At 40.7% G+C, this 285,957-nt stretch overlaps 12 protein-coding genes and 2 long non-coding RNA genes across 31 annotated transcripts in view; 7 read left to right on the top strand and 7 right to left on the bottom strand.

Annotated features, from left to right (window-relative positions):
- Nucleotides 1-20,132, bottom strand: part of grap2a (GRB2 related adaptor protein 2a) — a 20,574-nt gene extending 442 nt beyond the window's left edge. Inside the window, exons 1-8 of one of the 2 annotated variants that reach the window (XM_082531974.1) lie at nt 19,641-20,132; nt 11,433-11,567; nt 11,263-11,354; nt 10,145-10,264; nt 5,255-5,450; nt 2,054-2,143; nt 1,675-1,791; nt 1-133 (exon numbers count right to left, since the gene is read on the bottom strand). The exon at nt 1-133 is cut by the window's left edge and continues 442 nt beyond it. In XM_082531974.1, coding sequence (XP_082388100.1) covers nt 1-133; nt 1,675-1,791; nt 2,054-2,143; nt 5,255-5,450; nt 10,145-10,264; nt 11,263-11,354; nt 11,433-11,510 — 826 coding nt within the window. In that variant the 5' untranslated portion in view covers nt 11,511-11,567; nt 19,641-20,132. Of the gene's footprint in view, nt 134-1,674; nt 1,792-2,053; nt 2,144-5,254; nt 5,451-10,144; nt 10,265-11,262; nt 11,355-11,432; nt 11,568-16,083; nt 16,258-19,640 lie in introns of those variants that run through there. The other variant, XM_082531975.1, reaches the window with a different exon arrangement.
- A 3,149-nt stretch (nt 20,133-23,281) lies between these two features.
- On the bottom strand, nt 23,282-28,922 carry LOC309704221. Its single transcript, XR_014276173.1, has 3 exons — nt 28,820-28,922; nt 26,817-26,931; nt 23,282-26,600 (listed from the first exon to the last, which is right to left on the bottom strand). It is a non-coding gene; the product is annotated as an uncharacterized lncRNA (long non-coding RNA).
- Nucleotides 28,923-33,634: 4,712 nt separating this feature from the next.
- Nucleotides 33,635-60,980, top strand: radil2a (Ras association and DIL domains 2a). Its single transcript, XM_082529447.1, has 16 exons — nt 33,635-34,206; nt 35,126-35,470; nt 35,775-36,010; nt 38,248-38,576; nt 41,389-42,081; nt 42,983-43,020; nt 44,023-44,192; nt 44,267-44,379; nt 48,388-48,607; nt 48,822-48,994; nt 52,141-52,285; nt 55,151-55,332; nt 55,433-55,790; nt 58,628-58,761; nt 59,484-59,623; nt 60,207-60,980. The coding sequence occupies exons 1-16, from the start codon at nt 34,079-34,081 to the stop codon at nt 60,307-60,309; spliced, it is 3,507 nt and encodes a 1,168-aa protein (XP_082385573.1). The 5' UTR covers nt 33,635-34,078; the 3' UTR covers nt 60,310-60,980.
- A 22,172-nt stretch (nt 60,981-83,152) lies between these two features.
- LOC309704376 lies at nt 83,153-84,951 on the top strand. Its single transcript, XR_014276199.1, has 5 exons — nt 83,153-83,249; nt 83,514-83,659; nt 83,736-83,817; nt 83,906-84,017; nt 84,092-84,951. It is a non-coding gene; the product is annotated as an uncharacterized lncRNA (long non-coding RNA).
- A 1,984-nt stretch (nt 84,952-86,935) lies between these two features.
- LOC309704275 (GRB2-related adapter protein 2-like) lies at nt 86,936-92,761 on the top strand. 6 transcript variants are annotated; one of them, XM_082529335.1, is made up of 7 exons: nt 86,936-87,022; nt 87,105-87,194; nt 88,744-88,856; nt 90,100-90,191; nt 90,544-90,663; nt 91,413-91,605; nt 92,310-92,756. In XM_082529335.1, exons 3-7 carry the CDS (start codon nt 88,779-88,781, stop codon nt 92,487-92,489), a joined length of 663 nt encoding a protein of 220 aa, XP_082385461.1. In that variant the 5' UTR covers nt 86,936-87,022; nt 87,105-87,194; nt 88,744-88,778; the 3' UTR covers nt 92,490-92,756. The 6 variants fall into 6 exon arrangements, with proteins under 6 accessions (XP_082385461.1, XP_082385464.1, XP_082385463.1 ...); XM_082529337.1 differs by having other exon boundaries at nt 86,967-87,022; nt 87,133-87,194; XM_082529336.1 differs by having other exon boundaries at nt 87,015-87,056; nt 87,133-87,194.
- A 16,809-nt stretch (nt 92,762-109,570) lies between these two features.
- Nucleotides 109,571-130,632, top strand: unm_sa1261 (un-named sa1261). Of its 2 annotated transcripts, XM_082530782.1 has the most exons (4): nt 109,571-109,779; nt 122,504-122,731; nt 126,825-127,027; nt 128,227-130,632. In XM_082530782.1, exons 2-4 carry the CDS (start codon nt 122,560-122,562, stop codon nt 129,046-129,048), a joined length of 1,197 nt encoding a protein of 398 aa, XP_082386908.1. In that variant the 5' UTR covers nt 109,571-109,779; nt 122,504-122,559; the 3' UTR covers nt 129,049-130,632. The 2 variants fall into 2 exon arrangements, with proteins under 2 accessions (XP_082386908.1, XP_082386909.1); XM_082530783.1 differs by lacking the exons at nt 109,571-109,779; nt 122,504-122,731 and adding an exon at nt 126,258-126,512.
- A 4,914-nt stretch (nt 130,633-135,546) lies between these two features.
- On the bottom strand, nt 135,547-143,088 carry LOC309705755 (uncharacterized protein). Of its 2 annotated transcripts, XR_014276599.1 has the most exons (7): nt 142,476-143,088; nt 139,564-141,443; nt 139,057-139,150; nt 138,930-138,979; nt 138,043-138,111; nt 137,648-137,770; nt 135,547-137,554 (listed from the first exon to the last, which is right to left on the bottom strand). XR_014276599.1 is itself a non-coding variant. In XM_082531738.1 (6 exons), exons 2-5 carry the CDS (start codon nt 141,439-141,441, stop codon nt 138,070-138,072), a joined length of 2,064 nt encoding a protein of 687 aa, XP_082387864.1. In that variant the 5' UTR covers nt 141,442-141,443; nt 142,476-143,088; the 3' UTR covers nt 135,547-137,770; nt 138,043-138,069. The 2 variants fall into 2 exon arrangements, 1 of the variants encoding a protein (XP_082387864.1); XM_082531738.1 differs by having other exon boundaries at nt 135,547-137,770.
- Nucleotides 143,089-144,240: 1,152 nt separating this feature from the next.
- LOC309704880 (uncharacterized protein) lies at nt 144,241-168,062 on the bottom strand. Of its 3 annotated transcripts, XM_082530358.1 has the most exons (23): nt 167,959-168,052; nt 167,571-167,884; nt 164,172-164,249; nt 164,023-164,088; nt 163,495-163,646; nt 162,610-162,694; nt 161,679-161,850; nt 158,429-158,615; nt 157,417-157,510; nt 152,763-152,861; nt 151,359-151,415; nt 151,190-151,258; nt 151,011-151,100; nt 150,822-150,931; nt 150,133-150,628; nt 149,737-149,829; nt 147,580-149,616; nt 147,347-147,494; nt 147,143-147,260; nt 146,267-146,426; nt 145,628-145,729; nt 145,068-145,154; nt 144,241-144,702 (listed from the first exon to the last, which is right to left on the bottom strand). In XM_082530358.1, exons 2-23 carry the CDS (start codon nt 167,697-167,699, stop codon nt 144,562-144,564), a joined length of 4,770 nt encoding a protein of 1,589 aa, XP_082386484.1. In that variant the 5' UTR covers nt 167,700-167,884; nt 167,959-168,052; the 3' UTR covers nt 144,241-144,561. The 3 variants fall into 3 exon arrangements, with proteins under 3 accessions (XP_082386484.1, XP_082386483.1, XP_082386485.1); XM_082530357.1 differs by having other exon boundaries at nt 167,571-168,061; XM_082530359.1 differs by lacking the exon at nt 152,763-152,861 and having other exon boundaries at nt 167,571-168,062.
- Nucleotides 168,063-169,507: 1,445 nt separating this feature from the next.
- Nucleotides 169,508-185,377, bottom strand: LOC309704636 (splicing factor U2AF 65 kDa subunit-like). Of its 2 annotated transcripts, XM_082529954.1 has the most exons (13): nt 185,333-185,377; nt 184,815-185,006; nt 181,623-181,797; nt 179,484-179,587; nt 178,346-178,497; nt 178,150-178,266; nt 177,489-177,627; nt 176,850-176,969; nt 176,447-176,526; nt 172,788-172,910; nt 172,627-172,713; nt 172,232-172,474; nt 169,508-172,099 (listed from the first exon to the last, which is right to left on the bottom strand). In XM_082529954.1, the coding sequence occupies exons 2-13, from the start codon at nt 184,861-184,863 to the stop codon at nt 171,968-171,970; spliced, it is 1,521 nt and encodes a 506-aa protein (XP_082386080.1). In that variant the 5' UTR covers nt 184,864-185,006; nt 185,333-185,377; the 3' UTR covers nt 169,508-171,967. The 2 variants fall into 2 exon arrangements, with proteins under 2 accessions (XP_082386080.1, XP_082386081.1); XM_082529955.1 differs by lacking the exon at nt 176,850-176,969.
- Nucleotides 185,378-185,911: 534 nt separating this feature from the next.
- dhrs7ca (dehydrogenase/reductase (SDR family) member 7Ca) lies at nt 185,912-193,653 on the top strand. 3 transcript variants are annotated; one of them, XM_082529956.1, is made up of 8 exons: nt 185,912-186,029; nt 187,470-187,553; nt 188,024-188,189; nt 188,319-188,431; nt 191,193-191,403; nt 191,475-191,567; nt 192,323-192,472; nt 192,570-193,653. In XM_082529956.1, the coding sequence occupies exons 2-8, from the start codon at nt 187,518-187,520 to the stop codon at nt 192,773-192,775; spliced, it is 975 nt and encodes a 324-aa protein (XP_082386082.1). In that variant the 5' UTR covers nt 185,912-186,029; nt 187,470-187,517; the 3' UTR covers nt 192,776-193,653. The 3 variants fall into 3 exon arrangements, with proteins under 3 accessions (XP_082386082.1, XP_082386084.1, XP_082386083.1); XM_082529958.1 differs by lacking the exon at nt 187,470-187,553 and having other exon boundaries at nt 185,913-186,029; XM_082529957.1 differs by lacking the exons at nt 185,912-186,029; nt 187,470-187,553 and adding an exon at nt 186,096-186,363.
- Nucleotides 193,654-194,518: 865 nt separating this feature from the next.
- LOC309704274 (protein NATD1-like) lies at nt 194,519-196,219 on the top strand. The gene is made up of 3 exons (XM_082529333.1): nt 194,519-194,770; nt 195,443-195,561; nt 195,649-196,219. Exons 1-3 carry the CDS (start codon nt 194,617-194,619, stop codon nt 195,763-195,765), a joined length of 390 nt encoding a protein of 129 aa, XP_082385459.1. The 5' UTR covers nt 194,519-194,616; the 3' UTR covers nt 195,766-196,219.
- Nucleotides 196,220-196,490: 271 nt separating this feature from the next.
- LOC309704554 (germ cell-specific gene 1-like protein) lies at nt 196,491-208,558 on the bottom strand. 2 transcript variants are annotated; one of them, XM_082529774.1, is made up of 6 exons: nt 208,510-208,558; nt 206,518-207,146; nt 203,451-203,498; nt 202,398-202,550; nt 200,126-200,237; nt 196,491-198,471 (listed from the first exon to the last, which is right to left on the bottom strand). In XM_082529774.1, the coding sequence occupies exons 2-6, from the start codon at nt 206,819-206,821 to the stop codon at nt 198,168-198,170; spliced, it is 921 nt and encodes a 306-aa protein (XP_082385900.1). In that variant the 5' UTR covers nt 206,822-207,146; nt 208,510-208,558; the 3' UTR covers nt 196,491-198,167. The 2 variants fall into 2 exon arrangements, with proteins under 2 accessions (XP_082385900.1, XP_082385901.1); XM_082529775.1 differs by lacking the exon at nt 208,510-208,558 and having other exon boundaries at nt 206,518-207,175.
- A 5,678-nt stretch (nt 208,559-214,236) lies between these two features.
- rcvrna (recoverin a) lies at nt 214,237-216,046 on the top strand. Its single transcript, XM_082530002.1, has 3 exons — nt 214,237-214,741; nt 215,013-215,124; nt 215,220-216,046. Exons 1-3 carry the CDS (start codon nt 214,361-214,363, stop codon nt 215,336-215,338), a joined length of 612 nt encoding a protein of 203 aa, XP_082386128.1. The 5' UTR covers nt 214,237-214,360; the 3' UTR covers nt 215,339-216,046.
- Nucleotides 216,047-224,984: 8,938 nt separating this feature from the next.
- On the bottom strand, nt 224,985-282,777 carry gas7a (growth arrest-specific 7a). Of its 4 annotated transcripts, none has more exons than XM_082531051.1 (14): nt 282,639-282,777; nt 277,392-277,515; nt 263,291-263,368; nt 259,163-259,248; nt 256,406-256,468; nt 249,733-249,822; nt 247,377-247,492; nt 244,687-244,761; nt 241,081-241,159; nt 238,808-238,939; nt 236,563-236,686; nt 233,207-233,286; nt 232,578-232,676; nt 224,985-226,754 (listed from the first exon to the last, which is right to left on the bottom strand). In XM_082531051.1, the coding sequence occupies exons 1-14, from the start codon at nt 282,639-282,641 to the stop codon at nt 226,641-226,643; spliced, it is 1,263 nt and encodes a 420-aa protein (XP_082387177.1). In that variant the 5' UTR covers nt 282,642-282,777; the 3' UTR covers nt 224,985-226,640. The 4 variants fall into 4 exon arrangements, with proteins under 4 accessions (XP_082387177.1, XP_082387178.1, XP_082387179.1 ...); XM_082531052.1 differs by having other exon boundaries at nt 277,392-277,512; XM_082531053.1 differs by lacking the exon at nt 256,406-256,468.
- Between the last annotated feature and the right edge of the window lie 3,180 nt (nt 282,778-285,957).

Raw genomic sequence — 285,957 nt, 5'->3', positions numbered from 1 at the left:
TCAGCCTGCCTTTCCACCACGACGCATCGGAGTTATCCAGCACGTCGATGATGTCGCCGGCGGAAAATTCGAGCTCGTCGTCTTCCTCTGCGGTGAATTTGTAGAGTGCCCTCACCTGCAGCGTGGATGGTCTCTGCAGATGGAAACCAAACAGTGATCAATACCTGACAGACACAGCTGTAGCTGTGAGAGTCCTTTACTGGACTGCTTTTTGTGACTTCTGCATTTTAACATTAGCTAAAAAGTCATATTCTGTAACTTGTCTTTAGCAGCCACACATCCCATACAGTGACATGAGCCTTTAAAGTTTACCCAAAATGCACTTTTTAAAAACATTTTCCACTGAATTACCAGAAAACAGATCAAACATCCAGACTGCCAAATACTTCTGTTTCTGTTCCTCTACATCTCAGACAGTGCAGTTTATTGAAACTATGATATATCCTGATACCGATACTCAAAGTTTGTTATTCAAAAATAAGCAAAGTGTGGCTTCAGACTGCGACACTTTGAGTGGGTGTAAATTGATTTGACTGCAGTTTTTAATAGAGCTTAAACGTGTTTTTCACTTCTGTGTAAAGGCAGTTCTGAAAAAGAACATTTTCTCAGGACAAAGCAGAGTACATTCACAACGACTGCACAGGATTTAAGGGGGTAAGTGGCTGCCAGGAGCGGCTAATCAAACGCTCCTGATTTACTGATCATTGGCGAAGCACAACACTTCAAAGAAAGCAGAGATTTTGGCTGCTGGTCTGAAATATGCAGGTGCGTGCACGGACTTCCCCCTGAGGTCAGCAGTGCTCAGAGAAACAGCTAAGAGCCCAAGAGGCTACATCTTAGACTTTACATGTATCAATTAGCATATTAAAGGTCAAAGTTCACAACAGCACAATTAGAAAAAGACTGAACAAGTGTGGATTGTTTGGAAGGGATGCCAGAAGAAAGACTTTTCATGGCACCATGGCTTAAGTTTGCAAAGTTATATTTGAACAAACAACAAGACATCCATTGTACAGATAAGGCTAAAGTGGAGATGTTTGACCATGATGCACAAAACCAAACACGTTATCGGCACAAACATCTCCTCTGAAGTATCCTCAAGTCAAATGTGATGCTGCCTGATAGCTAAAGCTTGGCTCAAACTGAGTCACGCAATGACACGGCTGTGTGAATAGCTGAAAGAGAAGAACCGAGGTGCTGCAACGGCCCAGTCAAAGTCAAAGTCCAGACCTCCCCCTGACTGAAATGTGGTGCAACCTTACAGGAGAAGCTGTGCATAAATGAATGCCCGCAAACCTCAATGAACTGAAGCAACTCTGTAAAGACGAGTGGGCTTAATTTTCTCCGCAGCGATGTGAGAGACCGATAAAGTTATACCGAAAACAACAATTCAAGTCGCTGCTGCTAAAGATGGCTCTGCAAGCTCGGTTTTTCACACAACTGTTTATATTTGTCACCATTTATTCCGAGTACTGAGATATGTGTTCCTAGCAGTCATTATTTTTATTAAAATCTTAAAGCTGTGATCTAGTTCGTTTCATGTTGTCTTATTGGAAGTTTAGAATAAACGCTGATGTCACCCGGCTGAACGCAGTGTATCAACATGATGTTAGCTGGTCTACAGTTTCCTGTGTTTACCACAGCCAGTAAGCATCAAAGCGTGGCGGGGCTGACCTGAGGCAGAGGCAAGGTTTCAGAGGTGCGTCTCAGAGGCTGAGCCGAAGTAGAAGGACTGTTTCTTCCTGTGTGGCCGATCGTATGCGCTCGCGCCTCCAGCTCGGGTCTTCTGCCCTTAAAGCAGAGAGCAACACACACGTTACATTCCTGCTTTTGCTTATTGTACAACACAGAACAATGAGCCGAAACGTTACGACCACCCCCGCCTAAAATAGCTTGGTCTCGACTCTTTAAAGGCAAATTAGATTTTGCTTTTCTGTTTCCTGCACTTGGTTTAAAGTTCTGAACCTATTGTTATCTTTGTGGCTAAAACCTTTGCACATTATTTGCTATCAGAGACTTCAGAGCTGAGAGGAAGAAAAGCTGTAGCTCATACCATCGAGCTGGTACTCTGGTCTGAAGATCGGCGTGGAGCCGTATTGAAAGCTGGTGTTGTACGTTGCTCAGGCAAACTCCCCCTCTTCACCTGCAGGAAGGAAGCCGACAGGAAGAAGATAAGATGCAGTTTTTATTTCTATTTATGTTCAGAAATCTAACTTTTTTCATCTTATGCATGATTGATTTTTACAGTGAAAGAGACTTCAAAACAAGAACAACCGCAGGTAATGTAATATGGGTCTGCGTTTAAGCTCCTAAAATAGACTGAAGCAGAAAAGTGCATCTTTATACCTTCATGGAACATCATAAATACAAATTAACAAGTTCTTACAACCAGAACGCCCAGTTTTACCATGAGCTGCTTTCAAATGTGATTGTTTTCAAAGTAAAACACAAACAAGTGCATTACATTCTCAAAAGTATCCCAAAATTTATTGATCTCATCGGTTTCCTTCATCGTAGGACCCAACATTACTGAGCTTTCAGTGTAGACGTGAGTGGGTGATCAATGAAGAACTTATTACCAAAGGTTAAACTAACATCCAGCTAACATTTTTTGGTTTCCCTTTCAGTTCAGCTCAATTCACTTTTATTTATTTGGCACCAAATCACAACAACACTTGCATCAGGGCAACTGTTGTTGTATGTGTAATGCGTAATTTTTGTCCAAAATGTATCATTCTTTATTAGATAAACTTCCTTAACTGCTTTATAACACAAATATCTAATGAGCCAATCACATGGCAACAAGTGCATGTAGAGAACCTGCTGAGGTTCAAACAGAGCATCAGAATATAGTTTGTTGATGTCAGAGGTCAGAGAGGAATGACCAGACTGATTCAAGCTGACAGAAAGACAACAGCAATTAAAATCACCACTCATAACAAATTTATGCAGAAAAGCATCTCTGAATGCAAAACACTGCAAACCTTGAAACAGTTGGGATTTAGCTGCAGAAGACCACATCACTGCACGCCGCTGCTGTCAGCCAAAAACACGAAACTAAGGCTACGATTTACATGGGCTCACCAACATTTGACACTTAAAGAAAAACTGTGCCCGGTCGAATGAGTTCTGATTTCTGCTGCAATATCCTGATGGTAGGGTCAAACCTGAAAGCATGGATCCATCCTGCCTCGTATCAAGGGTTCAGACTGGTGGTGATGATGATTTTTATGGCACACTTTTGGGCCCCTTGGTACCAACTGAGCATCGTTTAAACACCACAGTCCTCTTGAGTATTTTGCTGACCCTGTCCATCCCTTTGTGACCACAGCCTACCCGTCTTCTGATGGCTGCTTCCTGCAGGGTAACGCGCTAAAGCTCAAATCATCTCAAAGTCTAATCGAGCACCTTTGGGATGTGATGGAACTAAAGATTTGCATCATGGATGCACAGCTGACAAATGTGCAGCAGCTGTGTGATGCTATCATGTCAACATGCAGCGAAATGTTTGACGGCGTCCAACCCAGGACTCGGAAATGTGTATGTCCACATATTTTCGTATTTAAAAAAAAAAACCTCTACCAACAGAAAGACGCAGAATTCAAAGACTCGAATAAGACACGTAGACGTTTGTGTGGCGCTTTTAGTTTCTCAGGATTTTTACAGTTTCCCTCCATCACTTTGATGTGCTCACATTAAACCACCTTCTTAGCTTTCATTTCCTCTTCACACTCTTTTACATGATCAGTCAAGGGGGGCAACTGGTCACAGTTCTGCTTTTTATCAGTTAATCATAAACTAAAAACATACTCTATTATTTTCATGTATTTCCTGCTCGCTCTCTGCCTGAACAGGCTTAAAACATTACAGCTTTCCTACAGCTTAGCTTTAGTGATAAAGTGATCATTCTGCTTTTTTCAGTGGCTTCAGATAATCCTCCTCACATGTTCGTTCACATTCAGGTGCCTCACTTTTACAGCATCTCTTCAACATTAACAGGCCTCTATTAATAATAGGGAGGGAGGCATTGTGAAACTGAGCACATTTATATCTCTGATTCAGTCTCAGTTTCACACCTAACACAGTGGCTTAAGTGGTTAAGAAAGAGGCTTGAACCAAAGCAGCAAATTCTAGAGCGCAACTATGAAGTCTGTGCATCAAAACTGCAATTCCTCTAATGGCCAGTTAAGGCTGCCCCCAAATGTGGGTCCCCATAGAGTCCCATGTCAACAAGTCCAGCTTTAGAAGAAATAAACATTTTACAGAGTGGTCAATAAAACAGTTTTGGTCTTTGTGGATAGTTTCTCCATGATACCAACTGTGCATTCAAAGGTAGTTAGTGTTTAAAATTAGCTATAGCTGCCGAGCTACAGTATGGTGTCGTTGCCTTTTGGAACATTTCTACAGGAAATAATGTGAGGCTCAGTTAGGACAAGAGAAATTCTCATATTTTATTTGCCTTAGCACAATTAGCTCATATTTTATTAGCCTTAACACAATTAGCAGGTACCTCTGAGTCCAATTTGCTAGCATAACAAACTCATATGTCCAAATATAGAAACCTCTGGCTCCAAAAAACGAGCATGACCGCATCCAGCACACTAACGCTGAGATTTCTAAATGTCAGCTCTGTAACCTTCATGTGTCATCATGTTTTATACACAGTCTATGATTTGAAGCCAGTTGGGGACCCATGTGTGTAGAGCTCTGTCTGCACAGTTTCGTTTTTAGGCTTTTCCAACTTATCCTACCATCGAAAAACAAAAGCATGCTAGGTTATCGTTGCCCATCTTGCACCAGAACTTCACCAGGAGTTCTTCTAAAGGTCAAGAGGTTTAATAGAAGAGTTCAAAAGCTTCTCTGCAATCAACATGTAAAAATGTTCTTTTGGAAAATGTCATCGTTGGAGTGTTTGGCATTTAGATCATCATCATGGGTTATCGGTTTTATCAGTTATCAGTCATGTTTTCAGTCTATTAAAGACTAATTTTCCCTGATTTTGCAGAGCTGGCTTCAAATAGTCTTTGTTAAAAATGTTCTCAGTATGACTAGAAAAAAAATTCTCATTACACTGAAATTTAACACGTCATCTTTTTGCCTGACACCTGAAATGTGGTTTGACCTTCTGCAATACCACAGAAACTGTCACATCATTTATCCCATTATCTCTGTGTGACACATTACTGTATGTTTGCTGCAAAATGTAAAATTTATAATCAGGTTTTGATTTCTGTAGATATGCTCGAGGCGTTACCGGCTGGGATGGGGAGGGGAACCCTTTGCTGTCGTTGAGGCTGCCATCGTTGAGGTAAATCACCCTGCTTTTAGAGATGGTGTTGGTTTTGTAGAACTCCACCAGCTTGTTGAGGGAGGTGAACTTCTCCTGCCACAGGAAGTACTGGCCTTTGTTGTCCCTCATCACTCTGAAGTGCTGGACGTCATTCTCATGTCTGAGGAGAAGAGATAAAGATTACATCTTTACTATCCATGGCCCACAGACTAAATAACTACTAAATAACAAAAGGTCATTTTTAATTACACAACACTATGTGGATAACATTTCAGGGTCAGAACTAACCGCTTTGTAAAGCGCTTTGAGTGCCTTGAAAAGCGCTATATAAAGCCAATCCATTAAAACATCAGTTTTTCGCCCCTCATACAGCTTCAGTCTGGCTATACTTTTACACTAATTTGACGAATCGCATCCATCACATCTACTTCTGTCCAGATTTATATGCAGCAAAGACCAAACTGAAGTAAATCAGGTCTTAAAACTGGATTAGAGACAAAGGCTGAAAGGTCTCTCCTTGATCATATCAGACTTCCAAATTGAAACAAATGTGTGATTGTGTAAATGATGTTAACTGAAATAAAATTGAGTAAACAGAGTCTTTCGTGGCCCTTTATTATAGAGAGAAAACCTTGATGTACTAATCCTGGTCAGAAGCTCTTATAAAACAGTGCCCTGAAAGAAGGAGTTGAAATTTGTTTAATTTCTTGAGGTTTTTTTCTGCTTCTCATTCTTTTCTAAAGGGAGTGCGCAAGAACATCTACATAACAGACGACTCCCTGTTTCCTTCATCCCACTGGTTCCTCTCTCCTTATCTGGATTGTCCTCTGCTGGTCGATGCACAAAACTACAACATCAAACAAAAACTCCCTCAGCACATAACTGGGTCAATTTATATAGTGTAAAAAAAAGTAAATCTACTCAAGGCACATAACAGGCCTAAGAGCACTTGAAGTGTGGATATTATTTATTTAAAGTGTGACCAGAGTTTTCACCACTATGAATCATACGGTACTGTATGTACAGTGCTTGTGATGTGTTGCTTCGAGCAAATGACAACAAAAATTCAGCCAACACCCAGGAAGCAGCCAATTTATAGTGTAAAACTACCACCCAACTATACAGAGGTCATACAGAGATCTACAGCTGAAGTCCCCTAAACTTCAGTTTCTTTCCAAATTATGTTTGGATGACTAAAGCTGAGGCACGGTGGTGTTAGCATCATGCTCTGGTGCTAATTTAATGCCAATGGTACATTGCACAACATGGATGTAATAATGAACTTAACTACTATACAGTTAAAACGTGGGCAAGATTGAGTGCTCCAAGAGAACAATGATCCCAGACACACATTTAAACTGGTTTTGGAACAAATTTGAAGAAACTCTTTCAATTCTTCGAAGAACAATGGTCGAATATCCAGAAGTAATTATGCCAGAAGCTACGAAAAGAGTCTGGTCGAGGTGCAACTTGCTAAATGAGATTAAACCAAACATTAGTGTGGCTGAATGTCCCTGTAAGTATACTTTTGAGTCTGTGTGGATTGGAGAAAATCAACAATAAACTTAAACTTGTGCACCCAAATCACATTTATTACAGTTAATAAAGATGTTTCCGGTACAGTTATTCCAACCTGGAAAACGAACAGTTCAAAGAAATCATTAAAAGCCCCAAATCACCAAGACATTGATGCCCGAGCACGAGTGTACGTAAACCTCTGACCACAACATTAAAAACCCATGGACATACTAAAAGACAGCACCTGTTACTGGTTACTGAAAAATTAAAATACACGAGTCTTGAAACCATTTAGGACTGGAGATATTTTGCACGGGTGTTATAAATAACATACGGCACGACAGTCTTTCAAACTGTCCCGGCGGATCCTGTAATCAGAGCGCTAAAAGGAATCATCTGCGCTGGTGGTCTGACAGACAGCGGACACGAGAGGATAAACTGACTTCACCTCTGCCTCGCTTGTTTATTCTGCAGCTGCCTTTGGTGATAAAAAATAAGAACCTCCAGTGAAGGAGGAAAGAGCTCAGAGGGCGTGACACTGCAACGCCAAAATATTAGGGAACTCTAACTGATCTTTTAGTAGATGTTATCACACTTCCAGTTTAAAAACAACCTAATTATTTTCTTAAGCACAAGCACATTAAAATAATTCAAACAATCTAAATGTCAATTTGATGATTTTCTTGACTGTTTTTTTTGGTCTACGGAGTGCACAGACCAGGGGTGTCCAACTGCCAGTGTCCTGCAGGTTTTAGATCTCACCCTGGGTCAACACACCTTTATCAGATGATTAGTTACTTATCAGGCCTCTGGAGAACTTCAAGACCTGTTGAGGAGGTAGCTTAGCTATTTAAAATTAGCTGTGTTGAATCAAAGATGCGTCTAAAACCTGCAGGACACCGGCCCTCGAGGCCTGGAGTTCCTCACCCCTGACATAAATGAAGTACATAGATTTTGTGTGTCATTTTATGCTGGAAAAACTATACAGCAGCCTCACATGAATAACTGTGCAGCCTCAAAAGTGCCAAAATGAAATAAGTAAATACATCACCAAAATATTATTTCATTAAAACTGTAAATAAAAAATGTTTTAAATACATAATGAATTAATTAAATTAATTAAATTAATTCTTAATCCAAATATCAACTGTGTTTACATTTTCAGAAAACTTCCCCTCTGACCTCTCACCTTGAGGTCGAGGTCACTGAGATTCGAACTCAGGTTTTCAGTAGATACACCGATGGTATCAGTCGCTTTAATCTCCAGTTATCGCATTCACAAACTCTGGTGTCCATGTCGCCTAGCTGGCTACCCGCCCACCCAGCAGGGTGACGACAATACGCCATCAGGCTTTTATGGCTGAGGCGTAAAAAGGCGGTAAAGTACTCAGTGAAGCTGTGCACAAGTGTCGCCAAGTGTCAGATGTTATCAACCTGCCGTCTCACTCTGAGCTGTCCTCCAGTCCTGACTGTACTTGTCACGCAGGAACGAGCAAGTATGAAAACTCAAACTCTTTATACTTAGTATGAAACAAACACTGACCAAAAGCAAAGCAAGGCTTTGACTAGAGCAGCTTTAGTCCCGCCCACTGACTTTGGTGCTGCAGTTAAAGATAAATAAATGCATGCAGCACAGCATGCAGTACCATATTAACCACAGTGAATAGGATTTTGACTAAATAAATCCACAATTAATTAATTACACTTTTAATTAACTGTTTGTTTATGTATTTATTTCATTTTGACACTTGTGGTGCTATGTCTATGTTGGATGCACATAAAGCACAGCTCTAAATGATACTCTGTTTTATTTGTGTGTGTTATTCTGATTTATGAGGTTAAGCTACAAAATTAACCTCATACTGTATTGAAATAAGACTTAAGTATTAAATAAGACCTGAAACTAGCAACTGAGACCATGAACCATGTTCACTGGAGTTACAGTTCAAGTGACAAGTATGGTTATTTTTTTCATTAGCTCGTCTTTTCGCAAACAGACGAGTCTCCCTCTGCTGGCTGGGAGAAATAATGCAGATATAACGTACTTTTATATTAATCCGATTGGCCTGTTTCATGGGAACTGTAGTTGGACCAAAGAGACAGTTTTGAAAGTGTATAGCCGGTTATGGTTCAAACCAAAATGGTTACCAGGAGCAGTGGGGGTTGTGGGATAGGTCGCTGTAACACTTTAAGATCCGAAGTATTTGCAAGTCCCTATATAAATCTTCTTTACACAGTGAATACGCATCTGTTTTTAATGACAGTGTGGTCAAACAAACCCTCGGTGTTGTGGCTGGTGCCATCCATTGCAAAATCTTGGTGTTTATTAGTTACCAAAGTTGGAAAAAGGAAGTTTGGTTTCAACTGAAACCCAAGATTCGGCATTTTTGAATGAGAGTGAAACTGGTCTCTACCACTGTCCATTCACGTGACACTCAAACAGCACACAGAGCTGGAAGTTTAGCTTGAAACCATAAACTATTAATAAAATAGACAGCATCATCACCCACAGGTTTCTGGACATATTATTTTGAGTTACGGTTTTTACAATGTTAGTTTCTTAGACCATATTTAGAAGGTGTGCTGTTAAGTTATCATTTAACAGTATTGGGAGATTGACTCTCACTTGGAGCCAGCCGCTTGGTAGAAACATAACATAAACGAAACTTTAGCATCTTCCCTTCGTTTACATGACACATAAAACCAGTCACCAGCAGACTTTCACCGCTGAGCCAAATAAAAAACTTTGTGATTGGTTTTTATAGCACAATTTTTATAACACATTACATGGTGCAACTAGTAATTTTTTCTTGAATTAATCATTAAAAATCAAGTAAATGTCAAAGAAGAGCAGAAAGGTAATCAGAAATCCAAAGTGATGTTTTCGATTGTCTCATTTTATCCAAATTCAAAGACGTTCAGTTTACATTTTTAAAGAAAAAGAAGCTAAAACATCAGGTTATGTGATGAGTTCTTGAAAAACAACACCATTTGGTTCTGGATCTGGATCTAGCCCCGTCTGGTCTATATGCGAAACAAATGTAAAAATATTTCTTTACTGTTTTATGAACTAAAAGAATGGATATCCAGTTTGATGCTGGTTGAAGACGCTGACGTACTAATATGCCTAGCATGCTGTCAAAGAGCTGAACAAACAGAATAAGTGACTCGGTAATATTCTATAATTTACTTCCCCTTTAACTGTCAAACCAGATGTTGACTAAGCATAGTTAAACATGCTGAACATCAGCACGTAGGCACGCTAAAGTACGCATTTAGCTTCAGCATAAATATAGCTGTGAGCCAAACTTTAAGACTTCCCATTGCTTTACTCACTTGACAGAAATGGAGAAATCCCCCAGGGAGGTTTGGCACCCTCGGATCAGAAACTCCCCGACAGTTTTGGACTTGAGTATGTCCTCTGCAGCACTGCGACTGGCGTCCTCCTTAAACCACCTGCACACAGAGGCCACAATGCTGCTGGTTATCTAAATTAAGTCACTCACACTCGTGCACAAAGCGGCCAGGAATCGTTACAAAAGTTTAAAACCAAGAATGAACCAATGTTGCTTTAGTCGTTTTTATTTACCCTTTATTCATACCTGTAATCCCACTGAGGCTCAATGTCTCACTCACAACAATAAAAAAGCTAAAATTGCCTAAATCTTTTGGTTTGTTTATACTGCTGCTTTTTTATGTTTGCCCAAGTTAGAGTTATGCTCTGTTTTAGCCAATCAGCCATTGTTTCACAAACAACAAAACCTTTCAAATGGTAAATGGACTGGTTCTTATATAGCGCTTTTCTACTCATCTGAGCACTCAAAGCGCTTTACACAACTTGTGCATTCACCCATTCGCACAAGCACATTTTTCTAAGTGCTTCATAGCTAACATTCACACACATTCATACTCCGATGGATGCATCGGAGAGCAATTTGGGGTTAGTATCTTGCCCAAGGATATTTGGCATGCAGACTAGGGGAAGCCAGGAATTGAACCACCAACCTTCGGATGACCTGCTCTACCACCTGAGCTACAGCAGTCTTTTACACGCCGTTTGGCCTAAACTATCCTGTAAGAATAAATTTCCCTGGGTTAAGCCAAACATTTCGTACAAGAGTTGATGTGAACCCAAGTCTAACCCTACCACAAGCTCTCACAGCAGTTTGCGCAAAAATTATGAAACTTAACTGAATTAATTTGTGTTTCTCGACACTGATTTTAACCGTATTTTCACTTCTTGTTCACCAGGCCCCTCGCTCCGCCTCTGTTGTTTCGTGTCAGTGCGCACACACTGAAGATTTTCCACTCAAAGGGTAAAAGCATTGGCATCGTGAGTCAATTTGCAGCTCACGCCTCAGTTCAAGACCCCCACAAAGAAATGATTTTTACACATCCATTGGATTTTCAAAAGATATCTGTTTGTAGTTCAAGGCTGTAGGTCCCTCTCTTACCCCGGAATCTGGAAATCGATGTAGTTATGTGGTACAAATCCTTCCCGTCCATTCATCTCCGCCTTACACCAATCACCTTCAACGTTTATAATCTGTTCAAAAGCAAAAACAAAACGTGTCAAGCTGGAGGAAATGGAAAACATGCCTTCATTATCTAATCATATACTGACCTTTAGTAAATCACCCTTTCTGAAGCTGAGCTCCTCGTCCTCTGTTGCGATAAAGTCATACTTTCCTGAGGCTTCCATTGAGAAGTTTCAGGGAGGTTTAGAAGAACGTGAAGGAGAAGTGGCAAAGGGCTTTTTCTGCAGGGATGAAGACAAACACCAACACAAGTTATGATTTACAGGTTGTAAAAATACAGCTGACAGCAGTGAAACTTGAACATGCAAACCAGACAACAGCATTTTATTTAAACTGATAGTGTGGTTTGTGTCTGTCGGAAGCCACAAGAGCTCAAGCTGTTGTAAATGTAAATGTTAGTTATTATGCTTCCATCACCATATACTTATGTTTGGACTACAACAGAAACTCTAATGATACGTATTTTATTTTCTAATAGGTTTCAGTGTGCACCCTCTGCCTGGAACCAACCATTCAGTCTTGTAGTGCTGAGGTATTTTTAGCCTTTTGTGCTAATGAACTCAATATTTCTTATGAGACATTTGAAATCACCATCTTGGGCTCTGGTATACTTATACACAGCTCGTAATTTATAGGACATGGAAAGGAAGGACAAGGGAATGACATGCAAGGAGTAAACAGGAACTGGAAAACTTCATTTGTCGTCCATTTTTACATTATGGAGAGACACAGACGCCACTTCTCCATTCCCTGCAGTTTATTTAAACGTATACAGAAAGGATGAGAAGACAGGGGTCGACGCAGTATTCGAGAAAATGCAATTCTCCAACGAAGGAGCTCTAAAACGTGGATCTAATGTTAAGGATCTGAATCCCATGACAGCAGTTATCATCACAGCTGGTTATTTTATTTTCCCACCAACGTGAATAAAACCTTCACTTGTTTGTGGTTACAAAGTGAAGGATGTGGTAAGCTTTCGTGAAAAAGCTGGCTCTATCGTTGCAGCTGTAGAGCACTTTGCAACCTTACACAGTTCTGACAAGAGACACAGAGCTGCATAACACCCGATGCTGATATTAACCTAGCAAACAAATGCCACCTGTTAAACCACACACAGACTTAAAATTAACTTTAACCCTTATAATGGTTTTTATCTTTAATAATGAACAGATGTCTGAAACCTGACTCAAATTCAGATGTAAAAAACTTTAGTTCCTGTTAATTAGACTAGTTATCCCAGGCCAGCGGTACTTTTGCAGGTGCCAGGGAAGTATGTAAAAGCCAATATATAGGAGCTAGGTAACCTGAAGCAACACACAAAAAGGTGTAGCTAAAACAGTGAATAAACAGTTTAAAGTTTACTAGATTAATCATTGTAAATCCTTGGATTAACAGCTAAAGTAATCCAATGAAAGCCAAAGACTGCCAACTACATTTGGCTGATAAAAAACAGGAATTAACATGTTAAGTAGTCAGCTAAAAGTGACGAAAAAGTGTAGCTAAAGTAAGGAATTTAAAAAAAGTACAATTGTTGGATTAAATGCTGAATTAGTTATTTTGAAGTCAAGGATTAACAGCCAAAATAGTCAGATAACAATCCAGGACTAAAAGCTGAATTATTTACCTAAAAGTTGTGATTAATATATGAATTAGACAAAAACTAAACAGGGCTTAACATCTTAATTAGCCATATCAAAATCCCGGATTAGCAGTTGATTTACTCAACAGAACGTCATGGAACAGCTAAAGCATCCCAGTAAAAATCAGGGATTAACTGCTGAATTAATCAGACAGATTCATCAGTTAATTCAAAACACAGGATGGTAATAAGAAGGATAATAACAGATTCGTATAGCACCTTTCAAAAATCCAAGGACACTATACAAACATTTGGTTAAAGTCATGGATTAACAGTTGAATTGTGTTGCATTAAAAATGACAAATTAACAGCTAAATATAAATCACAGATTAACAGTTAAAATATTGAATATTTAATTAGTCGTATCGCAGAGCACAGCGCACAGCGTCATATTATAATAGTTTTATTACACAACACATAACGGTTAGACATGGAAATTGTGAAACAAGGGAGGCGGGGGTCCTGTACTTGGGTGGTAGCTGAGGAGTCACGTGACACATTTCTCAGTGATGTATGCACGTAACAGAATATGCAAACCGTTACGACGTAACTGAAAAAGTAACAGTAAAACATTTGTTGAGCTACAAAGTGCTGTGATGTCACACAAAGCCGCATCTTAATTTTTGATTATTTTTCACATGAATCGCATGCGTCACACAGTCTTGATAATGTGGATCAGATAACGACAGTATGAGAAAAGAAACAGCATAATTAATCATAGCAACAGATAAAACGAATGCACTAATAACCCAGATTTTAAAAAATGGCAAATGATGATTGAAATAAACAAGAGTGCAGAAAAAAAGAGAACTGGTACCGGTGTATGATTTTATTTGTAGGTTTACTTGATCCGAAAAGAAAACAAGTTTTGTGGAATTAATTTATGTCACAAGCAACATTAAAGGTGTCACTAGCTGAAAGTCAAAGGATTTCTCAGTTGGCAGCTTCGGCTCGTCTGTTCTCGCACTTCTTCCTCTCTCTCATACCCTTGGGAGGAGATAAGAGGAAGAGTTGCAAGTGATGGAAAAGTACCCTAAACTTCTTCTCATGTGTTGTTGTATCAGGTCTGTTAGTTCAGTTAATGCCTTGTTTAGTTTTCATCATTTTAAAGACCCTGTTATTGATTTCTTTTTTATAAAATATCTGAATTGTATTAGATTAAAAGCCTCAGCTTATTACATCACAACTCACAAGTCATCTTTGCAAGCCTTGCTGCTTAAATGCCAACTGAAAAAGACAAATAACTGCGAGGATAGCAGTAAAAACTGCAAATCCCATTTTAATGATTGAAATGGTTAACTAAAAGCTATGAAACATAAGCTGAAGTCCTTTAAGGATATGGGTAAACAGCTGACATCCATCAACAAAAAGTCACAGATTTAGACCTGAAATGATGAGCTTAAGGTTATGGACCAATCCTTGAAAGATTTGGATAAAAACAACAGATTAAATCTTGCAATGGTAGCTACAACACAATCATTCAAACTATGTAATGAATAAGCAGTAATGTGCAAACAGTAAACTAAAATCTATTCTATCTCATTGTGTATTCAGTATCAGTGCGGGTTTAGATTACACAACAGTAACCAAAGGTTGTCAGCTGAAACTGCTAAAAATTGTGAATTACCAGTTGAAAAACTCTTCTTTCAGTAATAAGTAAAGAGTTGCGATGGGTAAAACTCGCAGACAAATAGTTGAAACCTTTGGATTGACAGCTGATCACAGCCACAGATCAGACGAGCGGTGAAACATCTTCAACTTAAACAAGTCCACTCGCTTTCTTTCCAAGCTCCTTAGACTGAAGTTGAAAGATTTCTCTTTTATTATTGGTATTGGGTAAATATTTAAAGTGGCTAAAAAAACAGCAAAAAGTGGACACATAAATATAAACACTGTACCTCTGCTGCTCTGTAGTTCCTGCTGCAAATACAAGCTTGATACTGCCTACTTAAACAGATTTTTTGTTTTAATGAAATATTCGGAACAACACCGACGGTGTGGCACTGTGGGCTGCTTTAATGAACCTGACGTGCTGATTTTGGACAAAAAAATAAAAAAATCTTTTTAATACGAATGGTTAAAAGGATTTTTAAACAGAATAAACCAGGTGAGTTAAGATTAAAGTTAATGAAGGCTCATTTTAGTTAATCAAACTAACTGTCCATTAAAAATAAATAACAGGTGCAATTCAAGCTGTTTTTAAAGCAGGCTGCAGCTTCAGGAAACCCCCTTGTTATGTGCTGCACAGCTGAAACACTGACCAGTATGCAGCCAGGGCTTTGTGGTTAGAGTTTGCTAGTACAGTTTCAAATATGCCTTAAAAGCATTTCTGTACTCTTTTATTTAGACCATCAAAGTTGTCGTCTCTGCTGTATCCAGTTTGGTCATGGTTTACGAGACTGATTCATCTGGGGATTATTTTCTCAATTAGTCTGAATTTATGTGGCCTAAAAATAGAGCTGGGCGATATATCGAGTTTTTAAAAAATATCGATATATTTTTATACGAGATATAAGATGTGACCATATCCTTTATATCGATATAGTCTATGTTACGTTATAATTATACTTGTGGAGCCGCAAGTTTGCCTCTCTTTCGTCCACTTTCGTCTTTACGCAACGTTACTCGGCCTCGCCTCTCCTTCACTGAACACAACTCCCCCTCCTCCCCCATCGCTTCACCTGCAGGAAGCGACAAGATGGACACGGCAAATCTCCGTTAATGAGTTACTGCGCATCGCCCCGTGCGTGGGGCTGGACGGCGTCAACGTGTTAGCTAGCTAACCACGCTAACGAGCTAACCACGCTAACGCCATGCAGCCCAGAGGTGCTGCACGGACTAAAATCCTTTCATTTTCTCAAAAGTTGACAGCGCGCCTTATGTATGAATTCTGGTTGTGCTTGATGGCCGCGAACCGATTTTATGTGGTACACAGCGCTCAGCAATCTGTCAAAAAATGTTTTAGTACGACTTTGGTAAGCTACGGAGCTGCACCGCTTGATGGATTGTCGGAGCATTACGGCTGAGCCTCGCGGAGTGATACGTACTGTGCTTCAACGTAATATTACCTTACTGTGTATAAGGACCATAAATGGCACCTGTTAAGAGACGTGGTTGCGAAGCGGATTACAAACTCCAGGCTGTCAGTCACGCAGTACAAGTTGGGAACAGAGCAGCTGTGAAATCTGTCTTTGTTATAGTGCTCGTCTTTTAGTTTACATTTTGACTGCACATTTGTGAGCTTTTTGTTATGCACAAAAACAACATTGTTTTCTTTTATTTATGAAGCATTATTATTTAATAAATGCTCATAATTTATTTTTGAGTAAATTTTATGTACATCTGTTCTATGTTAATAAAAGTGCCTGTGTGACATCTGGGACACAGCTTTGACTAAGAACTCCCCTTTTGTTCTTACTTTATGGCTTTAAAAAAATAAATATCGAGATATATATCTTATATCGCCATCCAGCTAAAAAATATCGAGATATGAATTTTGGGTCATATCGCCCAGCCCTACCTAAAAATGTTTCAAATGCCATGTTTTGCCAAAAAATCACATTATTTAGTGCTAAAGAGGGAAAAAATAAGCATTTCAGAGCCTCAAACTCAGTACCTCCAGCTGCCACAAGCATTAAATGTTTCCATATCTGAGGCTTAAACTGGATAAATCCCAGCATGTTGTGCTTAAAAATAACACTCGATTGCTGACCTGAATTAGTTTTGAACTTAATTAGTGTCCTTTTCAGCATATCCACCAAGTACTAAAAGCAAACAGAAGGCTGCACGCATTTGTTCAGTGGTACTAGCAACCAACTGCAACTTTCAGAAGCGTCTTTCTCATGTTGATGCACCTGCATCATAAACTGCCTCTGTGCAGCGACCCTTGCAAATGCAAGAGTTCACACCGGTGCTCTGAAACTTCTTAGATTTCACCAGCAGTGCAGAAGTCACTGACATCTTTCTCTGAATTAAAAGTTTCAAAAAGTAAAGCTTTAACTTTGCTGGGATGGTAAATATATCACTGGCTTTTGATCTGTCAGGTATCCTGATGGGTACTGTCATCACAATCATCTTCAGTGACGAGGAAAACAAACAAAATCATTTTTATAATCTAAAATTTTAGGGCAGAAATTTGCTGCTTTAAGCTTATCAGGCGTAGATGTTGGGTCAACACGACTTTCGGACCTTTAAGGTACGTGGGAGATTGATTCATATTTATAATGGTTTTCCTCAGCATTGCTTGTTGTGTGCCCCGTAAATAAAAACGACTTGGGAGAAATTACATGCTGCTCAGAAATCCTTTTTACTTACAGAAAATGCCACTAAAGTACAATTTACGCATTTTTAAAACTGTCGCACATCATGATCAGTGTTTCAAAGGGGTCAAAATGTAAAACATGAATTTGTTAACCCAACATTTGCACCAGTGGATATTAAGGAGTTCAATATGTAGACATGTAGAGAAAGAGCACACAGCGCACAATCGTTACTGGTAGTTAAAGCAAAGAGGACTGCAGAATGGGAAAATTCCAAGTAAAACCAGACACAACAATATTAAAATCGTTCACTAAATCTAGTGTAGAAGCATTATTAGCTAACCCAGGAATATGATCCCTGTAACAGGATGCATCAGATGTATAAGCAGTTGTTCATTTAAGCTCGCTTTTAGTCTTTTTTTTCATCATTTTTAGGAGCCAAAACTAAAAAAAACATCAAAAAAGCTGTTTTGTGTCACTTTCTTTTGCTTTTTATATTAAATAAATGAATGTTTTACATCAAAATTCATATACGTATTTAGATTAAACTCTTTAGCTGAACCGCTTGAATTTTAGTTTCCACTTGGCGCAGTATCTGTTTATCTGAAGCTCGTGAGTAAAATTCAAAATAAATTAGAAAATAAATAAAATGTAAATGTGAAATTTCCCACTCCAAAGTGGCACCTCGGGCCTGTCTAAATTGGGGATGCAGCTTTGATACTAATCCAGTACTGACTGGGTAAACTGGATCATACGTCATAACAAAGCTCTGAGGAAGCTAACAGGTAACAAGGTGCTTCACGCTCGTGACGCCGCCTTTTTTGTATGTTTGCCAAACACGCAAACGTAACCACAAAAGACCTGAGTCACTATTTTTCGCTCGCTGGGAAACTTTTATTGCACTTCCAGTAAAATAACTAGATTGACATGATTTCACCTTAGTTATCTCTGTCTGCTCCACTCCGTGTGCTCTCGCAGCGGCACTGAGAGCAAGGACAGGCCAAACTAGCATGACCATTTAAAACCATTTAAATTCACTAAGCACTCACACTGAGCTAAAATCGGTTTTATATTAGCCCCGTTTCCAGTGAGGACTACAGCTCATTAATGTAACCCTGCTATCAGATGGTAACTGTCATCAGCAGACACCCAAAGTTGAGGTATGATTGTCAGAATGGGAACAGGATAAGGTTGGATTGGTGGATCAATGATTTGGAAAAAAACATCATCAAGTTTATGGAAGTTTAATTAGCTGTAAACACTGTGATTACATTACAACTTCTCTATAAATGTTCTCATTTGTCAACGCTTCATACGTTTGTTGTTTAACCGTTTTTAACTTTTCAAAGGGCCTCTGTGTTTTCCTTTGATGAATTAGCAACTAATACTTAAAAAATGAGAATTTTAATAGCTTTCTTAAAAGCCTAATACACCTGACGCCACTTTTATGACCCAATAGTAAAAAGCAGTTCAGTTTCAGTTTTATTTGTCATATGCAAGTTAGCACAGGGTCAACATTGCAATGAAATGTGTTTGACGAGCAGCAGTCACTCAGCAGCATGGTACAGTAGAAGAAAATATAATAAAATATAATAAAATAAAATTATTATATATAGCAGCATATATAACTGAATTAACAACTGTTCCTTTCATTTTTCATCTGGATGTTCTGTTGGATTCACATTCCACAATTGAAGAAACAGAATTTATTCCACTTTTAGTCTATTTGTCAAATAGAAAGTGGCTCCTGATGCTCATTCTTTCAACACAGGCTTCATGCAGTGTTTGCAGAGGAGGATGTGACCACCACAGCTCGATTAGAGGAGATGGAACAGGCCTCTAACATGAGGTCTGACCCAACTGCAGCCACAGAAGCAGCTGTTCACAAGTCTGATGAATTAATGTCAGTTATGAACTAAGTACACGCAGGCCCTCTCTTTTTCTCACCAACAATAGCTTTTATAACCACTTCCCCAAAGCTGGGGGTACTCTAAGCATGCAAAATGGGGAACAAACAATCCGATTCAAATAGATCTGAGAAACAGGCAGAAAATGCGAGAAATTCTTACTTCAGGCGTGAAGATCTGCCATGAGTTTACTGGCACTGACGAATAACCAGAAGATGTCAGAGCCTCAAGTGGAGTTCAGCCTTAATTAATGAATTCAACTGAATTTAAAAGGCTGAAAGAACGAGCTGTTGGGTTTTATTTGCGGGAATCTATCTATCTATATTAAATTAAAAGAGACACATTTTGCTTTTCAGCGACTAACATGAGAGATGGAGAAGTGAGAAACTGAGAAAAAGAGGAAGAGCAGTGAGCAGGAGCTGACCTGAGTCTTTTTAACAAACAGCTTTTTCTTTGAATATTTCTGATATTTATTGTGGTTCGGCTTACCTTTCCTCCCCTCTGGAGTCGACTCAAACTTTAGACGAGTTTATTCTAAGCCTGCCCGCTTCTCCCTGCGCAGTTTGAGCGCAGCAGCATATTTTAAACTTTTATTAAATGCAGGAAAAATCTTATTAAAGTCCTGTTTCTGTGCTGAATGAAGTTTCCCCGACGGGTCAGTAGAGTGAATGAAGTCGACTGAGGACGGAAGATACACACGCTCAGCGTTCGTCTGCAGTCTGCGGTCTTCGCTCTGCTGCTGCAGCTGCACCAAGAGCGACGCCTTCCCTCCAACTTCAGTCCACCTTATCAAAATAAAAGCCACGGGTTCCGCCGTGTCTTCTCTCTGTGTGGTTTTTTATTATTTATTAGAGCCCAACATTAAACCAATGAGCTATTGTTACTATTATTATTAGTAGTAGTAGTAGTAGTATTTAGTAGTTATCACAGCAGATCATCTGCCTCCTTCACCAGTCCCCGTTTTCCTTCTCTCACCCCAGCCAGTCGCAGCAGATGGCCCCGCCCTCCCTGAGCCTGGTTCTGCCGGAGGTTTCTTCCTGTTAAAACGGACTTTTTCCTTCCACTTTCGCCAAAGTGCTTGCTAATAGGGGGCTCATATGATTATTGGGGTTTTCTCTGTATGTATTATTGTAGGGTTTAATTTACAATATAAAGAGTCTTGAGGCGACTGCTGTTGTGATTTGACACTGTATCAATAAAATTGAATTGAATTACATCAGTGAATCTTCTCTGTTGTCTTCTCTTTTCCCTCCTGTCTAACAGCTCCAGCTTAAAAATCCAGGATATCTGCTACCCTCCTGTGTACATGTCCAAACCTCCAAAGTTGCCTCCAAACTGTCCGACCTGAGCTGTCCCTCTGATGTTCTAATTTCTGATCATTCCCACTGAAAATATTAACATCTTCAACTCTTCTAAACCTTCCCTTTCACTCTTGCTGTTATTCTTCTGTCACAAATTCCCAGTGAAAATCTTGGCATCATTAAGATTTGGATCAATTATTTATTTATTTTAAAAGTTTGTATGCATTTATGTTTTTTGAGCACCTACATAAACTACACAAACTTATGAAACATACCACACATTTGCATTTTAAAGAAGGCTCCAGTTGCCAAGGTAACCCTTTAATGTATTTACTACCAGGTTATACGTCAATCACAGGTACTCTTCACTCTCACTGAGAGTCACTTCAGTCACTCAACTGCAAATACAGAAAAATCTATCTCAGGTCAAACCCACTTTGTCTCACCAGCGGTTATTTCGCCAAGTGGCCAAATATCTTGTGATGAATCTCTTCTAATATGCAAGCATCTTAAGTGAACCCTAGTTTTTAGCAACCCAATTAAATTAAATTACTTAACCTGAAATCTGGACATGACTCACTGGTTTGATAATTTCTTCATCATACTTTTTTTTTTCAAAGTTTGAAAATTGGATAAAGGGAATGGTCGGGAACAGAAACTAAATATCTATGAGTTTACAATGAGAGTGAAACTTCTCTATAAATGCTGCGCCATCACATGATCCCCAGAAAGATGCTGAGCTGACATTTAGGGTTTAAACCAAAGACCTGTCATCCACTGGCTTCTGGACTTTACATTTTAAAGACTCAGCGTCAATGTCTTGACTGTTGCCATGTTCGTTTTTAAAGGTAGAAGTGAGCATAACTGGAAAAGAAATTGGACTAAGTTATTAGTGCAGTCAACCACTCAGCAGGCAGCATTATTTGTCACTTACACTAAAATATTTAAATTTTTGAACAAACTGGCTGCGCGGCTCTTCTACATAAGCAGACACAGAAAACACTAGAAATCAAAATGGACCCCCAACCTTTGTTTTCTACAGTAACTCTGCATGATTCACAACTCAAAATGATCCTCCCCTCTTTAAGCTGTCTTTCTTCCGATTGGCTGCCAGTCACAAATAACAGCAAGTGGGTGGATAACTGTGCCTGTGGTTACCATGTTAGTGATGTCTTGACTATGTTATTAAGTGATTTTTCACATATTTTGGAATAAAACATTAAAAAAATACAGTTTTAATTTCAGTTCAGCATCACATTTTGCACTTAAAATACCACATAACAGTCATACAAATGATATATGCTAATATCTTATTCAATGTCCTGCAGGTATAACACACTCAAGAATATTCAGATGATAAATGTACTTTGCAAATCTACCTGCTGAATAAATAAATCTTCAAAGAACTGCACTAATGTACAGTCCTATTTAAATCAACTTGCAGAGACCCAAAAGACTGAAAACCTGCCAGAGCACATGAAGAAATGAAGAAATAAGAAACGCAGATGCGTTCATCAAAGCAGGAGCGACTGTGAGCAGGATGCTGCTGCAACATTTGTGAAGATACCAGAATGGTCATAAGAAATGAAGATGGGGAAATTTTTACATTGAGTTCTGCTTATTTTCAACATGGTAGTAGTTTATCTAAAATCTAACAATCTAAAAACACAGATAATCTGCAGCTCTTTAAGGACTGATGTGTATTCATTAAAAAACAGGCTCCCTGATCTTTAGGAACCCAGAAATCACAAGATCCTACATCTACACTGAAATGCTACATTAGATAAATTAAATCAACAATATTTAATACCACAAAAAACACATAATCAGGTTTTAATAAAAAAAAATTAGAACAGCGTTATTATGACTATTTAAAAAAAAATTGTTATATTATTTACTTTTATTATTACAACAACTCGCATACTAAAATAATTTCTCAAATGTGGGCTAAATTAGCAGTATTATTGTTTTTTTTTTTATTATAAGCGGTACTAGTAGTAGTAGTATTTATTATTATTATTCATTTACAGAATCAACAGTCCACAATTTAAAAACTTGCTTGATGCTTACAGATCATTTTCCTACAAGAAGACTGAGGCTAATGTGTCCACAGCTGGGACCAGTAGCATGTAGTCTGAAATCCTGTGAGTACATATCATTTTCAGAAGGATGAGGAATTGAATTTAAATGAGAATTCTTAATTAGTCGTCAAATGTACTCCAGCAGCCACACATGCACTCCTCTGCAGTAAAAGTCTATTAGCTTTACCATTACTTTCCTTTACTACAAAGCTAATAGTAAGCTCTGGATCAGGCACTCTGAACCAACCCATAATCATGCTGCTCCAGGCTCAGACTGGATTGTGGCTACCTCTCCCTGAGGAGGTCACTTCCTGTTAAAAGTTTTTCCTCCCCGCCATTGCCTGATCTCACAGGAGACCATCTGAACACTGAGACTGGGGTTTCTCTCTAATATTGTGAGGTGTGTACCTTCCAGTTTAAAGTGCTTTAAGGTCACTGTGGTTGTGAATTGGTGCTGTATAAAGTTTTATTAAACTTGCTTTCCTGTATAGATTGTTCTCAAGCATGCAGCACACACATGGCTGTACAGTCTGTTCTGGAGAGAGAAATCTTACATGCACTCTCGCTTTACATGCATGAAACTTGCATAAGAGGATGTTTGGTTGTGCACACATCACATGCCATCACCTCTAAATATTCTCATCACTCATTTGATCTGTAAAAAAAACTTATAAGACAGTTTAATAGAGTCATTTTTTCAAACATTTTTATCAACATAGTTATTCATATTTTTGAATGACTGCAGATGAACACAGGATGTGATCAATCAATGAAACTACACATTTACATAAGAAACTGAAATATGCTTTAAAAAGCACTAAGCGACACGAGACTCGCTTCTCTTTCATTTTCCTCTGTAGTCTTAAAACAGTCACATTATGTGCATTAGATAAAGATCAAATCCTGTTATCTTGATAACTGCTTGTCTTCTTATTTAGATGCTTTCTAAACAGTAAATGGTGAAGATACATTTTTATTACTCAGAAAAAGCAAAGAGAAAAGTGGATTCTTATGCATTTTACATCCCTGTTCTGTTCTTTTGTTATGTATTAGATTGTTTTTATAATTCATGGCAGCACTGATGCTTCTCCACCAATCAGTGACTATTACCTCAATGGAGTGTGTGTGTTAATGTTGATACAACAGAAAATAGTGTATTTATTTTAACGTTTTAATTAACTGCATGGAGAAAAGTGTCAAACACAGCAAAGTAGAAATGATGCATGTCATTTTTTATCCTCTTTATGTTTTTATGTTGTGCTTAAAAATCTGGATTTTGTGCTTTTCTAAAATTTGGCATGCACAGAAATTAAAAAGCCTTGAACCTGGTCTGTGTTTAATTTTGCATTATAAGTTTTTGATCTTTTTTTTCTTTCAGGTTGTGTCATTTAGTTGATTCGGCACACGTTTGTTTTGTGTTCACTTACTTTCTGTGTGTTTTGCATCATCTGCAAAGTAAAACCAAATCAGACCATTTTATTGTACTTTACACAGTTCAGACAATATTATTGCATTACTCGGGTTATAGATAAATAACACAGAGAAACAGTTATATCATATTACTCAAAGTGCATCATGTGCATTTAGTAAGGAAGGTCCATTCATGTCCAAAAAGAATAGACAAAAACACGAGTGACTTCTTCTCTATGTCTTGAATGTAATCCGGTTGCAGACCACAAACATGGCGGTCTTCTTTTTGGCCGAACAAGGAAATCCCTAAGTAAAAACAATCTACTAAAGAGTTTGATCTTTTGTGTGAATATTTGTAGGACTCGTTCCAGATTGTTCCAGTTTTCCACCTGGTTTGAACCACTGGTTTACCTGCAGTGTTAAAGCCTCGGTCAGGTTTCCTTCATTTTCCTCATTTCAGGTTTAAAACTGACCCAGAATGAAAGTAAAATGCACTTTATTATTCTGTCATTGTTGCCATGTGAAACATATAACTCTATTTCTATTCTTTTAACTGACATTTCAGTGCCATCTCATTAATAATAATAACTTTATTTCTATAGTGCGACCTTTTTAAAAAAGAAAAACAGAGTTTATCCAGTGCTTTAACAGAGAAGCAAAAACAATCATACAGAATATAAATAAGTATAAAAAATAAAGAGATTTTGAGGCAGTAAGATGATTAATCCTATGCTGAGCTACACAGAAGAGTCGCAATTAAAATCTCGCTGTAAAGCCAACACTGGCATTAGTCATCTGTCATCACCGACACAAGCAGACATCTCTGTAATATTCAGCCAGAGACGGAGGAAAGGTGGTTAGAAATCAAACAGCTTCTTCCTGTAGCATGACAGGAGTTCCTCACTGAGGGACTCTGTCTGGCCAGCCTCATGCAAAATAAATGAGAAAACAGACTGAATGCATGTGTGCCGAGCTGCTCTTGGCGTGTCAGAGCTCACAGATCGCAGGAAGGTGTAAAAACGCAAGTCTGACCTGAATCTCCAAACCGCTCGCTGTGCACAGCAGCTGCAGGTGGATCACATCCGCCTCTTGCCCTGTTACTCAATACCACAAGATAAATACACAGTTGTGTGTGTGTGTGTGTGTGTGTGTGTGTAGACACAGAGATAGACATTAAACTTGGGTTTGTTTAGAAATGCCACAGGTGCATGCAGTGGCCGACTGTTATTAACTCTCAGTGTGAACATGTTTAGCATTTACATGTTTTAAAACCGTTTAAACTTGTTGGGAACGCACATTAGTGCAGCTGTGTGCTTTTCTTTTTTCATTTAAAGGTTTTGTAAATTACTTCCAAAATGAACTGAAGCTCTCAAGAACTGCCAGAACTTTGTGCCCAAAATATCGGTGTACATGGTTGAAAACAGGCCTGGGCTCCGCTTTCATGTATTAACCAATTTGTGCCACAAGATGGTGCAGTGAGTCAACCAGACCTGTCATTAACCTTCTTAATTACAGTCAAAAGCCGAAGCCTCTTGAGGACATGGAAGTACGGCTGAAAATAAAAATCAAAGGTTAAGAAAAAATATTTAGCACTGGTGAAATGCTGCCCCCTGGTGGAGTTTAAGGTAAGACTTGCACAGAGTGATTACAGAAAGTGCCTGCATTAACCCACTGACTGTATATTAAAGAAACAGCCAGTGCAGATTTGCTTTAAATGTGAAATCCTTCAAATGACCAGTTCAAGAAAACAGAAGATGGCAAATCAAAATTGCACATCAGTAATTTTTGCAAGTAAAATGAAGAAGTCACCAGTTTTCTGAATTAGTCCCTATTAGAGTTATTTGTTCCACACTATTGTATTTATACTGTCCCACTGCAATAATAGTAGAAATGTGAAACAGGAAAAAAAGCTTCAGACTTAAATCATTTGTTTTCCTTTTGGTGCTTGATGTCTTTAGATGCTGCCTCCATTTCTGTTTTTCTCTGTTAACTGGCATCTCCAGTTTTGCACATTTTAATCTAATGCTGGTGGCAGTTTGTTCATAGAGTAATTTATATCCTGCCATGAAATAAGAGTGACATTACTAAAAGCACAATATTAAAATTAATGATTAGGATCACCATTAGATAATGATTAACGCGTCTGTTGGTGAAGTATCTAAAGCTGTTGCTCCGCCTATCGCCTCTATTCTCTATGCCCACCTCTAGTGTTATGACACCGCCTTCCTGGCCTCTGAGAGCGTTGTGCCTCACTACAGTGTTACAGTAGAAGATGTGGCAAGCCACACAGCCACACATTCTGGACAGTTGGAGATTGCGCACTAGGTCTGTGGAGGCGGCCAAGTCTGTGTGGACTGTGTGATACTGTCTGTAATCATTACTTGTTGTTTGTTGGGGTCTGCTGTTGAACTGAAGGTGGTTTATGAACCGGACATGATTCGGATCATCTGTGGAGGCACTGCTGCTCTGGACCTGCTGATTGTTGAACTGGCTGTACTCGTAACTTGTTGTCTGTGGAAGTCTGTTGTGGTACAGCCTGTAAGGGTTACTTGTTGTCTCTGATGGTCTGTTGGGGTACAGCCTGTAAGGGTTACTTGTTGGCTGTGGAGGTCTGTTGTTGAAATAGTCTTGGCTATTTGATGGAACCTGATTGGAAGCTCAAAAGAAACAAAAAAAAACAACACTTACAAATGTTTTCATGAGTTTGTTTGCTGTCATTTCATTTTCTTACGTCACAGAAAAGTTACTTTTGAAGATGAAAATATTTTGCCATTGCAAATTTTGCCAATTTTATGCTCCATAAACATGTTACTTAGCATGCAGTTTCATTTGCATATGAAGGTTTTCACAGTGTTGTATCTTAGCATATTTACCATCATCTGAACTACTGTCAAATGGGGAAGTAGGCATCTTCTTGGACATCTTGGCGTCTTCACGCTCCCCCTTTTCCATCAGGGCTGTAAGTGCAGCTAGAAGAATTGATATCTCCTGTTAGAGAAGGAGTTGGATCCAGATCATTCTTAAGTCAGATTTAAACATATGTAATTAGTACAGCAAAGATATCCCAGCCCAGCATGTGTTTTTCCTTCAACTTGTAGGAAGTCCTCCAAGTTCTCCACAATCTCAAAGTCAGAGAAAGTCACCTACCTAATATTGTGTTGGTCCCTATTTTGCTAACAAAACAGCCCTAACCCATTGAGGAATAGAATAGAATAGACCCCTGAAGGTGTGCTGTGGCATCTGACACCATGATGTTAGCAACAGATTCTTTAAGTCCTGTAAGTCGGGGCCTTTCTGTGTGGAGTTTGCATGTTCTCCACATTTTTGGATAGGTTTTCTCCCAGTATTCCACAGACATGAAATTAGTGGGGTTTGTTTCTCTGTGTTAACCCTGCTTCAGAATGGATGAACTGAATTGAATTAAAATGGTAAATGGACTGGTTCTTATGTAGTTTTGTTCTACTCTGACCACTCAAAGCACTCTGCACACTTCTACCTTTCTATGTAAGTGCTTTCTGTCTAACGTTCACATGCATTCATACTCCGATGGATGAACTGAAGACAAACTTGGGGTTAGTATCATGCCCAAGGAGATTTGGCATGCAGACAGAAGCAGATGGGGATTGAACTTTCAACATTCTGATTAGAAGGTGACCTGAGCTACAGCCACTCCCATAATTCATAACCTTCGAATGACGTTTCTATAATAAGTATGCCGGAGAGGTGGTGGAGCTCCAAAGTGACCTGTGTTTGAGCACTCTGACATTGATATGAACAGGAAAAATATTCACACATTTTTGCAAAATTCACCAAAGCAAGTCATAACATGCTATTCCCAAACAAGCTGTGTTTCCTGATGTAACTTTTCTTCAGGTTTTTTCAAAGCCACTGGATAACTTAGGCATCACAATTTTGATCCAATAAATATTGGAGCGTTTTAAAGGTGTTTTAAAACACCTGCATATATTTTGAAGGCTCCAGGAAAGAGATTCAGAGTGATTAGTAACACCTAAAGTGCTAACATACCACAATCAACCTGTCAAACAGGGTGTTCTTAGTACTTAGTTTCACCTTTAAAATACAAAAACACATATAAACAACACACACTTCTGTCTTCACAAGGAGAGGCTACTCTCAAAGTATTCAAAGCAGCTCAAATGTCATATTTAATGTTACAGAAACAACAGATTAATAGTGAAAAGCAAACAATGATCACCAAATCTCTGCCGTTTTTGTTTCAGTGCGCCTCTGTCAGTGCGCCCCAGGGTGGCTGTGGCTACAATGTAGCTTGCCATCACCAGTGTGTGAATGTGTGTGTGAATGGGTGGATGACTGGATATGTAAAGCGCTTTGGGGTCCTTAGGGACTAGTAAAGCGCTATATAAATACAGGCCATTTACCATTCACCTCTCAGATTTAACCTTTTTTTTAATATCTGGATATTTGGATATCAGCAATATTACTGCTATGATTTCAACTTTGTATGTGTGTTTGTGTGTGTCTATGTTCCCGCATGTGTTACAGAAACTGTGAAATCTTGTCAGACTTGACTGTCTATGGGCAGATTTTGTCAACATGGTAAGCATCAATATGCAGTCATAAAACACAATAGGCAGCTGAAGTTCAATTTGATAATAAGTGTTGTCTCTGAACTTGTAACTAGTTTTGAATTGCTGTACAATAAAAGAATATTTAGAATTTATTTTCATGAATTGAATTCAACCTAACAACATTTTAGTTTAATATAGTTAACTAAAGTTCACATACTGTCATCACATTGCATTGAAACGACTTCCTCCAAAGCAAACTGTCATGGAGTGAACGTTAGGACCCAAATGCAGTTTTCATAGTTATGCAGAAATAACAAAAAACTAACCTTTTATTAAAGTCGAGGAGTAATCCACAACACACATAAAAAATAAGAAAACTTTCAAAAAGGATCACGAGGAGAACACGAGAGCACACAAACAGATACTGAAACAATGACTGACAGGCAGGGCAGGCCTGTGTAAACACACACAAGGGACTTTCAGATAAAACAGAAAGTAAACAAACCACCAAACAGATATGACAATGACATACAAGGAAACACTAGAGGAGGCTGGTCTTAAATACATAAAAAGACAAGGATATAACTTTAAATAACTATTAACATTATCTGGATTATAAAATAACAAGAAGTAAACAGAACTGACTAAAGAGTCACAATGAGCCCAAGCAGGGAAGGCCAATTATAAACTCTGCAATGACAATACAATCTGACCACAATCAACTAGAAGTAAAACAGAAATGAGGAACAGTACAGGGGCACAATGTTGAAAACATAAGATTTCTAGAGAATTAGAAAGAAAACCTAACATAAACTGAAAGGAAAGCCTGAAGTCTCCATGACAGAAACAATCGGTAAGGTGCATACCATGCAGGTGTTTTAGTCATCACATGAGTCAGTGGTGCATACCTATCATTCTCTGATTATGCCAACAAAACTGAACTGAGCGTAAAGTCATTGTAGTGCAGCCATTCCCAAAGAAAAGTGCTGCAGTTCACTTCAAAACCAGAAAGACCATCTCTGATCAGTAAGTCTGCTTTCTGTTGTTGCCTTGAAGCCTGGCGTTTCTGTGTGTGAGACAGTGGAGGAGATTCTGTTCCTGTTCATGTGGGATTGGCACTCTGGATTTGTTACCTTTCTGTTCCAAAGACCTTGTAAATAGTGATGGGCCAAACGAGGCTTCATAAAACACTGAAGAATTCAAACCATTTGTGCCGCAATAATATCGAGGCTTCGAAACAATCTGAACCCCATCTCCACAGTGACACCTGCTGGCCAATTTGGGAATTACCACATCTTGATGGTGCAATTCTGTCAGACAATGACAGAGACGAGCCCTGCACATTTCCAAATAAAGCAACTTATTATATCAGACTGTCAATAATTGTGATCAGCAGGCGTTGGGGAGAAATCTCCGTACAAACTCAAACAATTGAGACTGTAATGATCACTTTGCTTCAGGAAAAACATTCTCAATTTGTTAACCTTCATGCTGCTCAAAATAAACCAATAATATAGTAAAAGATTCTGAGAAATAACTCCTGGGTTTATTGTAATAACCAGCTGTTCTTGGGATCAGTCAGCTTTGTTTTGTTTTTTGTTTTTTTGCTCACACCCCTCAATGCTTGGATGTGTTTGGCTGATGTTTAAGTTTTCTGGGAGTTCATGTCATCAGGTTTGTTCTACACTCTGTTAAGCAAAGCTAGAAGCTGGCATAGCTGAACTATGAAGAAACTTTTCTTAACTTTACACTGCTGTGGATGCTGTATCTTATAACACTGGCATGATGTTTACTGCGAGTCTGGGGTTTTGGTTATATTGAACCTGCCTCGTGTTGTTTATGAGATATTCTCACCAGAAGCATCAGTGACAATAAAAAAAGAAAAACTCATCTGTCATGAAAAGGTGTTAAAAAATAGATGAACTATAATTAATGATTACTAATAATGTGTTTTTCTAGCTTTTATTATCTACAGTGCAAATATATTCTTTATGGAGGTGCAGTATGTGAATAACAGGTTGAAGTGAGGATGACACGACTTGATGCATGTTTTTATTGGCAGCAGACATGTATATTATGTATGGGTCTCTTGTGGGGCCTCCTCACAGTGGGGCATGTCCAAAATGCATCACCTAGGTGCTGCCCTGGAGAGATCCTGGCCAAATGCCCAAATGACCTCATCCTGTCGCTGTGGAGAATTACCACAGAGAACAAGTAGTTATGGAACAAATGTCCATTCCACTGTACCGCTTACTGCACCATATACAGCATATGCATGATACAGTACTGGTGTGTATTGTTTTTTTGTTTGTTTTTTGTTGGGGTTTTTTTTGCCTGTCCTGTTTGGTTCATTTGCCATCAGAATTATTGTCTAAAGGCAAAGAAAGATGCCCAACGGATTTACTTTATCAAATGGACCATCCCGGCCTTGCCATATTGGTCTATTTGATTCACCTTTGCTTTTATTGTTTATTTTATTTTATTTTCACTTACACGGGACAGACATGACTTGGGGAAAGAAAAGGGAGAAAGAAAGAGAGGTAGGGAAAGAAAAACAGCAGGGAAGAGGAACGGTGATAAAGGGCAAAAAACAAAAACCAACAAAACAAACAGATAAAATATATATATACATATCAATCACCTGGATCACCTGTTGAGAAAGAAAAAAGAGAAAACAAGCAAAACAGAGAGATGATCTATGGGGTGTAGCTCAGGTGGTAGAGCAGGTCATCTACTGATTGGAAGGTTGGTGGTTCAATTTCTGGCTTCCCCTAGTCTGCATGCCAAATATCCTTGGGCAAGATACTAACCCCAAATTGCTCTCCGATGCATCCATCGGAGTATGAATGTGTGTGTTACTTAGAAAGCACTTAGAAAAATGTGCTTGCACAAGTTGTGTAAAGCGCTTTGAGTGCTCAGAAGAGTAGAAAAGCGCTATATAAGAACCAGAAGAATTTACCATTTATGTGAATATAACAGTAAATACTAGAAATTGAATATTATTGTGCAGCACGTAGGATTGACAGCGCACAGTGTGCTTTGAGGTAGGAGCAAAAAAAGGGTGTAGTTTGTGTCTGTGAGCACCCGTGTGTACACCTGTGTGCCTGAGCGCGCTTTTATTTAAAAGGTTCCTTCAGAGCACAAGAGACCAACAGAGGGGCAACCGTGCCACTCTCCCGGAAAGAGCTGAGGAGAGCCCAGATGAGGGGTGACTGGTGTGTATTGTAAAATATTGCTGTACTGGCTAATTACACCATAAAGCACAGAAAAACTAATTGTTGCATAGTTGGCATCAGTGGGTTCACACCCATTTGTATGTATATCCTCCAGCATGTCCCTCCATCATCTCAGCATTTCTGAAAAGGTGCTTGTTTTACACAGTTAAATGTAAAATGAGTAAATATTTGCAGGACTAAATTAAATTCATAAGGAAAATTGATAATGCATTAAAATTTTGGCCTTTGGGTGACAAGATCCATTCAAATGAAAAATGTACTGGAACTCTTATGTAGCTGTATAATGTGAATATATATGCATCCAGTAACATGAAGGACTCTCTGAAAGTCATTTTGACTTGGTGCCTCCTACCTCTGAGTCCCCATGCAGGTTTGTCCTACACATAAGAAGAAATGCTTTTGAGAGGTTTGTTCTCTTTGGATCTACCTTCTTATGTTTAACTAACTCAAATACAGACTGTATCTGTGATTGTCACTTGTCTGCTAACAAATGACCAGCTCAGATTAAGCACACTGCTGATGCATTTTCTTCATAAATCATGACATGCTGCTCTCCCCTACATAAACTGCTATTATGAGTTCATTGCTGTGTATTTACTTGGTATCAGGTCAATACCACATTTTTCAGTCTCATACATCAGTAGTAGGTGCCTCCTCCTGTCTTTAAGGCTGAGCCTGGACAATCGCATTCTCTCAAGTATGTGTATTTACATGGAGGTATTCTGCTGTAACTAATCATCTAAAGTATTTGAAAATACACCCATAAACAAAAACGAATGTAAACATGGATTATCAGCCACCAAAGCAGCTGCTGCACCTTTAATTTATTGATTCATTGATGAACTCTTGCAGAAATTGAACACAGAACCTTTGGTGGCAATCACTGCACTAATATAAATACTCTTAAATCTACTTAAAACAACAATAATGTCTTTACAAACAGTTTAAATGAACCATAGCAGTATTTAATAAAGGTTAAAGATGGGAATGAGATGAAGTGAAGCCTTTTTATTTAGTAAGTCCTGATGTAGCTGCAAGGCAATTTCCTGCCACTAGATGATGCTCTTTGTACATAAATTGGCCACAATTGAAAGAGTGACGCTTCAGATTTAGCAATTTCATAGGTATCATTTTTAAATATTTCTAGGACACACAAACCTATAATTTACATTTAAAAATAACAGCATTTACAATTACAGGTTTAAAAGGCAGGTGAAACTCTATTCTTTCTCACAAATTAGAATTCATAGTGCTTAAATAACCTTATATCCTGTACTCTTTAGAGAATCTTTGCTATATTACTATTGTTCCCTCATTTCAATTAAAACATCTATTTTTCAATAATATTCCTTATTTAATTATTTACTCCTTAACGTTGCCAAAAAGTCTCCAAAGTTAATTTAAGGTTTCTTTTTTAAATGAACTTAGTTATATAACTTAGTTATATCACCTTGTTTCACTAATCTGTTTGTTGGACCCAGTAAAACAAGAAACCAAAAATAATGTTTTGTTTTTTTAAATATTGCTATTACATTTTTAAAAAATATATGAAAGGGCACTCCTATTTGCATATGAGATTCTCATAGATATAAAGTAACGTGTGTTCATGTGTATACCTGTCTCTATACATTTGTGGGGACCGATCCTGATTTAAAACCAAGCTATTGAGGACATTAAAACGTTTCTGTTTTTCACTTTCAGGCGCGTGTTTATTAAAGGTTTAGTCGTGGTTTTAGTGCTTACGTTAATGGCAGGTTAATAGTATTATGCAAGTAGTATGATGAGACTAAAGACTAGCTAACTAATTAGACTAAAAGAAGTGAGACTCCGCTTTACGTGCCCGCAGGTCCTCACAAAGTAGGAAGGACAGTTGTGTATGCCCGTGTTGCTGTGATTAGCTCCGCCCCCTCGCTCCTTACCGTGACGCCGCGGTGACGTGTTGCTGTAGTGGCTCGTGCAGCAGCAGGTAGTTTCATTCAGTCCGCTTCAGAATTCCGGACGGAGTTAACGGCTTTCTTATCATGGACCTGGCTTTGATTTCACTCGTTTTACAGCTCAGAAACGGATAAAAAGCAACGTAAGCGTCTGTTTTTTTGTATTTCCTCCTTAACGTCGACTCCAGTTTGGATTTTACCCTCCAGCGGTCCGATTTTAGCAGCTTGAAGTTGGTTCTCCTTCAGCATATGTGGGAATGTGAACTCTCATGGATGCCGATACACTGTTGGAGTACTTACACACTTTTTCCTGATTTTCTGGGAGTCGAAATAGTAGACTACGCTCGCTGAAAACTAGTTGTGAATAAAGCCATGTTCACCATGTTTATGTAGAAGCTGAAAAAACGTTAAAATAATGATTTCGGAGGAGAGAAGCAGCCACGTAAATAAACAAACCCTGAACTTTCCCGTGGGTTTACTCATCCGCTCTCCCAAAAGGCGCCTGGCCAAACTGGGAAGGAAACCCAGCAATGGATCTGTCCAGTAAGTCTCTACATGCTTTAATCGAATCTATTTTAATTAGTTTTATTTACATATCGCCAATTTACTACAGCAGTAATCTTACAGTGTAGAATACCGGAGAGTAACTCCAACCTATGATAAATGCTATTGGCAACGGTGGGAAACAAGAACTGCCCTGTTTTCTACCTCCAGTAGAAACATAAAGGTTTATAATCGCAGCAGCATTAGTTTTAGAAGATGTAATCGTTTTAAGTATACGCATTAGCCAGCTCCAGTTATAACTTTGCACATTAAGACATAATTTATATTGCTATATCTGCATTTTATACCAGTGCACCAAGAAATTAAGTCATTTGATGTTGAGATGAATATAAAGATGTGCATGATTAATGCTTGTAATGATGATAATATTAGAAATTAAGACTATGGGGAAAATATTGTTAATAAGTTAACATTTAATTTCATTTACGTTGCGTTTAACTTTATTTTGAGCTGTTGTACTAAAGGATAAATGAGTTATATCTGGTCTTAGGTAGGAGACCTATAATGAGAAAAAAACGAAGTTATAGCTTTAATTGCAACTATATTAATTAAAGGAGCAATTACACAGCCTTAGTAATGACTTTTTATATGTTAGCAGTATTTTGGCCCATGTTTTCTTTTCAGTTAGATTTTATGACTGTATTTCTGCTTTTTTTTCAATAGAAATGCTATAAATGAGAATAACATAGTTGTCTATTGATTAAGGTAACATAATGACTTATGTAAAGGTTTAAATAGGTTCACAGAGACCAAACAATTAGCTGATGAGTTTAGATAACTGTAAAAACAAAATCCTGGTTTGTTTCAGTTCTAAATTTGGGTCTGAAGTGGAGAACTTTAGACAGATCATGGTTCGTGTGCAGGATCTTTTAGTGTTCTGTCCTCTCACTCCAATCAGGTCCAACAACTCGAACAGCACTGTCCGCTCTGCTGAGAGCGTTGGCGTCCGGCAGCCAGCCAAGAGCAAAATCCGCCGCCACAACAACAGGTTTTCCACTGTGTTCAACCAAAGCCCCAACCTGAGAGACGGTGGACGGCATGTCCAGGTGGCGAGTGGTAGTGGCGGGAGCTTGTCTGGAGACCTCCAGGTTGTGGACGACCCGGCTGAGCTATCCAGCCAAATGTCCATTCCTGGTATCCTGAAGATCTTTGGCAGTGACATCTGCCAGGGGACCAACTACAAGAGTGTGCTGGCTACCACTCAGTCCAGTGCAAAGGAGCTGGTGAAGCAGGCCTTGGAAAGGCAAGAGGTTTTCTCTTGGTCCTAAAACATGTTGTTGAGTCCTTGCAATAAGATTTATTCCTAAAAGAAACAAAGTAAAAGTGAAGTAGTGCTACTTTTAGGTCAAACTAGATTTTAACATGTGAGAATTTACTGCTTTTGTCTATTTGATCTAATTGTAAATTAAGTATGTCTGGATTCTGAGCTGATGTTGAGGACAAAAAGGGGAAACTTAGAAATCAGAAACATTTACGACTGCTTCAGTGTGAAAAACAACTTCCAGACTTATTGCTAATGCTTCATTTCTCTGTTTTTTTCTCTTCAGGTACTGTCTGGAAAAAGAAGACCCCAACAACTACGTGCTGTGCGACGTTATTGGCCAGACGGGGGCTGATAACCAGTGGAAGAGAGAGTGCTTTAGGGTTGTGGGTGACAGCGAGAGGCCCCTGATGCTGCAGTCGCTGTGGAAGCCGAAGGATGGCTTCTCCAGGCGTTTTGAGATCCAGCTGCGGGCGAGCGTGGAAGAGCAAAGTTTAAAGGACAGGGACACGATCACAGCAGGTATGCATGGTGCCTAACACCTGCACCGTGACCCTAACATCCTCCCACTGGGGTTATTAATCACTGAGCCTTAGCCTTGGGAGCCTTAGATGTTTCTTATTGCTGGGTTTCATTGTGCCTCTTATCACTGGTTCAAACAGTCATGCAGCAGAGGTCAGGAGGAAACAAAAGCTGCCCTGCTCTTTGCTTTAATTCAAGGGTCCATAAGGTCCTCGCAAAGCATCAAGGCACAACGCAGCTCTTCCCACCAGGCCTATAGCTGCTGTGTTTTTCTTTCTGTCAGAACTGACTTCCTGCGCTCTGGGGGCTGAGCGGTCCTGTTGACTTTGGCTCACGTTTGTTGTGGTCCCTTTCAGCTCTGGACCGACACTCTGACGGCTTTTTAATCAGGATTGGTCTGATAGCGCGAAGCTTAAATTACAGATAACCTTAATTATAATTTGATTTCTACTGAAGGTTTTCTTCATTTTTTTAAAATTACGGTTTTTGAGCTGATTGTACATTTTAAAAAAGGTACAGTGTTTAGTCTACAGTGTTTATTAGTTTTTAGCGTTCCAGTTTCATTTTCAGATTGAGTTTTCTCATTTATTAGTTTAAGAATGTTTAGGGTTTTTTTCCTAGTTTGTTTTAGCTGTCAGGAAACTGGTTGGTATTTGTCAGATTTTAAGATTTCAGAAGTTTAGTATAAACACAGGCAGTCACAGGTTTCATTATAGGGTAGACCAAATTAACAAAGACAAAAATTAAAGACAGATATTTTTTCCCTGTATGCAGAGTTTTTGTTAGATTCTGTGTTGTTCTATGAGCCGGTAATTTGTTGGTGATTAATAGACTCCATTTCTAAGCTAGCATTAGTTAGTGTTGCTTTGCTTTCAGTTTTCATGGAAAAATTCATGCAGGGTGATTCACAGAGAAAGCAGTTGAGAAGCTGTTGGTGACACATGAGAGTATTGGGTGACTACAAAAATGGTTTAATACATAAAAGACTTATCTAAGTCACATTCAAATATTGGCGTTTAGAGTTCTATATCTGTGCAGCTCTGCATTGGTTCTCATAGCTCTGTGATCTACCCTCCCCTTCCTCCTCTCTGACTGGGGGAAAGCTGCCTTTTACCTCCGCCGGGTTTTTAGGCATCAAGCCCAGCCTGTCACAGCAGTGCTGAACAATGTGGAAAACACCCATTTCCACAGCTGATAAGGGCAGTGGAGCACCGGGTGTGAAGCCGGACCCTGTGGACATTCCACCTCGCTTAATGGCTCCCAACGAGCTGAATAGTGTTTGTGTTACGTCAGGCCGACAGAGCGGCTGCTGGTATCTGATAGAGGTGGTCACATCTCACCTTCCCTGCACATTTCCCCCCTTTTTCCTGTAGTTATGTTGCATTTGAACTGAAGCCAGAGCAGAAAAGTGTTATGCTGGAGTCAGCTCGGATGACCGGAGTAATTTTGGGAGGATTTCTGTTTATCGTAAAGATAACTTTAAAAACACGAGAGGTAGTTCTTCTGTTTTTCCTGGCGCCGATTCAAAGTTTGTCTAAAGCTGACATTATTAATAGAGGCCACACAAATTTGAGAAGTCCAGTCTTCTGCTGTGTTTGTCCTGATTTAATTTTAAATGGTTTATTTCTGAATTTGAATTAGTTATTTTTTAATTAAGTGACACGAGGCAACTGGAGCATCAAACACTTTATGTATCTCTATTTTAGTATATTTAGTTTGATCTATATGATGTTCTTTATTGTTGTTTATATAATTAAGTAGATGTTATGAACTAAATTATACAAAAACCTAAGTAACATAAGCTGTAGTCGGGCTAGTATTACCTGTGAACTACTACTAATTTGTAATAATCACAAAAGTCATCTTTGACCGTAACCCTGTGCAATTCTGCCTTGAATCTGTCAGTTAGAAATATCACTGCAGCGCACCTGAGATTGATTAATTGAGATTAAGTATACCACAAGAAGAAGAGCTGCCGGATGTTTCTAGGTAATGAAGATCTGATAAACTAAGACGTCCTTGAGCTCTGTGGATTTTATTTTAGATCATTTTTTTCTAAGAGACTAACAAGCGGATAGAGTCTAGCATCATCAGCATAGAGTGAATTAATTACTGCACCAAACTTTGGAAGCTTTTTATAGTAAGAAGATAAAGACTTTTTAAAAGTCCAAAATGAGTCGTGAAACATACTCAGGTGTCAACACACTCGATGACATAGCATCTTCTTGTCCACCCAGGGATCAATGCCCAGGCTCGTAAGCTGCAGAAGACCCGCTCCAGAGTGACCTCCCTGTTTGTGGACAGCAGTGGGGAGGACACAGATGGACTCGGCATCTGGAGGAGCCTCAGCGAGATGGATTTGTCCGCGATGGGCAAGGAGGCTAGCAAGGCCCAACAGAGTGCGCTCAGAGAGGATCCCGAGGCTGAGGCCGACAAGGAAGTGCTGCGTCTTGGCATGGAAAAGGAAGAGACGGAGAGCAGCGATGATAACACAACCCAGTACTCCATCCACCCACCCTTTGACTTCCCTTATTTCCTCCTGCTGCAGGGCTACAGCCACAGACAGGTGAGTGGCAGACCAACTTAAGGTATCTGTATATAACTATAATTACCTTAAGCAGATGAGACCTTTCTGAACTCCAAAGTTTCAGATAATGAGGTCATTGTAGGAAACAGTTATCCCTGTAAGCTCAGACTTCAGCCTGCTCTAAACACTCAGTTTCAGTTACTTTTTTTCCTACCCTGGGCTGTGTATGATGTCACATAGAGGATAAGCCTAATTTGGTCAACTCAGGGAAAGAAGTCCCACCCACTTGCTTATTTGTGAGTGGTAGCAAATCACATGAAAGTTAGTCTAAAGTTGGAGAAGCTAAAACAGCTTGTTTTGGATTGAGGTTGAACTGAGGGGCCTGCACGAAACCCCGTGTGAGAGAAATAAGGATTTTATTTGTTTATTTATTTTACCTGCCACTCATGCAAAACTGCTCTGGTATAGTCAAACAACAAAAATATGGATCTGGAAATGAAGAGAATGATGTGCTGCTGTAATATCAGCTACAGGTGGGTGCTGTTGTTCTCTTTCAGTGCTGTTTTCAGCCTGGTCACATTTAACCAAGTTATTGCCAATAATAGTATCCACAGTTTAAAGCTGACCTACAGATGATTGAAAACTTATAATCAAGCAGATTTGCAGGCAGTTTCTGGACTCCTTCTTTGACATTTTAAAGACTTGAGGTTGATTTTTATTGTAAAGTTTTAGTTAAGTATAATAAACCTGGTTCTGTGAAGACCTGTTATTGCCCTTGAGTGTGTCCTGTGAGCGTGTAAGCAAACAAGCTTAAAAGAGACAAGAGGAAGAGAAACATATAGTGGCGAACTGAGCTTGTTATGTAACGCAAGGAGAAAATCCCTCAGTCAGAGAGTCAGACAGGGCGGAATCACTGCTACACAGGTGTGTTAGGACCAGGTGATCCTGTTCGGGCTCAGGGTGAGCCCTGTGTCATCATGTGTCAATGAAAGGATGAAGAACAGAGTGCTCAACCTTCTGTCAGAAGGAAACCTGCTTAGGATCTTTGGCAGAACAAAGAGGCAGTCCTGATTAGAAGGATAAACTGTAGCATGTAAACACTGCTGTGCTGTAATCAACATACCAGTGTACCTGACCTCTGTTTCAAACTGTCCTTACTTCCAAAATCTGTCCTTGTCAACATCGCCTGTTTAAAAATCTCTTTTGCACAGTAAACCAGAGAGCACGCTGTGGCTTTAGCCCATTCCCAGGAACAGGAAGCTCTTTCTCGCAGTGTTTTTATCCCCGCTGCTGGGGATTGCTGACTGAGCAGGATGCTGGGAGCACGGCAGCACACTGAGAGCTGCAGCCGACCTAATCTTACTCTGCAACAATGGGTCGACCCAAAGCCAAAGCAAAGGAACGAGGCGGGTCTGTGGCGGACCAGCAGTCGTGCAACAGGAACTGAAAGCTGATTTTTGGGTTGTTTTTTGAAACTGTGTTGTTGGAGACCAAAGAAACAAAACTGAATTTGGCTTTCCTTGGCATTTATTTCATTGGAGAGAGAGTTTTGATGCTGAGCCGCAACTTCTGCGGTGGCGCGATGCCCATTAACTTTTTATTGTTATTGAATGAGCTGCGTTTTTAAGCAAGCTTGAGTGTGTTTCAGTCAGGATGGTGGAGTCAGCATATGTTTGACTGGTGGAATATTGGTTGATGGTGGAATATTGTTTGACTGGTGGAATATTGGTTGATACCATTACCCATTACAGCAATGCATCCCAGTTATTAATCATTTTGTCTATAAATAGCCTTTATATCTTAAAAGTAACAAAGCAATAACACCCTCTCATATGAATGCTGTTGTAGCCCTGCCTTCACGCTGAGGCTGCTTGGCTTTAGGCAGCAGAGATGATAGGCTATCATCGCCTGACTAAGAGTCTTAACGTGGTGACCCTGAGCTCCTGGTCCTCACCGTCTCGCTCATAAGCCCTTCCATTCCTGTCCTGCCTTGCTCTGCCAGTTCAAGTTGTACTTTTACCAGATGATCCTACTGCTGCTTGCACGCACACTCCTGGTTTATTTCCAAAGTGTTACACAAGGAAATCAATCCCAGGCTTCCCGCTGACTGCTACTTTGAATGAATGTTTGCTTGAAGAATAGAATTGCATTAGAGGAAGAATTAAGGCTGCAAAATGAAAGCTTGTGTTGTTGCTGTCATGGAAGACACAGCAGGAAGTCTTCGCTGGTGGTACAGAGTCCAACAGCGAGAGCATTTCACTCGCAAAGAGCTGCGCTCGTTACTGTAATCACAGCCAAAACCTGTGCAGATAAACAGAGAATAAGAGTCTTTTTACTGCTTTCCATCCACCATCAGTTTTCTGTGTACAGGTGTGATTTAAGGAAGAGCTAAAACTGTTGGACTCTTTTTGGCAGTTCCACAAACGAGTTACAAATCACTTCCTGTGCCCAATAGGTGGCATTAGAGAACACCCACTACTCCTATGGCTTGATCGGAACCCACAGTGACAAAGTCATGAATGTTGGATTGTGCTTATCACATTTTAGTCAGTACTGGCAGATTAAATGAAAAGTTTATGCCAGATTGGATAAAGTATATTTGAGTTACAACTTCTTGTGTCATAGAAGTTGTAACCTAACTTATACGGCTTCACAGTTAAATATTGCCAAGGTCTTCAGTTAGAGCTTACCAAAGATCACACCAGGAGGAATTGGGGGCGCGTACCAGCGTAAACGGGGGATATTACAATGGAAACCGAAGCAGTTGATCTGCCAGATTTGCAGCTGAATTTATTGTGCGAAACATTTGATACAAATGTCTTCTTCTTTTTTTTTTCTTTTTTTTTTGCAGGATTTTGTCATCTATCTCATGAGTGGGACCACCACCATCTTTGGCTGCTGCAGGGAGCATCACACTGGAGAAGATGAGGAGAGGCTGAAGGTGGACATCCTCCTGTTTGCTCCAGATGTGTTACCACAGCACTGCTGTGTCAGACGACTGGACTCTAACAGCCAAACTTCCACAGGAGGAGAGCACAGAAAGGCGCTGACGATGCTGAAGCCCCTTCATGGAGCTCCCGTGACCCGAAATGGTTTACTCCTTAAAGAGGAGGTTGAACTGAATCCAGGAGATTTGGTTGGCTTGGGGAAACACTACTTGTTCATGTTTAAGGATCCTACAAGCAAACCAGGATCACTCCACACGCCTCCTTGGATGACCAGACTCTGCCCAAACTCTGACTCAAAGACCTCTTGTTTTTCATGCGGCTCCTTGGTGGCTAGGAAAAAGCTCCAGAGGAAGCCTTTACCTCCTCGTTGGAGAGACCTGGAGGGCACTGAGGCTTCGCTGAGCTATGAACTCGACCAGGAGGAAAGAGTCCTACAACAGATCCTGGACATGTTGGACCCCAGTGGGAATGAACCGAAGCTGACACCGGCTTTCCTGCTGAGTCTCTGCATCCAGCACTCAGCCTCCACATTTGAGCTGACGCATTTCAGACAGCTGCTGCTTCAGCTGTCCAATCAGATCCAGCTCATTACATGGGTAAGGACAAAAACTCGGCAGCACGTTAAATCTAATGACCAAAGCATTATTTGGCAGTTGGGTTTCCAGTCAGTTTTTTTCTTTTTTCTTTTTTTGCTTGGGGTTAGGGTTTTCAAATGTGAGAGTGATAATAAGGTTAAAAAGGTTAAGGTTAAAAATCTAACAGCTCTGATACTAGAAAGAAGATTTAGAAGAAGTTTTAAAGTCCATTTTTGATGTCGCAGAGCTCTGTGTATGTGTGCACCGCTGAGAAAAATCACACAGATGCTATTGTGCGCTCTGCAGTTTCCATTATGGAGCAATTTTTGTTTAGAAATTGTCACTAAATGCTAGAAAAAGTAATTTGGTTGCCTTTATACTTTGTAAGTAACGCTCTTTATCAGGTTCAGTTGATCTCTGCTCTGTTAGGTTCAGTTTTAAGGACCTGAAATATGTGAGATTTGACTCTAAACATTCACACTGAGGACTGAATGAAGAGCTGCAGGACAGAACCAAATGCCCAGGCACTGCTCACAGCTTTGAGCCTTCCATCTACAATAATTACGCACTCATTCTGATAACAACTTCCCCTGGCTTTCCAAAGAAATCAACATTCCTGTCACAGCTGCATCACGCGGAAAATAAAACATACTTTTTGGGGAATAAAATTTAGTACAATTTACAGTAAATTGTGTGCAACAAACATTATCAAATCACATCTGTATGACTCATTTAAATGGTCATCCACTCCTATTGCATGTGCAATAAGGCCAAAAATGCCTGTATCCATGCTTTTCAGTAGCAAAACTGACACTGCTTTATGTTCGGATATCCTGACAGCAGCTTTCCATCCCATTACATCCCATTAGTAAACTTAAAGCAGCCATGAAATAATGTCTTATCTGTGTTTTGTCCCCCTTAGGAGAAGACAAAGGAACTTGCAGCAATCCAGCCAGAAATGTGAGTACAAGATATATGTCCTCTTATACTTTCTGAATGAAACTAACATGATCCTCTAGAAAAGGGTTAAGTTATTTTAATTTTAGGTTGTGCACAAAAAGCTAAGTTTGTGTTGTGATCACGAATAATCATGAGAATTAAAAACTGTCTGTCTCAGCAAGAGAAAAGCTATCAAAGGTCAACAGATTCTGAGTCAGAGGTCATTGTGTGGACTTCGATAAAAGGGAGGAATCCAAAGGATCATATGACCTACATGACATGTAGAGCGAACAGCTGTGTAGCAGTAGAAAACACAGCGAGTCATAACAAACCCATAAAAACACCTCCTACATTTGCTTTCAGTCAGTTAACTAATTAGTCCATCACAAATCAGAAACTTTGACTCATTTTATTGGGAAAAGACAAAACGCAGCTTCTTGAAGTGGAGCAGGAACTTGTGTTTAACTGTGCTTAACCACGCACAGTATTTTGCTGATTTGCAGAAATTAAAAAGGAAGTTAACTGTAAATGGTTTGAAGCAAGCAGACATGGAGACCACTTTTTATACTAGATAACCAAAGACTACTGACTAGCATGGCTGTCATGTTGGAGGCAAAACATACGTATAGTAAGTTTAAATATCAGTTAATCTGCAGAATTAATAGTAATTGCTTGATTTTTAAAACATCCCACATTTAATTGTTTAGTAAACTCAAACCTCCCAAAACAACACGTGACTGGTTATCAAAGTACTAATCAGTTAAATGTTAAACCTTAACGGGGAAGTTAAGAGTGAATGGATAGGATAAGATGGAGTTTATTTATCCAGAAAACCAGTAAATTAAAATTTTCATTAAACACAAGAACATAAAAGTTAAAGTAGTTCAATAAAATACAATAAATATCACATTTGTTGAACGGACACTTGGGTCTTTGTAACAACCTTTTTCTGTTTATAGACAGCTCACAGTGTCTTCTCAGGCTTGCTTCAGATCTAATCTCCCACTGGTTGTTTTATATCAGGAGCTCTGGCGACGAGCAGTCGGAGCAGCTGCGGCTGCTCAGTATGAAGGAGCTGATCCCGGGCCTGCAGCCGCTGGTGCTGTGGATGGCTAACTCCATCGAACTGCTGCACTTCATCCAGCATGAAGTCCCACAGCTGCTGCCATGGAGGCTGGACCAGGAGGATGAAGGTGGGCATTCATCCTTCTCACCGCTGTCTGTGTTTGTGTGTGTGCTGTTAAGACTTATTTGTATGTCTCTACAGGTCTGCTTGACTCTGAGATATCATCCACTCGGACAGCCTGCGAGGAAGCCATGACAGTCTTGGAGGAAGTCATCATGTTCACCTTCCAGCAGACCGTCTACTACCTAACAAAGGTTGGCTTGATAACATAAAGAGCTCACATAAAAATTACATCACATCTCCTTTGGCCTCTCTAATCTCAGTGTTGGTCACACATGAACCAGGAAGTCTAGTGCAAACAGCGTATTCTGTTTTCATTGAGCGTTGTCCAGACAGAAAACACAATAACAGAATGGAAACACAAACTCTCAGGCAGGAAAGGCCTGTGAGATACTGAGCGAGTGTCTTTTCCACTGACCACGACATAAACACACACACAGTCCTCTCCCTCGAGGCTACACTGGTTTGTTAAATAACATAAACCAGAACTGCAATGTGAGCATTTTCTTTAATGTTGAAGCTACATTGCAAAACGCTTTAAAGAACAGCAGGTGTGTTTTAGTGTGGTTTATAGAGGATTTAAACACAAACAAAAATGAACAGCGGAATTATTATTTTGCAGACTAAATGAAAACATAATTAGTGTAAATGTGGCTCTTTAGCCAGGACACAGCTGATGGTGGATGGAGAATATCTGACATAAAATTGAACAATTAAAAGCAAACCAGCTTGTCGCTGTTTTTGTCAAAAAGATAATTAGATGGTGTCTGCTGGTCTTTAAAATGTTTTAAATGTCTTAAATACACTGTTTTCCACTGAGTGCAACATAAACACAGTCTTCTCTCTCTGGGTCACTTTGGTTTGTTGATTAACAAAAGCAGACCCACAATGTGAAAATGTTCTCCAGCTTTCAAGTTACATGACAGAATATTTTGAAAAGCAAAATTAAACGTCGAGAAAAATGCAGCAAACAAAATGAAAAACACATTTTCATGTTCATAATCAGCAGGACTGACCAGAACATATCTGGCAATTGCTGTGCAAAGACGCCCAATGATGCAAAGCCAAAAGTGGTAAATCTGCATCCGCCCAAGTTAAAAATATGCAGCTGTAACTGTAAGATTCAACTTCAGATTAAGATGTGATAACCAACAGACTTTAACAACATGTCCACATGCATCTATTACAAACAGTTTTTTTAGGTCTTTATAGTCTCAGGCATGAATTCTATGTTGTTATTTCACGGGGATACGGTGGTTAGCAGTGTGACCTCATAGCTAGAGAGCATGGTTTGAAGCCTTCCTGTGTGGAGTTTGCATGTTCTTCCCATGAGTTCACTCCAGGTACTCTCTTTCTCTCACAGTCCAAAGACTTGCATCTTCGGTTAATTGGCGGCTCTAAATCGCCAGAAGGTGTCAATGTGAGGGTAATGGGCTGACTGTGTCTGTGTCATCCCTGTGACAGCTGGCTCCAGCATCCCCGTGACCATAACCCTTTCATGCATGAATTATGACAACCTCAATCAGGATTTTTTTCTTAAGTATTTTTATTCATCTTCAGGCATGAAAAACAGAGTTTTGAACTCTTTTTTTTTTAATATGTACTTTTCAGAGCGTTTTATACATGTACACTTAGGTGGACAACATATGTTTTGACTTATGAATTTGACAAACGCACAAATAATATTCACTCTGTGTTGTGTTTATGTGCAAGTATATCATCAAATACAAGAAAACAGCCTTTGAATAGCTGTACACTGTAGTGACCACTATGCTTGAAAGGGTTAAAAAGAATAAAATGGATGGATAAAAAAAACATGGCCCTTAAATAGAGCCCTGAGGAACACCACAAGATACTGTAAAGGGAAACGTGAGAAACTGACAGATGTTAGGAAGATAATTTATTCTAAACCCTTAAAACCTCTGGGCACACTCTTTGATTTAGACTTGTGAATGTTGGGAATCATCTTGTGTCTGGATTTGGATTTGACAGCAGTCGGGTTTGTAGTTTTACAGCCTGATGAGACACTCCTAGGCTGATTTTATGTGACTTTCCCAGGCTGAAGTGGCACTCTAAGGCTGTCTGGTTTACACCAAATCCAGTCAACATTAAAGCACAAACATTTAAAGCTCTTGTCCACTCCAAAATTATGGTGGATTAAGGTTCATTGGATTGGGTGTTTGAGCTTTATTTTAGAAAACATTAAATGTGAAGAATTTAGCAGTGGAAGACTGACAGAGAAAGATAATCCACCTTAAATCTGAGCATACGACACTACAACTCATATGTTAATGTTAGAGATTTTAAAAAGGGGGGAGGGGTTGGAATTTCAGTTGTTTTTAACTTTAATAATTGCCTTCTTAGAGATAAAATGCCAGACAGCATATTTTTACAAATCTGAAACCAGTCTGGGATGTTGAGGATTTTTATGAGTAGAAACTGCACCACCGCCACAACCCTGCAACTTCTGAGGAAGGAAGCAGGAACAGCCTGTCCTGTTTTGTTTACTCAAAGATTTTTCGAATGACTTTCTGAAAATATAATTCTCTTATTGTATGTTTTTAGTCTTATAAAGTGTTTTGTTTGTCAGACATTAATTTATCACTTTTGAGGCTCTGTATTCACTCAGCTCCACCTTTACTGAGAATATAATGTACTCTGAATTGTCTTGACATGTATTACTTATACATGTTTCACTTGACTGTTTTTCTGTTGGAGAAAGGGAGGATTAGCGGCTATGAGTCTGTTTCCTGCAGAGGAAGACAAGTTGTCATATGAGAAACACCCAAAAGACAAAAAGGAAGGGAGGAGGAGTCAAAAAGGGTCTTTTTGTTAATTTCTTGTGAAGTATGACTCTTCAGTTCTTCTTTTTCTCCCTGCTAAAGCTATTTGTGACTACACTGTAAATAAAACTGTGGAAAAAATGTGTTAAAGAAGCAGAAAAAAGGCGTCTATGTGCACAGAAAGTAATTTTAAACCATCAGCCCAGCTCAACACCTGCAGGTCTGCTGTGTTTCACTGTAAACTATCAGCTGACCTGTTGCCTCAGGCATGCAGGGTTACGGCCTCTGTCAGCGTGTCTGAGCTCATTATCTTAGTCATGTTGTGTGAGTGTGTTGGTGTGTTTGATGAGGCAGCGGTTGATGTCATGCGTGTGAAACAATGGCAGAATTGTCTAAGCAGCAGCACGAGGAGTGATAAGAGCTGACGGCGAGGTAGTATTCAGTACGAAAAGCTTGCAGGTTTATTTATCTACACTGTAAATCTGTCAGTGTAGAGTCTGCTTCCTTCAAGCTGCAGGTGGATTTTTGAGCTCAAAGTAAATACAAACTTGCTGCCATGCAGCCTCAGATTTTCAGCATCGAGTTCACTTTCTAGGAGATCAGAAAAATGCCCACGTTTTCCACACAAACAGCAGGGAGGGTCATGTTTGGGTTATGAATGCTGCAAATATAGCACTACCATACAGTCATTAAATCTGTGGGAGAATGAAACTGTTATAAACAGATTATGTTGTATGAATCATTTTTGAGTGTTTAGTTAGCTTTTCTGGGCACGGCACAGATTTACAAGTTTAAAAAAAAGAGGCTCCGATCAACAATTCAACAGGTGCTCTTGTTCAGTGAGACATATAGAAGCACCAAGAACAAAATGAGATGCAAGTATAACCGTGAAATTATGCTTTAAGTTTATTCTTTGAGCAAATTAGCAGAAAAAACAGACTTTATTCTAGGAGAGCCAAAAACAGTGTGAAAAAGACTTTAGTTTATCAGGAAAGAAAAGGGCCCTTAAAATACTCGCATGTGTGTCTGAAATAAGTCAAACTGTGGTGTAACTGCAGCATTGGGCTATTCATGTCTCTACAGCTGCCCTTTGTGCCGTGAGCCTCGGGCTTTTCTGCAGGGCTTCCTGTTCACTCTGTGAATGCCTTCCTGTCTTATTATGATGTCCTGCACACCTTACACGTGATTTGTGTTGCACCTCTCTTTGTGTAATTACTTATAAATTAGCCTTTTAGAAAAAAATACGCAAGTTTTTCTGCGTATTTAAATTTGCCCTTTTTTGTAAATTCACTATTTTTACTGTTTTTACCTTCAGAGGGCCCTAATGTGCCATTACATGCTTTCAGTTGTTTCTTGAGTCACAGCATAACAAAGGGAGTTCATGTCAGTAGTTCATGATGTCTCCTACCCCCTCCACAGAGCATGTATTCAGCCCTGTCTGGCCTGCTGGATGGGAACCCTTTCTCAGAGAGCGGTCAGCTGCGAGTGCCCGATGGTCTTGAGAGCATCCTGGAGGTCCTGAAGGAGGCGCTGAAGCTGCTGACGGCCTTCCAGGTGCATCCAGACATCGCGTTACAGCTCTGCGCCTACCTGTTCTTCTTCATCAATGCATCGCTCTTCAACACCCTCATGGAGAGAGGTAAGATCTGTTATTTCTCATTTAATGCACATAATATAATATTAACTGTGAGTTTCTTTGTAGTCTGTCTTCTTATTGTTTTCTCATATTTTGTCTTATTTTGCTCTTTTATATGTATGAGAATGTTTATGCTTCTCTTTCTTTAACTTCTAATGAAAGCTGACGTGCAAATAAACTTAAATATCATTCATGTCCTCTCTCTGTTGTTGTTCAGGATCTGTCGCTGGGTTCTATCAGTGGTCCCGAGGCGTGCAGATCCGGGCCAACCTGGACCTGCTGATGGACTGGATCCAGAGCATTGGTCTGGGTGATCTGGCCACAGAGTTTTTCCAGAAGCTCTCTGCTGCTGTCAATCTGCTGGCCACACCCAAAGAAACCCTGCTGCAGGTCAGAGGACATCCTCTTTTCCTTTCCTGTTTGTCTTACCGCAGGCGGGTGTAGCCGAGCGGCAGAGTCATGTTTACGCCAGCCCGAGTATTTCCTCTAATGTGTACGAGTTAAATGTTTCTGGCTCATTTAAAACTTTCCATTTTTGGGGAAATCTAAAGCTCAATTACATTTTCCAAACTCTTGGCTCCTTCTGTCAAACATTATGGTGACCAGTAACACCGCAGAGCAGCGTGTCAGTCATTTTAGATTGTGGTCCCCTTACAGACCAGTTTGATCTTAAACTGGACGAGTAAAAACCAGTTATGAGAAGAGAAGGAGGAAAGGGAAGGGGCACACAAAGGAAAGAAGGATAAAAGGGGGAGGAGAAAAACAACGAAAAGCAAGCGAAGGAACAGAGGAAATACAAGAATAAAGGAAAGACACAAAGAAAGGAACAAAAGGAAAATGAAATGAAGGAGAGAAAGAAATGAAAGAACAAAAGAGAGAAGAGTAAAAAAGAAAGAAAATAGATAAATTAGAAAAATAAAGACGGAACGAAAAATGAAGAAAATGAGCATTGAAAGGGAAGAAGCAACAGAAAAAATGAAAGAAGAAGAAAGGATTTCTGTTTTACCACAAAATAACCGACATCATATTAAAAGAAAAAAGAAAACATACAGCGGGCTGAATCAGACGCACTGTCAGGCCTGTTCTGGCCCCCGGGCCACATGTTTGACAGCACTGCCGCAGAGCCGAGGCCAGTGCTGTCTGTGGAAGCACGCTCTTGCTTTGTGGTTATTGTCCCCTTGAGAACAGCTGCAGTATGAGGAAACAGAGTAAACACACTAAAATGTTTTAAACCCTGATGTCACACTGCCAGTGAAGGTGTGGCTGACTTCACTTGGCTGTGATGAGGATATCCTGTTTGCTCGGACTAACACTTCAGAAATTATCAGGTTAAGGCCTCGTTTAAGGAGCTGTTCAAACACAGAGCGGAGAAAAATCATCTTAAAGGCTGACAGACAATCGGAGAACAACCTGCTCATATTTGTGTCTACACTTCAGCCTGTGTGGTGCTGCGGTAGCTCGCCACTTTAGTCCGTCCTTAAGCAGGCTGTTCACATAGCTACCTATTCAGATCCTGTTTACTCTAAGAAGGAAGCTGAGCTCTCACTTAGTATGTTATTAAACACTGAGCCACTGAAGGGAAACGGACCTGCAAAGTTCCCCAGGTACAAAGCACCTAGAAGGTCATTCAGTTAGTTAACGTTACTTAAGGACACGAGGGCAGTTTAAGCTGGCCCTGACTGAGGGGTGGGCGGGTAAGGAGTTTATATTTAGGCCTTCTTGTGTCAGTCTGAGGTCACATGGTTTGTCTTTAAATAACCTCAGTCATATAAAACAACCATTATTTTTACCAGTGCATAACCTCAAGAAGTCTTTCATCTACAGCACACTTATTGATTATTAAAGAACATGATGTACACTCTCTGTGTTTCATATACCCAGTTTAAAAAACGGAAACATTTACTGACTATTGAACCATAACTCTGGTTTCACACTGCGAGGCTGACACCTGTTTTTACTGCATGACGCGCAGCACCACCCATGACTCATCTGACGGGCGCAGCGTTTTGTCTTTTCTGCCTCGGAGTTGCTGCTTCTCGCCGCCCCTCCCCCCTGGCATGAGGTCGCTTGGTGGCTGCCGCTAAACGGCACACCCTCTGAAGATTTCTGCTTTTCCATCTGGAGCTGCTAAGACCTGAAGTGGCTCGCTGGCACAGCTGTAAATTACCAGATGTGGGAAGTGGTGTCGCTTGTTGTGCCAGAGAACATGGCATCTGGAGGGCCTTATTTTAGGGGGACATTAAATCTCAGACATCTTTAAAAATGAGACATTTTTAAAGTTTGGGTTGTTTGTAAGCGGAACTTAAAGTTCATCTTCTTCTCCTCGGCTCAGCGTGGCGTCTCTGTGGCCGAGCAGCTTCCAGCTTCTGTTGGCCCCAGCAAGTCTGAGCACTGTCTTTACCTTCAGTAGTTCAAGTGGGAGCAGGCCGAATGAAAGGTGTCATGTTTGTAAAGTTTGTCCTGTAACAGATGCATGAATAGTATGCAGTGAATCACCTGTTTCCATATCCTCAAGCTACTTCCAGCAGAAGGAATCCTCTGTGTTTCAGGAACATCAGCAGGCAGAGTGATGTCATAACATGTCATCATACTAACAAAACAAAAAGGATATAATAAAATAAAAAAGGACAAAGATGATTGAGTATGATTTGGTTATGTTTTTGTTAATTTTGCATCATTTTGGACTTCAAACACACTATGACGCAGCCAGGCGACTTGCCTGTTTCCGTGTCCTCGAGCTACCTTCAGCAGACGCTCAGCTCAGATCAGCTGGCAGGATGACATCACCCGATGTTTCGGAAAAACACTCATTATCAGCGTCTGTCTGTCGTTAAGGCCTGTGCAGCTGAACAAGCACATCTCCTTCTGGGATTCTGCTTATCGTACAAAGAAGACAAAGACAAACTAAACTAATGTTTATAAGGATAATGTTTTTTTTAAGTATTTAATTTTGATCCTTTTGGACTCCGTAGGTTCAATAACACAACCAGGTGACTCACCTGTATCCTTATACTGCTGCACTCATCAAAAGATCAAATATCAAATATTGTCTTAAGTGTGCTTGAGTGGCTGCAGCTGTGAGGCGATCACCATGTTTCACGATGTGGACTTTCCCGCTAAGAGTGTGGAGATAAAGGCGAGTTTACAGTTCTCACGCTGCACAGAACACGCAGGACGAGTTGATTAGTGAAACTTAGCGCGCACCTCTCACTGGAGAGTAAACACAAGAAAAACTGAAACTTTAAGTGCTACTGTGGACACATTTTTCCCATGAGGCCGTGTTACCACAGCTTCCTGTTTGCATGTTATCTAGTTAGTTTAGAATACTTTGCATGTAAATGAGAGAGTTGCTCATATGGAAGCATGATGGGAAAAATACAGTCCAATAAGGAGCTTTTATGACTCCTACTTAAAACTAAAGCATCAGGGAAATTCTTTTATGAACCCATATTTTAACCCATGAAGAGCTTCAGAGGAGCTTTGCCTCGTGTTTATTGATGTTTTTGTCTTTTCTTTGTCGTTTTATGTCCTTCCAGGCATCCTGGGTTTCTCTCAGGACCGAGTTCTCTGCTCTGAAACCCGCCCAGCTTCACCACATGTTGAGGGAGTACAACTCTGGGAAGGCCTGCCCCCCCGGATGGAGCCCGTCACTGGGTGATGCAGAGGACGCCTTCAGAACGGGTAAAGAACAGACTTACTGAATGATGACGTAGCAGCCTTGTGTCCCGTCTGTGGTCATTTTTAGCCTGTCCGGCTTTTTACCAGCTCTGTTCGTGTGCAGCACGTTTTTAGTTCTCTGTGTAACTACAGCCCACGGGCTCACAGTGTCCCAAACACCAAATATTTGAATGCTTCAGAAAGAATTGCTGTTGTGGACTGATCATCGCAGATGTTTTCTTAGCTCAAGTTTGGTCCTTCTCAGTGTCTTCTTCCTGCCATATTATGGTGTTTGAGTCTCTACATGCACTTTTCCTGAGAACAAGTTAACCTTCATTCTATCCTCCAATTCTCATAAATCTTCCCTCTGCTAATGTGTTTAAGAGCCTAACCATATTTCTTTAGGAAGCACAGCACTGTAAGTCAACCCGTCTGACCTCAGCGACCCTCCAAACCTCGCTGCTGCTACATCCAAAGTTATATTAATGCTTTCAAAGTCATGTCAAGTTTTTCTTCTTACTACTAACATGAGTCATAGCCCCATAAATTCTCTCTATTTTATTGTAACACCTGAGAGGACAGCCACACTGATCGATTTATTGTAACTGAAAGAATTTGAAGTGTTTTTAAATCTCAGTGCTACTCAGAGATTGTTTGTTTTTTTTTTGGAACAGACACTTGGAGCATTTGGGCCCCAGTATAGTTAATAACAGTCGATTTAACGAGCAGTTTCCAGTTAAAATCGTTCTAAGGATTAACTTAATGCACAGATTCTAAATGATCAATTTTAGAGGCCTGCAAAGGTCACATTATGAGGTTGGAGGGTTAGCAGTGGCCTAGTCAGACCTTTATGTTTTGGTTTTTTCGGGCCTTAAAAACATCTTAGTCAGGTTTAGGAAAACCTTCTGTTTTAGGGCTAAAGCACGGCCCATCACTAAAGTAACCCTGCAGGCTGAAAAACGATGAGTTTGGACTCATCTCAAACTTCAAAGAGCCAAACCTCGTCTGTAATTGAGAGCGTTTAGCACCTTTGAGAAGAATGTTGTTAATTGACTCGTGGCAGGTATGAACGAGCTGCTGTTCTTCAGCTGCTGCCAATCAGAAAAATAAACCAACATTTTCTGATTAAGCAAATTAGCACAAAAAAATATATTTTTCTAATGCCCCTAATATGTATGCAAATATTTGAATGTTTCATATTTACAAATGTAAAAACATCACATTGGGTTTTGGCTAACTGTGATGCCTTTTTTGTAATAACTTTTATTGGGAATGAATAATAAATGCAACTGCCTAATACATTCTCCTGTCATCAACAGTTCCCGTTACTTTTGCTTGGATTTCATAATTAAAAGGCTGTGACAAAGAGCTGACAAAGTGCATTTTAATGCAGTTTTTGTGAAGTTCTTCATACTGCAAGTGTTGTTTTGTTACTAGAAACATTTTCAGTTTTGTCCTCCCTACAAGACGACCTTGTTTACAGCAAACTGCAGTAATCAGACTCCTCACTCAGGAGGAATCAGAACGACCTGTTGTGCAGCTTTGCATGCTCAAACTTGTTGTCAGACAATTTTGACTGAGGAATATGTCATTATAAATAACAGGGCAGGCAGCAGGTTTAATAATGTGATTAAAAAACAAAAAGAGAAGAAGAGACTCTCCTCAGCAGCTGAGAAGCAATCTTGAAATTCCTGAAACATCAGCTGACGACGCCTGTTTATTGTTATACTCACTATATTGTCAGGTATTTATCCTGTGCAGCTGTGAGCGCGTCTCCTTTCATGGTTTTGTGCATATTTATTTAGAGGTCGAGGTGTAGAGGTGTAACATTTACGGAGGCCCAAAGCTGTCAATCTCAAAAAAAATCAAAGTTAAAATATAAATGTAAAAAAAACATGGATTTCAGATGTCAATCAATATAATAATCAATAATCAATATAAAGATTATTATTTCAAAAAATGAATTGTTAATTATATCTTGTTAGTTTTGCAAATGAACTGATAACAAAACTATTCCAGAAAGTCGAGCAAACTTCAGAGTTAAAAGATTTACACTCTAACTCAGAGCTGCTGGAGTGAAGCTTCTTCATCGGGGGAGCAAGACTCCGCTTAACGAGCTGAAACTGAGAAAAAAAATGAACATTGGCAGGATTAATGTGGGCGTACGGTGGAGAGTAATCCTGGCCTGTCAGCCTGTTTCCACCAATCACAGTTAACTCGCAGCCACCACCACCACCTCACTCTAACCTTTTTCACCTCCAACTTCAGATTAACCAGATTCCATCAAAGTGATTTTGTTGAGAGGTATTCATCATGCGAAGGATACAAAATATTTAACTAAGTGAAGATAAAACAACCCTTTTATCGCTGTAACCATAAAAAAATGTTTCAGCCGGCACGTCTCCTTCTGAGCTACAGCTGTTTGTGAGAACCACCTTTCACCAGTTTGGCTGACGTATTAGAAGTTTGCGCTTTAATGAAGCTGCATTTCTTTTTATTTGTGGTGACTTCAGATTTTCCGTGTAGGCAGCGAACGATGGTGACTAGGGGATCGCCCCTGATTCAGCTCTGATGCCCTCTCTACAGTCACCATTCTGGTTTAGTGCAACATGCTGCCTGCAGAGCTACTGATTGGTTGCACGTCACAATTAAAAACATAATTTACTGGTCTCCTTGATTACAAAGAATTGGTATCAGTCTGGTGACCCGTGATCAAAGCCTTTCTTAACAGCCTGTAGTGTATGTACTGCTTTTAATCAACGTTAAACCAAACCCAGCAGCTCCACATAAACATGCAGGATCAAATTTTATTAGAGTTGTAATGAAGTTCAGGTTGTTTTTGATGGATGGTGATTGGACTTTCCCTTCTCCTCTTCTTCATTTGCGCAGCCGACATCCTGGAGAGCTTCGACAACCACCCGCCGCTCATCCTGCCCAGCAGCACGTTTCACCTGGAGCTAGGCAAACCCATCGTGGAGCCGGCGCTGTTTGAACAGCTCGCACGTCTGCAGGACTTCATCAGCCAGCTTCCTCGCAGTGAAACCCGAGCCGAACCCGAAGCGGAGGAGCAGGTAACGAGCTCTCTGCGCCGCCATAACGAGACAGCATTAAATGAGACACTTTGATGTTTCCGCGTCTTCTGTTGATTAATTTTACTTTGCCCAAACTCAGCCTGTCAATGAGACGACTACAGACAGCCAGTCTGCGACCTCGGCCTCGGTCAGAGTCGCCCAGGATCCCGCCGAACAGGCGGTCTCCGACCCGGTAGACCCAGATTCTCTTACATCTGCGGAACCAGCTCAGGCCCGAGTCCCTCCCGGTGACCTGAGCAGCTGTGAGGCCGTCCTGGCCCAGAAGCTGAAGAGCCTGGAGCTGCAGAACACCCTCCCAGGACAGGCCGACATGGGCTACCACAAGAGCCTGGCGCTGGACCCATCCTGCCTGCTCACGCCACCCAACACCCCACAGGGGATGGAGCTGGCTGAGCTGGAGGCTGACCTGCAGGAGGGCACCCGCCAACTAAAGAAAGGTAAGAGTGTGCTACAAATCAGGAAAGAAGTATCAGTCTGAATCTCAAGTAAATACAAACCCAAACAAAGCTCTAAATATCTATTTATCTACTCTTTGAACCCTGAACATCAGGCTTTAACAAACATTCACCTTCCATAGGTTTGGTATGAAGTTACTGTCATAAAAGTTATTTATATTTTGTTTCTGCTGTAAAGATGTTTCAAGAACACAACAACTTCCATGTGGGATACGAGGGCCTGAAGCCACTGATGAAAATATATGAGCGTTAATCAGTACTGCAAATCATTTTCAGAGCTCAGCTTATGTTTTTCTGGCTTCTCAGATGCTTTAGTGGGTTTTTTGGTTGTCAGTGAGCGTAGAACATGTTCAGCAGTCACTAAAACAAAGATTGAGCCCCCTTAGTTGGTGCACATGCCAACAACCTGACCACATTTTTGTAGTTCTTTCTTGGCTTCATTGGCACGCAGCACGTTTTAATTCAGATGACACACAGGGTGACTCCCACCTTTGTCTCCTTCTCAAACCCCCTTTAAGTCTTTAGGGGAGTATTTAGCAGCCTGACCCTGTGGGCCGGCTGCATATTTGTCCACATAAAGGTGGCTTCGCCCTCCTCCTCCTCCTCTTCTTCTTTTACTGACTCTGGAGGTCAGGAATTTCAAGTGGAAGGCTGCTCAGGGTGGGTTCACTGTGCAGAGGAAAGAGAGCTTCCTCTCCCACCCCTATTGTTTATGGACGCCTCCGTCATGAGGTCATCTGTAGGAGTGAGAGGGAGTCGCTGAGAAAATAATGAGTCAATTCCCAAGTTTCAAACATTTTTCGACCCAACTGTGAAAAATAACGACATCCAGAGACTGTATATAAAGACGGACAACACGGCATGACGCACACTCACACTGTGGTGGAGCCTTCAGGGGAAATTTGGGTTTCTGTTAGTTGGGGACTCGCGCCACCTCTTGAGCCACAGCCACTGGAGCTGCTTGTTGCCTTCAGCTCTAAGATGTGTTTTTAGTCCCAAAGTAGGTAGAAAAATTTCTTCAAGACATTTACCAAATACACACCAAAGACACAACATGCATATAAAACAGAGGCTGTAATGGTTAAAAGTGCTGTAGTGGATTCAGGAAGGAGGATCTGCTCCAACGATCCCTCACATCTGAACCTGCAGGAACGCTTTTCATCACCTGTGCTAAGGCGCTCGCTGACAGATGCCCCGGTGGGCCTCAGCGCTCCAACAGAAGCAGGATTTGGTTGATCTTAATCAGACGTCTTTACTCTCATTGGTCACTTGTTGCTTTGTGTTTTCCCTCTTAACGCTTTTAACAAAAGTAATTTGCTGAGAAGCTTTGAGGATTACACTGGACCTGAGCCATCTGGCACCTTCTCTCTACTTAAGGGCAGGAAATCCCTCAGTTTAATCTGCACCGTTTATACTTTTATATAAAGGTGGATCCATTAAATGTTAAATGTTCATTTCTTCCACTGTTTGAATAATTTCCTGCTTCTCCTTCTTCCATTACAGATAAGCACTTATGTGTGTGTGGGGGGGTTGTTGGTATTTTTATTTAGCCTTTATGAACTAACGATAAAATTGTTTCCAAGGAAAATAATTGGCACATTCCTATATGATTTTAAAATCTGCAACGTTTAACTGTAAATTAAACTAAGACCAAAGTAAAGAGGAAAAGCTTTAGTTTTCTTTTCTCTTTACAGTTTTATGATAAAAGCCCATTGTTGTTCAGTCTAATTGCAGGGGAATTTGAACGCTTCAGTATTTTCATCAAGTATTAAATAAATCATTATGAGAAGTGATAAATTTGTCCCTTCCTAGACAGTTAAAGTTAAGGTTACCCAAGTTCATGTGATAACAACCAACGGCTATTTTTTTCAGTTGTTTAGCTTCTAAAACCTCCAAAATCACATGAAAACTTTATGTGGCATGAATATAACTTCATAAGAACTGAGACACATTCTGCAAGGAAAGCTATTTTTAAAAGTTTTCTTTAAGAATATTGGCAAAAAAACAAAAAAAGAACTTTGTTTTCTTCTGTTTTGTCCTTATAATAATAATAATAATAATAATAATAATAATAATAATAATAATAATAATAATAATAATAATAATAATAATAATAATGATGTTGTCAGTGTTTTGTTTTTTAAAATGAAGCAAATGAATAAAATGAAGCGTTTGAGCATCATGCTGTAAGTTATGTAAATAGAGTTTTTATATTCGTCCTGCGCTCGCCTGCATCTAGCTCTGAGGTTTCAGGTACGCGTGATGATTGGTGAAGGTTTGATGACAGAGGGGAGGTGATGTCAGGGAAGGAAAGCAGCGGCGGATCCGTCATGGGAATTTACAGCTGGGTTGGTGCGTGGAATCTTAATCGGCAGCGGTATTGTTCGGGGCAGGTCCTGCGTGGGGGGCAGACAGTGGGGGAGGAGGGGGGGGGGGGGGGATCAGGGTTTATTTTTGGGGAGGGGGAAGGCTGCTGTCGATGGTGTTTTGACAGGACGACCCCAAGCGGCAACTTCAGGACAAAAATAAAATAAAATGATGTGAAAATCTGCAGTTCCTCTAATGCTCACTTGAGGCCTCAGATTATGTCATGTGAAACGCTTGTTAGCTTCCCTAACAGCTAACGCTCTGGCCACGCATCATTGGCTGACGTCACTGTGGCTACGTCCATCTTTTATAGCAGCGTGACAAAGACTGAAAATAGATTCAGTCTGTGATGTACATGCAGAAGCTCCACCCACCAGACTTATTGGAGAACAGTGTGGGAATCAACTCCTGGACGCCTCTTTGATCTGATGTGTTTGTCTGTGTTTGTTTAGCCAGTGGAAGTCTTGGGAGGAAGACGGGAAACGAGGAAGCAGCAGCAGAGGAAGAAGAAGACAGAGAGGAAGTGTTTGCGGTGGAGCTCCACAAAGGGCCTCACGGTCTCGGGCTGGCACTCGTAGATGGGACGGTACGTATTCACAATCACTGTTTGTAAATAAAGTAGTAGGCAGGAGGAAGTGAGTTTAACTGATGAGATCGGACACTAATTAGTTCAGACTGCAAACTGCTGGAAGGCTGAAAGCTCTCATTTAATCACTAAATGTTCCTGCAGTCCAGACTCTACAGATCAGTGCTTAACACTGTAATGACACTGTGACAAATAAGGTGCTACAACACAATAAAACTCTTACAATGAACTGAATCTGATGTGTTTGCTTCCTTATGCTTATCCCGAAATACGTAGTTAAACAATTGTTTGGCAGAATGATCAGAAAACACCAACATGTAACAAGTTCCACCTACACCGCAATATTTGCTTGATTTTCTTCCATTTTCTTTTTATGTCATTTTTTTAATCTGTTGATTCTGACAGACATCTTTTAAGCTGTGTAATAAAAATACAAATCCTCCTCTTGGGAGCTTAAATATCTTTTTCTGCTTTACTGCAGAGCTTCTGCAGTGTGTCACTCCTCTTTTACAGCAAACTTTCAATCAACAAATTTTCTAACCACCTCTCTAATGTGTTTACAGCATCATGGCAAAATTCTACTCCCACCAGGGATGAAAAAATAGTTAGCAAATATGAGGGGCATATAGATTTAAATTATAACTTAATTATAAAAATGTTGTAATCCCTTCAATGCTCCAAGTTATCACATTTTTTTGTCATGTTTTTATGTCTTCATGTAGAAAACACCGCTGAGAATGAGCGGCATTTATGTGAAGTCAGTCGTTCCCGAGTCCCCGGCCGCCAAATGTCAGAAACTCAGAACGGGCGATCGAATCCTGGCCGTGAACGGTGTCAGCCTGGTCGGGATGGAATATAGCATGTGAGTGGAAAAGTACAGATGGCATATCAATTGCAATTGTGATGTTTGCAAAAACTCAGTCCAACATAAACACATGAGAGACCGAGCAAAGAAAGCTAGCTAGCAATAGTTAAGGACAGGAGGAGTCGGTGTCTGATGTAAGTCTATTTGGATGTCGTCAACGTACAATTGATTAGCAGTGCAAAGTTTTTAAAGGTTGATCTAAGTAGTAGCACATATCATGGAAGTGGAGCCATATTGAGGTACAGCACAGGTCATGTAGGCCGTTGTTGTTACCAAAGCTTTAACAACAGCAAAACACATGATAAACTGTGCTTAATAAAACATATACCATGTAAGTAAAGTATAAAAAGCACAAAAAAGAAAATCATATAAAGAAAACTTAAGACATCTAAGAAAACAGTTCACAGATTAATGTGAGGTATCATGGAAATCGCAGCACTGTTTGTATTTTTAATCTTTCGACTCTAAATATAAACATTTTAAATAGAAAGTAGCAGAAATCTAAAACACGTCATTATGGTATCATGGTAAAGCGAAAGGCTCAACAACTGACTTCCAACTTATTGTGTGTTCGTTTCAGTGGGCGGGAACTGATTCGCTCATCCGGAGACACACTTAAACTTCTGGTTGCCAACATGGACTCCAAAGCAGGCATCAAAGCCTCCACTTTGGCAACTTGCTGAAGGAAGAGCGTTAGTGGACGATAAAGTGCAATTTGGGAATACCGGAGGGCGTGAGCTTCATCCCAAAGTCAGTATTTCTCACAGGATGGATTCCCCCCCAACCAAAGGAACACGAACTTCCTCCTTTTTGTTTGTGACTCATTGTGGGATGGAGACAATCAAACTGAACTCAGACTGTAGGCGCTTTGCTGGCAGGCAGAGGGGGAAGACAAGTTTTAAAAGCTCTTTTTTTCTTTACCAGCTTCTAAAAACAAACTCAAAAACGGTGAAAGGGGGAGTAAACCAGCCCCCGAAGAGCGCCGCCAAGCCGCTCCGTGATCCCTCACGTCTGGCTTCAACTGGAACTATTTCCAAATTCATTTTTAAATTCTATCTATTTAAAAAAACTGTGAAGCTTTATATGTTACACTCCAAAACCAAAATATGTTACCCAGTTGTTTACTTTGTTAGAGAGAAGTACCTGCCTGTGGGCATGTCTCAGATCCACATAAGTTTCCAAAACAAGGAAAATTGTCTTTGTGTTGCAGCGTTTGTTTCATCGCAGGAACGACTGAACATTAACCCTCAGTTTTCTGCTGTTTCAGGTTCTTCCTTCTATAGATTCATCATCAGTCTGCTGCTGTAACACCAGAAAATATTATCAGTCGTTTAAAAGTAAAATCTAATTAGCACTTGTAGCGTGTTACTCATTTTTCCACACACACAAACACACACATAAAAAAGCAGGTAAAGGTGTGTTTGGTTTCTTTAACTTGCAGGCAGATTTTCCCCCGAGCAGATTATGTTTCCAGGTTAAACACTAACTCGTGCTTTAAAGCAGCGGTTCTCAAACTATGTCAAACACATACGATTCAGGGAGAGTTATTGCGAGGAAGCTTTAATGTTACGGATTATAGGAAAGTGGATCAGCATGATGTGTAGGAAGCATCATGGTTAAGAGAAGACCGACTCTGAAGATGACATTTTTGATTGACCAGCCATTTTCCAACCCTCATTTATGTCTACGAGTTGTGGGTAGTGACCCCTCAGAAGAAGAAATGCACTTCCTCCTTAGGTTGGCTCAGTCTGAAACATGTGGTGAGGGGCTCAAAGTAGAGCCACTACTTTATGTCATAAGTAGCTGTGGTGGTGCAAACATTCGATCAGGCCTCCTTGAGGCCATCCTTTGGAGGTTTTCCAGGTAAACCCAACTGGGAGAAGATTGTGGAGTAGACTAAGAGTTCCTTGAAGAGATGATCTATTTCTTCAGGCCTGATGACGCCTCAGGATCCTCCAGAAGAATGGGAAAATTTTACTGGGGTAAAGGCTTTCTGAAATACCGTGCTGAGTGAGGTTTAGTAAAATTCAAATATCTTGTTGACTCTTCCCGTGTCAGTCCACTGACTTTAAGTGATTTGAGCTGTTTAGAGCTTCGTTAAAGAAAACAAGAAGCCTTGAAAGTAGGTCCAGAGGAAGCGGATGACATGGAGGAGATCCACATCAGGGTAAAATGAGAAACTGCACCAGATATCCTCAAACCAAAGGCAGTTAGGGTCAGACACATAAAACAAGTGGCCAGGGTTAGGAAAAAAAACTGCTGGGTCAGCTTCAAGTTAAATTGCAGGTTAGGTTTAGGCACAAAAACCAAGTGGCTGGAGTTGGGATTAACCATGAGGATCTTTTTTAGGGTATAGTTACGTTGCATCTTTGACCTGTTGGGCATATACGGAGAGATCGGTAACTTCTTCTGGTTTAGACTAAGCCAAAGTGGTTCACCAGGAAGTTAAGAAGTTAAATTAAGACGAAGTCAGAGGATCACAACTAGCACTGCAGGTTATATTTATCAGTTACTCCACAGCTTATTTTCTTTATCTTTTTGCTGTACAAGATGGTACAACCCTTGTTTGTTAAGCTGTGGACAACCAATTAAAAAAACTTGATTAATTTTTAGAGCTACTTTTTTATTTTGTATTAACTGATAAAAATATGTAGGTTGTGAATCTTTGTGAGGCATGTCAAGAGAAAACGTTTGAGAACCGCTGCTTGGACGTTTTGCTGCAATCCAGAGAAACAGAAAAATAAGTTATTGGTAATCATAACCACAGTGAAGCCTCTTTATTATCAATTATTCTACAGGTTATTTGCTTCATTGATCTTTCTATAAAACAATAAAAAAAACTTCATGAGTCCAAACCTAAAGAATATTTTCTTTTGTTTACTTAAATGAAAAGCTGTTTACATGATACAGAGCCATCTGTAGCCTGGCTACACAGAGGTCAGGGTGACGTCGTACACCTATTCCACTTACTGATGCATGACCCACATTTCGATAGGATCAGTTTTTCAGAAGAAAGCTCTGCAGAAGGGGAGGCGTCTGAGGCACCCACACTAAGTCCAGCCTTGAAAATATGAAGGAAATTAGCACAAAGAAAAGAGAAACGCAGCTACTTTAATGTTAAATACCAAACATGGTTCATGTTGTCTTATTTTTTTAGGTCAACACACCATTAACTCATTGAGACCATTCAGCAGATTAGCCTCACACATTTTCCTACACAAACGCCCTGTTTGTCCCAGCTTCTTACTGGGATAGTTTATTGGGATTTTGGCACCATAGATGTCGGATTGTGGCCTAAACCATGCAGAGTATTCCTGGTAGTTTGAAGCAGATTTCTTCCTGCTGTGTTAAACATGGAAAAAAAGTAAAAGCACTAAACTTCATGTGAGAAAGCAACTTAAAAGTTGAAAAGCTTTTGGGAACATGACAGTACACATTTTATGAGGTATTGGGTTAATTGCCTCATTAATGTGGCTCTAATTACAGTTTAGTTTCCCTCCAAACCGCAGAGCTCAAATAAATAAGGCCAAAAATAAAAATGAGACATTTAAATTCCAGAACTTCTCCAAACTCCTCTGGAAGAACTCAGTTTATTATAGGAAACATAAACCCAACTTTGTTCTGCTCAGCATTAACGTGTTCAGCTGGTTTAATAAATGAAAGCATAAAACATCTTCTGATGTATTAAAAAAAACTGCCACAGAGCTCGATCACCTGACGTCTGTCTGTGTTTTTCATCTGTTTTGTAATATTTATACTGCGCAGTATTTTTGAGCCTGTGGAATAAATATTATTTTGACTTGGAAAACCTGCCTCATTTTACGGTCTGTTTCCTTAAATCGGGCCTGTGTTAGTAAACAGGAGGAGGCGGCTTTGGGGGTGAAGCTGGGATGTAAAAGCTGGGCTGGGTGGAGCAGCAGCAGCAGTAGGAGGAGGAGGGAAGCTGTGGGGTGTGGTAGCTGCATGGCACGCTTTGGTGGCCACTGTTTATAGCGACTCTGCGGTTTCCACCAGCCAGGCACTTTCCACTGATTCCAGCATGGCAGCGTTCAGCCAACGAGGCCCTGCAGGGAAAAGCGCCACTCTGACCTGGTGTGAAGATTTGCACATGCCGGCTTAAACTGCATCCCCGAGAGTGTAATTAAAGCATGAGCTGACCGCGAGGAGCTGAGTGAGGCGCTCCCTGCAGTTTTCTTACATAAATCCTCCTTTAAATGTTGCTGAGGTCTCACTCGAGGCGCTCATTAGCTTTCATTTATGCTTTGTCTTAATTTTTATTTCTTAATTTAGTTTGTGCGGAGTTCAGTTCTTTTCAATAATAAAATGGGAAGACCTGAGTGAGGTCATGAGGCATCTATCGCCATGTTTGTTAACACTAGCAAACAAAAAAGGGATACTGAAGACATACCTGCATATTTTTATATTTTACGAGCAGCAGAAAACATCTTTTAAAACTGGTTGGCCGACTTACCAAATTACTTGATTCATGGTACTAAATTGTGTTTAATAAAACAGTACTGTTGTATCCACCAGTAAAGCTGTAAAGCTAATATTTACATTAGTAACTGCCAACATGGGGGTGGTTATCCAGCTAGCTGTCACTGAGGTCATCAGGGGCATTAATGTTGTGGTAATTTGGGGCTTTTAATGATTTCTTCAAGCATACATCTTTAATGACTAAAACAAATACAAGAACTTGGTTAATGAGTTTGAATTAATTTGGGATTTTCTCTAATCCACGCAGGTTCAAATATATATACCCGTTCTGGTTGCCATTAACAACCTGTCACACTTCTGGGTGGATATGTGTCTACGTGGCAGAACTGACAGAGATGATATAAATTGGTTGGTTTGCTGTTGCAGACCTGATTTTTAAACATAGTCCACACAGTTTCAATAGGGATGAGGTCGGGGCTTTGGTTTGGGATCGTTGTCTTCGTGGATTCCAACTGTGTCCAAGTTTAAACTGTCTAGCTGTTGTTGATATCTCTTGTATGATTACAACTGGCAGCGAAACAGCCCCAGAGCGTAACGCTACCACCGCCATGCTTGACAGTTGGGACAGTGTTCTTAGGTTTAAAGGCCTGTCATTGCATTTGCAGCTGCAAATTTCAAGCTTAAAGGGTTTTTCTGGATTTTAGAGCAGGGTCTTCTTTCTTGGTGAGCACACTCTCAGTCCGTGGTGATGTAAAACTTGCTTTCACTATGTAAAGCTGGTTTTACAGCAGTGTCTTGAGTCCTGGTTCCTTGGTTGTTCCTGAACATCCTAACAAGTTTTCTTATTCCAGACCTTGGTAAAGTGATGACTCATTCACAGACCTTGTTCTTAGGTAAATCTACAATTCCCCTTAGATCTTCTCTGAGCTCCTTGACTTTCCCATTGTTCTGAGTATTTGTCAATCCAATGAATGTTGTCAAAGAAATCATTTTTATCCTGGCAAAGAGGAACTACCAGCTGAAGTCAATCATGACCCCAATGAGAAGTTAATAGCCTTTGGACTTGTCAGGATAATATATTATAGAAAACTCAGCACCCACGTATTTAAAGATTTAAGTGAGTGTATGCTGTATATTTGAGCCTGTGTGGATTAGGAAAATCCATATTAAACATGTGCACCAAATTTTTGTTTCATTAAAGTCATTGAAGATGTCTGTTGAGCAATTATTCCATCCAGGAAAAAGAGGATCCCTGAAAGCCCAGAAAGAACACAACATTCATGTGTATGATTAGGGTGTGTTTACTTCTGACCTCAACTATGTGTGACATTGGGTGCTGTTCGAAGTCACCTTTGTTGTTGTTATATTGAAACTCAGGTGTATAACAAAACTGGTGTCTGCAGTAGGTGCAGGTACCTCAAAACAGCTTTGTAATTCACAGACCCCGATTCGATGCAGAGTCCTGATTCGACCTAATGTAGTGGTCGTAGTTGAGGATGGGACAGTCTATAAATGGCAGTCTGTAGTCATAATACACGGTGGCCTCTGGAGGACTCTCCTCTGGCCCTCCTTTGAAGCCGCACTCCTCCAGCGTGCTCTCCAGGGGCAGGCGGGCCTCCTCTGTTGGCACTCTGCTACTGAAAACCTCCAGGCTCGAGGTCTGGATCCCAGCTCGGTCCTCGATCACACTCATCAGACCAAAAACTGTGCGGTTGCTCGATAAAACAACCTCAAAGTTTCCAGGGTGCGCTGTGGCCGAGGTGAAAGGTATCAGTCGGACACTCAGACGGATGAACCTGGCGGTTTAAAGAAAATGAAAATTTAGTTTTGAGTTTAGACTCTATAAAACTATGTGACTACACTATATATTTTTTATTGAATTGAAAAGAAAAAACAAAAACAATTTCCTTCAGGGTCAACCTTCGGGATCAATAAAGTTTTATTGAATTGAACTGAATTGAATTGAATATATACAGAAGATGGCTCAAAGGTTGGTTAAGTGGATTTGAAAGTCCAGATGAGAGTAAAGTATTCAGATTACTTAATATATTATCATGCTTTTTACAACTACATGAATGTACTATTGCTGTGTGATTTATTACTATTACTGAAGGATACTCAGCGTACCAACACCAACTAGATTTTTAAATCTTAATATAAATGAGTAACAGTAGGTGGACATTAGGTAAGGCTGCACTTTTTGCAGGCATCTCGTATAGAAAACTATTCTGCGCTTATATAAAACAGGTCCGCGGCTCCAAATCGTAGTAAAGGGACCTCTGACTAATATGTTGGGTTCTGCGGGCTCATAGCTGAAAACTAGCTTTACTTTGTTGTCTGGGTCAACTTTGCTAGCGAGAGACAGAGAGAGGCGTTGAAAGGCTGCTCCAACGGAACTTATTATTTCGGAGGAAAACACGAACACGGTGTACAGTCGAGTCTTAATATCTTACTTACAACTGGACTACACTGCCCATGAGGCTGCATTCTTTAGGGCTATGCCTGTAACACTCTGCCTATTGCCTTCATATTAAATAATTTTTTGAACAATAATTTTTAAAACTATTTCTTCACGTCATTGCAGGCTGCAGTTAGAGCTGACATGGGCCAAGAGATTGAGACACAGGCATTAGAGGGGACAGCCTAACATATAAAACAGGAAAAGACCGCCGTGTAATCCATTTATTTCAACAAAGTAACTGTATTCGGAATGCCACCTTTTTAAACGGTAACTGTAACGGAATACAGTTACTCATATTTTGTATTTTAAATACATGTATTCCGTTACTCCCCAACACTGTTTCTAATTAACCAGCAGGGGGGGACTGCTGTGGTATTAAGAATAATGTGAGAATCTTGTCATTTGATTTACAGCGTCCTGATGAATTTCTGGTCTGAATCACTAGTTTAATGTCTGAATGGTCGTCATCATTATAATTTAAGGAATAATTTAGAGCACAGCACTTACATTTGCCATTTGTGACCTGTTGCCAGTTAACCTGATTAGGTACAAAATGTTTCTCCCATTCTTTCTTTTTAGCATAACTTAGTTTTCCAGCCTTTATACTGCCCCCATCCCAGTGTTTTTTAAGGTGTGTTTCGAAAAGAGCCAATGTTTTTCATGAAACATTAAAATATGTCATTTTAACCATTCGATGTGTTTTCCGTGTTAAATCAGATAAACAGAAATTATTCATCTCTAGCTTTTGTTAACATCAGACAGAACGCATCAAGGCTAAATGCAAATAATGAAAATACTGCAAAAACATGTTTGTTTCAGCATCTTAACCACACGTCCGAGAAACAAACTCCAGGCCTAAACCCCTGGAGACTTTCCAGACACGGCATGCTGTTTGCTAATGTAATCAAGCAATCAGTGGGTTTAAATAACATCAGCTTGTGAAATGTAATGTTTTTGACTCTAAGTCTAATTTTATCAAACCAGTACAGCAAAAGAGGGGGGAAAAAGTGAATTCAATTCAACTCGGGCTGTGCACATTATGTTATGTGTGTGATTTACTGCTAAAACATCCTTCTGTGGCACAGGAAAACAATCACAGCAGCCAGGTCAGAAAAAGGCAACGGCACCTGTCAGCGGGCCAGCTAAAGGTCGCCCCGAGTCCTTTGTTTTCAGAGCTGTTGAGGCTGCTTGTGTCCCAATGTTGTCATTTTGGGCGTCTGAGTTACAGGAGCGGAGTCACAGTGTGATTTACAGCTGAGGGTCAGGAATAACTCAGCCTGGTTAACCTCACTCATGGAGGTTTGGAATGAATGTCAACACAGCCTGATTGTGTTTCCCAGGAGCTGCCCAGTTTGTCCCAGTGCAGCCACAGAAACTGTCGAAACTGCTTTTCTCCAGGACATGTCTGATGTCTGTCTGGCTTTATGATATTTTAAAACCAGCTGCTGCTCCTCCCACTTACTCTAAAAACAAGTCAGAGGGATTTTGTGGCTTCATGTCTGCACTGTATGCAAATTTTAAAATTGTAAATCTTTTTTTCTAAATCATTTTCTAGGTAATAAAATCAAGTTAAATTTTAATTGATGATTTACAATCAAAATATAATTTTTCCCACATATTCCACTAAATATTTATATTTATTTTGGTAAATATAAGGCAATATGAACAGATAATAAAAAATAAAAACAAATAATAAAATTGTACATAACTTATAAATAGTAAAATTTATGAAAATAATAAAATATTTAACTCTTTAAAAAATATTACACAAACAGGAAAACAAGGTTACATTAATTAATTTTTTTATTTGAAAATTTTCCAATTGCTAAAATCAGCTAATTTTGCCAAAAAAATACACTTGAGAAAACTTTACAAAAATAAAACTGATATTTTTCAAATCATACAAACTCATGAAATACCAGAGCCACATCTGTCACATCTATGTTTGTGTATTTGTAAAACGCGGCACTGATTCTTTTATTTGCAAAACTGCGTTCACCTTTATTTTTATCTTTATAGAATGAATGTTCTGTTCATAAAATATAACACATAATGAGCTCAATACCTCTGGGCTTCAGTGTTTTGCAGTCTCTGCTGATGTTTTACATTTTCTGTCTCCACTGGTTCTTGTCTTTTTATGAAGTGCCCTGGTATCTGAGCGTGGAGCTCTGCACTGTCACTGTGGGAAATAAAATCAAGTAAACTCATAAACCTATAAAAGGAAAGATAATCAAATACTGATAGAGAAATAAGTTTGTTTCACCTCAGAGACTGTATTTGTTTCATCAAATCTTCATAACTAATCGTGTCATTGAAGGTCTTCAGCTGCTGAGTCAGCATGTGGAGCTGAAACTGCTGACAGGGGACACCCAAACTCATCAAACCTGCAGCACAGTAAAAACATAGAGAGCGTGCACGTGTAAGTGGAACGCCCTCCTCTGAAATCCAGTTTAATAATAACAGCACAGCCTTTACTCATCTGCACCGAGATTTAGATGGTTGTTTAGTTTTCCTTTTAGGGCTTCAAAGGCCAGGATCATGTGGTGCGCAAGCCATATTTTGCCCACATGTGAGTAATTATCTTTAGGACATGAAAATGTCTTAATGGTTAAAATGTGATTCCCTCTTTTCTCCTGCAGCTCACGAGTGCCCCTCACAAAGCTTCCAGATGCTGGCCAATAAAAAAAACGCTTTTATGGAGACGTGTTAAAGACGCAGAGACAGTTTTGTTCAGAAGATGAGATAACCTGAGGTCTCTCTGTGAATCGTGTATGATCTATAAACCTGGAAATGAAGCTATAAATGATCACATTGGATGTGCTGTAAAAGTAATTTATTGATTATTAAGACCTACAGCAGTGATTCTGTGCTGTAGGTCTTCCCAGTCAGAGTCATAGCTGCAGTGTTATGCTGCAGGTCTGCGCCGTAATCTCTCTGGAAGTTTACTCAGTGTGTCTGAAGTCAGACTGACAAAAGGAACATTGTCCTGGTTTTGTTTCCCAGAGCCAGCTACTCTTATCTGTGAGGAGGAAATGAGGCTCCGCTGACATTACCAAGAGCCTGATTCACAGTACCCTCCATAAATACTTCAGCACAATGACACTGTGGCATTTAGTACTGACTCACATATCTCCTTCTCTTCTGCGATTATCTTTATGTGTCACTCAAAGAAGCGAGAGAGCCTTCTCCCATCCTGGCAAAGAAAATCTCGGATTATTCAGGTCAGGGGTGATGGATTACCCAGCTCAAAGTCCTTCAGGCTGACTGATTCACTTCTGTCTTCGTCACCGCAGATGAACAGCTGATCGAACTCCTGCTGATGATCAGAAAACCACCCGATCAACTCGTCCGGGAAGCTCTCAGACTCCCGCTTGTTTGCGTTCACGGAAATCTTTAACCACAAGAAATACCACGTTACAGTAAAATCAGTACAACCATAAACTTTAGAGATGAGACACAATGTAAACATAAATAATAAAAAATTAAATGAGAAAAATCTGTGTGAAGAATGCATGTGTGCAACATGTTTATTTGCAGCGCTAAAAGAGGTAGAACTTCCACAATTTCACCCATTTATTTGGGCCTATCAATAAATATGTGAAGATTTCAGCGTGTTTGCAGCTTTTTTCTCTTTAGTGTTTTTTAATCTGAGCTTTTTTGTAAGTCTGACTCTTAAAGACTCAGTTTCCCAGACATGGTTTGCTCCTGGTAGTGTTTGGTTATGTTTGAGGAAGAAGACTGTCCTTTGGTTTAATCGAGAAAAAAAAAATTCACGTGAGAAGCAATTTCATTTACATTCAGCCAAGACCACCTTATTTCCTGAAGTCGATCAAACTGCCCCACATTTAACCAAACAGACCACCATCTCGATTTTAAACTCGCTGTAATGTGACACTTGCAGGCTTTACAGACCCACCATCCACCCCAACAGCCACTTTCTCAAAGTGTTAAGAGTCACAAGCAAATCTGTTTACACCCAACAAACCAGGGGCGGTTAACACCGTACTTCCTAGAGCTTCATCTTTTTCCCAGAAACACACGACTCACGTATCATTCAGAGTAATCGTGCATCTTCAGACACATTTTTCATAGCCTTCTGTTTAGAATAGAATAGAATAGAATTCAACTTTATTGTCATTGCACATGCACAGGTACAGGGCAACGAAATGCAGTTTGCATCCATCCAGAAGTGCTTTAGTGATATAGGTATATTACAATATATATTAGCAATAGTATAGATATGTAAGTATATTACAGAAATGGGTCTATTATGGTATGTTATAATGTACACGGTATGAAGTATGTTGTGAATATTCTATAACTAAGTATGTACAGGCTGTAGTGAGTACAAGCTATGAACAGGCTATAAATATGAAAAACTATACAGAATATGAAATAAATAACTTTACAGAAATCTGAGATATACAGCTATACAGAAATGGGAACTATGCAAGTTGTAAACAGTTGTAGGATTAAAAATTATCGAATGTACAGAATGATTATTTACACAGAGCTATACAGTAGTGCAGTTAAGATAAGTGAGGGTGTAGATAGTTTCTACAGAGGCTATATAAAGTGCTAGTGGTTGTGAGTGGTGGTTCACTCCATGTTATTATTGTGTGTTTGAGGGTACAGTTGTCCATTGTGTGTGTGTGTGTATGTTCAGTCCATGAGTTTAACGTGGGTCAGATGTCAGGAGGCAGAGTTCAGGAGTCTGACAGCTGTGGGGAAGAAGCTGTTCCGGTACCTGGTGGTCTTAGTCCGGAGGCTCCTGTGGCGCCTCCCAGAGGGCAGGAGGGTGAAGAGTCCATGTGATGGGTGACTGGGGTCTTTGATGATTTTCCCAGCCCTTTTCAGACACCGCTTCCTGTAGATGTCTTTTATGGCAGGAAGTGGTGCTCCGGCGATGCGCTGGGCAGTTTTCACGACCCTCTGCAACGCCTTCCGGTCCGAGGCAGAGCAGTTCCCGTACCAGACTGTTATACAGTTGGTCAGGATGCTCTCGATGGTGCAACGATAGAAGTTCACCAGGATGTCTGAGGACAGGTGGTTCTTCCTCAGAGTCCTCAAGAAGAAGAGGCGCTGGTGAGCCTTCTTGACCAGCTTGGAGCAGTTGGTCGTCCAGGTGAGATCCTCGGAGATGTGGACTCCCAGGAACTTGAAGCTGCTCACACGCTCCACAGCCGTCCCCTTAATGTGGATGGGTGGATGTGGGTCAGCATTCCTCCTGTAGTCCACGATGAGCTCCTTGGTCTTCTCGGTGTTAAGCAGCAGGTTGTTTGTGTCGCACCACTCAGCCAGACGATCCACCTCCTCCCTGTAGGCGGCCTCATCGTTGTCACTGATGAGGCCAATCACCGTGGTGTCATCTGCAAACTTAATGATGGTGTTGGAACCATCAGCAGGTCTGCAGTCGTGGGTGAAGAGGGAGTAGAGGAAAGGGCTCATCACACAGCCTTGTGGTACACCGGTGTTCATTGTGATGGTAGATGAGCAGTGGTTATCCAGCCGGACATGTTGGGGGCGGTTGGTCAGGAAGTCCAGTAACCATTTGCAGATGAGGGAACTGATGCCCAGGTCTGTCAGTTTCTTCTTTATCTTGGATGTTCTGTTTGAGAGTGAAACTTTGTGATGTTGGAAGTTTTCTTACATTTTTTAACTTTTTATGCTGATTTTTGGTGCGTCTGACGCGCTGCTGCTTTTTCTTCTTCATGCTGTGGTTATATGAAGAAAGCTGCTCTCTGAGCTCAGCTCGGTGTTTCCTGTCGATGCCACTGTGAAAGAGCAGATGTTGGACAGTTCAAAGTATCAGTATAATAAAGGTCTACGACGTAATTTAAGGTGGACTTGAGAACTTTTAAGAATGCTATGGATTCTATAAGAAACAAAATTGGAAGAACAGTTTGTTTCTAACTGAGGATGATTATGAAAACATAAAGTAACAAATACGGCGTGCAGGGCAACAAACAGGCTGGCAAAACCTGATTCTTTACATTCACAGATGTTACTCTTTCATCATCCCTGAAGTGTGAGCATGAAAGAATCCACTTCTGGTGAATTATTAGTGACGGAAAATCCCGGTGTTCCTGTTAGTTATTTATGACGTTCAGAGAAAAAACTTTACTTCTACGACTTCTTATAAAAACCTGTCAGAAGCTATGAGGATGTTGTGCATTGTTTTTCTACTTACCTTCAGTTCTTTATGCTATTGTACTGTTGTATTCTGTCTCTCTTTGCCAACAGTTTCAGCAGTTTTTTGTTTTTATCTGATCCGAATTCAGGTCAGTTTCTGAATTTATATTTTTAAATTTCCATTCTTTCCAGGGACGACAGCTTACGTCACTGGTATTCTTTCAGCCTTTCCCCGTGACAAACAAACCCAAACATGATGACACAGAGTCCAAATGAGCTCATCAGTGACTGGAAACACGCCCCAAAAAGCTTAATGCTCTGCAGAAAGCCTGATAAATGGTTAATCCTGCTCAACCCCACATCACACATCACAACAGCAGAGTGACAGAATAAAAAGGATAGCCAAGATGGTTTCGTGATGGCTCATCCTTCCTGCTCATCTCAAACAATGAAGGCAGGAAACAAAGCTACGGTGACCAGTCTGCTGTCTCCAGCTTCCTCACTCCCAGTACCGGTCAGTGCCAGTCACAGGGCTGGGACCTCCTGAATCCAGATATCGAGCCCCTCTTTCAGGTACAGACAGAAAATCCTGTCTGGAGATGAAGGTGTATGACCTGGACAGCCAGGAAGATCTCAGTGTGACCAGTTTGTTATTAAGCTGAAATTACACACTTACTGAAAGTGTTGATATATTCACTCCATGGAGTCAAGTCCTGGTACTCGTTATTTGGAGGAAAAGAGTGTGAGTGTTGTAACATACATCAAAAAGACCACAACAGTACTGAAGTGAACAACGCTCCACATCATGTTAGAAACCAGTCTTCTGCCGTGTTCTAGACCAATCACACCCCCAGTGCCAATGACGCTCCCCAACAGCAGCAGCCTCCCCCTCCATTAGTGCTGCCCTAATCCAATCCACCAGAACAAGCCTGATCCACGACCCACTGCCACCATCCTGGAGCTTCCACTTCTTTTGTAAAAAAGATCCACATTTAAACGTCTTCTAAAGGTTTTGTAAAAGATGTGGTGAAGGACAGATAAAGTTATCTTTCTTCAAATGTTTTGTTTTGTTTGTAGGAGACATAATCCACATGATTTTTATCCAGGAAACTGGGGTTCAACTTTTCTTGTGTACTTTTTAACTTTTAAGTTTAGTTTTCCCTCACAGTTTGCTGAGGTTTAGAACAAAACGATCTCGGTAGTTTCCCGACTCTTTAGTCCTATCTTGAGATTTTGATTAAACATAGTGGACGTGAACTTGTTTCATACTTATAGATGCCCCTGAATCCCCCTGTGAAACAAGTTAACGAGCTCCTCCTCTCCTCTGATAAAAAATAGGTGGTGATACAGTTCGTACGCTGATGATACGACTCTGCCTGATAAGTCTGCACCATCTTTTTTATGTTATGTTAATATACTGAAATCCCTCCGAGGGTCAACATGAAACACTGTGAATGAAGAGCTTATTTTATTTTCTGTTTTTTCACAGCTTCCTTTGAGGAAAATGTGACACATGTTGAGTCTTTGATCTCCCGTCCCATAAAAATCCTGCTGGTCTCATTCATATTTATGCCTTGGATTGCTTCAAAGTGCATTTCAGGTTCAACCAGCGTCTCTGGCGCGCTCTTGGTATGTTAGGGCTGTCATTAAGACAAATTCAGGAACACATTCATTCACTTCTGCACAAAGTTATGTATTAACGCAGCCCCGGGTAGCAGCAGTGATGACGCTATGGGCAAAACGCTCAAAGCAGCTGACATGAAACTATCAAAAATCGAAACGCAGAAGGTTTAATCAGACACAAACCGAGCTTCTGTCTTAATGTTTATTTTTCACTCTTTGAACAAACATTGCATTTTGACTTTAATAGCTTTAAGCTTTAAGAGCTTTATCTGCCCCCAGGTGCAGCCCAGGATTTATGCTCCAAAGCACCACCATCGGGGAGCTCTGGATGTTTGATTTGGCAGAGTTTTAGCTTTACTTCCTGACCCAACCCCAGTGCTGTGTAAACCTGAAATCTGTGAATAACACCTGACCGTTAGGATCTGTATAAGAACAGTTCTATCAGTTAACATCAGGTCATGATTGGTCTGTAGGTCAATGAAGTTATTCCCTGCAAGGCTGCAGCTGTTTACAGTATTAAAGTCAACGGGGAGAATCTGACTCACAGCCACCTGTGAGACAGAAAATCCTGAAGTAAATTTGCACCTGAACAACATATTTTGGTTATGCAACTTTACCAGACATGTTCAGTCCTCCACAGAAAAAAAACAACAACCCACCACTGTGTAACTTCACGGTGACGGAGCTGTGCATAGGTGGGATTTGTTTCTGTTGAAAACTGAAAATGTAAAAGCTGAAAACATTTCTAATGTTCTCGGCATAACAGAACATCTTTATATGGTATGCCCTCTTTTCCCTGATGGTGTTGGCTAACTGACAAACAACAGCACGAGCGGTGTATAGAATAGTTGTTCCACAGTTCGTGACACTTCCCCCTAGTGACAGTAAACAGCTCCAATATGTAGATGACAGTGCAAAGCTGTGTGTCGGCTCTGCTGCACAACCACTTACATATAGCCACATATTTCAGTACGTTATGTCAACAGGTCCTCATCCCAACACGTAACATACCGACGACAGTGACAAATCATCGGTATGTTACACATTCGGAGGCACGAGAGCGGGTTTGCATGAATCTATAAATGCATTAAGATTATGATCAAGGTTAGGGCTGGAATAGAAAGCCACAAAGCCACGTTGGGAATGATAATGCTCTGGTTATGCTAGTATAAAATCGGTCCTGTAATGAATTGCCAATTGAAAATGGATGGATGAAACAGATCCGATACTAAGAATAAACAATATAAAATTATATGACAGTCGAATTGTGATGTTGCAGAGCTCCGTCTGCTGTGCAGGACTCAGAGGATTTTTCATTATGGACTGATACCTGATGAATTTAGTTTCACCAAAGACCACTGTGGGAAATGAGAACCACAGTGGGTCGACCTGTTAGACTGAACCGAAGACGTTTGTCCCCTTTATGCAGTTTGGGCCAAAACCCATCATGTTAAAGAACAAAGCGTATCGTTCATCCTTTATATTGTTTGGCCTCAAAATGTTAAATCACAGTTTGTTCCAGACATAAAATTTATGTAAATACTTTTTCAAAATAAAATCTAAATGAAATGTCTGAACACTGAATATAAATGTGTGCATGTCAACTAACATTAATCACCTGGAGACCTCTCTGGTTTATCTTGTGACCCTTTGGAAGGCACAGTCACAGTGGAAGAGTAACTTTTTACTGCAGTAACTCTAATCATGTAAGTGCTCTTGCAGGATGAATTTGAAGTACTTTTATAGTTTAATTATTTAACTGCTCTCAAAAATAGAGGGAAAAAAACAACCATTGCAAAGGTTTATTTAAAATAAAATCAAAATAATTCCCAGCAGATACAGAACATTTTTATGAAACTCAATTTAATATAAATAACTACAAAGTTTGAGTATTGAGTAAAAAAGCTGCCAGTTAATGATAAAACTGTTTACATGAACATGTCAGAGAGCTGTGACCTGTAAGCGCTGTACGACCTGAGGAGAGAGTAATCCCGCTTATGTCGAACACAAAGATCAAATCTGCAGTTTGGACTCCTGCTGAGATCCTGCGAGCCTCAAAATCCTCTCTCGAAAACTGATTTTACTCACTTTATTTTAGCTTAAACTCACGGTCACTGCTGGAAATACACCGCAGGAGTGTTTGTGTGCAGCCTGTAGTGTTTGGCACCATAAAAAACCTGATGCGCTGAGTGACTATGAAGTATACGTGAGCCTATAGCGCCCTCTGCTGAGCTCAGTAAGACCTGGAACCAGGTTACTTCTGACATTGACAGGTCAAATAACCATTTATTTATATGATAATTATTTGTGTAATTTATTAAAACCCACAAGAACAGTCACTACAAAAACAAGTTTAATTTTACAATAAATACATCACTTTTTAACAGTTGAATAAATACTTTTATATAACCCATAAAGTTAATTAATTTTCAATATTTCTAAGGCACTAAAGAGTTCATGTGTTAAGGTTAAACTGTGTGAATCACCTGACACAGTAAAAAAGAGTTACAGTAACAGTTTCGAAAGGTTTCTGAAGCTTCCCATGCAATCAAATGTACATATTTGTGCTTTTTCTTCTGGATTTCAAGGTTAATTATCATTTTATTTTAGCTAAAACTGTGACGTCTGTCTTACGCATCAGTGTTGTGAAAGGGATGGGTCCAAACTTTTGCGCCTGTGTGGATTAATTTGCATTTTAAGTAATTTTGCCAGAGAGACTGGAAATGAAATACCAGACCTGTGTCACTGTTACTGTCTAAACTCCATGACACAAATTTATGTTCATCTTTCCTTCGGTTATATTAAGGCACTAAACATGTAGGACTGTTCCTTTAAGGTGCAAACTTGTAAAATCACCTGTTGGACGTGGTTTTTAGGCTAACATTTTCTAAATCCGCATGTTTGTGTCTTTATTCTGCCCTATGGTCGTTTTTCTTCTTTGTTTAATGGCTTTTCATCTGTAACCAGCGCTACAAAGACAAATAAATACTGCTTGTTTTTCTCACTCGCTGATAAATATCCCCCCCAATCATTTTTATCAGTTCAGCATCAGAGAGGAAACAGACTTACCCTGAATGTGACTCACAGCTAGTCAGTGATCAGAGCTTCTTCCTGTTTGTCACTTTGTTTACTGGTTTCCATGCTGACCAGTTTCAGGCATGGCTGGCTGCTCCAGTACAAAAGAAAGTCTTTTTGTTCCCTCTCAGAGGATTGACAGCAGGCTGTGGTTGGTTTTGTTCAGTTTAGCTAAAGTGAGAAGTAAAAGCAGTGGATGAAGGTCCTGCTGTCTCTTCTTTGTCCACTAGGTGTCGGTAATAATCTGTGACAGTTTTCATTTCTGTAACGAAAATGTTTAGTTTTCATCTTTTATTCTACTTTTTAAATTTCACCAATGAAACCAGAACTTTTAATGACACATTAAATACAAATTATTTGTTTTAATGCGAATGTAAAGTTATTAAATAAATGCAGAAACATCAGGAGATTTTCAGTAAAGTATCTACGAACCATAATATTTGAGGAGTTTATATAATATACAGATTTTCTTAGACACTATTGAACATTTATTTCCTGTTTAGTGAACAAGTGTTTTGTGATATTTCAGTCAATCTGCATTTTCACTCCTATTAGCAGTGGTGGAAAAGACATAAATACAAATATGAAACACGGTGCTGTGCAAAAGTCTTGAGCTGCCAATGATGTTTTTATAATGAGAAACAGGTGCAAGCATACGTGGAGATACAGCATATAAAGCAAAGAAGAGTTTGTCAATATTTGATATGACCGCCTTTATTCTTTAAACACCGTCTGAACTTTATTTCTGTAAGCAGTCTGCAGGAATACTTCCCCTAGTTGATTTGTAATCACGTTCTCTTGTAATTCAGTTAACCTCAGCCTTCACCCCTCATTCAAAAGGGCTCTTTGACAGCTGCCCTTTCACTGAGAGTATTTGTGATGAAGCTTCAGTGAACAGTAGCTGGACCAGCTGAAGGGTCGGGTGCATCTCTCAGGCCCCTTGCAGGAGTTTTCCCAGTCTCTTGTGGACATGACTTTCAGATACTTTCCATCTACTGTAGATCGTTTTTTTTTCGGCCTGATACTTTTTCTTCTTTTGTCCTTCACTTGTCCAGTTTGCTCAGACAAATGCTGCGATATGCCAAGTTTTTGGCTGTTGGAGCAGAAATACTATTTTATGTCTGTCAAACTGTGTTATATTTGGCATTTTTCATAGATTCAACTAAGAAATTGGGAACAAAGGATGTGTTTCTGTGACAGGCTGAAACAAAGTGTCTACAGATACAGTTAAGTGGCTTAAACAAAACAAAAAAAACATTCCTCTGAAAATAGTCAGATGGCGTGGACTTACTGGCCCTGTGATTGGCTGGTGGCCCATCCTCACCCTCCAAAACTTTGGAGAATTATTGCTCAAGACCGCTTTAAAGAATTACAAGAATATCTGACAAAAAATTATGGTTGCTGGTGTCAGTATGTCAGTAATTTACTGAAAACTGTACTTTAAAGTTTGTATTTTAAAACTGATCAAACATAAAACTTTACTTGTAAAATTACAGAGTAAAACGTCGTTAAACGCAGTAATAGTATAAGTAGATTGAGAGCGGAGGACTTGAGGTGCTGAATTATTTCTTGTAGACGATGTGATATCTCGGCCGCTCAGACTAGAAGCAGCTCTGTTTTTGTTGTATAAGAAGTTTGATCATGAATATTCAGAACCAGCAGCAGAGAAACATCAGTGGAAATGTTAGAAATGAGTCACAGCTCCTCAGCTTTTTTTAAATGTCCACATCGCTTTGTTAAAGCACTCTCTGCAGGTCTCGTTGGAGAGGTTTGTGTTCTACTTTCTTCTGTGATTCTATCTCTGTCAGGGCGTCATGTTTGACGAGGACGCACAAAACTCTCATCTGAGCTTCCTGATCATTCACTGGAAACTCACTGAGGAAGTTGCACATCATGGATTAATGGGGAAGTTTAAAATAGATGCAAAGATTTAAATTATAAGGCCTCCTCTAACCTCCACCCACTCAGCTTCACATCCTCACTTCTCTGCCCTGATCAGCTGTTACCTCTGAAAGACTCTCCGAAGCACAGCCTCAGTCAGTTTGGCCAGCCAGCCCTAATGCCTTAATAAATAATGTTTTAATACATTTAAAATAAACTTTCTGCATCGGAGGTTTGAGTTTATCCATCGCTGATGTAGTTTTCTTGCATAAAAAAAGTCTCTCCTCATAAAGTACGAAAGAGTAAAAGTAATGATAGAAAGGAGAAAAATATGTATAAAAATGAATAAATAAAATTTACACAGAGTCATTTCAATGTGACAACATAAGCTGTAAACATATCAATAACAATAACTTCACACCGTTACGCTCCCTTAGCTGTAGTCACCTGGCTGTGCCGTATTCTGCGACCTGTAGATCCACCACAGCTGCCATCCATCATCTGGATCTCAGGATCACTGAGATCCAGATGATGGATGGCAGCTCTCCTCCACATGTCTCATCCGGATCTGGCCAAGTGTCTGATTCAGCAAAAGAGCCGAGGTTTGTGCCGGCAGAGAGGTGACGTATTTAGAAAAGAGCTGCGGGGAGTGACGGCAGGTCCACGTGCTGCAAACTGTGCAAGGTGAAGGTGATGGAGGGGCGATGATGTCAGAGGACACAGAGAACAGGTGTGCTCTTACACTGTGTGCTGATCTGCAGACAGTTATCTTTACATATGTGTGCATGTTTATTCATTTTCATGACATCTGACATCATATCATCTGTTTCACATTAACAGTAACACTTTTACGAAACTTCTTCTCCTGCTTTGCTCTTGTTTTTTCATCCTAATGACGCTTTAATCTATTAGCCTACTTTTTTTATGTAATACACTCTTACTCAACATATTATGAAATTATTGCTTGCATATTTTTACATAACTCTGCTTCCTTCTTTTCTGCTCATTTTTGCCTGTTATTAATAATAATTTCATGCTGTGACACAGTTTTCTTTTCCTTCTTCTCCTTGATGGATTAATTAAAGATTCAAATGAAGTCATCTCCACGCTGATTAGATGAAACTGAATTTCATGAATTGAAGCCACAAGGGTTTAGATCTTCATACTAGCTGAAACTGTCAGTTTAAATTCTTAAACAATGGTCTGAAAATGGTTTTAACTGGACTACATTTAACATGTGAGCATGAAAACAATCATAACTCATAATCATAACACCAAAAATATCTGAATAAAATCCATCCTTATTGAATGTAAGTGCTGTGTTGTTGTCTCCTCTGAGACTCATTTGTATTCCCCTTCGGTCTGACGGTGCGGTCGTCTTCCTGTCCGTCCGTGGCTGGACTTTTGAGCTGGCCAATGCTTGCTGATGTCATCCCCCAGACTTCCTGTATCCAACACAACCACGCTCCTTATCCCAAGTCTTCTCTACCACCTCATTTTACAACATGTGGTTTGTTTGCGTGGCTGTTTCTGGGTCTTTTTCATTGTCACGCATGATTCCTCTGTATTGATATCATGTTCTTTTAGTGCTTAAGGACACGTATGTGAATTTTAACTGAATTTAAATGTGGATCCTGAGTTTCCTCATTTGTGTCCTTGTACTAGTGTGCAGAAATAGCTCCACAACTTTTTATGATCATTAGTTTGGCTTAAATAAAAGCCTAAAACGGGCAACACAGGTACCAGTGCAATTTTCCATAAAAGCATCTTATTTGGTTGCACTGCCTTTAGCGAGAAAGACTAAAGAGACTGACCTCATTAATTTGATTTTACTCCTTGTGAAATTCCACATCAGTAAATGCAAGTTTTCATGAAGGAAACACAACATGTGGCTACAAGCTGCTCTTTGCATAGAAATAAAGCTTTAAAATGGGCATTGTTTTTAATGTCTTTATTTAATGTCACTGTAACTCGCGCATCTTTTTTTTTTAATGTCATGTTTGCATCTGTTATGATCTGTTTATTTTGTACACTGTCATTTAAAGAGCTTTATTCTGTATTCAGTACCTCTTTTTATAAAATTAAAGAGTAAAAAAAATAAGGAAATGCATTCGGCTTAGGAGTCTGCCTCCAGTGGCCATTAGAGGAACCGCAGTTTTTGGCTTCATTTTTCAGATTTGGAGGATTCTGCTTGAAAACATCTACAAATCTCCTCTTTTCAGATGCTCATATTTCTTATTTATAATTGTAATTGTTCATTTTTTATACTACACTGTAAATATTGTGTTGATGTATTGTATTGTTCTTGTTTTCATATTTATGTTGTTCCTGATGTGTGTTATTGTTGGTCTTCACCGAGGTTTAAGTGCCGGATGTGCGGCAATCATAATAAAAACCCTTGAATCCTTAGGGGTCACTTCCATCTCACCCTATCCCAGCATCATCCTCTGTCACACCAATCCTCTGCATGTCCTCCTTAACTCCTTCCATAAGTCTTCTCTGAGGTCTTTCTCATTTCCAGCAGCCTGGCAGCTCCTTCTTCTCTTTTTCCCATATATCCACTAAACCATCTCAGCTTTGCCTCTGATAGAGTCTCCTCGAGTCATGTCATCCCCGTTTCTTTTATCTTGTACCCAGAATAATCTGCAGGTAAATTAAAACCTCATGTCAGACCGTCTTTGACCCTTTTTGCCAGTAATGTAAATTGATGGAAATGCGTTCCTGTTGTTTGCTGTCTCTGGAAGCATCCGGTGTATTTCATGAGTCCATTATGCTCGGGCATGAATTAGTGCCAGCAGCAGCTGAGCAGCAGGACCACAATAAAAGGCTGAATTATTCCTGACAGTGAGACTAATGGCAGTATTTTTCTTGCCTCACAAATTCAGTATAACTAAATTTCACTTACAGAGATGGATTAGCTGTTTGTTTACTGAGGCTTGAAGTGCAGCAGCTCCCGCAGAGCGGTGATCAGTCCACTAATCAAGCAGATAAATTAATAAACATCTAAGTTTCTGTTTCTGCTGAACTTCACTGGAGGAAAATATCAAAGCTGGCCTTGGCAAACGCACATGATGGCAGGCTGACGTGGCACAGAGAGGGCGACGTGTGCAGAGTTTCACCTTAAATAACACAAAATCCTCTAGTTTGGTGCCAGAAAACAGCACTCGGCACACTGAGTTAACCAAAAAGGACAAAAAAGGCTGCAGACTGGTCACTGAGAGCAGCTTTTACTAAACAGCCAGATTTGGATATGTAGAAGTGATTCGAAATAGAAGTACAGGTCATACGTCCCATTCTCTACCCAAACATTTCCAAAACCATCAGATATATGCTTACAGCTCATAACCCTGTATCATATTTGATTTGTGAGTTTTTGTGAGTTTTTCACATTGTCAGTGTGATTTATGCACCTGTGCTGAGGAAGGCAGACTCATCCTGAGTACATGATGTCAGTCAACACTATGAGACCCATAGAAAACTGCAGATTTGGGTCCAGTTTGGATCAAACGCCCCTTGCTATCTGGAGCAATGCTCAGTAAATGACTGGTTTCTTTTTTTTTTCTCCTATCCACTTCACTGGTTAAATTGTAGGAAAAATATATCAAAAGTGGGATATCTGCTCTTGTGAGGTAATTTTATAATACTTTACATCGATATTTATAAGTTTACAAAGTGGACGTAAGAAATTATTTTTGTTGGCGACTGGCAAATAACAAAATGGTGCATTAGCGCCACCAGCTGGTATGGAAAAGGTCGTGTTTGTAATCAGCACACCTGCTTTATAATTGTTTGGCTAGACCAAGTAACACACAAGTGGCAAATACACTAAAATAAAGCTCATGACTAAATAGACAATGACGCCAACCAAACCCCAAATCACCCCCATGACATGCAGCACATGGTTTGACCCAATAAGGTGGCTTCAGGATTTAAGGGGTCTCAGGCAGCTCACAGGTGTTCCCTTTGTGTCATTTGGGAGAGTCTGCACCTCCAGCCACTTCTGCAAACGTGGTGGTAAGTTTTTAAAAAAAAAAAAAAAAAAAAAAAAAAAAATTGAGTTGTTTGTTTGACTCTGTAAATGTAGTTTTTGGGAGGTGGGCTCACTAAAAGTCAAATTTTCTAACTGCTTAAGTGTCTGATTGCAAATGAAGTGCGTCTGTGTGGGTAGATGACGTGTTGGGCCTAATCTGTTCTCGTGGGCATGTGTGGCTATACCTGTAAAATATAGTTTTCTGGCTAAGTTATGAACAGTCATATCTGACTCTTTTATCCCTGCAGGTGAAGCACTTCATGGAGGATTCCCTCCCTGATGGCACCTCTTCTCGTCGCCGTCTTTAACCTTTCTGATGCTTGATTGGCTCGCAGATAAAATCAGAGGGGGACATGGTTTTACACTGTAAATGATGAGCTCAGCTTCAAAAAGGGTGAGGCACTGAATATCAGTGTATAAATTGGGGACTCGCTGCTGTTATATCTCTGACTCTTTGTGCTTCTCTGCAGACTCCAAGCCCTGAAGACGGTTGGTGTAAAATGGACGAAGAGACGAGAAAGATTTCTACTACAGTGAAATGCCAACTCCAGCGTAAGAGGCTAAATGCTGATTATCAAGTAGAAATGTACTGGATGTAAACTGGTTTGTTAAAAGCTGAGGCTTGTGATTATGTGTTCAGGTGGTTCACAGAACAGCAGTTGCAGCGCTGCAGAGGAGCTCCTGAAGACCAAACATGGGAGAGTTTGCTCTGAGGATGCTGGAACTTCACTGGAAACTTCTGCATTTGTCAAGTGAGTTTAAAAACTGAAGCCTCAATGGTTTAACAGATCCTGGTTTGATACATCACACTTGTTTCTTCCCACAGATGGCGTCCATGGTGCAGGCGATGGACTAGCACATCAAGGTGGCTTAAAGCAGGACAAAGCCCCGGTGATGCTTTCACAAGACCTGCGCATACAACTCCAGGTCCACTGGCTCTCAAATGGCTATTGTCTGCACTGCATTTCAGACTTCCCCAGGCAACTGGGTCAGTGCAGCTTCTATCTACAAAGGAGCAGAGATGGACGCTTCCTGAGCCTCCCACACAGGAACCGCATGTTATCATTCAGGGTGCCGTCATGGCGTTCTATCAGATGATCGCGTGTTACATACAAGGTTTTTCTGGTATCGGTAACTTGAGGTACCTTCCTCAGCCAGGAGACGAGGTTTGGAGCTCTACGTTTAGCACTTAATACTCTCCAACTACTCTGTGGTTGGTTTCAGGCACTTACCGAGTCCTCTTAGGTTAGGATTAGGCTCTTATTCCTCTTTGGTTAGGAAATTGTATTTTTTTAGCACTACATATCGCTCTAGGTTGAGTTAGTCTAGACTCTTCCTTTATTGAACAAAGGCACTTACCGAGTCCTCTTTGATTAGGATTAGGCTCTTATTCCTCTTTGGTTAGGATTTAGGCACTTAACCAGATCCTTAGGATTTGGCTCTCCACACCCCTCCTCGGCTGGCATGAGGAACTCCAGATTCCTCCATGGTTGGTTTGTTACTCTGCTGCTACAAGACACTTTGTATGTAACTGAGATACCAGCGGCTTTAAAACTGCTTTGATGGCTCCAGAGACCATGCTAGAAATGCCAGACCTGTCTCAAAGCTTGTGGAATCATTTGTGGCCATGTTGCTGATGGAATGGACTGTCTATGTTTTGACTAATAAATAATTTTACACCACTAATCTGCTTGAGTCCTGGAGTTTACTAAGGTGGCTGGTTCTAAAACAAAGATCGCAAATCAGTCCAGCTCAACTTGTGGCTCAATTACATGTCAGAGTTCGGTCTGTTACCTGTTGAAACTTAAACCTACTTAACTGGTCTCCTCCCACCAGTGTTTGCTTTGTCAGATTTCTGCTGCTCTTCTTTAATAGGGGGATCTTGGGCTCTCTGAGAACCTTCAATGATGGAGAACTGCATTCACTTTAAACAGATAGTTGTAGTGAACTTGGCAAACTAAACTGCCTCAAGCTGCAACTCAAAAGGGTTTTAATATGGTGCATGAGTGCATAAATTTCCACTGTACACAATGAGGCTGGAAGTCCAAGCTGAGTGCACATATGTAAGGCTAATGTGCAGCCCCACCACTAGTGTAGTTTTGCGTTCTTGGTGAGCTGTCGTGACAGTCTAAACCTAAAAGTAATGCTTTGGTAGTTGCTTCCAAGAAGTTTGCCTGTCAGTGCCATTTGCAACACTCGGGTTATCTTTTCCTCTAAAGGAGTCTAAAACACTTAGACGTTAGGTCAATGTGCTACTAAAAAGGAAATCTGAAACTGTAATATTCTACAAGTGAGTAAGCAGAGTAGGGGAGGAACAAAAGCAGTTCAGTTATTTTGGGTTGAAGTTGTAAAACTGAAGTTTTCTCAGATTTGACTGGAGCTTCTAAACTAATGTTGAATTAAACAGTTTCGATTTCAGTCTTTAACTCAAACAACATTTAGTTTCATGGTGGCGATCGTGGCTCAACAGCTGGGAGTTTGCCTTGTAATCGGAAGGTTGCCGGTTCGAGCCCCAGCTTGGACAGTCTCGGTCGTTGTGTCCTTGGGCAAGACGCTTCACCTGTTGCCTCCTGGTGGTGGTCAGAGGGCCCGGTGGCGCCAGTGTCCGGCAGCCTCGCCTCTGTCAGTGCGCCCCAGGGTGGCTGTGGCTGCAATGTAGCTGCCATCACCAATGTGTGAGTGGGTGGATGACTGAGTGTGTAAAGCGCTTTGGGGTCCTTAGGGAGTAGTAAAGCACTATACAAATACAGGCCATTTATTATTTAGTTTCAATCATCTAGACATCGAAATGCTTTTAGATTTCGTCAACTACATCTAAAGGTATTTGTGTATACGTCTGTACTTGGGAGGCTTCCCCTGAAAACATCTTGCACAACATTAAATGCAAAATATGTCCACGTGTCTATTTATGAGAAACAGGAAGCTAGTTATACAGTTTCTAACCTTACTGCACAAGTAGCTTACTCCTGATTGGATTACTTCCAAATCGCCTTTCTATACCACTTAATTAGCTCTAATTGGATCTCACCCTACAAAATATTTTCATCTCATTCTTATTTGCTGACTGAAGTGTCAGAACATTTTTTTAGTTATCTTCTTGTTTTCGTCAGCAAAAAACAAAAATTTGTTTTAACAAAAATGATTGGTCAACAAAACTTACACTGCTCTGTACTTCCTGTTTTTCTTCATTCGGGTCCTTTCAACATTATTTAAACAGAAGCTTCAGAAAAAACATCTAAATTCAGTCTGAGGCTGCTGAGCTGTGAGACTTGGGCTGTGGGTGAATAGTCCAAATAGTCACTTTACAATAGACAGATGTTATTTATGACTTTTTTTGTTTTTTGCTATGAAATTGTCCATAATGTAATACGAAGCATAATTTTATCACAGCATCTTCAGAGGTCAGATGTGGGTTTACAGCCTGATGTTCAATGAACAATGAACAAAAAATATCCTTTTTTTCATCTGAAGGTTGTGAAATTCTTTCATTACAGCAGCTAAAAATGAAAAGCAAACAAAAAATGAAGTAAATGAATAAAAGGGGGATGTGGTTCAGTTATATGAAACACAATGTTACCAAACAAACATAAGAAACCTACTTAACTGATCCTGAAGCCTTCCTTATACATATACTACAGGTACCTCATCCTTGCACCCGCACTCCCCACAAGCAGGTGGTAGTAATACACCTAACTGCCAAAAGGAAGAGGAGGAGGAGAAGAAGAAGCAGCCACGCCCTTTCATGCCACCTGCAAAGGTCTTTATCCCTACCATGACCTCACAGATCACTGGTAACTCACAGAAACAAAGAATGTAATAATTTCTGTGTAACCCTGCAGGCTGAAAGCGTGTGTGTCATCTAAACAGGTTAAAAGCATGATGGTAAAAGTTTGACTTTGAGTGGCTGCAAATGAAATAAACCTGTGCAGGTAGGTGACCATGTGTGGCTGCCGCCATGACAGTCAGTGACTTTTGTTTGTTTAACTGATTCTTCATGCGGACTGTTTGCGCTATGGTATTTTTCTGTCACCTCTATTTTAAGCTCCCAACTAAGTTTGTCCACTCATGTTCTTGGGTTCAAATCAATCTGCCCACTGGTTTGGGTTAATGGTTTAATCTACAAATATTTAGCCCCCATTTAACCTCTAAACCTTAATGAAAAAGCAGCAACAGCTGGAAAAGTTTAAGACGTGCAGCGATTGACGCAGGAGTATGAAGAGCATTTTACAACTCTGCAAATGACTGAATTTAAATATGTTTTTTAAATTTGTTTGTTTTTTGAGGTTTTCATTGGAGATTTTCCTCTAATAACAAACTTGTCTACCTTGTGCTGACCACCATGCCATCCTCTAATCAGTGATGTTCATTTACATTTTTCCATTCAAATATCTTAATTATTTACAGCAGGTCTCCCAGACATGGATTGATGGGAAATGGGTGGAAACATATGTGAACATACAGTATATAAAACAAAACCGGTTTATACATTTTAATGAGTTTGGAAGTCAATATTTGGTTTGACCACCATTGTTCTTCAGCACGGCCTGAACTCTGTTGGGCCGCCTTCTGGTAATTTCTTTTTCATGTGTAGTTCTCCGGGCTTCTTGAAGGACATTCAAAGCTCTTCTTTGGGTGTTTCTGCCTTTTCTTCTGGTCTCTGTCAATGATGTTGACGTCTGTGGAGGCCGATCCATGACTGAGTTTGTGTTCCTCTATCAGAGTGTGCTTTTACCACATTGGTGGTGTGTTTGGGATCACTGTCATGCTGATCCCAGCTGGTATTATAAAGTGGATCAAAGTGGCTACACTGCACACAATGCTGAGATATGCTTTTAGGAATCGCTTGTTCAATTCAAAGAATTGAGAGACAAAAGCCAACAATTAAATGACTCTAAGCACTATGTGGCAATGAGAAATTAAAACGGGAAGAAACCTCTGGCAGAGCCAGGCTCATGGAAGAGCAGCGATCTGCCTCAACCGGTTGGGGGATGTGTGTGAAAATATTATTTTATGCCTGTCAAACTGTGTTAATAGATCAGCAAAAGAAATGGGAACAAATTGTGCTTTTCAGACGGGTGGCTGGTAACAAAGTTCCTAAAGATGTAATTTAAAATTGGTTCCTTGCTAGGTTTTCTGTTAGTTGTAGACACAACACTGGCTAACCTCTTGAGTTAGGAGGCTTTTTATACTTGAATGATTCATAGGGTTAGCATTAAGTGGCTTAGCAAACAAAACTTTCCTTTGAAACTGGTAAAAGAAAAGACTGGAAGTGAGTGTAAAAGCAGCCAATGTCAAAAGACAAATTTTGAAAAACCTTCAGAAAGCCTGAAGAACCTATTGCTCAAGACCGCTTTAAAAGTTATAAGAAAGTCTGAGTGCTTTGAAGACAATATAAAGAAATGCAGCTGGGTTGAGACTTTTATCGAGGACTGTTTACTGGAGACCTTTCTCTGATTGAGCCGCTTGTTCTGTTCGCAGTCTTCTAAACCTTTCAGACGCTTGAGCCCCTCCCAATGGAAGCCAAAGGAAAGTTTGACTTTAATGCAGTAACAGATGATGAGCTGGGCTTCAAACAGGGCGACATAGTCAAGGTCAGTGCGTAACTTTACTCAGCTGTACACAGTTTTCATTAGTGCTGTTGTGCTTGTCTTCATAGTAAAGGTTGTGCCTCAGCACTACAAGCAACCCATTTAACAGGCGCAGCTTTTACTTTGAAGGCAAACTCTCTCCTTTACCAGTTTGTGTGGCACTCTTCAGTTTCACAGCTGCTTCATGAGTAGTTGGTGAGTATTTGTAGGTAAGTTGCAATCGAGGTGCCAACCTGTGGGTTACTACAACAACCAAAGCAACTCAGTGAAGAGCTCTATACCTCTTTGTGACCAATTCCACCCAGTGACTAAGAACAACCACTGGTCAGTATGTACGACTCGTTTTTTAGGGGTTTCCATCAGCTGGTAGTATTCCTTTTTTTTTTTTTTTTATATTTATTAATAAAATACCTACTCAGCCAGGGTTCCAAGTGAGGTGAGTTGAGCTGAAAATGTGCTGTCAGCAAACTGCATGCCACTGATTGGTCAGAGAGTGACATCACTGGATTAGCCATGAGAGCGCCTCATTCACGACTTTTGAAACCCCATCCATCCATCCTGATATCCATCCATACTTTTGAAACCCGGCAATGAAAATGGCTGCACACAATCAACAGGTACACCATCACATGGTACGCATTCCCTCAGTTACTATGTTGTTCGTGTCACATGATGTCATGGGAATTTTGGGCCGGGTTGCTATAACAACACCACCAACACAGAGGTGGTAATTTAACTGTAATGGAAAATGACCAAACGCCAAGTTGAGGTGAGTAGGTGCTAGTGGAAAAGAGGCATTAAATTCTAACTCGGCATTCCTCCCATCTTTTATATACAGTCGATGTATGTTGCATGTTTGAAACCATGGCAATCGCCACCTGCTGGCCAATAAAGAGTTCAGGTGACTTTCATTTCTACAGGTTACCTCCAGTCTGTCCCAGCTTCTCAGTTTAAACTGTGGTTTTGTTTCTTTTCCTGTTATTTTTCATCATGTTCTGTTCTGCTTAGCTTGTGACTCACAATTTCCCCTTTATTGCAACCGATAATAATAACCGCTTTCCCTGCTTTCATCACAGCAATCGGACGTCACTCCCACAGATGTCCGACTGTGTTAAATTTAAAAACTGTCTGGGATGTTGTCTCAATATGTGGGTTGATGGATGGGAGGTTAAAATGTGATGCAGTCCAATATAAGTAAGAAATCTGATACTCCTGTATGAAGTTTTATCTTTTCGCATCTGGACAGATTATACGTTATGACAACATCTGGTGTAAAGCAGAGATGAATGGACAGGAGGGGCTTGTGCCACGTAACTTCCTTGACATTCATTTTCCAAGGTAAGAAACAGATGAACAATAATCCGCTGCAAAAGCAGAAATCCTTTTCATTCTGTGTGCAAACCATTTAAAATGACTACAAAGCAGGAATGAAGAAGATGCCCTAAAGTCAGCTGCACATTTTCCTTCAGTAACACGAATGTACCTGAAAAGTCTCAACATTTTCACACTTTTGAGCTTAGAAGTTCATTTAAGGTCTTAAAAAGCCCAAATTTAGATGTTAAAATCGTACAGGAAAGGCCCAAAGGCAGGATAGTTTTGCTTTTACAACACTGGCTGGTAGGTGTGTGTACTTGCATGTTTGATGCATGTTTGCATCAGATAGTCATGAGCACAGGACCTGTTTCTGCAGATGGTTTCGGGAGGATGCCACTCGTGGAGATGCAGTGGAATTCCTGATGAACAAACACGTGGGAGAGTTTGTGATCCGAGGGTGTCGGACCAGCCCCGGAAACTTCTGCATTTCTGTCAAGTGAGTCAAGTGTGTCTCCCAACTAAGTATTACACACATTACATTGTACCTGATCATTTAGACCTTTTTATTGCCTTAAAAGGGAGAAATAAATACAGTTCATAAGGCGTTTATGATAAGGTCACACTGGGGAAAATGGTGGTAAAAAAGAAAATGATTCTGTTTGCTATGAACTGCCACTCGCAGTTTCCATCTTCAAATTCATTTCTGATACATCAAGACGGTGTTAAAATGGAAATAAAACTGAGTCAGTCTGCTATTAGTCTGCAATTGAATGGGGTCAAATTGGCCGTTGTGTGCAATCTGGTTCATATAATGTGGTGATTAACTTTGATAAACTGGCAAAAATCTCACGTCTGTTGCAGTCTGCACACACAAAAATTGACTTTAACTACTTCCATTCAGTGTCCAGCCAGAACTTTCTAATAAGGATGTATAATTTTGAAATGTGTTTTTAATGTTGTGAGACAGACTTAAAGTTCATAAATTCTCAATTTTTTATTTTCAGTTCAAAGACATTTGTTTGTTTCAGTTGTTCTAAAGAGGTTTATGTAGTCAAATGTCAACCATTCGCCCAAGCCCCAATGAGCCATTCCCTGTGTTCTTTTCCTCTTAGCATTTTACTAGCATCATTTTTATTCGCGTTTCTGTTACTTAACTGAAACTAGGTTTGAAATAACGTTAAGTATAATAAACTTGGTGTGAGTGATTTATAATAAAGTTATTCTGACTCTTAAATCTGTTCTCAGGTATGAGCAGGGCATGATGCATTACAGATTGCTGAGGGACAAGAGAGGTCATTACTTCCTGTGGAGCGAAAAATTCACCTCTCTGAACAAACTGGTGGACTTCTACAAAACCAACTCAATCTCCAAAAGCAGGATAATCTACCTCAACGTCAATGGGAGCCTGGACCAAGGCGGCCCCTCCGATGATCAGCCAGTGAGACATGATTGCTTTTATTGAAAACCTCAGATTTAAAGAGCAGTTTATGACAACAAGCAAGTTACGAGGCATGCTGCTTCAGTCAGTTTCAATTAAATAGTCCAAGAACATCAGTTGTCTCAAGGTGCTTTACATTTTAAGGTAAAGACCAGTCGATACCCTATGAGGAGCACTTGCAGGATGGAAGAATTCCCTTTAGATAGAAAGTGACATCCAGCAAATGCACGTTCAGGGAGGGACCACCGTCTAATGTGACCAACCAGCCAGTAACTGAGGGAAGACTCACAGATACAAGTTTCAGGCATCTCTCTCACTCCTTTCACTTAACAGGGTGGTGTCACATGTTGGTTGTTTTGTTTGCGCAGTGAAAAGTTAAAATGGTGCCAGCATATCACATCTCGCTTATTCAAATATTCCAGCGTTGCAGCTGTCAAGTCAATTCACTTTATGGAATTAACCTGAGAGGACGAGAGAGTCCGTGCACTTTCAAACTCTGTTAGCTTGCCTTTTGATTAATTAGATATTTTTGATAAGGTGATCACACCAGCAAACATTACAACTTTAAACATGTGGAACACCATCGAAGTGTAGATGCAGCACAGGAGGGCTGATCGGGATGACCTCATCCAGCCTAAACTGTGCAAGCCTCATCAAGAAGTTGTCTGTCGGGTATTGATCAGTGTTTGTTTTTCCTCCCACAGACTAAGTCTTGTTTTCAAGTGATGGCGATGTGCGACTTCCCTGCTATACAAGACGACGAGCTTGGTTTCAACGCAGGAGACGTCATTGAGGTGCTGGATATGTCTGATCCTTTTTGGTGGAAAGGGAAGCTGAAAGGAATTATTGGACTGTTTCCTGTAAATGCCACGAGACCACTGTGAGGAAATCCACCCCTGATGCTTTTACTACACCTGCTTACACTCGGACTCGGCCTGCAGGTGCACCTGCCCTCGATTAAGAGTTTCTAAACCTTAATGAAAAGCAGGCTTTTAGATAATATGCTGCACATCAGCCTTCAACCAGAGGAGTGAGTCAGTACAGCGTTTTATCTACAAACGAGCAGAATAATGATGAATGTCTGCTCATGTTTTAACACATGGATGTATGCCCTACACACACTTTTTTTTTTTTAACCTTTTAAATAAAACATTTTATGTCCAAGATTAAATCTGAACTCATTATGAGGGGAGAATTTTTTCACTTTTCTTATTACAAAGTTGATTCCTGTCAAATCTATCCTGTGACATTCCCTGTTACTTATTTCCAGCTGATAGACTGTACATTGAAGATGGAAATGGTTGGTGGTCTGAAAAGTGAATTCCTAAAGCTGCATTCTTTCTAATGGCCACCAGGAGGCAACACCTGCGTTTGGGGGGGGAAAAACAAAATCCTCTGGCTGTATTCTGTCTTCTGCCCCATCCATGTTTTCATGGTGGAAACAAAAACACAAAGGTTACAATGTGCTTGTTAAGTGATGATGTGACAGCCCTGTATTTATAGGTCCAAGCATCTCCTTCACTGAACAATGGCCTCGTCTTTTAAACACATCGAGTGGATAAAGAGAGAGTAATTTATCTGCAACCAATCATGTCCCAGGCACCACAGAAAATAATATTCTCTGACTGACTTGGTTAAGGAGCTGAAGTTTACAGATGCAGGAGCAGGGCTTGCTGCTTGTTTCCATTTAGTTTTCTAGCAGATAAGCAATTTAATGTTACTTGATTATTATTATTTATTTATTTTTTGTTAGCAAGATTTAGTATTTATTTATTGTCATTGTCAAGAACAATGAAATTGCGTTTGGGGCTTCCATACAACCCAAAAAAAAAAAAGAAGAAAATAATAAATACCCCTTAAAACCCAAGTGTACATATTTAACCCAGTGTGACTCCAATGCAATAAGACAATCCTTAGCAATAACATGAGAACATGACAAGTAGTGTTCGTAGAAATTCAGACAAAGACCTGAGAAACATGACAAAGTACAACAATGCAACCCATTCAATATTATTGTACTGTGAGATATGATATCAGATATGATAGTTATCTATTTAAGAAAGAGGGGGGGCAGGAGGGGGACGAGAATAAAGATATGATGCACCAATGCAGACCAGTTCATTGCTATTAAGAAGTTGGATATGGTTACCTTCTCCCTGAGGGCAGCAGATGGAAAAGGTGGCGCGCAGGGTGATGTTGGTCCCGCAGGATACTGTGCACCCTCCTCAGACAGCGAGTGGGGAAGATATTACTGATCTCTGGCAGACTTGTTCCAATAATTCTGCCAGCTTCTTTCACCACCCGCTGGAGTGCTTGCTGATCGGCTTTGGTGCAGCTGGGGAACCACACTAGATTATACCAAAAACTCAGCAAGATCAATTTTATAAAAGTGTTGTTGAGGTGAAGTGTGGACAAACAAAAGAACCCATCTGACGTACATCAAAGTCACTTTACTTAAAAATCAGCAAAGGAAGGGGGGGCATTTACATAAGTGGAAGTTCTCTACAGGCTTTTAGTTACTACTGGGCCCAAGAAAACACAACACATGCTGTCAAAATGAATCTGTAGCACTAGTAATGGTACTATCAGCTTATTTTATTGCATTTTGATTGTTTAGTTTTCGGAAACAAAATAAGCCACAAAATACTCAGAATTTCAATTTTAAAAAATGATGGCACACCTAAGGAAAGCTAAATACTAAATGGAAACATGAAGGTTTTAACATGTTACTGTATTTCATATCTTACTGTAAACTATATGTGCATTTTTTTGCATGGTATTAACCATCCTCACTCCAGTGGAAACATTTTTGAGAGCTGTGCTATTTCTGGTTTCCTCGGACAGAATTGTGCAGATGCACACTTCTCTCTTCCAAAAGCTGTCATCACTTTCTCTGCTTCACCTGGAGGTAAACTCTTTTCTCATATACAGAAATTTTGTGTGCTGAAGATTGCACAAGTCAGTTGGTTCAGAATGCCCTGATATGATATTCACAGTGGTAAGAATAAAACAGACTGGTGTGCGCACCTTATAAATCTAATGGGGAATTTCACGTCCACACTAACCAGGATGCTGCAGAAGAATAAGTGATGGCCAACCACAAACCAGTTTCTCTTAAAGTATTTCTTCTGGCCCATTCTGCATTTATCATCATGGTCATTTCTATTATTTTAGTTGTATCCAGAATAGGTTAGCCTGAGGTTGGCTTTAAAAAAGAAAAAATGGAGATTGACCCTCGATCTTGGGACAACCAAACTCTTGAAAAGGTGATTATGAAAACATTCCTTAGAAGTTGCTTCAAAGTAAAGGTTAATGGGCAGGGATAGCTCAGTAGGTAGAGTGATTACCCCATGATTGGAAGGTCGGGGGTTCGACTCCACTTGAGGTACCCCTGAGCAAGTTTCCGTCCCTACACACTGCTCCCTGGGCGCTGCATTGGTGGCTGCCCACTGGGTGAATGGGTTAAATGCAGAGGAGTAATTTCCCTACGGGGGCTAACACATACACATAAAAAAAACAAAAACATTAATGCATTGCTTACCTCCCAGTGGATATAAATAAATAAGAATATGAAGAAAGAGGCCGACGGCAGCTTTTAATCCACTGCTTTGATTCTGCAGCTGAAGATGGATAAATGTCAAACTGTGAGGCTAACAGCTGAGGAACACTATGACCTCACCTCACTGCCTTGTGGAAGTGTAGCTATAAATAAAAGAAGTGTTTATTTAAAAGGCACAATGAGCCTGCAAACATACGTGAATTAATTTTCATTTTCATGTTCAGTTATTTCAGATATATTCATAGATAAACAGTGAAGGTCATTTAAATTTACAGAAGAAAAAATAAACCATGCAAAGGGCTGAAAACTCATCTTTGCGGTTATTTAAATGTTCAACAAAAGGAAGAAGAAAATATTTTATTTTCATTCTTTTATGTAAAAATGGTAAGATTGATTCATTTCAAAATAAAATAAAAATATGTAGTTTATTGTTTATGTTTAAATTTAGGTTTTTCATTTGTTTTGTTAACTTGTGGCCTGACCACTTTTCTCAGTGGATGCATACGCTGACCATTGTACATTTAAAAAGGTTGTGTATGTATGTTATCTAATAATCTAATTAGATTGGTAATCTAATAATTGTATTTTTCTGTCCATCCACTCCCTCCTCTCCTGGAGCCTTACATCCTCTCTCAGGAGATTTTAAATCTCACCCTGTTTATTCTTATGTTTGTCGCTGACTGACTCTCACCCTCCTCCACCTGGAGTGTCCTCAGGGATGGAGGCAATTAGGACAGGAATCTCTATAACAACATGTCATCCATGAGGCTAAACCAAGGCCAAGTAATAGAGCTTCCCACTCACTCCCTCACCTGCACTGACCCTGTGCATTTGCAGTCCTGAAGGAAATCCTCCACCATGACAGCTCAACAGAAACAGCAACAAAGAACATTTAAGTTTATTATATATTAATATTTTATATATGGTTTTCTTATAGTCCCAGGAGACTGACCTTCACATGCAGCTCCAGGTTCTCCAGAGTCAAAGGACAGGAGCACATGTCAATTACGTTAATGTCTGAATGCAGCAGGACACACACCATCTGACAGAAATCATTATAGCTGGATGCCCTATTTAGGGTTTAAAAAAGAAGAAGAAAACCAGCAGGGGTACTACAGGCTGATTAATTATAATGGGCTCTGCAAAGGAAGAGAACTAATTAAACACCACACTGACTGAATTCTTGGCCCTGGTAAAAAGGTAATGTTCACCTCTGAGTGTAATGTAATGAACTCAACAGTCTGCTCTCTGCTCAAACAAAACAGCATGTTGGAGTATTTTTGGCTTAATAATAACAAACAAAATCAGGCGAATTAGCAAACAATGCTAAATGAAAGTAGCTATGTGTTGAATCCTGATGTCTGAGTGTGAAAGTGACATCTGCATGAAAACGAAGCAGGCTCCACTAGTTGGGGTTCATTTGTATGCATGTATGTATTGTAAGCAGCAATGTTATATAACCTCCATGATGTCTGTAAGACACATAAAAAACAAGACGCTCAAAAACCAGATGTGCTTTTAACTTACTGTGAACATCAGACCTGTTTATGTTCAGTCTGTTGTGAATCTTACCAGAATATTCAGTCCTTAAACCTCATTAAAAACAACATATTTTATTAAAATCCAACCATCTGTATTTCTCTGCTTGTAACATTTCTAGAAATCTGACTCATTTCCCCGTTACAGCACCAGACTAGACCACAGATTAGTTTTCGAGCTGCTGTACTCTCTTATTTTTGAAATAATGTGAGTGGCCTTCCACTTCATAAAACTGCATTGTGACTCACCGCCTACAGCACAAAGCTCCTCTTATTATTTATCAGTCTTTGAATAAAGCTGGTGGCCATCATCTGGACTTCAGCTCACCTCGGACGTTTGTACTTTTTGTCTCCTACGGGAAACTTTCAAGGTATTCTTGATGGTTGGATTTGATTTTCTATCTGAATGCATGTTCATTCAGCAGGGGAGACTGTGCCAGGTTTGTCTCATCCACACAAATATGTCTTTAATTTGACCGTGAGGATGAATGGACCTGGAGCCGTCCTTTTTAGAAATGTAAATCTGTTTCCAAGGTCATGGTTGAAAGAGAGAAACAGAGCTGCTTGTAGTTAGCTCTTACTCAGACCAAAGCCACTTAAATTTCACCCATTAAATGTAACAAAATTGTGGAATAATGTAGGAATTTGTAACAACAAGGTCTGAAGCTCTCTAGCTTTTATAAGCTGCAGAAAATTATGTCATAATATTGCTTGCTGCACTTAATGAAAAGCTCCTGCTATAACCATAAAAAACTCTCAGGACTCTCATAGATAAACGGAGCCACTGAGAATAGTTCAGTAAACTCCAAACTGCTTTGAATAACACCAAAATATTAAAGTGTGATAAATCAGCAAACTCTGAAACACATACAGTCCATCAGTAGTTGTTATATCATCATAACAGAGAAAAATATCAACCATAAAGCCTTCTTGTGACTTGCTCTCATAGGAACAGGGCTGGTTATTTATAACTGGTTTATAAACCAGTCAGAAATCCTTTTTAAGATGAAGAGACCACAGTCAGAGCCAAGCCAGAACATATCTAGAAGAGTCTTTCCACTTTCTGTTAACCCCATTGTGCAGAAAATCAAATCATTTCAACCAGAAATGCTCACAAGATAGTTTCCAATGAGTAGGAGTGAAGGGAGCTAAATGGCTAAAACAATCTGGTTCTAGTTTTTCTTCTAGGTTCTCAGTCGTAGTCGTTCGCGGTCGTCTTTAAAGCTTGAAAACAGAAAACAACTGGACTTCTTTAAGTCTGTGAGGTCGTTTTACCTCTTATCCAAGGGGCTTCTTCAGCTCCAGCTCACTGGTAGAGATGAACTATGTTGCCAAAAGTATTTACTCACCCGTGAATTCAGCTGTTTTAAACACTTCTATGACCACAGGTGTATAAGTTGCATCATCCCCCAAACTATTCCCACAAAACTGGGAGAATGAAAGTGTCCAAAATGTCCTGGTATGCTGAAGCATTACAGTAAGAGTTTTTTCACTGGAACTAAGGGCTGACCCCAACTCCTGGAAACAACCCCACACCATGGCCAGCTGTTTGGCCATGGAAACCCACACCATGAAGCTCTCCACACACTGTTCTTGAGCTTAATCTGAAGGTTGCTTGACGATCACTTTTTGGCACAACTCCTGGAGCTAAGGGGGCAAAACAATTTAATGTGCTAATAGGCAACGTAAAAGCAGAGTCATGATAAACAATATATATATGCGTGTTTGTCCTGAATAATTTCGCCACGTTTGCTGTCTAAGGACAGCGCAGCGAGCACTCTCTGCTTATGACAAAAAAATAAACTAAACAAAACAAAAAGCAGCCCGTTCGTTTTGGTGGAAAAATGCATCATGTCAACCAATCAAAAACTTATATGGCAACATGACATTTGGTTGTTTAGGAAGAGGGGGAAGTTTTTAGAGTGACAGCGAGAGAGAGAGAGAGAGAGAGCGAGTTTTGAGATGTGAGAGATTTGTGACGTTTAGCGTGTTTGGAGTGTGTAGTTAATGTGTTGTCTTGTGTAGTTAGTGTGTAGTGTTGTGGATAGTTTTGTGTTGTGTGTCAGAACAATAAGGCGACTATTGTCTCCAGGTAGAAACAGGAGTGACACACCTGCTGCTGTCAGACCTGCAGGTATCAGGCTGTGATGTTCTCCTTTATAGTGGACAGAAATTATTTTTTTGGAGTGGCACAAATAATTTGTGTGGCATCTTATTTAATGCAGAACAGCTGATTGTTCTGTAAATAGTTTGAAATGGTTATAAAAAAAGAGTAAAAGGTAAATGGCTGCAAATAACTTTGTTGTTTGCAAAACTTGTGCATATGATTTTAAAATTGACAATTTATATTTGCATTTAAGGTTATGAAATATGACTTAATAAACATGTTTGTGGTTGTTACAGTAAAAAATATAACTTTTTCTAATCAGATTTTATGTTTTTTCCCTGATTTTAGATCAATTGTGTTAATACAGTATGTCAAAATGAAAACATAACTGTAAATTCAGACACCTGAGGTTGTGCTGAAAAGAATGATACCAAACAAGGCAAAGTAAATCGTTTTTAAAGGTAAAAAGTAGAAGTAAAATCAAAAGTGGTTAAAAACGGCCAATTATACCCTGGACCCCAGAGGGTTAAACATTTTTCTTTAAAGTAACGCAATAGTTACTTTTCAAGTAATTAATTACTTTTAAAATCCTGTAACTCAGTTACTAACTCAGTTACTTTTTTGAAGAAGTAACTAGTAACTATAATTAATTACTTTTTCAAAGTACTTGCCCAACACTGCTAACAGCTGACTGTGGAATATTTGGTAGTAACACGCTGGAATTCACTGAGCTGGGAGCGACCTGTTCTTTGTAGAAGCCGTCTGAAGGTGCTAGATTATGCCTGTGGCTATGATGTGATTGGAGCACCTGAATCCACTGATGGGTGGATGGGTGACTGAACACTTTTGGCAGTATAGTGTATTAGTTATTAGTGCTTTCAAATCCTAAAATCAAACAGATGAAAACAGTTAATGCTAAATGAACTTGTGGCCTTTTCTATTCGAATGAACAAACCCGTTTTATCCACTTACATGAAGCTTTTACTGTTCAAACCAAACGGAGAGAAGCGCGACATAAAGCAGAGTTGTTTACCACAGCGCGTGACGCTGAATCGCTCTGTCTCTGCAGTCTGCTGATAATCAGACGGTGTTAATATTCTGAGCAGTGAGCTGCAGGGTCAGGAGGAGCTGCCATCCCCGCTGCTGTGAACACCCTGAATATCCTGTTCTGCACGCCTGACCAAACTTATGAGATTCTGCGTGTTTGAGAGGAAAATAACACGAGCATGTTCGTGCACACACATTCGTTAATTATATACAAGCACTTAAAAAAGGACATGCTGAATTATACTCATGAAGAAAAGCAGGTATTAGCCTTTCAGCCATGTGATGTGCTTCACAGAGAAAACAGCTTTTTCTCAAATTTTGTCATAAACTGTGTGACACGGCAGGACGCTGCCAGGAAACCAATCGATTTAAATGAACTATGAAGCCAGAATTTGGCTTTATTCAAAGCTATTACAGTAGAGTTCAGAAATGGAAATATTGAGCTTAACAATAGACTGTAAATTATTTAAAGTGATGACATTAAATGGCTTAATCCTACATTCTTTCTAATGTCCAACAGGGCTGACTCATTTACAGGCACAGCCTCAGACACTTTAAGTTAAAATACAGTTTTGCATTTTTACCTCACTTTTAATTTACTTTTTACTGTAATAACCTTCCAATTACTGTATTTAAAAAACTGCCATACTTTTTTGGTTTCTAGTGTTTGTTTTAATGTGGAGCATCCTGTAAGGTGGATTTTGAAAGGTTAATTAAAATGGGAAGAATAAAATGCCAATCCATATAGCTGGACTTGTGTGTGAACATCCCGGCAAATCATTTAATGCAGATTTACTTCAATCCACGAGTGCAGCGCCTGATACTCTTTATAGCCTCAGGATGCTGCGGTGTGTTTCAGCCAAGAGGATTTTAATCATTTTAATCCTCCTCCTCTCTGGATTGTTAACACGAGAACAAGCTAGAATATTTATGTTGTTGTTCTTTGCGAATTTAATGATTATCATAAACCACTTCAATTAACAGGACGGTTTAGGACGGAGGCAGCGGCAGGAGAGCCTCGGAGGATGGGGAGGCGATGAAAATAAATATTCTCCCTCTACGCAGAGATGTCATCAAGGAGCCGCTCGGGAAGAAGAGCGAGAAAGAAATTAACTCCAAGCGAGAGCGGTGTCAGAGTGCAGTTTATCTTCCTTCAGCACACGTGTCCACGCCGTGTTGTGTCTGCTGCACGAGCTGCTCTCATTCGCTGGTGTGTTTTAGCCTGTGTGGTGGGGGCGCTGCTGTCTGCGCTGGTGAAAAGAGCACATGGCAGATGTTCGGTGTGGCACATCCCACCACCCTTCACCTGCTCTTACTTCTGTCCTCTGCACATGTGCAACAACGGGAGGCAGGGAGGGGATGAAGGATGGAGAGTTCTCTCCAGCTTTTTGTTCCATTATCCCACGATGTTTGTAACATGTTAGCGAGGATGTTCTGAATATGAAAGTCAGAGCTGGGGATTTAAAAAAGAATAATCTGTGGATTAGTATCTGAAAACTGTGTCTAATTGAAGAGCTACAGAGAAGGAACACTTTGCAAACACTTGGTCAGACAATTTGTCGTAACCACAGTCCTCACTTCTTATTTTTTGCATATTTGTCACATTTTAATGTTTCAGATCCTCAGAAAATTTGAATGTTAGACAAAGATAACCTTCCTGAATACAAAAGGCAGTTTTTAAATGATGATTTCCAGGAGAGGTCGTCCTCCCAAAATCACTGCAAGAGTCCAGTAACAGAACATCTAAAAACCTGCAGGTCTCACTTGGCTCAGTTAAGGTTCAGAGTTCATGATTCAACAGTAAGAAAGAAACTGGGCAAAAATGACATCCATGGGAGAGTTCAAAGGAGGAAACCACTGCTGAACAAAAAGAACACAAAGGTTTGTTTTTCTTTTGCCAAAAAACATCTGGATGATCCTCAAGACTTTTGGAAAACACTCTGTGGGCTGACAAACAAAAGCTGACATTTTTTGGAAGTTTGGACTCCAGTTACACCGGCATTTCATGAAAGAGCATCATATCAACAGTCAAACATGGTGGTGGTGGGATGATAGTCTGGGGCTGGTTTGCTGCTTTAGGATCTGGGCGACTTCCCATAACTGATGAAACCATGAACGGTTTGTTAACTAAAGACCGACGGCACTTGGGATATTTGATTCTGTTCATTGTTGTCAGTGTTTGAGTTGTGATGAAAACTTACATATTAACAATTATGAAACTGAGCTTATTCCTCATTGTTAGTCAGATATGACATTAAATGCTAGTTTCGGTTGCTATTCAAGGTTTGGGAGACGTGCAGGCAGCTGAGACTGAGAAAGTCACCTGGCTGAGTGAGGAAATATTTCTTCTACTGAAAACTCCAGAAAGTCCAGATGAACAGAATCAACTTTCTGAGATTCAGTGATTGGGCATGCAAGACACACCAGCCAGCCCACCTCTGAATGGCTAAAAAACAAAAGGCTGTGGAGTGGCCTAGTGAAAGTCTGGACTTAAATCCACCTGAAATGATTTAGAATGATTTATACTCAAAACCCTCCAATGAAGCCGAATTAAAATCATTTTACAGTAGGCCAGTTATCGCAAACACTTGATTGCAGTTCTTACTGCCAAGGGTGGCAGTGTTAGCTTTAGGTGGCAATTACTTTTCACACAGGGTCAGGTAGGTTTGGATAGCTTTTTCCCCTTAATACATAAAATCATCATTTAAAGACTGTATTTTGTATTTACTCGGGCTATGTTTGTGTAATACTAAAACTATCTGATGGTCTGAAATATGGCTAATATGCAAAAAACTAAGAAATCAAAATAGAGAGCTCTGTGCACGCATGTTTTGCACATAAATGTTGTTTCTTCACATTCCCATGATGGCTGTAGTTAACATGGGATTTATTAATAGGTCTTTAGAAATGCGGTGAGTAATTACCACACACAAAGCTGAAGTTTTATAGCAATTTTCTGTAATCAGTCTTCACATCCTCCCAAAAACAAATCACTTCTGCAGCATTATAGCTAATTTATGCAAACGCAGCATTTCCAGTAATTACACAACAGCAGCAATCTTCCACCTGATCTTTGCCTCGGCCTGCCGCACTCACACAGATTGCCATCGGACTGAGAAATTGAGTCTGGTTATCTGAGGAGAAGCTCGAACAGACAGGCCGGCGAGCGACTCCTGCGTCTGACTCCTGGTGAGATTAAAACTGCTGGACGTCAGCCCACAGGGGATTCAGGGTGCTGCGTAGCATTCTGGGAGATTGCTACCGTAACCTTTACTGAAGGAATCCCAGTGTTTAGAGGATTTTTATTTTTACCCAGCAGTAGACAGAGCAGTTCGGGTGAGGTCAAACGTGAGGCACAAATCCCTCTGGGATAAATGAATGCTGTTTTTCTGCATGCAAATGTAATCCACGGTGCTCAGGTTTGATTCACCTGCTGACAGATGGCATGTTTGTTTCTGCTGCATGCAATGTGGAGCAGCAACTTCCTCCCAGCTCTGGGATCTCATTATTCCTGCCCAGGGAGAATTGATCAAACAACGTAGTCAAACACGCCGCTGCGATAATGAGCCAACAGCAAGCTAATTATCTGCTCTTAGACCTCCTGCAGGAAAATCACCTCAGCGTGCCCAGAGCTGCTCCTGAGTGCCCTCCAGAACAGTTTGGAAAGGGATGGATCACCTTCAGGATGACAAGGGGACAGCGTGACCATCAGGTTTAGTCCTGAATTTTCTGTCTTATGGAGGGAGTTCACTTCTTACTGGGCTACGCACATAGTGACTTATCCCACAGACCTAACCAAAGTACAGATGACCAATGAGGGACCAGTTTTATAATCTATGTTTCAGATTTTAGGACCAAACATAAAAATATACGCATCTATTTTCTGCATCCTTAACTGAGTACATGCAAATTCACATGAGTTTGCACTGCTGTAAATTTACTGCATGCAAACTCATGTGGTGGCAAATTGTATAATGCATAAAATGTATCTCTACAGCAGAGAATCTGTGTAGCACCTGAAACATACTATAAATTAAATTATAAAGGTGTTTAAGGTGCCATATAATCTAGACAGGTAGAAAGATTCCAACCATCCAACCTTTAGCTCAGTATGTCTCGCTAACCCATTAATCTTCCTTTAGAGTGTTTGAGATAAGAAATCACCACCTACTGACCAATCAATTCCCCAATAATTAGCACCACCGTTACGAGAAGTTCCCTCGGACCTTGCTTTGTAGGTCGGCAGTACTTAAAGTGTTGTCTGTTTGACACCACCAGAAGCAGACTCACAATTAAACCTCTTAAAAGCTTAATTTCTGGTGTGGAACCTGGATAACCTGCCAACAACAAACAACAACCACTCAACCACCCAGTCAATGGCTTCCTCACCTCAAAAAAAAAATAATAATAATAATAATAAAAAAAATACTAATAAATTAAGAGTTGGAGAAATCTGTTCATATTTCATGTCTCAAAAATATTTATAGTGTAATACTGAAATTTTAAAACACCAAAAATTGGTCTTGTTGTTAAAAATGTTATAGCAGTCAGGAAATGGACCAAATAAGCCATTTTTTTCTATTTGGCTCTTCATGTGCATGTTGGATATTTATGACCGGTTGTTTTATATCTTTTTACCCTTTATCAAAAATAATAAAGTTCCTCTGTCAAAAGCTCTAAGCTCTACAAGCTGTAAGTAATTTCTTCCAGTGTAAATCATAAAAGAGCAATGTAATCTTAAAACCGGGCTCCTGGGCTGTGTGTTGTTTCCTACTTATTGGTGTGATTTCTGTTTTTATACTATTTTTGTAACTGCAGTGAGATGAGAAACACGAATCGGTTTTACAGGGATACGCTTGAATTCGTGCAGACGCTGTTATAGAAGAGTCCAACTCAGAATTAAATGTGAATTAGTAGGAGTAGGATTTCATTTTATCCTCTGTTTGCTCTTCATGATCCTGCCTTGTACCTGTTTTTAACGATGCTGCCAGTAAATGAGAGAATTAATATTTATCCGGGCTGTAGCAAACAAAGATGTTATATTACGATGATATGGTATTAAGACTGTTCATGTTGTCGGTATTGGAAAGACTGTTTGGATTCAGTGTGGCTGCTGCTGGAGCGTGGAGGAGGTAGGACACAGGACGCCCACTCGCTCACTCTGAATGCACCAGACAATGACATGTGGGCTCAGTCGGACATCACGTGGACTTCATGCTGCAGAGCTGGCAGGTTAAAGACTTGAAGTATTTGTCAGTAATGACAAATAACCCTACCTGTTCACCCTTTACTTTGCAGAAAAGCATTGTTTGAGGAAAAATGTAAATAATTTTTTAGGCTGGGTCGCTTTTAGCTCTGAAATTGCCAAGACATTAGAGAATATTTTCTTGAAACTTAAATTAAACAGAGTTTGAGTAAGGGTTAGCATCACTCAGCACTTTTCCAGCTCTTATATATTTATTCCCGTACTACACTGGAGTACCTTTGGTTAAGTCAAAGTTCAAAATAATCTGTATTCATCTTATGGGACCTTGGTGCAGCCCCAAGCTGTTGCTCCTCCCCCTTTAAGACAAATTTCTTAGGTTTAAACAGCAGGTGGGTGGGGCTTCTGTGCATGAAACCATATTCAGATTAACCTCTCTTTATGACCTCACAGAGAGCACCAAGTAGAATAAACTGTTAGAAACCGAGTGTTTAGAGCTATTTGAAGCCTGAGCTTTCCACTCACAGAGATTACATGTGCATATGCTGCCCTCATTATTTAAAAATCTGGCCATGTTTAATGGGAATCCACCATTTTTACAATAAAAAACAGCATAAGGATCCACTTTGTGATGGAAAAGTAGCTCCTGAAATGCTGTACTATATCTTTAATGGTGTAATGGACCCTGTCTTTGAACATGTCCTCACACCTTCACACTTCTGAGATTACTTACTGCGAGGTCACAGCGGTCCATGGAGAAATTTCCTCTCCTCTTCCCATCCTCGTCTTCAGGGATTTGTCATCTGATTTAAAGCATCGTCAGCTTGTCAGCTTTTACAACCGTTCCCATCCCAGGGAGCGAGGAGAGCAGCTAGTTTTTCTCATATAGCAAGATTTAAAAAGTGAGGGGTAAATTTACGACATGGGCTGCTAAGAGAAGCTGTTGGATACACAGCACTGACATGTTGACGGTTGAATAATCAGCTCTGGGATTATCTCAGCAGTGACAGCACAGTGCAAAAGAAAAGGAAAAAAAAATCAATGTTCTTTTCCATCAACACTGTTTTTGCTTCTCCCTGGCTTTCGAGTCACCCGTCTCCCCCCCCAGACACTATTCCCTCTGCCTGCAGAATAGCAATCTGCTGCGGTGACACAGCCGATGAGTCAGGAGGCCGTGAATTAAAATTATCGTCTGACTTCATCTCACCCAGCGAGCGTGCCGTCGCAGGTGAGAGCGGTCGTGGTGATGCTCTTACAGCTTTCTTTTGTGTCCAAATGGAGACGTCTGACATTGACGAATAATTATAGTTTCCTGATGTTTTGAGGGTCACTCCAAAAATCAATCAGTCCCTCCCACCCGACTGCCTCAGAACTGCAGCTTCGATTCAATGATGTCATGCAAAGATTTTACCTTCGTTCCAGGACTCATTTCTGAGTTACACGCCCTCAAAGTACACAGGGTGGGTTGAAATTTGGTGCTTTTTATCGCACTTTGTATCAAGAAAAGAAATCCACGTGACCTTTACAAGGCTAAAAAATACATTTAAGCTCTGATGATCAGTTTTTACTCCAACTTAAAAAAAAGATTCTTGCGTCAGATTGTGTCTCTTTATCAGCAGACACATTTTGAACAGTATCATGGGATATATCATGTCCACACATACATGGGTATTTTGGTAAATGTAGATTTAAATGCATTTTGTACACACGTAAACAGCATTTTGATTGTATGAAAACTGTGCTTTTACCACAGCTTATGCCAGTGTTTAACTCAGTGTTTAAATCTGAGATTTTGTCTCCCAACGTCAACGTGATGACCATTATTTTCATTTTTATGTCAGACTGTGTGCTGTTGTTGTTTGTTGGCATTTGGTTGTCCAACATTTCCTCACAGTTAGTTTTTTTCTTTGCATTTTTATTTGAATCGGGATATTTTTAACAAACAATCTCACTTTTAATAAAGTCCTGTGTATGTGTGAATGTTACCATGGTTTCAATAATGTCCATGATGTAGAGGAACAACAACAAACATTGGTTTTTCCATAATTGATTGGAGACAACTTCAAAAAGTGCATTATGTCATCATGTATGGTAGGTAGGGTAGGTGGTCAAAACACATTACCGTGTAGCATATAAAGATTTTGATACCAGCCTCATCTTCTAACCAAACAGTTTTATAATATAATCATGTTTAGTGAGTTTAGCCTGTGATTTCACCTTGAATCACTTTTTGAGACCAGCTTCTTTGGTTGATTTTGAATGTGATCTTCAAATTTGGCTTTAAAGACATAAACCTTTGAATCAAAGAGCACATGGAAGCCACATTTTCTCCTGTTGTGTTAATTTAAGTACATGTCATTTAGTGATTAACTAGGCCTTAATTCACCCTGGAGTAATTTGCTTTTTTACTGTCACGTTTTTCTTATACACGTGTGATTACATTTGCAAAGCTGTGGTCTTCCTTTAACACACTTCACAACATCATACAAAGGACTGTGATGAATATTACTGACTCCTAATAGACAGCATCGTTCTCTGGTGATTGATTTTGGATTTTAAAACGCCAGTTTAGGGGTTTTTTTTGCATTTTGAATATTTTTTAAATCCTCCAATTACCCTGCACTAACAGCTGACTGTAGCCCACAGAGAGCCTGATCAGGTCAAGAGTAGCTGTTTTTACAGCCTTTACCACAACAAACGAAAGAAAAATTTCCATGATCATTCACTTACATTTCCCACTGCAGAAATAAAACATCTAAACACCATCAACGAGTCATTACTTTTTTAAAAGCACACTTAAGTCTCGTTGATATCTTCTCGACAGGCTGTTTTCTTTAACCTTTTTCTGTCTGAAGGAGGTAATAAAAGCACAAGCCGATACTCACACCTATTCATAACCCTAACCCTAACCCTCATTAATTTCAAACTGCATCTGAGCCACAGCTGCACGTTTCTCCGTGCTAACGCCTGCTCTGCTTTCCTTTCGTGCTGCATTCATGGACGTGGGATAAACTGGAAGCCAATTTTTGAGCGTCTAAATTCGATTTTTTAAAATAAGTATTCATCTCAGCTCATTTTTGTAGCTAACACTGATGTATTACGTGCCGCGGCTATAGCGCCCTCTGGTGGAAACATAATTAGTAGTTGCGTTTGCAGCTTGATTTAGACTTCTGTGTGGAGTCTTTGCTGGTAGCTGAGCTACCAGATTTTTAAGTCCTTTTGGGAGTGTCCCTAAGAGGATTGTGGACCCCCTATTGTTCCACTACCTAACCACACGAGCCAAGGTGTGAAAACGGGTGTGGGTCACAACCAGCCAAGGTTTCAGGTGAACCCATTGTGAGACCTAGCCCCACCCTATTATGTGACTTACTAAGATCAAATCTCAAAACTGGATTATAGATACAGACAGTTGGTGTCGTAAACCGCCCCCTCTGTTCAAAGATGGTCGTTCACAGTGGACATAAATGGCTTCTTTCTGTGAACAGTGGCATCCTCGAAAGAGTGACCTTTGTCCTTCAGATGCAGATATACAGCTGAGCCTTGTCGTGTCGAGGTGGCTCTTCTAAGTGGCTGTTTGGACTCTCTAATGTAGAAGCCTGAGCACTCCTCACTACCCTGTACAGCATACACTACGTTGTTAAGTTTGTTTTTGCGAGTTTTGTATTGGGGATGAACCAGTTTTTGTCTGATTGTGTGGCTGGGTCTGAAGTAGACTGGGATGTCGTGTTTGAAGAAGACTCTCCTGAGTTTCTCTGATAAACCACTACATAAGGGATGACAACATTGTTCCGTTTGTCCTTCTGATTCTCCCTAGTTAGTGTCTGATCTTATTTTCTGTGCATTTTCATGATTAGGGCCACTCCGCTTAAAAATCTGGGACTCTCCACCAATTTCTCCCGGAACTGAAGAAGCTTCTTGGACAAGAGGTGAAATGTCTTCAAGAAACTTAAAGAGGTCCAGATGCCTTTCTCCTCAAACTACAATGACCTGGATGACTGACAATAGGATGGATAGTTTGTTTTTATGCTAAAAGTTCAGTATGTAGCACACAAAATTGCAATAAATATATTTTTTTAGTTTTAAAAATATTTTAAAATTACATTTAAAAAAATATAGCTTAAACATGCACTATAAAATGTCTGAACTTTTTTGTGCTACCCACCATATGTATTTTATTTATAGCCTATAGCACATTTCATTAACAGAAGTTGACCCAAGTGTTTTAGAGACAGGCACATTCCAGGTCTCCAAAAAAACAGTTTCAAAATAGATGAAAAGCTGAAATGTTGTTTTATTCTATTAACTAATTATTATGGAAAATACAAATCTCACTGATTTAGTGGTCTGTAAAAAGTGCCTTTATAGGTTAAACGTATTGATAATGGTATCGGCGATTTATACAAAAATTTGCAGTATTGTAAACCACTACTGTTGACAGTTTTACATCTGAATTTTAATTCGGTCTAACGTGTAAATTCCTGCAATCCGGGAAGGCGTCACTGACGCTCTGTGCTCTGATTGGAGGTCAGAGGCGGTGGGCGGGGCCGCCGGCCGAGTGCGGAGACAATAGAGAGGGGCTCGGGAGACAGACCACGGCGGATGCACGGTGACAGACAGCAGCCGGTCCACGCAGAGCCTTCACTCCCAGCCGGTCTCCTGAGTCGCTGAAGGATCCGAACGTTGTCTGAATGGACTGACAGCTTCCAGCACTTTGTCAACGGTAGGAGAAGATTTCGTTTTTCTCCCAGTAAAACCAGTTAACAGCTTACGAAACGCTGCTCGGTGTGTCTTTTCAAGCATTTAAAGCTCAGATTCAGCTTGAAAGTGATGCCTCACTGCTCTGAGGCAAAAGCACAACACTCCACGGCTGTTGTGTGTCTATGCACGGGCACTATATTGGGCTTTGCACTCTGAAAACAATGTATTCTAAATATACAGCTGTAAATCTAAAACAAAGTTCACCCAACCTGAGCAGAACAATAGAGCTGCTGTGAAGCTATTGTCTCAGAGCTACAATCTCTGGTATTGACTTTCCTCCCTCTACATTTACAGAGCAGATTTCTCGCCACAGACATGCTCATGTGCTGCACGCTGTCATGGATATAATGCATGCACGCTTTGTGTCTGCAGATCACATCCATAGTTGATCTCTTTGTGCTGCAGTTTTTATGTCTGAGTGTCTGTAAACAGTGTTACTGACTCCAGATCTGCATCAGGGATACAGACATGGGGATTTATGGTGTTAATGGAAGGTGATTAATCATCAGACGTGGTTCTGGTTCTGACATTTTAGATTTTTTTTTTTTCATGCAAAAATTGGACAGGCTTGCTAAACCCTAAGAATTCAGCATCTCAGATGACAAAGGTTCACCAGTGTGTTGACTTTGATGCTGATGCTTATCGGTATTTTCGTGCAAAGTTTATTTTTTGTCTGCATCCTCCCTGCTGAGGGCTCCTTCATCGCCTCGCTCTGGCTCCCATAAATCCATCGAGTTTAGAGGAATCTGAAACTTTGTGGGATTAATAGCCACGTCTTGTTACTAGTAGTGGATATATAATTGGCTGCAGCTCAACACGAGACGCCAAACTGCTTAAAAAATAATTTACGCCTACTTTCACAAGCATAGCCTCAATCATATGTCCAAATATAAACAAAGGGACACTTTTGGTGACGCTGATTTTACCTGTAAAACGCTAGCGTGCTGCTAACTCAAGCTGATTGGTCGCTTAAAGGTTTACAGGACACGCTCCCTCACCTTTTGCAAACGAAACACTGAAGCGGCTGGCTGGCACTTGGAGATGATTGAAATGGAAGTGGCGGTGATTCGTGGTGCTGTCGCAGAAAGGAATTTTGCGACAATCGAATCCCTAAAATTGTCTCTTTTGTCTCAGCTTCTTCTGTCCGAAGCACGATGAAAGCCCCCTGTGGAACCTGAAGTCCAGAGCGCAGGAGTTCTTGAGTGCCAGTTCCACACCTTCATCCACTCATGGGCTACAAGCTGCTTCTTTCATGTCGCTTTTAGCTTCTCAGATGACAGGATTTCTTCTTTCTGGTTTTGTTTGTATGTTTGTACAGACAAACACAAACACAACCAACACCCTTATTCAGGGCGTTATTAAACCTCTTATGGGTATTGATAAAACTATTTAAGGTTTCATTGACAAAGTAGCCCCACGTGAATGAGCTTTGAGTGTTTGTGTTGTTACAACAAGGACTTTAAAACATGGATGTAGTCACTGCCATAGATTTTTGGACTTCACACTTATTTGGAGCCAGAATATTGAGATAAGAGTGCAGAGTGCATACATCAGCTAAACCTGGTGAGCTTTCATAGCAAACTACAAACATAAACCTGAGCACTAGCATTCAGACACAGATGGTGAATAAAACACTAGATTTTCTTTTCACAGAAGCTGCAGCATAAACTTCCTGGATGGCCTGCACCACACAGCCCATAATATTTTATTTCACAGAAATATTTGTTAGTTCAGCCCTGCAGAGGAGACGTGAAAATAAAACCATGCACATCTCCTCGGCAGGCAGGAGGAAGACGGTTAGAGAATGTGAGATTAAATCAGACAAAGAGTGTACCGCTGCCTTCTGTTGCGTGGGGATCGCAGCAGCCGAAATGCTTTGGCAGTAAAGGAGAGCGCCCAGTGATGCGCTGCTGAGCGCGCAGGGACAAAGCCTCAGTGTTCGCAGGCGATGTAGGTCGAGCCGGTTAAAGCCGGCTGCTTTGATGTGCTGCACAGCTCCGTGAGCGCCGTGGGAGCGGACGGCCGAGCCTCGCCGGAGGCCGCCGCACAAGAGGACGCTGAACTCCAGCGCCGTGACGGCTGGCGTGATGCAGTCTGACTTCTGCAAACATTTCCAGAGGGACGAGCTGCTCACGGGGCAGAAGTAATCTCTCCGGTTTTGTTGCTTCTCAGTGAGCAGATTTAAAGAACAACAGTTCACACGTTAACATTAGATCAGTGGCGGTGAGCTGAATGACTGAGGATGGAGCTGAAAGGCCAACAACAACCAGCACAGAGAGGGGAAGAGTCAGCACTTTCCAGGGCTGATAAAGGGATAAGTCCGAGGGAGGATGAAAACTCTTTAGCTTTAGTAATATTTCTGTATGATTTCAAACTGATCTCACCCATACTTTTTGTGGCATCACTGAAGTAGACATCTGGTCTTTACTGATGTCTGAAGGTGCCGAGGATGTGGTTTGTACATCTTTCAGTCAGTAGGTACTCGTCTTCCAAATGACTCTTTACTCGTTGTGTAAAATGTAGCAGACCTGGACATGTGCAATTGTTATGAGATGATCAGTGCTGTTTGGAGTTTTAGCCAAGAGGCAAGAAAATCTGCAGTTTCACTAGCAACCACTTGAGGCTTCTCTAAAAGTGAGTCAATCCCCACAGACCCCACGTAAATGTCCAAAATCATCCATGTTCTAATGTCAACGAGCAAAGAGCAAAATGCAGAGTCCAGAACCCAATTAGTGATAACCACAGTGGTTACATCTGTCTTTTATAAATAGTGTGTGGTTTTAGCTCATAGCTGTCAGGTGTGGGTCTTTATATTATTCCTTTTGTCATAACCAAAAGCCAAAAATCTAAAAGCTGAAATGATTATTTCAGGATTTTATATACAACAAAAGAAATGTAGTAAATCCTCAGATTAGAGAAACTGAAACCAGGTGATAAGTTGACATTTTTAGAAGCAGTGTCATTTATTAGTTATGTAAGTGGTTGGTCATCTTTTCAGTAATTATAATCTGTATTAGGGCAGGGCAATATGGCCAAAAACATTTATCACGATATATATTTGAAAATTTGCGATAACTATATAACTGACGATATAATGCATGTGAGACTCCACAACTTTAAACTTAAAAGAGCTTATACACACACAATACGGTAACATTATGTTGAAGCACAGTACGTATCACTCCGCGAGGCTACAGTAGCTGTAATGCTCCGACAATCCATCAAGCTGTGCGGCTTCGTAGCTTAGCAAAGTCGTACTGAAACATTTTTTTGACAGATTTTTAAGCGCCGCGTACCAAATTAAATCGGTTCGGTAATAACGGCGGCCCGCTAGCATGCTCTACCAAAAAATATGCTTTGGTGTGTATCTGACGGACGAAAGCCAAACCAGTTCGACTGAAGTTGCAACATTTTTACAAACAAATTCTGGATCATCCGTTTCATTCAACGATCCACTTTCGCCCTTCTCATTCTCCGTCGCCGCCATGCTCTTTCTGCCATGTGCGCATGAAAACAAAGGCACTGCGCATGCGCGTTTTACCCATATTCTATCGCGATATTTGATTTTCTTATCATTGCCTAACATTGTATCGATATTACCGTGAACGGTATCTATATAGTAGCAAGAACCCACTGTACACACGGTTTTTGCCATGCCCACAGGGCTCGTTTGCTGTGCTTATGTATTCAAAAAATTTATGTATCATGTTATTCTTTATATCTTCAATATAGAGTCAGATGGCAAAAATGTCTTTTTACAAATGAAATTTGTTCCTAGATTTGTGTTAGAGGAAATCTTGACACGTTGTGATGGGTATTTTTGTTTGAGCTGCAGATAACCTGACAATCACTTCCTTATTTAAATAATCAGTTATTGTCGCGTTAAAAATGTTTTTATGAAGTGTTGTTCATCATCTGCCCTGGTGAGATCTTCTCCGGGTGGAATAGGTGATAATGAAACTGTCATTCTTCTGCTCTAAAAAGAAGAATTGAGATTTTTAAAAGCTGTGACATTCACAGTGTCTCACAACAATAATTCATGTTTATCTTTTGTTACCAAAAGCCCAAACTCCCAGATTACTCCGTTTACAGTCATACCTGACAGAAGCAAGTCGACATGCTTGGCGTGAACCATCAAATGTATGGCATTTGTTCCTAAAATAGTCAATTTATGGCAATAAAAAGCTTACAGGTTGTGAACTGAGAGGAAGGGTCATCAGTAATGGCAAAAAGTCACCATTTTCTTACACTGATTGGCTGTTTTCTTTTAGTTGATTGATTGGACCTGTCGGTTCACAGAGTTCAGTGGACTCAGCTTGACAGACAATGACTGATGACCAACAGCAACCAGAAGACATTTCAGCCCATTAGAGCTCAAACTGAAGCTTTTTTGTAGCATTAATAAAATATACGGTAAACACAAGAAAAGCCCAAGGCTGCTGCTAATGATTGCTTGCGTTATTGATCACTGTAAAGACTTTAGTTATTCTGTCTGTTGAGAAAAGGCTCAAGGAGACGGCCTAAAATGTATTTTTAAAAATAAATTTTTTGGTCACCCCAAACATACTTTGGTCACTGTGAAATAGCTATAGGCAGTGGCAGAAAAACTAAACTGTTGTTGTTGTTTTTCAAAATGGCACATTATTAATCACCTTCTCCTTAAGTGAAGCCATTATTCTCTTTATGGAAAGCTTTTTATGCCTATTTTAAGTACATTAGCTCAGACAGTTAAGCTGCCAGACTGTCGCATCTCAAATCCCACGTGTTTCGTCTGGTCCTGGATTCTGAACATTGCAAGACCGAGGTTATTATCAGTCATTCTGTCAGGGTTCATGCTCTCTGCTTGTGCTGGTAAATACCAAACATTTCGTTTTGAGAACTTGAGTTTGTCTTCAGATTGTCTTCTATTTTTTTGTCTTTAAAGTGGAACAAGGTCCTCCATTAAAAAGGCTTGTAAAGCTTTACTCAGAACACATAATAAGAGCTTTGACACCTTAAAAAGCAGATAATTTGGTATTTTTGTTTTTGTGCTTGATCTCTCTCCAAACAAAGAATAAAACTATAAAAATACTGACACATGCTATTCCTCAACCTCCTAGTAGATGCACCTATCGTATAAATGTGAAAATCTGTGGTGATGTTTAAAAAGAAATTGACCTTTTAGTAGCTGCATCTACGGTATGAATGTTGAAATCCTGCATGATCTGGGTCCCGAGTTATCACATTGACAAACTTGGGTGTTCACGCTGCCTGAAAGATATGTCAAGGACTTTAGAACTGGGCACTTTCAGTGTAGTCACACTAGTTAGCGATTAGAAGTCAGCCATTGCTAAATTCTCATAGAGAACTGGCAAAACAATGTGAGAGATATGGATATTCATCAGAAACAACCAAAATAAAGAAAATACACCTCTAAACCTATTTAGAAATCTTTGAAAAGAGAACGCCTGGCGTCAGATGGAGGCAGCCTCTGGTGTGCTGTTGAGACTGTTACCAAGTCATCACCAAAGAATCCACCAGGGATGGGCTTCGCCAATCACTAATTAACCAACCAGTCATCCAAGTTTATTATAGGCCTCTGTAGCATCAGTTATATCGGAAGTGGAGGATATCTTACTGAACGAAAAGTTAACTGAAAGCTTTTTAAAAAATTCAGCGAGACTTTACTTTATCACTTAGTTGTGGTTATTTGTTTGTCATAGGCTAACAAACAATCAGATCAAGTATTTTTCCAAAGTATTTTTTTTTCTTGTTTCTTAATATTTTTTTTTTTTTAAATGTCTACCTTTTTTTCCCCCCAATAAGATTCCAAGATTAATTCCACCAGATGGTTGTGAGTAACAAACCATCTGCTGCGACATATTAATAAGCTACATGATGGTATTGCTCTTCTTTAATTTAACAACAGATTTAATTTCTTCCTGTCACCATATTATTGGCTAAATAGACCTGCTCATTGGTGCTTCCATCAGATCTTTTTCTTCTTCCATGTTCTAATCCACTTTTTAAAAACTCATGGTGGGATTTAGATTGGGATTATTTTATGAATTGTTACTTTGACAGCAGTCAGAATCCTTCACATGCTCTCCAGATAGGATTAAAGTCACTGACTGTAGCAGGAAATATTAAAATCCCCCTCTAGCATAAATCCCATACACTTTAATGCTCCACTTAGGCAAAGAGTATTTTAGAGATGAAGGCTAACATCAAACCTGTAACATACCCACTGCGCTAAGTGGGTTTATGTTCTGTACTTGTAACTGCTTTATTTAGCATGTTAGCATGTTAGCATGCTAACATTTATTGATATAACGTGCACATGGGGCTGATGTGAGTCTTAATAGAACTGCAGGCTTTTTCTTCAATAGATTAGAATTATTCAAACTTCCAAAAACGGAATAGTTTGTACAACGAAGTTTAGAAGAATAAGACAAATCTTTATTTATTCATTTATTACATTTACTATAGTAGTGCAGTTCAAAGGCCCTGAGTAATAGTGAACGATAACATTTGGAGAAAGTCTTACAAAACTGAGAAATTATCACCAAAAGTTCTTGTTTTATGTTCTCAACTTCAGAGTTGGAGGAGTAACCAACAGGTATTTATCCACTTGTGTTGGAGTGACATAAATTTCAGCACCACAGGGGGAGCACAAGGTGGACATCGATAGTCCTGACAGTTTTTGGCACTCAATGACACCTCACCTCCAACCGACCGTGGCAGATGGCCGCCCCTCCCTGTTCCTGGTTCTGCCAGACGTTTCTTCCTGTTAAAAGGGAGTTTGTCCTTGCCACTTTCGCCAAAGTCCTTGTCTCATAGGGCTTAGTCTGATTGTTGGGGTTTCTCTGTGTTATTCTAGGGTCTTTACCATCGGCGTAACTTTGTGTTGAACATTGGGGGGGGTCAAGATGTCTGTCTAAATAAATAAACAAATCTAGCTAAATTCCCAAATGATTAAACATGCAACTATTTTGCTGGTAATACCTGAAATGAGTAAAGAAAATCAACAGCCTATATATGCAAGATAATTCATAATTTTATTGGGGGGGTTATTTTGGTTGAGTCGGATAATTGGGGGGGGGGGTCATAACCCCCCTGGAAATTACGCCTCTGGTCTTTACCTTACAATATTTAGCACCTTGAGGCAACTGTTGTTGTTATTTGGTGCTAGATAAAGAAAACTGAATTACATTGAACGTTGCAGACTTATAAAAACGAATCTCTGCTCAGATAAACATATAAATTGTACTAGTGGAGCTCAAAGTAAAGCAAAAACCAAAAACCTAAGAGGTCCTAAAGGTTAATAACTGTAGATATGTGTAGCGGTGCGCTTTCAAAAAAATGTTCTTGCTCTTTTGAGTGTACTGGGTACAAAAAGAAAACCACTGTGGTGGTTTATGTTATAATTGTTAGTAAATACCTTGAAATCTTTAAATGTATAAGACATAAAAGATTCTTCAGACTGTGAAGGAGGTCATCTAAAGCTCAGGGGTCTTTTCAAGTGTTTGGCCTGTTTGTTTAGTGTGTTTGAGCACAAATGTTAACCTTATGTGAACAGTCAGCAGCTCAGCAAAGGCGTTAGGATTCATCCTACAGACATCCTGGATATGTGCACCAAATTTCATTCCAGCCCATCAATAGCTGGAGAAATCTGGAGAAAGTCATGATGCTGCTGTTTCACCAGACGTTCATGAAGCAGACATCAGTTCTTCTTTTGTCTTTTATGTCCAAATCATCCCTGAATAGGTCATTTTTTTCCCCTCTTGTTTTTGGAAACTCTCTGAGGTATGAAAGATTTTTGTCGGGAGGAAGGCATAGAGTAAGATGGCAGCCTTTGTTCATAAATATTTTTTCAGCCTGGTGACGCATTGATTTCACATTACAAATGATTAATTGGGTGCCGATGTTTTGCAAGTCGATGCTGGCCTGAACACACACGAGGTGGCAGAGGCTGTTTTTCCTGCGGCACCGGGAGACCATTACTCAGCACTTCTGTCGAGTTTGTCAGGTTTACTCATCGTCACAGCGGCAATACTATTCTTCTTGTAAGTGATCAGTGGTCTCCTCGGATTACTCTTTAGATTACACCTTAGAAAACACAGAAGCTTCTGACTTTGTCTTTGGCTCAGGTTTTGTGGATCTTTGAGTTCAGGAACAAATCCTAAAACGAAGAAGAAATTTCAGCTTTAAATCTGTCCCTATGCAAACTAAATGTACCTATGGACTCAAACATCAACCATGTGTCCCAGTTAAAACTCTGGCACTCTCTACAAGCTCCAGCATTCCCAGCATTGAAACCAGACCCTTCAATAAATGTAGTCGGTTTGTTTTACTGTGAACGAGACATTATTAGAAACAAGAGTGTGACATTTTGGCAGTCCAAGAGAAACTCGAGTTCTGCAGGGAACCGCTAGAAACACAAAGCATCGTCAGGCTGTAGCCATGGCAGCTGTGCCACCTTGCTGCTGCTGTTGCTGCAGGAAAATCAAAGGTCATTAAAACTCACAGCTTTCTGACTCTGTGCCACTCCAGCTTTCCATCAACAGGCGCTCTCACCGTTGGACTGCACCCACCTGCCAAGCGGCGCAAAAGACAGGTAACCTTATCAGGGCATAACAGACGTAAAGCAGACTGGTTGAATTCCAGCCGGGCTTTGTTTACCGACTGAAAGAATGATGGGAAGGCGGTCTCGCGCCGCTCATCAGAGGCAGACATGGCTCCTTGATGCCCTTGGGGGAGCAGTTACCCCTTAGACTTAGCGGGAGCGCCGGGAGCTGCAGCTAAAAAACGTTACACCTAATTAGCGGTGGTTGTGACTCCTTTCATCTCCGGGCTGTTTGATAGGACTTCAGTGTGAGAGCACGTGAGGAAGTGTTCACGCCCGGATAGCAGGAAGACACCGAGGGTGAAACATAATTAATGCATATATGTCAAAGTTGCTATGGTTAGGTAAACGTAACGATAGAAAGTAAATGGATGGTGAGTTCTCTGCTTGATCTGACAACAAAATGCGTCTTTTGTAGAAGACCAGCATTCATATTTGGTCATTTGGTGACATCATTCGACTTGTTGTTGCCAGGTTTTAGTTTTCTAAATTCTCACAAAGTTTCTAGGAAATCAGCAGACCTGAATTAATGAATCATTGAGCCCAGAAATCAAGTACATGATTTAATTAACATGATTTTTTTTTCTTCTTAAATTTTAGTGGGCTAATTTTTAGTGAAAATACAAAGGAGGTGACTTTAATGTTTATTGCTAGTATTGCTCCTATGAGCAGTACTAGCTAACAGTATAATGGAGGATTATGGATAATAGAGTCCAGTAATCTAAAGTCAAGACAAAGTCCAGAAAAGGACAAAAACTAACAGTATAAAGCATAGAGCAGTTTTCCCAAAAATTAGGAGATTACTGTGGTGGGTTTTTGTTGTTTTGGTTCTTTTGTCTGATGCAAGCTTGTACATGGAGTACTTGTTATTTAAAATAATGATTTGGTTTCACATAATAGCAGCAGTGTCAGTAATAACAATGGTTTTCTGGGCTCCTTTAATGCTCCAAATGAAAGTCTGAAACAGAACAGGTGTGTGGAAAAAACATTTACTGTCCTTTAACAAAAGGTCTCTGCAGTGTCTCTTTGTGCTGTGAAAATGTGTTTGACACACGAACAAAGAAGGGAGGCGCAAAGTGCTCCTCCTGGCATTATTTGATCATCCTGAAAGCAGAGGTGAGATGCTTCGTTCTCTTTGTGCATCTGGTCTCGTGTTCATTTACTGGGCCCTCGCTCTGACCCTGTGAACTGTACTGCTGGCTGAGCAGAAAAACTGTGCAAGAAAACGGCCATTATTTTGAAAAGGGCTCAAATTTTAATTAAAAATCTACCTACGTATCTAGCATGTAAAATTGAGATGCCCGAGTGTGTCTGTTTGCAGCTCTAAACACTCTCTGGCTGTCTCATCCTTTCTGTGCTTTATTGACCTTGTCAGAGGGATGCTGAGAGGACCGGTGATAGACAGCCAGTTGGCTCCTTTGGGTTCAGCTGAGTCCTCATTTTTATCAGCTTGTCGTACTTTAATGCTCAGCACATACTGTTTATTTCGAGGGCCATTTCCATCCTCCGCTGTCACTCCAACACAGCCGAGCTCACGGCTTCCTTTCACTGTTTTTTAACGCAGTGTTTTCAGCATGTCAGGGTTTCAGTTTTGAACATGTCAGTCCTGCTTTATTTAGCAGTAACAGAGGTTCTGAAGAAACAACAAGCACAGTTAAATACTACATTTTGTTCAAAGCACAGCCAGACTTATACTGTTAGCTTAAAAATTCAAGATATTCATCACTGATGTCAGTTTGAGTTTTTCTGTGTGTAACAGATTGATGCATTACTGAGATTTGGAGGCAAAGACATAAAACATAGTTGTGTAAGATGTAAGTAGGCTATGAGACTAAATTCACACCAAAAGTAAAATGTTGCTGTAACAATACTGTTTGATAATAAATTTCATACAGTTGGAAAGCCTGTTTATTTCCCCTTGAACGGTGCCGCATATGTACCCACAGCTGCTGCTCAACCCACAGTCATGGGTTGAGCAGCAGAGTTGAGTATGTGGGTTGAGCCCATGGAAAAACTTGCCAAAAATCGTGTTCTGTTCTCAACTCTTGTTCGGTGTCGTTTATATGATTGGACAATTGAAAGCTGAAGAAACGAGACACGTTACATGAAAAGTTCTATTCATGTAACAAACAACTCGGTGGAACGTGGAAGAACCCGACTCGCCTACAAACACTCAACGTTTACGCTGAGCGGTCGGTGCAAACCGGAGACCTTCAAAGGCTCAACTTTCAAAGTAAGTTGCGCCTTTTGAGTCATGCTCACAGGATGACTTTTACTTTGAAGGTAAATGGTCTGTTTTTACAGTTTCACTACCACTTGGTGAGCAGTTGCAGACAAGTCGGCGTCTTTCAAAAATGAACAGGAAAAAAAAATATGACATTAAATTCTCAGAAAAACATTTTTTCCTGTGGGTTGTTGTTGTGGTTTTTTTTTGTTTTGTTTTGTTTTTTTGTTTTTTGTTTGTTTGTTTTTTTCCACAATAAAAACCACCCTGTGAAGCAGCAGGAAGTGTTGGGTTAATAAAGGCTGTTGTTTAATCCAGCTTGAGTACGCTGCAAACACTGAAGCTGAGATCAGTGACATTAAAAAAAAATAAACGTCCCGGTTCACGTGCTGCATTTGTTTCAGTAAAGTAAATCTGCATTAATAGGCTTTTATTTACTCAAATCACAGTTTTACTCTCACTGTGTTTTTTCCAAGCGGACCATACTCTGTTGTTGTTTGGGTTCATTGTTTTCACACGCGTTACTTGAGTTTCTTGTACACATTTCCCCATCGTGCACACTCACACTGTAGATGGGAGCCAAGTGGGGACAGATGGACCCGAAACACAGGATGTGGCTAGCATCCCGTCTCCTTCAACACTTTCTCATCCCTGTTAATGAGACATGGTGCAATTCTGCTGGGCCATCAGGGCTGTGAAGTCTCCGCATTCATCCAGAGATTTGAAGTGTTGCTTGGCTCCCCTCGGCAGCAGAAGGAGCCGGAAGGCGAGACAGATTTGCTGAGTGAATGGCAGCAGGCGTGACGGAGAAGAAACACGTCAGTTCGGAATTAGACGTTCGTTAATGTGGAAAGATCGTTAATCAGCTGCAGAGGATCAGCCCTACAAATAGTAACACTTCTCTGCTCTCAGGGATGGACTCATTCAATTAATTTTCTTCATTTTCTTTCATCAGTCAGCATCAGGACGTTGTGCCGGGGTTATATCGCCTATCTCACCCAAAGCTATTCAACTTGGATGTCTTTGCACAAGGTTAACAAAAAAGTTTGCTGCTCGGCGACTGAAGTTCTAGTTTTATTTAACACAAATAGAATAAAGTAGAAACAGAACTTCGGTGCAGGGAGATTTTCTGTTTTAACCTTGTGGCTGTAGTAATGACACGTGGTGCTTTTTCCATTATCAGTATTATCTATACAAAGCTAGTTATGTAAGAGTTAAAACCCTTTATAATCGAAAGCAAATGTCCTAAAATATTATTAGAGAACCAGATAATTAGATCATTTTTTTTAAACAAACACTTGGCAACTAAGAACTACCTTTTAACAGGAAGGAGAGACATCTATATCATCTTATATCATCTATATAAACATTTTAATCTTGCAAGGATGCTAATTTACCTTCATTTACCAAACTTGCATCATTTTGTGTCTTTTGTATACTGAATGTAATACAACGTGAATTTGTGTCTGATGCATTATTTGTGCCAATTTTAGTTTCTGTTTAGACTTTGAAGGTAACTGAGCTGTGTGAATAACGAACCTCTGTCTGCATCTGCATATATTAAATGGGCTTTGATAGAAAAATTCCCACCTTTTGTTCTTCGATTATGCTCTTTATTGCTATGAGGAGCTGTGATCTTAGAAACTATATTTTCTCAAAGTAAGAACACAGTGTAAAGATTACATAACGGTTCACTGGCCTGGACTCAAAGCGTTTTCACTTTCACTTTGATACCAGTACAGTACACACATGCAGTACAAGATATGCTTTGCAAAGCAGTGGTGTATAGTTTAGGAATGCAGCCATGGGTGGATAAGTTCCCTCACAGTAAACCTCGTCTTCCTTCCTGCTCTCCAGGAAAATCCATCTCCAGACCAGCCTTCGGCCCCCCTTGCCCCGTCCCTTTAACCAATATGAACTCCTTGCCTCATGGCTCCCGTGCCTCCATCGACATCCTGGAGGAGCTCCAGCTGATTGCTGCACAGAATCTGGAAAAACTGGACATCAACAAGTACTATGAGATCATCCGTGAGCTGGGAAAGGGCACCTATGGAAAGGTGGACCTGGTCATCCACAAAATCAGAGGTATTAACTGTGGCTGCTACTGTAAAGAACAAAAAATTGTATTAATATCTACAGAACAAACCAAAATAAACAACTGGTTGATGCAAGTTTACCACATTTCAAACAAGACAAACATAAAATCCTGGTGGCTATAAATTTTAAAGAAATCACTTTAAATATAATTTCGACTAATAAATGTTTCTGTTTTTTGTTTTTTTATATATTAAGTAAATTTTTGCATTCTTACCATAAAACACGACCATATTGGTAGTAACAGTGAAACATGGAAGAACAGGTTGTTGGGGGGGGGGGGTTCCTGTCAACAGACTCTAAATGGCAAAGTATCTGAATTTTTATTTATTTTGTTTTCCAAAATACAAATTGCATAGAGCACAAGGAAAAGCTTTTAAATGGTGTACCCATGTTGGTACTCTGGGCAGCTGCCTGTAGTGATCAAGTAACTCAGTGTCATTTTAAAACAAATCCATTTACAATAATTTTTAAGACAAATTAATAATGTAAAGGTTTTTGTTTGTTTTCTTGCTCTTGGGGTTAATAGTCAGTTGTACTTGCATTTATTAACTTCTTGGTATTTTTGTCTAAATTTTATTGAACAAAAATACCAAAAGCTTTTCAATAAATAAAAATAACACAACAGTAAATGGAATATATTTGAATTTCCTAATTCAAATGGCTTTTTAGTTTGGGATCTGCATTAGCATTAACTTCATGATGTAGTGTCAATTAAATAAATTATCATTAGTTTCATTGGCTAGCTAGCTGTAGCTAATAAATGCCATGATGGTTGTTTTTAGCCAGAAAGATGGCTATGATCTTTTTTCCATGTAAGTAAATTTCCTCCTTTTTTTTTTCACATCTGTTTCATCCTCATCTTGCATAAGAGGAAAAATGAACCAGAAGGTAAAGCCCATGAAGACAGTTTTCTTTTTGAAATTCAGATCCATCGCTTCTTCTGGGGAGAGGAGATTTTCTGAGAAATTCATTTGCCCACAAAATAAGCAGATCTGCAGGGTTGCACTTGCAGGAAATGAGATGTTGTCCTCATTTGTGGCCCTGTTTTGTGACTCAGAGTAATAACACAGTCTAATATGAAAGCAGCTCTCGAGTCAGATGACGGCGTGTTTGTGAAGGTAAAGTACTTCTGCTCACGACTGAAGTGTTTACTTTCAAAAAAGCCAAATTGGAGGTACTGGAGGTCGCTTTCTTGCAGGGATTTTTAGCCCAGGTCGAGATCCAAACTGCCTCAATTCACCACTTAACTGACTGAAAATCTGTTTAACCTTTTCACATTAAAATCCAAATTGTTGCCCATCTGTTCTCAGCCTCTTAATAGTCTTTTTTTTTTTTTTTTTTTTTATGGAGTCACAAAGCCTCTGCTTCACTGCCTATTTCAAGTAGCAGCAGACTCTTGGAGTGACAAATGGTGACCTTTTCAAGCCATTTGAGGTGTGCCGTTAATGGATTTATAAAAAATGTTATATACCTTTTGGTTTCATAATTTGGTAGTGAACCGCCAGCTTCTTCCCAGAGCCGTTAATAAGTGTAGCTTAAATTATCTGACCTTCAGTGTGGAGCAGAAAATCAGGCTACCTGTGGAAATGGATGGACTGAAGGTATAACATTTAACCTTTTTACTTTCTTTTTTTTAAATGAACAAACTCAAGTGTTTCATCCCCAGATGTTTCTGCGACATGTGTAGAACTTGCGAGTTTTTTTTATCCCTTTAGCGACATTTTAAGCAGTCACATGCAGTCTGAAATGCATTTTGTATTTCGAAGTTAAAACTCAATTAAAACCTTAAAAGGTTGTTTTCACAAGATCTTATTAATTCAATTCAAATGTCTGTTTCTCTTTGTCATCCTTTTTGATGAATTTGAAATTTGAGTATGTCAATCATTGTTTTTATTTTTCTGTATTTCGTATGTATAAGTACTGATGGTGTAAATGAATCTGTGATATGTCAAAGCTTGTTAATTTAATCTTATCACAATAGCAAAGTTCTGACAGTTTACCGAAGTGGATCGTTAAAAATTTTATTCATTTATTCTTTTTTTGTTCTTTATTTTATTTTATTTTTTTAGATCAAACTTTGAGCAGTTAAAGTCAAATGAGATAAAAATACGGTAACACGGCCAATCAGAGTAGAAGTGGTTGGTTTCAGTGAAAGGATGAAGTGATGGCTGCACAAGTATAAAATAAATAAGGATTATTTTGAACTGGATGTATCTGGAAATGTGTAACTGATGCCAGTTATGAATTATTTACTTATAATTTTAATCACAGTTAAATAACATTAGACATAATAGTCTAATAAAGTCTTAAAAAATGTTTTTCTATCAGTGGTTTGAGATTTGAATAATATGGCAAATTCTATTAACATTATTTTCTATGTATTATTATAATATTTATTTTCAAAAATGTGCTAGCTATATTGGACTGACTCACTTACATAGATTGAATAGTAAAGTATGTAAGCAGAGATTCAAAATGAGAAGGTATATTTCAGTGTGATAGTGACAAACTAGAAACTTAGATTAGGTTATAGAACATCTGTTTTTTAAATCGCCAGTTGCCAAAACAATAGGTTTATATTTACATGAGCAGTATATTTACCTGATGATGAGTTTGTTGTTATGTAAAACTGTAAGTAAGTCACGGTTTCAGAGGAAAACAACCCCAACATCTTTGATGTTTTGTTCAGGGACTCGATTGTTCAGTGGGGTAGATTTATTTCGCCCTAAATATAGGTTATATTTAGTTTCTGCTCTAAAACTCTCAGTCGTAGCTCAACAGGAATCAGCCGAGTCTCCCTGAACAGATGTTGTTTATTTTTGCAGCTTAGCCATCAGGATCTTTTACAAAGCAACTAAACATGATGAAATTCCTGCAGACGACCTGCTGTTGTTGGAATCGGTGCAAATCAGACATGTTGGCGCTGCACAGCCAGGAAGCTGCATTTATTATACTTCAGTCCTGTAGTAATGTTACTAGACAACCTGCTGGTTATTGGGTTTGGTGTTCACTGCAATTAAACATCTGCAAACCCATTTAAAGTGAAATAAAAAGGGTATTTTTTTTTAAAGTCTAGTAACATTTTCTCTTATCAAAGTAATGAAATAATACACTGCAAACAAGAACACATTTTTATGTTTAAGCTAGCACTTTATCATATTTAACTGCTGTTTGAGTTCTTATCAATTCATTTACTTCCTTCAAATGCATCAGGATGGGTTGGCAGAGTAAAAGGATGGACGGTGCTTGTGAAAGACCTCCAGTGGACATCTTTGTAAATATGACTCTTTAAATTATTTTAGATATGATGGAAAGACCTTTGAGAGAATGAACATTTTCTCAAATAGCTGTTTCATGGATCATGACAATCTCACGAACTGTGGTTAGATTCTGTTGATCTTTTCTGTACAGTCTGTGGTGGCACAAAGTGTTGCTACCAAGAATACCTTTTAATTTATTTCTTTTTAAACCGTGTCACCGACTAACAGAAAATCCCCCTCGACCTTTCTAAAGTGGCTGGATGCTGTAAGAAGCACAAAGCACTTTAGGAGAGCTGATCCGGTGGTATTGGAGAAGTCTGTGCTGACACGCTGCCTGTTGGAGGGGAAATTATAAGCAGACATGGCAGCCGTCCAGGTTATTGTCTGGGGGGTTTTCCCCTCAGCGTTCAGATTATCAGATTAGTCCTGGGAATTCATGTCCCCTCGGTGCTTCTCTTGTTCTCGGCCACTGAGCGGAGGTGAGGCGGCTGAAGACAACGTGCTGTCGTGCAAGTTTTACATTACATTTCCATCTGTAAACGACGCTTTCTGCAAAACTTTAAACATGAAAGCAGCGTCATCCTGCTCACACAGTGCAAATATAACTACTGCAGCAGAGGATTTTAAATACTTAAAGCATAAATCATCAGGATTTGACTCTGTCGAGATTTTAATTATTCATCAAATTGTTTTAATTAAGTTTCTTGGAAGCAATTAGACAGCTGTGAAATAAATCCCTAAACACTTTAATGGGGTGCAAAAGAACAAGAAAGGAGGAGTGAGACTGGAGGTTATGTAACCGGTCCTGTCCTCGTTTTCAGGCACGAAAATGGCGCTAAAGTTTCTGAAGAAAAAGACCACCAAGCTGAAGAGCTTCCTGAGAGAGTACAGCATCTCCCTCTACCTGTCGCCCTGCCCGTTCATCATCAACATGTACGGGATCGCCTTCGAAACCGACGACTACTACATCTTTGCTCAGGAGTACGCGCAGGCGGGAGATCTGTTTGACATCATCCCTCCACAGGTGAGAGCTTAGCCATTCCTGTAGTTTAACAAATAAGCTGCTCCAAATCCTAAGGAGCCAGGTCAGGCGTTTCAGACATGTCCGACTGGGAGGAGATGCCGGGCAGACCCAAGTTGTATTGAGAACACCTCAATATTCCCCTGGAAGAGTGAGAAGCACAGCAGGGGTGGCCGACTGCTGCCGACACGATCCAGACCTGGATAAGAAATCTGAGTGGATGGATGGTTTCTATATTTGATGTAGGTTTATTCAAATAATCCAGATGATTATCCCTTAATCCTCCTTGAAACTGAAAAGCCCCAGCTGCATACGTGCTGCAAATTACACATTGGCATTCAGTCCCGACAGCGCTCGGGGTCCTCTTTTTGTGCCAAAACACGAAAATTCACGGACTAAAATGTAAAGCATTATTAAAATAAAAGGCCGTCAGAGAGAAATATTTTATGTGTTTGCTAAAGAGGTTTTTATAGTGCCAAGACCTAAATGAGACGACCTTAAAAAGACATTCTGTAAATTCCCGTCTGTAGTTAACGAACCTTACACCCTGCAAACAGAATCCAGTGAATCCATCAGTATGAATTTATGTCCAGAATATCTGTTTTGTATTGAAAACTGATGGTAAAAACTGGCCCGTCTGTACTTTATGCTGGTCTATTGTGTCCCGGGAAATGGTGTAAAAGATGTAGATGCCGTGACGTCACGTTTTGCCTCGAAATGAGTGTTCTTGTCGTCAGCAGCCAGCACTCTGCTTCCTGTTTACACTGGCCAAACATGAGCCCAGTGTAAAAGGTCACTATGATGAGCATTTACATAGATGTGTTTGTATAAAGGGAGATTATATCTAAAACTGTGTTAAAGAGCTTTTACCACAGTTAATGGGGATTTAATCTAACGTGACCTACTGTTAATATAGTAGATCGCAGGAAGTGCAGATGTTATCTTGAGGGGAAAAGGAAACGCAAGCACCACCTTTATTGTGTCATCTACAACTGGTTTCATGTTTTTCTATGAGTTATGTAATGTTCAGTTCCCAAAACACGTGGGCAGCTTCTCAGGATGCATGGTGCCGGTAAGAAAGTGGTAAGTATGAGGTTTGTTAAAGCAAGATTCAGATCCTCTGAACTTTGTCCCATTTATATGGACCTAAACTTCAGTTTCATGTACACGACCTTCTCCTACTCCTCTTGTTCTCTGTTCAGGTGGGACTTCCTGAGGCAGTGGCGAAGCGCTGCGTGCACCAGGTAGCCATTGCTCTTGACTACCTGCACTGCAAGAAGCTGGTGCATCGTGACATCAAACCCGAGAACGTCCTCATTTTTGACCGAGAGTGCAGAAAGGTTAAGCTGTCAGACTTCGGCATGACACGACGCGCCGGATCACCAGTGAAGCGCGTGAGCGGAACCATCCCGTACACGGCACCGGAGCTGTGCGACACTTCCCGACATGAGGGGTTCTGCGTGGATTACAGCACAGACGTGTGGGCATTCGGGGTGCTGCTCTTCTGCATGCTGACAGGAAACTTCCCCTGGGAGAAGGCCATGCCCAATGATGCCTTCTACGAGGAGTTTGTCCGCTGGCAACGCCGTCGGACCGCCGCCGTGCCGTCGCAGTGGCGCCGCTTCACCGATGAAGCCTTGCGAATGTTTCGTAGGCTCCTTTCCATCGAGCAGGATCGCCGCTGCTCTGTCAAAGAAGTCTTCAGTTACTTCAACCAGTGCTGGATGCTGGATACCGAGAACGGGAACTGTAATGGCAGCAGCGGGGCTTTGGCGAGTAGCGCGCCTCCTCTGGACATCAGCTCATCGTCATCAGAAGAGGACGTACTCGTGGACAGACTGAAGCAACAGAGCCTGTCGCCTGCCTGCGTGGCGGCAAAGGGAGGGATCATGATGGACACCCAGTACTCCTCCATGTCCACCAACAGCTCGCCGTCCTCCACCGGCAGCTACGAGCGAGTCAACAGAGAGAACAACGAAAGAGGGCGCATCCTGGTGACCACGCCCATTGAGATCTGCGTGTAGAGACGGCGCAGCGCTGCCTTCGTGCTACCTGCTCACGCGTGTGTGCTGACGAAAAAGATTTCTCCGAGCGGGAGAAAGAGGTGCGGCGAGCGATGTTTGGCATCGGGAAACGAACGACAGTCTGACGTATGTTGTAGCTTTGTCGTGGATTTGCTCATTTCTGATGAAGATGAACTCTGAGGAAATGACCCGCGACACTCACACAGCTGTAGCTTCCTGTGTGTGGTTTCAGTTACAGGATTAAAAAAAAAAAAAAAAACCAAGAAAAGCTGAGGACAGGAAAACAAAGAAAAGCAAACATAATCCACAAGCAATAGGTTAAAAAAATAAAGAAAGAAAAGAGAAACTGAAGAAGACGACGAACATGGTTTGTGTGTAACGAGACCGTGACTTTGTGTTTAACGTGCTAGTTATGTTCACATTTGGTAGATTTGTTCATGTAAAGCGTTTTTTATTTGAAGTTAATTTATTTATTTATGTCACATAAATTTATTTAGTATTTATTTTATCAAGTGGGACCACAGAGCTGAAGATTGTTTTGTTCTCTTTTTTTTTCTTTTTTTTTCCCCTATGAGAAATAAAAAAATTAATTTTCAGCTACAACAAAAAGAATTGTAGAAGCAGGTGGATTTTCCAGGCCAATGAAAACGTTCACCACAAGGTGGCAGTGTGGTGAATGTTTTTGCATTCTATTTCTGTTTTTTTTTAATTATTATTATTTTGTATTTTGCTGAAAGACTCCTTCAAATCAAAAATTTTCTTGTCTCGAGTCCCCCCCCCCCCCCCAACACAAATGAGCTAAGACTAGCTTAAATAACATTGAAATAGCTCGTGTTAGCAGGATGCTACACTGGCTTACTGCATCACTTTGTGGTTCAAAGTGGTATTACATTAAAGTACCGCCTTGTTTAAACAGTACAAAGACGGCTTGGACATTATGCCGTAGCTGTTTTTCTGTTCGTCCAATTCTTTTGGTTTTAATTTTAGAAGCTTTTAATGTGTTTCTACAAAATTACCTTAAAGTGGCCATGATGTTGTGACCGCTCATAGAATATTTAAGGTTTTGTTTTGTTTTTGTTTTTTTGTTTTTTTCCCCCATGTTTTCTCATGATTCCCAACAAGCTGTACAGTAGTCAACTTTAGCCTACCCCCATTATTTTGAAGTAATCTAAATGCACACTTTTTATGGTCTGTCAAAGATTATCTGCTAATATTATCAAATAACTACTAAAAAAAATTCAAAACAGTTTTTCTAGTTGCATGGTGCGAAAATGGAAAACTACCCTTTCATTGAACAGTTGGTTATTCTGCGATATGTTTGGACTGTTTTGGGGGGGTGGGGCGGGGGGGGATAAGATGTCACCAAAGCTGTTCAGGTAAAAGAGCAGATTTGGTATTTGGTGATACTATAAGTTGTCTTCTTTTTTTAGTATTGGTTTAATAAAAAAAAACAAACAAACAAACTGTAAACGCTGAAAATGTGACAGGAGACACAAAATGCTTCTTATACCCCTTTTTTCTTTTGTAAAGTATTGCATGGAGTAACGTTACTGTGGTGAAAATTTGCTAAAATAAAACTCTGAATTAAAAGACTTGTAATTATTAAATACATTTATAAAGAGTAATCAGCAGATCTTACCTGAGGCAAACTGATCCCAGCGAGAGGATAGACTAACCTTTTTGAGACGTTACTGAAATGATTGAGCAGCTGGAAAAGGGGCCCCAGGTACCTTTTTGGAGCCAAACCTGGAAGGGGAACTTCTGGGTCAAGCCTTAGCCCATGGATCCACCAACCAATAGGGGACCCACTTTGCTTTATAACCAGACAGGCAGCCAAAGGCAAAAAAAAAAAGGCTTGATAGAACCTACTTCCGATGTGTAGACTGGTCCGAGGAGTCTGGAACTTCCCATCTTTGGTAGGAAAGGAGCCCAAGCTAGTTCAGTAGATGGAGTGGTGCCAACTAGATATCACTGTTGGATAGAGAGCTCTATAATTGTCATAGGAGACAACACCACCTCAACAGCTCCTTTGGAAACAAGACTGTCCAATGCCTGGTTTTACTGGAGGTTTCTTCCCGTTTAACCTCCTAGGACCTGGTGTCCATATGTGTGGACGACACATTTTGGGTTGTCTCGACCAAAATACCAAATTTTGCTCTACAAGCGCCTGACATCCACTTACGAGGACATTATACTGCCACTGTTCCATCGAGATTTAAAACGAATGTCCTCATATGTGGATCTCATTTTTCTCTGAAACAAAAATCAGGTATATATTTAAAAAAAAAAAAATCAGATAATTCTTAGTTTTCACATTCATCAGGTCCCAATCAGCCCAAACGGCAAAGAGAAACTAAATCATGCCATGAAAGATTTTGGGTCTTAGGAGGTTAAAGGGAGTTTTTCCTTACCACTGTTGCCAAAGCGCTTGCTCATACAGGGCATCTGATTGTTTTATCTTTATTATTGTGGGGCCTTTACTTTGCAATATACATTTTCTGAAAACTGAATTGAAAAAGAGGGCTCTGCTCTGAGGTGTTTACAGATGGCTGAAACTACAACTAGCAGTAAAGTTACAATCAGAGACCACACTTATGCAATCACTGGTGACCAACAGTTGGCTACAACACAATGCAGGATGAGTGCATCACATTGATTTATGTGGACGTAAATTAATCAAAGCCCAGCTGCCCCACAGAACAAACTCCTTTCGGCTATTTCTGTCAGTGACCTTGACCTTACCCAGATCACAGGTTAAGGAAGGAACACTGACCAACTGGTCAAGCGACCAGTTCACCTCTTCACCACGAGTGTCTAGCACGTCCCTTTTCTCCCCAACATTGAGGGTTTAATCCCAGACTCTGATTTACCAATGACAGCAGGAAGTCTTTCTGTGTTTTAATGTGATGTCTGTGGTTTTTTATTCAGCAGATGAAACCTTGTGCAGTGATTCCAGCTCATACTCTCCCCTCTCTGATCATTAAAAAAATGAAAACTGTCAATCAGAGTTGGCGCTGGATTTTTCTCTGCTCGGCTTTGAAGCAGGGAACAACTGCAAGCTAGATACTGTCGTTTCATTTGATCAAACTGTGGCTGTATCAGCACATGCATTACTGCTTCAGTGGTTGAAAGCACACTACAGTGTTATTTTTAAGCCTTAGATCAAGCTTTGCTATAAGTCGGTCACATAGTTATGCCCCAATTAACTCATAACGCCCTGCGAAGCTGTAAAAGCACTGAGCCATGTTTGAGGCTTGGCTGTAATGAGCAGTGACTGCCTTCAAAAACTGGCTAAAGAAAGAATTACATAACCCTCCTACCTCTCATACAGTGTTATCCATACATCAACCACAGAGCTACAACAACCTACAGAGGCTTAAACCTAAAGCAGCTGAGCAGGACATTTAAACTGACGCATTTTACAGGCTGATGAGAACGAGCAGGGTGAAGCGAGCCTTTCTGATGCCAGTCCGATAAAACAATCTGCCTGAATACAAAGGAGACGGGAAGCTGAGCTGGAAAGCAAATCATTAGGCATGTGCAGCATAGTAATTACAGCAGAGGCCTGCACTTACTGATCTCAGTTTCTCCCACCAGCGCGTTTACATATTCAGCAACGCCAGTGAGGCGTTTGCTTGTTTAGTTTTATCAAGAAACAAAACGTAAAATACCCGAGGACTGGAGGTCACGAGGGTTACGCCGCTGCCTTTGATCTGCCTTTGTAGTTTGGACCTCAGGCCTTTTGTAAAAGTTCAGAAAACAAAGATTTTATTACAGTTTCTCATATCATCCACGACACATTCATGGAATCCATCCTTTTCTCAGATCTCTGAACACAAAACCTTTTATAGCAGAAAACCTCACAAGCCTGCCAAACAGCTTCATCTGCTCAACATCAAACAAAGGTTTCAAATCTAGAAAGCAAGCACTCGAAATAACGCCACTGAGCATTTCACATGTCGAAATATTTAAATGGTGTATATATAGCAGCTGGTTCAGTTTAGCGTAGTGGTAAGCCTACACGCCTTTGAAGCGGGAGTTGTAAGTTTGATTCCCAGCTGGGACATCTGTATCCTGTGAGGGTGCTGGGCTGGAAGACTTGGTAGTAAGCCCTAAATGCGATCGTGATATCGGCTATGGACGGCTATGTGCGAAGATGAAGCCCAAGCGGGGCTCTTGCTAGAACCTCAAGCTCTTTATTCACAAACCAGGTGAAAACAAGGAAATTAATAACCAATTGTAGCTCAGGAAGTAAAGCATGGAGGATAGTTTGATTTGATTTCCAACACCGGATGCAGACAGATGTTGCACACACTCCTCAGAGTAGTTGAGGAAAAATGTGGGCAGAGTTTTTGTAGTATTTAGAACATTTGTCCCAGACCCAGCATTTGGAATTGTAGATGAAATTAAGGCACCACCTTCATCAATTACCCTAAAAAAACCCAAAGGATTTGATTTAAATGTCTCTCTTAATGCTTATTCTTTTTAAAGTAAATGTTTATGGGCTTTTGTTGCTTCTATGTTCTGCTGATGTGCTCCTACATTACGTAACAAAGCGTTGCTCCGAGCGTCGTTCACGTCTTTGGTTCGTCTCGGTGTCAGCAGCAGTTTGTGCTGAGCTGCAGAGACGAGAGGAGGGCTGTGCTCAGCCCTAAGACAAGAGATCCGCTCCAGCAAAGCGTGGCTTGTCCTGAGGCAGGAAGTGAAGAGACGGACTGAAGAGGAGGAGTAAAAGACAGTTTGTGTAAGATTAAAGAGGCAAATGTTGGGCTGCTGTGTCCTTATAATTTGGTTTAAAATGACATTTTTACATTAAAAACCCCAACAAAGCATTGGGGTTTAAAAAATTCTTATCCATTTGTTACTTTTCTGACTCTGACCTTGTCCTTTTGTTGGAAGGATCTTAATATGGAAAAGTTCAACAAGCAAGTCATCGAAAGATCAAAATGAACCAATGAAAATGCAAAGGAAATGTTTCATTTTTAGCTCATGTGATGATCACAGCTGTGACTAAAGGTTTAGTTACCATTTCTTTCACTGGAACATCCAAACAGTCCAACTGAAGTTCAACGTTCGGCTTTCTCAGACCATCTAAAGGAGATGGGGGTCTACGCGCCTGGATGCAGCTTCTGCAGGCATACTAACAGTGTCTTCTGATTAAATGCTGAAAATTTCCATTTTCTCATATTCAAATGACCTCAAACAGCACAGCTGCACATGCAAAAATAACGCCATCGCTATGCCACTACCGCCGCCACCGTCTCCAACAGCCAGGCTTTTTGAGCAGGTGAGACCAGCAGCCCGATGATGATGATGTGACGAAGCAGAGGTGTAAGAAACTCCCAAATATAGAAGCCATCTCTGTGACACGAAGGCTATTTCTATCCAAATGAGTCAAACGGAGCTTCAGATATAAACTGTTGAACATAAGCGATGCAGCAGCTTGCGGCCCACATGTCCTCTACCACCAGGGAACAACTCTGAGACGATCGGTGCAGGTCTATAAAAATCAAAGCCTTACCTGATTTAAGTTTGGCCCGGCTCACCTTCAGGGTCACCTTCTCAGGCCTTACTGGACATTTTTAGATCATTCCCTGGAAGTCCTGTTCAGAAAGCTTTCAATGGTAAACATCAACACATTTGGTTGAAACTGAAGAAGCTGACATGGCTTTCATGTGGAGGATCATCTCTGGTAATGAGAGCCCCATCTTCAGCTACAATTGAGTTGGTTTGAGCAGCTTTGAAGCCAGATTTGAGTCCGTTTGAGTTTATCTTCTTCCCGAAAATGAAAATCAAGCCCATCGCAAGTTAACTAGTGATGACAACGGGGCTTCTGAGACATCTAAAATAGCAGCCACGCTAAGAAACCACAAACAGAGGCCACCAGATTTGACCCAGCCTTACGATTTGGTTATCTGGCGTCACTTTAACATCTGGAGTCAGACTAAGCAGTCATAGAAAGGTGGTTATTATCTTGACAAGCAGAGTGTGTTCACATGAAAGCAACCGCGCCAGCAGCATCTGACTAATCAGACACATGGACAGGTAGCAGCAGAGCCACTGATCAGCACTTCAGACTGTGTGTAAAAACTAGTCCTGCCTTCACACTAACGCCCACAAAGAAAAAGAAAGATGTTACAATAAAGAAGTTAACATTACTGAAATTAAACTCACGTCTTACTTATTGGTTACAAATACTTTGAAGACTTGGAGTGAAATAATCTCCTACGATCGTCTTCTATTAAAGAGTTTGTTTCTGATCGTTAAACTTCAGATACCAGCAGCAGGATGTTTTCAGTTGTTTATCAGCAGAAAGACTTAAAGTCTGAGAATAAAACTCTTCAGATGTTTTTTTGCCGAACTCACTACCTGCCCTGCAGCATCAACCATTTTGCTCCTGTGTGGGAGCAGGAATGAAATTTCGGCATGAACAACATTAATAAACTTGGCGAAGCTCAAAATCATTCGTGCATTTCCAGTTCAAAACACAGACGAGGCTTCAGTTTAACAGACTTTTATTATATAACTTTAACGATTTAGTAATTAATTAAGAGGAAGTGCAGGCATGAAACCAAACGGACCGTTTCCTTAAAAGCTTTTTAAACATTTCAGTCCAGTAACGACAAACACAGACGGACAGTCAAAGCTGCACTAGGCCACTCCAGCACTGCTAAAGGGTCAATTCACCCAAATCACAACTGATCATTATTATTATTAATTTTAATATTATTGATAATGATATTATTATCATTATTGAGGACAATGCATAGACCCTGGCAAAAGTTAAATCACATTTTTGATTTTTTTTTACCCATTCGCTGAACTTTTTAATCACCAAAACCTCCTCAGGCTGCCTGTTTTGGAAATTCTGACGTTTTCTCTTAGATTTTAAAAATTTGTTTTATATTTTAAAACTGTTTATTTTCATAGCTGCTTAACATAGCTTCCATTGTATTGCAAAGGCTGAATACAACAGCTGAAATAAACTGTAATGGCCCTTTAGCTTTCCAAATTCATCATTATACAAACAACTGAACTGGTTTTTGTCTGGGCTCAGCATCGGTGGTATAGAGTTAGTTACTAGTAATACAAACATTTCCAAATATTTTTCCTGGAATTAAAAAAATTCTTGTGCTCACCAGAGACGTTTTGGCCAAAATTAAAATTATCAGGACTGACAAAACTATTCAAACCAATTTTTAAAGGTGAAGTTTCTCACACTTAAGACACAAAACACTTTTGTTTATCACCTAGCCTTAAATAACAGGAAATTGATAGAAGTCAGCACTGACTAACTGCTGTTTACTGGGCTACAGAGCCCGACTGACTTTTGCCAGCAGGTGGCGCTAATGAATTGACAGTTGAAAAAAAATAGACCTTAAAAAAAGACTATTGAAAGTCGATGATAATTAAGGGGCTGGCAAGAAAGCAATGTTCACGCTTAAGTCAGAAAAAAAATACAAACTTTAGGAATTTAAGTGTAAATTTCTTCCCAAATATACAATAAAATGAGATATGATGTCATTCTTAGATTACAGGGAATTGCAAGTTTCTGCCTTGTAAAATTCACATAAATCATAAATCTTCCATCTGCATTTCTGATTAAACTAATTTTTGGGGTGTAAATTTACTTTATTTACTTTACTACCATAAATATTGTAGATTTTTAAAATACATTTATTAATTGGGTGTTTTCTCAATTGCAAGGGTTTTTTGCCTTTTGTAAAACTCCTAGCATTAAAAGTAAAATCACCCACCTCAGCTATGCATTTAATCCACCCCCTTCAGTGGTAATAATATCCTATCATGTATCCCAGAAGCTTTACATTTATATCTTAGTTCAGCATTTTCCCATCACCCAAATTTCAAACCTCTAAATAAACGTGTGATTTGACTGAACAGACCCTTTAACTTTCCTTTATTTTTATTATTTAAAAAAATCCTTCTATGTGAGATAAACACTGATAAACATCTTTTTAATGGGTTGAATCTTTTCCTCTATTTGGAGAAAAACAAACTCCTGACACCGCTGAATGAAATGTGCTTGACTCTGGTGAATGTGCAGCTTGTTATCTCCATCAGCGAGGACAGGACGCCCTCGTTTCTAACTGTGAATCTTAGCTTAGTGCAGCTTTATTTAAATTTAAATAATTTAAGTAGAAAAGGGAAGAACAGACGGACATAAATAACAGCTGAGTAATAACTAGTAAAATTAGACTATAAAGTGCATCATAGCAAACAGCCGTGCATGCAACTGGAGGAAAATAAATTATGTTATGACTGAACAGGAATAGAAAAGTAGTACAAAAACAGTAGAAAAAAGTGGCCTCATATAAAGATATTATACTCTATACCGTACATCAATAAAGCTTATTTAAACTCTAACGTAATGTTCAAATTATAAACTATCTTTGTGGCTAGTCCAAGTGTGGATCTCCAAGAGGAGGAATAAATAAACACAAACCATCTCAGCTCAGTCCAGTTGGGGTAAGTGCCTGTTAAAGACCTACAGAAACAGAACCAAAGACACTTCTTACTGAAAATAAACCCAAAGTGGCCGCCTGCTTCCATCTGTCTGCCGTGATGGGTGAAACCTTACCAGAAGGTTTGTTCTTCTGCTCGAGCACACACGTACTTTAATTAGTGTTTGCAAAACAAGGGGAAAAAGAAAGATTAACAGCTGAGGTGAAGTCAGGCAGCTCCCGTCGCACCCTGAGGAGATCTGAGGACACAAACACAGGAGGACGACGTCAGGCAAGGACACGATTTTTTTCTTTTTAACGCTTTGAATTCACCTTATTTGGATACGTGACACAACTTTTGGTCCTAAATAAGCTCTTCAAAGTCCCCAGATTCCATTTATCAATTTAAAATGCATTAATAAACAGTGTTAGCACTGCTGCACATCCAGCCCACACACCCACAAAAAAAGGACTCTTAAACCCAAGTTTCATGTCCTGGTTTAAAATAAAAGTAAAGGTCGACAGTACAAACCTCCAGTGCCCTCATGTGTCCTCTGTGTCACCTCTTCTGCTGTCTGGTCGCACTTATGAACAGTTTGTTCTGTTGGAGACAAACGAACATCAGCCGCAAATAAAATGCCAAAATCAGGACGTTCACAAAAACAGCTCAGAAAAACAAAAAGAAGAGCAAACGTTTAACTCGTGCTGAGCTTTTAGACAGCATCAGCTACGAGGCTAATGCTAATGGGGTCAAATGCTGCAGTTCCTCTAACGTCCACTTGAGGCTTCAACAGCGAGCCAGTCCCCAACGTGCAACTTTACAGCAGAAATAAACGTTCAGCCTGCTACAGGGTCCAGTTTTGACCTCTGGTTTCATCCTACAGCAGGTGGACTGCTTTCTAAGTCAGCTGAGGCTTAAATTCCAGATGTGGCTGCTGCGACTGACACACTTACTCAAACTCCAGCTGGCATCGGCAGCGCTTGTTCTGCTCTGTAGATCTTCTGCAGGCTCGAGGGCCTCGTGAAGCAGGTGGAGCAGAACAAAGACTACTGCCGCCAGCTGCAGTTACAAGACGATGGAGTTTGGGAAGAAATCCACTGGAGAGACAGCCGTTTAAATGAATCAAAGTACGACCTCCTTATAACCATTTAATAAGGCATTTAAGGAAAAGACACTGGACATGCACTTTTGATTTTAACTCTTCTGTTAAATAATTTAAAAAAAACAAAAAAAAAAACAGACTAAAATGTTTTAATATCCAGTTAAATTTCAAACTGCTTCTTTGGCCTCGCTGTGTGTAGCATGTGGAAACGTCCCTCTACTTTCACACACGCCTTTAAACATCTGCAAAAAGCAGCAACAGTGACCCCTGCAGGCCAAGCAGCTCCTCACACTCCACCTCATTGCTATGTTTTTACCTTGTGCTCTGGACATCTCATTGAGAAGTTATCCTCATTGAGGACACAGCCTGGAAAAACAAAAGCAGGACATGAAATAACCAAAGGAAAGTCAGTACTGAGCATCACCGAAGTGCTGAACTCGTACCCGACTGGATGGCACATCTGTAGTGATAATTCCTGGGGCAGCCCTTCTGGAAACAGCCCATTATTGCGCCTGTTTGCTGGCAGGTGGAACAAATCTAAAAAAAGAAAAAAGAAAAAGAATATTTATAAAAATATTCATATATTTATTCTGGCTCTCTGATAGAGTAGCTCTGCATGATTAAACAGTTCAGAATAATCCATATTTATGGCTGGCTCTCAGAACAGACATCTCCTCCTCACTTTAAGCCAGCTTTCTTCTGATTGGCTGTGTGTCGGAGATGACCCCATGAGGGATATCCACTGTTTATGACATCACACAGAGCCATGAGAAGAAAAGAAAAAAAAAGTCTGTACCTCAGTGTTTGGGCTTTGAGGAGCTACTTGCTCATACACTGACCTCATAATGTGAAACTGTGAATGTTCATAAGAAACACGACCATCTTTGGGACTTTCAATAGATTAAAAAAAGAAAATCGTGTGATAAGGATCATATGTTCTCAGAACTCACCGTTTCCTGCGCGAGCCGCGCTCCCTCCTCCAACCCGTACAGCTTTCCTCGGATAAGGAAGACGCCGGCAGACCAGATGCCGCAGTCCTCGTGGATCCAGCACTCATCCAGGTGAAGAGGCACCTTTGGGGAGGCGTTGCCATCAGCAGCTCTGCTGTCGTCTGAGGGATTTACCCCTCGGCTTTTAGAGAGTCCGTTTAGCTCCTCCTTCTGGGCGTCCACGCTGGGATAGTAGGGGCCGTGAAGGTCCCCAAGGCCCATGACGTTGGCGGTGTGGCCGCACAGACAGCAGAACAGCGATGACTCGCACCGGCTGTCTGAGCTGAGCCGACCCGGCTGAAAACAGGAAGTGTTGGGAACAAACCCGGACAGAGACTTGCAAGCAGCCCGCCTCCCTCCTTCGCTGCTCCGAACAGTTGCCTCCTCCTCCCGGTAGTTGACCACAGTGCACGCTCGCCGCTCCAGGTGAACAAACGGGCAGAAACCGCCCGATTTCTTCTCCTTTTTGTCCTCTTTAGTTTTCACATATTTGAGCTTGATCTCAGTCTCTGTCGGAGAAAACAGAGACGAAGGCCCAGTCTGACGGCGGCGTTTCCTCCGCCACCTTGCGACAGTTTTTTTGCTCGCCACCGCACTCCTACAGGCTGAAGCATTCTGGTGCGGTGGCGGCGATGGTGGCGGGATCCTACGCTTCTGTTTCGTTCTTCTTAACTCTTTTGTTTTAGGAACTGCAAGCGGCTTCTTTCGTTTGTGATTAACGGTTTTTGCATTTGAAGCTTCGCGCTGATGCTGCGTCTCAATCTGCGGGGACTTCCTGTCCGTCCCAACATCTGCGTCAGACTCCTCTGAATGGCTTCTTGCTCTTTGTGGCGACTTCACCAGCAACTCGTCTGAGCTAGACACCCTCAAGACGTAGTCCATCACTTCATCGGAGTCGCAGCTCTCGTTGTATATACCCACAGCGTCGTGTTTGACTCGCCTGCTCAAGCTATGACGAGATACGTTACAGGTGAGCGGCGGGATTTCTGAGGCCGGCCTTCGTATCCTAGCGCTGCGGCGGACTTCGCTTTGCGGCGCTTTTTCGCTCTCACTCTGAGGAGGAGGAGTCTTCTGGTAGCATTTGTTTTTCTTCTTCTGATCAGTGACAGAAACTTCGATGATGTCGCTGTCATCGCTGGAGATGTCGACCGCAGATTCAGCTGTGTTGGCGTAAACGGCACCGAGGTCGGATAGGAGGACGACGGGCCGGGTGTGATGTACAGGAATGTCCACCGAGCTGTCCGAGGAATCTTCCGAGTACGAGCTGTCAGGGCTGGGCGAGCTCAGAGGCTGAGGTAGGTGGTAGCACGCTCGCTCTTCGTCGAGTGAGGATGCGGCGGGGGACAGGGGCTCCACCATGTGTGCCACGCCGTCCTGCATGAAAGAGCCGCACAGGAGCGGCTCCTTCGCAGCGGACACGAGGAAGATGACATCAGAGCCGCTGTCGCTCTCCTCTCCGCCGCTGCTTTCAGGAACGGGGCCACCGCTCTGCTCGGGCCCACAGAAACCCCGATGCCACAGGCTGCCATGGACTCCGTCGTGGTACAGATCCAGCCCTGGACCAAGCGTCGAGTTCATGTAGCCCCCCAAAGACTCTGGGCCGTCCTCCATGTCCCTGCAGCGCACGGGCGCTCCTGGCTGCGTGGAGAGCGAGCCGTAGGAGGAGGAGGAGGCTCTGGATCTGTACGAGGAGGCGAGATCTGTGCTCACTGGGCGTCTGTGGTACCACTCGGGCTTCTTGGCCAGGTCCATGGCTTCAGCGTGGCTGCGGGTCAGTGGGTTGTAGCTCTTTGACAGGTCCATCGCCATGAGAGGAGGATCCTGGGAGGACACATCCATCACTGCAACACACAGACGAGCAAAACCCTGTGATCCAGTTAGCACAGCTTCCCAGTGATTAAAAAAAACACCCCAAAAACACACAGACTGAAAACTGAAAACAGTCAAACCAGAGCAACTGAAACTTTAAGAGCTGTTTTGTTAGTGGGTAACAAATAAGTTAACATTTAAAGCCACACGTGCAACTTAAAGAATATTTATGGAACAGACAAAAACAATCAGTTCAGTGTTGGTAAACAATGGATGGTCATATGACCTGTTTGTTATTAATATGAGTTTACAGGTAAATGGTATAATAAAAAAAAATGTATTAGAAAATAAGCATACAAACGCAGATCTGCATAGACCTTTATAGCATGAACACATTACGATAAATCAATGAAAATTTATTTTATTTTTTTAAATTTCTGCTGTCAGTCTCCAGGATTATCAGTAACAGTGATTGGCCCACAGTGACACTGTAATCCATCATTCAATTACACTATCCTTCTTTTTGCCTTTGTACAGCTATGACTGATTACAGACTGACCATGATGCATTTCTGTTTTGTATTTTTGAATCATTTCCCCCCAAAAGCCACGCAATCAATAAAGTTAGACACGAAGTATCATTCCTTTTTTTAAATTTGCATTTTGTTCTTTTTTTTTTTTTATCCGTGATAATCGTGACATGAAAACCAGCTCCTATCCAAGAAATATAAGACGATAAAGGATTTAGTTTCACAGTATCGTCCTTTCTAATCAAATTTCGATGTAGATGTAGCTTACTATTATTTTATTTATTTAGCCGGACAAGCAGTAAAATATAAGCTACTTTTAAATAATACACAGGAAATAAATGTAAATATCACAATAATTTATATCTGATGACTAAGGATATGGCTGTAGTGACTGATGGATGAGAAAAAAACCCAACTAATTAATCGATAAGTTATGTCAGCTTTTCCTCTAACAGGTAGGCCCGTTCACTCAGATGCCTCCTAAAACCTGCCTGTTACAGATGTTTTGCTGTTGTCAAACAGCTGGGGATCTTACCCCTGAGGTGTGGGCGGTTGGGGCGGACCTCCCCGATCCTGACACTGCGGACTTTAGGGTGACACCTTCCCCGGAGCAGCGCGAGTAGCGCGGTTAGCTAACGCAGCTCTCCAGGCCCATGGCCCGGACTGGATGTAAACAGCAGCGACGCCAGCCCCAGCTCATGCTAGCCGGACAGCAAGCCGACGTCGGCCCGCTACGCTGCTCCAAAACGCAGCCGATACTTGACGCGACGATGACCCGTGAACATTTCCGCGGAGGTGAAATCCACCAGGTAAACCCCGACCTGCTGCTACCATCGGTATTTTAAAGTTGTCATCATGGACGTCTCTTCCCTCCTTAGTCAAGCCACCGCGAAATAAAGCGGAAGAGAAGGTTGCGTCTTCAAAATAAGAGCTTCAGGAAACCGTCAACATCTATTTGTATTTCAACTTCGTGTCACCTTTGCAGTCACACCGAGCTCAGCACTTCTGTTTTGTTTGATTGAAAACTTTGTTTGTAATCGTGACTTCACCAAAATATCTGTCACTCATGTTTTTTTGATCATTTTCTTTTTAGTATACTTATACTGAAGACTTATTTCACACTTTACCAAACTACTATCCCATATCACCCATAACATCCCCCCCAAAATCTACAAATGTGCAGCTCTATGGGCGATTGTTTCTGCCACTTTTGTGGTGAAGACTTTTGTGGAAAAAAAAATGTGCCAGAAACAAAATTTCCTAAAGTATAGAATTTTGCATATTAATAATTTATTAACTGCATTCTTTTCAATAGTACTATGTAAAATTGTGTTCATGGAAATCTGAAATAAACTCCTACGTCACACAAATGGGGCTTTTATTGTGAAATATTCACTTGGAAATCACCTTTAACTTTTTCAGGTATCTTCACTCACTCCTTCTAGCTTTCACATTCTGATTCTTATTTACTGCTGCATCTTCACAAGATGTCAGAATAACTTAATTAAAAAAACTGTTAAATTTTCTATTTATTTTTGGTACAAATTATTGCTGTTTTTTATTTTAATTAGAGGCAAAATGACGAAACATGTAGCTCTATGATACGGAGGACCACAACTGCCAAAATAAAGGTAAATGTGTTGATAAAAACTTCTTATATACAGTGGTCCCTCGCTATAACACGGTTCACCTTTCGTGGCCTCGCAATTTTTTTTTTGTGCAACTTCGCATGCTTTTTTATTTTTTTTATTTTTATTTTTTACAGCCGTTCTGCGTCCTGATTGGCTGTAGACCATTGTCAATCAATCTCGTGCCTGTCTCCTGTCCAGTACAGAATGCGTTCAGCTCGTCAAATTTACATAAATCTTCGATGCTAGCAGTGTGACTCTGAAGTGCTGTACTGTATGTTTGTAAGTTTTCTCCCCAACAAACACAACAATGTCGATGAAATGTTTTGCACCGTCATAGGCTCCTGCGGGTGCCTTTGGTTTAGTTCTATAATACTGGACTTATTTTTCTACGAAGGTTTGAACTTTAAGAGTGTTTAAACAAGAGAGAAAATTCTGAAAATGTTCGTGCCTGTTTGAGTCAAGTGTATAAAGTGTGTAGTGAGGGGTTTTACGGCCTTAAAACATCCATAATAATTGTAAAAAATAAAGTTGGCTACTTTGTGGATTTCACCTATCGCGGGTTATTTTTAGAACATCACTCCCGAGATAGCTGAGGGACCACTGTATAGGAACCCAGTGCAATAATGAAAAGCATTTCACCTTTAGCACAATGGAACACAACATCGCTGGTTCAATGAGACAAATTCATTTAATAAAAATAATAGTTTTACAATAAAAACACTGCAGTGTTAAAGCCTGAATACAAATATAAATTACAGTGCAGCTGTATCAGCCAGAAAAGGAGTTTAATTTAAAATATTTTCCTAAAATGACAAACAACAAAACAAATATTTTACAGTTTTTTATATGGTAATATTCAGCAAATACAAACACATCACAGATTCAGTGTCAGAAAGGTTAAAGCAGTAAAAACATCTTTATCTCTATACAAATCTGAAGTAAACTGTGGGGCGAGGTGGCATATAATGAGGAAATAAAACTGACAAGTCGTCACGGCGACGTCCGTCCCAGCGCCTGATGAGCCAGCCTCAGGTTTTCTCTCAGCTCGTCTGCCTCTCGCTCCGCTTTTGCCCGAACGATGCTCAGCTCCGTGTACATGTCCTTGTACTTCTTTGTCGCGTTCCTCTTGTCCTGTCACACCAAAAAAACAAAACAAAATCTGGTTTATTTAGCCGTTTCGTCCACTCGATTCGATCGGCTCCAGGCACAGATCACCCTCAGTCCTAATTAACACACTCGAACCCTGCAAGTAAGTCACCTGTACACAGATCGTGACTACAGCTAATGTTTGGAAGCCCCGCGCTGGTAGAAGCAACATCATCTGCTTATTTAGTCTGATAGTATGAGCTGTTCAGGCTCAAGCACTCCTTCAGTTCTCAAAATCAAACACTGAGGTTTAAAAACAGATGAAACTCTGCAGCACGGACTGGTTAACTAGCAGATTACAATATTATTAGTAATATTTGTATTATTAGTGCAGCTGCTGTGAAACTGACCCTTTGAGCCGACTGCAGCTCGTCCTTCAGAGACGTGATCTCCTGCTTCAGACACTGGACCTCAGACTCCTTCACTCGCAGCGTGATCTGAAATGAAATGTGTTTTTAACCTTTGAGTCGGCTCACGAGCACATTTACATAGTTTACATATTGTACGTGTGAGCCAATCATGAAAAACCATCATTCTTTATGTGGAATCACCAGAGTGGGTGTAATTTCAGTTTTTACTGCAGTTTGTGTTGATGGAGCCAGAGGGTATCACATGCCGAAAGTTGACACCAGCTCCAGAGTAGCTTTGCATGACTCACAATTCAAAATAATCCTTATTTTTCTGATCCTGGGCCTTGGTGCAGCCTCAGGTTCATCCTCTCCCTGAGCTCCTCTTTCTTTTAAAGCCACCCACCTTTATGCAAGCCTTCTTTTGATTGGCTGCCCCTCTATTTGGACAGCAAAATAGAGGGTGGGACTTCTTCATACTCGGTCCTTTTTAATAACTTTGAATGCTGGAAATAAAGCTGTGGCTAAAATCCTCTCGATGACCATGCAGTAGCCGAACTCACCTCCATCTCGTACACGTCCATCCCCTGACTGAGCGGCAGAGCGTCCTGTTTGGCGAGCGTGCACAGTCTGGTGATCTCTGCTGCCAGGTGGCCGCTCAGCTCCTGAACAAGTAAAAGTGAAAAACAGGAGAAACGATCAAGCTGCTTCACCTCTGACCTCAAAAACACTTTTTTAAAAGTATTTGGAGACATGTTTAAACCCCCACAGCGACAGTCGAGCTCACACCTCTGGTCTCACTGGAGTCTGTGAATATCTTTCGCCTGTTTTTTGACTCCTGCAGCTTTTATTCACAGTGAACAACAGCTCAGCTTTTTAATGTGCGTGCAAAAGGTTGTAAAGCCACAAACACTCAAACAATGAATGATTTCTGACATGATCCAAGTACAAAAGTCCATGAATCTACTTAGGAACAGTAAAAACACTGAATTATCCTGATTAGTGTTTCACCAAAGTGTAAACAAAGGCTGCATAAATGGACCTAAACAGAGAACAATCGTCATGTGGAGATTTTTACAATGGCGGCCGCAGACTTAGACGCTAAATCAGAAAGCTGCAGAGGAAAATGAGAGTGATCTGAACTGTCTTTAAATTTCAGGATGTCAGAAGAAGCCGTTAACGGCCTTCATTGTGCGTCTCACCTGGTTTCTGGTCCTCAGGTCCTGGTTTTCCTGCTGGCACTGGCACAGGGCCTTCCTCTCGGCATCCAGAGCCTGGACCAGATGTCCGTTCTCCAGACACTTCAGAGAAAACTGCTGCGATAAAACCTCAAGCTCCCGCTGGCAGGAGGCCAGCTCCTCACTGCAAAGACACACACTGAGAGTCACAACCTATCCGTATTTTCTCTGTTCAGCTCTCCTGTCGGCACACCGAGGTGTTCCCAAACCAGCTGATAGACTCGATCTGTACTGGGCCTGCACCGGGTCCCAAACCCCTCACTGGCATCCTGATCACATGCCTGAAACACCTCAGCTGGCTCCTTTTGATGCAGAGGAGCAGACAAAGGTGCCAATTCTCATCACTGCTGCTTCCCACTCAACTGCAGCGGTTATGACAGGGTGCTGGTTCCCAGTCTGGATCCAGTTTCACTCATTTCCATCAGAAAATAGACTGATTTAGAAACCTGCTGGGAGTATGAGAGCCTGCTGTGATTTACATGTTCTATGTTATGTACGAGCACCTCCTACCTGCCTTCACAGAGGGCAGGTAGGATTTTTTCGGGCTCTGATTGTTGAAAAAAAATATCATGGGATTTAAAACATTTGCCAGCCAGTTCAGTTCAGGCTCTGCACCAGCACCGTGTTGGTGGGGAAAAGGTTTCCTGTGGATTCTGGCACAGAGCTGTGAGCTGCAGGTGCTTTTGTTCTCCCTGTAAAAAACATCTTTGACCACCAGAATCAACAGTCTGCTCTTTGTCCTGACGCCGGCCTGCGGTGATGATTTTTCCAGAATGACATTTTGGTTTAACTCCAGTGTTTCCCTCCTGTCTTGTAAAACCTGCTGGGATGCTCACGTACCTGTGCTGCCTGTGGACTTCCTCCAGGTTTGAGAGCCCATTGCTGTTCTCGAACTCACATCTCCTCTGCACCTCCCTTTGCAGCTCCAGGCGGTGAGCGTTTTTGATGGCTTCGATCGCTGAGAGGAAGAGGAGGAAGTCTGAATATTTGAAACTGAATCGATTTTGGGCAACACCTCATCTCTTACTGGGCGCTTTCCCTCACCTGTTGCAGTAGCAGCACTCTCCTCCTCTAATAGTCTGTCCCTGTCCACCAGGAGGCGCTCCACTTCCTGTTTGTGTCGACGCTGCAGCCCCTCAACCACCTTCAGGTGAGATTCCTCCATGCAGGCGAGTCCACGCTCGCAGGTGACCTGCAGGCACAGCGGACGCTCACACAGGTCACACACAAAGCTCGTGACAGGAAGTCAAACAAAAGTGGATGAAAGCGGCACCTACCTTCAGCTTCTCCGTCTCTTTCTCGTGCTGTAGCTGCACCAAAGTCATTTTGTCCTCGGAGACCGTCAGCTGCTCCTCCAGCTCCTCCACCTTTCTTCTCAGAGCTGAAATCAGCTCCACGTTTCCATCTGGTTCATCGCTCTCCTCTAAGCTTTCATCTGAGACCTTCTGTGGGATTTCCATCTCACCTATCAATTCCTCCTCCTCTTCTTCACTCTCCTCTGCGCCCTGAAGCTCCGCGTCCTGGAGGTAAATCTCATCAGTCTGGCAGCCTGCGTTCATCTTCGATGTGCGTCGTTGTTCAAGGTTTGACAGTTTTGCTTTGAGGTCCTCGTTCTCCTCCCGGAGTTTGGCGCATTTTGAGCAGTTGGCGTATTTAGCCCAAAGCCTGCACAATCGATGGCGGTAAAGTGCTTCGGTTGCCGCCGAGTAAATGAACGACGCTATCCAAGGATGATCTGAAGAGTGAAACTCATACAGTCTGTCTGCTGTCGGCTGGAGTTCCTCATGCACGGCGGCGGCGCTGAGGGAGGCGGCGAGCTGGTCCAGCATAGACATTTTAATCTGTGTGACGGCTTTGAAACGCTCAAAGTCACTCAAGTCACTCATGCCGCTCTCCTCCTCCGTCTTCGTGGTTTCCAATGCTATATCGTTAGCCTCGCCCTCGCGTCTGCCCTCTCTGCCTTCCTGCGCCGCCTGCTCGGTCTGAAGCAGACGGTGGCCTATGAGCAGCATTCGTGTCTCCAGCACCATCTGTTCTGCCGCCTCGCCGACCCGCACATCTGCGGGCTCGATCAGCTTGGACGGATCCTCCTTCAGTTTCTTCAGCAGCAAACTCCAAAAAGCCTCCTCCCACTCCAGCTGGCTCACCACAGCAGGACTCCTCTCCCCCTCCTCCACCTTCGCCTCACCTCCTTCCAACGTGTCGATCGCCTCTAAAAGTCTCCCCAAAGCGCTCAGCCTTGCGACCATCCCCTCTATCACCTTCTGGGTCTTTTCCTCGGCAGAAACACTTCTGTCTCCTTTCAGCCTCTCCTTCTCTAACTCCTCATTCAGCCTCCTGATGTCAGCCTCCGCCTCCGCCGCTCGTTGGCAGGAAAGTTTCTCCGCTTCCTGCAGCTCCCTGCAGTTCAGCTCTGATTGGTCGAGCTGTCTCTCCAGCTCTGTCAGCTTGGCCTCGGTCGCTTCGAAACACCGCAGCAGGTATCCCTCCGGTTTCTCATCCCTCTTCTTGTTTTCATCCTCTCCTACCGGGTCGCTCAGCTGCAGCAGCACCTCCGTCTCCCTCAGGGTCTCCTCCAGGGAGCTGATCAGCGTCTGGGCCTCCTGGAGCTCCTGGTTCTTCAAGTTCAGCTCCATCTCCAGATCTTCCACCCTGGTCTTCCCTTGCTGCTCCACCTCAGGGAGGTCACGGGGCTCTGAGTACCTGCTGCTGAGCTCCGCCTTCAGCCTTTCGATCTCGCGGTCTGCCTCCGTCAGCTGGTTCAGCATCTCCTGGTTGCGCTGGTTCAGAGCCTCGTTCTGGCTCGTGAGCAGCTCCACCTCCAGGGAAAGCTTCTCCAGGGTCACCTGATCAGGAGTCACCTGCTTCAGCTGGGACTCGTCTCCCTCTGCGGACTCATGGGCCCACGAGCTGAACTTATCCGCCTGTGTCTCTGAGACAGGAAACAGCTGACGGGCGTCTGCGTGCAGCTGGTCCTGGAGGTCGGCTGTCCTGTCATCGAAGCTCATTCCCTCACTCTGAGAGTGTTGGCTGTCTGATGCAGGTGACAGTAAAGGTGAGGCCGCTGTCTCAGATAATAAATCCTCCAGTTCTTGCAGCTCGCCCCCTGTATCGCAGAGCCAGATGCTGGGCAGCTGTGGTGTTGGTGAAGGTGTTTCCTGGCCGAGCTGCTCCATCATGTTCTGTCTCATGACGTTCTGCTGCTGCAGGAGCTCTCTGTACGCCTCCTTTAGGCTCTTCGTCGGGTCTTTGAGTGGCTTTTCTTTCATATCTGATGGGTAAAAATCAGCTTCAGGACTGACGGGAGAATCCAGCTGGAAAAAAAAAAAAAGGTCATAAAACTACAGAAACCCGACTGAAACAATCAAAGTCAGTCAAACACAACAAACATCAAACACCAAAGAGTGTCTGAGATAAAAGCTGCTTTCTCACACCTGCTGATGTTGAAATCTTTCTGTGCTGAGCTGAGCTTCCAGTTCCAGTCGTCGATGCTCCGACTCCTCCAACTGAACCTTCAGATCTTCCACCTCCAATAACACAAAGTACACAAAGAGTTAATCTACACAGCCTCACACACCCTCCATCAGGTGAGCCTTACTTTTCATTTTATACCTGTATCGAAAAGAAACAGACGAACTGATTGTATTTTCCCTGTGAGCAAACACAAAAGAATCAACTGTGTCAATTAAAGATATACTTGCAATAATTTCTGGCCTTCAAATATCTGCATAATTACCTGTTTTTATGGTTTAACTTACACATCAACAGACTCTGAGACAACTTATCATTTATTTCTGGTCATGCTTCTTTAAAACTGAAAGTCCACTCACCGCCTTCCTGTAGCTCTGCAGCACCTTCTCCATCTCCTCTGCATCTCTCCCGTCAGAAAACAGCGGGACCGTCCTCTCCAGTCTGAACATTGTCTTCTCCACCTGCTTCCAGCACTCCTCCATCTCCTCCTCCATTCTCTGCTGCGATTTCGGACTCAGCGCTCGGACGCTGCCGTCCTTTTCTAGCAGAGAGAAGCCCAGCATCTTCTCATACCTCCTCCTCCTCTCCTCGCGCCGCTTCCTTCGCTCCAGGTCACCCAGCTCCAGCGAGCAGGGGGATTTCTGTAGATCGGCGTCCACCGCCGGCTCGCTCTCAGGCTTGAATTCAGCCCAGTCGAAGGTCTTGTAGCAGCCTTCGCGCCGTCTTTCCGTCACGCTGCTGGCTTTGGGGTGAGGCTCGCTCTCCGAGGAGACGTCGGCCGAGGGAGAGTCCTGAGTCACGTCTGGTTTGGGGAGGACCTCAGGTGGGCTGCAGGGAATGTGCTGGCCAGGTAAACTGAGAACAGGATGATTTAAAATTTAAAAAGAATAATCAATCATTTTTATTATCATTTAAGTGCTTTTAGTACGTCAACATTTTATTTTAGCTTCACCTTATCTTTCATCTACTTTTATCTCATCTTTAAATCACCTGTAAACACTTTAAACTGCACAACCTGCACAAAACCTGTTTGATTTGATTTGATCACCTGGCCACATCAGGGGCGTTGGCCGGATGGACGTTCTTCATCAGCGCCTGGATCCAGTTCTTTCGTATCCCCGCGGTCATCGCCGAAAGCGTGAAGACGCCCTTCGGAGTCTGCGACATAAAAACATGTGACTAACCTCCATCTTTAGAGCAGAACATGAAGTGATGACATGCAGAAGCGAAGACTTACGTGGATCTGAAAGCCGTAGTTTCTTTGCACCTGGTACTCAGACACATTGTAACACTTCATTAGGTTGATCTCTCCTTCCAGATCTGAGGCCTGTGAGGAGACGAAAGAAAACGTGGTGAAGATCTGGAAATGCACAAAAACTGTTTATATTCTACTTTATGAAGCCGGGTTTAAAGTACCTCCTCGGCCGTCGAGTCCTTGTAGTATCTCAGACTGTCAGTCGACAACACAAACCAATATTTCTTCCACTAGAGGGAAGCAAAGCACATTTCACACAGGCTGGTAAGATCCTTTAAATCATCACCACAACCTGAAACAGCCAGATTTGGATTACTTTAAAATGTTTACCTGGTCATTTTCATCCAGTTTGACCATCCAGCCTTTCTTGAAGTTTAACAAGTCTGGCTGTACAGAAGATAAAAAATACAAAGTTTGAATAAAACACACAGAAAAGAGAAGAGCTGAGACTGTTTGTTGCTTCCATCATTTTTGACCAGTAGTTTACTTATGTGATCAATTTTAATACTAGACAAAGACAAACCGAGTAAATACAAAATGCAGTTTTTAAATGATTTGAAAAGCTGACTTCACACTCGGCCACACTGTCAGACCGGCTGGATCAAGAAGTCACTTAAATAAACCTGTCTGACAAAAAGCAGCTGCGATCTCTAGAAACAAAGTCACTGACATCTATCAGTCTCAAAGGGATACAAAGCCATGTCTGGGACTCCAGTGAACCACGGTGAGAGACAAAACTTGGAACAGCGGTGAACGTTCCCAGGATTGGCCGGCCTATCAAAATTATTCCAAGAGACAAAAGCATCCAGAACAACATTTAAAGGACTGCAGGTCTCACGTGGCTCAGTTAAGGTCAGAGTTCATTATTCAACATTCAGAAAGAAACTGGGCAGAAATAGCATCCATGGGAGAGTTGAAAGGAGGAAACCACTGCTGACCAAAAAGAAACAAAGGTTTGTTTTTCTTTTGCCCAAAAACGTCTGGACGACCCCCAAGACTTTTGGGAAAAATTTTGTGGACTAACGAGTTGAGTTGACTGCCGTTACGTCTGGCGTAAAGCTAACACAACATTCAGCACCAACAGCCAAACATGGTGGTGGTAGTGTGATGGTCTGGGGCTGTTTTGCTCCTTCAGGACCTGGATGACTTGCCCATCGTGCTCAAAAAACAAAAACAAAATGAAGGTTTTGGAATTTCGTAAGACTGAGATGTTTTTTTTACCACAAACACTTGGTTGCACGGCTTGCCAAAAGTGGCACATTTGGGTGGCAGTTACTTCTACAGACAGGCCCAGGTAGGTTTAGATCGATTTTTAGTACTGTAGTATTTCCATTTGCAAAACTGAGGGCTGGGTAGGAGGGGGGAACTCCACACCATCTCATGCTTGAATCAGATATCAGTCTGAGCCTGACTGATCTGTAGGACTGTGTTTATTATGCCACAGGTCAGCAGAGTAGAGTTTCAGCAGTTGGAGGCATGTCACACCTGCTCCACCGACAGCTTCTCTCTGTGTGTTTGCAAACGTTTTTGGTCAAAGCGAGTTTAAACGTGCCTGAAAAGGTCAGAACAGACGACGCTTCCCCTGATGTTTCCTTACAGGTAAGAGGAGGGTCTCTACCTCAGCTTTCTGCTGGGATCAGATCAATAATCAGTATCAGGTATGAGTAAAAAGTTGTGCTTAGAGTCACTTCTGGAAACTTCGAGGCTCAAACTGCCCTCGGATCAGTGGCTCACCGTCATGGCCGTGTCTGATGTCCTGTGGTCCAGAGACCTGGCTCTTCTCTGGGGAGGGGGGGCAACGAGAGAGGACGAATCTCCACACGACTGAAGTTTCTACAGAAGGAAAAAAAAAAGAAGCCCAAATTAAACTTATAAGAACTTCCCTCACAGGAAGGCTTTCACTGATGAGAAGACGTGACGCGTTTCCTCAATCAGGACGGAGGCTGTTTGCATGTGCTGCCTGCATTCCACCAACCAGAGTAACCGATAGTCTGGACGCTTGGCACAGACGTCAGCTGTGAGGATTAGGCCCGCCGCGGAGCACCACGGGGAGCCCGGCGGGCTTTTCTCCACTGCCTGTTAAACTCTCACTCGCTGAAGCGGGTCTGACCGTGGAATGCATGAAAAAGGTTTTAGAGGATAAATAATCCCCGGGACTCTGCAGCTTTAGTCTTACTTTTCAAAATGATGCTCCAAAACTCAGAGTGAGATTGCCGCACGCCTGTTATGATCAGATTTCATGCCGGCTCTAACAGCACGTATCAGACTCTGGATTACACGCATTAAGTGAAACAAGGGTCCCCTTTTTTTGTTTACTTGAGCCTCCGCTGTTCAAAAGATTCATTCTTCTTCCTTATATAACCACTTTAAAGGGGAAAAATGTCCAGTTTAATCACAACAAAACATTCTTTGTGGTTTTTTTCCTGGCATTTATATTGAAAAGTATCCAAAGCCCCGACACACGGAGGAGCGCGGCGCTCTGACTGCAGACAGAGCCGCTCCTCTGTTCCCTGAAGGCCTCCCAAAACCGAGGGGGAGGAAGTGAGGAAGAAGAAGAAGAGGCTGACTCGAGAATCTCCAGACAGGCTCTTTTGACCTTCTCATGACTAGAAAAACAAACGCACCCAAAGACACATAAATGAACGCGTGGGCCTAAATATTCTGCTGCTGCTGTATTTAAAAAGTAAATCCTCTGGAAAAGGAGAGTGTGTTTAATCAAAGATTAACCGCGGCCACTGAGACGACCATCTGTGATTTAACAATGTTTCTGCAGCAGCTCCGGCTGCTGAAAACAACGATTTACTGTGAAAGGAGAGAACAAACTAAAATAAAGAGCTGAAGGAAGCAGACTAATGTAATGCACTCACGCTGTTTACTCACTGTACACGACCAATTTAAAAAAGATCACCAGCTAATCCAACGTGTACATCTTTGAGCTGCAAGAGGAAGTCGGAGTACCTGGAGAGAGCCCAAACAGGCCTCGGGGGAACACGTGAACTTCACACAGAAGTTCTCAAACTTGAGTGTCCATGCCACCTCCCCACCGGCCCAGCGGGGTGACAAACAAACCCATCAGTCTTTTACAGCTGAGGGGAAAAGAAACTTGCCTGGAGATGGCAGTCTGAGATCTGACTGTCCGTTATAAAATCCATTCATCCGTTTTTTTTACTGGTTCAGAGACACCTGTCCCAGGTGGGGTAGACCTCAGTCGGTTGGGGGGTGGGGTGGCAGTGAACCCGCTTAGAAATGTGAAGCCATGTGTGACCATTTTGGATGTGAGGATGGAGAGGAAAGTTGTCAGCTAAACTTTATGTGTACAATGCACAAACACAGACTTCTTGCAGAGTCAGCACACAAAGCGAGCCATGTTATGAGTCATAAATAAATTTAGAGGCACCAACAACACAATGACAGTTGACTTGAATTAGCAGACACCAGTGAGCTCCAGTGCCGGTGTAACTCACTGGGTAAAGCAGGGATCTCATGTGCCGTAAGGCTAATGCCTCAGGTGGACATGAGAGGAGGGCCAGCTTTTGGCTGAAGGTTGCTGCTCGGTCGATGGTCCCTCTGTGAAACAGCGAGTTAATCTCATGTGTGCTGCACAACACGCTGCCCACAGGCCTCTCCTGCTTCGTTTAATGGACTCTCCTTTAAATCTGCTTTTCTGGCTCATCAGGAGGAATCTGAACTACTAAACCCTCCTTTCAGAAACAGAAAATCCTGAAAACATTTCTGGATATTTACTACAGTGAGCCCAGTTTAACAGGTGATCTCGCTTTAAGTATCATCCGTGGGAATGTTTGTGTTTTGCCGTCACACAGACTCCTGCTGGGGTTTGCTCACCTCCTTAATCACCGGGGTCTAGCCCTGACACACTGACTAGCATTCACAAACAGATGTGCGCTTGGAAACCGGGAGGCGCTCATTCCTCCGAGTTTATCAGTAAATACATGACATCATGTGTTTCTTCAGCCCGTCAGCAGCACTTCAAGAGAATCGCGAAGAATCCCCGAGCGCACATTTAATTGGTTTATTCCGAATCCCTGGAAAATAAAGAGGAACGGCGTCTGAACTGCTTCAGGGCATCAAAACCAGTTCTGCTCACAGTGAATCACCAGCCTCCCTCCCACCTGCCGACACATGTGCTCGCTCATGTGAAGAAAGTCATGCCCGGACACGGCCCGAACGGCTCGTCCACGCGTTTCACGCCACGCTCTCATCACCGGCTTAGACCGAATGAGCGCTCTGAAGACCTGAACGGGTCCTCGGGTTGTTTACACCCACACTGACAGACTGAAGCAAACAGCCTCAGACTGTAATTTGGGAGATTTCCTAACTCTCCGTCTAACTCTGGGCAGCGTTTGATCAGGTCGGACCTTCGGCCTCAGAGTGACGTCTTTCATGGATAACACCTGGCTGCTGCCTGAGTCATGTTCAAACCAGTCCAACCTCGCGGCCCGGCCCGGTGCAGCCTGAGCACAGCTGGATACGACGGCTGGTCTGAATCACGGCAAACCCACGCTAGGATTAATCATTACCTGTTCACGGTTAGCCAACGACCACAGGCAGGAAGCGGGTTTTTAATTGTTGGATGCCGGCGTTGAAGGACTTAAAATTTTATTTTCTCAATCACGTTTTTATTATAAGCTCTGCGCTCCTGCACAGCCTCACCACAATAAACGATTTCACTGAGAATTTTTCTCATCTTGTTGTTTATTGTTTGCTCTGGGCTCTTTTCTCACCGGGTTAAAACTAGGCCTCTTTTGTAATAATGTGAAACCAACCTCCCAGTTACACATTACATAACAACACTGTCTCTGTGTTTGTTCTTGTCTTTAGTTTTCTAATTTTTGGATGTTTCCGTCTGTCTGTGCCGTCACCAGTTCACAGCGCTCTCTGTCTGTATACTGAATATTACAGTGGCCAGCGGTCAGTACGGCTGCCCGCTCATGGCAAAAACATCATTTATTTACCAAAATTATTAAAGAACACCATCTTTTTTGTTTTTAAAGGGGCATTCCTTTAACTTTAAACATGATTCAAATGAAAAACATTCGTTTGAATTGTTAAAAAGAAAATGTGGGTTATTAAGCAGAGACCAGAGCCCAGCGGTGTTTTACAGATGAGCTGAATATGAAGCCTTCTCACACCTCACAGGAAGAAGGTTGTGGGTTTGAATCCAGTGGCTGGTTGGCTATGTGGTTTTTTTTGTGTCCACACAGGACTATGAGTGTTTCACTCTCTTACTCCTGTGATACTGACGACCTGTTCAGGTCTTCCTTCTCCAATAATAACTGGATAGACCAGGTTCTAAATATCGTCGCCCAGTTTGACAACAAAGAAAGAAAACCTCACTCAGATATTTTAACTGAATCTTTCTCTTTGCCTCCCAAAGCCAGCCAAGTTCCGCAGGAAGGCCACGAGATAAATACGTCCCATTGTCTATTAAGAAACTTGACGGTTAAACTAGTTTTAAAGAATGAGCTGTGTTTGTAAACCAGGGTTGTTATGATGCTAGATTTTCAATATCAGGAAAACCCTTGAAGTGTGATGCCATTTTCACTTCCACAGGTGAAAAGCATGGTATAAAATTAAGAGACAAATGTATTACAAACATATTAAATAACATCAATGATGACACTATCTTTAAACTGTAAACCAAACACCCCACAGGCACAGTCAGCACGGTGGTGGGGGGATGACGATTTGGGCATCTTGCAGCCTCTGAGTTGATGATGAGCTTCTCTTTATAATCAGTCAGATGTGACTCAGCAGCAAATCTACAGCAGACTGGCTGAAAAGGAAAAGAACGGAGGAGCTGCAGTGTCCCGGTCAAAGTCCAGACCTCACTCTGACTGAAATGTTGTGGTGGGAAGAAGAACAAAATGCCTCCACAGCGATGTTAAAGACTGTTATTTGAAGTTAGACCTGCTAAAGGTGACTGTACAAGCTACTGAACACTGGGATGTACTTTGTTTGTCTCAGGACTTGAGTTTTTTCCAGAGTCCTGGGAAAACTTTCTTTTTCTCATGGCTGCATAATATTGAGTACTGTTTCATAAATGCATGAACATGCAGAAACCTGCAGAAACTGAACGACACGCCCCATTAATCACTGACTTTAAAGAGGGCTTCTCACAGAAAACCTGAAACATGCTGGAAGGATTTCACTCTCCAATAAAAATATTTTCTATTAGAATTTAGAGGATATTTGAAAAAACTTTATGAAACTCAGCACGCTTGAAGATGAAGATGAAGATGGGGTAAAAGAAGCTGGACGTCGCAGATTTTTGGGCTCACAGTTTCAGACACTCACACTGACCACTCATTTAAAGAGAAAGGAAAACAGATGCAGGTTCTGTGTCACAGAAGCAGTTTTTACATCTCACCTCTCGTTTGTTGGTACGAGTCTCGCTCCTGCCCGTCCTCAACATGGATGCTCCCGTTTCCTGCTCTTTCCTGGTGGCCTCCGATCTGTTTTTGCTGGAAAACAGGAAGAGCTGATTAGATTCTCCTTCCACTCAGGTACAAGGACCTTAACGGGATCCTATACTAGTCTGTGGATGCTCTCCTGCTCACATTCATCCTCCGGGATTTCAAAAGGTCAAAAATGGCATTTTTCTATTAAATCGAGGCAAAAGTCACCAAACAGAAGAACTATAAACCCAGACTTGTGGTATTCATATAGATAAGGACACATGAGGCTGTGTCACCTTTAAAGTAAACCTGGATGAACCTGAAATGAACTGAGTGTTTCTTCTTGTCATGTCCAGCACACTGTGGGGGCTTTTTATAAGAGGCCGGTTTCTTTAACTCCTTTCTGAATGTGAGGATTTGGTGGGTTCAGACACTTCCGTGCCCTCAAACTGAGGTTCGTTCCCTGACTGGCAGGCAGACTGTCAGTGTTGAGGTCCTGAGAAACAATGCCGAGGATATCTAATTACACCAGCGTTTTGGAATTTCTGACCTTATTTGGGGGGGAGGGATAAGGATTTTGTGTTTTCGTTTCCCAAAAAGGCAACAAGAGCGAAGAGCTGACATGATTTCTCCTCACGTCACCCGTTCGCATGCTGCTGGGGCACAAACTGGGAGGGTTTCTCTTGGCTAAATATAAAAATGCAGCAGTCAGATCTCTAATGGAGGGGTAGAGCGTGAGGCTTTGATCTGCCGTTTAGCGGTGTGTGATGCCTGTTCGGCTTTATGCTGGGGGAGGCATTGGATGTCCTTTGTGCTAATTGCTTGCACATTTCTCTGCCAGTGTACTTTAAATGGCTCTGATGAGTTACCCACAGATTACACACAAACATAAATAAGAAAAGAAAAAGCTGCTTGCTCCAAAACACGAAGATTTATGTAATCATAAGATGTTTAAAATGAGCAGGAAGCAGCTTTGCTTCTAACCTCCCATCCTGCCTCTGGTTCTTGTTGTTTGCTGATGTTTGGATGTTGTTGGGTTCAGTCAGCCGGTTGTTTCTGCCGGTGTCGGAGCTTTCAGAGGCCGCCAAGTCTGAAGACCCGACCGAGCCGCCGAAGCCGGCTGAGGTCAGAGAGCCCCTGGGGTCCAGGCACAGGTAGGAGGAGGCGTTGCCTGGAGATAAAACCAACACAAAAAAAGTTTCAGACTGTTAGATCATCAGAGAGCAGGAACATCAAACCACAGCTTGGTTTAAGTCCACGAAATTAGGCGTCCCTTTGCCATAAAACCTCAGCCAAGCTTTATTCACAAACCACAAATCATTTCACTCATCCCAACCTTCTCCCGCCGGCTTTTAAGGAAACACCAACACATCAGTGTTTTACCTCATTCAGCACCATTTAAAATAACAAAAATCACAGTTTTTTACCACTCTGATAAAAAGAACAATGTCAAGCTGATGCTTTATATTCAGACTTTTATCAGCTTGTCATCACTGCATCAGTTCAACAGTGCGATAAGCCATAAATCACAGGGTGAAAGGAAAATCACTGCCCCTTAAAATCAGCAGATTTTCACTCTACAGTAACTGTGTAGTGTACCTTCACACTACACAAACAGTCTGAGTTACAGGCCCTCAAATACACAAATCTGTCACTTTCTTCTCTTTAACTTTTTCAGCTGCTTTCGACTTCCTACAGTTTCTGCTACACATTCAACCCACTTCCACCCCAGCTCCACCTTTTCTTGCAGTTTCTGTAATAATTTGTGTCACATAGGCAGCTCTGCATATGGAAATAACCTTCCTTTGGCTGCGTCTGAATGAAATTTTTTTTTTTTTCGCGATGAGCAAATGAATTAAGCAGAAAGTTAAATCCGATCATTCTGTGTCTATTTTTAATGACTTTAAAGCAGCTTCTCTTGGGAAAAACACGCAGAAAAAGTCATGCAGATGGTTCAGGTGTTTTCGCTTCCTCCCCATTGTGGAGAGGATAATCCCACATTTAGAGTTAATGCTGTAAAGTTGCTATGGTAGCATCAACAGAGAAGTACTCTGTTTACTGTATGACAGCCTATTAATCATTTTGTTTTGGCTGCTACGATACAAAGAGACCATTAACACTGACAACACTGTGAAAGCGCAAAAATAAAAGCAAAGCCCGACTAAAGAAGCAGAAAAGACAGATTTCAAAGATTTCCCGTCGAGTTTAAGTCAGTAAATTTTCTCTAATGTGCAGGTCTTAATTTAAGTATTCAACTTAGGAAGCTTTGTGGGGATATATGTTACTCATGCAGTGTTGGAAGGGTTATCAGGCCCTTTGTAAAGATCCATAATTCGACAGTGAGAAAGAGTCACGGGTGGAAAATATTCAAGACACTTTGCAGTTTTTCCCAGGAGTGGACGTCCCAGCAAATTCACCCCAAGGTCAGGTAATACTCAGGGAAACTGTAAAAGACCCAAGAGCTCCATCTCAGACTCTGCAGGCCTCTGTCAGCATGTTAAAGGTTAAAGTTCATAACAGTCCAACTAGAAAACGACTGAACAGGTGCGGCGTGTTTGGAAGTGTTGCCAGGAGAAAACCGCGGCAGCATGGTTTAGTTGGCAAAGCTGCATCGACTTCTAGAACAACGTGCCGTGGACAAGCGAGGCCAATGTGGAGATGTTTGGCCACGGGACCTGGGCCCCTTGCAGTCACTGACTCAATCACGAACTCCTGTGTAAACCAAAGTATTCTAAAGTCAAGCGTGAGGCGTTCTGTATGGCAGCTAAAGCTTGGAGCAAATGAAACAGGACAATGATCCTCAGCACAGCAGCAAATCTCCAACCTGACTGAAGAGCTAAAGAGCTGTGCATAAATTAAGGACTGCAAACTTCCATAAACTGAAGCCACACTGCAAACAAGACTGGACCAAAGTTCACGTTTTCTGCCGATACTGATAAAGTCGTACAGAAAACGATTGTTTTGTTGCTGGTAAAGGTGGTTCTACAGGCCGCCAAAAAACCAGGCGCACTTTTTTCACAGGACTGCACATTCACCAAACGTTTAAACATTTTATTAAAGACAAAAGAAAATCCACTCTGTAAAAAACTAAAAAAAACTTTGACATGTCAACAATATGAAACAACAAGTCTGAACTCGGGTTTATCGGATTTCTGTTTGCCTAGTCTGGAAACAAAGAAAGCATCAGCATGTACTGATTAGTGTACTTCTTGAACATTTATTGACAGGCAAAACAATCGAGCCACAAGCCGTCATCATCATAACTGATATCTGTTCAGTGCAAAGGTAGAAGACTCCCTTTTAAGCTGATTTAAGAATAAGTGGATCCATTGTGATTTTACGGTTGCCGCTAACCCTTATTTGTAGCAATAAGTCTGCCGACTATTTATTTAATTATTCCCTGAACCTGCACAACTAACGGTCAAGTTTTACGATCTTTTATTTTTGTCTAAAAATGGTTGAGAGCATCTGTAGAGCCATTTAAAAAGTATTTGTTTCTGAAAACGCAGAGCTTTTAAACTGGAAGGTCAAAGAATCAACTGACTGAAATCTCAGCTGATGTGTTTGTTTCAGTAAACATTAGAAATCTCCAAATGTTGAAAACATAATGAAATGGGATAAATGTGCAAAAGAAATTAAAAAACTGGATGAGTTCCCCAGAGGAGAACCTGTTAAGCAGGGGAATCCTGACAGAGGGAGCTTTGTGTTTAGCCTCCATCTCTCTAATGAAGCAGCCTGTAGTCAGAGTCAGCAGGAGTTAATCCAGAACTTCATTATGGGACCTTTCCAGACTATGCAACAAGCCTGATGCCAGATGGGCACTCGTGTCCATTTTGTCGCAGCCTGAAGCTCCAGCAGGGAAAAATACCTGACCTGTGCCGAACATCAAGCCCATTAGGACTTGTTTAAGAGGCCTTGGAGGGCTCATGTCTGCCGTTTGGCTTTTATGATGCCTGAAGGTCAGAGGCTCAGGATTTCCTGCACATCTCTCCAAGTAACTCCACTTCCTGTTAAAACAGAAACTCATCCAGCCCGTTCCCCCGACTGCCCGCGAGTGAGCGCTCAGCCGGTACGCCTGGTTAGAGGAGGGTTAAACGAAACGGACAAATAAAAATCTGCGAGTGTGCGAACATCTGCAGGACGTTAGGATGGTGCGAGAGGACAGGAAACGGCTGTGATTGGCTGATAGACATGAAAGCCTGTGTGTGTGTTTGTATGGTTTCCTCCACTGCACCTGCAGGGGTCCGCTCAGGGCCCAGATGCTCGGTGTCCGTGACAGTCCAGATGGGAGTCACATCTGGCCCCCCGTCCCGCTGGTCTTCCTGCCACTGGCCGGGCTCTGGGCGGTCCCTCCCCGAGGATGGAAAACTCGGATCGGTTGCTACCATTTTTGCTGGACTGGGCTCCTGAAGTTTGTTAGAGAGACAAAGAAAATTCACACTTTTAACATTAAATTAATACAGGTACAATAATGTGGCTGTAAATTAACAGTTCATTCATGTTTGAAAACAGATTCTGTACAAAAACAGACACTTTAAACATTCTCATATGCTTCATTCTGCTCTAAACACTAATTTTTTAGACACTGTTTTCTACTCTTGTCACTGTGTCTCTGTGATGTCATGGAGGGGGGATATGCCTAATTTCTGACCACAGATCCACAAACTACCTGCTGTTTAGGAGGGGCAGCCAATCGGAGGAAAGCTGGCTTAAACGGGGAGGAGCTAAAACACATTATTTCAGAGTATTTTCAAACAGAGGATGAACTGAGGGGCTGCACTGAGGCTAAGAGTCAGATAAATAAGGATTATTTTGATCTGTGAATCATGCAAAGCTGGTTTACTGTTACATATTTTAGAAAGTCACCATGAACTCCTCTGATTTCACTCAGAGTTCTCTAAACTCTTTTCTTCTGTCTTCATTTGAAAATGAAGTTGAAACTTTCAAAGGCATCAGAAAGTTTCTTCCTTGGTGTTTCTTTCAGGTTTTCACTGAGGAAGTATCGTCTAAACGTCTCCTGACAGGTGATTATTTACTGGCACATTTGTGGTTTTCATCTTAATAAGACCAGTCTTGATTCTTTGGTATAAACTTGTCTGAAATAAGTCTCATAATCAGCATGCGTGAACACAAAAACTGGACACTTTAACACATGAGCACAATACCTGGTTGGCCACAGGCTCAACTTTGCGTTTCTTCTTCTGATTCTGTTTGTGAGTTCGCAGATAAACTGCCAGCTGCTCACTCCACCTGGAGACAAAACATGACACAATGCCATCAGGACGCCTCTAAATGTAATTCTTTTCAAAATAAAAGCCTCCAAGTAGGTATAGAAAGCTACCAGGATGACAAGAGGTATGTGAGAGTTTCTAAATGTGAAGCCCTATTTAGATCAGTTGTCACGCTCATTTGATCTTGAGGAATGAAACTGAGCTTTCTCTCATTGTAATAAAGTTTAACTACACATTTCATCTTAATATAATAATAAGCAGAGTAATTTCAAAAATCTATTTCAGTTTTTGTACATGATAAAAAATCCTTTTGCAGTAAATGAAAGAAATATGTCAGCATGTCTCTTGACTTAAATTGTCAAAAAAACAAACCTACTGATAAAAATGGAAAAAACAGTAACTTATTAAATGTATGAAAAAGCCGTTAAATGTCCGGGTGGCCTTCCATAGCCATCCAGGGGGCCAGACTGTAGATTTTACTGGGATGATTTTGGTCCCTGAGTCTTATGTTTGACATAAAACAAGACCTGAGTTAGACGAATTTATCAAAATGCACTTATATGTCCAGTTTTCAAAACAAAAGACTGTAGTTAGATACAGGAAGCAATGAAGATGCTTCAAGGCTGTCAGAATTTCAGAATAAAGGCCCTTAGTTAGTCATAGTAAATTACCGCTGGCCTTTAACATGCCAACTTTTCAAAATAAAGGCTTTTTTTTTCAACTTATGTTTTCAAGAAAGCTTCTCCCTTTTTGCTCATTTGTGCCCACACATGTCAGCAATCTCTTTTTTTAACGCTACTCTGAGGTTTTTATACCGACCCATTAATGATGTCTTTATTGTCACCACGGATGAATACTTCCTGCTCTGGGGTGACGATGCAGAGGGCGTTCTTCTGGCCCGTCCTGGGCTCTGCATCGAAGATGTCTGTGCACACGTTCACGTTCACCGTCCCCTGTGGCAAAGTGCTGGGCTGCAGGAGAATCAGAACATCCAAATTATTCCTCCAGGGGTCAAAGAGCGAGTTAAGACGTCATGTTTACTAAAACTTCAGATTATGGCCGCTAAACAGAAAGCAGTTTGTGGTGTGAAGTGTGGAATGAAAGGGAACGGGATTTAAGGGGATGACAGAGAAACAGAGAGGGGGGATGTGTGCATTAAAGGACGGGCTAAGCCCACATCATCTGCTGTGGTTGTGTGCACAACATCTGGCTTAAAGATGCCTTCTGGATCCCAACAAAACATACAGTAGATGCAGATGCATGCACAGGCTGGGGCTTACTGTACACTCCGTGTTATGTTTTATGTTTGCATTTGTTTGTAATTTTAGTATCTGTGCTGTTTCTCACCAGCTCATCCAGAGCGAAGCTCAGGCTGCCGTCCTCGTACAGGATAAAGAAGCGCCGCTGCCATCTCTGACGATGAAGGACATGAAACTAAAATCACCACAGGATCACACTAATGCCACACTCGTGTGTTTTTTAAAAAGTTGACCTACCCTTGACCTCTGCATCGGGTTGTTAAAATCTGTCCCCTCTGGAGCCAAACACAGCCAGCCTGCATAGATGGGTTTGGCCTGGAAGGGCACAGGACAGTGATGTCATATATTAGTCAGTGTTTTGAACTGTGTGGATTTGATGCCTGTTGTTATTGTTGTGGGATTTGAACCTGTAGTCTGACAACAGAAACATGTACAAACCTGCCAAAAACACCTTCTGTTACGTCGTGGATCTGTGGGCTCTTTGTTTTTCCTCTTTCAATATTCACATGTTTGTTTGTTTGTTTTTTAATTTAGAAATATAAAGCGTCTCAGCAGGTTTAAACTTTTTTTCTGAGTGACAGTACATCAGTGATCCAGCACTTTGTAGAACCACCTTTAGCAGCAATAACCTGATGCATGGGTAGCCACAAAACTATATCACAATATTTCAAGAAAATGTGTAATAATGATATTTATGAACATTGAAGAAAACACTGGCAGCGCTCAGTGGTACCCCTCAGCCTCCTGATAGATACACCTATGGGATTAATTTGAAACTCCTACGTCGCTTCGTTCTTGAGTTATCACATTCAGAAACTTGGGTTTCCACTTTACCCACCTGCCCGCCCTGCCGGCAGCGTGGCGGCAATATCAGCCTTTTACATCTGACAGATAAAAAGTACCTAACAGTGTTTTATCGGAGACTGCAGCTCACAGGCAGCAGAGCAAAACAAAGGGCATTTTCAGTCCATGTTCTCTGATGAGACAGAATAACTCATTCAGCAGTACTGTAGTGCAATAACAGTGCCACAGCATAAGTCAGATGTAAGCACATAAATAGCCTGGGATGTGTTTCCCCTGGTAATTTTCAGTAAAAGTACAGAATAACTTATTCAGACTTTAGTTTAAATTTACAAAAACAACCTTGTAACTCTTCAGGAGCTGCACAAAACCCTCATAACAAAACAGAATCACACATATCTCAGACTTGCATGGTTGTGGGGGACGTCTGGCCCACTCGTCTTTACGATGTCACTTCAGTTCATTAAGGTTTGCAGCACTGCTTTACATTCAGCTGTCTGCAGGTCCGACCACAGAGTCTCAGTCAGTTTGAGGTCTGGACTTTGAGTTATTCCACCACCTTGAGTCTTTTCTTTATCAGCTGGTGTGTTTTGGATTATTCTCCTGCTCAATCACCCAGATTGCCTCACATCTGACTCTAGAACACGTTGGTATGAGGAGTTCACAGTCTACTGAATGAACACAAGGTGCCCGAATCTTCATCCTTCCACCACTGTGCTGACAGTTGGTATGAGGCATTGATATGTTGATATGATAAGTCTGGTTGCGTGCATTGTGGTCAAACATCTCCTCTTTACTCTCATCAGTCTAAAAACATTGTTCCAGAAAGCTTTGCAAACATAAGCCCTACAGATATTTTCATTTATCCTGGACCTCTTCCAAACCATCCACACTTGTTCAGTCTCTTTCTAATTTTACACTCATAAACTTGAACATTTATCCTGCTAGCTGAGGCCTGTAGAGACTGAGACTGAGTTCTTGGGTCTGAGCATTGATCAGTAGCACCTGGGTGGTGTTTGCCCTCTAAGTGAGGTTGTACTTAGTTTTCACTTTTAACTCATGCCATGCTTTACACATTCGCCTAACAAACAAAAGATCCCTGGTTTTGATTCCATGGGGAGACACAAATCCCCTTAGGATTCAGTCAGGAAGGACATCTGGCCAAAAGAAAAAAAATCTGCTGTATCAAACATGGTGAGCTACCCGCTGTGGTGACCCGAAAGTATTAAATAAACATATTTATATTCTTTGTGCTTCCTCCTGTCTCAGACACTTGGGTTCTTTTGTTTTCAAAGTCATTTTAAACATTAAAACGCTGGGGAAAAGTGCCACAATTACAGCAAAACAAGGTGGTTTTCTCTGAGCCTGCAACGTCACTGGAAAACCGTGTGTGGTGTTTGCAGGTTTGATGAACGGTGTTGAAATTACAGGGCCCGGCAAAAGCAGGCGGGAGGGGGGACACAAAGTGATGGCATATTTGAACAATGTGAGGCATGTAGGAAGCTGTCACTATCACCTCCTTACATCACCTCGCCTTCATAAGCGTGTTTTCAGTCCTGACATGTTTTGCTCAGCACTAAGTACACAGGGCTGAAGCACGCCTGGTAAAAAGATGATGTAATTTATTTTTTCCTCAGGCTTTTGTTTGACAGATTGATACATTTAAAAAATTTACAAGTAACAGAAAACCAATGAATTCCCAGTCGTTCCTTCATAAACAGAATTAAATCTTTTATTCCATTAGATTTGCTTAGTAACTATTTATAAGTACTGATCCCAAAATACAAAGCAACAACCCTAACAGCACACCTTTAACTGGAATAACAGTTAACAGAATTAACAGTAAACACTATCTATGCATTGATGCATCAGTCTTAATCACATCATGTAATTTAATCAGAGTTCATTTACATATTCGGGTTTCCAAAGACTGCTACTCTGCAGAACAATGGGATAAGGGACTGCAGGGAGGTTAGTGTAGTGGGGCTGGGTGGTGAAATCACAGAATTAGTCATGACTTTTAATCTATTCTGGGTGCAGAGTTTCAATTTTTGTTTCTCCCTTGTCCTAGGAAACTCATTACCCAGCCATATTTTTGCATAGCTGTGGAAGCATTTTTCACATAATAAAACAAACCCCGATCCCTTACCACCTACCTTAGTTATTCATTTGGACACAGCTCCTAACATTGATGAAATGGTTTAAAAATGAACTAAAAACTTAAAGTCAACATTTCTTTTTAAGTTTTTTACATTTGTAATATTTTAGGCTATATAAAATTATACCATATAATCTAAAAGTAAAGAAATATTTTAAAAAAATCATGTTAAAATAAATAAATAAATAAATAAAGAGAATATGTTACATAGTAAATCTAGAAATCCATTAATTAAAAACGTAATAAAAAATAAACCGTTGGTTTGGTAAAATAAAGATTAAATAACTTTAAAAGTCTGATTTTTATGCCGAAGACCACGGAAAATAAGTTTTATTTATAGTTTATAGTTTTATGTGAACCTTGTGGCCCTTTCGACTTGAAGGGAGGCTGATGTGGGACTTTTATATATTCTGGGAGACATGGGACACTTTGAATATATAGACTTCCTGACAAGAACATTTCAGAGATAAAATAAAACAAAATATGACCTTTTCTGATTCTTTTACTGATCAACCAAAATGAAATCTTAAAGTTAGCATCTTCATATTTAATATTTGCATGTTTTTAGACTAAAGCTGGCGGTTTAATGATAACATTTTTTATCCAGAAAGCTCACTAATCCAAACAAAAGTGGCTAAACGTTATGACAGGAGCACCTGAGGTGATCGTGAACTCACCTGCTCCAGGTCGTGGTCGTTGAGCAGATGGAGCTCGCGCGACTTGAAGCAGTTCTGACATTTGCTCTTATTAAAAATATTCGCCTGGAACTTGCTGCAGGGAGTCGCCGCCGCCTTTTCCCCGGACATGTTTCGGTGAGCGCCGCTTCTCCTCCGCGGGGACAGATCCAGACACGGCCCGCTCTCCTCCTCCTCTTCTCGTCTCCCAGTTTAGTAAAGCGGTTTCTCCTCGAACAACATCTGTCACACTGAGCCGCGCGCTCCTGTCGTCATGGCCTCTGACGTGATACCGCCACTCCGCTTCCGATCGAAACCTTCAAAATAAAGCTGGTTTTTAACGGTTTGTTTTAGCTTTAAGATAAAACACACTGCTAAAAAAAACACATACAGCTATTACACATCCATTAAACCGTAATGTTTTATAAAAAAAAAAGAGAAAGGTAGAGTTTACAGCGTCATCTACTTCTCTCACAGCGGCTTAAGTAAGACCTGCGCTCAACTTCCGGCTTACACCTACAAAGTAAAATCGATTATTAATGGAGTTTCCTTCCTTAATTCTTAATTTTTACAGAAATGAATATTAATTAACTAATAATGATTGATTAATAATTAATTATGTTTAAAACAACATATATTTGAGCAAAGTTGAGGATAAAGTTTGAAAAAAACAAAGCGGCGAAATCACCTCATCTTCCGGTCACACCTACAAAATAAAACTCATTATTATAGTTTTTTTTTTTTTACCATTTTGTTTTTCAAAATACTTCACTCCAAACACACACACACACACACACACACACACACACACACACACACACACACACCTGACTAATAAAGTTAATTTAAAAAGTAAATAAAAATATTAATTCTTAAATAAAATAAGTGAAATCTGACTTTGTACCAAAATATTACACCTGGACAGAACCTACAAAGTTATTGTTTCCTTATAAATGAGACACATACTCTAAAGAAATACATCAGAAATACATAATATCAGAAATAATAAACTGCTGTTTTCATGGCATTTCAACAAAAGTACAACATACAAAATATTTTTTTTCTTAATGTCCCCGAAACAGCTTCTTGTTTATAAAATTACCAGAAGATCCAGTATGCTAATAATAACAAAATCAGTTTTAAATCATATTCATGTGGGAGGTTCCGATATTACATAGAACTCTGATGAAGATGAAAAAAACAAACATATAAAATAAAAAAAATAAAAATTGTTTTTATTTATTTCTCCAATTGTGAAATTTTGCTGAAACAATAAAGATTTAAAACATAGCACATTTATTCTGAAATGTAGACAAGCATTGGCCAGGTATCCTATAATATCAGTACATCATACCTGCATTGACAGGAGTCATACGATGCATATCTACATTAATACTGTAATACTGCGCTGTAATAGGCTTTATTTATTTTGACAGTATAAACAGGAAATGAAAGGACACATTACATCTAGTTTGAATATAGAAACTGACCTTCAGAGCAAAACTTGTTGTTCTTACCAACACTCATAATTTGGATACTAACACTATACACAAGTTCAGAACAGCAGTGATGCAATCACATTAACTTAAATCTTTCAAAATAAAAGACTGCTTTCTAAAGTTCTACCTGTAATGTTTACAGCACTTAGAATCAGAGGGAGAGCAGCTGGATGTAAAATTTATCTCATGAAAATAAAGGAGGTGAAGGACCACACAGAAATTAACACCACATATATTAAGCCAACATTATAATCAGTGAAACACAGCAGGTGCTCATAAAAGAGTGACCTCTGGTCTCTCCATCCATCTATAAAGGGTTAACATTAAGGAGAAACTAATTATTATATCAATAATCTTATCATTCATCTTTATTTAATGGGTATGTTCAAATACATCTCACAGATAGTTCAGAAATAAAAACATCACAGCAGCAGCCAGGCGGTGGATGCAAGCATTTATTTGAGGCGATGGCGTGGAAGGATGGGGAGTCGTACAAACTAAACATGTTTTAAACCTTTGAACCATTCAAAACTGTAGAAAATACAGCAGTGTGTTTATCACCATCTGATGTGTTCTGTTTATTACAATAAAATACACGTTTGCCTACAGAACATCGCTGCATGTGCAAATACAGGCTTTCCTTCCAGTCTCTGGTGTCTTAGTTCATATTTGTGCCTGCACTTTCTAAGCAGATTTAAGATACTTCAGAATAAATTAATTTCATACATTTTCTTCAACAGATGCAAAACAGCAGCACACAAACAATAAAGCTTAAAAAATGCTCAGTTGGCTATCTACACAACTTAAAGGTGCTTTTCTCAGCATGTGTTCATCTGCTTTGTGGTTTTAATTAAGACCATGGTTACTTCGTCTGATTTTGAAAATTAATTTCTGAATATTTATGGTTAGACGGACACAGTCGACCTTTTGTTAAACCCTTGCACCTTTTTTTTACTGTCACTACAACAGGTTATTCACAAAAATAACGCAGGAAAGTGACATGATGTGTGGAAACTGATTAAAACCAACAACGGAAGAAGCGAAAATTACTTTTTTGAATTTTAACTTCTAGTCCCCCAATCATGGACTTCCTGTTTAATAGAAAGAGACCCAGTCAAGCAGCAGAAGGCGAAGATTTTATGAGCCGAATCTGCCTCCCTGTAAGAAAAACTAACCATTTAAGTTAGGACATTTTATCAACACTAGGTACTAACTAATACTAAAACTAAGATACAACATAAACATTTTTATTAGCTGTTTGGCTCCATTCATTCAGTTCATTGAAAAAGTCACACTCAGCCCCCTGCTGGTCTTCTGGATGAACTACAGCCACCTTTGGGAATACCAGGAAGTGGAATCGCTCTCTAATAAATGTAGAAAACGTGTTAAAATGTATTTAAAAATCGTATTTAAAGGTCTGAAACACTGCTGCATCCCCTATGAAGGCAGCAACGTATAAAATATTTCTGTATCCGAGTTTTAGTAAAACCGCTAGCTTTCATGACTGATCACGAGTTCTGATCTTTACCCAGGTCAAAGTTATCAGTAATCAATAATAAATCAAGCTGAAAAGTGCTGCAAATAATGATGGAGCTACACAGCTTGGCCAGAAGGAGGCGTTTTTGTTTTTTGTTTTTTTACCTGTAACCTAACAAAGTATCACAACAGCCAAATACACATTTGTTGCTCTAACAAAGTTCCTCTAAAAATAGCCTCACACCTTGGCAGACATCCTGAAACTGCTCTGGGCACTTTTTTTGTGAAGCATTATCAAAATTTACTTTAATTTCAGTGACGAGCGGCACATTAAAACTGCTTGTGGAGAATCACAAATCGAATCTGATAAAAAAAAAAATTCCCCAGATGCTGTCTGCACTTCTCACATTGTATTTTTTAAAAACTTTGATGTTTTTTTTTTCATTCTTCCCAAAATTGGCTAATCAGAATAAGGTAAGCTTTTTGGGAAGGAAAGGGGGGGGGGGGGGGGGGGGGGGTCTTAAAGACGCAGGATCTACAATGGTGTGTTTCACAGAAAGGATGAAAGTGAATAACAGTGTTTTTGAACAGAATCATGCAGAGCTGCTTTAGTGGAGTCCCAGAATAAAGGTGCAGAGTTAGAAATGAGAATCACATACACCCCTCAGGTGGAGGGTTTAACCATGGGTCAACTGTCCCTTTGTCTGATCAAAAGTTTCCAGCTGAAACTTTTCAAATTTGATTTTGATTACTCTCGAATTAAAGCAGCTTTTAGTGTTTCGCCAATCGAATGTATCTCTGACAGTATTTACAAAGTCGCCATTCAGGCTTTACTGACATGAAACAAGTCAACATTTGGTCTATGTAAGCAGCACACAGCACTGTATATGTTTAAGGAACATTAACATGTGACATATATAGCAGGAAATATTACTCTCGAAAAATAAATAAATAAATAAATGAACACCTTTCTTTTTCTCAAAGCCACGGAAGAAACATTACGATGGCTTTTCAAACCCGAAATGAACGTTTGTGCTCAGGAAGAAAATCCAGACATTTGACGGTTGTTTTTTTTCTCGTACAGTGCATACTTGATAGATAGCTACTCTGAAATTGTCAGGCAGTATTAGTGTAGGTAAGATACATGTCACATTCATTCTACGGCAAATGTTATGTATACTACAGTATCTTTTAAGTTCAGAATGAGTTCACTCACAGTCTGGGTGTTAGGCAAAAGCTGGAAGTTATTTAGTACTGAAGACACACACACACACACACACACACACACACACACTGCAGTCCAGCAATAAAACTGCTCCAGCTCTGGTCTCTAAAGGACAGGATCACGACGATCAGAGGAGGAGGGAAGCAGACTGACGCCCAGCCCACAAACAGAAAACGAGGAGGAGGGACGTGTCTGTGCTTTCAGAACTCGTGTCTGTGGTACATGTCGGGGTCGTAGTATTTGGTGACCACCACTCTGTTGGCAAACTTGCGTCCAGTGAGGGCTTGCATGGCTTTCTGACAGTCTGCAGCAGAGACGTACTCGACGAAGATCTGAAATGAAAAAGCGCCGGTGAGTCCCGAAGAATCGATGCTACTTACGCTTTATAATATATTTTCTGGCTATAAATCCAACGCCCCCTCGATGGCGGCTCACTGGACATGTACAGAGTGTATAAACATCACCTTTCCGCAGCCGGGTACTTCCACGCCGTCGACAGGCCTGGGGATCTCGATGGAGCGGACAGTGCCGTACTTGCAGCACTCCTCGCGGATGTCCTCGAGGATCTCCTCGTAGTCCTCGTCGTCCACCAGCTCCTCGGGCATCACCATATTGAGAAGGCACAGCACCTCTGTGGGCATGCCAGAGTTCTGGAGCCTCTGAAGCCCAGGCACCTGCAGCGTCACCGGCGTCTCTATGATGGAGGTCTGCAGCGCACACACAGCATAAAAACGCTAAAGCTGAGGCCTCAAAGTGCAGAATCCAAAACCAGCGACTGGCAGCATTCCTCTTTTATACACAGACTGTGCACATGATGCAAAAAATGAGACCACAGGTTCATGTTGCCACTTGTACTCACAGGATTGGCGTTTTTAGCTCCCACACTCGCCCTCTGGACGATCAGCTTTTTGTCGCCCAGCTGCATCCCATTGAGCCCGGCTACAGCCTGATGAAGAGCAAACAGACCTGTAGCCAAACAGCACAGCTCAAGATCCCACCAAAACACTTCGTCACCGTTACCTGATCGGTGGCGCTGATGTCTACGTATTCGCAAAAGGCGTAACCTTTCGACAGTGACGTGGCACTGTCCTTCACCAGGTTGAACGCTTTGAGCGGCCCGAACGACGTCAGGAGCTCCTTAACCTGCAAACAAGAGTCCGGGAGCGAGATCTGAGCTGGAGAACTCACCGCTGAATGTGTTTGTCTACTCAGTGAATTCTAAATGTCCATTTGAGACTCGAAAGCAGTTTAAGACCACGACACATAGAAGCAGAATGTGAGTCACTCGTAAGGTGCTGGGCTGATCTGTACACACTGCTGGAGCATTTTACACTGTAAAGATTTCTCACTACTACGCTGCTTCCTGGGAAAACTCAGGAACAACACCAGCACATAAAACTGTTCAAAGTCCTGAGAATGATCAATAACCCTGCAGCTTATTTCACTTTGTCGGTTAATCAATTAAATACAGGCTTTGAGTCATTTCCCCATTTTGCTGAAACAGTGTTTCCCACATATAGAATTTCCTTTGGGCTGGTAAAGGTATATCTGGGGATTGATTTAATAGTGCTGCTTATATTTTGAAAATGTAATCGCTGCTGCCTGGCTTGATGTGCAGGAAGCTGTGATGGCGGCCTTTCACGTCATTCAGCTGCTCACAGGAAGTGACAATTCCTCGCTTCCTAGTCATAATCTATGAATAAACCATACATGCAAGCAGGGTGGCATTTTGGTAGATGAGCCACGGAGTCGGCACCTCCTCATTTACATTAACTATTTGGGCTACTTTATGCAAATCAAGCTAATCTGGTTATACGACTCCTCTGAAAACTAGAATAAACACAGAGATGCTTGTGTGTTTTTTCTGTGTTTTAGTAACCTGCAAGAAAGCCTCCAAGCAAGCTGCCATGCTGGTTTTGTTTGGAAATCTACATCAGTACAGGAGGCTAAAGGAGAGGCACAGCACTGATGTCTCTTTCTAATCACTCTTGAAAAAAGGTTGTACCAGGAGTTTATCATCCTGCAGTCCAACGGACTAACCCAGCTGCACTGCAACTATCCCTGGCAGCACCGGTCCTTCTCCTGCTCTGGAGAACCTACTGTGAGGCTGCAGAGCAGGACGAGGACGACTGTCACCAGCTGCAGTTAAAGATGGTGGAGTCGGAGTCTGTTGTGCTATTGGATGATAGACTCCCTGGAGAGTCAACAAGCAAGTACTACATAATCCTCATTTCTGATTCTTTCCATGACCATGATTTACTAAACGTTCTATAAGACCTGAAATTAGTGACCGAGGCCATAAAGTCATTAGGAAAACGTTGCTGAGGTATACAGTCGACACTCTCCTGTCCAACCAAAGGAGGAGAGAGGAGTCGCCCCCTGGAGGCTTTTACGAAGAAGGCATGCTTAAAGTTATATTGTAACTTTAGAGGGGGTTTACCTTACAATAGAAAACACTTTGAGGAAACTGTTGTTGTGATTTGGCCTAACATAAATAAAACTGAACTGAATTCTACATTGGCTTTCAGATCAATAGGCTACATCCATGTTTTATACCATCTGTGTCTGTAACTTTGTACTGATTATTCGTAACCTTTAGTGTGTGCGTGGCTCCTCCCGAGCGCAACCACTACAAACTGAATTCAGATCTGTGGGAAACACTGTAAAATATGGAGTCTATGGATAATTTAGAGGCTGGAATGACTTAATTTTGTGGTATTTTAGCTTCAAAACAGACAATCGATTGAAGTGTTCAAACATGGTCAAATATATAAACAGATATGCATATAATAGTAATCCCATATTCAGTAGATGGTGTTAAAAAAAATAACTAAACTCCACCAACACAACCCCCAAACCTCAATGATCAATCCCTGGATCTTAAACGCGCTCCAAAAGCATGATGGGAGAAAGAAAGTAGCCTGTAAGCGACCTGCGGACTCGGAGTGTATCCGTGTGAGGACCAGAATGTCTTACTTGCCTTGTGTTACATGTTGGCATGGCAGCAGTAGATGAGTACTACTGAACAAATTATGAGCGCAGACTTAACGATCTTACAGGCCCCTAGCTGGGGACAAAGTGGGGGAACAAAAATGAAAGAGCTGTGAGTATCAACGCAGTGGCAGTGACTGCAAGTATTAAGAAAAAATAAGTCAGAGAATCACAGACATCAGGCTGCATGTGCTCTGCAAACTAACTGAGGCTAAATGAGACAGAATGGACAGTTAGAATTAAGTTTCTCTGCGTACAGGTGCACAAAACAAACTGTTTTTTTAGTCTTTAGCAAAGGGAAAGGCCACCTTTTGTTTGAGCTGCTGCAGCGTTTCTGGAGTTGTTTACTGACTTTCTACGTCCTTTCGTGAGTATGTAGTCAGGCACTAAATTTCCATTTAAAGGCATTTAAAGGTACTTTTTGTAATGACTCTTATTTTAATTAAAATCAGGGGGTGTATTGAAATGTTTCTGGGAAATTCTGATATTATTTCCAGATTTGCCTTTCCCATGATGCCACTGTAAATAACAATGTTCTTATCATTCTAGTAACTGAATGGGGTGTTTTATGAATCCTTCTGTATATCTATGAGTCTCACTGTTCCAAAACTGAGGGGTCCTGATCGCAGAACCACTTTACTCCAACAGCCAGGCCTCACCTGACACTCTGAGGCTGCGAGCTGGCTCATAAGAGCTCAGCATTTCATATTAAAGTAAAACTTTAACTTCTGAAACATGCAGGAAGCTAGTGCAGAGATGCCCTATTTGATGAACTGCTTCATTATGAGGCTAAACTGACATTTAAATGTTACATTTTAAATTGACAAACTGCACTATCTGGTGGTAAGAATTAGTACTGCACTAAAGTACGCCCAGCTGTAGCTCGATTTCAGTCGATATCTCCTCAACATTCAGAGGAATTCTCCATATAAACTTATATATAAATCTTATATATAAGTATATATAGCATTTATATATATTAGTGCTGTCAGCGTTAATCTCGTCAAAATGACGTTAACGCCATAACCGCCTTAATGCGGCAAATCTCCGTTAGCGAGTTAACGCGGATCGCCCCGTGCAAGGGCTGCACGGCGTCAACGTGTTAGCGAGTTAATGCGTTAGTGCCGTGCAGCTATATATATATATACATATATTGTTAAAGGCACCTACCAATCAACAAACAACAGAAAAATCCAGAAAGGCAAAGAAGAAGAATTTTTTTAACTTCTTAAGGTGGACTTTTTCTTTGATAATGACCCACTGGAATAAATACCACAAAGAAGTAAATTCATGTCACTTTAAATATACTGGACTTTGCTTACCTGTCTTAAATCAGTAAGCTTAGCATGAGAAAGGTGTAAGGAGTTTACTTATATTTAATGATTAATGTAAAATCAGAGATTCACCAAAATAAAAGCTGTGACATTATGGAACACAGGCACAAGCACTGTATGTTGTGTTGTTTTCTATTTTGTGCTTTTACACCATGCGGTCCCTTCAGCTATTTTGACTTCCATCAGAAGCCTTGTTACTCGAGACTAACCATATTTTTTTTATATATTTCTCACGTCACAAAGAAATGTGAAACGTAAAACATACTACGCATGTTTCAGGGTGACAAAAACCTCATGTGAGCGTAAAGTGAGGAAAGCTGAGCGCAGCTGTTCAGCCTGCGCTCAGATAAATACCTGGTCGTCATTAAGATAGTTGGGGAGGCCTCCTATGAACAGTTTATGAGGGGAATCGGGAACAACAGTGGAGACGACGCCTACACAAACCACGAGAAGAGAGAACAAACAAATCACAAAACAAATATGAGCTTACAAAGCACAAATGACCCATGAAGTAAAATCTAATCTGCTCATTTCCAGCTAGTAGAGTAGCTTTGCATGACTCACAGTTCAACAAGCTCCTGCCCCTTTAAACTATCTTTCTTCTGATTGGATTTCAATCAAAAGAATGTGTGGGGATGCTAAGGCTGTGTGATTAGTCAATAACGGTAATCTTGACTATTTAACACGATTATTTACTAAGCATCACATGTAATTCAAACGCAAATAAAGAAACCAATGTGGAGGTGGTGTAGAATACAGGCTTGTTCAGAAGGGGAGGTGGGGTCTGATTGGGGGGGTGGTGTTCTTGACCCTAAATCCCATCTCACAAGGTCATCCCAGGACGTCCAGGCAGCAGGACTAACATGCTTTGGGAGACCTGTGACAAAGAAAAATGGGCCAAGACCCTGAGACTTCCTTTAACCATGTGCTCATTGGGCCTCATGAAATCACAGGTGTTGTCAGATATAGATGGGATCAAGATCAAATCTAGACTGAACTAAATCAGATCTGAACTGGATTTCTCGGATAAAGCTGTGATGTCTCAATTATAATAAGAAGTTTATTCATCTCCGTCCATTTTCATCAGTCATTGTTTCATCCCAACTAGTCTACTCCCAAAATCAATACTGAAACTAAACAGAGGAGTGGCCACAGCAGAGCTAGAAGCTCACTGTGACGTCCTGCAGAGGTCTTAGCTCACATATACCGGTACTGATCTCATTAAAACCTCATCCTGGCTAACATGAATATCCACCATTAAAAGAACTTGTATATGTCAGGAAATAAGGTCTGGCTTCATGTAAGAACAGGTCATTTTAACTCTAACTAAATTTAATGACGTTAAATGACACTAAATAACTCTGAAGAGAAGAAGAAGGAAGCATCGGAGTCAAACCTGGGACGTGGAACGCCGGCTGCTCTGAGATTCCGGGTAACGGCCGATAGTCGTGAGGTCGTCTGATCTTGAGCGACTGACCCTGGAAAATGATCCCATCGAAGGCCATGGCCTGCGTCGTCTCATCCACAGACCGAAACTAGGAAAGAAAGTCACACTGAGTCACAGCGCCAACAAAGAACAATTCTAATAACACGACTGCTTCAGCAGGAATCTGATAAATCCTACAGTGAGCCGTTACGGAGGGTGAGATTTAACCTTCGGCTCGTCTGTGAAGAATCGCAGCAGAAGCCAAAACTGCGCAGACACCACGCACATGTATGCAGCAGCCGTGAGAGCCTGCAGCGAGTCAGCACATCGGTGCGCCTCACGTTAACTAGTGCTAGACAGCAGCTCAGACCTCTCAGACAAGCTGCTTGTGCTCAGAACTGAACATGACGTAATGTTACTGTGAGAAGGACGGGCGATTTCAACGGTCAATAAAAAATAAACAAATGAAAATGTAGATAAATAATAAGCACACAACAAATATTTTTTAGAAAGTTTAATTATCTACCAACAGAAAATAATTTATTAAAAATAGTTCGAATAATAAATATATAAGTGTTATTTATATATTCTTTACCAACCTAAAACACTGAACAGTAATATGAACCCTCACCTCTAGGAAAGCAAAGTTCTTATCCTGGTTAATCTGCACGGCGAGAACGGGGTTACTCGGGGCTTGTGAGAGTCCCGCGAGGCGCATCTGGGCGTTAAAGAACTCGGCCATGGACTCCTGAGGAGACAGAAATCAAACCTGAGGCGCCGCACCAGCAGGTCTGTTTGGTACGAATCTACAGCGACCACGAGAGTACCTCAGTCACTCCAAACGGGATGTTGCCAACGTAGAGGCGCCTGGCTTGTCTCGTCATCTGACTGCCAACTATGGGCACTTGTGTCGGGGCTGCAGCTACTCCAGTAGTGGTGGACGTTGCCAGCAGAGCTATTGTTGGAATCTGGCCGGCCGCTGAGGAAACACGAAGGAGGGACAGTGTTTGCTGCCAAATAGCTGCACACAGACGCCACTATTAATGTGTTTCAGGGATAATATCCCACAGTCAGACTGCAGAGCAACAAACACGTAGTTTTATGAAGCACAGCGAGTGTTTAAAGGTGTCAGCGTGGTTCAGAGCTCATCACAGAACAAACACGAGCATAGATTCTGTCAAATCTGATTAAAAAACTACAAAAAACATAAAATAATTTGGTCTAAATTAACACAAGCATCTCTGAATCCTCCAATCAGAGTGCTACCAGAGACCATGTTAATGGGTTATAGAATGAGATGATATGCTCATATGTTTCCTGGTTTGGCTGCCGATTGGCTTTTGGAGCAGGGACAGCACTACCACCAGTACTCAAAGAGCGCCATGGCTCTCTCACAGCGTCCCTGCATTAGATAATAACAGCAGACATCTCCATCGGCCATCCCAGATCCAACCTTCATACCTACTTCACGCTGTCGCTGACCAGCTGTGCAGAAAAGAGGAAGAAGCCAAGCAGTGCCTGTTCAGATCAAGCAAAGCAGAACGAGAAGCACAGACTGACAGTTTTCATCGTTTTTTAAACTCCGGTTACAAAGAAGCTCTTTGTGCGTTTTAACCTGTCTCCTCTGCAGCCGTGGCCGAGCTGAAGGATCAACAACAGCACAAACACAAACCAAAGCAACCGATTCCTTTATTTTCTTTTTACACTGGACCCTGGTGGCAGTGAACAGCAAAAACACACAGACAGCGCTGTAAACACGACTGTTTCAGCTGGTTCAGGATTTACGGCAGGCTGTCTGACTTCTCCAGCCCACATGTAAAGTAGCAAAGCTCAGATCGGGGTTCAGTGTTGGAGAACAGATGAGTTAGAGAGCTGAGGAGCACAAAGCCGCGAAGCAGAAACTCACTGCAGCTCTGCTGAAGTCTGATTTAGAGGCTAAAGAGGCAAAGAGAACAAGTCGGGTACCTTGCATAGCTTTATATTGCATTGGTGTGATGTGTTCAAAGCCAGGAGGAGGCACGTCCCAATATTTGCAGGTCCTTTTCTTCCTCGTTCGTCTTGGAGAGTGGCTGCACGCAGAAAACACAAAAACATCTGAGTGAAACCTTTCAGTGGTTACGTGAACACACAATTAATTATTGACACATTTAATTATTGACATATTTAATTAATAACACATTTAAATAATTATTGACAGTTTTAATTAATTATTTAATGATTTATTTATTTAATTCATTTTGGCACTTTTGTCCCCTTCATCTCTCTCCTTGATATAATTTTATCTGTCAGCCTCACCCATCAAACTAAGTGGGCGGGGTTAACACTGCCCATGCAGCTTCTCTAACATTTGATTGGTTGCCGTGCAAAGTAAGTCAAGACAAGTCGATCCTAGATAATCGATTGCTTGTGTGGGGCAGCCAGGTATCCCAGAATGAACAGGCAGCAATGGTGGTGGTGTAGTTTTAGAATACCCCGTTTTTTTGTCACCAGCTACACTTTTAACAGTGTTTTAGCCGCGAATGTCATGGCGGAATCTTCACGTCTGGTCAGGTTGTCAACATAGAACATGTTCACAAAAGTGCTCAGATGTTTTCAGAGATGTCACTAGCTCTGCTAACAGTCAGCTGACAGAGTGCACCGAGCTCACAGCCCCCGTGTTCCAGCTTAACGGGTGGGGGTGGGGGGAGGTGTTACGTTAACCGGTTTGTTTACATATTCCACTCTCCGTGTTCCACATGTTGCATTCGCAGATTCTCATTTTCACCGAACGATCGTCTCTTTCCGCCTGGTCTTGTGTCTCTGTGCTTCTGTAACATAAAGAACGAGCTGACATTTTTCTCACGACACCAGCGATCAGCTCAACAGACCCTCAGTTTACCTTCATGCATCCTCCTCCTCCTCACCTGTCAGCTGTTTAACACCTGCTGCTAATTCAAGAGACACGCCTACGTTACCTGGTGATAGTCACAGTTTGACTGGGCAGCCGGTGCTCGATATAACGCAATGTCGGCGCATTTTTCTGCACAACATAAGTAAATATAGTTCTTTTCCCGAGCGTAGAGCTGCTGGAGCTTGTTTCCCAACAGAGCACTTTATAGGCGAACCAGCTTTATCAGCGGCTGATGTCCAATCACCGGCACACAGCTTTGAAACCTCACCTGAGTTTTAACTCTCAGTGGTTAAACGCTGGACTTCATTCACTCAGGTTCTGTCTGTCGGGTCATTTTTACTTCGCTGTTTTATTTACAACTGAAAGAATCGGTTTGGCTGAGGTTAAAGTTACGTTTCATAACTGCATAGTTTTACTGAAGTTTAATGGTTCACTCTGTTAGACTTCATCATGAAGACTGCAACCTGGACAGAAATATTACATCATCAGTTTTTGCCGTGAGACTGGGCTGGGCAGACATCTCCGAAATCATCGAAGCACTTTTGCAAAGACGCTGTATCTTGACAAACCGACCAGACAATATTAAAACGGTATTTGGTGACACACAAACAGGGTTTTTCCAAAGTTCAGTTCTGTTAGTTTCAACATGCCGGTTGTTGTGTGCTAAAAACAATGGCCACCAGGCCAAACCAATGGTTTTGACTCCATCAGTGTTAACCCCGCCCCCTGGGTTTGATGGGTGAGGTCGACAGATAAAATTATTTCATGGTGAGACCTGAAGGAGTCAACTGTGCCAAAATGAATTTAATAAATTATTTAATGGTGTATTTAATTAATTCATTATGGCGTCCTGGCGTTCCATACAACTCTTTAGGTTTAAATTGTGATAAATAAATGTGTAAAACTACAGATAAAGTTCTGGTAGCTCATTGGCCAGGCCGTCCTGAGCCTTATGTTTGACACCCCTGTGTTTACTGTTTTGGCTGCAGGAATATCCAAATCTCTGGGGTAAATAAAGAGTATCGTATCTTTATGTGACAGTGATTGGAATGACATCTTTTGCTACTTTATGAATTCAAAAATATTGAATTCAGAATTCATTCATTCAGTAATGAAAATGAACATTTCTTTCACTTTGTTTATGGTCTGAGGATCTACAACCAAACACGGTGTACACGGACTCATCCTTCCTAGGAAGCCATGCAGTTTTCCACCTGTGCTTCTTGTGGTCTCGGGAGGAGCTGCGGCGATCCCGGCTCTTCCTGTCCCGGCTACGGCTGCGTTTCTCCCGGCTGCGGCTACCTCGGTCTTTGCTCCAGCTGCGATGCTTGTCACCTCGTCCGGGAGATCCGCTGCGACTCCTCTTCTTGTGCCGCTCCCTCTCTCGCTCTGTGAGGTCAGGAAAAACACGGGATGACAAACACGACAGAGCAGCAGCGCTTCTTTTTTGAGCAATAAAACCAAATGTTTTCAGGCTGTACCGACACCGCTTTACTTCAGGTACACTCCGAATGATTTTACTCGTCCACCTCACCTGAGATCAGCCTGGTTCCCAGGAAATAAAACTAAGTTGACATCTCTAGTTTCACAGGAGTTTGCCCGGAATATTGGAAAGCTTCAATAAACTCTGAGTTCAACATAAAAATTTTCCCCAGTGAGCATCCAGGCCAGTAGATCAGAGTTTTACTGGCCTCTTTTACTTACCGGCAGCTTAATTTCAAAGAATATTACTTAATTTATCAGCACATTTAGGGGATAATATAAAAGTATAAGAGAGGAAAAACATTAGCTAAAGCAGTGCTAGAGCAAATACTGAGACCGGTGGCTGGATTTAAAGATACAGACAGTTTTCATTTCTTCCTCATTCAGTTGGCTGTCGTGTCATCGCCATCAGTGACCAACCAGCCCTAACCTGCTGCTCTGGAGATGGACAACAAGGACCTTGTTATGGACAAACTTTAAACAGATGTGGATCCATGGCAGTCAGAATTCTTATTTCTTTTGTACCTTAAAGACTTGAGAGAAAAAAGACTTTACACATATTCAGACAGACAGCACAAGGTTAGGGTCTCTGCTGATGAAGTCCTGAACATCAGAGGGTTAATGATGTCTGGTGGTTTAATGGCCTTTTAATGTGAAAATACTGACTCTAAGAAGAAAGTAGCCATTAGTGAAGGTTCGTTTTGATCGGTGGAAACAGCGTCACTTGCCCGAATGGGTCAGCAGCTCATAACCCTGGTGTGGTTGTTTTTTAACCTCACAGGCTGTGATATCGCTGTAATTTTCCATCAGTAGAAGCACAATTTACTACTGTGGATGTGACAGTGCAAACAGCTCTGCTGGAGATGAGTGGGGGTGTCAGCCTCTTTTTGCAGAATTGATTATTTTCATGTCATTCCATTAACTCTTTAATCTTTTGAGTTCTACAGATAATTGCTTCATAATTATGGTGTAAATATTTAATAGATCTACCCTTTTCACCGCTGATAATTAAAGAAATTCTCCTTTCTGTAGTACCTGCAGGGTCTGACACCCTTGGATATGTTGCTGATCATATATCTCTGAGAAAAGTGGCAGTTTAATGTGGCCTTTCTTCTTGGCTGTACAGTTCTTAAGACCTTTTAACAAATCGATAAGAGGTATTCTTGTTTTCTGTGTGGATCTGATCCAGCTGTACCGGAGCTCTTTGATTAAATGTCAGGCTGTGGACGAGGTCTGTTTGACTTTTTATTTTAGTATTTAGTATTTAGTATTTTAGTATTTATTTATTTATTGTCATTGTCAAGAACAATGAAATTGCGTTTGGGGCTTCCATACAACCCAAAAAAAAAGAAGAAAATAATAAATACCCCTTAAAACCCAAGTGTACATATTTAACCCAGTGTGACTCCAATGCAATAAGACAATCCTTAGCAATAATGTTCGTAGAAATTCAGACAAAGACCTGAGAAACATGACAAAATACAACAATGCAACCCATTTTATTCTTTCTTTGTGACTGGAAACCTTGTTTAACTTCGCTGGCATGTTTTTATTATTGCAGGTATATTACGCATTATAAGAGATTAATAACACCTAAATGAATGAATATAATAGCAAATATTCACTGGAGAAGCTGGGAAAAAGTTAAAAAGATTCAAAATTGATATTGGGTTAAGTCTGACTGCTGTGACATCATTCAAAGATGTTAGTGATGGGAGAGTTGGACCGCTGCATAAAGTTATCCCAGCTTATCCCAAGTATTCTCAGTGGCACCGGGTGTGCAGTCTGCATTGGCCAAGAAGTGTGTGAAAATCATGTCTCATGCTTACTGAACCACTCTTGCACAATCTGAGCCCAACGAATCCTGGCATCATTATCTTGGAATATGCTGACCAAATGAAGGAACATCTGATCACAAAACAATATTCTACTCTTTTCTTTACAATTTTTAATACACACACACACACACACACACACACACACACACACACACACACACACACACATATATATGTATATTTTCATAGGCACGTGAGCTTGTGAAACATAATATATTTTTAATAATATATTTTTTTGACTAACACGACTTGAATGAATTTTCATTCATCCAAGTAATAAAAAAAATTTTAGCCAATGAAATATGAAAAAAATTTAAATTTAAATTAAAATTTAAATTATTAAAATGTATAAAATAAAATGACATTTTGACAGAACTTCAAAACAGATAATAAATAATAAATGAAATAGGCTTTAAAATAGTATTAAAAATAATAAACTAGTGTAGGGATTACATATGCAGATACACGCAGACATAAGTATAAAGTGATGATAAGTATGTGTTAAGCTCAGCTCCAACTCCTCATTATTACTGAAACAATTACAAATAAACTGTTTCCTTCATTTTTTTGTCCTTTTCTAATTTCTTCCCTAGTGATGCTGTTCGATCCATCACTCAAAGATTATTTGTTTAATTAATTTGTTAATAACGCGTTGCAATACTTGTTAATGGATGCCGAATTCAGAAACAGTACCAAATGATTCAGAAAGTGCCGTGTTACTACATTTCTGCCCGCAGGTGTCTTCACGGTGCAGGAGAAAACTATAAAGAGGTGCGCGGTTTTCCTGGAGTTTGGCCTCCTGCTGCCTCAGGTAAAATTGACTGTGCGCTCTTACCGGCACCCAGACTGCGTCCAGGGCTGTGTGACAGATTTAGCAGCTTCAGAAGCAGGCTGAAGTCTAATCAAAATATGATCGCACAGATAAGACAACTAAGCTGAGTCATAGAGAGGAAAAGTACGCGCTGAAGTTGGTGTCAGGTCGCGATATTCATTCATAAAACCAACTGAGCGAGCTAACGGTCCGCGCCGGCGCTACGCTGCTAGCTTGCAGAACGAACTGGGGCACAGACGGACGGCAGCACTCACCCTGTCGATTCTCGCTCAGCTGTTTCTCAAACTCCTCGAAATCCGACATGATGTGTGTCACGCTGCTGTGAAAAGAAAAATACGGCGGCTCCGATGTGTCTGACGGGAAAGATGAAGCGACCTGTCCGCTCTGTCAGCGCAAAATCCAAGAGCTCCTCAGAGTCAAGATAGACTCACAGCATCCGGCAAGCCCTTCAAAATAAAATCAAGCGGAAGTTTAAAATTGTAACATTTAGCGGTCGCAAAAGAAGAAATTAAAATCCTAAAACAAAAAACAACATTGCATTTTATATTGTTTTTGTTGTTTTAAATCTTCCCCGTTATCAGTATTACTTTATTATTTTAAATTATTTACCTGCTGTTTTATTTCTAGCTGGTATTTAGTCCTTTCAGCTTAAGTATGTCACACAGTGTTAGAACTCCTGAATTTTTTAACGTTTTGGTGCATTAATTTTCTGCACATTTCAAACATGTTACACATATCTTTGTTTTGGAATGACTTTTAGGACATAGCTTACCTGACGTGGACTTCAGTGAACACTGAGCAACATTTTCTTCTTTTCTTCATCCCCACAGTTGCCAAGTTATTGAGTCCACCTGGTGGTCTGCTGCTTTTAAAGTCCTGTTAGCACCAGGATTGTGGTTCAAAACTTGACTCAGTATCTTTAAAATAGCACATCAGGTTATCAGATTTCATCTCTGTTAGAGCTTGTGTCATACTAAAGACACATAGGCCAATTCATATCTGGTCCACCCGCTGACCTTAGTGTAAAAACACTAACACAACATTAATTTGGGATTTGTAGGTTTTCAGTAGGTTGTAGTAAAATTGAATTTGAATCCCTTATTTCAGGTAAAATGCAACCTGCAAGATAAGAACCACAGACCTCGGGATGCTTAGAAATACTTACAGTATGTGTGCTGTTTTATGCAGCAATGCGTAATTATTTATGGGTCACAGAAGAGGGGCAGCCTCCTGTAGCCAGTAGGAGCCCCATCTCCTCCCCACCTGTCATTCTAAACATACCATGTTGACAACATACATGGAAAATAACTGACTCAGCTGTGCTGCTATTAAAAGAGCTCAAATCCTAAAGTATTGCAATGCCTGGCCGGTTGGGCTGCTGTCATGTCACAGGAGCTGTGCTGAGCAGAGCAGCTACAGCTCCTCAGGAGAGGAATTAAACTCGACTACCTGCAGAGGCCCAGGAAGCGGTAAGCGGTGGCTGCTAATTCAATTCCTTGCAAATGTCGAGGTTGGGTGGCTCAGCCACTCAGAAATGAGCTGCTCATTATAATCTAGCTGTGAGTTATGCAAAGTGCAGAGACCATGTGAGGACGGTGGGGAAACTTTGCTTTAATGTAAAATTCGACCGCAGACTCAGAAGGCAGAGGGACTGAGAAGTGCTCCGTTATTTCCCGACTTTGTTTTGGAATAACCTGGCGAGTCCGGGATGACACTGAGCCTTTGTGAGGGCCACAGCATCTATTTTTAGTGCAGTGTATTTTTAGAAAACTCTTCTTGGACGAACAGCCAGTGCTTGGCATGGTGAGCCTTAACTGAAAGGTTATCCTCAAATTCCTGGTTGGATACAACATGCGAGTGTCTGTCTTCACTGCCAGATGAGAAATGTGTAGAGTTAATGGTGGTATGAGGTGGCCAGTGGACTAAACACCAAGTAACTTTACACTGAAGTCATTTTGTGTCTTTTTGTTGCTGTTTTTTGTGCATTTGTCGTACTTTCAATCTCAGTCACCAAAGACTGAGTACAGAGTAATCCAGACTCACACTGGACCTGTTGTCATTTTGTCTCTTTTCACAACTTTTTTTTTTCTTGTGTCTGTTTGCTTTTTTATATTTGTGATTGTGTTTTATCTCGTCATTTTTTTCTCTTTGTTTAAACTAATTTTGTGTCTCTCTGTTGTTATATTTTTTTGTTTTGCAGTTGCCTTTTGTGTGCGTCGGTTGGATAAATATCTGTTCCTTTGTTATTTTTCTCTTTTCCTGCAACTTTGTCTTTTCATTGCTTTTTTGTGCATTTGCTTTGCAGTTTTTTCTTTCTTAGTTTTCCCCTGTTGTGATTTTTTTGTGTTTTGTGTTCTAGTGTTTACTGTCATTTTTGTCTCTTATTGCAGGCTTGTTTTTTTCTCTCTTTGTAGTAACTTTTTGTATCTTTTTGTTGCCATTTTTATCTTTTGCGCTACATAAACAGTATAAATGATGGATGTACCTAGAGTGACGTCATCCACTGGTTTCTGAGGTCGTGTTTTTAAGCCTCGAGATGAGCATTTTCTCCGTTGCCATCTTGGTTTAAAAAAAAGTGGATGTGATGAGGACGAGCAGGTCCAACTGTCAGACGGTCACTGGCTAGTGGTTATCACAGATATGGTAACCCATCCAGGGATCTGGCATCATTTCCTAATGCCTAACTCTAACCCTACGATTCACAAGACAAATTTGTTTAAAGACTTTAAATAATAGTGTGAAAAGCTGGACTTGATATCAAGTAGTTGATGAGAACTTGTGTATAAATATTAAAATATCCAAGTATACTGTCTGTACAGAAGAAAGACATTAATGATCTCTCATTTGTCTTTATTTTGATTACTGGTGTAAGAACGTGGTTTAAAAACTCTTCTCTGTTTTTGTTTCAGAGTCATAAGAACACATAGTTAGACTTAAAAAAGGTTGTAAAGGGTGAGATGGATTCCAATGTAACAGAGCCGGAGAGCTTCTGGGTATGAAACGCATGTAATGACTCACTTCCATCCCATCTCATCTGCATCAGTAAAATTCAAATAATATTCAATTTAAAACATAAATCCATGTTTCAGACTTGAAACATGCTTTTTGTGCCTGACCACGAGTTCAAGAGCATTTGTGGCTGTAAATGAGCACCTACCAGCACCTGTACAGCTCACACAGCAGCTGGAGTCCCATTGTCGTTGCTAAGACGCAGAACAAAACCCTGACAAAAAGGCAGAATTACATTTTTACACTTTGGTAATTGTACTGACTGCCAACCGAGGTCATTAGAGGACTGATTTTTCTCGGCTAGACTAACAGTTTCCCACGCTGTGTTAGAGGTGTGTCTGTGTTTCCTCAACATTTTGTCAACAAAATGTCAAACGTTTGACATATATCAAATATCTAGAAAGAATCATCCTTTAATTTCATTCCTACATGTTACAACTAAAACATTTTTCAGGAGATGGACTCGACGTGGACCACCACTGTGCTCCTGGTGCCCTGCGTGGTCCTGCTAACTGCTGGATTTTTCTACCTCTATGGTGTAATCATGGGACTGTTGTCCAAAAAGTCTGTACGCAACAAGGTGGTGGTTATAACTGATGCTTTATCTGGGCTTGGAAAAGGTAACACACACACACACACACACACACACACACACACACACACACACACTTTGGTAATTTTAGGTGAACCTTTTCACAGCATCTTTAAACTGAACTTGGTTTCTTAGCAGTTCTGTATGTTGTGTGAAGAGTGTGCAGGCGTGTTTCACAAAGGAGGCGCGAGGCTGATCCTCTGCGGGAAAAACTGGGAGAAACTCGAAGAACTCGCTGATGATTTGGCAAATTCTTCGGATCCAACAGTGGTAAGTCTAAAAGCACTGAAATTAGAGATTATAACAGCTCGTAGACCGAAGGACCGTTGACAAAGTACTCAGTGAAGTACACTATATTGCCAAAAGTATTCACTCACCCATCCAAATCATTGAATTCAGGTGTTCCAATCACATTCATGACCACAGGTGTAAAAAACCTAGGCATGTAGAGTGATCCCAACTTTGTGCAAACAGTTTGGGGATGGCCCCTTCCAGTTCCAACATGGCTGGGCACCTGTCCACAAGTCTGTGCTGGAGACTTGTGAAATGGATGAGCAAGTTTGGTGTGGGAGAACTTGACTGGCACAGTCCTGACCTCAACCTGACAGAACACCTGTGAGATGAATTACAGTGTAGCCTGTGACGCAAGCCTTCTCGTCCGACATCAGTGTCTGACTTCACAAATGGGCCTCTTGAAGCATAGTCAAAAATTCCCAGAAACAATTCTAAACCTTGTGGAACGCCGTCCCAGAAGAGTTGAAGCTGTTGTGGTTGCAAAGACTGGCCCAACATCTCAGTAAACTCTGTGGATTAACAATGGGATGTCAGACGAGAAAAATCCTTTGGGCAATATATTGAATCAGAACACTGTAAAAGATGTAATCACTAATAATGTGCAGTAAAGCTTCCTTTTCACTGGCATTTATTACCAGGCTGCATTTTTTGCTGGTGGAGCTGCTCTTAGGGTCTTTGGTGGATTGTAAATGTCAAAGTAATTTAAAAAATGAAGAAGTGAAAACTTACATTTTCTTCCCTTTTAAGATGATGAAACATTTTTGAATTAACTTGAACCACCTTTTCAGAATTACTAGGCTCCACATAAAAAGAGTAATTTCAGAGTTTTTGCTGTTCAGTATAATCAGAGTTTGCAGTGTGAAATAATGACTTAAATGTTTGAATGCAACAAAGCCAGAGAGCTTCTGAGTATGAGACACCCGTTTTTCATATAATCACATTATGTGAAAATCACCTTAATCGGATCCTAATTAAGGGTTTGACTGAAAAGATCAAAGTGAAGCGACAGATGTGCATGAAGACTTGATGTTTCATGAGCTTCAAGCTCTTTTATCAAAGCTTCATAGATAATATGAACCCTCAACGGTCCTAGAACCTGTATCTTTTCTGACCCTTAATAGGCCAATCGAAAAGCTCTAACTCTCGTCACGATGTGCTTCCCTCTCGCATTATCAAAAATGCCCTGAACACTATAGGACCCTGCATCTCACTTCTAATGAATTCATCCCTCTTATCAGGCTAACCCTCGCCAACCTTCATTGGCTCCCCGTCAAATACCGTATGGTTTTTAAAATCCTTTTATACACTTTTAAAATTTTAAATAAATTGGCACCCAGCTACTTAATCGACCTCCTTGACCTATACATCCCCACGAGAGCACTCAGATCCTCTAACCAGGGGCTCTTAATGCAACCAATGTCTCGACGGAGGAGTAGGGGGGATCGTGCTTTTGCTTTTGCCCAAAACTCTGGAACAGTTTGCCGATTGATGTCCGTGCGTCGGAATCCATCCAATCCTTTAAATCACGTTTAAAAACCCACCTGTTTAAGCTTGCCTTCCAAACAACTTGGTTTTTAACTTTTCCCTGGTTCATGCTTGTTGCCACGTCACCATCTTATAACTGTATATCTTTTGCTGATAATTGTATTTTCCTGCTCCTTTACTGCTGTAACCCCGCAAATGCGGCTTGTCTGTGAAACACTTTGATGTACCTGAGACTTTTAAATGTGCTATAAAAATAAAATTGAAACAGAAACTGAACTGAATATCATAGATAACTACAGCATCAGGAAAACTAGGAAAACACTAAGAATTTACTGGGGAAAAAGAGGTAGAGCAGACAGTGAAGACAACAGTTATGAATATACAAAGACTGAATACAGGTGGAAAATCAAGGGATAACAAGATAAAGACAGTAAAGCTAAAGACAGACAGCACAAAAACTACCAAAATAAAACAGGAAGTAAAACAGGGAATAAACAAATCACTGGGGCACAGGGGAGGCAGGATAAACAGAAACTCAAGTAATTACATAAAAACAAAACCACAACCAAGAAGAGAACAAAACTCAAACATGTGAATACAAACATAAAGAAACCAACCAGGAAACAACTTATAAGAATACAAATCTCAAAACATCACCACACAAAAATCCCAAAATTAAAACCACAAATCAGGCACAAAATCCTGACATGATATTCTTAGCGTAAAGAATGATAACATGAAGCCAACACTTCAGTGCATTTTGTCAATAAGAAAAAAAATTCTTCCACTTACACAACAGGAATTAAGAAGACTCGAATATAAATTGGCTGTTGTTCTGCTGTCACATCACTTCCTGTGACCACTATTTGGCTTTATAGAACAGCCACTAATGTTGCTGCAGGTCACGTAGAGCCCACCGTGCAAATGTCACACATGATGCTACACTGAAATTCACCGTAGCACCACACCCGTCAAGAAAAACTCAAAACCTTCCACATTTGTTCTTCTAAAGACTTTTGTGTATGAAACACAAACAATTAATTATATTATTTCTGTCTCTGCACATTTATGTAAATTCTGTGTTTTTCAGCATGTTAGCTATTATTACTGCTATTACTATTACTACTAATAATAAACAGATTTTAATTGCTCAAATCATAAGTACTGCATTACAAGTGAAAGTAAATGAGATGTAGTCACCATACAGCACTTTGCTGCCATGCAGACCTCCTCTGCTGTTTCTCCTCTTCAGACGTTTCCTCCTAAGTTGGTGCTGCTGGATTTTGGAGATACGGACAGCATGCCTGAGGCAATCGCAGAGATCCTGGACTGTTATGGGTGCCTGGATATTATTATCTTTAACAGCAGCATGAAGGTGAAAGCTCCAGCACAGACTGTGTCTCTGGAGGTGGACAAACTGCTGATGGACAACAACTACTTTGGGCCCGTCACTCTGGCTAAAGGTAGATGATGGGAACATGTTCAACTTTGACCTTCTAAGGGTGAGACGATGAAGGCTGAATTTCTCTTTCAGGCGTGCTGGCCTCCATGATCTCCAGGAGAAGTGGTCACCTGCTGCTGGTTAACAGCATCCAAGGGAGACTAGCTGTGCCTTTTCGCAGTACCTGTGAGTTTTTAAATTCCCTTTTTCATGAAACATCAGATAACTTCAGTCTGCATAATGTTCGTATTACAAAAACTGGTTTTAGTTTATGGTGAACTCATTTGCTGTATGTTGAGGTAATCTGTTGTAAAACTGCTTAAACTGTTTCTGTGGAAACAACAGAAACGTTAGTTCAGTCTGTATTTTGTTTCTGATCAGTTACAAAGCAAACTCGAGATTTTTGACAAGAATCAACAGTTCTAATTACTCATTTCTTTGATATTTGGTAACAGCAGAATTAATAATAATCTTAGTAGCTAAATGCAAGAAATGGTGATGTGTTATTTTCTCTATTTTTCTGCCAATAGTTTTTCTCAATATTGCACATAAACACAAAAAAATATGAAAAAAATATCTAAGTTACTAAAAATTATATATATTTGAAAAATATTATTTTATTGAAAAAAATTCAAATTGGTATGAAGAAAGTTCATTTTAAATAACTAATGTTAGCCTAACGCTAACATTGAGTTACCATTAACACTTAGCATTAAGCAGCAAGTATTCAGATTTGGACTTTTTTTTATATATTTATTAAAAATGACTTAAAACAATCCATTATCAAAGTTTTCAGACTCCTTCAAAGACGATATTTAAAAATTTGAATGTAAACATTTTAAAATTCCAGTGCAGAGTTTAGATTAGATTAGAAAACAAGTTTAGATTATTCCTGCTGTTTCCTCAGAGAAGATGATGACAGGTTTCACTCTGTATCTTAGACGCAGCCTCTAAACACGCTGTTCAGGCCTTCTTTGACTGCCTGAGAGCGGAGGTGGAGGAGTACGGCATCTCCGTCAGCACCATCAGCCACAACTTCATCAGCTGCTCTGCGTCTGGAGCCCCAGCCACCTCCAAATCCCTGTGGTCGTGTGAGTAAACTCAGAGGAGGCAAGACAGATGTTCAAACACTTCTTTTATTGTTGAAAATGCTGAGTGTTATTTCCTCTTCCTGTCGGCTCACTGCAGTGTTGTACACTAAGAAGCCCCTCGGCGTTTCTCCTGATGAAGCCGCCGCGGAGATTGTGAAGACTTTAAACAATAAGAGGAAAGAGGTGGTGATTGCTCCCTCGCTCCCTAAGATGGCCATTTACGCCAGGTCCTTTTTCCCAAATGTGTTCTTTGCTGTGATTGGTGCAGGGGTGAAGAACGCCGCCATCGCCGCTGAGATGTAGATACTGCCTCAGCACCGGGATGATGGGACACATGACATGAGGTTTTTAACAAATCAGTGGAAGTCAAAGATATTTTAATGATCATTTGATGTTCGTGCGCATGGCGCATCAGTTCCAGATTTAATCCACATCACATTATCTGTTGCTGTTGGTTTAATTGAATTGTGGGAAAATCAGCGATATGATTTTCATGAATCATGAAGCTGCCACACAGAGTGGGGGCCAACAGGGGTCCAACAACAAATGTTTGCCTCTGAGCTCCTAAGTGGGTAAATCCAGCCTGTGGATTAGTGTTTTGTCTTATACTCAGATTTGTGTGTAAAATATTGATTTTCTTCATTTTAATAAACAGAGTTTCCTTAAAACTCAACAATCAGGAGTTACAGGACTTACAGCACTTACTCATATTTATAAATGTTCACTTCTTCTTTAGTTTTCATAGCAGTTCTATCAGAAGGTGACGTATTGAAGAGATTTTGCATCTGTTGCCGAATTTATGGACCTATTGCTGTAGGTTGTTGTTGTTTTTTTTTGTTTTTTTTAAAAAAAAGGCTTGTTAACATATTATTGTTGGCACCGAGATCATATGTAAGACTATGGACAAATGTTATTTTACAAGTTTGGAATTTTCACATGATCTTAGAAAGAATTTCCTGAAAATGACCACATAATTTAATACTTATTATGGCGACAATGGAATTTTTATTGTATTTAAACTATAATCAAAGTATTAACTATGAAATATTATTAAAATATGAACTATTTACTCATTATTCATTCATCATGAAATGTGTCATTTACTGTATGAGTCATGGTTTGAAGTGTAATAATTACTTTCACTACTGCCACTGAAAATAAACTGTACAAATAACAAGCTTGCTAAAAGCTCAAAATTTCAAATTATTTCTGAATAAGTTGACATTTCAAGAAACTAACTTGAAATTTGTAACTTCAGAGTGGCGTTTTTTTTTTCAAGAAGAAGAAACCAGCTTCCATACCTTACTGACTAAATCTCACAGAGAACTTAAAATTGTATCTATATCTATAGATATAGATATATATGTTTATACATATACATATATATATATATGTATTTACTGCTCTATAATTTACGCCACACTTTGGAAATGTTTGTACTTACTTGATTCAAATTAACAGATACATTTACAAACAGCTTTTACATGAAAGATGTTATTGAGCTTTAACAGAACGCTTGGAAATAAGATACAGAAATATTTTCATATTTGGGTTCATGTTTATGATCGAAATAGTTAGGGATGTTTCATGGTCATGAAATTTATGACTGTGAAGAAACACACAGCTATATAAATATATCCTGGCTGCTTTTGTCCGAGGTGCTCTTTGAAATAAAATCACTGGGTTAAATAAATCAATCATCTTGAAACACCTCTGGGCTCTTAATTGAACAGTTATTTTGAAGAAAAATCGAAATTAATTTTAACTTGAATTTCAATTGTGGGACATAAAAACTTCATGCATGGAACAATTATTCTTAAAAATCATTTTATAAACTCTGTTCCCAACCACAGATGTCAACTTGTGGTTCTTTCAGTGCCAAATTTCTCTCTTATAATGTCTCTCAGTAGAGAGTTACAGAAATGGAACCAATAATTATAAAAAATACTAGGATTACTGTTCTGATATGACAGTTTTCAGTGAAATGAATATCCTATGAATCCCATTATTTTGTTTTGAAGGTCAAAGGAATTTAATGATTAACTCCTGCCTCATGGCGCACTCTGGCGGACAAGTCAGAGAAGACCTGATCGTCGACGCGCTGTCGTGTTTTAGCTGTTTATTTAATTTAATTTTTAAAATAAATGGCTTTTAGAATACTTTCCAGAGTCTGTACACTGAGTCACGGACTGAAATCCTCTCAGACCGCCTTCAGTACGTTAAGCTCCGCCGGCAGTTTAAAGGTTGAACATGACCGACGTAACCAGCGCTTCACGGTCACCGCAGGCAGCAGTACTGGTAAGCACACAGCCCGAGTTGCAGCTCCCCTTCCCGCGTAGAGCCTCTAAGAGAGCCCGAGGTGTCGTCGCGGCCTGATGGAGGACATTTGAGATGATTAATTATTTTAAATTCAATATTGTGTTGTGTGATGTGTTTCTCTTTCAGTTGTTTATTTGGATCCCTCTCACACATAAATCCCTCTCACACATAAATTGTGTGTAGCAATCAGAGCGCTCAGCGAAATTCCATTTAAAAATGTGTGTTTTAATGGTTTCTTTGGTTAAAGTCAGCTTCTTTTTAACCCATATCAATGTCATATATTTTAAAGGGTTCAGTGCCACTTAGCTAAGAGATCGGCATACTTATTGTGATCTGTACTAATGTATTTTGGTGAAATCTTTGCTAAGTCAAGACCTAGCACAACAAGTTGCAGGGGAGAAGTTGGGGTTTAAATTAAGGTGTTTTTGATGGGAATTTGGTATTTTCTGTTCCAACTGATTTAATTTTGCTGAAAGTTTCACAAATTCCCCATTTGAAAGAAAATGAGCTGTATTACTTTCTATGAAATAGCATGAGATAATTTAATCTAGGAAATACAAAAATCATGTGGTGATTTTTAATTTTTTTTTCTTCCTATAAGCATCTGCTTAATATTATTGTAATAAGGAGCCATTACTGTCCTCTTTCTAGCGGACCATGAATGTGGGGTGCTGAAATACAGATTCACTGGGGAGAAGGAGGTGGACCTGATGTCGACCTTCGTACCCGAGACATACAGGGGCCATGGTGTTGCAGCTCTGCTGTCGAGGGTAAAACTCCAGGTGTCAGTCAACTCGTTTCAGGTCATACGTGATTTTTTTCTGAGTAGTTTTAATGTTTGTTTTGTTTCTTAACAGGCTGCGCTGGACTTTGTGGTTGAAGAGAACTTAAAGGCTCATGTCTCCTGCTTGTACATAAAGAAGTACGTTGAAGAACAACCAGAGCAGAGATATAAAGAGTTTGTCATCACTTGACTGCAGCTTCTATGGCACCTACATGCTGTATGTCTGTGAAGGTTCTCAGTCATCCAGGTCTTCATAGTTTAAGGAGTCCAGACGCTTTTCTTTCCAAGCTCCTTAGACTACATACTGTAATTCTACCTCTAATTAACTACACTCGCACAGTGTGCAATGTACAAGTGAGAAATCTCACATCATTCAATGTACATTTAAACAATTTTAAATGTAATGTGGACTATATTTGGATAAAATAACCAAAAATATAATTAAACCAATGGGTTGAAGGTGATATTTGTATTATAATAAGAACAGTTTAACAGATAAACTGTGATTCTTTTAAAAATATCAGACTGTGTGCATGCATGACTGAATTTTCTACCAATAAAATTCATTAAAATGTAATTAAAAACCTTTGTTATACTATACAAGCGTATTATTATATTATACATGCAGAATTATGTAGTTGATATGTAGAGTAAATAATACAATTTTTATATTAAAAAGTTTACATAAAGGGACATCTGCTCATTTCCACATGTATATTTATTCCTGGACCCCACTAGAGTAGCTTTGCATGAGTCACAGTTCAAAATAAGTTTTATTTATCTCATACTAGGCTTTGGTGTGACCCCTGACTTCATGCTCTGTTTGAAAGAAGCTTTCTGATGATTGGCTGCCCCACATAAACAGCAGATGAGTGGGACTTCAGGGTTGATTGACCATAAAGTGGATATCCCCACTGTATGAGATCATACAGAGGCAAGCGTGGGGAAAAAACCAAAACAAACTAGTAGAGTCTGAGATTTTAATTTACAGGAATTACTTTTATATACACTGACCTCATAATTTGACACTGTGGCCAGAGACTTTATGTATTTCTGTCTGTATATTAAGAAGGCAGTGTAGGTCCTAATCTGCAGTTAACAGAAGTGGACTAAAGCTAATTAGTGCAGTTGATTAAATTTTTCCTGGCTGATCAATCCAGCTTTAGACTGAGAGATTGCTTGCAATTAGCATAAATAGTAACTAATCACAGAATCATGCAGAGGCAAAAGTAGAAAAGACTTTGTAAACCTTAGTGTTTAAAGTATCCTATCTCACATGTATTACTTGTACATACTTTGACCTCTTTGGTTGAAACTTTGGCCTTGTGTAATACAAACCATATGGAACTAAGACGCAGTGTAATGTAGAAGCTTGTTTAGGTATCAATGTTATTAGTAATATAACTCTGTTATAGTGAGCCTACGTTAATAAATGCAGCAGAATTAATCACAAAAAGAAAGATTGTGGGGAAAATGGGCTCCGGTGTTACCACGAGCCTCGAATCACAGATGAAATCAGCGTGTTTGGCGAGCACAGCTGGATTCTCGCCAGCTGATGAGATTAATTCCCCCACAGCAACAGCAGCAGCAGCATGACAAGAGATTGGCCACAATCGAGCGTTTAATTGGGTTTGCTTGCTAGTTTTTAGAAGAGCAACAAAGTCAGTGAAAAGCACGGCTGTATTTAATTTCATCTTCATTACATCCTCAGTGACACAAACTGTGAGCTCGAGAGATATTGTGCTTTTTTTATTGTCTGCTTTTGTTCCAACAGATGTCAATCTTACTCCTGTAAACATGTTTTCCTGCACTTCTGTGTCGGCCTGATGCTGTCAGCGTTTGAGTTACAGCATGTCTCACATCAAAAGTACCAGAGTATAAAGACAGCAGCTGTTTCAGGGGAGTTGACAGAAAAGGCAAATTCCTGATGTAACATCTTATCAAGAGATGTTCTTTAAAAAAAACAAATCCTGAACAGTCAGTCGTGGAGAATATCTACAAACTTTGCAGCTGTCTTGGGTTTTTTCATTGTTGGAGTGGCTGTTTTGTGGTTGTTTCACAGGTTCAGTGGTTGTTTTGTATGTCTTGGCAGACATTTGTGTCCCAGTTTGCTATTTGACATTAATTTGTCATCTTTTTAAAATCTTTTATAGCTGACCGACTGTCCAACATCAGATGTTACTGGACACTTCAAACAGAGTCTAGTCTGTGCAGGTAGACCTGCGGTGATTCGGCGATACGTCCCTGATGGTACAGAATGAGGTAATTTTCTCTTCCTCTTGCTGAGCAGATCATTGAGCCTCGTTCTTCAGAGGACAGTTTGATCAAACATAAATGAAACAGGCTGGCTCAGCAGAAGCTAAAGCAGAAATGAAGGATCAGTCTTTCATCAGGAGCATTTACATCCAGTTTAGTGGGAAATGTAGCCCGTTTCCCTTCCCCACTTCTCACATTATCTTTTTTTAAGAACCAGACACATCTGGTGTGTGGAGAGGAACAAAATATACAAAAAAAGTCCTGAAGTAAATATTTAAATCCAAGAACAAGAGTCAGTGTAGGTCCAGGAAATCAACCCCAGAAACGTTTCCATCTTTAACAGTACGCCTCTCCTTGTGGTTCTGGTACATTGTCCATTTCGACCTCGTACGCTGTTCCTGTGGACGGCTTGTGGCCATTGACCGGCAGTTCTAGAGGTGCCTCGGCATCAACCGGCACAGTAGTCAGGTACATGTCCCACATCTGCTCGGGGACGTTCATCTCCATCATGTTCTGCTTTATCATCAGGCTCTTCTCGATGTTCCGCCGTTTGTATTTAAACTCGATGATTGTCTTTGTGTAGCGGTTCAGTGCCGTCACTGCAGACCCCATGCAGGTGCCGAAAGAGCCCCATGCTAATCTGTGGAGAGGGTTAAAAAGAGGGTTAGCCTACTGCTGAGCTGCAGCTGTAAGAACCCCAACAATAAACACGGCTCTACACAGACGTACCAGCAGTGTTGTTTGTGCTGTGTGCTATTTTAGTTTACAATCAAGAACTGGTAAAATGTAATCCCATTCCCAGGGCTTCTGTCGCCTTCCAACTCAGTAGTTGTAACTGTATCCAGTCCTACGGATATAACCAATCGTGTCAGCTACCTTGACAGCCGAGAGACAGACCTTTGCATTGACGACTTTTCAGTAACAAGTCCTCAGCTAATAAACATGCTCTTGATACTCCTCTTCTTCTGACTCTAACACTGATTATAATCTTCAGCTGTTTTTAGTATGACCCAAAATTAGCGATTGGGCCCATGAACTCACCAGCAAAGCATTTACTGAGTCTTTATTGTGAATAACTGGAATACATGCATCCATACACTGCAGTCATAATATCAACCCATCTGTCAACAAAAATAAAAACACAAATGGCAAAACTAAAACTCCCAGATTTTTGGGCAGGTATGCAACACTGCACAGTGTAGCAACAGACATGCCAAATCCTTCTCTTTAAATGTGCCCGGTACCCTTCATCTTCATTGTTCAGTGAGTACCATCTCTTCTGCACATAATCGCGTAGTTTTGGTGCAGTTAGTGAAAGCCAGTTGAACAATCTGACTGTTCCAGGTGCTCCTAATCAAATGTACCAATTAAAATGATCAAAAAGTGTGAGAATTTTTGTAAAAGCTGACGTTTTGGAAGTTTTTCATTCATGTGAAATACGTAAGTAATGCCACAACCAGGTATGGGCATCCCAGCAAATTCATCCCATGGTCAGACCGTGCAATGCTCAGAAAAGTGCAAAAATCCACAGAGCTAAAACTCACTTAAAGTTCATGACAGCAAAATTAAAAACATTCTGAACGACTATTGTGTGCAAAGGTTGCCAGCACAAAGCATGTTCTCTCTAAAAAGAACATGGCAGCATGGCTTAGGATTGCAGAGGTCAATCTGAACCAACCACAAGACTTCTGGAACAATGTCCTGTAGTTGACCATAATGCACAGCGACACATTTAGAGAAAAACAAACACTGCATATCAACACAAACACTCCATACCAACTGTAAGCACAGTGGTGCAGGGGTTATGATTTAAGCTTGTTTTGACAGGTAAAAATCTTGGCCCAAGCTGCACCATACAACAGTTTATTATTTCAAACACAGGAGCAAAACTACAATAGAATGGCTATAAAAAGAAGAATCGAGGTGCTGTACCTGTGCAGAAATGTGAATGGGAAAGCATGCCTCACCTCAGAAGTGTGACTCCTGGAAACATAAACTACTGTTACAACCTCAGAAAGAGTCTGCTAGAGTTTGGCTGTGGACAGTAGAACCACTGTCTACCAATGTCCGGTTCATCATGGAATTTTTGAACTCAGTTAAACCCACAATACTGCTGCCTAGCTGACTGATCGAGCGCCTGCATACAATACGGTGGCTGTGGATGAGTCTCAAGCCAGAGAGGCAAAAGATTGTTTAGAAAATGGAAGGTAGTGAGCCTTAATTTGGGCCGTGATTATTTGATCTAGTGAGTAAAAATGTCAAAACAGCCAGAGATGAAGGTTAAAGTTGCTTACAAATAAGACCAGCTGTAGTCCCATGTTTTGGGTCTCCAATCTTCTGGCCCGGTGGCAACAGCCAGCTGGAATATGGTAGTAAACATCATGTGGGCCACCATCCCACAAAGGCCTGAGAACAAAAAAAGATAAAAAGACACCAAGTCAACAAGTGACTGCTCATTCAAACCGCAAAAAAAGACCAAAACTAAATTTAATAGAGTTGGGTTTGTGAATCTGTGACAACCGAGAGAGGACCATACTGATGGCTCTTTATCGTAAAAGTTATATGAAGCAATTTATTTGTGTATAAGATTAATATTTGGTTCTTTTAGAGGCTCGTAGTGCTAAAGTATGAGTAAAAGATCACCTGTTTTAACATGGGAGTAGACAGATCCCTACTTCTTTAAGATTCCAATCTTTCCAGTTTTTATGCTGGATTTTTATGTTTTTCCTGCTAATATGTTTTTGTGTTATTTGTTTTCTATGCCTTTTGTCTTTTCAATGTTTTTTTTATCCTAATGTTAATCTTGTTATGCTAATGTAGTGTTAGCATAACAAATTAAGTGTTTTAATACTGATATAATGTATTTCTGTTTTTAATAGAAATACATTGTTTTTCTAAAAATAATTTTTATGAATTAGGAGGGGTAAGAAAATAGAATTTAGTTGAATATGAACTGCACGGCCCCTTAGTTCCAGTTAATGAAACTCTTATTGATTCAACATATCAAGAAAATTTCATGGTCCCAACTTGGTGGGAACAGTTTGGGAATGGCCCCTTCCTGCTCCAGCATGACTGCACAGCAGTGCACAAAGCAAGCTCAAGAACAGTTTCCTCCCAAAAGCCATAACCATAAACACAGTTCCACCCCCCATTCCAAGGACTTCCTTCTATAAACCACCACCGTGCAATATTTAATTCTACGTGCAATAACTCAAACTATATATACATAACACTATTTATTTACATATTTATTTCCTTTTTTTACTGGATTGTATATTTGTACATTTTATATATTTTTTTCTCTAAATACTGTTCATATGTATATAATGCTGCAGAAACTGTGCATCTCATTGTACATCTGTATAGTGACAATAAAGGCATTCAATTCTATTCTATCCTCTAAGCTCCATAAAGACATGGGTGAGTGAGGTTGGTGTGCACAGAGTCCTGACCTAATTCATAGAACACCTTTGGGATGAATTAGAGTGGAGACTGTGAGGCAGGCCTTCTCATCCAGCATCAGTGTCTGACTGCACAAATGTGCTTCTGGAAGAATGGTCAAAATTCCCATTAAGTCACTCCTAAACCTTGTGGAAAGCCTACCAGAAGAGTTGAAGCCGTTATGGCTGCAAAGTGTGGGCTAACATCATAAAGCTAATGGATTAATGGGATGTCACTGAAACTCATATGCGTGTGAAGGCAGATGAGAGAATACTTTTGGCAATGCATTGTATTTATGATTTGTGAAAAATGATCACATGCAGTAAAAGACATAAACTCCAAGTGTGGATGATCCACATTTGTAAAACATTAAAAGAGTACATGAAATGACTGTAGTGACGGCTGAAGCCTGAAACATCCCTGTACAACGCATACGTGATTTTCTGACTGACTCTGGGTGAGGTGGACTGGCCTGCCTGATCCAGGCTCTCCCTCAATCAGCAGCCTGCCCCTTCACAGCTGCTTTTCTTGGGATTAACTAATAACAACAGGGGGGATGGGAGTCGGGGGATGGGGGGAGTTGAGGGGGCGGGAGGATGCTCCTCTGGGCAGGTCTTGGCGCAGTCCAAAACCGCAGCCCCGGCTTCAATCGGATTAGTCCAGAAACCAGCAAATCCTCCAAGGCAGCGAGTGGACGCAGAGCAGTTAGCTGCTGCGAGCGCTCGCTCACTGTCAGCCTCATCTCATCCAGCCACCATGACCTGCTGCCCTGCTGCTTTTATTTACCGCCACACGAGCTTCACCTATAATTTATCTCCATGTTTCTTGTCGATGTTAAAGGCTCTATACTTTAAGTCTCTCCTTATTTAGTATTTAAAGATTTAATCACGGGTTTAGGATAAAGTTGATTTAAGCAGTCAGCAGCTATAACTCCTCTTATGAGCAACTGTTGGCTTTAATAAACATGTCCCACCAACATCCATTTACAGAACATTTATCAGCAAAAAACAAAAAATTGTTTAAAGGTTTAATTAAAAGTAAAGAGGCATAAATGCTTAAGGGGAATTTAAGTTGTGAACATGAATGTTTTTATAACCTGCACTGGAGCTCATTATGCAGTGTTACCTGACAGGGCAGTGCACATGGCAGCAAAGGCACTGAGCTTCAGTTTGTTCATGACACTGAAGCAGGGGCACTGCTCCAGAGTCATCAGAGCCCCGCCCGCGAAGAGCAGGGTGAGGTACAGGGTCTCCGCCACGATACACAACCACAGCACTCCTGTGAATACAAAAAACAAACAAAAACAGGGAGGAAGCATAATCCTGCATGTCTAAAGGCAGACAAGCATGCATGTACAACAGGTCTGCTCATTTTATGTCTGGAGATCTGAATGAGTCTGTCTAGACTGCATGGATTTATAAAATCAGGACAGCAGCTGCTAATTCTCGATTCCTTACAAGCAAGACTTGCAAAGGTAAGATTTCTCAGTATGAGTGTAGTCGAAGGCCCTTTCCCAACCATTGTACTGAAACTGCATTAAGTTTTATAGCATTATTAGAAATAATGTTGGATAACATATTTAGAAAGTCACTGATACTTAGATATCAAGCATGTAAAATACTGTAAATCATCTTGAGGCATTCACGGTACATGTAAGTGTAAGACTGTGTCTTGGTTTAGAGACAGAGACATAATGTTTGTCGTTGTGAGACTCGAGTGTTTTATATGCCCCACATCCACCCTGGACTCCTGAGCTGCATTAAATTAACCCAGTTAAAACTGGAATAACAACAGGTCAACAACAAGTCCATGTAATTTACATTGATTTAATTCATATTAGTTTATGGCAATGTTTTTAGTTTAAAATCTTCTTTAATACAAAGTCATGTTGCTTTTGTAAATTATCGTCCCGTTAAGCATCAAATAGAAACTAAAGACGGGCATAGATACCTAAGACCATGCAGCATCCTTGACTTATATTCAGATGTTTTGAAGCCCCAAAATGGCAAAATTGGAGATTCCCGAGCGGGCCTTTATGAACTAATGGTTGACATCGTGGGAACTATGTCCATCTTTTATATACAATCTATGTTATCCTCTTGAGGTCAAAGTACCCATAAGGTAACAGAAAACTCTAAGAAATCAAAAGACAGTTAAAAATATAAAAATCTCACCAACCTCTTTCATTTTCAGGTGCAATATCTGAGAATTCTCGACATTCAAACCCTGAAAAAAAAGGGGAAAAAGTAAGTTTTCTTATGTAGAAGAATCCACTTTGACACTAATCACGAAAACACCCTTAAAAGCTGCAATCCCCAGCATCAGTTGTACGCCGAAATTATTCGCTGGGTCATTCCAGCTCAAATCAACGTGGCCATTCTGCTCGACCATCTCCCGTTTGCTGTAAATTTCATTATGCACAGTTTGGACAAATACAAGAAAAAAGTTCTGTATAGATGGATTTAAAATTTCATAGCAGTCATTTTATATGCCCAAACTTTGGACCATAAACTTTTTATGCAAATTGAGCAGAAAATGTTCTACAAACTTTGCTGATTTAATATGGAATTCTTTTTTAAATGTGTATCTGTAAGAAAATCTCACATTCATGGTTATTTGTTCAATCAGCTATGCAATTCTTGTGATTGTCAATAAAATGAATTAAGTGCACTCAGTAGTATCAAAAATACTTACAAGTATTTTTTTTACATGAAGTCATGACTTTTGAATATTATATATTTTTAAAAGTATATTTTGATATAATGTGAGTCCACAAACACTGACATCTTTGCACCGCAGCCGCATATATAAAACTGATTGTAGCATCTGATGATATTGTTTTGTGATACGTAGAGCTGGGCGATATGAGATTTTTTCATATCACGATATGTTTTTTTCATTTCAGGCAATAACGATATCTATCACGATTTAAGCCAAATAACTATATTTGTAAGATTTAAATGTGCCGTTGCTCACAAGTAAAATGTGAAATAATCAGCAGCTTGTTTTTATTTAAATATTTATTTCCCATAATAAGTTCAACAGGGTAGATGTACTTAAGGAACATGAGACTTTTTCAGATAAATAAAGGCAAATATTGCAAACTACACAAAAGGCAGCCGCTAAAGCGTTTAAGTTTCAAAATAGAACAAACGAAACAGACTAAATTGTCAATTCCACTTAGAAACAAAATATTAATTCTAAAAATAAATCTTAGTTTGTTTTACAGAATAACAGACAAAACTGACTAACTTTTGTCAATATCAAATAAACTGAGAACTAAAAGGAAATTCTCAATCTCTCCTTGTTGTATAGCTGAGCTTTTCAAACAGTTTTAACAGTTACTTTAGTCTGACAAAAGCCGAATGACGAATTAGCGCTTCCAGTCAGAGACTGAGGCTACGTCCACACGTACATGGGTATTTTTGAAAACGGAGATTTTCCGTTTTCGTTTTAAAAAATAATCCCGTCCACACATAAAGGCAGAAATGAAGGAAAACGCTGCTATGAACATGCCAAAGCAGCAGGTGGCGGTAGATTCCTAACCGTGCAGAAATGTTGGCCAATCAGAAGTCTAGAAGCCTCGGTGGGAAAAAGTAAACAAAGCTGTGGCATAGAAGCAGAACCGAGTCGTATGTGTGGAGGGACAGTAACTGTGTGTATATGTAAGCATTTAAACACTGCAGAGAGTAGAATAACAGTAACAGTATTGTAGAAATTCATTTCACCGAAACAATAACGTGGCGCACAGTGTGACGCATGCACCAGTTTATTGTATTTCCAGACTTGCTTTCGGCACAATTTACAGTGCACGCTACTCTGTTTTTTGTCAGACTTGAAATAGCCGAAATACCTTCACACTACGGAACTTCTATGGCTCTTCCGTTCGACAATCTCTCCGGCGTTGGAACCATCATCTGTTTTCTCTTCGGTCACGCTCGGTTGATTTTTCTAGTCGGCACACTCATTTCCTCCATTACGCGCTGGCTCCATTACCCGCTGGCTGCTTCCCAAACAAACACGTGCGGCTTGGCACTTGTGCTGTACGTAACAAGTCACGCGACGTGACGCTGCGGCTGTGATTGGTTCGGCTCTGCGCTACTTAGTTTGGATTGGCTGACCTTTTTTTAAAATTTTTTTTTAATTTTTTTATTTTAAGAGGACAAGAGCGGCAAGGTCTATCGCGATAGCTTAATTTCTCTATCGAGTAAAAGTTATATCGCGATACATATCGTTATCGTTCTATCGCCCAGCTCTAGTGATACGGCACCTTGGTGTTGGAGCTCCCAAGGAACTGACTCTTGTGCTCTGATCATATTGGTGAAAATCAGTAGACAATTTGGCTCTTAGTTGCATGCAAATCCTTATAAAAATGTATTTTTCTGAGATTTATTACCAGAGCTTATGAAACCAACTGGGGCGGCTTGCATGCAACAGCAATGGCTGTAATCTGGAAGCTTTACTGTTTGATTATTTTGCTCTGTAACAATGACACTTTCATACACCCTACATATGTCCTGTAACGTGAAATTTTTATAGTGAAATTTATTTCTCTTTGAAAACATTTGTATTTTTCTTCCTCCATGCCAGGCAGATTGCTGCTTATCTGTCAGTATGATTCCTGTGGAAAGCATGTACACGTTTGTAATTAGGTTTTATGTTTCGCTTGATGAGATTTAGCTTTGACCTCAAGTAGAAAGCTGTAGTTATGATGCAACATGAAGGACCTTTTTGCAGTACCTGCATGCAGCATGTCACAGCTTTAATCCTAATCTGTACTTTGTCTTTTTCATTTTCCTCGTGCACTACCTTACCCCCTCCACAGGTGTAGCTTTTTCATTCGTTATTATTGGTCATAATGACCCAAAATATTACTTAAGAACAATATTGCACTGTTTGAAATGCTATTTTCCTATACACAGGCATAAAACAATAGGAAATCTAGCTAAAATGTGCTGAATTTAGACCTAAAGAGAATTTAACCCAGCTTACTCGAGTGCCAAAGCACACTCGCAGCTGTTTATCTCACCTTATCTGTGCATTATACATAAATGACCTTAAATGACTCAAGAGATTGCGTCCAGATGGTGCGATTCCAGTAACTGGGTTGACATTTATAAGCTGTAGATTAACTTGAGAGACTGTCTTGTGCGTTTACAGGAGCTGCTTCCTCCATTAGCTCTTCCTGTTTTTGAACGTCTGCAGCCCCAAAGCTAAAGGGCTGAAGAGCTTAGGGTCATCTTACCGTTCATGTCGGCCGCCTCCTCGCAGGAGAAGAATATCCCCGTGTGGAACTTCCTCATCAGAAACTTCTCCTCCCCCGTCTCAAAGATGTACTGCACTAGGCGGCTGTCGTTGAGGTTGGTGCTGTTGAAGCGGATGCAGTACCACTCCTTCTTGTTCACCGGTGGGCCTGTGCAGAAGGGTTTGGCCACCTTCCTGGTCCCCTCGCACCAGTAGCTGGTGGTCACCGCGGATAAGGCAAAAGCAAACGCCACAAAGTTGAGGGTGAGCGCCAGAGAAGCCCGCCGCCCGCGCTCTAGCCTCATGGTCAAGGCAAGGCCAGAGGAGATGAAATGAAAAGGCAACTAATCCTGGCTTTTGATATGTAGCCACCGTGTTTCGCCTCCCAGCGGATATATCAAATCTTCATAATCTTGTTGCATTTGGGGCTCCTTGGGTGAGAAGTGTGTACATCCCTCTGCCGGCTCTTCTGATGTGCTGCCACCTTGATGAAAGGGTGCATCCTCTGCACTCCCACAGAGACAATAGAAACCCATGGCACTATTGGTTTTCCTTCATTTGAACTCGTAAACTGTCCCCTCTGTGCTGCCACTCCAAACTCATCGCTCCTCCCCTTCTACAAAGCTCTGCCTGCAACATTATCCATTACAAATGGCAAATTATAGTCCAGACTTCCTTTGAACATATTAGCAAAAAGCAAAGATTACAACAAGCTTAGATTGTAATCCAGAAGCAGGCTCTTCCCTGAGTTTCCTGCATTTGCAAAGTAATTGCAGCCGCAGGCATAAGATCAAGTCCCTTTCTACAGTTGGTGACCTGTGACATAATGTGGACAGTCTCATATGAAAATCCATTCACTGCGTGTGTGTGCAAGCAGGGCAAATCTCTTCTAATAGCCTGCTGATGTAGCACACAAATGAAGACAAACTACTTAGAAGTACAGTATCTGAAGGAGACAGATGGTTGGAGGAAACATCTGCTGCCTTTACTCTGATGCTTTTGTCTATAATTTGCTGTCTTTAAACTTGTCGTAATTTTCTGCAGCTCAAGAGTTTCGCTAACAAATGTGTCGTCTTTGCTTTGACCTATAGACAAATGACTTTAAAAGCTGACATGCGCAAGTGTCGTGCGTAAGTTCCTCAAGTCTCATCTATTATTAGAGACTTTCTATGGAGAATGTCGAGTAAATCAAACAGACTTGCTCTACTTAAACGTGCCTTTGGAAACATTTATCATCCATCACAGTCTTTTCATTTTCAATGTCCCAACAGATTTTGATGTAAACAAAGACTTTTGCCTCAAACAGCAAGTAGGCAGTGCATGAAAAACAGACACTTGGCCCTGTGAAGCTCTCCAAACTTAGCTGATTCCCAGCTGTTAATGGTGTTTTACAGATTGTGAAGCTGGCATTCACAGGTGGTGAACTCCAACGTGATTACCATCACGAACTCTAACAAAAACACTGATGTTGTCTATTGTTTTGCTACCATCAAAATTATTGTTTAAGGGTACAAATAATAAGTACAAACTACAAAAATTATGCTTCCTGTATTTGCCACTTCAGGCTGATGTTAAAATACGAAAATGGCACTTAAGCATGATAATTAGTATGCTAACTGTGTCGTACAATAAACCACGTAGCAGCTTCTATGGACAGTTTCTCTCTTTGTAGCAATTGTAGAAGTTGAACTGCTTCATAATGCTGAGTGATTGGATACTGCAAAGCCAATCCACCATAACACTTATTCTGGAAGAAATCAGTGTCTAACTTTGTAAGCATTTTGGCAGAAATATTTTGTTTTAATTTAGGGATTTGAGATTACATAATTTTTCTAGTTATGACTTCAGAGTACTCTGAGACAGTAGCAATGTCTATTTCAAGTAAAACTACCAAAACAACAACAACAACAAAAAGATGCCATTTTAGAAGACCTGTTTCTTTATTGTTTTGGTAGTTTTAGCTGTTAGCCTCGATGAAATTAACTGTAATAACCTTGGTGGTCCCTGCATTAGGACAAATCACAAGTGGACCAGAGAGGGTTCTAGAAAATCATCTCTTGGTGCCCACAAGAGGCAAAACTAATGCAGCGGCTAGCTCAATGGGGCGGCCCCCAGAATCCCCACATAGGGGTCCAAAAGGGCAGCCCACAGTTCACCTACAACCAAGCTTGCTAGCTCAGCCGATAACTTCAGTTATGTACATATAGGAAAACTATTGTTAGCTAACATTAGAAGAAAGCTAGTTTTATGTAATGATGCCCATCTGGGCAAAAGTGGAAAGCTGCCAAAAGAGCACTCAACTTTATTATTTTCAAAGGTGTCTCTGAGCTGTTGTGTCCAATAAATAATGCTAGCAAACACTGATGTCGCTGCTCACACAGTCAAACTGCAAGTTATTGCAAATTAAACTAAAATACTGTATGAAGTAGATGAGACTGTGTAATTGTTTCTAAATCTTAAGGCTGATTTGGTAACTTTGTTTGCCAATTAATTATCTCCAGGTTACCTGTATCTTAGTTGCTAACATTATCCTTGCAAGTTTGCTAGATTACTGTAGATTACTTTGATAACTAAAGTAATTCCAACTTACTTAACTGATTTAGCCATCAACAAATCATGTAATGGCATGAAACAAACATATATTGTCACGGTTTGGCAGGGCAAACCGTGGGGATGTAGGGAAGGAGGACCCAGGCGCGGAGCTCTGTGTGTAAACAGTGCGTTTATTTACAGTGAAAAAACAACAATAAATCCCCGTGCTCTCCCCTGACTCCCGTGTCGTGTCTCTCCGTGAAAAGTCCGTGTCTTAGTGCTCTCCGCTCCCGTGTCTCAGCACTCCTCGTGCTGGCTGCTGTCTGGCGCTCCACATTTCTCCTGGGGACACAATAAAAGCAGCCGTCAGGACACATACAACCGTGGGGACACACACATTAACTAAGCTCAACTGGATGACTAACGTGGAGTCTCACACAATGATCCCACACCAATGGGAGCGACCAAGACTCTCCTAAGTAGCTCCCCCGACGAGCCCTGATCAGCAGCAGGTGTGTGGCAGGAGCTTCGGGTGTGGCCAGTCCCCTAGCAGGGCCACACCCACCAGGCCTGCAGGTGCTTGACATCCATCCTACAGCCAAACACATATATACACACACCCACACCTGCCTATACAGAAATGTGGACACAGAACAGCAGCACAGTATCACCTATACATATAACAATATAATTCATAACTGCTGACATAAATAACTAACAGCGTGGGGCAGTTAGCCAGTTAGCTGTAACCTAACTGTGCAGCATGTATTTGACATTTTGCCCAAGTTGTTATAAGTACTGAAACTCAGGTGTACAGTATATGCACTGGTCTCTCAGTTTTTGTTTACACTGCCCTGTGTACAGTAGTGTGAGCACTGGCAGCTGTGCAGATCATTTAACTGCCCTGGATTTGTAAACTCCTTTAAAGTATCCGAGATGTCGAATTTTCCCTCTCATCATCCTCATCATGTTTTTGGAGTCAAATCGAGTCAAATCCAGAACACACTCAAACGATTCATATAAACTAAAACACAAAAGCTTAAAAAGAAACTGTACTCCGGGATTAGTGTGATGAAAATCCACAGTAATGACCACGATAAACTCATGTAGGGACAATTTGACTTAACCGTGTTACACAATGTCCACTACAGTCATAAGATTTAAAAGACAAGGCCATATTAAAATGGGTTTCATCTGGAGTAGACACTGATAGAAAATAAACAATAACAAATAATATAAGGGGGATTTTTGACCGTCTGTATGTTTGCCTCATTGCTGGCATTTATATGGTAAGTAGGCATAGACTTTTAGTGATTCCTCTGAATGCACATAGATTATACTGAACATTAGCTTCCATGTAATAAATTACAACCACAGGATACTTAAGTCCAGCGTTACACTTGATGAAGTGGTAAGCCGGTTGGTACAATGAACAGTTCCCAGGCTCATTGCTTTTTACATAATAATACCTGCCAGTTTGCGAATGACAGATGTGAGGTTTGAGCGAATGCCTTTTCCCCTGACGTACAGATGCTCAACATTTTGTGCAATTGTGAACTAAACCTAAACGATTATGTAAAAGTATGTGATGGTATTTTAAATGTGAAATGAATGACCTGGACTTTACCTAATCTGATTTTGCAAAGGTAGATGCAGATTTACACAGAGACTCTCCCGGATTATGTTTATGCATAAAGGAAAATTTAGGATTGCTTTGTCCAACTTTAACTTCATTTAAAATGCAGAAAAATCCAAATAAATGTGCACTGGCTTTCACTTCATTCACCAAAGCTGGTACACCTTGCACAGGATGAAACAGGATTATAATCAGCTGTTATGTGTGTCAGCAGTGACCTCTTGGTCCCTGACGCGTGAGAGCTGCCGATAGATTATTGTAGATTAATTCTGATGCTGATCACAGTATAGCACAAATACTCAGTTGTGGTTAGAAGTTTACATACACTCATCGTGGGCATGAATGTTGTCATTTTGGGCTTTTAATGATTTCTTTGAATTGTTCTTTTTCAGGGTGTAATCATCGTACAACATAAATGTTTAATCACTTTTAAAAAACATGAATCGGATACACCAGTTTTCATTTATTTTTGATTTTCTCGAATCCACACAGATTAAAAAGTATATGTTCAGGATCAAGTATATACATAGACCCACTTGAATCTTTTAATAAGTGGTACTGAAGGTTTAAGAATGTCTTTAATCTTGATAAAACCCTCAATTGGATTGACCAGTGCTGAGGACAATGGGAAACTCAGGGATCTAAGAAGGAAACATGGCGATATACACAAGTTGGAAGGTCTCTGTAGATTTGAAAATTACCAGATAACTGTATTGAAGTACAAATTATTCAATGTGTGTGCCAATGTCTGGAAGGAGACCGAAACTGTCTTTATTTGTCAAATTGTTTGACATCACAAACTGATTGTTATTGTATTGTTTCTTAATGGTTTCTTTAATGGTTAATACACCAGTACGCATAAGCTTTCAATATGATGTCTTTAATGCTAAAACATAATTGTTGTTATCTATGATTTTTCAAATTTACTGTTTTACAAATACTGTTATATTAATACTACTTTAAATATTAGTACCTTATAACATACAGTTGATTAATTGTTTTCCTAAAATTCAAAATGCAATAATTAGCTTTTTAAGTCTTCCGATTTCTCTTAAAATCAGAGACATTTTTTTATTTTGCTCCTGGTCAGTTTCATTACTTTTATTCTTTTTGATTATTTTTTTAAAAATGGGGCTTTTCTTCCTCATTGGGCTGCAAAGTTATGTTTGCACTTAATTCGGAAAAGGCGTATCATCGGGCGTAAGTATGTTTGCGGCTGTTTGTCCCCAGATAAGATTATCTGTGTCTCCACTATAATAGTCTTGGACCAGATTACAGCACAATCTGCTGCAGTGGTGGGAAACCTGCAGTGACTGAAGGTAATTACAAATGGACAGTTTCTGGTGTTTAAGCCTCTGCAGCTCTCTTTAGGGCAACCAAACTCAAACACTTGGCGACAAATGGCCCAAACCACCCAGTAACATATGATTAATTAACCTCATGTGGTGGCTGGATCATCTCTGACACCCCCTTCATTGCACTTTGAGCTGTTTCTTTGTCTTTTTCCTGTCACATCACATTCAGGCATTTGACCTAACTGACCCACATCGTGAAAACAATTTAATATTCAACCTAAGACACTGCTGTTCTTAATGCGCGCTCAATCATGCAGGTAAGTAAATCCCAAAAAGTTGATTCTGTTCATCTGGACGTAGCGTTTTCAGTGGGCGAAACGTTTCGTCACTCATCCAAATGAGTCTGGTTTAGTGTAAGAAAATTCCTCCATAGTGGCAATGATAAAAGATGGCACCAGTCTATGCTCGTCTTTCTTTGGCCCCAAAGTCAGTATTATTATACTTCAACCCTGTAACTAAATATTAGAGTGTATTTACACAAATTCTGCTTAAAAAGGCAAATATCCTCCCAGATGTTGAGCTTCTTTTTTTTTTTTTTTTTTTTTTAAATGACATCAGAAACAGCAGTATGCGACATTACGTGATGGCAGAGCTTCAGTTCATCCTTTGTCATTTTTTTTTTTTTTTTTTTTTTAATAAATAGGACAGGGGGAATGAATGAGAGAAAGAGGGGGAGAGAAAGAAAGAAAACCAAAGGGGAGAAGAGACGGTGAGAAGGGGGGGGAAGAGAGAGAAAAAAAAAAAAGAACTCCTGGGTCACCTGTATGGAGAAAAAAAAACAAACAAACAAAAAAAACAAACAGAGGAGACAGCAAACAACAAAGAGCAACATAATAATAGAGAAAACAAAGCACCATCACAATAAACTAGCTAGTCATAGATATCAATATTTACTAAATAATAAACGATATTGTGCAGCACGCAAGATAGACAGCGCACAGTGTGCTTTGAGCGCATGCATGTCTTAAAGCCAAGAAAGCTTTAGTCCGCGTCTGTGAATACCCATGTGTGCATACCTGTGTGGATCAGCATGCTTGCATTCCAAAGGTTTCTCCATGTAATGATCTGCTAGGGAGTGTGGGGGGGCCACAGCCCCGTCCTCCAGGGTGTGAAGCGGGTATGGAGGAGATCAAAACTCCAGACATCCAGAGGCCCCCAGAACACAAGAGACCATGGAAGACCAACAGAGGGGCAGCCGCGCCACTGTCCCAGTAAGAGCTGAGGAGAGTCCCAGATGAGGGCTCGCCCAGCAGCCGCGGAGCAGAAGTCAGGGGGAGTTGCAGTGACGCGCCCGTGAGCTCCGCCGGCCCCCAGCTGTGCCTGAGTGACCGAGCCCCAGGCCGAGAGGCCGGGGGCACCCCACCTCCAAAGGGGCCCGAGCGAGCCCCAGGCCCCAGGCCCCGACAAGCGGCCGCCAAGGAGTGAGCCGGTGTGTACCCGGACGCCCACCCCCAGACACAAAAAACCACCAACACACCGACACCTGAGGGAGTCCGCCACCGGCAGGGGAAGTGGTGGTGGGTGGAGATAGGCCTCCAAACCTTGGAGGGCCTGAGGTGTCCCCAGAGAGGTGGCGTCTGATACCCAACCTGACATATAGACACAGACATACAGGCACACACAGACACAAACATCCATTCCCACCCTCATGCTCTCATATGCACTCACTCCACACTCAACCAACGTGGAGACAGACATAAAGAGACGCTGTACACACGATCACACTCCCCAAGCGTACTCTACAAACCGGGTCTAGGTACCCTTGCCCCTGGAGGGGGGAATTGCACCCAGACCCAGGTGGTGTTACCCTTTTCCCTGCGGTGGGGAGAGGCAGACCACCCCGACTCCGCAGCAGCAGGGAGGCCCCACACCCCAGACCGCAGTCGGACGGCCAACTCCTCCTACTAGCCCTCCCGCTCCAGCAGGCCGCAGAGAATGGGGGTGGGAGAAGACTCCAAACCTCCCTCCACCCGCTCATTGTAGTGTTGATGCATATGTGTTCTAAGGTGCAATTAAAACCCAGGAGGGCATGGAGCTACCAGATGTTGAGCTTCTAAGTAACGGCCACCTGCCGCCTTTAATCCGCTGCGCTTGCCTCCTGTATTTAACTCTGTCTTCAATATAAAGGTGTCATAGCAGTGTGACGCAGTTATCCCCCTTAATCTTCAAGACAGCTGTCTGGATTTAGGCAGTGATGATCATAATCCCATTTGGCACCTTGAGGGGCTCGACAGAGCGAACACAAGACAGAGCGCACAAACTCCACAGAAGTTTAACGGCCAATCGCAGGAGATACAAGAATTTAACCTTTCTTGATCAGGATGGGGAATACTAAGAGCAGCGCTTTGTCAAAGGAGCTCCTGGAAGAGCTGAAGTCCAACACCAAATACACAGAGGCCGAACTGTGCACCTGGTATCAGTCCTTCCTCAAGGAGTGTCCCAGTGGGAGGATCAGCAAGCAGCAGTTCGAGGGCATCTATGCCAGCTTCTTCCCAGACGCGGACCCCACGGCGTATGCGCGGCACGTTTTCAGGAGTTTCGACACTAATGCAGACGGAACTTTGGACTTTAAGGAGTACATCGTCGCTCTGCACCTCACCTCTGGGGGAAAGACTCTGCAGAAGCTGGAGTGGGCTTTTGGCCTCTATGATGTGGATGGAAATGGAACCATCAGCAAAAATGAAATCCAAGAGATTGTTCGGGTACCTATACTTCATACTAATTTTATCTGTTCTGAATACACTAAAATTACATGACTAAACTGAATTCGCGTTACATTCATCTATTGAATAATCACGATCACTTCTGTGAATGTGTAAATGGACCTTTGATGATTTCAATTTTAAGCCACAGCCTCCTCTAAATTATTCCACTTACAATTACTCAAAGAAAATGTAATATTCCGACGAATATTTGATTAAATTCATCATGAATCATTGGTTAAACCTATAAAATGCGTTTACTCTCCTGCAGTCAATATTCAACATGATTCCTGCTGACGCACAGAAGAAGCTCCCTGAGGATGAAAACACGCCGGAGAAAAGGGCTGAAAAAATCTGGACATTTTTTGGAAAGAAGGAGAACGGTAAACCACACTTTATTAACTCTCATCTCGTTATCTGCTGCACCTTTACAAGGCACAAGCATTTTGTTGACGCTTCTTTTTTTGGTTCTTTGCAGATAAAATCTCAGAGGGAGAGTTCATTCAGGGCGTGATGGACAACAAGGATATCCTACGCTTGATACAATATGATGAACCTCAGAAAATCAAAGACAAGCTGAAAGAGAAGAAGCAGTAGAGTACAGGCTAAAAACAGAGCAGAAAAAAACCTCACATGGTTTTAAGACTGATTTCTGTGGCTATATTTTAACCGCTTTAACCACATTTCTCATTTTTTATTGTAATTAATCATGTTCATGTTCTTTCTGGTAAACTAGTTAAACAGTGTTTCATTTTTTGTCATTGCAAGTAGTAATTAAATAGGGTGATTAGGCACATTTGATAAAATAAAATAAAATAGAAGCTGAACAACTGTGCAATGGATGAATTTTAAACAGTGTAACTGCTCAGGCTAGAACAGGGATGGCAACGTGAATGTTGGGAGTCAAAACAGTGTTCACGTTTAATTGACCAGAATCAATTTCTTCACATTTTTACTTGTGTTGCAATAAATTTTATTAATAACTCCTTTGTGGATCCATATTCACACTTTACAAAGGTATCCATAGGCTGGATTGGACGTTTTTGGCGTGTCCGTTTTGTTTAGCCTCCTTGGTTTAGATGTTGTACTTTGTGTAAACGAGCTGATTTCATGCAGTTAAATCTTTAAATCACACAATTTACAATGGACAGCGCACAAGTTTGTTGGTTATTTTAGTTTGTTCAATTTTGTTCAAATATGTTTTGTACGTTTTTTGTGTAGTTGTGGCAGTGAACACGTTAACTCATTATTTGTTTAAATGTTCTCTTTTGTGTACATGAAAATGAAAACCTGTCTGTAAAGGTGTATGTGTGTTATGTGTTGTGCTTTTAAAGTGTCGTTGTATAACATGGTAATATCCACCAAGGACACTTCAGCCATGTCCTCGACTCTTTTAAAAAGCAGTGTGTCTGAAACATGCATTTTGAACACACTTCCTTTCCACTTGGAATTTGTTTTAACTGATATATTTGTAGTGTTTGCACTGTTTCACAGAGTGACTCATCTCAACCAACTGTAGTTTATATACAACTTTATTTTGGATTATCTTTACACATATATTTACTCTGGTTTGGTTTCCAATGAAACTTAGTTTGGTTTCTGTATTTTAATTCTTAAACGTTTTTAATTACATTTATATTATCTGGACTATTTATTAAACAGCCACTAGACACACCACTGATTTTTATATTAAACAGGTGGAAAATACAAATGAGGACAGAATTATTTGCTCCCTTGTGAAAATTCCTATTTTTAAAGGTAATTTGGAGAGGGAAGGAATTTGCAAAAGCTTTCCCAAACATCCTACTGTTATTTTGGATGCTTATATTTCTTTACTTTGTATACAGAAACAATATTATTTCACATTAACTACCCCCGATGATAACAGTCACTGTGTATCGTTTTTCCTTTTCTGCAGTCTGTTGTTTTAGTCGGTTGATCTGATGGTCTTCTGTCATGAACTTTGGACTTCAGTTCACCCCACAGATTTTCAGTGGGATTCAAGTCAGGGCTTTGTGACATAATCAGCGTCACTCTGAGAACGGGGTATAGTTTCATTCAATCTTTCCTCGGGTTGTCCTCGGCATGCCTCAGTCTGGCTTGAATGTGCCTCTTCTGCAGAGTTTTTCTTGGTCCACAGTCTCAGAGTGCATTTCTCTGCAGGCTTCTAGTGATTGTCTTTTCTGTGAATACACATCCCTACTTGGCTAACTCCTTCACTATCGTCTTGGCAGTTGTCCTGGGGTTAGTAGACACATCTCTCACTAGTTTTGTTCACTTCCTACCTCCACCAGACTTGTTCTGTACTGTATGGCTCTTTTTAAATATCTTAATACTTCTCACTCCAGTTCTTGAAATGCTGTGATAACTTTAGATCTTCATCTCCTGCTTCGTCTAAACTGATTTCTTTTGTTTTTAGAATGATATTTTCTCAAGTGACAGCTCAAACCCTTGCTGAAGTTTTTATACTGTGTAAATTGGAAGATAACACATAGTTTTAGCCTGTTTTACAAGCACAGCAATAAAAAGGTCAGTTTGTCAGGGCGCTAATATTATTGCCCTTTAAGGTTTTTTATTTTTTCTGGAATAATTCGATGGTTGTTTCCAAATAGAAATCATTTATTCGTTCCAAGGAAAACAAGTATGATTAAAAATGGAGAAATCCCTTGCTCTGTTAACAAGCACTTGGGGAAAAGAGATCACTTTTGATGACAGGAATATCCAGCCTGGTGATAGTCACCTCCTCTAACATGTATACCTAAAGACTCCGTTTCCTGACTCTGCAGTGTTATGAGCCGTCCTGACACTCAGTGGTTGCATGCCAGCCTTTTATTGACAGCCAATTTACTCTCTAATACATCTGGCAGCTCTCCAGCGTGTTTTTTTCACACTTGGATTCATTCATTAGATTGAAAGCAAGAAAATCTGGATGAGAGCTCCTTATGAAGGGAATTAGGCTCAGGTTAACAATCCTTCTGTATCAGCCAATCCTATTAGGAGCTGAAGGTCAGTTGAGACACACAGCCAACTCACAGTTAGGATAATGTGGGCTTGGCACAGAGAACGATACACTGCTCCAACATGCTCCCCCGCATAGATCATTTGCTTCCCGCGGTCCAACTTGAATCCATTAGTATATTTTACTTTTAGTTTAACTTTTCTTTGTTAAGCTTAGGCTACGTCCACACTAGCCCGGATAGATGTGAAAACAGCGTTTTCGTCTGAAAACGCTCCGCGTCCACACTAGTCATTTTCAAAGAGTCCACACTAAAACGACCGAAAATGGTGACGTTGCAGTTCTGTGCATGCGTGAAACGCAAGATGACTCGACCTGCGTCATTTCCCTCTGCCGTTTATTTACATTCCGGCTCTTTGAATCGTGGCAGCGAAATGGCAAGACAAAGCAACGAATTTCTAAAACAGTCAGTGATCACTGTTGACCTCCCTCGGCTTTTATTACCGCTAATCATTTATTTAAGCTCAGTTTTTAAAACCTTAGGATGTAACTACAGCCCAGCCCATGCAGCAGTATATGAATGACTAACCTCGTATTGTGGATGGATTATCTCAGTTGTTCTCCTGGCTGAAGTTTGGTCCTTTTACAGCATCCTGCCATGCGATTACATTTGTTCCTGACCACCGAGAACACTCACGTTAACTTTTATCGAGTGGAAAAAAAAGTTAGCTTGTTTAAATTATGCTAACATAGCTGTGTCGCTCGCAGTCACGTAGCACATCATTATATACCAGCTAGCCAAATTTCAGTAACCCTACAAACGTCACTGCTGTTTAGCTTTCTGTCTTCATTTATGTTGGAAGTGATAACAGAGCTGTACGTTTGAATTTGTTTCCAAAACCCCGCAGTCAGGACATGCTATATTGTATTTAGATAGAAGCTAGCGAGCTAACTCCCTGCTAACTTCTAACTCCGTTAAATGTCATAAATTCCGTTTTCATGGATGCCTGGATGTTAAACTCAATTGTTACACCTGGTAGAGCAGAACGCTGATCATTTTATTAAAGATGAAAGACTTTAGACAGTTTTTCAACTCTCAGTAATGCCACAGTGATCGTTTGATATATGGACCTGCAGCGGAGTTTAGGTCCAGACACGGCTAGTGATGTCAGACTGAACAATCGGATTACATGACTGGGTAAGTGGTCACATGACTGCATCATATGACCAACATGCGTCATCGTTTTAGAAAGTCTGCGTTTTCAAGTGTCCACACTGCGACGGGACAGCTCCGTTTTGAAATGTATGCGTTTTTGAGAGCGTTTTCAAAACGCCGTCTCAGTGTGGACGGGAGGCCAAAACGGAGAGAAAACGATGTGTTTTCAAACGAAAACGCTTTAGTGTGGACGTAGCCTTAAAGCGATAAACAAGAAGACAGTTTGTGTTTGAAGTGACACACAATCCCTTTTTTATGCTAATTAAGAAAGATTCAGGTACTTTTTAGGCATATCGTTAGCTTCATAGCATAATTGCCTAAGTCATTTGACTAAGTCAATGACTTAGGCACTTATGCTATGAAGCTAACGATATATTTCAATTTGTGATTAATGCTTAAATCTCCCTTGTTGTTGACTGCCACCTATCTTTTATGGTACTCTGTCACAAAGACACCCAGTGATCTCTAAACACAACACACAGAGCTCTGAAACTCCCAAACTAAATTTAAAGGAAAGTATAGTTAGTTCTCCCTGTTTTCTCTGTATTATTGTAGAGTCTCTACGTTACCTTACAATATAAAGAAATATCAGGGAACTGTTGTTGTGTTGCTATATAAATAAAATTGAATTGACATATTTCATTTGTAGTTTAACACAATAGATAAAGGACTGCTGTGCAGTCAGTTAATATGGAATCTAGCTCTTATTTCCTAAAGTGGGATGAGCTATGACTATATAGACAGTGTTTACCTTTCAGTCTGCCTTTGGTAGCTTTTAGGCCAGGATCTAAGGTTGGGACAGCGGGCACAGGAATGTGATCAGCTCTCCTGCTCTGAGGAACACTGGCTGGTCTTGTCCATGCCACAAAGCTGACACACCAAGTCTTTGTGTGTCATGGGGTGCACCTGCTTGGCACTGCTCATCTCACAGTGCAAAATGAAGGCATTTGTTGTTGCAGTGTCCAGGAAGTGCAGCAAGATGATCCTCTACCAGGGAGCAGTGTTTCTGTGGGTGGAGTAGTGCAGAATGAGCTGATCTGACAGGTCAGCTCCACCCATATCTTTGTTGTAGGCCATGATTGGTGGCCTCACTTGCAGTTTTAACCTTGCTAGTGTTTATCTTGAAGCTAATAGTGTAGCCACTGCTTGATTCAGCCAATAAAAAATGTCATCCCTGATTTAGTTGGCTTGGCCTTCATATATTGTGTCAAACCAGTTTTTGCCGCCTTTTTGGAACATGTTGTTGGTCTCAAAGGTACAGTTTTATCTTGGTTTAAATCCTATCTCTCAGAGAGGTCGTTCTCTGTTGCTATGGGGCAACACTCCTTGGCTTCTGCCCCTATTTATTGTGGTGGTCAAGGGTCCGTGCTCGGTCCTGCTCTTTTCTCTTTGTACATGTTGCCGTTGGGATTAATTTTTAGAAAACATAACATCTCCTTTCACTGTTATGCCGATGATATCCAGATTTATTTACCTTTGAAATCTGATGTGACTGCTTCTTTGCAACCTCTGTTCAACTGTTTGCATGAAGTTAAAATTTGGTTATCACATAATTTTCTTACATTGAACGAGAATAAGACCGAAATCATAGTCTTTGGTAGTCACACTCCGCTAGACCAGTTAGCTGATGCCCTAGGCCCTCTCGCTAGCCATCCTTCGTCCACAATTTTAAATCATGCTTTTTATTTGTTCTTGTTTCTAATGTCTCTGTAAAGCACTTTGAATCACCTTGTTGTTGAATTGTGCTATACAAATAAACTTGCCTTGCCTTGCCTTGCCTTGCCACTGTAAGAAACCTCGGAGTGTTCCTGGATGGCTCTTTTAAACTCGAGAAACAGGTGTCCACTGTGGTAAAAAACAGCTTTTACCAGTTGCGTCAGATTTCCAAAGCAAAGCCGTTTCTTCCTTTAAAAGATCTTGAAAAGCTTATCCACGCATTTATTACATCCAGATTGGACTACTGTAACTCCCTCTACTCGGGCCTCCAACACTCCTCTCTTTGCCGGCTCCAGTTAATTCAAAATGCAGCTGCGCGTCTTTTAACAGGTACGAGAATTCATGAACACATAACTCCAATTTTAGCCAAATTACATTGGCTCCCTGTTAAATATCGTATAGATTTTAAAATTCTTTTGTTCACTTTTAATATTTTGAATAATTTAGCGCCCAGTTATATTTCTGATTTACTCCATTCATACAATCCCAACAGGGCACTTAGATCATCCAACCATAGGCTCCTAGCACAACCTAGGACTCGAATGAAGTCGAGAGGCGACCGGGCCTTTGCATCCGTGGCACCCAGACTCTGGAATAACCTCCCCGTTCATATTCGCACTGCCGAGTCTATCCAGTCTTTTAAATTACGTCTTAAAACTTATTTTTTTACTTTGGCTTTTGATTCTGTCTAGTTGGCTGTTTTAGCTTGTTGCGTTGTTACCTATTGTTTGTTGTCCTCTTCTATTGTTTGTTTTAATTGTCTCATGTTTTTATTGACTGTGAAGCACTATGGTCAACACTGTTGTTTTTAATATGTGCTATAGGCTATAAATAAATTTTGATTTGATTTGATTTTGATTTTTTTCTTTTTTTACCCCCGTCCTTTTATCCGTCCTCAGGTCTTCTACCTTGCCTTTTATACAGACTTCACAGTGTCCGTGGAATAGCTGAGTACTCACCTGTAAGCTTGTTTAACTTAACTATTTAATGTTTAAATCCAATCTGTATGTTGTACCAGTCTGATCAGGTCTCATATTTGCCATCATTTGGCAATTATTGGCATTATTTGAGGTTTAAAGCTGTTTTTGAAACTTGCAAAATGCGAGTATCTGTGGGCTTGTTAATTTAGCCTAAGTCGAATATAATCACTGGTTCGTGTGTCCATGGGTTCTAGTCGTTGGTACTTGAATTTTTTTTTTTTTTTTTTAATATTCTTTATTGTCATTGTCACAGGTACAATGAAATTGAAAGATGTCTCTGGTCAGTGCAACATCACAAAAGATAAATACTTAAAAACTATAATTAAATACTTAAAAACTATAATGATAGGATATAAAAGATAGAAATACATATAAAATACAGTATTCTCATACCGTAGATACACCCAAGCAATCCAGGCCTAAGGCCCCATACAGACACTCAACATACGACCTAGTTGATATATCACTCAAACAATCAATCACTCAGTCAATTTGTTAGCGCATCCAACAAAACATGTCTGAAAGCATTCCAACATCAAGGGCACAAATGACAACAGGGGCAATGAAAGTCATCTACTTTTAGTAGCATTGAGACATGATATTGCAATTGGGTAGAAACTGTGTTTGAGTCTGTTAGTCCTTGTGTATGTTGTTCTATACCGTTTACCTGAAGGCAGCAGTTCGAACATGGAGTGTCCAGGGTGTGAGGTGTCCTTTATGATGTTATGGGCTCTTTTGAGGCAGCGGGAACTGTGTAGGTCTTTCAGTTTGAGGAGAGGGCAGCCGATTGTCCTTTGGGCAGCGTTGATTACTCCCTGGAGTGCTTTCCTCTGAGCCACTGTGCAGCTAGCGTACCATATGCCTATGCAGTACGTTAGTATGCTTTCGATGGAGGCTCTGTAGAAAGACACCAGCAGTCTCTGTGTGATGTTGTTCTTCCTAAGCACTCTCAGAAAGTACAGTCTCTGTTGTGTCTTTTTCAGTAGCTCAGAGGTATTCACACTCCAGGATAGGTTTCCCTCTATGCTGACTCCCAAGAAGCGGAAGTCTGCCACCCTCTCCACACAGTCGTCGCTGATGATTAGTGGTTGGATTTCTGTCTTGTGTCTTCTGTAGTCAATTATGAGTTCTTTGGTCTTTTTCGTGTTTAGGAGAAGGTTGTTATCCTTGCACCATGAAGACAGCCGCTCCACCTCATCTCTGTAGGCAGACTCATCTCCCCCAGATATGAGCCCCACCACAGTAGTGTCATCTGCGAACTTTACAATGGCGTTGCTCTGGTGGGCGGGGGTGCAGTCGTGTGTATAAAGCGAGTAGAGCAGTGGACTAAGCACGCAGCCCTGTGGCGACCCAGTGCTTAGATTTAGGGCTGGAGATGTGTAACATCCCACTCTCACTCTCTGTCTGCGGTCGGTGAGGAAGCTATTGATCCACTTACAGGTGCTGTGAGGAAGCCCTAGGTCTTTTAGCTTGGCGTCCAGTTTGTATGGAAGAATGGTGTTAAATGCCGAGCTATAATCCACAAAGAGTATACGCACATAGCTTCCTTGCCTCTCCAGATGTGTTAATGCTACATTGAGTGCTGTTGCTATGGCGTCCTCTGTCGATCGGTTTGCTCTGTAGGCAAACTGGTGTGGGTCAAGGCTGCTGGGTAGGGCTGCTGTGATGTGGTAACGCACAAGTTTCTCAAAGCACTTCATCACCACCGGGGTTAGTGCCACTGGTCTATAGTCATTTAGGCTAGAGATATGAGATTTCTTGGGCAAGGGTATTATGGTGGAGGTCTTGAGGCAGGGTGGGACGTTTGACTGTTCAAGGGATTGGTTAAAAATCCTGGTGAAAATATAGGCAAGCTGGTCTGCGCAGTCTCTCAGCACACGTCCTGGTACGCCATCTGGGCCGGCTGCCTTCCTCGGGTTAACAGCCCGCAGGGTGCGCCTCACTTCATGCTCCTCCAGAGTGATGATGGTACTGCTGCCTTGGGCTGTATGGTGTAGCTGTTCCTCTGAGGCAAAGGGTGCAGTGACCTCAAAGCGTGTGAAGAAGATGTTCAGTTCCTCCGCCAATGCTGGGTCACCTTCAGCCATACCTGATTTGGACTTGTAGTTTGTCAGCTGCTGGACACCCTGCCACACCAGCCGGCTGTTCTTACTCTCCAGGTGGTTCTCGATCTTCTTCCTATAGTCCGCCTTGGCCTTCTTAATGCCTTTTTTCAGGTTGGCTCTAGCCCTGCTGTAGCTCTCCCTGCTTCCGGACCTGAAGGCGCTGTTCCTCTCTTTTAACAGCTGCTGGACTTCCCGGGTCATCCATGGCTTTTGGTTGGTGTAAACCCGGATCTGCTTGTCTACTGTGACAGTGTCTATACAGTGTTTGATGTAACAGAGGACACTGTTTGTGAACATTTCCAGGTCTTGATGTTGGAAGCCTGACAGCGGCCTCCTTCACTTGTGTGACCATCTGGGCCTTATATTCATTCTTCCAGTGAACAAGTACTGAATGCAAGTTCAACACCTGGAATCAACTCCAGATCTTGTATCAGTTTAATTCAGAATAATGAGGGAACAGATCTCATATGCTCATCAAACTTGTCAGCTGTTCAGTTTAGTTAGAGCAGAGGTGTGAAACATAAGGTCAGAGGGCCTCCAGTTTTGAAACTTTTGGGGCTTATAAAGTATTTTTTAATAAGTATTCCAGCATTTTCTTAATGATAAAGACATTCATTTTCATTTTTCATAGTCATTCATGTTACAAAACACAGATAAGCAATTAAATGACAGAAGATTTCCTGTTTTGTCACTACTATAATTTTTTTTCTTTTCTTTTTTACAATGGCTCCACAGTACTTAAAAAAGGACAATTTCTGTAAATTAACAAACAAAAATCATTTTTTGTAATTACAGGACAGCCTCGGCAATGAGCTACCAGAACATTCTCTGTAATTTTACACATTTAATTGTTGTAATTTATGACCAAAGACTTGTGGCAGCATTTCTCTGTTATGCAGAAAAAACGAGATGTACTGCTGAAAATAGACTTTCTAAGATACGTCAGGGTTAAGAGTGTAGTTTACATATTTACATTGATATAAAGGGGAGTTTCCCTGATCCGGTCCACAGACGGCTATATAACTTTCACATTGCTGCTTTTTATAAAAAACATCTATAATTCCCAAACAGTTCATGCTAGATGTCTGGAAAACCTCGTGAATTAAAGCTGATATTGATTGTGCCATTGTTCAATAATATAATTCAGGTGTAAAATGTAAAAAAAACCAACCCCATAATAATCATATTTGGATTCATTGTATGAAAATCTGTAAGAAACACTTGAGCAGTGTTATGAGCTGCAGGTTTAACATAAAACATGTTCACCAGGTTTATGAGTTTAAATTTTTTTTATTCACATCAATCAGATCTTAAATGAAACATCTTGCAGATGTAACTGCCCATTTCTAAACCCCCAGCCCCCCCTGGCAGAGTTACATAATGACACGCTGTGGCATTTAATTTTCAAAGAGGAGATTTATTTTGGACACTGCATTCCTCACTACACCGTTGGGACAGAGGTCACCTGTGATCCAACATTCTTAAAAACATTGGGAAAATCGGATTAAACTCACGTTAATGAAAACAGTCACCACAGAAGGGCAGTTAACTCAACCGTTATGTCATTGTGGATTCTGGTCAAGAACATTTAGTTGGAACATAACTCGTCACACTTAGTGCACAACATTGAGACACACTTATAAAAACCTCTACAACAAATACACTATTTCAAACCTACACATGAAGCCGTTTTGGGGGTGGGGGTCAAAGCAAAGTCTGAATGTGCTGCAGGGGACGAACGGTCAGTGTTTTTCATAAGGCAGCTAAGCATTTCTTTACTTTTTCACAACTTTTTTTGAGTGCCTGGCAGCTGGATTAAAAGCTTTATTATTTAACTTTGTCCTTCTGGGAACATAGAAAAGAAAAATTATTCCAAAACAAACAAAATGTAAAGACCGCGACAGACAAACACATATATGTAAACACGGACACGTAGTCTACATGCAGTCTCTGATATTTCTATCACCTCGCACTTCCCGCTGCATGTCGACCCTTAAAGATCTTCTCTTTAAGGGTCGACAAAACGTGAAACAGACGACGTTGAACAGTGCAAACATCGAACCAGTATGTACAAATGTACACCGATGCAGAGAAGAATAAATCAAGGACATTCCAGGTATATAACCGTTAGGCACTAAAAGGTGTTTCAGTGTAATTTGGACCACCTTTTCCTCCTTCGCGCTGATTCAAAATAGACCCTGGCCTAAATCTTGGGACTCCATCTTGGGACTTGTGCTGAGTGTAATCAAATCCCGATTGCAAAATGCTTGGAAAAGTTGAGGTTTCTGGATATTTATGCTGTACACTTTCCTTTTTTTAAGTGGGAGAAAGCTCCAAAATTATGGACAAGATAGAGAATACCTTGTTTAACTTCCATAAACTACACCGAAACAGCCATCATGGTTCCACAGAGTGTGCAGCTCTCCACGTACAGTGAAAACAATATATTCAAAACATGCATTTCCACCAAAATGGACCAGCAAATTATGAAAATATATCATTCCAAGCTCTCAGTATGCTTCAGTATCCAAAATAATATCAATAATCAGACTTTTTTTTTGTTTGGTTTACTCAGACTGGAAAAGTGTTGGCTGACGCTAAACTGAACAATTCAAAATACGTACATTTTTTTTAATAATCTCAACTTTACAACAGGTAAACAGCAGAATATGTTAAATGGCATTCAGTAAGCTAATGTGGATTATGATGGGGTTTAAATTTAGAAGGAACATGCTGGTACTTGGGTCCGTTACTGTTAGCTGGACTGTTTTCCTCCTCACTGTTCCACTCAGAGAGAGGATGAGCAGACCTCAGGGGTCTGAACATGCACCGTCCCCGAATCAGTGTCATCAAGTGTTCCTGGATTCTGTGGATGTGTTTTAATACTGAAGACAGGACAGCTGATCCCAGGTCAGGCCGGGACGAGCTATATGTCCATATCCACAGGCCGAACATCGCCGGTTTTGTTCTCCTTCACCCACAGCTCTCTGTCTTTGGCGGGATCCACATTCTGCAGCAGCTGGTCGACGGGCTCAACCATCTGAAAAGATATTAACAGTAATGTGACCCCTTAAAACTTCAGTCTTCATTCAGAGTTAAACACCTAAAGGTCAGGTGCTCAGGAGGTGCTGAGCGGTCAATTGATTGGATAATCTGCCCAAAAATCCCAAAAGAGTTTGGTGACAAACTAAACCACAAACTTTAGTGACAGTTTTTATATAACAACATGTTTCATTACTTGCAAAATCAATGACTTTGACCCAAATGACTTCTTCACAATCAGCTGATTTTTTTCAGGCCCCCAAACTGCAGTGGAGGAGGTCGAAATGCAGCGTTTTTGAGCCCTCATAACCCCACAAGTACAGGAGATATCCACATGAAATGTTCAGGACTGAAAATCAGGAAGCTCATCACCCAGTGTCACAAATATTAGCACATTTTTGAGTCTGTGTGGCCTGGATGTCAAAAAGGAGACCTTATTTTGAGCAGCTACCTGTCCCACCTGGTGACATGAGGCTTTTAACTTTACCCAACATGCACCTTTTTAGGTTTTCTCTTGCAAATGATCAGAAAACAATTTAAACATTCAGGAGAACAGTGCTTCTTTTCCTGTTTCTCTAATTCTCTTTATAAGGAGCTCTTATTCTCAGAGACGTTAACCAGTGCAGTTTATTCAAACTGTGATCCCAAAAATGATTCTAGAAGCAAATCATGCTGTACATAGATGAGATTTTGGACATTTGGAGCAACTCAAAAATGCAAGAACAAGTCCAAGAGGGGAATCCACCTTTTTCCAGATGGGATTCATATCCTCGGACTTCACACTCGGCTGCACAAAGCAAAGAATGTAAGCCTCAATCAAGCCAACGGAAATGCAACATGAGGCCGAGACCATGGTCGGGAGTTCAAGGTTCAAGGTTCTTTATTATTTGTCACATGCATAGTTATACAAGTATAACACACAGTGAAATGTAGTCTGACACGCTCCTCGACATGTGCAAAAATTGGGGGGGGGGGGGGGGGGGGGGTGTAGAGGAAGAACATTATTTATATATATATATATATATATATATATATATACACACACACATATAGTATATACACTGGGTGAATGTGCAGTAGTAGCAGCAAGCAGGTGAATTCTGTACATTAATATGAATAGATATCTGACTATTTTACAGGATAGACAATATAAACATATTTAAAATTAAAGGAATTGAAATGTACATTGTGCCTTGGCTTAGTGTCTGGAAGAGAGTCCTGTCTCAGTCAATTATAGATGATGTGAGAGGGCGGGTGTGTGTGTTTAGGGCACGGATGGCTTGGGGATAGAAGCTCCTCTTGAGTCTCTCTATCCTTGCCTGGAAGATGCGGAGCCTTCTACCAGATTGCAGAAGTTGGAACAGTTTGTTGCCAGGATGGGACGGGTCCTTCAGTATCTGCGCTGCTCTAGTCCGGCATATCCTGGTGTAGGTGTCCTGAAGCGGGGGGAGAGCAATTCTGCAGCAGCGTTCTGCTGTACGGATCACTCTCTGGAGAGCTTTTTGGTCCTTCACACAGCTGTTCCCGAACCACGATGTCATGTTCTGTGTGAGGATGCTCTCCACAGCGCCTCTATAGAAAATCCTGAGGATCTTTGGAGAGACCCTGAACTTCCTCAGTTGTCGTAGGTGATGCAGGCGCTGCCTAGCCTTTTTGGTCTGGACCTGAATGTGGGCAGCCCATGTCAGGTCTGAGGAGATGTGGACACCAAGATACTTGAAGGACTGCACCCTCTCCACTGGAGCTCCATTGATGATAATGGGCTTGTAGTCTCTGTGCTGACCCCTTCTGAAGTCCACCACCAGCTCCTTGGTCTTGCAGACGTTCAGCTGGAGGTGGTTGTCCTGGCACCACGATGCCAGATTCTTCACTTCATCCATGTAGGCCGCCTCATCGTTGTTGGAGATGGCACCCAACACCACTGTGTCGTCAGCAAACTTCACAATGGTGTTGGAGCCATGGGTGGCCACACAGTCTGAAGTGTAGAGGGAGTAGAGCAGTGGCGAGAGGACACATCCCTGAGGTGCTCCTGTGTTGATGGTGATGCTGTTGGAGAAGCACCTGCCCACCCTCACCACCTGAGTTCTGCCAGTGAGGAAGTCCAACACCCATGCACACAGACGGCTGTTAAGTCCCAGATCCCTCAGCTTTGTGAACAGTCTGCAGGGCACTATTGTGTTAAACGCTGAACTGTAATCAACAAACAGCATTCGCACATAGTTACCCTGTTTCTTGTCCACGTGGCTGAGAGTGGTGTGTAGGACGTGGGCGATGGCATCCTCTGTGGATCTGTTGGATCTGTAGGCGAACTGCAGCGGATCTGTGGTGTCTGGGATGGAGGAGGAGATGATGTTCTTCAGCAGCCTCTCAAACACCTTCATTACTACCGAGGTCAGTGCAACTGGCCGGTAATCGTTCAGGGATGAGGGTTTGCTGTTCTTGGGCACAGGGATGATGGTGGATCTTTTGAAGCATGTGGGGACCACAGACTTCGCCAGGGACTCGTTGAAGATGTAAGTGAACACACCTGCTAGCTGGTCAGCACAGCAGCGCAGCAGACGGCCGGTGATACCGTCTGGCCCCGCCGCTTTCCTTGTGTTCACTCTCCTCAGTGCCGCTCGGACGTCATGCTCCGCGATGCTGGTCACCGGTCTCTCGCTGATGACGTCACTGTCCTCGGTAGTCAGGCGGTAGATAGCATTAGCCGCCTGGCTAACCTCGAAACGGGCGTAGTTTTGTTTTGTTCATATGTGTGATTAAAGGATGTCTGAATGAGAGGGAGACAGGTGGAAAGGTGAACATCCAAGGAGCAGAGGTAGTAAAAGCAACCTTAACTAACTTGGATCAACCATCCAAAGCAACAGAGGTGAAGAGGAGAGTGCAGGCAGGGTGAAGCAGGTGGAGGTGAGTGTTAGGGGTGAGTTGTGACAGAAGGATAGCAGCAAGAGTGAAAGCGAAGGTGGAACGGCTATGGTGTATGGATTAGAGATGATGGCACTGGCAAAAAGACAGGAAGTGGAGCTGAAGATATTAAGATCTAAACTGGGAGTGACCAGGACAAAGGATGATGAATATGGAGGATAAGAAAAAGAAGAAGAACTAATGATGTGAACCAGAGATTTTAACTCAGAATACTGTGAGTCTTCCATAAAGTCTGTGTGCTAACAGAGGCTAAACCAGATCATGAGATTACCGTGGCCTACGGCTGCAACTCCCATCTGTATTCATTAGTCGGGTTCATTGAGCTTCAGTGTTGCTGCACATTTAAAATCTTCCTCTATGCAGACGAAAACAAAAAGTGAGCAATCCAAACGTAAAAGCTGTGTGACTTGAACTGTCCTATATTTTGCTTGCAGATGATTGTATTGGTTTCATCTCTGGTGCGTCTGTCACCTCTGCGGTATTCATGTTGTCAGCTTTCACGCAGAGAGGCGCCCTCGTTCTGGAAGCTTCCTACAGCGCTGACAGAAAACGTCTCGTCACATTCAAAGGCCTTTGGCCCTAAATGAGCAGAACGTCTGGGCGGGTTTCTCTGAGGATCTGAGAGAGCTCAGCCGGCGCGCTGCATCAAAGGCTGACGCGGGATCGCCCAGGGCTCGCTCTGTCACAGCACCTACGCTCGCCAGCTCAAGAAGCACGAAGCACGAAGTCGCATCACAGCAGTGACACCACTGCTGATGGTTTACTCGGACCCGTAATGCACCGATTAGCTGATTATTCAGTCTGTTGTTCAGTAAAGGTGAGAATCACCAGACGGTCCACGATATGATGTTATCACAAAACTTCTTATTGCGATTTTTATAATATTCTGCGATATGCTCAGTATGGCAATTACATTTATCTTGACTCAAAGTTAAACTTTGTTAATATCTGTTTTAGCCAATAAAAAGGTGTCACTTCAGTTACTTATTTTCTGCAAAATGAAATTGTCAAGCATACCAACGCTGTCACCGTCTGACATCAGACTGCTACTGAATGGGGTCAAGTCGGCAATTACATGTAATCTGTTACTGATAACACAGCAATTAACTATGATGTTGACATAGACAGAAATCCACATTTAACTACTAAATGTGAGCTCAGCAAACTTCCTGGTCTATAGGAATGTAACCAGAATAAAACCAGCTGGTGGCAAAGACTGATTCACTGATGGTAACATGTTGGTTATCTGTCTGCATTTATACACTAAACTCAATTATTTGCAAAGCTACAACAATCTCTGAGTGTGACTGCAGTCAGTCCAAGTTAGACTGAGCCTTGTATCAGGAGACCTGTGCCTGGTGATCTAAAGATGCTGTGAGTGTGCAACACCCTCAAGCTCCGGGAAACCATTTACTCACCAAAACTAAACTAGGACGTAGCATTGTCATGGTGTTCAGTGTTGGTTTCTCGTTGAGCTGATTTAAGTTTGCTTTGCTAACGTTATTATAGGACAGCGGTGCATGAGATGAGCCCTCTGGTTCATACTGTTCCCATATCACCACACACACATCGCGATGCTATGCTGTATCGATTTTTTCCCCACACCTCAATCATTTGGTTCAGAAAATGTACGTTGCCAGGCGGCCTCTTCACATTTTATAATTTATCATACATGACAAAAAAAAAGGAACACGTCCCTTTGAGATGCTGAACTTTGGATTTTTCCCCCTATTTTTGCCACAGAAATTATTTATATATCATATTAGTACTACTTTTGATACTTACACCCTCGTTAAGGCACTGGCTTGGTGTAGGCGAGAGGTGTGGCATGGGTTACCCCAAATACTTCCATCAGACTAAGCCTGAATGTGGCCCAAAGAAAACTGCAATGTGTGACCTGTTTTAGGTGGATTAACTAGCCAATATTTTCACTCTGACTCTAAATACAAAAAAAGTTATGATATACAGTGATGTGAGTCTATAAGAAGCAAATCAACTCCATTCAGTATTAAAACCAACTGTTTTAAGGATAATGCGGAACTACAAATTAATAGAATGTAGCTAAAAAGCAGGGATTGAAAAGATGTTTTTCCAAAGTCTGACACTGAAGGCTCTCGCCGACAGTCTCTGCTTGGATCTGGAAAAAAGGGAACTGCAGTGTTACTGTGGAATAAATTAGGGACGCTAGCTTCTGGCTCCGAAGTGTGTGGGTACATCCATCATTTACAAGCCATCTACAATCTTAAGGGTGAGATTTCTGTTTTCATCTGTGAATATGAAATGAGTACACAACATCAGTGGCTTTGGAGACGGATTTAGAGTTCTTGTGATCAAAAAACAGCAGGAAACACAGAATTACAGTTACCAGGAAAACTGAGCGAGAAACTGAAGTGATTAAGTAAAAAATAAGGTGAGAAAAAGGCTCTGCAGATTACACAAAGACTAGAAACCTGCAAAGACAGAAGCAGAAACTATTAATAATAATAATAATAATGGATTGGATTTATTTACGCTTTTCAAGGTACCCAAAGCGCTTTACAATGCCACTATTCATTCACTCTCACATTCATACACTGGTGGAGGCAGCTACAGTTGTAGCCACAGCTGCCCTGGGGCAGACTGACAGAGGCGAGGCTGCCATATCGCGCCATTGGCCCCTCTGGCCAACACCAGTAGGCAAGTAGGGTAAAGTGTCTTGCCCAGGGACACAACGACCAGGACAGAGAGCCCAGGGATTGAACCGGCGACCTTCCAGTTACAGATGCGATTCCCAACCCCCTGAGCCACGGTCGCCCCAAAAGACAAAACCATTACAAAAAAAGAACAAAAACAGGACACAAAATGACAACAGAAGCCAAAATAATACCACAAAAAAGTGCTAAAACTGCCACAAACTCACACTCTGGTTGAACATGTCTGTTTCATGCCGTAGGGTCGTATACTGTCGTAAATGCTGCTGAATCCACTCGATCCGCTCCACCTCCAGTTTCTCCAGCTCCTACACGGAAAAGGGAAGACAAATGTCCTACTTAGTAAGACAGACAGCCGATAACCGCTGTACTACACGCAGATTATCAGTCCTTCATTAATGAGCAGAGATCCCACCACTGAATATGTTGAAATAAAAATCCAGCTTTTGCTCTTTTCTCTGACCTCATATATAAAACGGCCGAGGTTCTTTCAACACAAGCTTAACTTTTACATTTGAATATAATATCAACAGTATTTAGGAAATATTATATCTTTCAGAGGTTATAAATATGATTTAAAACCAGATAAATAATATTTTTTAGACAAATACCTGCACACAATGCTATTAAGTGTCCACTGTTAAAAACCATAACACCTTTAGTTCATTGGTGTAAATGTTTAAAGTCTAATTACAGAACCTAATTGTACTTATTTGTGATTTTCCTGTACAGTATACATTACACAGTATAAAGTGTCACAGCTCAGACCTAGAAGAGAAGACATGCATCATATTTTGTTTCGGTCTTTTTGGCTCGTGAATCACACACAGCTGTTTACCATGCTGGTTGTCACCATTTCTTCAAACCACTTGGACTGGGTTTGGTTGTAGAGGTCCACACAGCGCATCAGGTCATCACCTGGAAAAAACACATAGCAACACGATGAGAAGAACAGCTGATGGTGTTTTATTTTGTTTCAGCTCTGAATGCATGATCGTGGATCTGCTGGTTAACACGTGCTGCAAGGCCTGTAACGATCAGCAGAGGGCGCTCAGGGATCAGCATTCAGCGAGCGCAGCGCCATCACAGATGAATCCCAGCTTCTCGTCGACCTGTACTATAAATGTTTAGCACCTTTCAAGACGATAGAAGCGTTTAATGAACGGTTTACAGCACACTGCACTTCAGCTATAAGCAGATGTAAGGACATTTCACGTGTCGAGAGGCAGCTTTGTTTTACTGTGAGCGGAACGTCTAATTGTGGGTGTCCACAGAAGAAATCCTAAATTTCAGGAGATATTTTGTTGCTGTATCTGTATATTCAGGCTGTGGACAGCTTTTTGCCTTTATGGTACTTGTTAAAGTTTTTTCCTTGAGCAACTTGTTCAGATTTTAGTTTATTTGCTGTCTCATTTATGTAGACCACAATGACTGTGACTAAGTTTTATGGGGCATACAACAGTATTAATCAGCATGCTTCATCCCTGCAGTAATGCGTTATATAAACAGTTACTTTAATAATAAAAAATCTTCTTACAAATCATGACCGAAGGGTACTGAATGACCAAAGAAGGATATATTTTTTTCCCTTTTAAATTTGTGTTTAATAAATAATCAAAATGTAAATAACAGTATAGTATTAAATTATAATTATATGGACATTCAACATAATCTAATAAAAGATGAATTGACCCAGAAGGAATCACGGCTAAATGATGAGCCTGGATGTCAAACAGTAGGTAAAAGCAACTCCTTTTATATGATATAATTCGAGCAGCCATCTCTCCATCATGTGATACGATCCCTTTACAGTTTAACCAAAATGTAGTTTTCTGCTGTGACGTATCAGGAACAGATATTCAGGTATTCAGATATTCATGGCTGTTTCTGTTCCTCTACGCAGCCGACATTAAACTGATGGTTGTGGTTTTTTAACAGAGCTTAAATTTGTTTTTCATCCCTGAAATCTTCTGTAGATATGTGCTGGAACAAAGGGCCATACTTCAACCTGCCCTCGACCTTGAGGTCCTGTAACTGTGAAATATTCACAGGATGAAGGTAAAGTTTTACATGACTTTTTCATTTCCTCCCCTCACATGATTCAAGTAAAGAATTGAAAGAAACTGAACATTTTATGTGTTTTATATTATAGAAATACTGTATTTTTTATAGTAAATTGATAAAACTGCTTTGATGTTGCTATGTTTGTGTTTTGTTTGTGTTATATTGTATTTCATCAGCACTGTGGTTTTTATTAGTTCAAGCTCAGTTCTTAGACAGTTGCCTTTATATGAGGCTGTAAACAGGATTTCCAATACACGCTAAACGTCGACAGTTAAAACAGATGCACGTAGCTTCTGGCTCTGAAAAATGAAGACGACACACAAGTGCCTCTAACCTGTATTCTATTTAATAGCCACCAGGGGGCGAAACCTGTGAAAACAAAAGGATTTCTGGTCCTCTTGAAGTGTACAGGACCTCTCTAAACACTTTCCTGATGATATTATGGGCTCAGTCACTTGTTTCATTGGGTAAAGACTTGTGACTGAAAAGTCATTAGCCATTGAGCATGCAGTCTGTCCCTCGCTCATCACACTGAGTTTGAAAGATGTTGAAAATGCTCTTCTAAGGCTTCAAAACTGGACGACAGCACTGCAGCTACTGTCTATGATCCTAAACATCCTTTTGATGTAGTCTCTCCTTCCAGTTTCTTTACTGCCGACCAAAGACGGCAGGAAGTTTAAGCTCTTTGCATCCTTACACTGAGCTAGGAAAAGAGGAAAACCATAGATGCTTTTTAAAATTCCTTCAGTGCAGGTAAAATGGGTAAAACACCTCCCTGTGTTTAGCAGCGAGTAGTATTTGGCCCAACTTTAAGGTAGCAGCAGCACAAAGCCGACATCAATCACCTGAGCCTCGTGGAAGTTATTGATTAGTGTTGTGAACCGTGACTAATCTACTGAGGGGCGGACAGAAAGATTAGTTCCTGCAGAGCGTTTCCTCTCCAGAGGAGAAATATGGAGGGAAACTATTACAACAGGATCTTTTCTCATCAGGATGCCAAACATAGAGTTTCTTCTCTTTGGCGAGAAAACCCCCCACATCATAATAACAATGCATCCACACAGTCTGCAGAATATTGAACATATGGCTGATATTTTAGTTTAAGCCTTCCACGCTGCAGATGGATATGGAGGATGAAAAATGCATAAAAAATATCACAAATCAATATTTATTTATTAATGTACTTTACAGTAACAGTTTTATTTCTGCACATATTTAACTTTTAATTTGAATTTCTGCATTTAATTCTGTACTTCTTTATGTATTTATTAATGTAAAATAACCAATTAATTTTTTAAGTAATGTATTTATTTTACTTAAGCGATAGAACCCTAACTGTAAAGTTGACCAACTAGAAGCTTAGAAAGTTATTATGCAAACAATAACATGACAATAACGTCTAAAAAGGATATAAAGGCACACACTGTTGTGATGTTAGAGGACCAAATATTCGACTTCCTGTCCACACGCGAGTGCAGAACTTGAGTTTTTGAAAACTTTAGTCTTCAGTGACATAAACAGATGTTTACATGTGTGAGCGAAATGTCAAAAGGCATAAAAAAAAGGTAAGTTTTCTAAAATACTCAAGTAGGTTTGGGCAGGGTCATCCTGATGTGCTCAGCAAGCAGCTGCTAAGTACAGCTGATAATGATAATAACAGCCAGTGATTCTGCAGTAATACTGACACTACATGTTGTAGAGTAATCAGTTTTATGCAACAGTAACTACACAAACGCGTGAGTGTGCAAACTTTAGACTGCTACTGTAAGTTTGACTTCCCTGTGCAGTACAAAGCTGCAGCCAGGTGAGCTTAGCTCAGCATAAACGTTAGAAAAAGTGGTACGGTAACAATAAGGCTGGTTTCCATCTTCTCCTTTCTTTAAACAAAAACAGGTTTACTGTCCAAAACGTCAAACTGCTCCTTTACCCCAGGAACAAGGGGAACTAAAACCACTTACAAACCTCTTTTATCGTTTCCAGCTGCTCACAGATGTGCTTTAAAACTTCATTATCCTGTTCTTTTATCCAGCTGTTTCAGATTCCTGTAAACTTTCCCCCCTCACATAAAATTCCCTGAATTTTCCATTTATTATTTGACGACTGTACTTTTGTGAGACTTTGACCTCTGACCTGCTTGTGTGGATTTCCGCCGGGCCTTCTTTATGTCCTCCTCCGTCTTATTGCTGAGTTTAATTTCCAGCTGCTGGGTCTTCACCTCCAGATCCTTCTGCCTGTCTGCCAGGGCTTTACGTGCCTGCGGCGCACACAGAAACAATGAGTCATTCGTGGTAATCCTCAGATTTACTGCACCTACATCTATTACTACAGTCATTATAGCCTTTTCATGCTGGCTTCTGACTTCCGTGCTGCGATCCTGGTCTCATCCTTTAATCTTCTTCTAATCCATACCATTGAGTCTTTCCTCTTATTCTGTACATAGGCAACTCTCCAAGGTTGTGCTGTGATTGTGTTTGAAATGTAAACACAGAATAATATAATAACGGCGATGTGAGCCAAAACAGCCCATTTTAAACCTGAGACATTGAGCAGCAGATATTTCTTTTCAGTTTTATCAGAGTTAAGACAGAAAAACCAAAAAAATAAAGCATAATGCAGATATTAAAAAGTGGTATAGTATAGTACACAGTAAATCTGAAGACTGTTTAAGAGCTTAAGGTAAAAATCTAAAAGAAACTGAAAATAGAAACGTATGTAAAAAGTTGAATATAATTCATTAAAGTGTCTACAGGACAAGAACTTAATAAGTCCATCCATCGCAGTCCAGATCACGAGGACGGCTGTCTAAGTAGTAATGCCCAGACCTCCATCTCCGCGGACCCTCTAGCTCTTCTGGGGGATACCAAAGTGTTCCCAGGCCAGCCAAGAAATCTCTGGGTCTGCCCCAGGGCCTCCTCCTGATAGGACAAGTCTGGAACATCTCACCCAGGAGGCGCCCAGAAGGCATCCTAATAATCGCTCCTTTCAATGTGGAGGAAGAGTAGCGGCTCTACTCTGAGGCTGTCCTGAATGACTGCACTTTCACGCTCTCTCTTCACCACGATGGACCAGTGCAATGTCTGCATCACTGCAAATACAGCGGGTAATGAAAATTACCCTTTTCATACCAAAAACCACGGCCTCAGACTGAGATGCAATTCTCTTTCCAGCTGCTTCACACTGGTCTGCAAACAGCCCAATGTGAGCAGGTCAACGCTCGACGATCTGCAAAAGCAGCGACGAGATCCCGAGGCCCACAAAAATTCTGAACAGCATCTGGACAGCCATGGTCGCAGAGTCCAACACCCAATGAGATGAATCTGACTTACAGCTGGCAATAAAAGGGCCAAGCAATTATAGCGGTTGCACAGGAGGACTTCAATACCCTATACTTCTAAAATCCAGATGCTCTGAGTACACAAAACACATGTAGACTGGTTAGACAAACTCCCACACATCCTCGCATAGCATTGAGAGTATAAAGAGCTGGTCCAGTGTTTCAGGACGACTGGCACATCGTTCTCCTTGAATCCAAAGTGTGACTAATGGGTCCTCTCCAGCACCCTGGCATAAGCCTTCATGACTTCCACACAGTATCGCTGAGGTGTCGACCACAACAGCCCCACATCATCCAGAGCTTTCAGAAACTCAGGGCATCAGAGTGAACTTCATCCACCCTGCCACTGCCACCAGACTCTGCCTCCACTATAGAAGGAGTGTCATTGGGACTAAAGAGAAGCATTCCTTCCAAGACCTGATTATGTCCTAAGCTAAGGTCAGCTGAACGCCTTCCCCAACATACACAGTGTGGACAGGAAGCTGCTTAACCCTCCTGAGTCGCCTCATGGACCAACCGACACAGCGTTATCTTATTTTGCTGAATAACTACGATGCAGCAAAATAAAAACAGAATAAAAATGGCTTTCTACAAGTAGGAAATGATTTCCACCTATGTTATGTGTGGCACTAATAAGACCAATAATCTTAATGGAAACAGCAAAAGGCTCCCTAGATCTCTAGTAGAAATGACGGTGCATGAACAACTGCCAACAAAGCGAGGTTGTTGGCTCTGCTTCTAGCTCTTCTGGCAGTGAAAACACAGTGTTCACATATTGCTGCCACCCACCACAACATGCCACAAAAATAAAAGTGAAAAGCAGAAAAAAAAAGATCTGTGCAAGACAGAATCCGCATCCATTCATGAGCTGATACAGCAGGTGGGAAGCAGCAACAAAACACCGACTGCCATGAAGGGCCGAGCGTAGGAGGTACCGGAGCTGCTATCATTATGTCATCACTCTGATCCAAACAAAGACTCGTCTGCGTGAAGCTTTACTGCATGTTTTGTGTGCATGTCAGCGACGGCATCACCACGCACCTTCTCCACGCTGGCGTAGCGGCTGGCCAGCTGCTTCCTGAGGTCGGCGATGTGATGGTCGTACTTCTTCAGGTCCTTCTTGAAGTTGTCGCCCCTGAAGGTCAGCAAGGGCTTCTCTACCTCCGTGTGGAGCTGTGAAAACAAAGCAGTCAGATATCAGTAATGTGCAGCGTGCTTTAAGAGCTTTCTGGTGTTCCTAATGCTTTGCTCTCTCATTTTCAGTAAAATGCAGTCAAATACAAAACCACCCACCCATGCACAAAATCAGAAATAAATCTAAAGAATGACTTTAAGCTTTACTCAGCTATTCAGCAATTATGGCAGAGCTGTTTTAGGTGCCCCTCCCTGAGCCCGGTTCTGCTTCCCTTTGTCACCAAGTGCTTGCTCAAAGAGGGTCATTTGATGGGTTTTCTCTCTATTATTACAGAGTCTTTACCTTACAGTCCTTGAGGAACTGCCGAATTTAACTGAATTAAATTAAAGTTAAATTAAAGCTTGAGTCCACGTTTAAACTGAGCTTAAAGTAGAAAAAAGTGGATATACACGAACTAGAATCTTCAATCTACCAACAGCACTCATGGTGTGGTTAATTTTACCTGTGATGTAAATCTGAATACAATGAATTATTCCAAAGAGTGGTCCTTGGCTTTACTTCATCTATATGAGTAAGATCCACTCCTGATCCTCACAGGTTGGCAGGTGGTGACACCCCTAACCTATGGGCACGAGTTGTAAGTGACCGAAAGAATAAAACCGTGGATACAAACAGCAGAAACTAGTTTCCATTGGGTGGCTAGGCTCTGTGTTGAAAAGAGCTAGCTGAGGTCCTCTGGGCATCTGATCACGATGCCTCCTTCGTATCTTTCTTTGGAGGTTTTTGGTCAAAGCGAGCTGAAAGGAGAATCTCTGGTTCAGCCACAACTAGCTGGAGAGACTTTATATATCATCTGGATCACATCGTGCAAAAGCATCTGGAATACACTGCTTAGCCTGCTGCCACTATAACCCAACTTTGGACAAGTGGAAGAAAATAGATGGATTTTATCAGTCTAGAAGAAAGCATTTAGTCTCCAAGAGCGGCTCTAGAGGTGTAAAGCTAACCCGATGTTTACGATTGTTACCATGTCTTTTATACTTTGTTTTTTTCTGAAGAACACCTGCCCTTTTACTGCATCAGCCACTGGTAGTCTGTAGCTTTAGGTAATTTTCAGTGTTTACTGGTAGCGGCTAACTCCCTGGTGCCCGGCAGCAGAGTTATGGGGTTGTATCAGAGACCTCACGCACCATTCAAATGTTTCTGGGATTTACATGTTTGTGGATTTTGATTGTTTTTTGCTTAATTTTGACAGGGGGATGTAGCATGGAGCGTTTCAGCCCACAGTTTGGTTAGTAATGTCTACCTGGATCAAAACTTACTCCCATTTATGTTTATTGGATCCATATCTTAAAGTGTGAACAGCACAATTTGCAGTTTTTAGGCACCTTAAAATCAATACATACATTGGCAGTGCATTTAACTTGGATCTTTATTAAACTGTGGAAAAGTGCAGCTAAATGGGTGTCAACTGTCTCTGTCTCTCAGCAAAAGTTTGTCCAATATTACGATTTGTTTTTTTAAATGACATTTCAATGGACTGCGAGGTGCCTTTCAGCACTGATGGTTCTGCATGCTGAATACTAATCTGGTGCAAATGGCAAAGCTTGAAGCTACTGATGAACTGTAGCTTATTTAAAACTCGGAGAGCAAAACAAGTTGCGGCTTCTGCAGGCTTGATAAGACTCCTCATTCCTCCGCCTTGTTATACTTTACCTCCACCCATGATAACAAAGCATGGAGCCCTGCTGGAGCTGGGAAAGGCCTGCATAGCCTTCGGCGTGGGGCTTGTCAGAATACGTAGCTAATTAATTAGACAACAGAGAGCTACGAAAAGCTCAGAGGCTGCCTTTGCTTTATTTAAGGCTGCCTCTGAAGCCACTATGCTGTTTCTGCATCACCGGTAATCGGACTCACAGACGGGTCATTTTCTGTGGTCAACACAGGCGAGGCTGAAGTAAACAAAACCCGTCACCTCAGGATGTGGTCGGATCAAGTATCCGTTTCCACAGCTGACTGAAAACATTCAACACTTGACCTGAAGGTGCACAAAACTGAAAATTTAAGGCAGAAGAAAAAACCTTCATGATTCTGTCTACAGGATAGAATAATAATGCTAAAGTAGAGCTGATCAACTAATTCAATCCTGGTGTTTAATCTGTATATGAGTAGATTTTACCTTGTTGGAGAACTTGAGGTGAACTTCAGCCTCATCATGGAGACTCTTCTTAAGCTGAGTCCACGCTTCTCCGAGAGTCCTGAGAGAACATCGACGTGAAAGAAGTTAAACTCACAGATCAAAAGCATTGAACGGTTGGGTCAAAGTGTACAAACGAAGCAGATACAAGATGCAGAATTATTACCTTAACAGCATAAAAAGCAAAAGCAGATTCTGTGCAGCAAAATAAATAATCCATACGTACAGAACCCGAGCAAAGTTTCAAATAATGGTCTCAGCTTATATATAACGAAACAAAGAAAGTCCTCAAAGGACTCTGTGCAGACCTCAACAAACAAAACAAAACAAAAAATAAATTTGCTCGTTTAAGTTTAGCTTTTATTCATTACTAGTTTCTTCTTTTCGGTGTTAGCGACAGCTGTAAAAGGCTGATGGAGTATTGTCGTCACCCGCTGGGCAGAGAGAGTGGAAACCCAAGTTTGAGAACAAAGTCGCTTAGGATGTCAAATTGATACCACAGGTGGACTGGCAGCTGCCAGTATTTTTTATAAATGATACCAAAGGATCATATTTGTCAAGGCCATGGATCAAAATGTCATGTAGTGTGCTGTGAGCGGCAGGAGGAAGGATCCAAATGCAGGACTCATAAAGGGCAAAAACTTAAAGCAGCAGCTTTATTTGCTGGGAAAACTCAAACATGAATATAAGGAAACTAAAACCAGAAACGCGAAGCACGAAGCACTAACTAGAAATCTGGGGAAACTAGAAAACAGAACTGAACAGCTAACTAGAAAGCTACCACAAACACAGAGGAGAAAACACAGCGTGGAGAGCATACGATGCGACGCCTGACAAAGAGAAACACAGGACTTAAACACACCAGCAGGACAACGAGAGGATGGGGAACAGGTGGTAACACAGCTGGGACAAATCAGACCTAATGAGACAAAGGAAGCAAAGCAGAATACATGGACAAAGGACACAGACTGTCAAAGTAAAACAGGAAGTATAACACAGAGGAACATGGAGGAACACGCAGACGAGCGTCACAAGACGAGGAACATGAAAAAGACAAAATAACAGAAACCAAAATCCTAGGACTAAAAATATAACACAAGCAGAACCAAAACCCATGAATCACAATAATCAAAGAATATAACTAAAACCCACACAAAGACACTGCGTCACAGACCCAGTACTGTGACACAAAAAGCTCAGAACATCAATACAAACATGTGACTGACAGTTTGCAAAAATCCAAAGCTTCTTCAGCCTGGTTGTGTTGGAAAATTTCACCAAACTGACAAAAGGTAGAACACGCTTTTCTTTTTTTGAGTTACTTTCATAAGAATGCAGGATTGTTTCTGGTTCTGAACTCTCCTTTTAGTGGCAGCAGTTTGATCCCTGGCTCCTCCAGCCTGTACGTCCAAGTACCCTTGGGTGGGATACTGAACCCTGAGTTGATCCTGAAGCATCTTTTGGACTGTGTGTTAGATTAAAAGTGCTTAGGCATAAAAAAGTGAATGTGTGTGTTTGAATGGGTGAATGTAGCAAGAAGGCACTGAGAAAGCTCAAATTGAGCAGAAAAACATTTTAAAAGTACCAGCCCGTTCCTTTTTTTTTGTCTTAGCTTTATACTGTCACTGAGAACAGATGTCAGCAGCCAATGAGAAGAAATTTGGTTTAAATATAGAGCGGCCACAAAAGTAGAGGAGGTCAAATGAATTATTTTGTTCAAGTAGCTAAACCAAGCCCCAGTTTAAGATAAACATGGATTATTTTAAACTATGAGTCATGCAAAGCTACTCTAGTCCCAGAATGAAAACATGAAGCTGGAAATGAGCAGAATTTGTTACCATGTCTTTTAAGATGATCTCGAGATTGTACAAACAAAAATAATTATTGATATTCTATGTATATGTTTGACCTGATGCTTTGTATGTTTGAATGTGGGGGAAATAAATAACGATCTGAGTGTTTTTGAAGAATTGGTTTGACCTCCTGCTGCCCTGTGAACATCCTACGACCAAACTGATCAATACAAGCAAAGGTCAGTCCAGAGCAAAGCAGTACATACTGATCAATCATGACATCAAAGCAGAGAAGCAGTGTGGGGAATGTTTATGGACTTACCTGATAATGCGACATAGTCTGCATAGGCTTTAATGAATACTGGTAGTAGAATACTTATTGAATGAGTACTTCAGTCTGTTAGCACTAATTAGCAGGTATCAGTTTCTGTGTTCTGGCTGCACCTTTAGCATTAGCTCGTAACTTAGCACTCTGTCTGAATATGGTCACTTCTGGCTACAAAACCCTAACATGAAGGCGGTCAAAACGCTAAAGTTGATGCTTCACGATAACACAAACCAGTGGGTGACAACTGGTTTCATACAGAGCACTTGTAGCTCAGTCACAACAGAATAAAAAAATGGACAGCAACCTCCACGCCACTGTCATCTCAACAAGAATAAATTAAGTTGTTGAATTTCATACAGATCCTACATGATTTAATTACGTTCACCACAGAAACATGAAATTATTTTGTTCACATTACAAGTTTGAATTTTGTAAATGTAATAACTGCCCACTTTCATTTTTTTGAGCGTACCTAACGTGCCTGGTTGCCGTCATAGCAACGCCTCTGGTTGTCGTCATAGCAACGTCATTAATATGCAACACGAACGCTTTAAAAAAAGGTGGACGTCAAGGCAAGAATATACCCGCTCCTCGGTCTGTGGCTTGAGAGATGCTCTCATGACTCATCAAGTGATGCTACTGACCAGCCAATCGGTGGCATGCAGTCTGATGATGTCACATTTTAGTCAAGCCGAGTAGGTACTAATGGAAAAGGGCCTTATGTGCATCTTCTACATACAGTGTGCATACACCCCACAAAGAAAAGAGAAACACAAACCATTGGTAATGTAAATTTCTTAGGCCAACACCAAATGCAGCAAATGCAAAGGCTATAAAATCAGTTTGCTTGCACACTTGATTTAAATATTTTCTTTATAGTTCATGTCTTGAGAAAGGAAATACACATGTAACAGGATCAGTCACACAAATCTCAGAGTTCCCACCTCTCACATCTAATCTTGTCACTAGTTAGTAAATATGGCCCCATGTCATCAATGCTGTGTTTTTCAATCATTTCAAATAATATTATAAATATTTATAATTATAATATTATAAATATCATAATATTTTAAAGTGGTCACCTAAACTTTTTTACTGGACATTTTTTTATATATCTCATTGAATTCTTTGATATTTGATCTTCAGGTTGCATCTAATTTAATATAATACAGTTTTTATGAGTGTCGGGAAAGCAGTTAAAGTCCACCGTTGCCAAGCCTTTCCCTTTCTACCAACTGCTTCTGGGATCGACTCATAGGCCGTCGTGTTATTTTGCCGACAGACAAACACGATGACAGGAGTCATCTCTGAAAGCAGCATCAAACACAAACAGGATGAATCTATTTTAAAATCGTCCTATCTTTAGAAGCGGTTCTGGTGATTATTGAAACTGTCTCCTGTTTCAAGAGGAAGCTTTTTGAGCTGCACTCACTGATTCATCTCACAGCTTCTGTTTACTGCACTCACCCTTCCTCCTGCGCTGCCAGGGGGCTGAGAGACAGCTTGGAGAGGTTCTTGGCATATTCCTCCTCAATCTTTATCCTGAAACACAAACAACAAGATGAGGAACTGTCAGCTGCCTGGCTCAAGGGAGGACAGACAGAAACAGCTTCAGTGGTTGGAAGAAAATACTTTAACACAAATACTTTTCTGACAGGAATCTTAAAAAATCCAACACCGGGCATAGCTCTGACCCTCGTGCATCGGCAGCCCAGCCGAGCCCCTGCTTTGCTTTACAGCAGTTCGTTTTCAGAGCGGCTCTTCACGCCTTCATTGTGAGATTTACTAATTTTCGCCCCGGGCTGCGTTCAGCCCCGGTAGCCGTGTTTGTGCCCTCTGTGACATTCACTACCTCACATTTACCGGCCACACCTGAGTAAATCTGTCACCCAAAGAAGGTCACCAGGCCCGTTCCTTGACTTAATGCCTTGACTTAATTCTCACAGGCACCGAGCAACCCAGAGAAATGGGAAAAGGTCAGCTCCGAGTGGAAATCTTCCCAAAGGAACTGGGAATCTTGAGTCAATTCTAAGTATATTCACAGGAGATTCCTCATTCACTTCCCACGACGTGAATGGAGCTTTTGTTGGATAAGGTGGAGCTAATTCTATGGGGAGGCGTGAGATCGGATGTAAAAGTTATTTGTGGTGTTTTTGACGTCCTGGTTCTGATTCAGTAGGAGGATTTTTCCCGCATACGAGAAGATTTGGCACACCCTCGCGTACTCAACCATAAAAGGCATTTTGTTTGTAAAATACCCAGAAATAACAGGAAAAAGCTCAGACTTCTCTTAAGGAAGGTAACACTGACTCTTTGTCTTAATGAAGCTGTGGATCAGTCGTGCTAATGTGTAACGGTGACCTCCCAAAGGCTCATTTTGAGCCCAGAAATATCCTGCTGAGATCTACAGCTCTCTAATAACAGAGTGAAACCACACAGGGGAATGTCTGGGATCATTTAACCTGCAAGTTTACTGTGTGTGGATTTAATGTGCTGCACATAATAAAATCATTTTAGGTATGCTTTCGTCGAAAAGCTTTCATACACATCAACCAGGCTAAGAGGCTTCCCATTTCTTACAGAGAGCGAAAAAAATAAATGCTTTATTACAGAGTTTTACTTTAGTTTCAGTTTTTAAGGTTTAGTTTACTTTAGTTTCACTTCATTTTTTGTTCAGTTTCACTTTTAAGGAGGTTTAGTTTCAGTTTATTTTACTTGAGTTTCACTTTTTAAGAGGCGTAGTTCAGTTTGGTTTAGTTTCAGTTTATTTTTTGTTCAGTTTCAGTTTTTAAGAGGTTTAGTTTAGTTTTACTTCTAGCTTTTAAAAAATATTAAGTAGCTGATACGCTCATGCGATACCTCTTTGAACCACAAGTTCAAACAGAGACTCATTATAGTGTCAAACTTGGTTTAGTTAACTCTTAGTTACTTTATTAACTTGACTTACTTAGCTACTTAGCTGAACACAACAACATTACACGACAGGTGTGTTGAAATATGAAATGATTGACTGAATAGGAGTGTGAATACGCTTGTTCCACAGTGTTTGTTCTTGGTTTAAACCTGGACCTGTAACAGCAGTGTGTAATAACCCTGAGCCACACCACATGAAGATTTTAAAGTAATTAATAAGATCCTACATTTGTTTCTGTAACGAGTGTGAAGCTGGTTAAATTCTGCGAGGACTGGAGTGATGTGTTGCCTACATCCAGCATTTGTCAGGAGTCTTTCTGCCATGTTTTATACTAACTCTAGATGCGATAACGCTGCATCATTCAGACAAGTGCAAAACTCTTATTGGGAAGAAACGAGGGTGTGTATAAAGTGTCCAGTTACATTACTGGAAAGCACTGTTCTGTCCTCGGGTGTATTTCTAATCTGTACACAGCAAAACTGAAGAAGACTCCATGCTTTGAGCAGGTTGAAACTGAAATGTTGATAAAACACAAAGAACTCAGTGTTAGAGATCTGAACTTTCTCAGCGATGCTGATTTTTACTGCCTAATAACCTGTAATCAGCACCTACAGCATGCATTCACAGGGTGGAACGACCCCTGCTTATTCAGTTTATTTCAATGTAATTTAAGTTATTCAGCACAAAATCACAACAGCAGTCGCCTTAGAGCGTTTTATATGGTAAGATAAAAACGGCAACGATTCCGACAACCCTCTTTGAAAAAGCACTTGGCGATAGCGGGAAGGACAAACTCCCTTTTAACAGGAAGAAACTGGTAGAAACAGGGTAAGGGAGGGGTGAGGGCAGGAAGACGCACTGTGGAGCAGAGCCAAAACACACCGCGAGTGTTTATTAGGGTGATAATGACCTACTGGTAGGAAAAAGAGACCAATGAGTGTGGAATTAATAAAAACAAACGCAATGACTCAGTGGGTGGATAAGAGTGGGGTCAGATGATCAGACTTTAGATGGATAAAAAATACTTATAAAGTCAGTGCAGACTACAAGACAATCGAGACTATGACCAGACTTTTCCATTAATAGCCTTGGTAATCCTTCCATTCACAAAATGTGGTTTTCCAGCTCCAGCTCTGGGATTATTTCTGACTCCAGAGCAGCTGTGTGTCTCAAACTCTTGTTAGTTAATTAATTTAATCTCCTGACACCAAACTGCTTATTTCCAGCGGAGCCGAGCCGTTACCTCTCGTGGATAAACTCGGCCATCTCCTTCTGCAGCTGTTTGCCCTTCAGCTGCTTCTGCAGGAGAACCTCGAAGCCCGTCACCAACGTGGTGCCCTGGGGGTCTTTCCTGTCGGTCTGAGGAAGAGGAGCGCATCATTCAGTCACAGCAACAATGAGTTCACGGACAGACCGTCCACTAACACCTCCTAGTTGTTTACATCTGAGAGCGTGTGGAGGACCGGGCGGTGTTGTGAGGATGAGCTGCCGGTGTTGAGTCACAAGCCGTGCTCATGAAAGCGTGACTCACACTTGCATGTCAAGGAGGGCATGCGTTGGTGTGCGTGCGTCAGTCACCGGTGGGTGGGTGTGTGTTACATGTGTGTGTGTTACATGTGTGTGTTCCTTTTTTTTTTCTGAGCACATGAATGTCACACGAACGGTCGGGCCGGGATGTGCGGAGCTCGGCATCATTTGTGACGGCAAAAGAGGAACAGAAGTGTCAGATTCATGTCGCACAGCAGGTCCGAGCAGCAGGTCAGCTGACAAAACATCGCAACACGACATGACAGGCCGCAAACGAGGAGCCAAACAGCAGCAGAAGAGGCGGCAGGGGGACGAGGATTGGATTTCAGTCACTTAGACAGGCTGAAGGGTTTTTGTGTACAAATCTAATTAAGGATGGTAATGTTTGGAAAATTGCAGGAGCCACGGGAGAGACGTCATTTGTGTTTGCATGAAAACCGATAACAGGTTTTGTTAAATGAGAAGGAGAGTGCTGGATCGACATATTGACCGTTTTCTGTCAGCGCACATAATTTAATGTGAGTGTTTTGCTTTTATTTGCTTTTAGCGGCAAAGATTTGCTCAAATGGTCAACAAAAGGTGCTGACTGGAATAAAACAAATCCTTTGTGTAATGCTTGAAAAGGCTAGTTTATGTGCTGGGTAAGAAAAATGGAAGATCCAACGTCACATTTGCAAAGAAAACATAATCACTTTACAGGGAAGAGCTGCATGGATCCTCATGTCTGTAGTTTCATCACAAAATAGGACTTTTAGGACTTCCTGTCTTTTATTAAGCTTATCCACATTTTCAGATTTAATGATGATTAGATACCAAAATATTCTAGTTCTGGATTCAGAACATTGAACATTGATCGGTCAAGAAAAGATTCATGTTCTGTGGCTGGTTTTTCTTCATTAGTGAAAGGTTCCTTTATTTGCTTGTTCAGTCTACACTTAGGTAAAGTCAGCACCCGATGGGCAAAGAAAAACACTGTCACATGGCAGGAAGAAGACACCAAAGATGGGTCAGAGAACATCTAAGTTGATCCATCCACAACACGAGATTAGTCATTAATATCTCACCTGGTGTATGAGCGTCTACCAGAAGTCTTTAATTTAGGTACCAGAAATCTTATGGCACTTTCTAGTCCGCCTATAGCAGCGGTCTCCTACCTTTTTTGCGCCATGGACCGGTTTATGCCCGACAATATTTTCACGGACTGGCCTTTAAGGTGTCGCGGATAAATACAACAAAATAAAACTAGTACCGAAAAAAAGAAGATTTATTCATAACACACGTGAAAAGACCAAGGAAAACCGAGTAAACGATAAAAACGATAACAAAATAACGCTGAAAACCGATAAAAACTCTGAAAACCATTCACACCTGAGCCTCAACTCTCGCGGCCTGGTACCAAACGACTCACGGACCGGTACCGGTCCAAGGCCCGGGGGTTGGGGACCGCTGGCCTATAGGACAAGATCATGTGTTATGTGAGTGTTTCACCATCACCCTGTTGGTGTTTTTCAAATGAGACGTAATGAGTGAAGTGTGGATCTGACAGTGAAACCTCAAGCTCCTTTCCTGATGACTTGTAAGTGAATATCTCAGATAATCCTACTCTCTGACGCTCACGATGACCATAATTTATAGAACGAGCTTCACTTGTTGTTCAGTATGACATGCAACTCATCGGGAAAGTGTTTACTGAGGTCGCAGAGAATCGAAATCGAGGGCTGTTTTCCTGAAGACTTTTGTGCAACCAGAAGACTTTTCCAACTGGAGGAGCTGCCCCCGTGCTGTTTTAAGGCACTTCTAGCTTGGCTTCATTCTTGGTACCTTTCTTGTATATAAATAGATACATTTATGCTTAAACATTTGTTAAAATGGACTTCTAAAATTAAACGTTGTTTACATTTTAATCTATGAAGCCAAAGCTAAAGAGAGTAATGTACAAAGCTAAAAACAGCGGCTGCACTTCACAAAGGTTTCCGCCTCTAAGGCTGCTGATGCTGTCACAGGAGATGCAAAAATAAAGCCCGGGAGCGAGTCAGGACTCTGCTGCGTCTCTGTGTTTTTGAGGAACTCACCCAGAAGTAATCGCAGTAGCTCCATTCGTCGGGCTTGAGGAGCTGCTGCTCCGGACCTTCTCCAGGCAGAGGAAAAGTCACACAGTTTATCTGAAGTAAGAAACGAGAGGAGACAGAAAGGTGACGAGTTATGACCCAACTGAAACAGAGCTGCTGAAGTGCTGCGGGAAGGAAACTAAATGTGGACGCAAGCAAGGTTAGAGTTTTATCTGGATCATGCGCATGGCAGGAAAAAGGTCAGGCGTGAGTAAACGTATGTGGTGATGAGGAAGGTGACCCATGGAGGCTTCAGGGAAGAGAGAGAGACAGACTATCACCGAAAACAAAGAGAAAGCATTTCTTCTGTACAGCTCAAATCGAACAAATTAACTTTGTAAACTTGACAATATGTAGTGTGAGAGATAAACACACCCAGCACTCAGCCTGAATACAGACTCCATGGTCCACGGCGTCTTCAATTACTCTCTGAGTTGCAATTATGTAATGTTCACCATCTGCGAGTCCTCCCTCTTGGCACTGCAAGATACCCTCTGTGCCATGTCAACCGCTGCTGCAAACTGCATGGGCATCCAGGCAGGCTGCTTCATCCACAAACGCACAAAAACACACACTGACTCACACTGTTTACAGCATGAGTTCACCACTGTACTGCTGTCACACAGGCTGGAGAGAAACAACATCTACCAGCTGCTTCTTTCTTTTCACTCCAGCATGTGAAATAAAGAGCAGGACAGGGCTCGTTTTAAGCAACACAATATCAGTCATGTGCATCCAGGTTTACCTCTCCAGCTGGTGAGCGATGCTTCAGGATTAAAGTTTGGGGTAGATTCAAAGCCAGGGAAGATTTATTCACAGCACACTCTGTGTGGTACCCATCAAACTAAATATAAAGCATCAAGCAGAATGCTCAAAAACAAAGCGGTACTTTTGCTATTATTGTGTGGGTGGAGCTCCTGCTTTGCTATCAGATCTGCAGAAGCCGGTAAACATGGATCTCACAAGCTGCTGTTCGGGAATTGGTTTATCTTTCACAGTGTTTTTCATATATTCAGTGCTTCTCTAGTGCCAGTGTTTTAATGAAGCCATTCTCAGGTCTGGAGTGCTGCGGCTCACTTACATAAGAGAAAATGCCACGAGGCCAACATCACCTTAAGCCTTCACTCTACTCAAAATGCAAGAGAAAGTGATGTATGTCCTTGAAATTGTTATTCAAAAAACACAAGCAACACAGGTAGTTGGTTATAAACTGCTAATGCTACACAACCATAAGACACAAGAAAGAGTAATGAGTGATATTACAACCAACCAAAATCTTTAATTTACTTATTAAAGTAAATTTATTTAGTAAATTCTTTTAAAGTAAACTACGGCCCACCTGCAGGACCTTCATGGCCGAAGAGGGTCCCAGCCCACACTTTGGGAATCCCTGTTTTAATAGGTTGACATGTAAGTTAAAAGATGGTTGGATCTAAGAGCATCCACAGTACAATAGATGGCCAGTTTAGCATACCTTGGATAATAAGAAAGAGTAACCTTTGTCCTTTAGATGCAGATGGACAGCTGAGTCTTGTCCTGTGGAGGTGGCTCTTCTATGTTGTGCCATGCGCTTGTGAAGTGGCTGTTTGGTCTCTCCAATGTAGAGGTCTGGGCAATGTAAAGGACACTCTTTCGAGGATTCCAATGTTCTCATTTTGGACAGAGAGGACAGATGGTTTGAAAGAGGAGTGAAAGAAGCCATCTATGTCCACTGTGAGCGACTGTCTTTGAACAGAGGCGGTGGCTTACAACACCAACTGTCTGCCATCTATAATCCAGTTTTGAGATTTTCCCTTCCCAGACGCCTTAATGCCCACTCACATCCTGGGCCATCTGACCTCAGGAAATCACATGATAGGGTGGGGCCAGGTTTCACAATGAGCTCACCTGAAACCCTGGCTGATTGTGACCCACACCCGTTTTCACACCTTGGCTCATGTGATTAGGTAGAGGATCATCAGGGGGTCCTTTTGTCCCTCTTTTGGGGGGAAACTCCCACTGGGTTTAAATCTGGGACTCTCCACCATTTGACCCTCGAACTGAAGAAGCTTCTCGGATGAGAGGTGAAACGTCTTCAAGCAACTTAAAGAAGTCCAGATGCTTTTCTTTCCAAGCTCCTTAGACTACGATGACCTGGATGACTGAGAACCTTCACAGACAATTGGAACAATACTTGGTCTGCGACACTCAAGTACACATATTGAGAAAGGGCCACAGTCTCCAACCAAATAAAAACTTACTTGCTAGCAGAGAAGCGAGCTAAGATTAGCCAGCTAACTGTTACGGTAAACAGTCATTCATTTCAGTTGGCTGTTCAGGTAACATTAACCACATTATTGGGTATTCAGTTTATGTAGGCATCTTGTCTCAAACTCAGTTTTGACACCTAAAACCAAGAAGTATTTCAAGCCAATGTTAGCAAACACCAGGCTACTTGCATGACCAAATTGCTAAGATGGCTAAGAAATTTCTTTTTAATACAGTCACAGAATCATTAAAAAGGATTAAAAGGGTTTTTTTTAAGTGTAAATGCTCTATATTGCTATATAAATATAGTCTATATTTATTTATACCAGGGATTATAAAGTGTAATATGTACCCATTTTTAAAGCAGCTTTGTTTCTGGCCCCTACCATTTCTAGCTTTCACTTGAAAATGGTTGCTCTTTAGCAACAAAATATATATATGTATATATAAATATATATATACATACTGTCTTTAACGATTGCCTCTCGCTGTCTTCTGCACTGTAGCTGTGGCCAAATACAATACCATAAGAGCAAACCAAAACAGTAAAGCCTTGGAGGCTGGAAAAATACACAAGGAAATAAAATTCACAATGAAGCTACGCTAAGCTGATAATTATCTATTTTAGAGGCAGATGACGCCTGATTTTTAATGGTAAAATAAAAGTGCCATACTTGTGTATATTACAAGCTCTCCTGTACAAGCCATGCAGTAGATTTATGACGCAAATATCTTTATGTTGGAGGGCTCAACAGAGAAGGCAAGAAAGAAGTATAGAACAGTTAATGTTTTTAGATTTTCAGTATTTGTGACAGAGGAGTGTGAATATTTCCATATACAGGTATATTTCCACATAAAACCTTGATTATTTTGCACTTAAAACTTCACCAACCCCAGCATTAATATGTAGTGGGCTTCCTCACTCTCCTCTCTTTGCCACCACAAACAAAGCATCATAACAACTTCCAAAAAACAGAACGTAAAATAGATGAGTAATGCTCTTCTTCTCTTTGTTATATAATCGCTAAAATCCAGAGGACATGTTAATATGGCAAACTGCCACTGAAACTCACGGGCATGGTAGCAAGCTAATAAACAACATTAACTCACAGCAGCACATTGTAATGTAAAGGAGCAGCGGTGTGATTTACTCTGTGTGCAGACCAGTCACTTTGTTCATTTTCTGCCTCAGAGACCATACTGATTGTCATGGGCACCAGATTTTCCATTACACTGGCTCCACATTTATCATGACTGTTGTTTATCTGCCTCTCACATCCAGCAAAAAATGAGACCATTCATCTAAGGGAAGCCTGTCTGGCTAACTTACTTCTCCCTGATGGCTGCTTAGTGAGGTACTCTGGGGCTGAGAATAAAATATTAATATAGATTACCTTTATGCCACAGCGTGTGATAAATCAGACCGAGGCCAGTCTTGGGGGGGTGTTTGAAGTCCAGCCATCGGGCTTGACTGTTTGAATTTAGCACAAAACAAAGCTGCAAGCTATATATGAGTGTAGATTTGCTGAGTGAACTGGCACATTTAGTCCTCAGTCAGCATTCATAAGCATTCGCCCTCATGAGAGTTTAGTATCCAAGCTACAGACAATGCTTATTTCATTACATATTTTTGTGTTTATTTATTTTGCTGACGAGAGTCGGGGGAGGGGGGGGGGGGGGGGAAATCAAGTCAAAGAACAAATGGTCCGTGAGAGACGTAAACCTGGCAGATGAACAAACAACTGAAACGCTCTCTTGCGAATGTTCGTTTTCGAGCAGCATATAGCACATTTCCTGCAAGACTCCACCTTCACAGCCGTACACAGGTTCACCTTACTATAACCCCCACTCAGTTTTCTTCTTTATTGTCTGTTAATATTGTTTCCAAGCCTGGGAGCAACCAGGAATGTTCTTAGTTTATTAGCTGATAAAACAGGAGACAAAACGAGGTTAATCATTGTTAATACAAATACTAACTGTAAGATACATTTAAAGCCATTAATCACATATACAGGTTTAATATCTAAAACATGTTTTAAATTAAAGGTAGCTGAAATATATGGTGCCATTTACACCATTTGCACACACAGATGTTAGGCAGCATTGACACCGATTAATTTCAGGCTTCAACGCTCTTGCTTCTCATTCACATGCATTGGATGATGTCACATGTTGCTGAACTGAATTATGGCTCCGTTGCTTCACTTTGCTCATGAGAATGATGCGGTGGCGTGCACAGGCATCAAAAAATAGGAGCTAATACTAACTTTTAATTGTAGCTTGGCTAGCTTGCTTTTGATAAAGGCTGGTTGCTAGCATAATGCTGCAGTCACAGCCTGAATGCAAATCACAGACTTGTCTATGAACACTATCCCGCTCTTGGCCATACTGTAGTGATACTGAGCAAAGAGCAACACAAACCAGAAATGGAGAAGGTTTATTTTACTTTCAAGGTGAAATTTTCCATTTTGTTACAAGTTTTACTAGCAGTTAGCGCGTTTGTGTACTGCTAGCGACCAAAGCAATCGATTTCATCCAGTAACCTCCAAGAACGAATGATGCAGAACAGATGCGTTTCCCTAGCAACCAGTACTTAAGTCACATCCATTTTGGCTCTTGATCAATGTTCACATGATGCCACATGAAATATGAGCGTAATGATACCTAACCACTTTATGAGAGATCATATGTTAATTAGCTGAACTTTTCTGGCATTTACTTTTTCACCAGCAGCCCAGATACGTTTTTTTTATTTTACTTTTCAGAAATACTTAACATCTTCTGATAGTGAGCCAGCTTGGTAGCTAACTCTGATGAACCTTGTGAATCCTTTTCACGGTAACATGGCAAAAAATCTGGACCGTGTTTTAACTCTTCTTTCCATTTGTTCGGACCCAGATTGCCGTTTCTTCACTGAAACCTCCTCTGCAAAGATGCCAGCTGACGTGGTACCGAGCACGTGCAGCCCAGCAACAAGTCAAACCACAGGGGCATGAATGTTTCACTAAAAACCTCAAGTCTCAAAAATTATTAAATCTGATCCGATCGGTCAGATGTGGTGAAGGTGAAAACAAGGTCGCAAGGCGGCTGCTTCTCGTGTGTGAAGCCTCGGCGCCCCGCGAGGGTCCATTTTGCCAACCGTCATGGATGTGAGCGTCTCCATGACAACTGTGGAGGGGTTGTGTAACGTGAGGTGCACCACGACGAACAAAAAGACACCTCTGAGGGCCGACGTCACTGATTTAGTTGTTATCACCTGTATTTTTTTTCCCAGCTGCTGCAGAGACATTTAGCATGCATGATTGTTTTTTTTTCTTCCCAAGCATCAAGACTTCCCAGAAATTCCTCTTTTTTTTAGTGGAGAAGGAAAGAAATCTCTCCATGAGAACTCTTTGGATGAAGCCAAAGAACAACAATAGATCTGCGAGCTGTGAAAGGCTTTGGAAAAGCAAACAAAGAGGAGGAAGAAATAATCTTCAAAACAGTATGTCTTCTGTGAATATCTGAATGGTTCCCCCCTCCCTCTCAAACCACCACCACCACTTTCTCCTATGGCGGTGTTTTCCATTTCAACACCCATTAATCAGTGCTATTGCCTTTGTCACCATGGAAACTGGACTTGCTGCATCTCTCTCAGGTCTGGTGGTGTTTTTCACAATAGCCAGACTGACGGCTCCCGTGGCTGCAGCAGGTCAGCGAGCCCACCGAGTGCAAAATCAGCCCCTCGCGAGACACAAAACCCACCTCTGTCTGCTTCTCCATCAACGCACGACCGCCTAACCGCTGCCCCCCACCACCCCCTCACCACAGCCTGCATTATGGACTGAGAGATTACATAACTGCAACTACTGTCTGGGTATCTTCACACAAAGCTACTGTGTACATTATAGAAAAAAATCCCTGCACCGTGGTGAAGACCTCAGTTTCTACTCCGAGTGTGACCTGCAGAGGGTGATAACAACTGGAGGAGACAAACACACACTTAATCTGACATATCATAAAAATACCAACAGGATTCTGCAGGCTCCTCACTTATCAGTCATTAAAAACACATCAGAGAGTCTCCAAAGCGTGAATTAATCTTTGACAGACATAAAATCAATATTATAGACTGAGGCCGCTCAAGTCAATGAGACTGATATGAGTGCGAGACTCCCGCACAGCCTCTTCATTCAGATGATTGAGGTATCCAGTATTGCAGGGAACCCCCTCACATTACTCCACAAGGACATGTAATGCATTATGATTTGAGTTTAACGTCAACAGATGGTAAAAGAGAAAAAACAAGTGATTTGAACTTAATTGAGGTGCATGAGGAGCTTCAGCAGAGGATGCACAGATAGAAGCACAAAGAAGGAGAAGAGGAAGGATTAAGTTTCTCAGTACTCACAGTGATCTTGGTCTCCTTGACCTCCTTGATCTGCCTCTTGGCCGGCGAAACAGAGCCGGGGGGCTGCGGGGCGAGACAGGAGGGATCGTCAAAACTCTCCTCAGTGTCAAAGCTGGCTTCCATCATCATCCCTCTCACCTCCTCCTGCTTCTCTATTCTGGGAAAGCCTCACTCTCTCCTCTCTCCTTTCTCTTTCCCTCCACGCACCAAGGCTGCCAACGGTCTCACAAGCCGCGGAGTGAGCGGAGAGGAGTTGTGTTGCAGGAGGGGGAGGGAGGGAGGTGTGTGTAACTGCGGTGGGAAGGTAGCATGAGGGAGGAGGAGGAGGGAGGCAGTAAGGGGAATTGTGGCGGCTGTGGGAGCGTGACAAAGTCTTGCCTCCGGTTAATCTGCTGTCACATGAGTTTTAAGGTTGTAGCCCAATCACCACCTCACCTCCACACCTGCCTTCCCCTTTCACCTCACCCAATGATGTCCATGCAGGAGGAGAGATAAAAGATGAAGAAACATCACTGAGCTAGTTCAGGGATGGAGGCACTGGAGGATGGGAAGAAGGGAAATTTCCGAGGAAAGAAGAAAAAAGAGAGAGGACAAGGAGGCAGATGAGGAGGGGGGGGGGGGGGGGTGTATTTACATGATCCTTGCCCCCCCTCCCTCCCCAGAGACCCAAATAGTGAGGGAGGAGGGAGCAGCAAGGCGTAGGTGTTGGTGATGGGGGTTGGCTTGATGGAAATGGCTGAATGATGATATTTAAGAGACAAATTACAACTGGGAGGAGGGGGAGAGAGCAGGAGGGAAAACAAGCAGCCAATGAGAAGCAGCGTCTCTGATTGTGTGTGTGTGTGTTTGGGAATGAGACGCATGCACATTACAGGGTTAAGCAAGTGCTCAGATTCAGCTGTGTGTAAACAGTGTGTTTACACCGGCAGCTACATCGCTATCGTCTTCCTCACGTGATGCCGCTTCACCCGAGGCATTGAACGTAAAAGCTGCGCACGGAGCAGCTTCCTCGCCACACCTTCGTACAACACCCACCTGGTCCAACAACAACACCATCAAACGAGAACGACACCGAGGAGCGCGACAAACATGTTCTCACCTTGGTCGTGCAAAACATGGCGGCTGGCAGCTCTGACCGCAACAACCACAGTCCAGGTTTGGCGGGATCCGTGGACCCGGCGCTCCCAGAGCTCCCAGTGTGAGCTTTGATTATTTGTTATTATTTTTTGGCTGGCCTGCTTCTTCACAAACTCTAACATTTGTCCAAATCTCAGACGCCCATATGGCCCAACTGTCCGTCCACCTATACTCTCCTGTGTGATCATGACACTGTATGCCCTCATCTGACTCGTAATTAGTCACGTGGGTTGGCATGTAATCGAAGTTGGCCTGGGTCCATCGGAGCTGCGGGAGCGGCCCTGCTTTCAGTGGAAAGAGAGCGCCAGCTTCCTTTGAAGTGGAATCTTTTACAGGAAAACTGTGGCTGTGGTGATATGGGTGATTGTGACCACAGAACAGCCTGACCAAACTAAAGAGCGTGCTGTGAGTGCTGCTCGCTTTTTACAGAAAGGAGGACGCGAAAAGACACGATGCACAAACAAAAACACGCGACTTTTTGGCAGTTCAGAGTTTTAGCAGCAAATCTGGGCGATGTCTCACTGAGCTGAAGTATCTAGTATCCAATCCTGACAATCATTGCTAAAGAGTAAGACAGCCAACAGGGCATCATACAGTAATTCTTTGGGGAACAGGCAGTGATTCAAGACTGCATGGAGGTTCTAGAAAAAGCATAAAAGCTTCTAAATACTGAACTCTGAAAGTGAGCTTTTCCATTTTTATTTAAACAGATGTTTTAGCCATTTCTTGCCAAATGTGCAACAAATGAGCGAGCTATCAGCTATTCTTAGTAAATATATCTTCAGAGAAATGAATTCCAAGTGCTCAGATACCAAGGTTCTCAGACTGTGTTGTTATTATCCTAAAGCAATTTCAAACAGTTTTAACCTGAGAACAGCTGCAGTTTGTCATTTCTGAGAAACCTTCAAACCTAAACTTTGCCAAAATGACTGTGATCACCTCATGTTTCAGTTTAAAGTAATAAAGAGAGGGAATTATAGGTTAATTTCTTCCTGGTTTTGGAGTCCTATGCTATAAAAGAAGATGAGACTGGAATAATTACATTTATCAGCATTAATGAGGGTGAAAACCTTTGTTACTGTAACAGCAAATTATTTTTTGACAGCTAAGGAAAATCTACATGTAAGTGATCTTAAATAGACACGTGGTGCACTCAGTAAGAAAACTGTCAGAGTGGAGGATGCTTTAAGTAAATAGAAAGCAGTCTTAGCACTTCTGATCTATTCATAGCTTATGAGTTGCTATTAATTTAGAAACGTTACATAAAGGTGATTTGTATGAAATCAAACTTAATTTTGGTTAATGATTGTCCAGTTTTATCAACCAATCACCAGTGACGGGGTATCAGATGCTCAAATTTGAGATACTTGTTGGTTAAAAGACGAATGCATTGACCCTGTGAGACTGTGATGGTGATGGTAGGTAACTCTGATGTTAGGTTTGGCAAAAAAAACGGATGTAAGCCAACTCCTAAGAAATGGGTGTTTTTATTGGACGAGAAAGTGGAAAGTGGAGAGGAGACTTGCTTTGATTAAAATGTGATCACACCATAAAAGTAATCATCATCATCATCTGCTGTTACTTCAGACTCAACATCATTGCGCGCCTCTTTCGGCTTACCTGCTTGTGCATCGCAGGTTTCCTCAGAGAAACATTAGCGACCTCTGCAGGCTGACCTTTCTTTGTGCTGCTGTGGCATCCGTTGGCTGAAGAAAAGCAGATAATTACTCACGTTAGAGTTTAAAGTATTTTTCAGCACTGAGTTGACAAAAACGAGCAGATGGTAAGTGAACGAGTTACATCCTGACATGCAGAATTTCAGAACAAGAAAGAACTGTCAGCGTTAATCTCGTTAAAATGACGTTAACGCGACAAATCTCCGTTAACGAGTTACTGCGGATGTGTGAGGCTGGACGGCGTCAATGTGTTAACAAGCTAACGGCATTGATGCCGTCCAGTCCCAAGCACGGTTGTGTTAACGGGTGTGTTAACAATAAGGTGTTAACATCACCTTATTGTGTCAGACAAATTGAACTGCAGCTGCAGGGATTTATATTTTGATCCAGAGGACAGGGAACACCTGGGAAAGATGCATCAGTTAGGGATTCTCTTTGCGCCATAGTGCCCCCTTGTGGAATAAGTAAAACAAAGCAATCTTGTTTATGGCATCATTTGATTTAATTTAGTTGGATTTGGTCGCCATCCATCCAAACATTTTTAGCCAGTCACAATAAAACCATAGATGATATCTCAAATTAAACACAAAGGCAGTGAACGGATCATCCAGTCATGGTGACGGGAAAAGCGTCATAATGTAAATGGGCGGGGCTTCTACCGTTCAGCCGCTAAATCTGTAGAAGTGTAGAATTCATAAAATATGAATCTACATTTTTACAATGTTTATCTACTAATTTTACCCTTGTTGGTTTATACATGAGAGAAATAGTGAAAACTGGCTAACTGATGTTTAGCCACAAATACCTTTTATAAGTAGTGACACTAGAAAAACTACAGCTAAGTTTTTAAATTAAAAAGTAAACGTCTATAATAAAGGCACACATCCTTGAAACATTTTCTTTACAGGCTACGTCCAACTAAAATAAGACATGAACTCTAGAAACAACCCAAAATATCATGTTAACTAGCTGCTGATTCAGTAATTCATTGAATAATTCAGCAATCAGTGTTTAGCTGTTAGACCCTTTGGAGGACACTGAGTATTTTTTACTACTACAGTGTTCTAATTTCACATTGGTACAGTGTGGTTCTGTCCTCAAACTCACACAGAAAAGCATATTGAGATATTCATAATCTGGGCCCTCGGGGTTCACAGCTCTGTAGCATGTCCCTGGTTTCATCCTACAGGCCCATGATGGTTCCTCATTTCTTTGTGATTCATGAGCTGTCGGCTCGTTGTATATCAAACCGGCCCATCTCCAGCTCAAGGTAAACACGTGATCCCGGCAGAGCGTGACCCCCGAGGCCACGCGTCACAGCCGGGGACGCTGATCGGATCAGGGCCCCTCCAGGACACTGAGGCCTCTCCAGAAATAGGGATGAACGTCACTTTACTCAGAAGGGCTCTAAAGAATCCACAACCCTCGGTGACCTTTGTCAGTGACCATAAAACTGAGTATTGGCAGGTTTCTGATCCATGTGGTTTGGACACAAAAGAGAGCGGAAAGGACCCTGTGAGGCCTTCTGTTAAGAAGACAGCTTCAGGGTGAAAATGGGACTCTTGAGGATTTAAACAGAGACAGGAAATGTGGAACAGCTAGCCTGGCTCTTTCTGAAAATACAACAGATCGACTAGTTAATAAACTAATTTTCTTGACTTTCAATGTCGAGAAAATTAGTTTGTGTTGACTATTTCTCACTGACTGACCTCACAAGAACAGCATGAAGAGAGCCAGAGATTAAAAATAAGCAATAATTAAATGCAGAGAGGTGAGAGAAAAAGGCAAATGAAAAACACTCAATGCATCATGGGAATCCCCAGCAGCCTAGACCTATTGGAGTGTATCTAAGGGAGGATTCAGAGTCCCCTGATCCAGCCCTAATTATATGCTTTATAAAAAAAAGTAAAGTTTTAAGCCTAATCTTAAAAGCAGAAAGGGTGTCTGTCTCCAAAGTCCAAGCTGGGAGCTTGTTCCACAGAAGAGGGACTGAAGACTCTGCCTCCTATTCTACTTTTAAACACTCTAGGAACAACAAGTAAACCTGCAGTGTGAGAGCGAAGTGCTCTAATGGGGTGATATGGTACTACGAGGTCTTTAAGAAATGATAAGGAGTGTTTATGACAACACGCCTGGTACAAAAATCAGATTTTTTAAAGTCACAGTGAAGAGAAACAGAATATGTGAGCAGGAATATTTATGAGTAATGTTAAAATGCAATAAGCATAATGCAGCATGACTGCCTAATGTAGCTAATAGTCCAGTATGGTTTAATATGATATGCTACATTTAGGTAACCACACATCGGCCAACTACCTTGCAGAGATGACCGTCCACAAACATGGGCTCTTAGATTGTTTTCTCATTTGATCTAAAGCAAAATAAGGAGTTCAGAACATGAAAGGGTTCCAACTGAGAACCATAAAACATCAGGACCTGAAGCAAGAACGAGTTATCAGACATATTTTTTCACAGATACGGCCCCAGTACCAATTTCTGTTTCCATGTAGCACTTTCATAAGAAGTCACAGAAAATTCCTGCCACCAAAGTTGGAAGCAGGAACATCAGCAGCTACGGAAAGGACTGCTGCAAGAAAATCAGCAATTTCCAAATTCTTTGCAGCATGAAATTGCTTCCCACGATGATTAGAGGACAGAGACGTAAATAAAAAGCAAACAAAAGAAAACACAATCTGTGTTAGCTGTTACAACAAACCTAGAAACTCAATAAAGCAAGGACTCAAAATAAAAGCAGGAAAAGCCCAAGGAACACTTGGAGAGTGAACACACAGAGTGTAACTTGACAAAGTGACAAGGACAAAGGCAAAAACGAGAACATGTATACATCCAACAACAGAAGGTTGGTTACAGAGCAGACCCAAGTGGGAGCAAAAAGAATAAAATCTGAAGTAAAACCAAAAACAACACATAAGAAAACAAACCTGTAAAGAAAGAAAAGACAAATAACAAACACGGAACTGTGAAAACTGACACTAAACAGAATATATCTGGGACCACATCGCATGACATTTTCCAGCCGACATGAAGGCAGACCTGTCTCAGCACCGGCACTGCATCAGTGCAGCTGTGGGAGAAAAAGCATCTGCACACCTGCTTACCAGGAAACATCTCTGATTCTAGCTGATCAGCACAGTCTCTTTATTAACTAAGGAGACAGACTCAGAAGGTGCATGTTTATGTATCTGTTGTCCTTAAACGCGTGTTAGGCAACTCCGTCTTATCTTCTTCCCGTTGGATGCCGTGCCGTTATTTCTCCCTGCCTGCTCGGACCAGCTGCTCAGATCCCCGGTTTCCTGTCCAGAGGTCAAAGTCAACATTTGTGCGGCTCAGATCTGAACTGGGCCTTCGCTAAACGTCTTTTTCTCCGAGGAGGGATCGCGCTTGCCTGGTTAAACGCTGACAAACTCCCCTGCAGCTGACTGCCTCCCCGGTTGTTCTTCCTCTAAGTGTGTTTGGGCCACATGCCAGCACAAAGAAGCAAACCATCTGCTATGTGCAAAGATGTCGTTAGCGAGGATGCTGGCAGCGATGGAACATAATAAGCCACTCATTAAGAAAGTGCAGGATTTCCTCTCGTAGTGTTGGATGAGCTTCATGATAATGTAGCAGAGAAATGTATTACGAGAGATTTGTCAAAGGTTCCTTAAGAGCCTTTTGGAAAAACATTACAGAGTCTCTGGAAAAATGATTAGTATTGTGTCACATTTAGCTGAAGGAACATGGTCTTAGCATAATAAGCAGATTAGCACTGATGATGAATGATTGCCAAAAGGCTTAATATGTCTGACTGGATAAATGTTGAAAAATTAAGTTATAACCTGTAGCTCCAAATGCAAATAACCCCAGTGATGGAAGGAGTTTATGCACCGAGATGACACTCATCAGCTTGTTTTTGTCTCTCTTGGTCATTCCTAACCACACAAACCTCCTTTCTCATTCCTTCAGCGCCTATTTTCTGCTCTAGGTGCTCTTATTTTGTTTTCCGTGTGATTGTGCCTTTTGCAATGCTTTCTAAAAATGGATGACTAGGATGATGAAGGCCAAGTTTTACCATATGGTGAGGAGTTCTGTCGTGCCAGCGGTCTCTGCGGGGCTTCAGCTGACGAGGACGGACGTCGCCATGTTGTTTCTGGAACGATATAAACAACAGGAAGGAGGACAGCGTGGAAAGAAGTCAAAACAAAGACAAAAACAGAACTTGCTTTAACGTGAATGTGCAGGGCAGCTTCTCAGTCACTGCTTCGCAGTTGTTCAAGATTAAGGACGGAAACAGCTTTATAGAGACTTCAGGTGTATAAATATGAAGCACAATAGAGCACAGAAGGTCAACGATGCCTTAATTTGTTGGTTTCAAAATCTAGACAGTCAGAAGATGCCTTGTGAGACAGTGGGAAGGAAAAACTCCTTTTTAACAGGAGGAGACCTCCAACAGGCTCAGAGAGGGGAAGCCATCTACTGAGACCAGCTGGAAGAAGAAGGGAAGAGAGAAAAGAGCAGCACAGAAAGCCAAGGACAACACAAACGGTGGGAGAGAGTAGAAAGTGAAAAGAAGTCCTGTAGCATGACTGAGGATAGTTCAGGGTCACATGATCCAATCCTAACTATCAGCTTTACCAAAAAAGGAAGTTTGTAGCCTCATAATAAAAGTAGACAGGGTGTCTGCCTGCCACTTTTAGAAACTCCATGAACCACAAGCCTGCAGTCTGAGAGTGAGGTGCTCTGTTACAATAATATGATACCGTGAGAGATGATGGAGGCTGATCAGGATGTTGTACGAGGAAATCAGGGTTTTATTAAATTTAAATTCTGCATTTAAGAGGCAGCCAATGAAGAATCATCCACCGATGTGCTAGCACAAAAGATTTTTCTAATGTCATGGTGACTTTGTCAGCAGAAGTTGAATTAATCCACAGTTTCTTCTGTTGCAGGAGTGCATGAAGACTCCACCAAGCAGCAGGTTATATGATTGGCTTTTCTGTTTGTTAGCAGGATTACTAGAGACGCTGTGGAGTTACGGCTTACAAGTAATTAACTCTCAAAACATTTTTTCATTCTTTTCTACAGCGGCAGAGGACAAAATTAGATGTTCATGCAGCATCTTCACAAATATAAAACTGAAACAGGGCGACATTGTTATGAATTTCTCCAAAGAATTTCGCAAACTAATTCAGATCTTTCTGCATCCAGAACTTGATTCATGCAGAGGGAAGCTTCTCAGTCGCTGACTGATTTTGTTTTTGCTCTTGTTACAGCAAAACAGTCGGAGTCAGACTGCTGGTCTGTGTGACCAAAGCAGCCCAACGGCCAATAAAAATGTATGTACAGAGGGTATGTTTGTGTACATGTTGGTGTAGAAATAATTTGGTAAAATTTAAATATTAAAATTTTATTTGAAAATGTGGATTCCTGTTTATTTGATTGTTTTTGTGACATTTTATCTGGATTTTTCCCTGTTTGATTTTCAGACCTCATCTCAGCACAGAAAAGCTGTTTAGTACTTTAAATGTTTTTTTTTTTCAGACATTGGAGAAATGACTGCAGATAAGGGCAAGAGGATAAAGGAGAAGTTTTCGTATCCTGAAAAATGCAATAAAAAAAATTAGACTGTACTCATCCATGTATGCAGTCCTTTTAGGTGCAAAATGCCATTCTGGATAAATTTCAACTGGCTTCCTGTAGTTTAGCCGTTTAGCATCAATCATTCCACTTAGCAGAGCAGGAAGTCCTTTACGCTGCAGTAACTGTGGGTGAATTAGTGTCGGTCCTTATGTGCAATCAAACAGCTTCTTCTAAGAGAAACACTAAAGTGTGGATTAGGAGTGATATTCAGCAGCAACGTTACTGTTGTGGCAAGAAAGCTACACACAAATGTCCAAATAGGCATGAAAAGCTTAAAGTCAAGAACTTCTAATATCTGTTATTGCAATGAGGACACTTTAACTTATAAGTCACTGGATATCACATTGCATACTTTATTAATTAATTAATACTTAAATTAGACCTACTAATTTAGGTAGACACTGAAGAGCAATATTTTGGTTTTGTCCGTGTTTTGCTGGTGATTTGTTAGAGCAATGCTCCTGCTATTTCTAATCTGAGTGACTGAATTACTGAGGCCCAAGAGTGAAATTATGGGGAACTCCACAAGTGTAGTGAATGTGTTTTTGTTTGTTTTTTTACACCAGTGGTTATTAAATAATTATGTGTGATCAAAGGTAAATAGTAAATGCAATTTTGTGTCTTCCTGCAAAGTTCTCGATATGTAGGTGAAGGGTGGCAGTGATATAGGCTGTAGTTTTAAGCTGGTTAAGTTTAAATACTATGTGAGGTTTGGGCACTAAGAAGTAGATGGTTAGGTTTGGGTTCTGAAAGCTCCTTGGTTAGGTTTAGGCAATAAAACCTCAGTTACACAGAACAAGAGACTGGTCAACAACCTCCTTCCGGTTGCTACTTGAAATCGTATCCCCCAAACAGTTGGTGAGTGGTTGTTTGAGTTTGCTGGGTGAAATCAGCCGCAAAGAGGGTGCTGCATCAAAACTGTTAACATGTTAATCTTACCTGGTATTTCCCTCTCTCCCACATAAACATGGCAAGTGGTTAATTTACATAAATGCTTTTATTGTAAGAAGCTGTAAACACAAAACAATTCTCCTGTATCATTAAATATCTTTAACTGTTAATTGGCAGGAGGCACATTGCTTCATCAGCTGACTGTATACTGTTAGTCAGTTCTTCAGCACCAAAGGTTTTCATGCACAATAACAAAGCCTCAGCTCCTGCCTGTGAATCTTTTTCATCATTCCAAATCCCACTCTCATATTTGCAGCTCCAAAGGGACTAATTCTGTTGTTTGTTTTAAACTTCCATTGTTTTCATTCAAATTCTGTTGTGTTCATTCAAATTCCGTTGTTTTCATTCAAATTATGTTCTTTTCATTCTAATTCCATTGTTTTGATTCAAATTCTGGTCTGTTCATTTTAATTCCGTTCTTTTCATTGAAATTCCGTTTTTTTCATTCAAATTCTGTTGTTTTGATTCAAATTCTGTTTTTTTCATTCAAATTCCATTGTTTTGATTCAAATTCTGTTCTGTTCATTCTAATTCTGTTGTTTTCATTCTAATTACGTTCATTTCATTGAAATTCCGTTGTTTTCATTCAAATGCTGTTGTTTTCATTCTAATTCTACTCTTTTTATTCAAATTCTATTGTTTGTTTTAGAATTCTGTTGCTTTCATTCAAACTCTGTTCTATACATTCTAATTCCGTTGTTTTCATTCAAATTCCGTTCTTTGTTTTCAAATTCCGTTGTTTTCGTTCAAATTCTGTTGTTTTCATGAAAATTCTTTGGTTTTTGATCAAATTCTGTTGTTTTCATTCAAATTCTGTTGTTTTCATTCAAATTCTGTTGTTTTCATTCAAATTCCGTCATTTTTATTCAAATTCCATTGTTTTCATTCAAATTCTATTCTTGTCATTCTATTTCCAGTGTTTTTCATTCAAATTCCGTTGTTTTTGATCAAACTCTGTTGTTTTCATTCAAATTCTGTTGTTTTCATCCAAATTCCATTGTTTTCATTCAAAGTCCATTGTTTGTTCTCAAACTCTGTTGTTTTAATTCAAATTCCGTCATTTTCATTTTAATTCCATTGTTTTCATTCAAATTCTGTTCTTTTCATTCAAATTCCATTGTTTTGATTCAAATTCTGTTCTGTTCATTCTAATTCTGTTGTTTTCATTCAAATTCTATTCATTTCATTCTTATTCCATTCATTTCATTGAAATTCCGTTGTTTTCATTCAAATGCTGTTGTTTTCATGCAAATTCTTTTGTTTTTGATCAAATTCTGTTCTTTTCATTCAAATTCCATCGTTTTCATTCAAATTCCATTGTTTTCATTCAAATTCCATTGTTTGTTCTCAAATTCTGTTGTTTTCATTCAAATTCCGTCGTTTTCATTTTAATTCCGTTGTTTTCATTCAAATTCCGTCATTTTCATTTTAATTCCGTCATTTTCATTCTAATTCTGTTGTTTTCTTTTAAACTTCCATTGTTTTCATTCAAATTCTGTTGTTTTCATTCAAATTCTGTTCTTTTCATTCAAATTCCATTGTTTTGATTTAAATTCTTTTCTGTTCATTCTAATTCTGTTGTTTGTTTTAAACTTCCATTGTTTTCAGTCAAATTCCATTGTTTTGATTCAAATTCTGTTCTTGTCATTCTATTTCCATTGTTTTGATTCAAATTCTGTTCTGTTTATTTTAGTTCTGTTGTTTTCATTCAAATTCTATTCATTTCATTCTAATTCCATCCTTTTCATTGAAATTCCGTTGTTTTAATTCAAATGCAGTTGTTTTCATTCTAATTCTACTCTTTTTATTCAAATTCAATTGTTTATTTTAGAATTCTGTTGCTTTCATTCAAACTCTGTTCTATACATTCTAATTCCGTTGTTTTCAATCAAATTCCATTTTTTGTTCTCAAATTCTGTTGTTTTCATTTTAATTCCGTTGTTTTCATTTTAATTCCGTTGTTTTCTTTCTAATTCTGTTGTTTGTTTTAAACTTCCATTGTTTTCATTCAAATTCTGTTGTTTTAATCCAAATTCCATTGTTTTCATTCAAATTCTGTTTTTTTTTTCATTTTAATTCCGTTGTTTTCATTCAAATTCTAATCATTTCATTCTAATTCCGTTCTTTTCATTGAAATTCCATTTCCATTCAAATGCTGTTGTTTTCATTCTAATTCTACTCTTTTTATTCAAATTCTATTGTCTGTTTTAGAATTCTGTTGCTTTCATTCAAACTCTTTTCTATATATTTTAATTCCGTTGTTTTCATTCAAATTCCGTTGTTTTCATTCTAATTCTGTTCTTTTCATTCAAATTCCGTCGTTTTCATTCAAATTCCGTTGTTTTCATTCTAATTCCGTTGTTTTTGTTCAAATTCTTTTGTTTTCATGCAAATTCTTTGGTTTTTGATCAAATTCTGTTCTTTTCATTCAAATTCCATTATTTTCATTCAAATTCTGTTGTTTTCATTCAAATTCTGTTGTTTTCATTCAAATTCTGTTGTTTTCATTCAAATTCCGTCATTTTTATTCAAATTCCATTGTTTTCATTCAAATTCTATTCTTGTCATTCTATTTCCAGTGTTTTTCATTCAAATTCCGTTGTTTTTGATCAAACTCTGTTGTTTTCATTCAAATTCTGTTGTTTTCATCCAAATTCCATTGTTTTCATTCAAAGTCCATTGTTTGTTCTCAAACTCTGTTGTTTTAATTCAAATTCCGTCATTTTCATTTTAATTCCATTGTTTTCATTCAAATTCTGTTCTTTTCATTCAAATTCCATTGTTTTGATTCAAATTCTGTTCTGTTCATTCTAATTCTGTTGTTTTCATTCAAATTCTATTCATTTCATTCTTATTCCATTCATTTCATTGAAATTCCGTTGTTTTCATTCAAATGCTGTTGTTTTCATGCAAATTCTTTTGTTTTTGATCAAATTCTGTTCTTTTCATTCAAATTCCATCGTTTTCATTCAAATTCCATTGTTTTCATTCAAATTCCATTGTTTGTTCTCAAATTCTGTTGTTTTCATTCAAATTCCGTCGTTTTCATTTTAATTCCGTTGTTTTCATTCAAATTCCGTCATTTTCATTTTAATTCCGTCATTTTCATTCTAATTCTGTTGTTTTCTTTTAAACTTCCATTGTTTTCATTCAAATTCTGTTGTTTTCATTCAAATTCTGTTCTTTTCATTCAAATTCCATTGTTTTGATTTAAATTCTTTTCTGTTCATTCTAATTCTGTTGTTTGTTTTAAACTTCCATTGTTTTCAGTCAAATTCCATTGTTTTGATTCAAATTCTGTTCTTGTCATTCTATTTCCATTGTTTTGATTCAAATTCTGTTCTGTTTATTTTAGTTCTGTTGTTTTCATTCAAATTCTATTCATTTCATTCTAATTCCATCCTTTTCATTGAAATTCCGTTGTTTTAATTCAAATGCAGTTGTTTTCATTCTAATTCTACTCTTTTTATTCAAATTCAATTGTTTATTTTAGAATTCTGTTGCTTTCATTCAAACTCTGTTCTATACATTCTAATTCCGTTGTTTTCAATCAAATTCCATTTTTTGTTCTCAAATTCTGTTGTTTTCATTTTAATTCCGTTGTTTTCATTTTAATTCCGTTGTTTTCTTTCTAATTCTGTTGTTTGTTTTAAACTTCCATTGTTTTCATTCAAATTCTGTTGTTTTAATCCAAATTCCATTGTTTTCATTCAAATTCTGTTTTTTTTTTTCATTTTAATTCCGTTGTTTTCATTCAAATTCTAATCATTTCATTCTAATTCCGTTCTTTTCATTGAAATTCCATTTCCATTCAAATGCTGTTGTTTTCATTCTAATTCTACTCTTTTTATTCAAATTCTATTGTCTGTTTTAGAATTCTGTTGCTTTCATTCAAACTCTTTTCTATATATTTTAATTCCGTTGTTTTCATTCAAATTCCGTTGTTTTCATTCTAATTCTGTTCTTTTCATTCAAATTCCGTCGTTTTCATTCAAATTCCGTTGTTTTCATTCTAATTCCGTTGTTTTTGTTCAAATTCTTTTGTTTTCATGCAAATTCTTTGGTTTTTGATCAAATTCTGTTCTTTTCATTCAAATTCCATTATTTTCATTCAAATTCCGTTGTTTTCATTCAAATTATGTTCTTTTCATTCTAATTCCATTGTTTTGATTCAAATTCTGGTCTGTTCATTTTAATTCCGTTCTTTTCATTGAAATTCCGTTTTTTTTTCATTCAAATTCTGTTGTTTTGATTCAAATTCTGTTTTTTTCATTCAAATTCCATTGTTTTGATTCAAATTCTATTCTTGTCATTCTATTTCCATTGTTTTGATTCAAATTCTGTTCTGTTCATTCTAATTCTGTTGTTTTCATTCTAATTACGTTCATTTCATTGAAATTCCGTTGTTTTCATTCAAATGCTGTTGTTTTCATTCTAATTCTACTCTTTTTATTCAAATTCTATTGTTTGTTTTAGAATTCTGTTGCTTTCATTCAAACTCTGTTCTATACATTCTAATTCCGTTGTTTTCATTCAAATTCCGTTCTTTGTTTTCAAATTCCGTTGTTTTCGTTCAAATTCTGTTGTTTTCATGAACATTCTTTGGTTTTTGATCAAATTCTGTTGTTTTCATTCAAATTCTGTTGTTTTCATTCAAATTCTGTTGTTTTCATTCAAATTCCGTCATTTTTATTCAAATTCCATTGTTTTCATTCAAATTCTATTCTTGTCATTCTATTTCCATTGTTTTCATTCAAATTCCGTTGTTTTTGATCAAACTCTGTTGTTTTCATTCAAATTCTGTTGTTTTCATCCAAATTCCATTGTTTTCATTCAAAGTCCATTGTTTGTTCTCAAACTCTGTTGTTTTAATTCAAATTCCGTCATTTTCATTTTAATTCCGTTGTTTTCATTCAAATTCTGTTCTTTTCATTCAAATTCCATTGTTTTGATTCAAATTCTGTTCTGTTCATTCTAATTCTGTTGTTTTCATTCAAATTCTATTCATTTCATTCTTATTCCATTCATTTCATTGAAATTCCGTTGTTTTCATTCAAATGCTGTTGTTTTCATGCAAATTCTTTTGTTTTTGATCAAATTCTGTTCTTTTCATTCAAATTCCGTTGTTTTCATTCAAATTCCGTTCTTTGTTTTCAAATTCCGTTGTTTTCCTTCAAATTCTGTTGTTTTCATGAAAATTCTTTGGTTTTTGATCAAATTCTGTTGTTTTCATTCAAATTCTGTTGTTTTCATTCAAATTCTATTCTTGTCATTCTATTTCCATTGTTTTCATTCAAATTCCGTTGTTTTTGATCAAACTCTGTTGTTTTCATTCAAATTCTGTTGTTTTCATCCAAATTCCATTGTTTTCATTCAAAGTCCATTGTTTGTTCTCAAACTCTGTTGTTTTAATTCAAATTCCGTCATTTTCATTTTAATTCCGTTGTTTTCATTCAAATTCTGTTCTTTTCATTCAAATTCCATTGTTTTGATTCAAATTCTGTTCTGTTCATTCTAATTCTGTTGTTTTCATTCAAATTCTATTCATTTCATTCTTATTCCATTCATTTCATTGAAATTCCGTTGTTTTCATTCAAATGCTGTTGTTTTCATGCAAATTCTTTTGTTTTTGATCAAATTCTGTTCTTTTCATTCAAATTCCATCGTTTTCATTCAAATTCCATTGTTTGTTCTCAAATTCTGTTGTTTTCATTCAAATTCCGTCGTTTTCATTTTAATTCCGTCGTTTTCATTCAAATTCCATTGTTTGTTCTCAAACTCTGTTGTTTTAATTCAAATTCCGTCGTTTTCATTTTAATTCTGTTGTTTTCATTCTAATTCTGTTGTTTTCATTCAAATTCCATCGTTTTCATTCAAATTCCATTGTTTTCATTCAAATTCCATTGTTTGTTCTCAAATTCTGTTCTTTTCATTCAAATTCCATCGTTTTCATTCAAATTCCATTGTTTTCATTCAAATTCCATTGTTTTCATTCAAATTCCATTGTTTGTTCTCAAATTCTGTTGTTTTCATTCAAATTCCGTCGTTTTCATTTTAATTCTGTTGTTTTCATTCTAATTCTGTTCTTTTCATTCAAATTCCATCGTTTTCATTCAAATTCCATTGTTTTCATTCAAATTCCATTGTTTGTTCTCAAATTCTGTTGTTTTCATTCAAATTCCATCGTTTTCATTCAAATTCCATCGTTTTCATTCAAATTCCATTGTTTTCATTCAAATTCCATTGTTTGTTCTCAAATTCCATTGTTTTCATTCAAATTCCATTGTTTGTTCTCAAATTCTGTTGTTTTCATTCAAATTCCGTCGTTTTCATTTTAATTCCGTCGTTTTCATTCAAATTCCATTGTTTGTTCTCAAACTCTGTTTTAATTCAAATTCCGTCGTTTTCATTTTAATTCTGTTGTTTTCATTCTATTTCTGTTGTTTTCTTTTAAACTTCCATTGTTTTCATTCAAATTCTGTTGTTTTCATTCAAATTCTGTTCTTTTCATTCAAATTCCATTGTTTTGATTCAAATTCTTTTCTGTTCATTCTAATTCTGTTGTTTGTTTTAAACTTCCATTGTTTTCAGTCAAATTCCATTGTTTTGATTCAAATTCTGTTCTTGGCCCTGTGCTTCGTACGTCGCTTACTACATCCAAGATCAAATGAAACATCCAAGACCAAATCATCGCGCAACTCTGAGCTCGCTATTCCGGTTCCCCGAACACACCTGTTGTTGACGATTAGTATAGCTGGATGAAGTAATGTGAGATCACTGGGTGGCCCAACAGGGGCTACGCATCGATAGTAGAAACATTGATCGGCAACCCTTTGATTGGTCGGCGAAAATGTCGAAGGAGCGCGCTCGGTATTTTTCGGCAGCAGAGCAAGAACTCTTGAGTGAGGGATTTCAGGAGTTTCAGAGTTTAATTAAAACGCAAGGGAACACTGCAAAGGCTGCAAAAGCAAGGAGAGAGGGCTGGCAGAAAGTTGCTGACAAATCAAACTCGTAAGTAATTCAATAATAACAATAATAATGGAGTGGATTTATATAGCGCTTTTCAAGGCACCCAAAGCGCTTTACAATGCCACTATTCATTCACTCTCACATTCACACACTGGTGGAGGCAGCTACGGTTGTAGCCACAGCTGCCCTGGGGCAGACTGACAGAAGCCAGGCTGCCATATCGCGCCATCGGCCCCTCTGGCCAACACCAGTAGGCGGTAGGGTAGATTTATCATATCACACCATATTATCCAATATTATATTACATTATATTATATTATAATATGTTATATTATATCCCCTTTCACATTAGAGCCACAACAGGACCCACTAGAACATGGGAACAAGTAAAAGTGAAATATAAGAATATTCTACAGAATGGTAATATTTATCACTTATATTGCTTTTAGTCTCTTGGAAAGAGACCCTGGAATACTCTGTTTGTTTGTTCATAACAGCAACCAAGAAAAGGGCAGAGCAAAAAAAAAAGACAGGTGGTGGTCCTGCACCCCCTCGTCAACAAGTTGGTTAAGTGAATAATACCCTCACGGGAATATCGATATCTCTCTATGAGCACACTGTCGCGCTGAGCTAAAGGATCCTGTCTGTCCCGCAATATACGCTGAATTCTGAGGACTCTCCTTATCAATCTTGCACCTTCCGCAATGGGTTGCTCGCGTAAACGGACAGGACATGGCTGCGACAGGCTTCCCAAATCCACCTTCGCTTTTATAGCCGTGGTCTCTCATCTTGATTACACGAAGTAATTTACAATTACTACTCTGAAATATGAATTACATCTGTAATAATCACATACATGTAATAGAATGTTAATAGTTCATTTCCCTTTTTTAGGGAATGACCTGTATGTATCTGTGTGAAATCAATAAAAGGATCAAGTGCTGCATTATCTTTAGTTACATTGATGTTATTTATTTATGGTGAAACAGTGGTGGAATATCGCTGTTGCTTTCGTATGAATGACGCGGACATACCTGCGTGGCCGCGATCTAATCCTGTTTACATAAAGTAAACCTGCTCCCCAGCAGGTTTACGCTTACGGCTCTGTTGCTATGACAGCAAGTCCCGGATGGGCTTCGGGGAACCGAACGATCCAGGATCACGCGAAATCGTCAACAATCTCATCCAGCTAACTCACTTAGCGCGGTACGAAGAACAGGCCCCTTGTCATTCTATTTCCATTGTTTTGATTCAAATTCTGTTCTGTTTATTTTAGTTCTGTTGTTTTCATTCAAATTCTATTCATTTCATTCTAATTCCGTTCTTTTCATTGAAATTCCATTTCCATTCAAATGCTGTTGTTTTCATTCTAATTCTACTCTTTTTATTCAAATTCTATTGTCTGTTTTAGAATTCTGTTGCTTTCATTCAAACTCTTTTCTATATATTTTAATTCCGTTGTTTTCATTCTAATTCTGTTCTTTTCATTCAAATTCCGTCGTTTTCATTCAAATTCCGTTGTTTTCATTCTAATTCCGTTGTTTTTGTTCAAATTCTTTTGTTTTCATGCAAATTCTTTGGTTTTTGATCAAATTCTGTTCTTTTCATTCAAATTCCATTATTTTCATTCAAATTCCATTGTTTTCATTCAAATTCCATTGTTTGTTCTCAAACTCTGTTGTGTTAAATCAAATTCTGTCGTTTTCATTTTAATTCCGTTGTTTTCATTCAAATGCTGTTGTTTTCATGCCAATTCTTTTGTTTTTGATCAAATTCTGTTGTTTTCATTCAAATTCCGTCGTTTTCATTTTAATTCTGTTGTTTTCATTCAAATTCTGTTCTTTTCATTCTATTTCCATTGTTTTCATTCAAATTCTTTTCTGTTCATTCTAATTCTGTTGTTTGTTTTAAACTTCCATTGTTTTCATTCAAATTCCGTTGTTTTTGATCAAATTCTGGTCTGTTCATTCTAATTCCGTTCATTTCATTGAAATTCCGTTGTTTTCATTCAAATGCCTTTGTTTTCATGCAAATTCGTTTGTTTTTGATCAAATTCTGTTGTTTTCATTCAAATTTCGTCGTTTTCATTCAAATTCCGTTGTTTTCATTTTAATTCCGTAGTTTTCATTCTAATTCTGTTGTTTGTTTTCAAATTCTGTTGTTTTCATTCAAATTCCGTTATTTTCATTCAAATTCCATCATTTTCATTCAAATTCCGTCATTTTCATTCAAATTCCGTCATTTTCATTTTAATTCTGTTGTTTTCATTCTAAATGGAAAGATTTCAGCTGATCCTCCTTCGTGCACCTCCTCTATTACAGTAAATGACACTGGCTGAAAACAACAAGCAGCTTCCTAATAAACACAACGATGTACGCTGGCATCCTGGTGGCAGCTGTTTTGAAGCTTCATATTCAGACGTGAAACAACAGCAAACTAACAAATGAAAAGAGACTGCTGCCGCACATGGCTTCTGAATGTAAAAATAGCTTTTGGGTTATTTTTTTCTGCACTGTGTGTCTGTTTGTGTGTTTGTGCTTGAGCCAAAGAGCAATCGTTGCCAGAGGTGCTGTGGGAGCAGCCTCAGTTTGTCCCGTGGGAGCCCATCCTATCCCCCTGGATTCCTTTCCAAATGAAGTGTAACACACACACACAGATGTTTGTGAAAGGTCACCTGCCTTCGAGCTTCTGTATTAGTACGACTCCTCAGCGGTGGGAGCAGAAGACAAACAGCAGAGAAAAGACACTTCTGAATCCACAGTCTCACTGCTCGGTATCGAGTGCCACACGTTTAAGATAATCAGATTAAAGTGGATCGAATCGGCAGGCCTTTCTCCACATGAACAGGCTGCTGAGATACAATGATGGGGAGGAATGATAATGAGGCCTCTCACCGTTCACAGTGTTAAAGCGCTGAGAGCTGAATGCTGAGATATATAAATTAAACCAGATCTGCTGGAATCAGCACATTGGAGGTGTAGATTTACTGTAATGCCCAACGGCAATAAACAGTACAGTTTGATTGTTTAAGCTGATTTTCAGTGGATTCAGATGGAACGTTTTGTTCCTGGGTATCAATTCCTTTGCACAAATATATGACGGTGTTTAACAAAAAAAGGAAAAACCATCATGGATATGCAGAACAATTAATTCAGTCAGAAAGCACTTTTGTGTAGACGTCTCTGTGACGATGAAGGGCCAAAAATGCAAAAACAAAAGGAAATAAATGTCTTAATAAAAACCAAAAAACATCATGAAATGCAAGTAAATGTTTCTCATATGGTTTTAATTTTCAGTTGTTAAATATAATAATAATAATAATAATGGACCTGATGTTGTGTTTATCATTAATTATGTTCAGTTTGCTTCATCTTTAGTTTTTCACCCTCGTGTGTTTCCTGTCAGTTTATCCTCAGTTACAGGTGCTGTTTGTTTTGACCTCTCGGTTTAGTCTTTGGGTTTTATAGTTAGTTTCCCTCAGGTCCCCCTTTCTGCAGGTCTTCCTGTATGTTGCTTTATGTTGTTTTATTTTGGTAGCCTTTGTCCACGGTCTCGTTTCCCTGATTGTTTGCACCTGTGTTTTCTCTACAGCTGTGTTCACCTTCCCTCAGTGTGTCTGTGTGTGTTTGTGCTCTCGGCTTGTTTCTGCTCGACATACTGTTTGCTGTGTTTTCTGTTATCTCCTGTGGTTCCTGAATTCCTGTTATTTTCCCCAGTGTTTCTTTTGCTTAACCATGGACTTGTTCTTTAGTTACCTTTTGCACTCCTGTTACACCTGCAATAACGAGTCATCTTTATTTTGCTCTTTGCCTGCTCACAAACCTGCTTTGGTGTCCTCATTCCTTCTTTAACCATAAAAAGCTTTGCAATAAAAACCAAGCTAATGTTTGGATTCCAAAAACTGGAGTTCCTAATGGTCAGTTTAGTCTGGATACACAAGTCAGTCAGTCCCCACAGACTGTCATAATGACTCTACAGAGGGTCAATTCTTTATATTGATTACCAAGCTGGTTTTGTTAAGACTTAAAGGTAGGGGTGTGGCAGCTTTGACCTACGTGTGCTCCAACACAGGAAGCTGTAGATTATCAATTAGGCTTCAGTTAACTGGAGACCAGTTGGCAACCATCTTACAACAACTGGTCACAAGAGAAAAATATGTTTTCTGTGACTGGTTGGCTGTGCTGCACAAAAGCATTTAGTTACCTACTAGCAACTAAAGCAATTGCAAGGAGGTTTTTGACTTTTTATAATTTATTTCAGCCACAACTTCCAGAAATCACTTGTCAACTGGTTGGGAAAACACATTTTTCTCAAGCAACCTCTGTTTGATAGGTCATGGACTGGTTTCTAAACCTGTGTGACTGAAGCCCGATGCTCTACCTCGACAAGCTAGTGTGACTGAATTGGGCGTCTGTCATGTTTACGCTGTTGGTTTCTTATGAAGCATTTTTTATGGAATCTGAAAAATAAGAAGCAAATGGGTTGATGCAATTATGGTTACATCCAACATATTTAGTGTGTGATTACAACTGTTTTCCACATGTTAGAGGAACCATCATTTAACTGGTGTATCTAATCTCAAGCTGGTGTTTTATTCAGTGCTCTATCTGTACCTTTACTGGAGCTGTTGACATAATACCGCAGTCCCTCAGGTGTAATGTAGCTGCTCCATCCCGGGGGAAGAGGCCGGCTGTCAGTCTCCTCAGTGGGTGCGGCAGAGCTCTCAGGGGCTGGCTTCTGTCACAGAACAAATTCCCAGTTTACTACCACATAAACCCAGCATGTGTCCAGGTGTTTCTGCATGAAAATATTACAATACATTATTTTAATATGGATGTACAGCCTGCAGGAGACAACATACTGCTATGTTTGACCTTAACTCCTGTTGGTTAGCTCCACAATATTTTTAATTAGGCAGTTTGTCTCCTAATTTCCTATCAAGTTGCACAGTGCACATTTGGTTGATTAATCCCAGACACACGGAGCTGAAAGCTAGTTTGGTTTAATAACGTGGCCATTAACTGCTGGGGATCCTGAAGGCTGTGCAAATAGATAGCTGAGTTTACCCCGAGTGAGGGAAGATTGAGTAAACGCGTTTGTAATGTGATGCTGCTGCGTCATTAAAGTTTATATCACGTTACCGCCTCTACACAAGCTTGCATACACAGTAACTGTAAGGAGTCATGACAACCTCTGGGATAAGTAATGTTATTATCATCGTATTCCCATTCGGCTTTTCAGCGCTTCGCACTTGCTACATAATGGTGTTATTCATGTGGTGAAATATGATCCACTGAATGGATAAATAATGATAAATGCTCGCTCCACCTTATCAGCAATCCCCAGGAGCCTCCGTCATGCTGAAGCCATTTTATTTGGGCTGCACTCGGAGCGCGCAGGGCCAGAAATTACTGCAGCGTGCTTTACAAGGGAAAAGTCGTTTTTAATCTGCAGGGATCGCCGCCGCCCGGCTGTTCATTTTCAAACGCAGGCTAGCGTGGCCCGTACAGATCTGTCTGCTGAGTCTGACAGAGGCTCTGCTGAACTCCAGGACGGTGCACTCCAATCAGACATCTGAGGGGAGGTGGGCGGATGCGACGGGACAGATATATAAATGGAAGATTACAAGCGGAGTGATAAAGGAGCTGTATCGTGTTTCTTTGCTCGGATGGGTAACAGGGCAGAGTGGGTGGATAAAGTCGATTGATGTGCAACATTAAATGGGTCTCATTGGCTCTTTTCTATCCTCGCTTCTGATGTCGGTGTGCTGTGAGAGCAGCAGATAACTTCAGCTGTGGATCTCTGCAGTGTGTTAGATGCTGAACTCACAGCTAGGGGATGTTTACTGCACGGACAAGATAAATGACATCCTCTCCTGACAGTGACACCTATGCCATGCGGAGGCAGCAAGTCTTTTTTGCACCAAGCATTAAATTATACCTGTTAAAATGCAACAATTACTGGGGCATTAATTATGAGAGAGAATGTCAGATGGTATCGTTATAGAGCGTGATGCATATGGTTCCACCTTCCTTTTTGAGGAACCCAGATGTTCTGTGCACATCTGCAGTACTGTAGCATATAGAGCATGTTCATTAGTGTCCTATTTGAGACTGACTGAGCCAGCTTTAAGGTGAAGCGATCGAAGCGTCTACCAATGCAAACAAAGAACAACACTGAGTTTATCAAGCGTTTGCCACAAGAAGACAGTGCACATCACTTTGGTTCCTACAACAAGTTTTAAGTTGCCACCACAGGAAGAAACATAAAGGTCACGAAAAATGCAAAATCAGTTCATTATTTAAAAGAAAACGACACCGTGCTCAGTGTCCAGAGTTCCTGAGTCAGACTCGGTCCCCATCAGTACAGATTCAACTCTGTTAGCACATGTAACCCTCCATTTGCTTGAATGGAGGGTTACATGGAACTTGTAATTTATTCGTTATTAAATATTTCTGTACAAATCAGCGTGCCATAATTGCTGCACTGCCCAAAAATTGGAGTTGTGAGGAGCTCAGGGTTGATGGGCGGGTCAAAAAAGAAAAGATACGAAAAGGAAAAAGACTTCTACATGGGAAACTTTTGATATTGTCTTTGATTTGATTATTAGGTTAATTACAGTGAGAAAGGGCCGCAGTATTAAAAAAATCTAACTAACCTAACATTCAACTCTTTGGACTGTGGGAGGAAGCCGGGGGACTTGGAGAGAACGCTGTATAGAACGATCCTGGAGGGCTGGTGGAATTGGGCCCAGAACTTTCTTGCTGTGAAGCAACTGGACCTGGTTGACCACTGTTTTCCAAATTTCTGTGCCCAAGGCAGGCCAAAAAGCAGGTCAAGCCTTCAAAGCACACCTGTATTATTATTTTTACAGAACCCTTCATGGCAACTGGAGTGATTTCATTCTTAACTTTTAATTGTTTTCTCAGATGAAGGCACTTTTGAGCACGACACGTGCAGTTGCTTTGCACATAAATTGTACTTATCCCAGACATTTTCATGTAGTTGCATGCCCTTACTGTCCGAAGTGAAGATCCTGGGCTCTTTGGGATGTTTGGTTTGGTTTCTGCGTGGCTCTTTAGTTTCCTGGCTGTTATTAGTAAACCTCATCAAAAACAAATGACACACACACACCACACTACTAACACAGTCTTTTTAGATTTCATTCATCATTTAAGTGAACTAATAATAATAATAATAATGTTTGTGGTCTCCAGGCATGCTTGAACGTAACTCAGTGCACACTGTGGTTTGTATCTATACAGAGCAAAGCATCCACCGGCAAATAATATACCAATTTCAATTCAGATGGTTGTTTTGTAAAAAAAATGATGTAATAACACAACTGTCACCCTCTCAAGACTAATCTCCCTAATTTTAACGTGTCTTTAGATAGCGGTGGAAACAAAGTGGAGGAAAAGTTCCCTATTTTTGATGGAAGCACAGCTTCAGGGAACTGGAGTGTTTATCTTGTTCATCACAGAAGTGCTGGCAGGGCTGTGGCCTCCCGTTAAACGACAGGAAAGAAGACGTCTTCTTGCTTAAAGAAAGAAAGAACAAATCAGCCTTTCAGCGGACTGAGTAGGGCATCTGTGAGATAATTTCCGGGCCCTCCTCTTTTTCTTCTTTTCTTTGTCTAAACCAGCGTCCTGTGTGGAGTGGTAGCACACCCTCCCCGAGGCTTCCTCTTGCTTTTAAAATTGCTTCTGTTTGAAAGTCTGAGCAGCTGCCCCGGGGCACAGAAACAAACCTGTGAGAAATTGTGCTTTTAGATGTTGTCGGAGCAGTCTAAAATTATACACTGGTGCTTTTCTCTTTTTGATATTTTAAGTTGCTTTAAAACCACATTCAGATTAAGAGCCTCAAATAGGTTTGAGATTACTTTGACTTCTCAGTGAAGCGATGTCCCAATTTGAAGTTCTTTCCACCCATATTTTCTGTGGAAGTCCTTAATTTACTGCTGCTCACAGTCTGGTTTTTTTTTGTACTGCGTCAGCCCTCGTCAACCAGGAGAAGCTCATGGAAAGCAGCGAGAGGTCTACACAGCCTGTCTTGTTAGTTTCTGCCTTTTCAGAGAAAACCGCCCTAACGCAAGTGGAGGGTAACATTAAGAGCAGAACCCCAGAGGATTGTGGGATTGGGCTGAGATATCTTACAGATCTGTGTGGGTTTTTTAAAGCTCAGATATCACTGGGCTGCACTATTCACTGCCAGCCAGAGGACGTGTGAAATCAATGCAATAAGCAAATCAGCAGCTGATAAGAATCTAATGATAAGGGTTTATCTTCACACCTCAGGGCCAAAACAAGTCAGGCATCCTTCAGTTCTGGTTACCTGTATGATTATAAAATTTAGAGATTTATAATGTTTTGAGCCACAGTCCTACCATGAATGGTCCCAAACTTGCAGTTGGTGCTCCTACAGGTAAGATAACCAATCTTTGTGGCTGATATTTTTTAACCCTAAAAATCAGCGGACTCACACAATAACAAGAAAGGACTGGATGCTGTACATGTGTTGCCAGGCGACATAAAAATATAAAATGCAAAGATATTTGTCCCTCAAGTTTTTCCATTTCTTTACCTCACACCTGTTCTGATAATTTCAGCGATCTCCCTCCGGTAATTTGCCGACATTTGCGAATCTTTATATTGATGCAGCGATTATTATTCCTTCAACTGTGGCGATAATTGTTATTCTCTCACTGATAAATCCAAAACTGTGAAGCAGAAGTAGCCGGAAATGCACAGGAGGAATCGACGGTGCAGAACAGGCCAGTCACAATAATTGCAGACTTCTCAGGAGGTGTACATCAGGTTATGTGTCACATTAGGACGTAGATTTCCCGGTGAAGCTTAAAGTGGGCACGAGGACGAATGCAGCAACCTCCAACAACCACTCACCCACCCTAACCGACCTGTGTGACTGCAGCCGAGCTCACACAAAGAACTTTTCATGCCTAAATCTAACAGCAGCTTTACATGCTAATAACATGAAGTATTTTTTAACCCTTTCATGCATGAATTATGACAACCTCAATCAGGATTTTTTTCTTAAGTATTTTTATTCATCTTTTGGCATGAAAAAAAGATTTTTGAACTTCATTTTTTTACTGTACTTTTTAATGTACTTTTCAAAGAGTTTTTACATGTGCACTTAGGTGGACAACATCTCCTCTGAAGTGGGTGGCAGGGTATGGAGTGACGCATCAGTGTCCAATGTACTGGTTTATGTGCAAGTATACCATCAACAGCGACACAAATACAAGAAAACAGCCTTTGAATAGCTGTCCACTGTAGTGACCACTAAAGGGTTAAAAAATGAGTGATGAAATAATTGACTCCACAGGGCTTCCAGTCCAAATTTTTTTTCCTCTAAAAGTGGAAAATATTAATTTTGTGTACATGGACGTTGGTCAGTATCCCACATACGAGACCTCTTAGCATAAAAATGTTTCCAAGAACATGAAAAATTTGAAGATTCATGTTCAGAAAAATAGAAAAAGATTAAAAGCTATGTATATTTTATAAACTGTCAAGAGACTGTGTTGACCTCCTCAATATGCTCTAAAACCAAAGTATCCATAGCAACAAAATGTGTTTCCTTAGAAAATTAAGCTTTTAAACCCTTTGTTTGTACTTTTTTTTACAGGAGCTTTGAATATTCACCTCAACTCAAATCAATTTTCTTAGAATCATAAAAATTTGCTACATGTCTCCATTTCTGCTTCATTTAGATGTAAAAAAGCTAAACTAAATACAAGGTTTCACACAGTTGCAGTATTTCCTTTTAATAATTAGAGTCCATTTGATGCTACTCCTTTTTTTAATCACATAAGGCAATTAAAATAAAGTTCCTACCATGCTGTTAAGCTGAGGAGCAGTCAGTCATCCAGCCAGTGGAAACGAGTAAAGAGACTGAAAGGATTATTAGAGCTCATTACTGTCCAAAATGATCCAACGTCTCTCCAGGGTCACAGCTCAAGACACAGAGGGAGCAGAGACACTGAATATCTTTTTCATTAAGAGGCTTTTTTCCCTGCTTGTACCAAATGAAAGCCCTGGCAGAGAGGCATGCTTTGGTTGTGATCAATGCGGGACATTTTCTATGAAGCTTTGTCGAGCAGAGAAGGCCAGTGGTTGTCAGTCTGTTTTTGGGAAACACAAAAGCGGACACTGTCAGATGGAGCTGTGATGTTCGGGAGGGGGACAACAAGAACTTTTCTGTCTCGCCGGCTTGTTCTCTTCTGCTAAACTGAATTAGCTCTGCATGTATTGAGTATCAGACTGCTCATGCTCAGACAGACGAGGTCTGTCTCTCTCTCAGAGAATAAAGATGCTTGTGGCTGCGGCACCTCCGGCCCTGCAGGATTTCACAGATATGAATTTGCACTGTGCAGATGTGCATGAACGTGCACGAGAGCAGATTTTAAGGCAAAAATTAAAGCCGATGAAGAATTTAAATACAGTAAAGCGTATTAATATATGTATGTATATGTATACTGTATCAAAAAGAAAAACTACACTCAACAAAAATATAAACGCAACACCTTTGTTACTGCTCCCATTCCCCATGGGATGGACGTAGAGACCTAAAATTCATTCCAGATACACAATATAACCATCCCTCCCAAACAGTGGTCACAAATCAGTCCAAATGTGTGGTAGTGGGCACATCTGCCATATTGAGATAATCCATCCCACCTCACAGGTGTGCCACATCAGGATGCTGATCTGACATCATGAGTAGTGCACAGGTGTACCTCAGACTGCCCACAACAAAAGGCCACCCTGGAATGTGCAGTTTTTTGCGCTATTGGGGGTCTGGGGACCCAGAACCGGTCAGTATCTGGTGTGACCACCATTTGCCTCATGCAGTGCAACACATCGTCGCATGGAGTCTATCAGATTGTCAATTGTGGCCTGTGGAATGTTGGTCCACTCCACTTCAATGGCTGTGCGAGGTTGTTGGATATTCGTGGGAACTGGTACACGCTGTCGTATACGCAGGTCAAGCACATCCCGAACATGCTCAATGGGTGACATGTCCGGTGAGTATGCTGGCCATGCAAGAACTGGGACATTCTCAGCTGCCATCTGCCCTGAACAATGTGAACCATGATTCATCCGTGAAGCGCACACCTCTCCAACATGCCAGACGCCATCGAATGTGAGCATTTGCCCACACAAGTCTGTTACGGCGACGAGCTGGAGTCAGGTCAAGACCCCGATGAGGACGACGGGCATGCAGTTGAGCGTCCCTGAGATGGTTTCTGACAGTTTGTGCAGAAATTGTTTGGTTGTGCAAACCAATTGTTCCAGCAGCTGTCTGGGTGGCTGGTCTCAGACGATCTTGGAGGTGAACCTGCTGGATGTGGAGGTCCTGGGCTGGTGTGGTTACACGAGGTCTGCGGTTGTGAGGCCGGTTGGATGTGCTGCCATATTCTCTGAAATGCCTGTGGAGACGGCTTATGGTTGAGAAATGAACATTCAATGCACGGGCGACAGATCTGGTTGACATTCCTGCTGTCAGCATGCCAATTGCACGCTCCCTCATTGCTTGTGGCATCTGTGGCATTTTGCTGTGAGACAAAACTGCACATTCCAGGGTGGCCTTTTGTTGTGGGCAGTCTGAGGTACACCTGTGCACTACTCATGATGTCAGATCAGCATCCTGATGTGGCACACCTGTGAGGTGGGATGGATTATCTCAATATGGCAGATGTGCCCACTACCACACATTTGGACTGATTTGTGACCACTGTTTGGGAGGGATGGTTATATTGTGTATCTGGAATGAATTTTAGGTCTCTACGTCCATCCCATGGGGAATGGGAGCAAAAACAAAAGTGTTGCGTTTATATTTTTGTTCAGTGTAGTTATGAACAAATATGACATACAGAATGATACAATTTCATTAGTTTTTAGTTTAGGTTTAAAAATGCTTTGTTTTCTTTCATTTTAATTTATTTTATTAAGTTTAAAACAATCATGTAGACATCCCAGTGCCTCCTTTAAGCTCTGCGTTTGCAAATTTGACCAGTTAGACATAGTCACGAAATATTGCTTCAGTTATTGCTTAGTGTGGATAAAGAAAGCATAAAGTGATATAAATATAAACACTGCATTTACTGATCCATAAACTGACATTTTTATTTTATGTTTCTAGGCAAACTGAGTTTATTAAATTAATCAAAATATAATTTCCATGTTTGTCTAATGTTCTGCTTCTTCTCCTCATTCTGTCACTGGAGTACACAGCTGCTTGGTCTAAAAGTTCAAAATAAAGAGAAAAAAAAACAGAAAACTAGGTCATTTTTGTTAGGTTGTCATTTTTCTTAGTGTAGATCAAAAGAACTTGGCTGTCTCATTGGAAAGGAAAAGATCCAAAGAGATCTAATATTAATGTCTTTTACATCATCAAGACACTAACGAGCTGTTTTGAGACCAGTCGAGGGGAACAATCTCGTACACGCCTGACAATAAACTGTAAAAACACATTTTCCTTGTTAGTGCTGGTTGTTTAAGGTTGTATCATGTCTGAAAAATCAAAAGCAATAACCTTAAAATGAGTGGATGTGACGCATGACAGTGACATACTTCTTTAAACTCGATGGAAAGATCAGTGTCATGTTGGTTTAATATTCCAGAATCATGGTTATTGGCTGGTAATGGTTACTGCTTTCCACCATCTTTGGTCCAGGATCCGGGGGTCCCAGCAGGAATCTTTATAAAGGAGCTGAAGTTTCTTTAACAGAGTGCAGACTCAAATGTCAAAATGTCCACCACATCTGAAGGTTTCATAATCATGGACAAGCGATTTATTCACCAGATTTAAACAAAAGTTTGTTACCCAACGACCAGGCTTCTCGTCTCCTTCTCGGTACCTTTCAAGCTATTGCTGAATAAAAAAAACATCCTTGGTTCATCCTTCAGATTTAATGGATTTTTTATGTGCTCAACAAAACCTCTAATGCTTTAAAAGGTCTATTTATCTGCTGGTGTTGTGTGATTTTGTAACCATTTTGGAACGTCACAGAGAGACAGTTCAAAGAGAACTGCAATCAAAGTGAAACCAGACGCGAGGTTAAAATCCCGTCCCTTACTTCACCTTGCTTTTGATTTTATAACCTTTAGCAAAAGCTTCTCCTGAAACGTTAGCCACAAACAACTGGCAGCA

Source organism: Aulonocara stuartgranti (genome assembly GCF_965226115.1).
Source record: "Aulonocara stuartgranti genome assembly, chromosome: 4".
Lineage (NCBI taxonomy): Eukaryota > Metazoa > Chordata > Actinopteri > Cichliformes > Cichlidae > Aulonocara > Aulonocara stuartgranti.
This window is presented reverse-complemented; position numbering and strand designations above follow the sequence as displayed.

Excerpts from the sequence above, each read along its gene's own strand:
- radil2a (XM_082529447.1), top strand. The coding sequence starts at position 34,079 with ATGATTTCGGAGGAGAGAAGCAGCCACGTAAATAAACAAACCCTGAAC. Across the intron at positions 42,082-42,982 it reads AGATCCAGCTCATTACATGG|GAGAAGACAAAGGAACTTGC; the intron begins GTAAGGACAAAA and ends TGTCCCCCTTAG. Across the intron at positions 44,380-48,387 it reads CCGTCTACTACCTAACAAAG|AGCATGTATTCAGCCCTGTC; the intron begins GTTGGCTTGATA and ends CCCCCTCCACAG.
- LOC309704275 (XM_082529338.1), top strand. The coding sequence starts at position 88,779 with ATGGAAGCCAAAGGAAAGTTTGACTTTAATGCAGTAACAGATGATGAG. Across the intron at positions 88,857-90,099 it reads AACAGGGCGACATAGTCAAG|ATTATACGTTATGACAACAT; the intron begins GTCAGTGCGTAA and ends GCATCTGGACAG. Across the intron at positions 90,192-90,543 it reads CTTGACATTCATTTTCCAAG|ATGGTTTCGGGAGGATGCCA; the intron begins GTAAGAAACAGA and ends CTGTTTCTGCAG.
- unm_sa1261 (XM_082530782.1), top strand. The coding sequence starts at position 122,560 with ATGAACTCCTTGCCTCATGGCTCCCGTGCCTCCATCGACATCCTGGAG. Across the intron at positions 122,732-126,824 it reads GGTCATCCACAAAATCAGAG|GCACGAAAATGGCGCTAAAG; the intron begins GTATTAACTGTG and ends CCTCGTTTTCAG. Across the intron at positions 127,028-128,226 it reads TTGACATCATCCCTCCACAG|GTGGGACTTCCTGAGGCAGT; the intron begins GTGAGAGCTTAG and ends TTCTCTGTTCAG.
- LOC309705755 (XM_082531738.1), bottom strand. The coding sequence starts at position 141,441 with ATGGATGTGTCCTCCCAGGATCCTCCTCTCATGGCGATGGACCTGTCA. Across the intron at positions 138,980-139,056 it reads CAGATGTGCCATCCAGTCGG|GCTGTGTCCTCAATGAGGAT; the intron begins GTACGAGTTCAG and ends TTGTTTTTCCAG. Across the intron at positions 138,112-138,929 it reads TGAGATGTCCAGAGCACAAG|AACAAACTGTTCATAAGTGC; the intron begins GTAAAAACATAG and ends TGTCTCCAACAG.
- LOC309704880 (XM_082530357.1), bottom strand. The coding sequence starts at position 167,699 with ATGTCCGGGGAAAAGGCGGCGGCGACTCCCTGCAGCAAGTTCCAGGCG. Across the intron at positions 147,495-147,579 it reads AAGAGACGGAGAAGCTGAAG|GTCACCTGCGAGCGTGGACT; the intron begins GTAGGTGCCGCT and ends CTGTGCCTGCAG. Across the intron at positions 146,427-147,142 it reads GAAGTCCACAGGCAGCACAG|TGAGGAGCTGGCCTCCTGCC; the intron begins GTACGTGAGCAT and ends GTGTCTTTGCAG.
- LOC309704636 (XM_082529954.1), bottom strand. The coding sequence starts at position 184,863 with ATGTCGGATTTCGAGGAGTTTGAGAAACAGCTGAGCGAGAATCGACAG. Across the intron at positions 179,588-181,622 it reads CGAGACCACAAGAAGCACAG|CCACTCTCCAAGACGAACGA; the intron begins GTGGAAAACTGC and ends TTCTGCGTGCAG. Across the intron at positions 177,628-178,149 it reads AGAACTTTGCTTTCCTAGAG|TTTCGGTCTGTGGATGAGAC; the intron begins GTGAGGGTTCAT and ends TTTCTTTCCTAG.
- dhrs7ca (XM_082529956.1), top strand. The coding sequence starts at position 187,518 with ATGGATTCCAATGTAACAGAGCCGGAGAGCTTCTGG. Across the intron at positions 188,190-188,318 it reads TTTATCTGGGCTTGGAAAAG|AGTGTGCAGGCGTGTTTCAC; the intron begins GTAACACACACA and ends TGTTGTGTGAAG. Across the intron at positions 192,473-192,569 it reads CTCCAAATCCCTGTGGTCGT|TGTTGTACACTAAGAAGCCC; the intron begins GTGAGTAAACTC and ends GGCTCACTGCAG.
- LOC309704274 (XM_082529333.1), top strand. The coding sequence starts at position 194,617 with ATGGCTTTTAGAATACTTTCCAGAGTCTGTACACTGAGTCACGGACTG. Across the intron at positions 194,771-195,442 it reads CACCGCAGGCAGCAGTACTG|CGGACCATGAATGTGGGGTG; the intron begins GTAAGCACACAG and ends TCCTCTTTCTAG. Across the intron at positions 195,562-195,648 it reads TTGCAGCTCTGCTGTCGAGG|GCTGCGCTGGACTTTGTGGT; the intron begins GTAAAACTCCAG and ends GTTTCTTAACAG.
- LOC309704554 (XM_082529774.1), bottom strand. The coding sequence starts at position 206,821 with ATGAGGCTAGAGCGCGGGCGGCGGGCTTCTCTGGCGCTCACCCTCAAC. Across the intron at positions 202,551-203,450 it reads TGCACCTGAAAATGAAAGAG|GAGTGCTGTGGTTGTGTATC; the intron begins GTTGGTGAGATT and ends TTGTATTCACAG. Across the intron at positions 198,472-200,125 it reads GACTACAGCTGGTCTTATTT|ATTAGCATGGGGCTCTTTCG; the intron begins GTAAGCAACTTT and ends CCCTCTCCACAG.
- rcvrna (XM_082530002.1), top strand. The coding sequence starts at position 214,361 with ATGGGGAATACTAAGAGCAGCGCTTTGTCAAAGGAGCTCCTGGAAGAG. Across the intron at positions 214,742-215,012 it reads AAATCCAAGAGATTGTTCGG|TCAATATTCAACATGATTCC; the intron begins GTACCTATACTT and ends ACTCTCCTGCAG. Across the intron at positions 215,125-215,219 it reads TTTTGGAAAGAAGGAGAACG|ATAAAATCTCAGAGGGAGAG; the intron begins GTAAACCACACT and ends GGTTCTTTGCAG.
- gas7a (XM_082531051.1), bottom strand. Across the intron at positions 259,249-263,290 it reads ACAGAACTCCTCACCATATG|CCAACGGATGCCACAGCAGC; the intron begins GTAAAACTTGGC and ends GCTTTTCTTCAG. Across the intron at positions 233,287-236,562 it reads GCGGAAATCCACACAAGCAG|GTGATGACCTGATGCGCTGT; the intron begins GTCAGAGGTCAA and ends TGTTTTTTCCAG.